This window comes from Panthera tigris, chromosome B1, assembly GCF_018350195.1.
Source record: "Panthera tigris isolate Pti1 chromosome B1, P.tigris_Pti1_mat1.1, whole genome shotgun sequence".
NCBI lineage: Eukaryota > Metazoa > Chordata > Mammalia > Carnivora > Felidae > Panthera > Panthera tigris.
In genome coordinates, this window is record NC_056663.1 from 132,412,818 (window position 1) to 132,663,226 (window position 250,409).

The 250,409-nt window shown below is 38.5% G+C and overlaps 4 protein-coding genes and 1 pseudogene across 11 annotated transcripts; 4 read left to right on the forward strand and 1 right to left on the reverse strand.

Moving 5' to 3' along the window:
- Positions 1 to 20,523: 20,523 nt before the first annotated feature.
- Positions 20,524 to 70,383, forward strand: SPARCL1 (SPARC like 1). Of its 2 annotated transcripts, XM_007074704.3 has the most exons (12): positions 20,524 to 20,885; positions 36,251 to 36,305; positions 50,985 to 51,049; positions 54,843 to 55,019; positions 55,403 to 56,407; positions 57,705 to 57,777; positions 58,706 to 58,824; positions 59,539 to 59,659; positions 61,064 to 61,200; positions 63,372 to 63,520; positions 64,137 to 64,285; positions 69,941 to 70,383. In XM_007074704.3, exons 2-12 carry the CDS (start codon positions 36,272 to 36,274, stop codon positions 69,967 to 69,969), a joined length of 2,058 nt encoding a protein of 685 aa, XP_007074766.2. In that variant the 5' UTR covers positions 20,524 to 20,885; positions 36,251 to 36,271; the 3' UTR covers positions 69,970 to 70,383. The 2 variants fall into 2 exon arrangements, with proteins under 2 accessions (XP_007074766.2, XP_007074768.2); XM_007074706.3 differs by lacking the exon at positions 36,251 to 36,305.
- A 9,656-nt stretch (positions 70,384 to 80,039) lies between these two features.
- Positions 80,040 to 80,167, forward strand: LOC122238158 (annotated as a pseudogene).
- A 2,869-nt stretch (positions 80,168 to 83,036) lies between these two features.
- On the reverse strand, positions 83,037 to 122,527 carry NUDT9 (nudix hydrolase 9). Of its 6 annotated transcripts, none has more exons than XM_042984212.1 (9): positions 122,442 to 122,527; positions 119,729 to 119,942; positions 106,702 to 106,941; positions 104,113 to 104,208; positions 101,850 to 101,936; positions 89,041 to 89,152; positions 86,882 to 87,028; positions 85,279 to 85,363; positions 83,037 to 83,794 (listed from the first exon to the last, which is right to left on the reverse strand). In XM_042984212.1, the coding sequence occupies exons 3-9, from the start codon at positions 106,896 to 106,898 to the stop codon at positions 83,616 to 83,618; spliced, it is 903 nt and encodes a 300-aa protein (XP_042840146.1). In that variant the 5' UTR covers positions 106,899 to 106,941; positions 119,729 to 119,942; positions 122,442 to 122,527; the 3' UTR covers positions 83,037 to 83,615. The 6 variants fall into 6 exon arrangements, with proteins under 6 accessions (XP_042840146.1, XP_042840149.1, XP_042840147.1 ...); XM_042984215.1 differs by lacking the exon at positions 122,442 to 122,527 and adding an exon at positions 120,498 to 121,090; XM_042984213.1 differs by lacking the exon at positions 119,729 to 119,942 and having other exon boundaries at positions 122,442 to 122,516.
- A 9-nt stretch (positions 122,528 to 122,536) lies between these two features.
- HSD17B11 (hydroxysteroid 17-beta dehydrogenase 11) lies at positions 122,537 to 164,508 on the forward strand. Of its 2 annotated transcripts, none has more exons than XM_042984217.1 (8): positions 122,537 to 122,618; positions 129,274 to 129,937; positions 137,316 to 137,423; positions 140,588 to 140,719; positions 142,482 to 142,588; positions 148,314 to 148,451; positions 158,457 to 158,573; positions 163,654 to 164,508. In XM_042984217.1, the coding sequence occupies exons 2-8, from the start codon at positions 129,728 to 129,730 to the stop codon at positions 163,742 to 163,744; spliced, it is 903 nt and encodes a 300-aa protein (XP_042840151.1). In that variant the 5' UTR covers positions 122,537 to 122,618; positions 129,274 to 129,727; the 3' UTR covers positions 163,745 to 164,508. The 2 variants fall into 2 exon arrangements, with proteins under 2 accessions (XP_042840151.1, XP_007074771.1); XM_007074709.3 differs by having other exon boundaries at positions 129,278 to 129,937.
- A 7,270-nt stretch (positions 164,509 to 171,778) lies between these two features.
- HSD17B13 (hydroxysteroid 17-beta dehydrogenase 13) lies at positions 171,779 to 198,935 on the forward strand. The gene is made up of 7 exons (XM_007074710.3): positions 171,779 to 172,078; positions 177,311 to 177,418; positions 178,336 to 178,467; positions 186,753 to 186,859; positions 188,888 to 189,025; positions 192,343 to 192,459; positions 197,839 to 198,935. Exons 1-7 carry the CDS (start codon positions 171,869 to 171,871, stop codon positions 197,927 to 197,929), a joined length of 903 nt encoding a protein of 300 aa, XP_007074772.1. The 5' UTR covers positions 171,779 to 171,868; the 3' UTR covers positions 197,930 to 198,935.
- The last annotated feature ends 51,474 nt before the right edge of the window (positions 198,936 to 250,409 follow it).

Consider the following 250,409-nt stretch of genomic DNA (forward strand, 5'->3'; position numbering starts at 1 on the left):
CTTGTTTTAGGGTGTCTACAAGCTGCCCTCTTGAGAGTTGCAACCTCCTCACAGAGACCCCTGCCATAACTAGAGCTCTCTGTCCCTGCTTATGTTTAACCAACCCATTCATTTATTCAATAAATATGTATGGAATGGCTACTATGAGCCAGACACTGTTCTAGGCTCTTGAGATATTTTGGGGAGCAAAACAGACAAAAGTCCTTGCCCTTGAGAAATATTCTAACAGAGGCAAGTAGGAAATAAACAAGTCACATTATAAATGAGTACATTATTTAGTTTGTTAGTTTGTTATTAATACTGTGTAAAACCAGAGAAAAGTTGAGTAGGGAAGAAGGATCAACAAAGCTGAGGGGAGAAGGCAAAGGTGTGTTTTGAAATATGAAATATGAAATAGTGTGATCAGTGAGAAGAAAGTAGAGCAAAGACTTGAGTTTGGAAGAAAGCAAGTGGATAAACCAGGAAAGAACATTCCAGGCATAAGGAACAAGTACAAAGGTCCTGAGACAGAGAGTGTCTGAAGAGTTTGAGGAAGTGCAAGGAGGCAGAGTTCTAGAACAGAGTAAGTGAGTGAGGGGAGAGTAGGAGATGAGGTTAGCAAGATGGAGGCAGCCATATCCTCTAGACCTTATAAACCAATGCAAGGATTTTGGATATTAAATTGGGTGCAAATGGAAAATAAGTTACATTTTCTCTTAAATTTAATTGATATAGACAAAATATTTCTCCTCTTCTAAGAAAACATATAGAAACCTAAGAAATAACATAATGGGGTGGACCAGTGGCCTAGTCAACTCAATCTTCTACATCTAACATGTTTCCAACTTGCTGAGTAGAAGAGCCTTGTGTTATATCCTAATCACTAACCTCCCCTTAAAAATCTATTAGACATTTATGTAGAAGTGCACATAATATTCTTTTAGTTTCCATAAACTCTTGTGAGAAGATAATCTGTGTTGAAGATAGGGTGTTCTGACCCTTCAAGATTACCACTTGGGTCCTCCATTTACATAGCAGTCACTACCACTATGCCAGCCCTCTGTCACCATGAACCCAAGACTTTTATAAAATTAAAAAACAAACACAGTTTCTTCCAATAACAATTTAAGGATTTAGGTGCCTTAGACATTAGGAACCTTGTTTAAAGCCACAATGTTCTCTTTTTAGCCCCAAATTAAAATAAATGAAGTAATTCTTTGCTCTGGTTTCTATTTTATGTTAATTACTATTTATCCATTTCCTAATTAAGAAGGGCTATATGAGATAAAATTATTAAGTATTCAAGGGGAAATATTTATATTTAGATTTATATTTATTTAGAAGAGAATATTTTTTTCATCCAAATTTATCTTGTTAAGACACTATATTTGTTCAGGAAAAATACGCAGTAAGCTACTTGAGTGAAGGGTGAGACCCCAAGGGAATGCTTGAGTAAAACAAGATCGTTGATGAAATACTCAGCAAATTAAGGGGAAATGAAAGAGGTTGGAGCAAAACTATCCTTTAGGAAGAGGAAGAAGCCAGAGAGGTCAGAGGCAGGGATCCAGAGAGGGGAGACAGTCTGGAATAGAACAGCCACAAAGAGACCTAGAAGAGGAAACACAATGGCTATGGATTTTTTTACAGGGATTTCTGCACCCTTTGTTCTGTGACCTTCTATGACTCCACAGGGGATCACTAACTAGACATTTTAAGCTTCTATAAATTATTTAAACTTTTAAAAAGCAGCCCTGAATCAATATAGCCATGAAATCTAGAGATACAATTTAATCTTAATAAGTAGTAATAATTCCCTTCCTTAGGGATTTTTAATGCTTGAATGATTTGCAGTATTGGACAGTCATTATCTTCTCCCAGTGATAGAGGAAATAGACACCTGTTATTAATCCTAGGTTGCATAGGATGACATCACTAAGGCAACAAGAAAGCAAATGGCTTAGAAAGGGAAAGGAAAAGTATTAACTATATTATAGGACAGGGTTTTTCAACCTTGGCACTGCTCACATTTTGAACAAGATAATTCCTTGTTGGGAAGTCAGGGGTACCTGTTCTGGGCATTGTAGAATGTTTAGAAGCACCCCTGTCTGATGCTGTTACACTAACATGCCAGTAACACCTTCTCAGTCATGGCAATTAAAAATATCTCCAGATTTTGCTAAATGCAAAATCATCCCCAGTTGAGGCTGGCTATCATGGAAGATCCACTTCTGCCACACCTAACTCTTAGTTCATGTTTACCGCCCCCCCCCCCCAAAACTATCTAAAAACAATAAGGAGACTGATACACCTGTGCTTTTGGAAACTACAACTGAAGTAGCAATTAAAAAGCAGAAATAAAAAATAGATTTTCAGAATTCTGATTACATGGGTTCCAACCTTAATGCCTTTGCAGTAACTTTGTGAATATTTTGCATAGACAAGAGACTATATAAATTGGTGGTTGTTAATGTGCTCAAGAACTGTAACCCACATGGAAAAAAAATTTATCAATTACTGAAGGAACTGGAAGGTTGAATCTTTTATTTCCTTGATCAAAAGGTGAGCTTATCCCTTCCCCTCTTCTTTTAAGTGAAATAAAGACATAGTTTGAAAATGCACCTACCCATTTGGCTCAATAGTTAAGTCTTGTCTGGCTATAGTGTAAAAATAGACCTTCTTCTGTCTGAACCTGAAAATAGTACTTCCCCAACAAAAGCCAAATGTCTTAGAGCTGCAAAAGATGTTTACTTTTATAAAAAAGCCTTTTCCTCTGGTGTTTATTTTAGGATCGTGTAGGTGTTCTAGTGGAAGTAGGCAGGTATATAAGGCTTAGAGACAAACCCGTAAAAGCACGCTTCCCACCATAGGTGAGGAAGTCTTGTGGTAGTCACAACTGTCTACATGTTAGGTTGGGAATATATGCTGGGGTAATATATATCCTTCCCTTTTGAAAAGTTGTGGATATACTGAAATAATAATGACCATAATTAATCTTTTTGGAGCACTTTATATTCATTCATTCATTCATTCATTCAACAGTTATTAAAAACCTACCATGCAATTTGCAGTCTACATTGTCTCTCAACTCTGCTGTTATAGGGCAGAATTGGCCACAATCAAGATATTAAAAAATGAAGATGGTTGTGTGCCGATGGGCCACAGTTTGTCAACCCCTAAAATAGAGAAAAAGGAATCAGGAGTTCAGGGGGGCCACCAGTTTTAATGTTTATTTATTTTTGGGCGAGAGAACAGAATGTGAGTGGGGGAGGGTCAGAGAGAGAAGGAGACACAGAATCCTAAGCAGGCTCCAGGCTCTGAGCCATCAGCACAGAGCCCAATATGGGGTTCAAACTCACCAATGGTGAGATCATGACCTGGGCTGAAGTCAGAGGCTTAACCAACTGAGCCACCCAGGCGCCCCAAGGGGCCACCAGTTTTAAATAGGATGGATGATCAAGTGAGCTTCATTGAGAAGGTAACATTCAGTACAAAACTAGAAGGAGGTGAACAAGTCAGACTTGTGGTTACAGAGAGGAAGAGCATTCCAAGTAGAGGGAGCAGCCAGTGCTAAAGTCCTGTGGCAATAGTGTGTCTGGTGTGATTTGAAGCATCGAGAAAGAGCTCTGTCAGGTTAAGGCACAATGAATAAGTGACCCTACTTGTAACCACTCTCACTTAATAGAACGTGTTTTACTACAACTAGTAAGGGCCCAGAAATCGGCCTTTTTCGGGCATAGAAAAGATAAGCAGCATTGATATGTTTTGTGTTGTCCTCATTAAGGCCTTGTTTCAACTTAATACTGAGAACAAAAGCAACAGATGAAGGCAAAATTGCCTAACCATAGAGGTTTCCTCTAGGAATATTTAATGCATTCTAATCCTCAGCAAAGTTCACAGAATGAAGGTTTATAATCAAAAAGCGACATAAAATACCGCCTTTTTATTCACTCGGCCTGTTTATTCCAGAAGTGTTTTTAAGAACTAACTAGTGGTAGTATTTATAGAACCAGAAAGCAGGCTTGTTCTTTCTAAATTGTCAGTAAACCTAATGTCTAAAGAAGACTCTAACTCTTGATCTGGATGTGCTGCAAAGCAAGAATAGCATGAGCCTCCAGATGCCATGAGAGCAAAGCCAGTCTGTGTTCTCAAGTCCACAAGCTCACTCAGAGTGGGCCAGCACACCTGTGTCTGTAATGAGCCTCAGTGGACCTGAGCAAGCCTTGGTGGTGATATATGTGGGAAAATGTTTTTATATAATGTTTGATGGAGCCAGCTTGTAATGCAACCTAGAATAATAACTTTTAATTTATACCCCATTTTGTTCCACAAAAATATGTTTATTAGGAAAGGATAACATAGACAAGAGATAGAGGGTAACACAGAAGCCTCAGTAAAGCCACCAAAACCTCACTGCCCTCTCAAGCCTTGCTCCATCCCTTCCTCATCTTTACCTGTACTTGAGGCCCCCTGGAATTCTTCCAGCTGCCGAATGTACACTGTGCCCTTCTGAGCAGGAATGTCTGTGCCCCATCCCCTTTCACTCAGGCAACTTATATTCATCCTCATGTTCAAAGAGCACTTCTTCCCAATTAAATTCAGTATTCCTGTTACACACTTTCATGCTATGAAGCTTACTCTCCTTCATAATACTTTTCAGTGTGTAGTTTATACGTTCTTCGAGTGATTATATCAAATTGTGATTTGGCATGTTATCCTAGGCTTATCACAATTCATTATAAACATTCCTTTTTTTAAAAGTTTACTTATTTTGAGAGAGAAAGCATGTGAATTGGGGGAGAGGCAGGGAGAGAGACAATTCCAAGCAGGTTCCACACTGTCAGTGTGGAGCCTAACATGGGGCTTGAACTCGAAATAGGGAGATCATGAACTGAGCCAAAAGCAAGAGTTGTTTAACCAACTGAGCCACCCAAGGTGCCCCTCATCATATAAACAGTTCTAAATGGGGCAAAACAAGGTAATTAAAGAACACAATTTTCTCAGGGTCTGGTTTAATGCAAAGGTGAAATAACATTAGTGGAATTGAGAGAGAGGGACTGTATGTCCTTCAGACCCTTTCCAGAAATATTTCTTTTAATTAGTATTATGGTTTGATTAGACAGCTGGAAGTTGAAGGTTATATGCTCTGTGAACACATAAAGAGCAAACCCCCATTCATTCTTTGACAATCAGCTGAAAGGAGTATGATTATTTAATTGACTGTTCAGAATCAAGCATGCATTCAGCTGGAGAAAGAATGATTCATCAGGTCACTCATTTGTGAAAGATGATAGTGGTTGATACTCCCCTCTTGTGGCCACTTGGAAGTATACCGGCTCATACATAGGAGTGTAGAAAGGCAAATGAGAAATCAAATTCCTTTATTCAAGTCAGGAACCTAAGAATCAGTCATTCTTTAATCCTTCTCAATGTCAGACCAGTTTTTAAAAATTGTCAGGATGTTTAGCAACATCTCCAAACAAGAGTCATTAGACTTTGTATTAAATCTTTAATGATTAACATTTAAAAAGGTTTTAAAGGCTCAACATCTGAAATGATAGAGGATTTAATGCAAATATATGAGAGACCTGATCATTTCTTGCACATTACCTTTCCTTAATTATATATGCCTTATCTCAATTTGGTCCCCCTCAAGTAGCACTTTTGTAGATTTGGAACTTTGGGGGAGTGTGAGGAGGAATGATCTGGTGGATGAAGCAATCAACAACATCACAAATGCTCACTTTACAAATATTTATTGAGTACTTGCCACTGTAGGGAATCATAGTGATATAAAAAATAATCCCTGTCTTAAAATATTACCTGGGAGGGGAGAAGGGATATATATATATATATATATAATGTGATGAAGAGTGATAAATGCCAAAGAAAAAAACTTTAATTTGCTGTTGATAAGCTGCTTCTTCAGAACCAACATATTCTACTGCAGGACAGATATGGGTATAGCACTTACTCTGCATCAGGTATTCCAAGCACCTTTTCGGATAATATACTATTTACCACACACCCATTAGGATGGCTACTATGCAAAAAGAAAATAACAAATGTTGTCACGGATGTGGGGAAATTGGAATCCTTGTGCACTGTTATTGGGAATGTAAAATGGTACAGCTACTGTAGAAAACAGCATGACTGTTTCTCAAAAAAAATTAAGTAAAATTACCCTGTGGTCCAGCAACTCCACTTCTGGGTATATACTGAAAAATTGAAAGCAGGATCTCAAAGAGATATTTGTTCACCCATGTTCACAGCAGCATTATTTACAATAAGTAAAACATAGAAGCAACCCAAGAGTCCATTGACAGATGAATGGATAAGCAAAATGTGGTATATACATACAACAGAATATTATTCAGCTGTGAAAAAGAAGGAAATTCTGACACATACTATGGTATGGGTTAACCTTGAAGACATTATGCTAAGTGAAATAAGCAGTCACAAAAAGACGATTACTGTATGATCCATTCAGATGAGGTACTTAGAATAGTCAAAATCATAAAGACAGAAAGTAGAATGGTGGTTGCCAGGGGTGGGGGCAGGGAGGAATGGGAGTTATTGTTTAATGGGTACAGAGTTTCAGCCTTACAAGATGAAAAGAGTTCTTGAAACAGATGGTAGTAAGGTTGCTCATTATAAACACAGTTAATATCACTAAACTGTAGGTTTAAAAATGGTTAAGTAGGTAAATTTCATCTTGTGTATATTTTACCACAATAAGAAATTCTTTTTAAAAATGCTATTGAAGTTCAGAGAAAGAATAAATTTTTTTTAATTTTTCTAATGTTTATTTTTTGAGAGAGAGAGAGAGACACAGCATGAGCAGGGGAGGGGGCAGAGAGAGAGGGAGACACAGAATCCGAAGCAGGTTCCAGACTCTGAGCTGTCAGCACAGAGCCCGATGCAGGGTTGGAACCCATGAGCCATGAGATCATGACCTGAACAGAAGTCAGATGCTTAACCTACTGAGCCACCCAGGCACCCTGATAAAGAATAACTTCTATCAGAAATAGCAGAGAAATCTTTTGGAAAGGAAGCATCTAAGTTGGACCTTTAAGCATTGGTAGGGTTTAAGCATGGAAATTTCCAGCAGAGGAAACCACGTAAGGAAAAGCATAGAGGCAGAAAAGAAAATGTTGGTGTTCAGTTAAGTAAATGGCAAGATAATATATAACATGGCAGTTGGCTTTAAACAACTGGCTCGTGAGTTTAGAATTGACTTGGTAGGCAGTGAGAAGTTATTGAGAGCTTTTAAGTAGGAGAGGGATGTGATGTGAATTACGCTTTGAGATGATTAAATTTTTAAAATTCTCTTCAAGATGGATTGGATTGGTAAGGGAGGAAGTATCTGGAACTGAGGTCAAAAATTAGTGTTCTGTGGCTCAATCCAGCTCATAGACCTGTTTTATTTGGCTTAAAAAGTGTTGAGCAATATTTAATAATCACAGAAAGTTTCAGATTTCTGGCTTCTTTTTAAAATGCTAAAATGATCTGGCAACAGCAGACTGTCATTTCCCCATGACAGTAAGACTACAGGAGTTGAGTAACAACTACCATCTTTCCGTGGGCCACATATTTTCCAGCTCCCAAGTCCCAAGAACTCCTTCTTGTCTTCCTAACACAAAGGCCTGGTGTCAGGTGCCAGTCATCATTGTCTGGGGTGTGTGGTTTTCCTACTTCTGACCTTCTTTCTTAGTTTATGTGACCTTCCTGATCCATGAGGGCAATTGCATTTGTGGCAATGAAATTTGCATTGTCCAGAGGGAGACAACAGTTGTTGGAGATCTGAGGAGACCAGAACTTTCATCAGGAATATGATCACAGGATAAGAAGAAGGACATTTGCAAGAGATCTTTCCCCTGCTATTTTTTCTCGATCTCACCAACTATTAACATACAATATGAGAAGTGCTGAATTGGATGGAAAAAAATTATAATTATGAAAATTTTGACTAGATTTCCTCAGAAAGTCAACTATAATGTCTCCAAAGTTATTCTGTGTGTGTTCTTCCATAAAAGTTTTTAGAGTAATGAATGCTGTTATAAATACTATATAGAGTTCAACAGAAAAACAGGAATGACTCAGTTTCTCCAACCATAAGTTCTGATAGTCAATTGATTACACCACAGTAAACTGTACTTTTAAGCATGAGATGTGTTTCAGTCAGTTAGTGAGGCTCATTAGTCAAGGGGGCAAAATTGGCTCATTAGAGGGACAAAAGCATCCTTTTTTTAATATATAAAACATAGCTATGGGTATAGTACATAACCGGATATACAGAGTATCTGTGGTATTACAATTGCATGGAGAGGGGACACAGGAAAAAAGTTCAAAGGACCCCTTGGGAGAGTGATATTGAAAAGAATATTTGAGAAATACTAGAGAGAATGGACATTGAACAAATCATTTGTCTCCATCTGAATTGCCAACCAGTTAATGCCAGTGTAGACTCTAACCATTCCTAATCTGCTTGCTTATCATTTGTGAGAGATTGAGCCTCAGTCACAGCATCACCAATGCTCATGTGTACAGACCACACAAAAGCTCTGTAACAAACCCAGTACTTTTCATAGCCAAAATATTGACAAAAATACAGATGTCCTTGCTCAAAACCATGAAGAAAACACAACCACCAGAACAAATTTCCAGAATAGGATCACTTACTTCATTACACAAGCCGTACTTCTTAGTCTAAACCATCTTGCTCTGGGAACTTACCACTGCAGCCAAAAAAACATCAGACAGATTTGGAAGAGGGTGGTTTTTGGCTAATACCAGCAAAGTGACCTCACCCATGAGAAGGCCTGAGTGCAAACTTCAGTGTTGGTGAACAAGACACATCCTGCAAGTCAAATGCACAGAAGCATGAAGACATCCAGCTGCCCCTCAACTTAGACAAGAGATCTGAACACCAGGTGCTTCGATAGCCTGGGCTCTGTGTCTCTCCCAGTGTGAGCTCAGAGTGAGAGTGCGGCTAACTTAGCTCACGTTGCTCGTGCATGGCCAGCCCAAATTCCCCCGAACTCAATGAGGGTTCTGTCTGAGAAAAGACAACAGCACAGGACTCCAGGGATTGCTGTGAGCAGCTGCTGTGTTTGCAGAGCTTGACTAAAAGGATGTGTTTCATCCCTCACAACGGATATTAGCAGTTCATGTGAAAAGAGGAGGCATTCTAATTCTTTTTGTAGGAGGCTCCATGACAATCTCTAGCAGTGTTTGGCTTTCTTATTGGTGGCCTTAATCATCATCATCATCATTATCTTTTTATTATTATTATTTACTGAGCCCTAGTCCAGTCACGCATTAGACGAAGCACTATGTAAACATCATCTCTTTTCCTTGAAATTACCCTGTGAAGTAGGCATTATTATCATCCTCATTTGAAAGATGAAAGAGGACATGGAAACACAGAGAGGGTAAGTAACTTGTCCAAGGTCACACAAATAGGAAGCATCAGAGCGAGGGCTTGAATTCAGGTCTGTCCGACTCATCAATTCTCTACTACTTCCTCCAGAGAGAAGAAGGATTTTGAACATGTGTTCCATCCTCTGAGGGCTTGATTGGTGTCATCTAGATTGAGAGGTAGTCGAATTTATTTCTAGTAGTATTCAGTGGCATCAGTGATTAGCAAGATCCTATCAAGTCTTTCTGATGTCCTTTGATAATCTAACACCTGATGAGGAAGTGGGCACAAAAGATTGGAGGTATGAGAAGACAGCAGGCATTTTAGAATTTACCAATTCTGAATCAAAGCTATGGATATATGTACCTAAATGTAACTCTTTGGGCTGGAACTCAGATATATGTGTCTTGCACCTTGATTATGCATTTGACATTCCATATTCTTAGCCAAGTACCATTAGACTAGGTTCTTTTGGAATCTTTCAATGTTGATTAACAACTTCTCAGAGGGAGGGAGGGAGGGAAGGAAGGAAGGAAGGAAGGAAGGAAGGAAGGAAGGAAGGAAGGAAGGAAAGGAAAGGAGGAAAAGGAAGGAAGGAACAGGGAAGAAAGGAAAAGAGAGGAGGGAAGGAAGGGAGGGAGGAAAGAGTAAAGAAAAAATATTTCTTGTTATTATGATGAAGGACTTCAAGAATACAAAAAGAACTCATAACCACTAAATTAAAATCTGCTAAACAGATGCAAGAATATCATGAACTGGGCCACATAAAAACAGGTATAGATTTTTATAAACCTGAGAATAATCTGAAACAATTTCAGAAGAAATCTCCTATTTCCTTTCTCAAGCCACTGCAGCTTTACTTCTTTGACTTTCAACTTTACTTTTTAAACTCAGCTCTTCATCACTAAGTTATGCTCAATCATTATCTCCCAGATTTCTCATCTGTTCCTAGATTCCCAGTTAATCACATGATGTCTCCCATTTCCATAATCTCTTGGCATGGCTCCTCTGGGGTTATTCACTGCCTGGAAAGCTGTATGAGATCAGAAGCCCTGCTCTGAGACCCATGATTGAGCCACCTCTCACCAGCCATGCCCTCTACCCCCATTGGGTTCCACTATGTTTTCCAGACACCACAACCTCTAAAGGGCATCACTATCCTTGCTGAACAGCACCGACCTTATCAGGACTCTGCCTCTGCTGAGCACTGTCACCGCAAGTCAGCATCACTACCACCATCCCCCTGAGGGTCTACGCTGTGTACTATTACTTGTGGCTGGTGCCACTGAGATGCCAAAGTAACTCTGTGTGCTCTGGAGTCATCCATACACTGAAGCCTACTGGGCTTGCATTGCACTGAGTCACATGGGTATGAAAGCAAAGCTGCTTATGCCCTGGATTTTCAAGAGATTTGATTAAATGGCTTGTTGCGTTTAAACCCAGAGCCTCACCCTCTTTCCAGGATGCACTTGCATTCATTGAAAGCTGGGTAAGGAGAAAGCAGGCAAAAACCTCTTTGATCTTGCCCACAGCAACTTCTTACTCAACACGTCTCCGGAGGCAAAATCCCTCTGGGGAATTTGAATGAATTCAAATGAATTACTGGGACCTCATCAAAATAAAAAGCTTCTGCACAGCGAAGGAAACAATCAGCAAAACTAAAAGGCAACCGATGGAATGGGAGAACATATTTGTAAATGACATATCAGATAAACGGTTAGTATCCAAAATCTACAAAGAACTTATCAAACTCAACACCAAAAAAACAAATAATCCAGTGAAGAAATGGGCAAAAGACATGAATAGACACTTCTCCAAAGAAGACGTCCAGATGGCCAACCGACACATGAAAAAATGCTCAACATCACTCATCATCAGGGAAATACAAATCAAAACCACAATGAGATACCACCTTACACCTGTAAGAATGGCTAACATTAACAACTCAGGCAACAACAGATGTTGGCGAGGATGCGGAGAAAGAGGATCTCTTTTGCATTGTTGGTGGGAATGCAAGCTGGTGCAGCCACTCTGGAAAACAGTATGAAGGTTCCTCAAAAAAATAAAAATAGAATTACCCTGTGACCCAGCAATTGCACTACTAAGCATTTATCCAAGGGATACAAGTGTGCTGTTTCAAAGGGACACATGCACCCCCATGTTTATAGCAGCACTATCAACAATAACCAAAGTATGGAAAGAGCCCAAATGTCCATTGATGGATGAATGGATAAAGCAAATGTGGCATATATATACAATGCAGTATTACTCAGCAATCAAAAAGAATGAAACCTTGCCATTTGCAACTACGTGGATGGAACTGGAGGGTATTATGCTAAGTGAAATTAGTCAGTGAGAGAAAGACAAAAATCATATGACTTCACTCATATGAGGACTTTAAGAGACAAAACAGATGAACATAAGAGAAGGGAAACAAAAATAATATAAAAACAGGGAGGGGGACAAAACAGAAGAGACTCACAAATATGGAGAACAAACTGAGGGTTACTGGAGGGGTTGTGGGAGGGCGGATGGGCTAAATGGGTAAGGGGCACTAAGGAATCTACTCCTGAAATCATTGTTGCACTATATGCTAACTAATTTGGATATTAAATAAATAAATAAATAAATAAATAAATAAATAAATAAATAGAAAATAGAACATTGAAGACACACACACAAACTAAAGGAAATAAAATACAGGCCTACCTTATTTTATTGCACTTCACTTTATTACACTTTGCAGATACTGCATTTTTTTTACAAATTGAAGGGTTGTGGCAACCCTGTGTTGAGCAAGTCTGTCAGCACCATTTTTTTAATTGAAGTATAATTGACACACAATGTTACATTAGTTTCAGGTGTACATCATAGTGATTCCACAAGTCTATACATTGTACCATGCTTGACCACAAGTCAAAGCTACGATTTATCACATCAGCAATATTTTTCCAACAACTGCTCACTTTCTGTCTCTGTGTCACATTTTGGTAATTCTCATAAAATTATTCTTATTCTCACAAACTTTTTTTTTTTGAACCGCTGCACTCTCAAGGTAAATCTTTAATGAACAAGGAGTTGCTTCTTATAGATGAGCACAGCAAGTGGTTTATTTTTTTATTTTATTTTTTTTAATGTTTATTTGAGAGAGAGCACAAGCGATGGAGAGGCAGAAAGAGAGGAGGACAGAGAATCTGAAGCCAGCTCTGTGCTAACAGAGAGCCGGAGGCGGGATTCAAACTCACAAACCATGAGATCATGACCTGAGCTGAAGTTGGGCGCTTAACCAGCTGAGCCACCCAGGTGCCCCACAAGTGTTTTCTTGAGGTAGAATCTACTGTGAAGATTACTGGGACACCTGGGTGGCTCAGTCAGTTAAGCATCCGACTTCAGCTCAGGTCATTATTTCACAGCTCATGAATTCGAGCCCCGCGTAGGGCTCTGTGCTAACAGCTCAGAGCCTGGAGCCTGCTTCAGATTCTGTGTCTCTGTCTCTCTCTGCCCCTCTCCCCCTCACTTTCTGTCTCTGTCTCTGGAAAATGAATAACCCTTAAAAAATTTTTTTTAAAAAGAATCTACTCTGAAGATTATTAAAATGACAACAAAGGATTTAGGATATTACATAATCCTAGTTGATAAATCAGTGTCAGGGTTCAGAGAATTGATTCCAGTTTTGAAAGAATCTCTACTGTGGGTAAAATGTTATCAAACAGCATCACATGCTACAGAAAAATTGTTCATCAAAGGAGGAATGAATCACAGCAAACTTCATTGTCTTATTTTAAGAAATTGTCACAGCCACCCCAGCTCTCAGCAATGACCACCCTAATCAGTCAGCAGCCATCAACATTGAGACAAGACCCTCTACCAGCAAAAAGATTACAACTCACCAAAAGCTCAGGTGATGGTTAGCATTTTTTAGCCATAAAGTATTTTTTAATTAATGTATATGAATTTTTTAAGGCATGTTATCACATACTTAATAGACTATAGCATAGGGTAAATATAACTTTTATATGCACTGGGAAACAAAAAAAAAAAAAAGTATTTGACTTGCTTTACTCTGTAATATTTGCTTTATTGCAGTGGTCTGGAACCAAACCCCCAGTATCTTCTTGTATTCCACCTCTCCCCTGGCTATATAATTGAGCTAATCTTGTCTGCCTAGCTTCCTATTCCCTTAGAATGAGTCTTTCCCAAAAAATCCTTGGCTCCTCCTAAAGGGCCCACCCCATTCATCCCTCAGTACATGTCCAGATTTTTCAGTAGTGCATGAAACTAAGTTCAAACTGAACCTACAGAACAGAGATTAGGATTTAATCACAAATAGGAGTTACATGTATTTTTGCAGGTTTGTTAATGTCAGCAGGGAAGAATAAAAACCAAACAATCACAGATCATTTGTTACTTGTCTCATAGAATTTATTTTACTTAATCGGACTTTAGCCATTTTCCATTACCTGTCCACCCAGGGATGTTGTAGGAAGTAATAAAATGAAATGTGATATTGCAAAAGCATGCAGATGCTGTTAGGGCACCATTTTCTGCTTTACATAATGTCTCATATATTCTTTCTGAAATTATTTTACATTATGAATTTTACCGCTAATCATATTTTCCTCCTTCCTTTGGTCACCCAGTATAGAGTCAAATCTGCAACCCACCTAGTAGTGGCTTGAGTTGTGTTCCCTCCAAAAAAATATGTTTGAGTCTCAACATCTGGCTCCTGTGAATGGGGCATTATTTGGAAATAGCATCTTTATTTTTCTTATTAAAATTCTTTTATGTTTATTTATTTTTGAGAGAGAGGCAGAGGCAAGTGAGTTAGGGGCAGAGAGAGACGGAGACACAAGAATCTGAAGCAGGCTCCAGGTTCTGAGCTGTCAGCACAGAGCCCGTCGTGGAGCTTGAACCCAGAAACCGTGAGACCATGACCTGAGCCGAAGTCAGACGCTCAACTGACTGAGCCACCCAGGCGCCCCTTAATTTTTTTTTAACATTTATTCATTTTTGAGAGACAGAGTGTGAGTGGGTGAGGGGCAGAGAGTGAGAGGGAGACACAGAATCGGAAGCAGGTTCCACACTCTGAGCTGTCAGCACAGAGCCTGATGCAGGGCTTGAACTCACAGACCACAAGATCATGACCTGAGCCAAAGTCGGACTCTTAACTGACTGAGCCCCCCAGGCACCCCTGGAAATAGGGTCTTTGCAGATGTAATTAAGTTAAGATGAAGTCATACTGGATTTGAACTGACCTTAGATCCAATGACTGGTATACTTAAAATAGGACAGGGGCACCTGGGTGGCTCAGTTGTTTGAGCGTCTAACTCCAGCTCAGGTCATAAGCTCGCAGTTCATGAGTTTGAGCCCCACGTTGGGCTCTGTGCTAACAGCTCAGAGCCTGGAGCCTGCTTGAGATTCTGTGTCTCTTCTCTCTCTCTCTCTGCCCCTCTCCTCCTGCCCCTCTCTCTCACTCTAAAAAATAAATAAACATTTTAAAAAGGAAAGAAAGAAAGAAAACAGGACACACAGAGATTCAGAGGAGACACACAGGGACCAAAGTCATGTGAGGATGGATGCAGAGATTGATAAAATGCTGCTACAAACCAACGTATGCCAAGGATTTCTGGGAGCCATTAGAAGCTAGGAAGAGGCAAGGAAGGACTCTTCCTTAAAGCCATCTTAAGGAGCATATGCCTGTTGACACCTTGATTTCAGACTTTTATCTCGAGAACTTTGAGAAAATAAAGTTCTGCTATTTAAAGCCACCCAATCTGTGGTAATTTGTTATGACAGAGCTAGGAAACTAATATATAACTCTTAAAACTTCATAGAACCATCTGATTGGTATTTCTCTAACCTAATCTAACCCCTTTTATTTCTGTTGTCTCAGTTTTCTTGGTTATTTACTTGTGTCTTCTGTAGAGCTGCCTCTTATTTTCCCCTCTCTCTTCTTCCTCCCTTGCCCTTTTTATCCTCTCCCCTTTTTTTCTAACTTCACTTCTGCCCCTTTATTTTCTTTTCTTCCTTTCTCCTAATACTTTTTTCAGTGGGCTATCCTATTTTTCCATTCTGATTAAAATCTACGTTCTGGTTTTCTTGACTATAGTTCCTCTTCTCTGTAGGAAGAATATACTTCCCCACACTGTTAAGCTCAGGTGTGGCCACATGACCTGCTTTGGTCAATGAGATGTAGTCAGAAGTGATATGTATCACACTCAGGCAAAAGCTTTAAAACTAAGCGTAGTTTGCTATATTTCTTTTTCTTCATCAAAGGGAACTGATTGATCAGCCTGGATCCCAGAATGAAGGCAATGTATAACGCAATTCCAATAGACCTACAGTAAACATGTAGCATGAATGAAAAATAAACCTTTGTTGCAAGTCCCTGATATTTTGGGGATATTTGTTATTGCGACTCAACCTATCCTGATAGATACTATTTTTTTTTAAGATTTCATTTTTAGGTAATCTCTACAAACAACATGGGGCTCGAACTCACAACCCCAAGATCAACAGTCGCATGCTCCACCAATTAAGCCAGTCAAGTTCCTGCTAGATACAGTATGCTGTGTTTGTTCCATCCTCTTCTTCCTAACCTTAAATGGGTCAAATCTTCCAGAGCTCCCTTTTACCTAATGAATAAAAGCCAAACTGCTTAGACTGACATATAAAATTCACCTCACCCTAGCCAGTCTTTCTCCTTTTATTTTTATTCCTTTTGCTTTGAAAGTTATTATGAGAAAAATAGCAGTTAATCACATTAGCTACATTATATTTAGCAAAATACTATGCATATTTTGCTATTCTCTTGCTTATTGTTTCTGTAAGTCACGCCTCTGCTGAAGGCCAGATAGAGAGTATGACTAAGCCCATAGAAGAGCCAGGCTGGGAAAGGATGGCTAAAGTCCTGCAAAAACCCATGGTCAGAAATTGACCCAATAGGTTGATGACCAAGACAGCTGAGAGATCTGAAATGGTTCAGGGCCAGGATATGATGGTAGTGCTGAGAGGTAGGGGAATGTCACAAGAAGTCAGTAGCTAAGCCAGAACTGAGAAATGAGTACGGGTCCCAGAAGTAAAACCTTAGGGAATTAAATATAAAGGTATGAAGATAATGGGGTGTTAATGGACTGAATTGTGTCTTCCCCAAAATTTACATGTTGAAGCCCTAATCCCTAATGTGATTGAATTTGGAGATAGAGCCTTTAAAGAGGTAATTCAGGTTAAATGAGGTTTTAAAGATGGAGCTCTAATCTAATATGACTGGTATCCTTTTAAATATTATTTATTTATTTGGGGGAGGGGGTTGCAGAGAGAGAGGGAGAGAGAGAATCCCAAGCTGTCAATGTGGAGCCTGATATGGGGCTCAATCCCATGAATTGTGAGACCATGACCTGAGCCAAAATCAAGAGTCCTTAACCAACTGAGCCACCCAGGAGCCCCTGGTGTCCTTTTTTTTTTTTTAATTTGTTTAATGTTTATTATTTGAGACAGAGAGAGACAGAGAGCAAGCAGAAGAGGGGCAGAGAGAGAGGGAGACACAGAATCGGAAGCAGGCTCCAGGCTCTGAAGTGCCAGCAAAGAGCCCTACGCAGGCCTCAAACCCACAGACCATGAGATCATGACCTGAGCTGAAGTCGGACACTTAACCAACTGAGCCACCCAGGCACCCCCTTGATGTCCTTTTAAAAAAAGGAAGAGTCACCAGGATTGTGTGAGCATAAAGAAAAATCCGTGTGAGGACACCAATGAGAAGATAGCCATCGATAAGCCAAAGAGAGAAGCCTCAGAAGAAACCACCCCAGTGAGTACCTTGATCCTGGACTTGCAGCCTCCAGAACTGTGAGAAAATAAATTTTTGTTAGGTAAGTAAGCCACCCAGTCTGTGCCATTTTGTTACGATAGCCTTAGCAAACTAATACATGGAAGGAGGAAGGTCCTACAGGCCAGGTCCTGGACAAAATAATTATTGAAACTCTGCTTTCACTGCACTTCCTACCTTCATCCATACTCACTTCCTACCTGGAGCTCTCCACTACTCCACAGGAATCATGCTCCTTTCTGACAATGAATGCATGTCCTGTGTCTTAGACTGCTAATAGTCAGGAACTGTATTTCTCTCACATCACCCAGAAACCAAAAAAGCTTATTCAGTGCTTAAGGATTGATTAATGTGTTCTCTGTTTACCTAAATCAGAGGTTCTTAAGTTCATGGAACCCCTGGGAGGGTGGGTAATTCATAAATGTATTTTAGGAGCTTGCCCACAGCTTTTGTCAGATTCTCAAAAGGAATCTTAGCACTTAGCACTTAGTTAAAAAAAAAAAAAAAGCTTTGATGTTGGCTTTTGTGAGACCCTTTTGATCAATGCTGATGTTATATGGATCAGTTCATATGTAGTAACTGATATGCTCTTTATTTGTCAAAGTTCTCCAGTCACATTTAGGCACTGGGTAAGTTTCTCTGGCTTTTGTTTGTTTTGTTTTGTTTTGTTTTGTTTTGTTTTGTTTTGTTTTGTTTTGTTTGAGGGGGGTGGGGCAGAGAGAGAGGGAGACAGAGAATCCCAAGCAGGCTCCACACTGTCAGCACAGAGCTCTATGTCAGCACAGAGCCCGAACTCACAAACTCTGAGACCATGATGTGAGCCGAAATCAAGACTCGGATGCTTAATGGACTGAGTCACCCAAGTACCCCAAGATGCTGGGTGAGTTTCTAAATCCGATCTACAGCTCCATCTGTTAGGTGGATATTATAGGTTTATTGTCTTCAGCTTCATGCACTGTAAACTATTTTAGAAATGACAGCCTTAGAAACAATAAGAGTTTGGATATCTGCCCATGAACATTCCTGAAATAAAGCCATACTTAAAAGACATTGTAAATTCAAAGTTTTTTTTATTAAAAAATAATACTCTGTTATCTAGTTATAAGAAACACAGTCAAAATTCTCAGGATTTGCCACCTACAAATGAACTCTGTAGCTATATATTTACACTTAAGAGATAAATCGCATATTTTCATTTAAGAGATCTAGTTTGCATTAACCGAATTACTTTTATGTTCATATAGATTCCTTAAGAAATTTCACTTTGATAATTTCATAGAAATGTAAAATATCAATTTTAATATTAGAAAAAAGTATTTTTGTTGAGCAAATTTTTTTCCATTGTCCTCTAGGTCAAACTTTCCCTACATTCTCAGTGAATTGATGTAATTACCTGAAATCAATCTCATAAAGCTGTCTCAAATAAATAGGGAATGTGGTTAGAATAAGAAGTCAATATTTGGGTTCCAGAGAAAATTTCCATAGCCAAACCAGGGAAAATCTTCAGAAATGCTTATCCTACATACCCTGCAATAGAACCTCATCCCCGTGGCCCTCGGGAACTGTTGGAAAAATGGTGCCTCTGTCTCCTCCACCTCTCAGACCCAGATGTGCACAGAGGCAGAGAAACAAAATTGAACACAGACCACTCCTTTGATCCTGCCTCTGAGGAGACTGCTTACACCCTAGACCTTGGCTAAGGAAAAACATCCCATTGTCTGAGGCAAAAGGACATCACGTCATTTCATCCTGTGCCTGCAAAGGCCGTTAGGAACAAGTAATCCTGATGGTAGAGTCGTGAGACACTTCCCAGCTGCGCAGTGACTTGTTTTCGGTTCCTAGGCAAATTGCCCAGTTTCCTCTGCTTCCAAATTTCCCCTACTGCAAAACAGAGATAATTATTGTTACCTTTCTTTTGTGGTGTTCTGACAAATAAATAGGGCAAATGTTCCTAAAGTGGCTAGAGACAGTTGTCTGAGGACATATTTGCCTACAACTGTAGGTGGGGTGTTTGTTTAGTTTTGTTGTCATTGTTTTGCTTTTGGCCTGACTTTGGCATAAATGTAGAAAATCTAAATTAAATTATAACCATACATTTGAAGTTAATGGAGCATTTACAGTCTGCAAAGCACTGTGCCAGGAAGAAGGAATACATCTCTACCCTCAAGGAACTCACAGCTCACTCAGAAGGAGGTATTATAGCCTGTAGTTTGAGTAACACAAGCATAGCAATTGGCCAAGGTAGCTGGGTTGGAATCCCGCTCTTTACCTTTATGAGCTGGAGACTCTGGAAAAATCACTCAGCTACTAAGCCTAGGTTTCCTCCAATAACATTTGAGCATCTGCTGGGTGACAGGAGGTGTTCTGTGCATTTGTATTTACCTAAAACTCAGAACAACTGCCTGAGATAGATATTATTCTCATCCCCATATTTGTATCCCCCATCTTATAGATAAGGATACTGAAGCTTTGAGAGGTTACATAATTTGTCTCAGGTCATATAGTTGGGAAGTGGTGAAGCCAGGATGTAAACTCAAGCTGTGTGGCCTCAAAACATGCAGACTTTACCACTTAATACTACACCACGCTCAAATGGGAGCATACTCACCTCATATAAACGTGTGAGACTCAACTGAAATAATGCACATAACAAACTGTTAGCACAGTGTCTGACACATAATAAATGTACAATAAATGTGAGAGTAGCAGTAGAACAGATTAGACACAAACAACCAGAATGCCAAGTCAAAAATAAATGCGTAACGCCAGTCTATTTCATGAGAAAATTTCTTAACAGATCAGTCATTATACGGGGAGGCGGGGGGGAGGACGGTTAGTAGGGAGTTGTGTGGGGAGAATAATAGTCTGTGAACCACAAAGGTTTCTGAATCAGCATACAAGTGATCTATAATATGAATGAGTGATGCTTCATATATACATAAATCCCTGAAGGTCATTTAAAGAAAGTTTGAAGTATCTGAAGTACCCTGCTGTGATTAAAATCGAGAGTATATTCGTGAGACAGTTTCCAATTAAAAAATTTAAAAATGCGTCTGCAATTATTCTTCTCCCCTTCCTTAACCCCCCCCCCTCAATTTCCTTTAAGAAACAACAGTAGAGTTTCTTTTCAAAGTCTTAAAATAAAAAATCCCCAAAAAAGGGATCCTGCTTGCTTTTAGAGTTGTTTGAAAAAGGGGAAAAAAAAAAAAGCATGAAGAGCCACGTGCTTCTCTTCTGGCCAAGTTATTAGCTTCTGAGAACAAGAGCTTGAGGGGAGGACTGTTAACCCCATAGTCTCTCTGGCAGAACGAGCTCTTTCCCTGTTGGCTTGCACTGCCTGGAAAGCTCCTCGCGCCCTCGGAGAGGCCAGCCTGCCGGAGAACTGCAGGAATCTGCAACAAAAACGATGACAGCCTGAAATACCCCCAGTGCCAACCTCCACATTTGTCTGTCACCTCAGACCCTGACTAGTTGACAGAGCAGCAGAATTTCAACTCCAACAGACTCGAATGTGTGTCTGGGCAGAGAAGCAGAGCTAATGAGGGAAGAGATTTTTTAAAGTGTATTGGGTATTTGTCAAACTTTTATTTCTTGGCTGTGTGCAAAGAGAGGATTCAACTGCAATTTTGTATCGAGGCTCTGGGTCCAGCCACCTACCTGAAGGTAAATTTTAATAAGTTTACTATATCATCTAATTGCATTTGTTATACTACACTGCATGATCCAATGAAGATGTCTAGTATTTTTTTCCTAAGACAAAGCCATTTATTTACAAAAAAAAAAACAAAAAAAACCAAAAAACAAACTTTTGTGTGATTTACAGAAAAGCTACTTAGTAAGAAATTTTAACTCTTGTATTCATGTTTCCTTTTCTTCTTCAAGATTATATAGTAAGTAGTAATAAATGATGGTTTTAATGAAGACCAAGAACACAAATGTAGAACTGTTTTTGGCCAGATTAGCATTCAGATCTTGGTGAAGTCTGAATCTGGAAATGTGTTTTATAGAAATATTTTACTGAGTATATTAAGTAAATCATAAGGGAAGTAGTTTAAAAAAGAACTTTCAAATCAAAGTAACATGTATGTTTTCCATGTTTAAATTATCTGAAATTATTTCATCAGCACCATTGTCCCAGTGTGTACCTACCAGTAATATAGACATGGAACATTTTGCTTTTCCAAAAGGCAGGAAAATTGCTGCACTACTATAATCTTCTTTTATTGTTTTTTAGTTATTATGACTATTATTCCTTTCCTAATTCCCTTTTATACTTTTATGACTAGCTGTCTCTTGTCTCCCTCCATTGTTTTTTAAGGTGCACACACATAAAATTTATCTAATTCCTGATGATGTCCTACTTGGGGAGGGAAGGAGGTAGGGAAACCAGAGAGCTGAGGAGATTATGGCAAATCCTATATCATACGGTATTATCATTCTGGCTCTACTAGAATAAAACAATAATGTACATCATGCTCACTCATTCCTCCTAGGTATTAGAGGTCCCCCTGCAGGAGAAAACCATCCTTTCAACTGTAGATGGGTACTGTTGATACTATAACCAAGCGGTACTGAGGAAAGACTGTCTCTTTTGCACTGCCTTTAATCTGCAAAGAGGTTAAATATGTCACCTTGGCATTGTGTCTGAGCTTTCCTCTGGCCCACTGCCTGACTGCACTGAATAGAAATGTTCACTCTATCCAACTCAGCAAAAATCTTTTTAATAAATTCTCCCCTCTCTCTTGGATACCAACTTTTTTTGAGTTCGGAGCTTACTCATCTAAACTTTGGTGGTAGTGACTATTGTTAACCATGACTGTTTAAAAAAAGGACACCCCTCTTAGGAAAGATTTAAGTTTATATTTCTGTTCATTCAACCAGATCTAGCAAAGAAGAGCAATCAGTCTGTTTCATCTACTTATCATCCAATCAACTAATGCTACTTCCCAAATTTTTAAAAAGAATGCGTACGTGTTATTCATGAATCTTGCCTTTTTCCTTTTATGGAATTTCTGTACACCTATTTAGCAATTCCTGAGGTTTCTTCTCCAGGTCTTTTGGGGTTCAATCCCCAGTACTTTCTCATGTGCAACTTCACTTATCAACTACATAAAAATAAATAGTGATGACAAGAATGAAATGAATAGTGATGTCTCTAGACAACTCCAGAACACTATTCATTTCATTTTCTCTTGACTATTATTTTTATTCCATTTAATAACAGTATACAAACATTTGTTTGTTTATGCTTTTTCCACCAAGAAAAACATAAACAACTGCTGTTAAAAGACTTCAGGTGCCCTTTTCCTTTACATGTCCTTCTGGAACAGCCTTCAGTGAAGGGGAAAGGGGCCCCATAAGTCCAGGAGAACTTCCCCAGTAGACCTGGCTGCCCAAGAGATGCCCAGCTAAGCTGGGGTCTGGTTCACACAAGGCCCACAGGACATCTTCTGCCAAAGGCTGAGCTTGCACTGGTAATACCACCTGGGCCTGGTTTTTGTGTTGGGCATCAAAAGGTACACAGAACTCTGGGGGACAGAATGTGCGGTCTCTAATAATTGTAGGAGATGGTGTAATAAAGTAAGACCATGAATTCTGGAAACACACAGACGTGGCTTATACCTGGGCTTTACCAGGCTCTGTGACTTTGGACAAATGAGTCTTTGAGCCTCAGTCCCCTCATCTGTGGAAATAAGGATCATAAAATTATTTGCCATTTCAGAGATTTGTTATGATAATTAAGTCAAGAAGACACCTATGCCTGGTGCATATGAAGCAATCAGTTAATCATAGCTAATAATGAAAATACCACCCTACCTAGGTGTCCCAACTGGAACTCTGTAAAAAGGAATTTACTCTCGGTTTTCCCTCAAGGTTTCTTAGTTTACCCATCTATTAAGCAAGCAGTGATAATAATACCCACAAATGCAGTTGTTGTAGGAGTTAAATGAGATGTTTTTAAAATACCAAGTGTAGCACCTGGCAGAGTGGCACAGCGTGAGAAAGTATTCAGTTATACACTTGAAATGATTTTTCAGATAACAAAATTGGGGGTTGAGAAGGAAAATATTCTTTGAATTGTCTTTTTTTTTATCCAAAGGAATGGAAAAATAAATCTGAATCTACTGTACGCCCCTGGGGGGGGGGGGGGCTCAACATGAAGTATTTATTACTGTGAGTCTTTACTGCTTCATCAATTAGTTTCTTCTTAAGGACCAAGTCAAATGAAACCAAAGGGAGTTTTCTGTTTCAGATTGCGATTAAGAGAGTGAGATGAAATGCTGCTTTGCAGTTGATTCTGTTTTATTGGCCTAGTTGGACAGGGGAGAAGGCCCCCAACATTTCTCCTTTCTTATCTTTTCTAAAGGCAAGAATAGGGGTTTTGACTTGCTCCAGGGGTATTTTTTTCCTTTCTAACTGAAATTCAAACGAAAGGGTTTGGGTTTTGTTTTTTGTTTTTGTAAACCTCTCCCCCTGTGCTCCTAGCATTGAAATGTCAGCTGCTTTTTCTGGCTACATGTAGCAGGAGCAGCCTGTTGTCATAGCGATGAAAGGGTATAGAGAGACTGAGTTTCATGACCCACTCTGTGAAATAACTCTTAGTCTGCTCTAAAATCCTTCTTTAGAAATGAAGTCTCCAGTCTTGGCTTGTTTCCTTCCTATTATGCAATCAACTATGTACACCAATTGGAGTAGCTAAATGTTTTCTTTAGAGATTCGATGAATAGGTGTTAAGAAAATGAACAAGAAAGCTACTAAAACAGTGACCAGTTTACTCTGGGGTGCGGGGGGAGAACTACTGGGAAGGCAAAGGAAGAGAGATAGAAATAACCTCACTTCAAAGCACATACTGCACAGCCCAGAATAAATCCATTTTCCGAGTTCCTGCCGGCTCCTCCCATCTTCGCAATGCACCACAGTACAGTGGTTATCCAGGGGGATTCTGGGGCGTCTACCAGCACTTGCATCCGGGCACTCTCTAGTGTTTTACCTTACACACTCTTTGCCTCTGTCTTCTCATCTGCAAACAGAGATAAGAATAGTCATGAAATTGTTGTGGAGATTGAATGAGATAGTGTGTGTAAGGCTCTCATTACAGTATGTGACCAGTGGTCAAGGTTAGCTGTTAGGCTTGCCAGGCCCCTATATCCCTTATTTGTTAAATGGGGGTAACAGCTAATTCATTGTCAGATTAACTGAAATGATGTGTGTAAGTGCTCGATAAGTAGTAGTTCTTTTAATGCTTTTTAATACTTTTAATAGTCTTTTAATACTTGTCATCGCTATGTCCAACTTGGATGGAAATAGCTTTTTTTTTTTTTTTTAAGAGAGAGCTTGGGCAGAGTAGAGGGGCAGAGCGAGGGGAGAGAGAGTGCAGGCTCTGCTTCCCGCTCAGCATGGAGCCCAATGCAGGGCTTGATCCCAAGACCCTTAGCTGAAATCAGAGTCAGACACTCAACTGACTGAGCCACCCACATGCCCCAGAGCTAGCTGTTTTGAACTTGGAATTTCCCAATGAGTAAACTGTAATGAATATAGGCATCAGAATTATCATTGTATAAATGTGAACCATTGAATTTCTAAAGAAAAATAAATAAATAAATAAATAAGGGTTTTTACATTTGTAAAGAAAATTCTCATCTTGATTAACAGAGTAAAAGGTTATTAAAACATCTTTTATTAAGATGCTTTGCATTAAAGCATCTTAGTGTTTTAGTCTCTCCAGTGTTTTCCAGACCATGCAATTATGTCAATAAATAATCTTATGTCTTGAACGACTCATGCATTTCAATGTTCTATACCATGAGAAATGCCAGAGATGCTGCAGGAGTGAATATAGAGAGGGCTGTGCTCTAGTGGCACTTACTGTGTAGTTAGGGAGACTGTCATTAAGTAAATCATCACATTAATAAAAAAGTGCTTATGCCCAAATATAAGGTGACCTTGAATACAAAGCCATCTTTATTTTTCTAATGAAAAGATTCTCAGCCAAAGTCCTTGGCCAACCTAAATGCACAAACGGGTAGTAAATTGTAATATGTACTTAGAGGATACCTAAGATCTACTCACTGAATCCACTCTGTAATTATCTAGTACAGACTAACGCATCATCAGTCCTCCGCAAGTTGTTTATAACACACTTCTTAAAAATCTGTGGATGCTGCAAATTGGATCCCTAAGCATAAATTCTCATTCTATTTATTACTTCTTTGTTTTTTCCAGCCCTATTCCAAGGCTTATTTGAAAACACTTGAGTTTGTAAAGTGTGGTTTTCTAAAACTGCGATTTTAACACTTGCAATAATGAAGTCATACCTCACGAATAATTACTAAATCTGCTTTAAATATCTTTACCTCCTTTTTTATTGTCAAGATGACCATCTTAAGCATGACAAAAATAAGCATTGCTTGAGGTCATTTCAGGCTGTTTTCCTGAAACGGTACTTTGTTGTTCAAAATGAAGTCATTGAGACAGTGGTCTTTAATGTGAGAGATCTCGGAAGCACTAAAATATAAAGCAAATCCCTCTTTTTTATAGCATAATTTGGGGGATGAAAAAGTCACAGTATATTTGAATTTGTATTGTATATAATCATCTGCTGAAATAAGTGTTAAGAGGGTAAAGCACCTTTGTTCTAAGAAAGTATGTTTAAGGAGCCTGACCTCTGCCGAAGGTCACTGATGGCTGTTTTGATCTGAAGGCTAAATAGATGTTACTGTGTGGTGTCTCTGTGTATGCTTGTGTGTGTGTGTGTGTGTGTGTGTGTGTGTGTGTGTGTGTGTGTGTGTGGTGACTGGGGCAAGTGGGTGCTGGCAAGAGAATTCTAACAGTGTGACACCTTGTACAAAGACCCTGCAGCAAGTGAGATCATGGTCTGTTTGAGGAATACAGAGAAGGCCAGCTCCTCTGAGAGCAAAGAGCAGAGCGATGGGAGATGCAAATCCTAAGCAACTCTCCACAATACCCTCTTCCCTGATCACTAAGCATTTTTATTATCTGCTTGATTCATGTTGAACTCTTGTCAAAACCAGGTTGGACTCCGTGCCCCAACTGACATAAACCGTGTTTATCCCTCACTCGACCCCACATGATTGGTTAGGAAGGATGATGGTGAGTTGAAGGTCAAGGCTCCAGAAAATCTTTATCATTCATAGGGCTGGGTCACCTTGATGTCAGATGGTGACTCAGCAGAGAACTCAAAATAGAAGAACATCTTTTTTAATCCTTCAGATGACTTTAATGTCAAGCTACAGAGCTCTCCTAAGAGACTCATTAATACTTTAAAAGCCCTGAAGCATCAGTGTTAACTCTGGATCAGGTAACAATATGTATATGTTAGCCAAAATGTGACTAAAGGGTTTGCTCTCTAATAACAAAAGCTTTGACTATTATGTAAAGACAGGGTGAAGGAAAATGATCTGTTTGTGATTGATTATGAAATAACCATGATAATCATTTTGTTTACTACATTTCCCTGAAAGGAAATTTTTCCACAGTTAAAATAATTACTAAAAATAGCAGCCTACAGGCTTCCTCTGATATAAATGAATTCAACAGAAGATATACCTAGCCTTATTTAGAAGCATGGATGTGCATACTCTAAGAAATGATATGCCAATAGTAAGAAGAAAAATAGGGAAAATGGTCAATGCAAACCTCTCCTTTTTCTAGGATATATGGTGTGTCTTTCTCAGTTTGTTGGACTTTAGATGAGGTAAGATGAACAGATCAAGTAATCATAATCTGCCTTGAAAACCAAAAGTGTTGAAGCAACGTTTGTTTAGTTTCCTTGGCCTAGAAGGGAAGGAGGAAGACTTGTAAGTTTGGCTGGGACTGCCTAAGAAGAAGCCAACATCTAGGGAGAAAGGGGGCAGTTCAGCTGCCTGGGTAACTCCAGGCAACAAGAGGGAAGTTCAGTTAAAAAGACTTCAAACAATAACTCCCAGCACTAACATTTCCAAGGAGTCATTTACATAACCAATAGAAGAGCTAGAAAAGAATAGACTCCAAGCCTGTTCCTCCTTTTAGAGGAATGGATAGCTGTTTACACTAGTTCATTGGTCAGAGAGCTTGTTAATGCTTAAGAGAAAAGAAAAGAGAAGGGATATAAAAAGAAGAGGTAGTGACACAAGAAGTGCCAGGTGGAGAAAAATGGTTACAGTAGGTAGATTTAAGCAGCAAGATGACAGCAGAACTTCGAAAAGAAGACTTATCTTTTTAAGTTTAAATTTAAATTAGTGCTTTAAAGTAATAAATTTATTTAGTGTTCTAAAAAACTTTAGAAACTAAAAAGAAATCAAATACAAAAATCTACTCTGACCCAATCTTACTCTAATTTAAACTTCTAGAAAATATCCTAGAAACTGAAATGCAACCAATTACAGATAAGAACTCAAAACGAATCAGAGTACCCAAAATATATTCTGGTAAGTTTGTGTAAGTTCACTCTTAAATCTAGATGGAGGACGATATTCTCGGGAATGCCAGACTTTAGGTGCCCTTCCTTTCTCTGGGAGATAGAAATTGCAGGACATCAAAAGATAGACCAGTGTCAGAGGGTTCCTTTTAGAAATGTTCCACGCCAAATGCAGTGTCCAAGCAATATTTACCTATCGCATGCACTGCTTTCCACCCTCAATCTAAAGGACCAAACACTGGTCCTAGAGGCCAGAGAGGTCTTCGCTCCATCATATGGGGTTGGATGATACACACATGGCCTACTTTGCCTGTGCCTTTCATTAATCCCTTCAAGCTTAGCTGGGCTACCTTCCCAGCTAGAGGAAAGGATAACCAGGCCCTTTTCCTTGTTTTTCCAGGGAGGGAGCTTGTAGACCTGCTGAGAAATCTAATTACAACCTCCTTTCATGGTAAAATCCAATTACAACCTCTCCCATGGTGAAAGCCAATCCTTTTGATACAAAAGGAAGCCAAATAAAGGGGCTTCAAGCAGCGGATATGACTGTGTTCTGCTTTCTCTTAGGCAACTATGCAGAAAGGTTGCAGTGACCTTCACTTGCTTGAGTAGGAACAGTGGCCATAATCTATTACTACTCCCATTCTCATAAGAAGGAAAAATATTTTCATATCTGATGCTGGAGTTTCTGGGGATTTTCTCAAGCATCCATTAGTTGACCAAAGCAAATTTTGAGCCTCTCTCCAGACACATATTTTTGATTCAGTGATGGGGTTTTGGAGTGATGAGAGTTCAGAGCCAATGGCCAAGAAAGAATTCTTGAGACATCTTTGATACAAAAAGGTGATTTTATTAAAGCACAGGGACAGGACCCATGGGCAGAAAGAGCTGCACTGGGGTTGTGAGGAGTGACTGGTTATATACTGTGGAGTTGTGAGAGGTAAAGGCAAAAGGGAGGCCTCCAGAGGGACTTTAATATGCTAAAGAGAACTCCTAAGATACCTGAGGCCTTGCTATTGTCGAGCTGAGGTTGTTGTCCCTCTAGCAAAGCATTATCATTAAGACGGTAGGGGGTTCCTGGAGAAATGTTATACTCTGTATTTGCCTCAAGTATTTGTCAATGAGCTGCAGGTTATGAGGAAATTTCATTTTACCTGCCATTTCCTTCTTGTTTTTGCTCCCTGAGTCACTCTAGAGGGGAGGGTGATATTAAGGGCTCCAGGAAACTGAGTCTATAGGTTTCTGGAAGTTAAGCTATTGATAAGATTGCCTTTTTCTTATAATTCACTAAGATATTTGTAAACTGATAGAGACTCCTGTCCTGCATGATTGTGACCTCTATCAGGTAACCATTGGTATTCTTTTCCTTTCCTTTGTCTCTGGGCAGCCAGGAGTGCCTGAAGAATGTAGCATACATGCCACCCTGCGGGGGGGAGGGGGTTGGAATTGGTGCTAGCTTGTGCTTTGCCCTCTGCCTACCTTATGGTCCCTCATCATCAGCAAGATGACTTTTTTTTTATTGAATTTGGAATATGTTAAATGAACAACAAAAAAAAGTAGTGAATTATTTAATATCCTCCTATAATCTGTTCCTGACATCTTTGACCTCCTATGCCACCCTGTCAGCCACCTGTTCACTTGAGGATAATGAGAAACTGCAGCGCTGTTTACAGAAGTGTCACCCAAATTCCTGAAACCTGAATGAGATAAACAGAGACAGTTCTCAAAATAGTCATTTGTGAAAATACTATTTTACAAGTACCTGGCATAAGTCTATAATTGCTGAAACAATAAAATTTAACCACATTCGAATATCTATCAATCTACACAATCACTATAGCCACAGAATATGTATAAAATCCAGGTTTTCAGCTTATCCAAAAACATGGGCAATTTAGAAGGAGCATCCAGTTATCTAATAGGTTTTTAATCAGATATGTATGGAGTAGTGGGTTTTTTTAACAGGATAAAGTTCACCCTAGGTTCAGATAAAGTGCTACACCCATAAAGTTAATATAAGTACATAAAGAAGTATAAAATCCACCATTTAAAGATTCTCAAATACCTCCGAAAGCAAAACATTTTTACTATACTTGATTCAACCTCAGTTACCTAATCATCTATATTCATTCTCTCTCTCTCTCTCTCTCTCTCTCTCTCTCTCTTTCTCTCTCTCTCTACATATATATATACATATATGTATATATGTGTATATATATATGTATGTATATATATATATATACATACATACATATATATGTATTTGTAGGTCAGTGAAAACCTCTAACTGGTTTTAAGACACATGTTTATTCAGATCTTCATGCTCTCTTAGCCCACTGGATCATTTTTAACTCTCAAGCCATTAGTTCAGAGGGTTTTCTCAACCTTTCATTGAGGACCAAACAACTTTGAGCTAACTCTAAATCAATGCATCATTCTGATGGAATTCAGAAGAATCAAAACACAAATGCTGAACCCCAAGTGTCTTCTTTCCCTCTCTTTTTCTTTCTTGATCCCCAATTTTACCACATAATAGTAGCCTTCAAGGACCTCACAGTGGAGTGCAGGTTAAGCTCTTTCCAGGAAAACTTTTCAGTAATTTCCTAACATATAGGTAAAGGAACATACTACAGGCTTTTGTTTTAAACTGAGAAAGCTTTTGGTTTAAATCTTGGTACTCCCAGTGATCTTGCATTTTAGTAGCTTCTTAGATAGGTATGGGGGCAGGGAAGGAGTACAGCATTAGCTCACTGATAAAATCAACTGATTGATGTCCCCTTGTAATCTGAAAACAATTTAAAGTGATTGATTTCAAAAGCAAATGTTTTCTTATAATTTGAAAAATACTCTGGGTAGAAACATACAAGGTTACTATAGTCTGAGTTCTGGATATGATTGACTTCTTTTCTTTCCCACAAGGTAACGGACAAAAATCTAGCCTATGTTTACTATACGTTTGGTTCTTTGTTTTATTTTTCTCAAATCCTCTGTGTTTGGATGGTGGCCACAGTAAAGTTTGAGGTTATAGTCATGGCTGGAGGTGGCTGACTGACCTCACACTTCCCAGCATAATGATAATAGGCTAATAGCTCTAAAGATCTGTAGCCTAGTTATTGAATGTGGTATGTACATTTTTAGTGTCATGAAACCAAAAATAGTCATTGTCCAAAAAGAATTAACAACAGATTCCCTTGTACAGTATTATTCATCCAAAATGCAACTTTGTTTCAATTTGGCTAATTAGACTACTCTTGATTAGGCAAATTTCTACATGTTCCAGAACTAACCACCCAAAAACAATGGTTTTAGAACAGTGTTTAAAATGTTTAGTCAGACTGAACTAATGAGTTGGATTTCCTTTGGCATAGAAAAGACTGCATAATGGAGGGGAAAAGAGCAGAGGGACTAACTTACTTTCTAAGGTTTCAGATTAATCCTGGTGTCAACATTCTAGAGATTGCATGACAAGAAAAATGGGAGAGGACTATAAAGTGAAAAAAACCATAGGTACTCCCAGACCTAGTTGTCCATATTTGTTTCTAAAACTCTTTGAGTCACCCTTCAAAATTTGTGATTTTATCAGCAAAATCATCTTTATCGAGTGCTGATCACATTTGAATACCTTGTAGCTTTGGGTTCTCTCCAAAGATGAGGACTGCTATGCTACATTTAAAAAGAAAAACATGGCGATTCCTGGGTGATTCAGTTGGTTAAGTGTCCACACTGGGCATGAAGCTGACTGGATTGAAGCCTACTGGACATGAAGCTTACTTCAAAAATTAACAATAATAAACATAAAGAAAAAGAAAAATGTGCCCCAGCTAAGGCAATGTAGAGGAGGAAAAAGCTTTTCCTCACCCTCTTATATTCAGTATTTGGGGTCTGCAAATTAAACTGACAAAAGACAGATTAACAGGAGAAAAAAGTTCATTCATATGCACACAGAAGCCAACAAAAGTAGCTGGCTCCTTAAGCAGGTCAAGTTTAAGGTTTATATAGATAGCTAACTTCAAAGGGGAAAGGAAGGAGTAGGGGAAGAAGCAGCATCTGTGAGAAGGACAAAAGATTTTTTTAGCAAAGACAAGGGTTTTTAAACAAACTGGAGATAAGAAACTTTGTGAAAATGTTTGTTTATACAAGTATAAGTGGCCACAAAACTCTCCTGGAGAGGAATTTGTGGTAGGTTTACTCTTGGTCTCTCTCCTGGGAGTACAATCTGCCCTCAAGAGGGAATTCATGGCAATGTCTCATTTCTCAGAAGTTTCTGCTTTTGGTCACATAAAGGAAGCTCCAAGAAGGTTTCTTTCTGCATCTGTTTAATCTCAAATGCCCTTAGCATCGAATAATCTTCATACCAACAAAAGTTCCAAGTGGATCCCCACAGCAACTGTTGGACAGACTTGAAACAGGGCAGCACTGGGGAGCAGGAGGCAGCTTTGTTGGCAAAGGATCTGAAAATATCCAAACCCATGAATCCTAAATTTTGAATCAAGTGTTGTGTGGTCAAGGTTTCAGGAAGGAAATGACAGATCCAGGCCAAAAAAATTGAATTTGGGGACTTGAGAAAATGTATAATGGGATTATTTATCAAGGTGTGGGCAGGGTATAGAGAACCTGAAGGGGTTCTAAGAACAGACTGATAAGAACTAAATTTGTTCATACCATGGGAGGGAGCATTTTCCGAACCCAGACAGAAAATGCTGCATGGAGAGGATCACTGAGAGGTGAGAGGAGCTATGACCTTCAGGAGAGTGACATAGTCACAGAGAGGGCACTGAGAAAATGTATACCTTGATTTTGCTCTCCTCCGCCCAAATTTCTCCTGCAGTGCACTCCACTGGCTGTACCCAACAGAAACCATCAGGCAAGAGAACCTGATGATGCAATTCACAGGCCCTGGGATAGCTCAGGGTGGAGAAGAGTGGAGAGTGGATATGGTGTGCATCTGGAGGAACAAATGGAAGGTTTCTAGATTCTGGGGGGAAAGAATCTTTTCCCAGTGTGGGAGAGGTAGAAAACAGCTGTAGACCAGCTGTGTCCTCTCCTTGCTTAAATGAATCTTTTGGAGCTTCCTCTCTGAAGGCCTAAATATGCTTTGGTTTTTCACCCTATTTTCAAAGAATTCCTCAAATCTCAACCATAAAATTCATGAGGGTTATTGTATCTGCTTCTTTCAGAGAAGGCAGGTAATGAATAACATTGCACCACTGGGGCAAGCAATTGTTCTCCCTGTTTAATGTGTTGGCCCTCACCAAAGCACATGAGAAGCTTCAACCATGTGCTGAATCCTGGAGGGACTTCTACTTGGAGTGAGTGCTTTCATTAGTGGTTCACACAAGAACTACTCATCAAAGCCCACCATTGTTCCCCAGCAGATCCCAACACCATGAGAATGAGGCTACTTGGAACTGCTCTTAGGTATGATTTACTGTTTTTCTTAATCCTGGAAGAGAACTACCCCAGTGAATAGTTCTTGGTACATTCACAAAGCTGAAAGCACTTGAAATTCCTCTCCCAACTAGCAGAGCTTAACAACCAACTTACTCTATTAACAAAAGGGAGACATTTTCCATTGAATCCAAAGAGGTTTTATATTATGCTGGTAGAGTTTAACTAATAAGGGAAATTCAAATAAGAATAGTCAGAGCAGAAAGTTAAGAACCTGGCATTCAGGGGAAAATAATTCCAGGGACGTAGGGAATAAAATAAACTGGGGGGAGGGGGGACGGGTAGAGAAAAGAACTAAAGGCAGAAAAAGAATAGGAATAATATGTCTGATCACATCATGGGCTAGGCTTCAAAAGGTGAATTGTCATGCCATTAACAACATGAAGCAAACCATTCGGATATTATTAAGTCTGCAATATGACAAATGCCCCAAGCCTTCAGGTAAGTCATACTCAGGAATAGATTCAGAATTTGTGAACCAAAAGTTTGCTGTATGTGTGGGGACTTCTTTTTCCAAATAGAAAAATCAAAATTAAGTGTAGGACTTTGTAAGGAGCCCATTCAAGTGAGGAGCTCTAAAGCTTAAGCTTCTTAGCTTCGTAGTATATCCACCTCTGGCCACACTCAAGTATCTATTACCCCAAATGATATACAAAAAGATGAGGGCAGGAAAAAAATAAGTATGAGAAAACCCTGCATGCACAGAGAAAGAAGAAATAAAAAGACATTTATCATAATATTATCTGAGCAAAGAAAAATAAATATGGCCAAAATAATTTCTCCCGCTACACCATTCTCAATCAGCTCCAAAAGCAAAGCATTTTTACTATACTTGATTCAGCTTCAGTTATATATATCATCTATATGATATGATAGGAACCAGAGGAATCATAGCCTGAGATTTACTAAAGTCAGAAGACTTGACCTTGGGGTGCCTGGGTGCAGTCAGTTAAGCACCCAGCTCTTGATTTCAGCTCAAGCCCCATGTTGGTCTCCATGCTGGGCAAGGAGCCTGCTTAAGATTCTCTCTCCCTCTGCCCCTTCCCTGCACACTCTCTCTGTCTCTCAAAAAATAAAAAAGACTTGACCTTGTTTATAGGTCAGTAAAAACCTGTAACTGATTTCAAGATACCATGTTTACAGTGGCATCAAGTCAGTGGAGTGTGTGACTCTTGATCTTGGGGTTGTGAGTTTGAGCCCCACATGTGAGTGTAGAGATTACCTAAAAATAAAATCTTAAAAAAAAAAAAAGACACCATGTTTGCTCAGATCTTCATGCTCTCTTAGCCTGTTGGAATCATTTTTAACATAGGCAACAGTGGAAACTTTCAGAAGGGCTGGCAAATGCCTGAGGAAAAGAAAAGAGCACGGCCTCCATGGCTCCATCCTATACGGAGTTATGAAATGAGACCCAGTGAGATTAGTGAGTGATGAGTGGTACAATCAGATGAGGAGATCTGAGAGGAATGATGAAGAGGTGTGGAAACATGGCTGTTGCACAGCCTTGCCTAAGATAAGCCTGTGGGATCCTCTAGATAATAATTAAAGTAATCTTTCAATTACACATTATAGAAGAGGGAGAATGTACTCATTTCTCCTGAGCTGGAGAGAGAGAGAAATCTTTGAGAATGTCCCTGAAAAATAATTCCATCTTCCATGACTCCTCATCCATGACTGGTCACAGTGGTCCAGAGTTCAGGAAGCTCTCACTGAATAAGCCTTCCTTGAGGTAGAGGTGAGGCAATAGGTAGGAATACATGGATGATTCATAGATGAAATGTTTAGTGTAGTACCTGGCATATAGTAAAATCTCAAAAAATAAAAGCTAGTATGTTACTTATTATATATAATAGTCAATGATAAAGATCTACTTTTTCTTTTTTTTTAATGTTTATTTTTGAGAGAGAGTGAGCAGGGGATGGATGGGCAGAGAGAGGGGGGACGCAGAATCTGAAGTAGGCTCCAGGCTCTGAGTTATTAGCACAGAGCATGATGGCGGGGCTCAAACTCATGAACCTCGAGATCATGGCCTGAGTTGAAGTTGGATGCTTAATCAACTGAGCCACCCAGGTGCCCCAAAGCCTACTTTTTCAATAAAACTATATTTGGGTGAAGATAAGTGATGCTACTACTAATGACTATACCTGAGTGCTATTTCACTCAAAATATTTAATATTCCGATTGTGTATTGCTGCTTGCACACTTAGTGACTTAAAACAATAACCATTTCATAATGTCTCAAGCTTGTGTGGGTGTGGAGTTTGGGCAGGTCACTCAGAGGTACTGAAATAGCAAATGAGCTACTCTGGAGGGTCCAAGGTGGCTGTGCTCACATATGCTATGCCTTTGCAAAGACAGATGGAAAGCTGTAATCTGCAGGCACCACTGAACAGTGTCTTCGGTGGATTGAGTTTCCTACAAAGAAGATCAGGCCTCCCAAAACAAATATCCCAGAGATCTAGGTCAAAATGCCAAAGCTTCTTATGAGCCAAACTCCAGAGTCCTCAAACATCACTTCTGCCTCAATCATATGGTCAAGTAACTAAAGTCAGTCCAGATTTAAGAGGAAGAGAATTAGATTCCACCTCTTTACAGGAGGAACAGCAAAGAATTTACAGTCATCTTCACTGTACTGTAATGTTTATGTGTATTAAATAAGAAATGGTAGAAATGGTCTTAAAACAGCTACCCATGTAAGCTGTTGACATTCATGGATGTTTGGTTCTTAATGGGGAGACCTGTTTCTGCCGTGCTAAATATTTCATCTGGCTGTTTGTTTCCATGCTGCATGGGCTGGCCAGTAGAAGAACTTCAGGCATATGAAATGTCAAATCCTACATTTCCCCAGAAAGGCCATTCCTATAAAATGCAGTCTAGCTATCATCTTTTAAAATTCCAAATGAGGTTCTCCTGAAAGTTTGGTAATGAGACATTCTGCTCCTAACAGAGGAAAAAGGCTCGCCTCAAAGTTCCTTATCACCTCTCATCTCTAACCTCATCAGACCCATGAAAAGAAACAGTGGTACAAAGGAAAGAAAGAAAACACTTAAGAACTCTAAAGGGATGAGTTAAAGTCTCAGTGAAGCATTAATTATTGGAGTTATTAAGCCATTTTTCCCTCATGAATGTTGTAAAGAAATGATACCCTTCATTTCATTTTTTACAGGTGAAATCATCAAATGACTATATGGTCACATTGTGTCTCAAAACAACCCTAGAAGGTAAATAGGAAAGGTACTATAATTTTTCCTACTTTGTAGATGAAGAAACCAGTGACTTGACAAAAAGTCTCTTGGTGGGGCGCCTGGGTGGCTCAGTCATTTAAGCATCCAACTTCAGCTCAGGTCATGATCTCACAGTCCGTGAGTTTGAGCTCCACATCAAGCTCTGTGCTGACAGCTCAGAGCCTGGAGCCTGCTTTGGATTCTGTGTCTCCCTCTCTCTCTGCCCCTCCCCTGCTCATGCTCTGTCTCTCTGTATCTCAAAAATAAATAAAAACATTAAAAAAAATAAAAATAAAGTCTCTTGGCTGGCAGATGCAGTTCAGGTCTGGAACTTAGATTCCAATTCTATATCAGTGTTCTTTCAGCCATGCCAATGTCTCTGGATAGACTCATTCAGTTGGGCTAAATAACGATCTAATTTCACATCAACACTCCATATTTAAGTCTTCAAGACTAATAACTTTGTATTCAAAAATTTGTCTCATTTCTTCATTTTTCACCAAGAGTTTTATTTGTTTTTTCTACAAAAAGGACATTCTGCATTTTGTAGACAGTGCACACCAAATTTGAGTGCCTCAAAATATGTGACTTCTTACTTATCCAAGATTAAATGGTATTCATCATACTTAGCAAGGACATCATGAATTTCATTTTCAAAGTACGTTGCAAGCATCAGCTAATTAAGCCTCCCTGTAGTCTTCAGTGTGACAGTTATTTTCAAAATATCTCTCATTTTCCAGGAAAGTTCTCTATTCTGTCTTATTTATACAAATCAGCACATTTGTTCAGTTCTTAAAATAAGCTAAAGGCTGTGAAATTATTTTGATCAGTGTGTGGCAAATACAATTAGCTCAGTGAGACAAAAATGCCCAGTGACTGGTCTGAAGGACAACATAGGACACAGCACAAGAACTCGAGGCCTTCTACATTCTGGATACTAGATTGTTCCACGAGGTCCAGTCTTTAGAAGATAACACTGTTATCTGCTTTGTAAGTGAAAATTTGAAGGGTGCCTGGGTAGCTCAGTCTGTTGAGTGCTGTTGATCTCAGGTAGTGAGTTCAAGCCCCACATTGGGCTCCACACTGGATGTGAAGCCTACTTTAAAACAAAACAAAACAAAACAAAAAATTGAAAATTCAGGGTGATTTCCCACTTTGGTCATTCTAAATGACACAGCTATATTCTGTCTTCGTATTTTGTTTTTTACTTCAGGATGGAAATAAACATGAGACCCTTAAAAAATAGTTCCATCCTGGACACAGCCAATAATCAGGGATCACATAGGAGATGTTGAGTTGATGGTCAAAAAACCTGCACAGTTGGCTGACATAGGTCATGTGACAAACTCTATACTCGCTCCAAGTCTTATTACGTCTTCCCACAGCTATGCCAAGATTTTCAGCACTGTGGTAGCCTCCTATGGGCTAAAGCCAATGTGAAAATACCTCTTACCTGGAAGACATTAGTTCAGGAATATCCTTTTCTCCTAAGTATGGATTAGAAGCATGTAGAAAACTAGAATTTAAATATGTGTTATATAGGACAGGTTTGTTTTTGTTTTTAATGAGTGAACTAAACATAAACATGTTTGGAACTAGGTCTCCTGGGCAGTTTGAGATCACCAAGGAGAAGAAGACAGGGAACAATGGAGGGAAAAAGCAAAGGAACACTGAAGATTCATTTCCTTTATGTCATACTTAATAGAAGACATAAATGACTATAATAATATTGATGAGATGCACAAGGCAGGGCAATGGAAATAATAATTACTTACATGTGTCTGTTACTTCAGAGTTTGCAAACAGCTTCTCCACCTCAATGATTCCCATTTTTTTAAGTTTGTTTGTTTGTTTGTTTATTGAGAGAGAGAGAGAGAGAGAGAGAGAGAGAGAATTTCAAGCAGACTTTGTGCTGTCCGACACGGAGCTTGAACTCATGAACCGTGGCATTGTGACCTGAGCCAAAATCAAGAGTCAGATGCTTAACCGACTGAGCCACCCAGGTGCCCCTCAATGGCTCTCTTTGACATTGCAGGGAATTGTTATTTTCATTCTATACATGAAGTTTGGAGAGATTAAGTAATTTGCTCAAAAGTAGTATTTAGTACTTGGCAGAGCCAGGGCGCAATGCCCAAATCTCTGATTTCTTGTCTGCAGCCTGTTCTGCAGCCATGTGAGAATCTTGAATTCAGAGTCCAAAGCAGTGCATTCTAATTGTTCACCTCTTTTTTCTTTTGAAGTTTTATTTAAATTCTAGTTAGTTAACATATATGGTAAAATTGGTGTCAGGTGTAGAATTTAGTGATTAATCACTTACATACAACACCCCAGTGCTCATATGTGCCCCCCTTAGTACCCATCACCCATTTAGCCCAGTCCCTACCCACCTCCCCCCATCAACCCTCAGGTTGTTCTGTATAATTAAGAGTCTCTTGTGGTTTGCTTCCTTCTATTTTGCCCCCTTACCCATGTTCATGTTACTTAAATTCCACGTAAATGAAATCATATGGTGTTTCTCTTTCTCCGACTTATTTTGCTTAGCATGATAAACTCTAGCTCCATCCGTGTCATTGCAAATGTCCTTGCTCACCTCTTAAAGCCTTGCATTTAGCAAAGTAATCAGATTCTTTAAGCCTTCTGTTTATTTATAGTTAAATGTTGTCTACTTCCTTTCTTCATTGGATCAAATGAAGAGAGTATAAAGAAAGTACTTTATCACCGTGAAATGTTATATAAATGTAAAAAAGGTATAGCTAAGTCCAACTTCATGAATTCCTGGGGCCTTGCCTCAATATATCCTTATAGTTAAGCCTTCCTCCCTTCTGTCTGAAAGAACAAAGAATCCCTCTTCTCTTCAAAATTAAACCTTCCACCTGTGCTTTAATATTAGACCAGCAAATATTTATCAAAGGCTTCCTGAGATTCTGTCATCTCACTTCATCATTGTACAGATGAAGAACTGAGACTCAAAAAAGCTAAATTTTTTTAATGTGTTATTTATTTTTCGAGAGAGAACACATGCACATGTGCGCGCAAGCAGGAGAGGGGCAAAAAGAGAGGGGGGACAGAGGATCCAAAGTGGGCTCTGCACTGACAGGCTGACAGCAGCAAGCCCGATGTGGGGCTTGAAATCATGACCTGAGCTGAAGTTGGATGCTCAACTGACCGAGCCACCCAGGCGCCCAAAACTAAATAATTTAACCAAGATTATGCAAATTAAGTAGTGAGCCCAGAAGGCCTGTGTCAGAGCCTGTGTCTTTAATCACTGTGCAATATTGTCTTCACAGTGACTTGGGCAGCTTCTCTGTTTTCTCCATTTCAGTTATCAATTAATGTGTAATAATCCAACCCAAAACTAAATGACTTAAAACAATCCCCTTATTTGTACATGATTCTGCAATCTGAACTGGGCTTACCCTGGTGGTTCTTCTGGTGATTTTTGTCTGGAGTCATTCACATGTCTCCAGCAAGCTGGGAGCTCAGCTGGGGCCAAACCATCCCAGATAGTCTGTCATTTCCCAGGGTTCTATGTGGCCACTTATCATGCAGTGGTCCAAACTAGTCTCTAGCCCAAACTGTCTTACAGCATGGTAAATGACTTTCATAGAAAGACAAATCCCAATATGCAAGTACTTACTAAACCTCTGCTGGCATCATGTTTGCTAATGTTCCATTGGCTGAAACAAGTCACAAGACCAAGGCCAAAGTCACAGGGCATGAAGCCCAGAAGTTGTGGTTCACTGGGGTTCTCATTGTTTAGCAAATCTCCTTTCTCCCTTTTTCTTCTCATTCGTTACTTACGCTTTCCCCTCAGCATAGAAAATGCTTTAATGACCACATTTAAATACAAATAAAAATTTCCTGTGACCACATGTCCCCCCCTTAGCTACCATCTTACCTTCCTTTCACAGCCAACCATCTTAAATAAGTAATCTACATTCATTGTCTTCATCACATCACTGTCTATACATGCTCCGGTCACTGCAGACTGGCCTATACCAACACTATTGCACCAAACTTACTCTCCCTCCACTCTCCAATAACTTCTGTATTCGCAAAGGCAATGGATAATTCACTGTCCTTGTTTACTTTGACCTCTCTATGACATTTAACACTTTCTTTTTCTTATGTGACTCTCCTTTCCCTCATCCTTTGTATCTTTACCTTTTCTCATCCTCTAATGTTACCTAATGGTCTTTACTCACCAGGGTTGTGGCTCCTGCCCTCTGCTCTACTCACTGTATGGTTTCTGATAGTAATAGCATCCAAAACTCTACTTTAGCCCCAAGCTCTATGCTTACCTCCACACCTATTTATCCAAGTATGTCTCTACTCAAATGCAATGAGTCTGAAACTAATTCATCATCTTTCTTCTAAAACCAGATCCTCCTCCTCCCCAGGGCACCTGGGTGGCTCAGTCAGTTAAGCCTCTGACTTCAGCTCAGGTCATGATCTCCCAGTCTGTACGTTCAAGCCCCATGTTGGGCTCTGTGCTGACAGCTCAGAGCCTGAAGCCTTCTTTGGATTCTGTGTCTCCCTCTCTCTCTGCCCCTCCCCTACTCATGCTCACTCTCTCTCTTTGCTCTCTCTCTCTCTCTCTCTCTCAAAAATAAATAAACATTAAAAAGTTAAAAAACAAAAATAAAACCAGATCCTTCTCTTATAATCCCTTATCTTGGTGATAAATTTACCCACCTGCCCAAATTATAAATGTGATAACCCAAGACTTTTCCTTCTCTTCTTCCCACAGTGTCGAATTGGTCATTAATGCTTATCTGTTCTGCCTTTAAATAGTTCTCAGAAGTCTCCAGTGGTAAATGTTTAATAACCAGCTTTGGGCAGGATGGGGTGGGGATAGAGAGGCTGTTGGGTGGCGTTTGATGATTTTCATGTTATAATCGTCCCACCATGGCTGTTTTCAAGCTACTGATATCAGACATGACATCACTGAACAGAACTGGGAAGAGATGCATGGTAGCACACATTATAAAATATTTCCACCCACAGATATAACAGGCATAAATAACCTTGAGAGTAAGTAACAGCAAAATGTAGTAAAATGAGTATGAAGTGATGAGTTTTGAATATTTATTTCCTTTGTTTTTAATATAATTAAGTGTATATAATGTAATTTTTAGTGGTGGCTTTGTTTAATAGTTCCCAGTACTCCTAGAAATTTAACAGTTGGCTCTCACAAGACAGTACAAGCTGGATCTATCCCTTCTCCATTTCCAAGACCACAGCCAAAATTTAAAGGTCTGTCCACTTCTCACTGTGATATTGCAATTTCATTTTAGTAAGTCTTTGTACTGGTCTGTCTCCACATTGGTCTGTCTCCCTTTTTAACATACAAACCTGATTATACCACTCCCCAGCTTACAGTCATCCACTGAGACTTCATAGCTTTTTAATTGGAATTCCTTGTTTAAAGCACAAAGATTTGCCTTGTTTCTGAGCCTTATCTCCTTCTACTTCCCCTATTAACACCCTAGTGACTCAAATGTTTACTATCTTATGTCCCTGGACCTTCATCTATGCTGTTTCAACTCTCCGGGTTGTCCTTCCATCTTTGAGACAGCAAACTACCACTGATTGGTTTTCCAAATATCAGGTCAAGAATTACTTTCTCTGAAAGCTTTTTCTATAGAAAAGCAAATTAGCATAGTAGTTAAGAACACAGACATAAAACTAAACAGCCAGGTCTCAAATATGGCTCTGCCACTTGTGTAACCATGAACATGTTATTTAACCTTATTTTCCTTACTAGTAAAATGATGAAAACAAAATGCTATTTCATAAGATCATTGTGAAGATTAAAGAGGTATTATGTGCAAAGCCCTCAGAGCAGTGTCTATAACTTAGCACCTAAGACTTAGTAAATGTTAGTAATATTAACTATCTAATTTTAAATGCTTCTTATCTCTGTTTCTGTTGCATTAGGTAGACATCACACTATACTAAATCATTGATTTCCTTGATTTCCTCCTTTTTAACTCTTCAAACAGAAACTTTGTAGCCTTGTAGGGGCACCTGGGTGGCTCAGGCTGTTGAGCATCCAACTTCGGCTCCGGTCATGATTTCATGGTTTGTGGGTTCAAGCCCTGCGGCAGGCTCTGTGCTGACAGCTCAGAGCCTGGATTCTGCTTCAGATTCTCTCTCTCTCTCTCTTTCTCTCTCTGCCCCTCTCCCACTCGATCTCTATCTCTCTCTGTCTCTCAAAAATAAACATTAAAAAAAAAAAAAAAAAACAGAGGTGCCTGGTTGGCTCTGTCGGTTAAGCATCCAACTCTTGGTTTGGGCTCAGGTCATGATCTCATGGTTCGTGGGTTCAAGCCCTGCATCAGGCACTGTGCTGATGGTGTGGAGCCTGCTTGGGATTCTGTCTCCCTCTCTCTCTGCCCTTCCCCTGCTTGTTCGCTCTCTCTCTCTCTCAAAAATAAATAAACATTACAAAAAACAACAACAACCATGTGGCCTTGTGCTTAGGCAGTGTCTAGTAAGCACTTAATGGATAAAAGAGTGAATGAGTGATGCACATTATGGCCAACTGGACATGTGTTTCTTCTTGATTCATTCAGCTGCATTAGATTCAAGAAAGTGAAGAGAATTTATGAGATCCTATGATCAAGTTAAAGGGCAATGTTTTCTCAAATTTAATTAACTATACATATTGCTATAAAAACTAAAATCAAAGGAAATTAGTCTTGAAACCCACAACACTTTTGATGATTCTTGCTTACTCTTTATGTTGCTATTATTTATAAGAAAATGTGGTAACAGTCTCTTAGCCTAATTTCATTGTCATTTGTGATGAGTGTAGGAAAAACTGAAGTTAAAAGGAACTTTGGTAAATGTGTAGGCAAAAGAGACTTTAAATATTCCACTGGAAAAATATTCTGACCTCACAGCAAAACCTACATTATTTTCTGAGGCTCTGAGTTGTTTATTCAGGATTCACAATTTGAATGTGTAGATTGCTTTGGGTATTATTGGCATTTTAACAATATAATATTTATTCTTCCAATCTTTGAGCATGGAATGTTTTTCCATTTCTTTGTACCTTCTTCAATTTCCTTCATCAGCTTTCTATAGTTTTCAGCATACAGATTTCACACCTTTGGTTAGGTTTACTCCTGGGTATTTTATGGTTCTTGGTTTAATAAACAATTTCTTTCCTGGGGCGCCTGGGTGGCTCAGTCAGTTGGGTGTCCAACTTCGGCTCAGGTCATGATCTCACGGTCTGTGAGTTCGAGCCCCGTGTCGGGCTCTGTGCTGACAGCTCAGAGCCTGGAGACTGCTTCAGATTCTGTGTCTCCCTCTCTCTGTGACCCTCCCCCATTCATGCTCTGTCTCTCTCTGTCTCAAAAATAAATAAACATTAAAAAAAATTTTAAACAAAATTTATTTCCTTCAAAAATAAAAAGAATCACATTTGACTTTTATGAAAGAAGAGAGAAAAAATAATAAAAATGTATTGAGTGTCCTGGGTATCAGGCAGTTTTACAACTATTATTTCTTCTAATCTTCACAAAACTGAATTAGATAGCGTATGCCGTATTAGCATAGATATGCTATAGATCTATGCTATAGATCTGCTGTAGATATGCTATAGATATACTATAGACATGCCAATATCTCCTGGAAACAACCTCACAGGCATACCCAGGAATAATGTTTAATGGCATATCTGGACATCCTGCAGCCCAGTCAAGTTGTCACATAAAATTAACCATCACAGACATTATCCCCTTTCTAGGTGGGGAATCTGAGGCTTAGAGGCTTAAGTAATTTGCCAAAGATCACAAAGTCGGCAAAGCACCAAAGCACCATTCCCCTTCTACTAAACTAGTAGTTCTCAGTCAGGGCAATTTTATCGTCAGGAGATACTTGGCAATATCTGGAGACCCTTTTGGTTGTCATAGCTGGTGGCAGGTAGGGGACTTGCTATGATATCTAGTGGGTAGAAGAGGGGACTTGCTATGATATCTAGTGGGTAGAAGTTAGGGATGCTGTAAACATCCTACATACCACAAAGAATTACCCACCCAAAATGTTTACAGTGCCAAGATAAAGAATCCCTGCACTAAATGTACTATTTTTTTAAACTGTACTCTTTTATATTTTTACAGTTTTCCAAAACTATTCTACTAAACAGTATAGGCTGATCTAAAATATAAATGATTATAGGGGCGCCTGGGTGGTTCAGTCAGTTAAGCTTTTGACTTCAGCTCAGATAACAATCTCACGTTTCATGGGTTCGAGCCCCACATCGTGCTCTGTGCTGACAGCTCAGAACCTGGAGCCTGCTTCAGATTCTGTGTCTCCCTCTCTCTCTTACCCTCTCCCAGTCTCTCTCTCTCTCTCTCTCTCTCTCTCTCTCTCTCTCTCTCTCTCAAAAATAAATAAACATTAAAAAAAAATTTTAAATAGGGGCACCTGGGTGGCTCGTTGTTTGAGCGTCCAACTTCAGCTCAGGTCATGATCTCACAAGTGGGTTTGAGGCCCGCATCAGGCTCTGTGCTGACAGCTCAGAGCCTGGAGCCTGCTTCGGATTCTGTGTCTCCCTCTCTCTCTACCCCTCTCCCACTCATGCTCTGTCTCTGTCTGTAAAAAAATGAATAAACCTTAAAAATATTTTTTTAATTTTTTTAATAAAATATAAATGATTTAGTTTCATAAATCTGATAAAATGAATGAATGCTAAATTCTGAATATGGAGGAAGGAAACTGCATTTTTCAATGACTTTTTACATTAGCATTCACTGAGAGAATAAAATATTTTAAATTATCAATAATAAAGATAGGAAATAGATACCACTTATATGCTCGAAGCAGTAAATACCATAATATAATATATTTAATTTTGATACAATAAAATCATGAATATATTTTCAGTGGATTTAGTAGTTTACAGAAAAAAGCAGCAGTTTATGGTTCATGAAATTCATAGAATTATCTTCAATTTTAGAATTATAAAATATTAAAGCTAAAGGATCATCAAGGTCATCTGCTTCATTGTTCATCACTTAAGGAAATTGTATCTAAGAAAGGGTAAGCTACCCAAGGCCTCTTAGCCAGTTAAGAACAGTGTTGGAGCCAGAATTCAGCTCTCCTGACAGTTACATGCTTTTTTTGATTCCAAGGTGTTTCTCAATATCCCTGAAGTGTTAGAATGTGGGGTAGAGGGAGTTGCTCTATATTTTTATTTAAACATGTTCTTCATTCAAAGGAAATTGAATTTCTATGCTTTTGCCTTGTTTCAACTAAAAAAGCATTGAAAGGGACTTTCAATATCAAATAACCCAACCAACTTTCTATGACAAGACTTTTTTTCCTCAACACAAAAAAATGTATCTACTAAGTATGCAAAATCTTAAACCTTAACATTTCAGAATGCTTTGTTTAAAAACTCAAAGTGAATTCCAAATTTTTCCCAGTACTGGTTCAGAAGTTTTTTTGTTTTTTTTTTGTTTTTCCTCCTTCCCTACATCTTTGTGTAAGAGGTAAAGTAGAGGTCTTTATTTGCAAAATTGCTACAAAAGCACCAGAGCTGGAGCCAGGAAAGCTCAGTTTGAGCCCGATTCCCTTCTTAACATCTTTCCAACTTCCAGCCTATCCTGTCGTAGCCTTTCTAGTCCTGTTCTTCATCTCCCACATCATGGGGTTGTTGCAAATGTCAAATAAGATAATATCTCATTTGTAAATCTGTTTGATAAACACAAGGCACTTTGATAATATAAACTTCCAGTATTTGTTACACATCATTACTAGTTCTAAATGTTTATTTCAAGATATAAATGGAACACACATGCCACTGTCAGTATTCTGAGTTTCTGACATTATGTACAATCATTTTCAGAGGGGTCCATTAGAGGAATTAAATTTAAGTCTCCAAGCTGAGTACATGTTACTTTCATTAAACATGGAATAAATTAGTTTTTTTAAGGTGTTATAAGGTTATATGTGATTTAATTTTTTCCCCCAAGACTTAATCTCCATTCTTCCAGCACACTGTTCCCTAGTCTGGGCGGCCCACCCTCGGGGGTTTGAATAGGAGGATAGGTGAAAGAGTGTTTTTATTTTTTCTAACATGATAAGGAAGTCTGTGCTAGTACCTGTAGGCTCCTTTTCTTCAATAAAATCTTTGTTAGCGAAGTTAGAACACAGACCTATAGTAATTCCTATGTGTCCTCGAAGCAGCAGCAGTAGCAGCAGTAACAGTAGTAGTGGTAGTAATGGGGATATAAATCTGATGAAGAAATGGAAATAATCTGTTGATTAAAAGGGGTAATGAAGGGGTGCTGGGTGGCTCAGCTGGTTAAGCATCTGACTTCGGCTCAGGTCATGATCTTGTGGTTCATGCATTTGAGCCCTGCGTCAGGTTCTGTGCTGACAGCTCAGAGCCTGGAGCTTGCTTCAGATTCTGCATCTCCCTCTTCTCTCTGCCCCCCCTCCACTTGCTATCTCTCTCTCTCTCAAAAATAAATAAAGATTTAAAAAACTTAAATGGGGTAATGAAACATATTGCACTCCCTGCTAAAATTCCAGTATAATGATAGAAAAAGAGAAATAATAATATACACTCACAATAACAAAGAAAAAAGAGGAGGTGACAAGATAAAAGATTCCAGCAAATTTTTAGAAGGTAGCAAGCAGTTGGAAGAATAGGGAAAGCTTAAACCTAAGGATTTTCAGAGAAGGGTACCATAGACAAAGAAGACAGTTCACACTGCAAAACCCAGAAAAGTTTCAAGAATTGGAAGTACCAGGTAATTTGAAAGTTGAGGTAAGGGGAGAGGTTGAAACCAGGAGGACTGATGGAAAGCCCGTCAGATAAACAGATGTCAGATCTTTCCTTCTGTGTCTACTGCCAGAGGACTCCCCATTTCAACCTTAACGAAAAGGGAAGGTTATTCTCTGGTCCTGGGCTCTAGATAGGCACCATAGGGACAGGCAGGGGGGATGGGGGAGGATATGGTGCCATAGAGAAATCTGGGGAGTGAGAGTCAGTATATTGCACTGAGAGACCTCCAGTCCCTTCACTCCTACACCTCACAGAATGTAGCAACCAAGCTTTTACCCACTCCCTGGGGTTGGAGGTATGGAGATCTTCTCTAGAAAAAAAAATCTCTCCAAGAACAAAAAATCTGACAATGACCACATCAAAAATGTTAGGTTCCTATCTCAGCCCCTCCAAGGTAGCTCTCCAAGGTGTCGAGCCCTGCCCATGAAATGTCTAACTGGCCGTTTAGTGACTTGCTACTAAATATTACCATACAACCAAAGACATTGGACATTCGAGAAAAGCTTTTAACATAAAAATCAAAGACCAAAATATACCAGAAAAACTGGGATAATATGGAAACGGAAAATGCAGGGCTCAAAGGAAAATTTTAAAATATTTAATTAATATCCTCAAAAAGATAAGAGTATATATCACACTAATGAAAACAGAAGAGGATAATATTAAAGAGGGGAACATCAGGAAATAAGAAATTGAAAGTTTAAAAATGTTTGAAATGTTTTTAATATGTTTAAAAAATGTTTAAAAAACCAATAGTAGAGATGAAAGATAAAATTAAGGAAGTTTCCAGGGCGCCTGAGTGGCTCAGTCGATTAAGCGGCCCACTTCAGCTCAGGTCGTGATCTCACAGTCCCACATAGGGCTCTGTGCTAACAGCTCAGAGCATGGAGCCTGCTTCAGTCTCCCTCTCTCTCTGCCCTTCCCCTGCTCATGCTGTGTCTCTCTCTGTCTGTCTCAAAAATAAATAAACGTTTAAAAATTTTTTTAAAAGATTAAGGAAAAAAAAAAAGATTAAGGAAGTTTCCAAAAATAATATAACCATGGAAAAAAAGAACAAAAACTGTAAGTAAATTAGAAAACCAATCCCAAAAGTCGACATTTAACTATTATGAATTCCAGAAAGAAAATACAAAAAACTAGAGGGAGAAAAATTATCAAAGAATTACATATTAAAATCTCTCAGAACTGTTGAATTTCCAAATTCAAAGAGACTAATGAGTGCCTAAAGTAAATTTAAAAGGATTCAAATTAAGGCAGATATTGTAATATTTTATTTTTTTGGTTTTTTGTGTGTTTTTTTGGTAATATTTTAGAATACTAGAGATAAATATTAAAACTTGGGACAAAAACTTAAAAGCTTACAGAAAGAAAAAAAAACAGTTCTCATTTTAAAAAAATGGGAAAAACCAACACTGGTGTTCTTACTAGCACCAGAAACTAAAGAAAATGGATCATGTTTTAAAATTCTGAGAAAAAAAAATTGATCTAGAAGCAGCTTGGTGGCTGTCAGTTAAGCATTGGCTCAGGTCATGGTCTCATGGTTTATGAGTTGAAGTTGCTCATGAAGCTCTCTGTTCTCAGCAGCAGAGACTGCTTTGGAAACTCTGTTCCCCTCTCTCTCTCTCTGCCTCTACCCTGCTCTCACTCTCTGTCTCTCTCTCTCTCAAAAATAAATAAACGTTAAAATATTTTTTTTAATCTAAAATTCTATATCCGGTCAAACTATCAAGTGAAGGATGAAATACTCATGTTTTCTTGCTATGCAGAGTCTCAAAACTTTTGTCTCCTATATACCGTTTCTCAGGAAGCTTCTGGAGTATGTGCTCCATAAAAATGAGGGAGAACACCAAGATAGAAAAATATATGGGATCCAGGAAGCAAGAACTCAAACACAAGAAAAGAGCAAGGGGGATCCCCAGGGTGGTGGTAACTAGAGATCCCAGGAGGAAAGCAGGGTAGCTGCTTGGGGAGGGGGAGGAGGGGGGCTTCTGTCAAATGGAGCAAGAGAGCCAACACCTGGGAGGGACATGTCCGTGAGGAAAATGGGGCTTGGGGATCCCCTATGGGTTTGTTGTTGTTGTTGTGTTGTGGTAGTTGTTGTTAGCATATTAAAATGAACTTTTAAATTTTGTTGGACAATTTGGGAAGAATAAATGTACCTGGAAAAGTACATTAAAAGAGGAGGCAATTTCTAGGGCCAGACAAAACACAATATTGTTCAAGAAATAAATGTAAGTATGATTCAACACAGGAAATTACTAGTTGACTCAGCTATGAAGAATATGCACATTGTCATAAATGTTAAATAGTGATTTAAATAACAATTGTGATGTAATTATTTTAGGAAGGGAGCATTTGTGTGTGTGTGTGTGTGTGTGTGTGTGTGTGTGTGTGTGTGTGTGAAGTGATAGCTGTTACAGTATTAAATCACAGAATGTTTGACATTAATGTATTTTTAAATATATATTTATTTTAAATATCCATTTAAGTATTTAGAAATATACACATATTTCTATTTCAGTAGAAGAACTTTATAAACCTCAAAATATTTTTTAAAGCTCTATAGATTTATACATTTATGTATAAAACTATGATTGCAAAAAATAATTTAAAAGAGACATCTATTTCTAAGCGATCCAGAGAATCTCTTTTAAAGACTAAAAACTCTGTTCCTAATACCAGTGGGAGTTGGACTACTAGGCTTAGAGATACTCTGCAGAGAAATGTATACAGCTCACTGCTTTTCAGAAAATTCCCCTGGAGGCCAATTTACTTAGCCTCTTTGTGCCTTGCTTGCCTCATCTCTAAACTGAAAAAGTTCATTTGGAACAAACGAAACTCAAATTCGAGGCAAATAACAAGTGAAACAGACCAGGTACAAATGCCAGCATCCCTTACAAAGGACAGTCTCTACTCAGAACCAGCCGGCTTTGCCATGAAGACCTTTTGTTGCTAAAAGGCCCAGTGGTTCAAGAGAAACTGCAAATCTGAGTTTTTGCATGAAACCTCTGATTTTTAAAATGCTAGTTTAAAATACACAATGCTTTGAGACACTTCAGTGGCTCAGTCAGTTAAGTGTCCAACTGTTGGTTTCGGCTCAGGTCATGATCTAACGGTTCGTGAGTTTGAGCCCCATGTCAGGCTCTGTGCTGACAGCATGGAGCCTGCTTGGAATTCTCTGTCTTCCTCTCTCTCTGCCGCTCCCCTCCTGCTCACTTGCTCACTCACTCGCTCTCTCAAAATAAACAAACTTAAAATAATAATTAAAATAAAATAAAATAAAATAAAATAAAATAAAATAAAATACAATAAAATACACAGTGCCTGCCAAACCAAACCCATCTGCAGGCCACCACCAACCCACAGATTGCAATGTGAGACTTATAAATTAGCTGAACATTGATGACCACTTTAGGCAGTACAATGTCTCATTCCTAAAACTCTGCATTGAATGCATGGGTTTCTCCACCACCAAAGAGGCAGGCTATTTTATCCCAACCTGACAAACTATATTACTTCACTTTGCCAATTTTATCTTTACTGTGAACACTCACAAATCTTAAGACTTCAATCTGCATAGCATCTTTATTCATGGAAACACAGTCAAAAACAGAGATAGGTGCTGCCCAAACACAGCTGGGCCAAAAAATCAAGGAGTCATCCTCACAGACACAATTGGATAAAAACTGTCATTAAATCCGTCTTTCCAGACATGTTAGTTCACATGTCTATAAAGGCATTACTGTAAAGACAGTAATCGCGTTTAAATACAAAGGTCAGTATCAAGCTCATTATTTGCTAAGAAGATTATCTTTTAATTTTTCACAAGGAAACTTTTACCCACCACTGCTAATTATCTTCTTCGTTCGCAGGCCTAGAAAGCATGAAGACTGTAGTTTTTCTCCTATACATTTTGGGAACTGCAACTGCAATACCGGTAAATATCCTTTTTTCTGTTATTACATCTCTCCTCCCTAAATTTAATTTAGAAATCCTCCATTGAAAAGAAAATGTGTTTATATAGTGGTTTGAAATTCTCTTTTTTGTTTTAATATTATTTTTTCCCAAGCAGAGAATGAATGACTCAAAATATTGATATAAAATACTTTCTGAAAGAATATTTCCTTCAGAACTACCAGATTCTACAAGATACAATAAATATAAATCTGAAAATGTTGATTATCATTTATTAGAAAGGGGATCTTCCAGGACCCAAAAGCCAAAGAGAATGGGAAGAAATAAATTTTCCTTTGGAAGTTTATCACTTAGTATGAGAAACCTAAGAAATTAGTATGAGAAGTCTTGGGAATGCACACCCATACTCTTTAGCAGCATTTTCTTCAAGATCAAATATATACTGGCTGATCAATTCTGAGTCTGTAATAAAACAAAACCAGTGGGTTAGGGCCAGGAAATGGTATGATGATCATAAATTGGCTCCTAACTCGTCCTTGGGGGTGGTTGGGGAGGGGGTACTTTCCAAGCAAACATGCTGATAATAGACAGAACTAGAACATTCTTTTCTTCACGATCAGATATCCTGGCACCACCATTCACACAGCAGTAAATCAGACACACACAAATCAGAATCATTTGAGACCATGTCAGCAGCCTTAAAATAACCTGAAAGTTATTATTGTTGTTGTTTTAATGTTGTTTTTAATGGCTTGGATGATCATGTAGATGTCTCCCAAATGATCCATATCATCCAAAATCAAGCTAAAGGATTTATGCCATTTTTTTTTCTTTTTTGCCAAATGGAAGAATCAATCTCCTTTAAATAGACAAAGTAATTTTTCTCATCCCTTCTCTTCCTCCGTCTCTACTATGTCTCAGATTCTGTCCTTGTTTTTTGGATAGCTGGTGGCTAACATTTGGTTGACAGATGTGTCCGCAAAGGCCAGCATCATGCCACCCAGACAAAGCATTTCTTAGAAAACAGAATTTACGACCACTCCTAGGAATTGTGCTTTAGTAGCTGGAGCTACTCCAGCTGAAATTATACATGTCCTCTGCAATTACAAAAGTGGGATAAATTATGTTCAGCACAGAAAGAAGCTCCCACAGACCCATTGTTTTCTCCTAAAAATGTGTTTTCCCTTGCAGCTGTTGCCCAGTATATAAACAGGCATCAAAAATGCTTTTGAACCAAATGTTTGAATAACACATCTACATATAGACACATTTTAAAGGTTTTCTTTTGGGGACAATTTGTTATGTAGATCCAGTCAAACACTAAGAAGCTAAATATCTTCCCATAGGGTTTACCTCTTACAAATCTTGTGTCATTTTCCCAGATTGCCTGAATTGTACGGAAGTAAGTAGATTCTGTGTGGTTCAGGGATTCCACACACTTCCAGAGGGTATGGTGTTATAGATGTGGGAATAATAATAATAAAACAGAGTTTGATTGCAGAAAATTTCTGAAAGAAGTCAAGCTGCTGTCCTTCTGCATTTCTTTCAGCTTGGAGAGGGAGAGCAGAGGAGGAAGGGTGCAGAGGGGGAGCAGTTCTCTACTAATAAGCCGAAAATCTCCTCCATCCCTTGCCTTCCATAATGCCCTTGCTGGAAACCTGCCAAACTGGCCACCATTCTTTATCCTTTCTCCCTTACAAATGGCTTCTTTGGAAATTTTTTCAAATGTTATTACTCCTTTTGGTTGAAAAGGTGATAAGCAAGAGAGCAAACCACATCTAAAATGAACCCTGAACTCCATGTCTTTCCTTATATTATACAATTGGTACAACAGAATGTGCTAATAGAGTAAAGACAAGTCAATGCAAATAAAATCTGGTTTTGTACTTATACCTCGATCTGCCTGACATGAGTATCCATAGCATCTCTGTAAGAAAGATTTGTAGTGAATACCTGCTTACAGTATTGGACAGTTCATAGTATTACCACTGTAGGATATTACTTCTAGCAATAGTCAGTTTTCACTTGGTTACTTTATAATTTACGAATGACTAATATACATAAACTTATCTTGATATTTCTGCTCACTTCACCTTGACAGATGATAGGGTGGGATTCACAATTCATCAAATGACAGATAGATAGCTGATAGCAGAGTCAAGACTTGAAGGAAGATCTTTAATCTCTAAGTCAGTTGTTAAACTTCTCCATCATGTATCACTGCCAATTCTTCATCTATGCCTTCAGTCTTGCTAGAAATAGAGCCATCCTTCTAGTTGAAATAATACTCCATTGCTGTTCTTCCTAACTAGACTTAGTGTACTATTTCACACAGTTTTTGAATTAGTTCTATGTTAAATTATTTATCATAAGAGTTTTTGATGAATATAAGGCTGCTAGTGTTAAGAAAATAAATATTGAATAAAGTTTAAATCTTTTCTGCTATTTATCAGTGAATACTTAAAATTTAACTTAAGAAAATGTACAATGTTAAAGAACTTCTCAAACTCAACACCCAAAAAACAAATAATCCGGTTAAGAAATGGGCAGAAAACATGAATAGACATCTGTCCAAAGAAGACATCCAGATGACTAGCAGACATATGAAAATATGCTCAATATCACTCATCACAGGGAAATACAAATAAAAACTATGATGAGATACAATCTCACATCTGTCAGAATGGCTAAAATTAACAGCACAAGAAACAACAGGTATTGGCAAGGATGTGGAGAAAGGGGAACCCTCTTGCACTGTTGGTAGGAATGCAAACTGATGCAACCACTATGGAAAATAATATGGAGGTTCCTCAAAAATTTAAAAATAGAACTACCCTATGATCCAGTAACTGCACTACTAGGTATTTACCCAAAAGATACAAAAAGACTGATTCGAAGGGACACATGCACCCCAATGTTTATAGCAACATTATCAACAATAGCCAAACTATGGAAAGAGCTCAAATGTCCATAGACTGATAAATGGATAAAGAAGATGTGGTTCATATATACAATGGAATATTACTCGGCCATCAAAAAAAATAAAATCTTGGCATTTGCAACAACATGCATGGAGCTACAGTGTATTATGCTAAGTGAAATAAATCAGTCAGAGAAAGACAAATACCATATGATTTCACTCATGTGGAATTTAAGAAACAAAACAGATGAACGTATGGGAAGGGAAAAAAAAGAAAGAAAAAAAACCATAAGAGACTCCTAACTATAGAGAAAAAACTGAGAATTGCTAGAGGCAGGTGGGTGTGGGATGGGCTAGATAGGTGATGGGTATTAAGGAGGGCACTTATGATGAGCAATGGGTGTTGTACATAAGTGATGAATCACCAAATTGTCCTGAAATGAATGTTGCACTGTACGTTAACTAACTAGAATTTAAATAAAAATTTAAAAAGAAAACGTACAGAGTTATATCTTTGGTAAATTTAATTTGACTTTGACTTTCTGCTAACAACAGTTCTTAAAATTATAGAGTATGAATGTTTTTTAAGTTTGGAAAGCACAGAAAATAATTCCAAACCTCAAAGGTGACAATTATTGAAATAATCTTTGCTCTATTTTCACCCAGTCTCTGCATACATAACTTTTTCTTAAATATGTTTGGGAGTCTGTTTTCACCTAAGATTATAATCTAGCCATTTGCTTGTATTCTTAAAAATTCTAGAGAGTATTTTTTAATTGATGTTATGTATGAACCATAGTGCTACTAAGAATGATGACGATAAAGGAGTAGCTAGAAATTTTAGACATCAGCATCTAGACGTGAATAACATGAGCCAGTTTCTACTTTTTTTCAGACAAATGCAAGGTTCCTGTCTAATCATCCAAAACCAACTGCTGATTCCTTGAGTTCCATCCAACAGGCTGAAGTGTTAGTAACACCTAACAACACTGCAATCCCCATGTTAAGGGTCGAAGATGCAGAAAATGAAAAGGAAATTGCAGTGCCTGTAGAAGACCATCCCAACCATAAGGTAAAAGTAACATGGTTATGCGATTATAATTTAAAATTTTTCCAAAGGTCTCAATTTCAAAGCATAGTTAAGGATATTACCTCATTCTCACCTCAGCTTAATTTTTAGAAGATGATTATTGTATCAGTGGTCTCCAATTATCAAAAGAACTGTGAAAATTAGTGAGTTTTGTGTCTTTGGCCAAGGTGCTATATAATTTCATACCACAAAATTCAAATTCAGGTTATAAACTTGCAACTATAAAGTGTGAGGAACATTGTATATGAGTTTACCTGATATTATGTGAAAAAAATAATGAACACTAAAGGTTAGCTTATGAATTAAAATATGATGTAGATATTCCATTACCAATTGTTTCAGGAGTAAACTTTTTTTCTTGTAAGGCTGAAAAATCTTCAGTACTAAAGCCAAAGGAGGAAAGCCAGGACCAGTCAGCAGATCAGGACCAGAGTTATAACCAAGAGCTCGGGTTACAGGATGAAGAGGAGAGTGAAAGTGACTTAAGTGAGAATGTGGAGTACATACCATCTGAAGGTACATTGGACCCAAAAGAAGATACGAATGAGCCTCAAAAGAAAAAACGCCCAGAGAACATTGATTTCCTTGCTCCTAATATTAGTTCCATTGTAGATATTAACCAACAAGAAAGCATCACAAAAACAGAAAAAAAACAAGAACAACCAATGAATGAATTACATTCTCAGTTGAACAGGAGCAACAAACATAGCCAAGATGTAAATGATCAAGGAAACCAAGAGCAGGATCCAAATATCCCCAATGGAGAAGAGGAAGGGGAAGAAGAGCCAGGTGAAGTCAGTACCCACAACAATAACGAAGAAAGGGAGAGAGAATTTCCCAAGGAGCATTCTAATAGCAAGGAGGATGAAAATAGTACCAAATCTGATGATGTTTTGGAAAAGTCCAGTGAACCAACTGAAGTAAGCAAAATGCAGAAAGATGAATTTGAGCAGGGTGACCAAGAACAAGAAGAGGACAGTTCCAATGCAGAAATGGAAGAGGAAAGTACATCAAAAATTACTAAGCACAGCCAAGATGCTGAATGGCAGAGCCAAGAAGAAAAACCTGAAGTTACCAGCAACCATGAGGAGATGGATAAAAAGACTGTTTCTGAGGCTTTGCTCGTGGAGCCTACTGGTGATGGTAACACCATGCCCAGAAATCATGGGGCTAATGATGATGGTGATGATGATCCCAGACACGATGCAACTGATGACTACGAATTCATCCCAAGTGAGGCCTTCTTGGAGGCTGAAAGATCTCAGTCCATTTTCTATCACCTCAAATATGAAGAGGAAAGAGAAAGAGAAAAAGAAAGAGCACGTGAAAATGGGAATGTAGATGCCAGTGAACCTGGAGAATACCAAGGGGTGAGATTCTTTACATTGATGCTTGTCTGATAGAGCACTTAGCTTTATAAAGAAATAGCCATGACCTTTCTCTGTGCTCTCAGTCTTCCGTGCCTATCTCTACCAGTACATTACTAAAATGTATTAAAATTATTTATTTTCCTCTGCTCTCCATCACCAGGCTGAAAGTGCCTATTTTATTTGGGTTCCCCTAGAAGCAGAGCCTGGATTTAAGTAGTTTATTTGAGAAGTTCAGGGAACAAAGAGGAATGGGACATGATATCAGGAAGGGAAGGAAGCTAATCAAAGGTATATCATTAAAGCCATGTACAGCACATTCCTCTGAATTACCCCATTTGGAGAATGAGGGAGCTGGGGCATTTGTACAGACTGAGAATTGCTAAGAGAGGTGTTAATTCCCCAGCACTTTCAGTCCTTTGAGCAGGCCAAATAGATGTCATGGTTTTCCAGGCACAGAGATGCAGATACAGGCAGTTGAAAGTGCCTGGAGCTAACTAAAATGGTAAATTCTGACAGATATGAGGGATGGGAAACACTAACAACTACTGCTCTAATGTCTTAAGAGTAGATGCCATGTAATATTCAGGTTAGATCACCAAGGTCTAGCAAAATGTCTCTAATGTAATAAGAAATCCAGGAATGTTTGTTGATTTAGCTATAAAGATGAAGAATAAAGACTTCAGCTCCAACTTTAAGTAAATACACACCAAGATGATAATCAGGAAACTGCAACAGAGTGGGAGTAGGGAAGAAGCATATTGTCATTGGTTGTTTAATCATTTGGAGCTTTCAGGCAAAACGCCAGCAGCCACCCACTAGGAGGACTTGACACAGCTTTTGGTGGCCAAGGTCAATAGTGACCTTGATTACTGAGAACTCTCCTGCCATTTTAAGGTAGGAGTTTTATTACACTTTAGAAACCTGGTAAGAAACCTTTATTAACATCTCCATAGAGATTACTGATGTAATTGTGTCTTAACTATAGAATCACATGATAATACTACATTTCTACCATTCCAAAATCCAAATGGGAGGTCCCAGCTTTGCTCCTGATGTTAGTTCCAAGTTTTATTGAATAATCCCCAGAGATACAGCACTGAATCCAGTTGAGGAAGAAACAAATGGCTCCTATTCTCAAAGGGTTACTGTCTATTTCCACAGTTATGGCTGGTATCATTTTCAGATCTGAAATGATTTGGGTATGAAAAGCTTTGTGAAGGTACACACAGTGGAAATATAAATTATGTAATGGCTTTCCTGTAAATAAACTTCAGCTTCTGCTCTTGTTGTTATAAAGGCCAAGAAAACAGAGAGCCTACCAAATGAAGGTGAAAGTTCATATGAAGACAACAGAATGGTACATGGTACTGGTGAGTCCAGGCTAAGCTGCTCATGACTGTATCAAGGAAGAAATGGAATGGCCGCGTTAGGCTATCCCCATTCCATCATTTATTTGTCACTGCTTCTCAGAATTTTTCCTCTCTTACATCCTCCCCACAGAAATGTTCTCATAAACTGTTGACATTCTCTTGCATACATTTTATACATAACTATGGGCAAATGTGTTTACAAACTGGAAGTCTTGTAATAGTATGAAAGCTAGAATTCTTTTTTCCTAAATCCTATGCTTCTGAGAAGAATTCATTCTACTTTATTTTTTTCTCTTTGACGTCATATTTATTTTTGAGAGAGAAAGCATGAGATGGGGGGGTTGGGCAGGGAGAGAGAGGGACAGAGGATCTAAAGTGGGCTCTGTGCTGACAGCAGCAAGCCCATTGTGGGGCTTGAACTCACAAACTGCGAGATCATGACCTGAGTCAAAGTCGGACACCCAATCGACTGAGCCACCCAGGTGCTCCTACTTTATTTTTTCTCAAATCCATAACTTACTAGTGAATTTAAATCCTGTATTTAATTGAGACCTAATTCCCAATAGCATACCCCAATCACAAAGATTTTAAATTTCAACACAAAATTTTCATGACTTATTTAACTTCTGACCAACCTGCACAAACTTAAATTATAGACTTCAGACTATGACCATTGTAGGCAGGCCAAGAAGAGCTGTTTGTTCTTTTTATATTCCCAATTCAAACTGCCCAGAAAATCTAGACTATTGTGTAACACAGTTTGATGTCAGAGGGTCCCATCTGAACATTAAGATGTCCATTAGAATGGTTTCTAATATTTTCCCAAATTTTCTTTAATTAGTGAAAATGGAGCTCATGTCTAGATAAATTTGAGGTTACATACTCAGTTTAGCTTTGCTCATGCTTCCTGTTCAATCTTTCCTGTCAGATTCTTGCATGAACTTCCTGTGTAAAAGAGGACACATCTGTAAAGCTGACCAACAGGGAAAACCCCACTGTGTTTGCCAAGATTCAGTGACTTGTCCTCCTACAAAACTCCTTGACCAAGTAAGTATTCTACAAAATAGTCTCTAAGGGGCCCCAAGTAGTTAGTGATTTGGATGAAAGTGGCTTGCAATTGAAATGTTTGTCAAAAAAAAAATGTCCAGGTTATCATCTAATACTTGAAATAATATTGAATAGGAACAAATGCCAGCAAAAATAAGGAATTTCAACTGTACCTTGAAAAGGTAATAATGGCATTGATATCTTCAGAACTCATTTTAAAACTCACTGTATCCTTGAAAAGTCTGCAGTTTGCATTCTACTGAACTTATCTAGAGCTAGATTGTCATCACCATTGGTATAATTTAGTTGATTTTTTTAAGCAAATAGGACAGTTATGATTTTAATAACTTCACTTACCTGGCTCAGCACAACTGATCAGTCTGCCTATGAGCTTTAAGAAGCAGAGTATTTTCCTAGTGTACATTCAGAAACATGAGCTCAAGGGGCACCTGGGTGGCTCAGTCAGTTAAGCATCCTACTTCGGTTCAGGTCATGATCTCAAGGCTCGTGGGTTCGAGCCCCGTGTCAGGCTCTATGCTGACAGCTCAGAGCCTGGAGCCTGCTTCAAATTCTGTGTCTCCCTCTTTCTCTCTGCCCCTCCCCTGCTCATGCTCTGTCTCTCTCTCTCTCTCTCTCAAAAATAAACATTAAAAATTTCTTTCAAAAAAATGTTTTAAAGAAACATGAGCTTTTTCTCATGCTTGTCTTTCCTAGGTTTGTGGCACTGACAACCAGACCTATGCCAGCTCCTGTCATCTGTTTGCTACTAAATGTAAACTGGAGGGAACCAAAAAAGGGCACCAGCTACAACTGGATTATTTTGGAGCCTGCAAATGTAAGATTCTGCCACTCTTGCCAACCACCATTGCTGAGAGGATTTGGGGTGAATCTATGCATATCTGAATAATCTATATACATACTCCCACATGCAAATGGAAAAAGGCTAATGTAGTTCTGAACCTAGGATGCTCATTAAAATCTTCTAGAGAGACTTAAAAAAAAATAAAAAGAATAATTCCCCAGCCTTAACTAAAAGAGACTGATTTAATTGGACTGGGTTGGGGCTTTAACATTGCTTTTTCATTTGTTTTTAAAGTAACCTAGACAATTCTAAGGTGCAGCCAGGGTTCAGAATTACTATGATAATGTTACCACTTAATAATTGAAATGAATCATTGGAATTTTGCTAAATTACTTGTCCTCTTTCCAATGTACGTTAAGTCTCCGCCAAGAAGTTTTATGACAATATATTCTTCTAGAAGTTTTTTTTAATGTTCTTCTTCCCCCCAAATACTCTCAATTGTGTTTGGATCTCCTTATCACTAAGTGATTCTCCACATTAGCAGTGCTTACTAATATTTCCAGTTCTCCTGTCTTTCCTGACACACAAGAGTATTAAATTTCTCAGCCCTCTTGATGTTAGATGTGGCCATATGAGTTGATTTGTCCAGTGAAATTTCAGCAAAAATCATCCATGTGAGTTCTGGGCAGCTGCATTTAAGAGCTAGCATATGTGTGGTCCTGTATGCAGAGCCCTCCTGTCAACTTGTATTGGCCTTGAATGTACAACACAGTGACTGTAATTAACACTGCTGTATAGTATATCTGAAAGTCGCTAAAAGAGTAGATCCTAAAAGTTCTCATCACAAGGAAAAAAATTTTGTAGCTAGTGAGGTGATAGTTAGTGAGGTGGTCATTGCACAACATATGGATGTCAAGTTATTATGCTGTCCGTCTTAAACAGTGTTGTATGTATATTATATTTCAGTAAAACTAAAAAAATTAAAAAGTTTTTGTTCTTTTAAGTCACTGAGATTTAACATTGTTACCACAGGATAATCTAATTTCCACTTTTTTCTCTTTTCTCCTGATAAATAGTTCTTGCAGCCTCTACCCTCCACCTATAAATTTCAACTTTCTGATTCTAGAGCAGTGGTTCTCAGACCTACCTGCATATCAAAATTATTTTTGGAACTTTTAAATCATCCTGATGCCCACATTCCACCCCAGACCAATCAAATCAGAATGTCTTTGAATGGAAGCTGGCATCTGGTATGTTTTGAAAACACCACAGGCAGTTCTGTTGTGCTGCCAGATGTAAGGACCCACTGCTGTGACAGTGGGACAGTGAGCGTACCGTCAGTCACCAGATGTTATTAAGCTTTCTGTTATGAGGACGTGCCATAAGATAGGAGTAAGATCCAAAGATTAAAATCTATTTTCTTTCTGCTTGGAACAGCTATTCCTATTTGTACAGACTTTGAAGTGACTCAGTTTCCCCTAAGGATGAGAGACTGGCTCAAGAATATTCTCATGCAGCTTTATGAGCCAAACCCTGAACACGGTGGATATCTAAATGAGAAGCAGAGAAATAAAGTAAGTTATCTACAGGTCAACTACTCAAGTGTCTATGTACAGAGCCTAAGAAAAAAGGGTATGTGTGTTGAGGGGAGGAGGGGGCCTACCTCCCTCTGCATATCAGCAAGAGCCCACTTGGTTCGCCACACCTGCTAAGTTCACATGCAGTAACAGAACAGTAGTGGTCACCATTCATGCCACAAGGTTTGAGACATGGCCAAACCACCCCCATTCCTGTCCAAAGGGCAGTGGCCTGAGCAAGGACTCTTCACCTCATACCCCAGAGCAAATCCTGGTTGAGCAAAGGGAACCTCCATTCAGCATTTATATATTCAGGCCCAAACATATTATTTAAATCTAATAATAGATTTAAATAAATTTAAAAGATTTTTAATACATCTTTTTGCCCTCATAGACCAGACAGATTTATGATATAAGAGAAATCCCTTATTTGCAATGTCAATAATATAGTAAGATTTAAAAGTGCAGAATATTCATTCCAGAAGTTCTCAGGGAAAATGCACTCATCAAATAGCTATTGAGCGCATCCTGTGTATCTGGAATTGGTTTACATGATGGGGATACAGCAATGAACCAAAGAAAAATCTCTGCCTTCATGAGCTAACATCCTAGGAAAAGAGACAGACTCTGAACAAATAAGTGTGTGTGTGTGTGTGTGTGTGTGTGTGTGTGTGTGTGTGTGTGCGCACGCACATGCGTGTTTATAGACATATTGCAAATATGAGCATACATGCAAATATATAAACATGTAAATAAATATGCAAATATATAAGGTACGTCAGGTGGAATGAAACATGCTATGAAGAAAAAATTAAACAAGAAGGAAGGTGTGCATTAACTGTGTCAAATGCTGCTTACAGGTTGTAAAATGAGGAATGAGTTGAGCACTGATTTGGCATGTGGTGGTCACAGAGTTAACCTTGACAGAAGCTGTTTCTGCAGATTGGAAAGAAGAAAAGCTTGAGTGACAGGGTTCATCAAAAGAGAATAGGAGGAAGGATGTGGAAGCACCAAGTATAGACAATATATTCAAGGCATTTTGCTAGAAAGAGGAAAAGTGAAATGGGTGGCAGCCAGACAGGAATGTGAGTTCAAGAATCCCATCTACCAGTGGGAGATAGTAGAGGATGTTTGTGTGCTTCTGGTAGGACCCTAGTAAAGATGGTAAAACTAATAAGGAATAGAAAAGGTACCCAACTGCCATAGGGTGGTTTTGAGGAGATGGAAAGGGGTAGGCTTCTGAGCACCAGTGAAGGGTTGGGTTTATATTCAGAGCACAGGAAGTTCATCCATGATAACAAGGAGAGAAGTTGGTGGATGTGACCATGGAGATGGGTAGTTCTGTTCTAAATGCTTCCAATTAGTTCATGAGTAACATCATAAGCTGAGAGTTTTATATGCATTGCCCAGAAATAATTTCTAGCCTCTCTTTTTAATACATCATGGTGAAAGTCTTGAGAGCATTAGATGCAAAACAGGGAAATTTTAATGGGGCTGACCAAATGGTGTCACACCACAGCTGATTCTGATCAGACACTGGACAGAAATACTTAGAGAATTAATAGTATGCCAATGTGGTGATTGGGACTTTTCACTAACCAACAATTTTGCCTAGGTCATTTCAGGCCTTTTCATTAAAACCTTCTCATAATTTTTTTTTAAATTTTTTTTTAATGTTTATTTATTTTTGAGACAGAGAGAGACAGAGCATGAACGGGGAAGGGTCAGAGAGAGAGGGAGACACAGAATCTGAAACAGGCTCCAGGCTCTGAGCAGTCAGCACAGAGCCCGACGTGGGGCTCGAACCCACAAGCTGTGAGATCATGACCTGAGCCGAAGTCGGACGCTTAACCGACTGAGCCACCCAGGCGCCCCAACCTTCTCATAATTTTAAGGAATGTGATGAACAGTACTCAGTTAAAAGAAAGATCAAAAATACTTAAATATCTTCTAAAAACCACAGGTTGTATTTTTTAATGTTGGCTGTTATTCTGTGTAGAAATAAGAAAGTCTGTATAGTGTTGACTAGAAAGGATTTCATTCGGTCTCATGATGGCCTGGGCTTGTTTTCCTGTCATGTCACTGTTACTCTTCGAGTAAAGTTTACCAGTGATAATTACATTACATTTGTCTGATTCTCTGATGATCTTCTCCCTTCCTAATCCCAGGTCAAGAAGATTTACCTGGATGAAAAGAGGCTGTTGGCTGGAGACCATTCCATTGACCTTCTCTTACGGGACTTTAAGAAAAACTACCACATGTATGTGTATCCTGTGCACTGGCAGTTTGGTGAACTTGACCAACATCCTATGGACAGGTAAAAACTCTTAACCTTCACATTACTAGGTCATCTCCCTGATAGAATGTCTAATCATCTGTACAAAGATACTTCTAAACAAATCTAGGAAGTTTCCACCTCTGTTTTAGAACACTGACATGCCAAACAAATGTGGTTAGTGTCTAAACACAAAACTGCTTTGAAGATAGCACAATATGGCCACACCATGTTTCCCAAGTTTAGATATTAGGACCCAGCCTATAGCAGAGACTCCTTAACATTCCTTCTCATTCTTAATCCTGAATTCCCAAGATGTTCTGATTGGCCCAGCTTAGGTCAAGTGCTTACATCTGGATATGTACAATTGGGTATGGTCAGTGGGTAAGAGTCAGGCTGTACAAACATGATTGTTGGTGGGGGGTGAGGCACATCCCTATAAATTTAAGTTGGCAGGAGAGTACTTCCCAGTGAGGAAGGAAACTTTGTGACATCTCAAGTGCTGTGTATCTTACCCATAATTTTGCGCCTTTTCATGCGTGTACTATTTATTTGGCATTCCTAGCAATCTTGTGGAAGAAAAATGCCTTGGTTATCCTAAGAGTTAACCTTCATATACAAGCTGGTCATTAATATACCACCGTTTATTTCATTGCAGAGTCTTAACACATTCTGAGCTTGCTCCTTTGCGAGCATCTCTGGTGCCCATGGAACACTGCATAACTCGCTTCTTTGAGGAGTGTGATCCCAACAAAGATAAGCACATCACCCTGAAGGAGTGGGGCCACTGCTTTGGAATTAAAGAAGGTAAACTCATCATCAGTCAGGGAAAGGGGTATCCTCTTCTCCAGGAGAGCACCAAGGCCTGCAGCCCTCCTGGAGAGGTCCTGCTATGTGCTCAGATTAACACCTAGGGACAGCAAGGTGGCAGCATCCCAGGTAGGACTTCCTCAGGGCACATGCTGTCATTGCAAGGTTACTTCATACTTCCCTTGATGATACTCTTTTTTTCAGAGAGTAAAAGTGGGAATACTTAGGGGATCACAACATTGAGTTCTTAGCAGTTGGCGAAGCCTGAGAAAATGATGTCAATCCAGAGAGCTGTGCTACCCTTCTGAAGAAGGAGGGATTTTACGTCATTTCTTAACCTGACTATTGGTCCAAACTTTAAAAAAATCATATGTGAAGAGTAAAACAATAAGTCTGATTCTGCCAGTGGGAGATGTCAGAAAAATCTTAGAATTCGTTACCAACTCACTAAAGATTGGGCCTCATATCACAAGTTGTGTCCAGATATTATGCCTTCAATCTATTACTGCATCTTCAGTGGCAAGAATAATAATAATCAGAGGGTTCTTTCTTTCTCCCTGTGATGGAGGAACTTAAATGTAGATATTTGTTTTGCCAGTCTATGTCTTAACATACTTCCTTTTGTCTTCCTAAGTTAAAGCTGATTTTTGTTAGCAAGCATGTTTTTAATAATCAAGATTTGAAAGATTCTCAAAAAATGAGCACTCAAAACTGCTTGCACAATGTAAATCAACAGTAAACAACCTCTAAAGCAGAGGTTTTATATGTTATATTCACAACATACAAGTAGGATGAATGTACAGCCAACCAATCATGAAAAGTAAGTTCATCAAAGGTCAGAATGTCTTAAAAGGAGTCAACTTGTATGACATTCACTTTAAAAATATTCTTCATGGGGCATCTGGGTGTCTCAGTAGGTTAAGTGTCCGACTTTAGCTCAGGTCATGATCTCATGGTTCATGGGTTTGAGCCCTGCGTCTGACTCTGCTGACAGCTCAGAGCCTGGAACCTGCTTTGGATTCTGTGTCCCCCTCTCTCTCTGCCCCTACCCCACTCACACTCTGTCTCTCTTTCAAAATTAAACAAACATTTAAAAATTAATATATTTATTATATATATTCTTATATATGTAATATATATTCTTATATATATTATGTGTGTGTATGTGTGTGTGTATATATATATATATATATATATATATATTCTTCATGATATGTAGAATGCCTTGAAATTATAAAGAAAGAGCTGAGAGTATTGAGTACTTATTGATAAATAGGTAAGCAGAAAGGGTTAGCTCTTTGCCTCTACAATATTATTCTGTGAAATAAGCACAACTGTAAGGAGCAAAGAATGTATATTTTTGTAACCACCAAGTGCTGTATATTGGTTGCCTATCACTGCATAACAAATTACCCTAAAGCTTAGAAGCTTACAAGTTCACAGTTTCCAAGGATCAGGAATCTAGGAGTTGTTTATCTGGACAGTTCTATCTTAGGATCTCCTCTGAACTCGCCCACATGGCTACTACTGGAAGACTCCATTTCCTCACCATGTGGTCCTCTCCATAGGACTGCTCACAGCTTGGCATCTGTGAGAGAAAAGAGAGCGAGAACCCAAGACTGAAGTTATAATGTCTTTTGTAACCTAATCTCAGAAGTGACATACTTCTGCCATATTCATTTGGTCACACAGACCAACTCCTGCTATAATGTGAGAAGAGGTCTTAGAAGCTGTGACATATTATTTATACCCTATTAGCACTAATAAGAAATTAATAAGCTGTTAAGACCCCGACCCATATAAATAATACCAATTTCCCTTCTAACGTCTATTCTGTAAGTACAGTACTTATAAATTCAAATATATTCCCCAAAATGGCTAAAACTACTTTCCTAATTCCCATGTTAAAAAGACAAAGTGTACCCAAGTACAGCTGCCCCACTCCCTCCACCATTATCAAAAGGGGGAAACGTAGCTGGGACAGGATATATTGTGCCCTTTATAAATTTTTTTTAATGTTTATTTTTGAGAGACAGAGACAGAGACAGAGTGTGAGCAGGCAAGGGGTAGAGAGAGAGGGAGACACAGAATCCGAAGCAGGCTTCAGGCCCTGAGCTGTCAGCACAGAGCCCGATGCGGGGCTTGAACTCACAAACCGTGAGATCATGACCCGAGCCCAAGTCAGACGCTTAACCTCCTGAGCCACCCAGGCGCCCCAGTGTGTGCCCTTTTATATGGCACTTGATTTTAACAGAGTGATTGAGTTTGAACAGAGTCCATTTATTTAAGGAAACCAGTTTCACTGTTCCTCTGAAACTTCTGGCAGCTCTTCAGCATGTAGGCTCACTCAGGCTCTGTGCTGGGTGGTTGTCTGGGAGGAGCAGGAAGGGCTTGAAGTTCAGCGACTCCAAAAGCTCCTAATGATCTTGTTTGTTCACTGTGGTTTGGCCATGATTACATTATTTTGAAGGAGGGAAAGAATTATCACATAGTAAACCAAGAAAGCAGATATTTAATATTCAGTCAGAACAAGCAAACAAGTTACGGCTTTGGGCTGTAGCTAGGGAAAGCAAAACACAACAAAATCTCTATTTGTAAGTGTGCCCTTCCTTCCCTCATGGCTGGGAAATCCATGAAAGGACAAGATAAATTTTAGCCATGGCCATTCTGAATTTTAACTGCCTTTTATCTGGGCTAGGTGTGCTCGAATATCCAGCTCTGTCATGAGTTAGCTATGTGAGTTAGGGCATACCACTTAACCTCAGCAAGTCTCATTTTCCTTCTGTGTAAAAGTGGGGTTTAATTGAAAGGTAGAGGAGTAATGTTTATTTGGTGTTCATGACATACCATTCCACATTAATCTTGAGAAAAACCCTCCAACTGAGACTCATAGGCAAACGAGTCAGATCATGCAGGTCCTACTGAGCCAGTTAAAGACATTATCCTAAAAGTACTGGAGGATCACCAAAGTGTTTTAAACAAGGGAGTGGTTTCACTGGATTTGTACTTAAGAAAGATTCTTTTGGTTACATGGTGGAGAAGCCAGAGAACTGGCTGATTTGCCTGTGGTAAATCCAGGCATAGCTGATTAGAACTTGAACTAGAGCAGTTACAGTGGGGAAAAAGAAAAAGAAACACACTCAAGATAATATTTAAAAATATAAACATGATATATTCAAGAATATAAGCATATTCAAGGTGTATATAATATAGAAGTAATAAGTATTTGCTAGGAAATATGTGGGGGCAGGGAACAGACAGTTGAGAGATAGAGACAAAGGGAAATATGACACCCAGGTTCTGGGCTCAGGCCAGGCAAAGAGACAGAGGAACACAGACAGAAAACACAAGCACAGAAGCCGATTTTGGGAAGATGATAACTTCCGTTTATGATGTGAACTTTTAAGTACTTGGGAGACAATGAACAATAGATACATGAATACATGGGTCAGCTTTTCAAGGCAACATTTTAGAATGTAAGTACATAGTTGAGGATTACAAGCATACGGAAAGTAATTAACGCTATGGAAGGGAATTAATTCCCCCACAAAAATGTGTTGAGCCACGTGGGAAAAGGTCTAGGGTTGAACACCAAGGAACCAAGAATAAAGGATAGAGGAGAAAGAAGGAGTTCATGAAGGAGAATGAGAAGTCTCCTGAAAGGAAGGAAGAAAACAGGATTGTGCCATTTCAAAGGAGGTATTTGAAGAGGAAGAAGAGATCACAGTGCCAAATACTGCTGAGACGTCAAGTAAGATAAAAAACTAAGAACGGTCCTTTTACATAGAAATAAGGGTATCCTGGGTGACCTTAGTAAGAGCAACCTTGATGGAACAGTAGAGATGGAGGCCAGATTCCATAGGTTGAGAAACAATAGATGAGAAAGGGTAAAGAGTGGCTGCTTGAAGACAGGAAAGAACTAAAAAGGGGTTTAAAGTTGAGGGAAGCATTTCTGGGAATAAAATAAGCTTGAGCATTCATTCATTCATTCAACAAGTGTTTACTGATGGTCCCCATAGTGCCATGCACTGTTCTCAAGGCTGGCTATGCAGCATATTTGCATGTTCATGGGAAGGGTCCAGTAAAAAAGGAAAGATTAAGGATATGAGAAAAACATGGCTGTCTGATTGGCTTAGTAGGGCACGCCACTCTTTATCTCAGAGTTGTGAGTTCAAGCCCTATGTTGCAGAGCCTAATTTTTAAAACTTTTTTAATTAAAAAAAGAAGAAGAAAGAAAAACAAAAGAGTAAAATTAGGGGGAGAATTTCTGAGGCCAGAAGAGATCCTGGGCATAGGCAGAGGATTAGCCTAAAGTCAAGGAAGGACATCTCTTATCCAAACAATGAAAAGAAGGCAAAAAGTGTGAGCACAACAGTAAGTAAATTTATAAATAATGAGACTAAAATATTCATTTTACAAATGAAGCCAGTGTTCAAAGGAAATGTACCAAAGTTCATAATCTTTCCTACTCTTGTGTAAGACTTACACTGAGCAGGAAAATCACCTGGTGTCCCAGACAGTGTAGTCATTTGGTATGCTTCAGGTTAATCTGTTTAACTATTTGTTCAACAATGCTTGAGTGAGGGTGGGCCATACCGGTAAGAGTGATCTTATACCCCCTAAAGGATGTTCTCTCGTCCATAGGTGTGGCAACAAGTTCTTTTACAATTACTTGGTTGGAAATTTGATTTAACTGACCCTATACTTCTATTTATTTCTGTTATATCTTAGCAACCTTTATAGGTTAGTATACTTGGCATTTCTTGGCTAGGTCTCTATTGGTGCTTCTCAACCTTACATTTAGAACTACCAATGGAGTTTCTAGATGTACACATGCCATTGGCCCACGTCTGGAGATTCTGATTCAGGAGGTCAGGGGTAAGCCCTGAGAGTATATCTTTTTTTACTTGAAGTATAGTTGACCCACAATGTTACATTAATTTTAGGTGTACAGTACAGTGATTCAACAAGTCTATACGTTATGTTGTAATCACCACAAGTATAGGTACTGTCTGTCACCATAAAACGCTATTATAATACCACTGACTATATTCTCTACGCTCTGCCTTTTATGCTTGTATCTTATTCCATAACTGGAGGCCTGTACCTCCCACTGCACCCATTTTGCCCATCTCCCCATGCCCTCCCCTCTGGCAGCCATCAGTTTCTGCTTTTTGTTTGTTCTTTTTGTTTTTTAGATTCCACATATAAGTGAAGCTATATGGTATCTTTTTAAAAGTTTCACAGATGGGGTGCCTGGGTGGCTCATTTGGTTAAGCGTCTGACTCTTGGTTTCAGCTCAGGTCCTGATCTCGCAGTTCATGGGTTCTAGCCCCATGTTGGGCTCCATGCTGACAGTGCAAAACCTGCTTGGGATTCTCTCTCTCTCTCCCTCTCTCTCTGCCCCTCCCCACCTCCCTCCCTCCCTCCCTCCCTCCCTTTCTCTCTCTCTCTCTCAAAATAAATAAGTAAACTTTAAAATGAATAAATAAAAGCTTCATAGGTGGCACTGATGCCCTATCAGGTTTGAGAACTATCCTATAAGTCTTATTAGATAGTTTCTCTAATCCCCCAGTTCTATCATTGTTTGTTTATATTACAACTCTGGCTGTTTTCTAAAAATGTGTTTTGTTTTGTTTTTGTTTTTTACAGAAGACATAGATGAAAATCTCCTGTTTTGAATTAAGATTTGAAAGAATTCTAACATTCCAGCATCCTTCTCTGTCCTGACCACTCCTGAAAATATATGCATCCATGATACTTGTAGATTTATATTTAGCAAAACTTTTGCATGTGTGAGATCACAGTAAGAGTAATGGCTTGCTGACAGTGTATGCACTAAGCATTTAACATTAACTTTGGAATTAAACTTTAAAATAAAGTCTACATATGCAAAATCCTGTATGCTGTTTGTGAACACTTTCTACATCTGTTTGTGAGATACTTCCTAATTATGAAACTTGAAGAAAATACTACATTCGTTTTGTTCATAATATCATGTACACTTCAAGAAAGTGGAATAATGCTCTTTTGTCATTAATGTGCATTATTTTCAGTATCTTAATATCCTAATAAAAATCCAAATGCTTACTCAAGTTTATTTCCAGTCATTTATTTAAACAGCTATATGTGAAAGACCAACTCAAGGCTTACACTTCAAACCAAATTATAATTGTGCTTCCCTAGACCCTACTACTTAAAAAAAAAAAAAAAAAAAAAAGGCAGGAGTATGGTTGGGAGAGATGTTTCCTGTGGGAAACAAATATTCAGTTATTAAATGGTAGATGCTTTTTAATGTCCTTTGTCATAATGTAACTTCAAACAGAAAAAAATAAATCCAAGTGCTGTTTACCAAATTCAGTTTAAAATGTGGATGATTATGCACTGCTTGGTACAACTGGTTCTAGCTCTTGTGCAGCTGTCCGTGTGTGTTCGGGGAAGTGGAGGTCCTGCAAATTTTTTGTGTGTCTCATATACTCAAAATAAGGGTAAAGACAACACAGACAGAAAGCTCTGAAGTGTCTTAATGTTCAGTGTAGTCAGAGATAAATATTACTACTGCAATTTTATAGCAAGAAATTGTGTCATAAGAGAAACTTTGTGTTTTCATTAGGACTCGTTTTTGGTAACTGTTAATACAGTACGGGCTAGGTTACAAAAATAATAAAAGATACCATAATAGAGTTTTTCCTAAGGTCTGAAACAAGGCAGTAAAAGAAACTGTCAACTTCTATATTCTACTTACAATATCTATAAGGAAATAAATTATTTTTATTATTTTATTTATGTTTTATTTTTTTTAATTTTTTAACATATTTTCCTATCTGAAATGAAAGATATCAATGCAATTGCCTTTTGTTATTTTTTCAAATAATCAAAAATGTGTTGCTGTTGTTGTTGTTAAGAGCCTTGATAGTCACTGAGACAAGGTACCTCAAGGAATTTCATCTGAAGGAACTTATGGAAGAGTATGCTTTTTATCAGAAAAATTTTCTCTGATTAACCTCAAAATTTTGTTTGTGTCTTTTCTTAGCTCTGAGTCACTTGTTCTTAGACATATCACACCATGTCATTTCAAAATAATTAAGTTCAGTTTGACTAATCGAAACATAAGTATAATTTTTCCAACTAGGGAAATAATTTTAGAACTTATTCCAAAATTCAAAACGTTCTTATGTGTAGCTGCAAAGAAATGTCATGAGGTCTTAACCAATAACAATTGTAAATTTGTGAATTTGTCAGGAATGGTGAAATTATATTTGGAGGTGATTAGACCTAAATTGCCATTTTTAAACATTTTAGAAGAGTGAAAAGTGATTTTAATTATTTTTTAATATTTATTTTTGAGAGAGAGCAAAAAAGCAGGGGAAGAGCAGAGAAAGAGGGAGACGAAGAATCCAAAGCAGGCTCCACACTATCAGTGCAGAGCCCAATGGCAAGGCTCAAACTCAGGAACTGTGAGATCATGACCTGAGCTAAAGTTAGACATTTAACTGACTAAGCCATCCAGGTGCCCCAAAATGATTTTAATTCTAAAGACACTACCTGTTTATTTAAAATGTTTTCTTTGAAAGTAAGTTCATTTTGAAATAATAAATGGTATTTAAAATAGAAAGTTCTAGAGCCTTTAATTTTTCTGTCCATTAAGTCTCCCTTGTGTATAGCTGCCCTAGATGATATATTGTAGAAACACTGTAATATTCTTGGTAGCCACAATTTTTAATTGTGGATTATTTGTGATAAAGATGTTGCTCTGATCCCAACTGAGGAGATGAAGTTATTTTCTCAGTAATCAGTCTTTAAGCCTCTCTCTGTGTGAGATACCTGAGGAGTTGGAGTTCTTAGTCTGCAACCAGTTATTCAGTTTAGCTTTAAACCTTGTGACTCATATTGCCCATGACCATAAAGGTATTAGTAATATGGCTTAAATACTAGATGGGCATACAGATTCTAGAAGATCACACTGTTCCTTGAATTCATTGCTCCGAGGGCCATTTGAAGCAAAGGTAATTACAAAGACATACAATATAATTTGGACTGATTCTATTGCACTGAGTAGAAGACTGTTAAGATATTCTTGTGTTGGGTAATTTAATGATATCTAATAGGCCCACTTATCACACAAAAAAATTCAAGGGTTTGGATCCAAAAGAAAGAAAAACATAAAGGAGAAACGTGAAAAAGAAGGAAAAGGGAGGTAAGTTGCCCAAATTCAGGCAAAGTAAAATAGCATGAAGGTAAGTCATAGTTGAGTTTAAAATACATCTAAATTAGTTGACTTTTATATTAGTGACTTTTATAAAGAGATATACCTTGTTTCCGATGCTGGGGACAAATCTTAATGAGAATATGATGGGTTTGATTTTTCTTTCAAAATTTAATTCCAGAGTACAGTGGTTGGGTTTGAAATTCATACGGTAAGTTAATTTGAATTAAATGTGATTTAAGACCATAAAAATGTTTGCTTTCAGAATCTACTGGCCAGGAAAGACCACACTGATTTACTTGTTTTATTGAATCCACTCATATTGTGCTATTCTCTACCAACCCATTTGCCTTACAAGATTTTTCCCATATCATTTTCTCCTTGAGAAATTATAATTGTCAGTAACAGCATCCAGGCTATGTAAAGGTCTAGTAAGTCTCATGGGGGTAGAAGCTTAAGGTGGATTTATGTGTATATTATAAAAAAAAAAAAATCTCATTTGAGCCACTGGTGATATGTCCCCAATACTAAGCATGACGCAACAGTGGTGTTGGAGATTGGTGGGTAGAGACTGCAAATTCAAATAAGTTCAGGGGCCAAACAAGTATGTTGAACTATGAGATTATAAGGAAGTGTATGAAGTGTGTGCAATGTTATGAGCCAGAGAATGCATGTCTTGTCTAAAGGCATCCAAAGTTTTTTAAAGCTCTGTTCTAGGCTTACAAAACCTGAATTGAGGCATAATTTAGCCTGACCACTATTGCAATACCTCTAACTAAGCAGCCTATTTACGACAGGAATGGGACTTAGAAAAAACTAAAAATCTTCTAACCCTTTAATTCCAGACTCTTCCTTCAGAATGAAAGTTCTCCTCTTGGCTGGCCTTTTGAGCACTGCCGCTGCTCTGCCCATCCCTGTGAGTACATCGCCTCCATTTTCCACTCCATTTCCATTCTAGAGCTAGTATTTCTGGGCTAGGAGGCATATCCTGTATCTTTTCCTTTCACAAAAGAGAAAGGTAGAGTCCAAGGAAGTTATAGAATCAGGAATTTATCACTGTTCCTCAGCCCAGTGGTCTCAGCACAAATCTCAGTTCCACATAGCATCTGTAAACCACGTGACCTTGAGCAAGGAACTAACCCATGACTTCCCAGTCTGTAAAATGAGTCCTAAGAACTACCTCAGAGTAGTGCAAATATAATAAAAATGTTTCTAAAGCACATAAGAGTCCTAAGTGGAAAATAGGAAGTTCTCAAATAAATTTAGGAAGCTAGAACTCAAATTCCACAGTGACCTGGGTCTTAGTTATGTAGTTTGAATTGGGTTTCATTATAATGCCTTTACCCCAAACCATCTCATGCTGACTATACCCGTGCCTTCCACATCTATACAAATGAGATCTCTGAGTGTGATCTGTGTCGATTACAGTCTGAATACGGAGGACACCAAGTAGACAAGAAATCCTCTTTCCTGCACATTTTTTAACAAAGGAGCTTTCAAAGTGAGGGAGCTTTCAAACTTTGTGTTTGGGGATTCCAAATTTAAATTTACATTTCTACATGCTCTTCACTTTGAACTTCTAAATGCTGAGAATGAAATTGAGATCATTGCTGATTCGAAGATAAAGAGGCATGCAACATGTAATTACTCTTAAGAAATGTAAATAAAAACGTCATTTGGAAATAAGTTTAAAAGCTAAAAGTACACCTTCTAAATCACTGGACAAAATTAATTCAACCTTTCCCCATTGGATACACAACTGCTTTTCATTTCAGAAGTGAAGGTACACCACTGACCAGCGTAACGCTCAATAGTGGCTTGTTACCTATTCTCATCAAATCTCTTTGTAATAAATAATGTCTTGCCATATGTTGCTTTACCTTGTTGCCGGTGCTGTTTTACAAGCTTGAACCATCTGGAGGAAGTTCCAGTGGACAGGTAAACTTCTAGTTGTTTTTTTCAAATGACATGTTCATCATTTTAAAAGTTTACAGTTGTCTGAAATGACTGGCATCATGTCTCTTTTTTTCAGAGACTTGGTTTTTACCCGCCACAAGGACCATCATTTTTTCCTCAGATCCTGTTTCCCCCACCTCCACAACTGCCCTTGGTAAACATGGGTTTGGGGAGTCTCAAATTGCAAACAAACAAACAAACATTAAAAAACCACTTATTAGTTAGATGATAGTTATTAAATTTAAAATTTGGGGCTTTCACATGTTGCCAGGCACGAGCTATTCACACCCTCTCCCCGCATAGCCTGCGGGGAGTGTGACAAGGAGCTAGCAAATTTTCCCCAAAATTTTTGGTGACTTCTTTCAATGTCCTATACTTGCCATCAAAAAGGTGTTTATACTGAATTTTCTTTGACTGTGATGAGCCTAGTTGCACTTCATGAAGGATATACTAAACTCTTTCTATAATACCTGTTCTTTTTCTAAGTCATCTTGCTACTTACTTTTTTCTAAAAAGTTTTTGTTTTTTCAGCTTTCTCCCACAGGTCAAACAGTATAATTATTTTGCTCTTTCTGCTGGATCCTCTCCAACCTCTCCTAATGTCTGGATTCTTGGACATCTTTTAATAAAGCCCAGAACAGTGCTAAATATACAAATAGAATTTCCTTCACTTTATATGTAATACTTACATTTGTACAGACAGATAGCATTCAATTGATATTTACTGAGTGTGTACTGCATGATAGGGTCTATAGTGAGTGCTAGAAATACAAAAATTATGAGCTAAGTTCACAGTCTGATGAGAAAAAGATTCATAAATGTAAAAATGTATTTTGATAAGTACTTCTAGGTGCAAATACAAAGTTGGCTTAGGCTGTGGGTCAAAGACTTCATTCACAGAGGAGACATTACCTGAGCCAGATCATGAGGGATGGGGGGTGGGGGGGCGCGCACTGCAGGCAGAGGGAACAGCAAATGTATCTGAGGGACCTGAGGACATGGCAGTTTGGGAGAAGAATGATCAGTACAATGAGGTTGCAACACAGATTGGAGACATGTTAAATTTGGACAGTATTTAAGCAATGATGCTGTGAAAAATTCACACACATTTTAAAATAGCATCTGGCTTAACTTCTTGTCTACCACCTATTTTTAAAATAAACATGATTTTGCATAGTGTTATATCTAAATGTAATAAGCACCTTCCTTTTGCTTGTATTTAACTTCAAACTGTTTCTCAACTTTAAGTAGGCTTTTGGAAATTTGTCACTAAAGTTGAGGTCCTCAGTGGAAGTCTTTCCCTTTAATGTTTTCACGTATCCTACTTGAATCCTAGCCACTAAATTTCTGACTACTTGGATTTATCATTAATTGCTAATCATTTTGGTTTTAGTCAAGGGGCGGGGGCATTGTTTCCCTTTTGTGGTAGTGGTGTTGTTGCTGCTGCTGTTGTTGTTTTGGCTGAAATCCAGAAATATTTTTTTCAAATTAATGAAAAATTCTGAAGTTTTGGTTTATAATTAGAATATAAGAGTCTCTGTTAACATCTTATGTAAATCTGTGTGGCAGTAAAGAATCCCTAGCATTTGAAGTGGAAACTCTTCCTTCCACCAGATGGCAGAGTAGTATTAAAAAGCAAGCAAAGAATCAACTACTGTAGACAAACTGGTGGTGAATTTGCAAGAATTATCAAACACATCAAACAGATTCCTTTTGGCTTTAGATTTGACTAATGAAGCAAAAGAAGCATATGTCTTGAGAGAGAAAAAAAAATGATTTAAAATCCATTAGAATCTAAGCTCCACCAAGTAGAAGGTGGGCTCGTTGAGAGCATATAATTGTTCAATAAATATTGGATGGATGGATGGATGGAAGGATAAGTAAATTAGGAAAAAAGCTAAAACAAAATTGTTTTATTCACACTTCACTTGTTTTCCTTCTTTTTTTGTAGATTCCAATACCTTTTCCTTTTCCTTATTATCCAAATCAGGTAATTATACTTAAAGTTTCCTTTAAGAAAGTATAAAACAGTGAATTATTTATAAAGCCCATTTTACCTCTAAAACCTTATGCTTCCATCTGCCATTAATGAGAGAAAAATACATTCTAATTGAAATGGAATCTGTCCTAGAATCCTTTGAACTAGATTTAAGGTTATGGTCGTGTTATAAAAGGATTTCATTTTTTACAGGATTTTGCTGAATGGAGGGAAAATTACATGACGAGATTGACTTAGTCACAAACCAAAAAATATGTTGTATATATTATAGCATACTGTTACTAAATTTTTAAATGATACTATTACAATGATAGGGAATGACATTATTAAAGTATTTCTTTCATAAGGAAGTGATCCTAAAATACAGTCTTTGCTCCAACCCAGTGAGCCTAAGTTTAATGATCTTTCCGAGAAGTCCCTGCTATGTTTGGAGACCACGAAAGAAAATGTGGACTATATGCTTCCAGAAATATAGGTTTGAAGGGAGGATGGGTACTTAAAATATTAGTGAATATGAATCTTAATGCCATAATTTTAGAAATCTAAGAATTCTAAAAAGCATGTGTTCATTAATCAAGGTAATATAAAATGTATAACATAGAAAAGATAGTTAAAATGCTGAATTACAACTCCCTGATTATTTAACTGCATTTCCTTTATTCTAGGTCCTGACACTTAATGATCTTATAACGGTAAATATATCTGCCCTGTTAATCTATAAAGTTCATAGACATATTACATTCAACTCCCTTTATAAGATAGGCCAGCTCATCATAAAAATTTGTCTTTATTAGTCTAATTCATTTGGAAACAAAATAAATCACAGCTATTAAATTCAAAGTCAAAAAACAATCTCAGTTCATTTCTACATTCTACAAACAAACAGTGCTACATTCATTATTCAATTCATACAAACTATAAATTGACAAAACAACCTTTTCCATCACTGATGAGGGTGAAAGTGAAGAGTCAAAAGACTTAGACTTACAGAATAAATTCCTTTTGGAGAAATGAAAAAGACTTATTTCTTCACTAATGAAGCATTAGCATAAACACATTATACATTAAAGATTATCAAAGCTAAGTTCCAATAGATAATGCTGCTTTTTTTTTAGATGAAAGGCACACAATTCAATTTTTTAATAAGGCCCTTTATTGATACAGTAAGTTATTCAGAATATTAGTTCATGAAAACAGAGGAGAAATACTTGAGTGGAGTTACAAAAGATAACACTGGAAAATTCCATTTCCTTATCTAAAAACATATTTTTCATACTTAAACATTTTCTGAAATCAAGACACATCTCACAACAGATACATTTATTCTAAGATTTCTTTTTTCTTTAAAATACTATCATTTAAAATGGTACATTTTACAATTGGTGTATCTTAGAATCAGGGACATGGCAGTATTTTGTAAAAATGTCAGAAACTTAGGCCTAAATCATTCGTGTGCCGGAGATAAAATTTTTCAGGATTTGAGACTATTTAAAGCCAACCATCTTGAGGAATATTTAAGTGTCCCAGAAACTTGAGACCAAACAAGCTTCTGAGTCTAATCAATAAGAACCTAAGTCTCTTGAGTTCAAGTGCTAGTGCTCTTCCCATAATCCACTCTGTTTAAGCAATGTTATAGTCCATTTCCAAATGGCAGACAATAAAAACTCTAGCATATTTCTAACGAAAAATGTTTTAGGAAACTGCCTTCAATGATTAATCATTAACGATTACAAAATTGGCAAGTTCACCTTTATATCAAAACCTGCAGAAAGAGCACTGGCCTGTGGTTGGAAAGCCTAGATTCAAACCTCTCTTAGATTCTAATTTCTCTCTTGATTTAAATCTCTTTTACAATTAAATTAGCTGTGTGACCCTGGGTAAAGGTATCGGTTTACCTCCCAGGTCTCTTCCAGTGCAAATATACTCCTCAGATACAGGACTCATTCACATTACCAGATCTGGACACTTAATACCTATTTATACTTTCTTTTTTGGAAAATTTTTAGAAGTACTCTTGGCCACAACCTATATCCTGGAAAGAATTCTGACAGAATAACTTCTACACCTGCCATACCTTCATAGCCCAGGATTCTCCCAGGAATCCTAGTTAAGTCAGAAACTTGGAAGAGTCACCCTTAAGAAACAAACACCACCTCAGGTATTGTTCTTGCCTAAGCAAACATTGGGACAGTGTTTGACTTACATATTCTTGCATACACACCGGGATGGACAGCTCTACAAATACGAAGGGATTCACTTTCTTTCACTGGTCAATTCCTTGAGCAAGCTGCCAGTCTGTTACGACAGAAGGACCCGTGGAAGCTGCAAAGCAATACTTTTCCAGTGACACCGCTTGTGTAAACAAACTCTTGAAGCCAAGTATTTATAGTTGTCCTAAAATTTTGGGTCAAGTATCATTCACATAGGGAATTTTCATACTTCAAGAAACCTAGCACTTGCATGGATATGTACACAGTGAGTTTCTTAACTGTTCAAGTTTTTATTCTTCAGATACAGTAAATAGAATTACAATAAGATATTTCTGTGAATTAAGGGAATTTAAATCTAGATATTGCACATTCATTTTAAAATCTTATATCATGTAAATAAACCTCTAAATAAAATGGAATTCATTTTTCAATAAAAACAAATTTTCATATAGAAAATTAGCTTATATGTGTGCTAAGTTACAAATATGTTAAAAAAATAAGCCCATTAACAGCACTAGCATTGATCGATTTTTCTTCTTTCAGTTAATCACTTCTATTCTGAACGAACTTGAGGTAAGTTCATATTAATTTTAATTTTAATGTTTATTTATTATTGAGAGACACAGAGAGACAAAGCATGAGCACTGGAGGGGCAGAGAGAGGGGAGACACAGAATCTGAAGCAGGTTCCAGGCTCTGAGCTGTCAGCACAGAGCCGGATGCGGGGCTCAGACTCACAAACCACGAGATCATGATCTAAGCGGAAGTGTGACGCTTAACCAACTGAGCCACCCAGGCGCCCCTCATATTAATTTTTAAGTTATTATAAAGTATAAACCTATTTAATGGACTGAAGGTAATGCCTTTATTTTTTTATCTTTTAGGGCTTCTTTGGGGTAAGACTTTATTTCTATGATTATATTGATAAAAACAAGTGACATTTAAGATCAGGAAAGGTAAGAATAACTCTCCTCAACTATAAAAATATATGGCAGAATCAAACCCAACTGACTTACCCAAATTAGAGCTCCTGAGTTATAAACTCTAAACAATTTAGATCAGAATTTCTGCAGGTCTAAAAAGGTATTTTCATAATACCATGGTATTTGACAAAATTTCAGCCTACGAAGTATATGCAATGTTAAGAAATTTCAAACAATAAATTTTTCCTCAAGCTTGTTTTTGTTTTATGGACAATTTATAGTAAGCAGAAAAGTCTGCTGTGAAACTACCAAATCTAGAAATAGCCTCATTTCAAGGCAAGGCAAAACATCTCCTTAACACCAAAGCATCAGCTTGCTCGATGGAGAGGCTACAAATCTTGAGACTTCTTTGACTCTCATCCAAGTTTGTTCTCACTTTAAAATATATACAAAAGATAAGCTTTGTGCAGTGGGTGTATCATAGCCAATGAGGTTTATCCAAGGCACGATTATTGCTAATTGAAAATACATACAAAAGATAGATATATTCCTTTTTTAAATATCTGAATTAATGTCAATCAAAATTATTAATTATATATAAATTAATGTTAATCTACCTTGAGAGAAGCTAATGAGTCAAAATATTCTGAGTCCCAATTTTGAGAAAGAAATTGGATTTCACCCGTTTTCCTCCTTATACATTTCATTGCCCCCAAATGCTTACTTAGTATTTCTTACCACTTCAAATGCTCTTATCAGGCCATCAAAGGCCAAGTGGGAGAAGGGAAGTGCTTTGTTGCAGAAAAACCCAGTTGAGGATTCAATTTATCAGCATTTAAGATGTAACAGGATCATGTTATTTTCTATCTGCCAATACACATGATTGTATGAATACTAACCCATCAGCAATAAAATAACCATAAGATGGGAGATGTGAGTGGAAGCAAAGAAGAAATCATGGCAAGAATACCTTCATATAATAACTGTAATCTGTATTGTTTATTTTGGCAGAGATAATTCTCTCCCTCCTATGTCAGAAGTTATATACTAAGGTTAGTAAAATCTCCAAATATCTTTCAAGTACTACTATATATTTAATTTTTTTTTTATCTTAGGAGTTTAATAGTCTCAGGTCACATCCATATTGATAAATTAATAGCATGATGAAAGGTGTACTGATGAAAGCAGTAATTAGCCTACTTAAATTATAAATGCTTCCTTCAAATGATGTATTTTTAAATCAGTTTATTAAAACCTCACAAATATGTTACAAAATAATACCAATCACCGTTTCTTATACTGTAAGAAAATATAGCATTTAGCTTCTAAAAGTGGTTGGAATTTTCAAGTGCCAAATATTCAGGTTTTAGATTGTTATGTTCTTACTATGCAAGTTTAGCATATGCTTCCATTTGAGTCTGAAATGCTGGCAAGACAAACACCGAATTGCCACCACATATCCTTAGGTTCAGATATTATCAAGGAAATTCTCTTTGGGTTCAAATTATGCAAACAGTTACAGTGATGCTAATTAAATCAGCTGTGACCTTAAAGTCAAGTCATAAACCATTAAGTGTGTTACTGTTAACGTGAGTACTGCTTAAATAATATATAATCTTCCAAACTGCAGACTTAACACAACAAATCATCAAAGCTTCAGGACCTTAGTAGGGAATACAATACAGAATAAGTTTCAGAACCTGGCAGACCTGGATTCAAATCCCAGCTCTGTCCCTTACTGAATAACCTTGGGAAAATCTTTAGAAGGATCATTTTCACCTGTGAAATGGAAATAATACCACCTAACTTCAGAGGATTGTTGTGAGGATTGCATGATATAATGTAGATACTCAGTAAATGGTATCTGTTATTACTATTTTACTAAATAGTAAAATATTTTTAGATAAAAAGTATTCAGACAGTATTCTTCCTTACACCTAAAATATAAGAAAAGCAAATATGGCATCAATATCACCTAGTGATATAGGAGCAAATATTCCTCCAGAAAGGTCTTCAACTAAAATTTTAATATGGTTTTTCTTATTATAGATGATGCTGGATATTTATAACACTTATCAGAAGATTACTTCTATTTTATAATTTTGCATACTTTAGAAATGTTCCAGAGAAAACTCTAAAATGCCATGAAGAATTCATTATCAATAGACCATGTGCTTTAATCATTCTTTAAATAAAATATTACCTACTATCTTTTCTAATGTCAATTTAAATGTTTCAACACTATTAGATGTAAGTAAATGTTGACCTTCAGGGAATTGCTCAAACTTTCTCAAAAGCTTTTGTAAGCAGCTTTAAAAATTCTATTCAGTGCCAGGAAAAAGCAGTCTCTTCCTGCCAAACAGTAAAAGTAGAATTCAACTCTGATTCTGGGAGAAGGCCATCCTACCCCTCAGCTAGTGAGCGGGTCATCCTGGTCAAGCACAAGTCCCTTATTACATACCAGGGACCAGGATTTTATGGATTTTAGAAAATTAATACCATACTTAAACCTTGTAACTCTTCCAGAGGGGTCTGAAACAGCATCTGGAAATCAAACATTCTAATGTTTCTCAGCAAACCTTAAGTCGCACTAATGAGGAAAAAGCTTCCTGTCAGTTTAGTTCAGGTTTACCACCAAAGTAAAAGTAGCTTTGACACTAAATTAGCAGGGGTTGAGGGGACTTCTGATTTACATTAGCCCAAGTTCTGTTCTCAAGCTACAGAATAAGCCTAATACCTTTTTCAAATATGTGAAGAAAAGGAAACCACCATGTCTCTATCCCTTACACCTCCTTTTCTTCAGATGCCCCATCTGTAACCCAACTAGAATGAAGACGGAATTATGATGGTCCCTACTCAAGGTTGACAGGAGTAAATATCATGGGATTTTCTCAATAAATATCTTAGCCAGGATGTAATACACATGTCCACTAAGACAAGTATTATTTTCATTCTTCTTCCCTAAGTATCTAGAACGTCAACAACTCTTTCCTTTCTCTGGGAATTATTATGTTAACGGTGGGCCTCTCAAAAACCTATTCCAATCCTTATTCCCTTCCTAACAAATAATATGTTTAACTCTCAAAGGCTTCCCTCTCTCATTTCAATCCTTTCTGAACATCTATTTTTATTTTTATTTTACTTCTTAGAGAAAGCATGGGTGGAGGAGAGAGGCAGAGGAAGAGAGAGAGAGAATGAATATCCCAAGCAGGCTCCATGGTGAGTGTGGAGCCCAACATGGGGCTCGATCTCACAACCCTGGGATCATGACCTGAGCCAAAATTAAAAGTTGGACACAACCAACTGAGCCACCCAGGTGCCCCTGAACATGTATTTTTACTTTATTTATGATACATACAGTTACAATAGAGTGAAATAAATACATCAATTTAAATTACTAATTTCCAGGACATATTTTTAAATTCAGAATTTTTAAAAAATGAGAACACGAGCTGTTCATTGATATTGATCTTTATTATCAAGATCAATTTCCTCAATAAACTGGTAATTCTGAAGTCAAAACAAGGTTTTCATTTTTTAAATCAGCTTCAACAACATCACATAAAGCAAATAATTTAAAGACAGGTTAGACACTGGCAGTGTTCTCCTAAAGGAGCCTGATATTTATGCCAGGAACATCCTTCAGACCCTAGATCAACAGGAAAAAAAGAAAAGAAAGAACTAACATGGAAGGCAGAAGTAATGGCTGACCCTAAATTTATCTTTATTGAGGTTATGGTTCTTCAAAGAGCATCAGCTGTTTCGATTTGGTTTAAACCATGCTTAAATAGAATACATAAAAAATATGTTGTTTTTATTTCTTCTGACTGGAAAGCAGAAAAATTATGTGTTGCATTTCATCATATTTACTAATTTTATTCTGACTAAAACCTTCTAAATGCAAACAGTTTTGAAAGTGAATGAAATAATTTCCAAGTGACCGTGCCTGCCCCCCTTATCTATCCTATGAGCTCTGTGGTACCGCCTTCTTTTCACCACGTGCTCTTCTGCACTTGGCTGACACAGAGATGAGGCTACAACCCGCGACACTCAGCATCAGAGTTCTCACTCCAGTGTGCATCTCGTTTCTCTGCCACAAGTTTGATGAATTGAGAGTGACTGGCATAAAGCTGGAGTTGATCACTGATGTCCACCCATTTCACTTTTCCAGCATCATCTCCAGCTTCTAGGGTAAGGTTATCCATTATCTCACCTATTGCCAAAGCACAACATCACCAAGAGAAAGTAATTCATTTATTTATGTCCTTTTCAACATAACTCTGTAGCTTCAAGTATTCTTACTGAAAACAATTTAAATCATTATTGTATTAGGTGCCCCAGGGAATTAATAACTAGAAGGTTCCAAATTTTCCAAATGCCCAAATTTTAACCACATTGCTAAATTTTAAGTAGAGGCACCAGTAAGGAAGCTTTTCTCTTTAAAAAGTAAGAATATTGGCTTTAGCTTTAAAAAAAAAAAAAAAAGTTCGTATTAAATGAGTATGAAACTTACATCAAAACAAGTTCTAGAGGGATTGGAGATTTAAATGTAAAAAAAGAAAAACAATTATTGGCAATTCATTTTACACTCTTAAGTGGACCTTTCTAAAATAAGCATGGGGTGGGGGGCGCCTGGGTGGCTCAGTCGGTTAAGCATCCGACCTCAGCTCAGGTCACGATCTCACGGTCCGTGAGTTCGAGCCCCGCGTCAGGCTCTGGGCTGATGGCTCAGAACCTGGAGCCTGCTTCCGATTCTGTGTCTCCCTCTCTCTCTCTGCCCCTCCCCCATTCATGCTCTGTCTCAAAAATAAATAAATGTTAAAAAAAAATTAAAACTCTAAAATAAGCATGGGGGTGCCTGAGTAGCTCAGTCAGGTAAGTGTCTGACTCTTGGTTTCAGCTCAGGTCATGATCTCATGGTTCACTGATAGCACAGACAACATGGGATCCAGCTCTGCATCAGGCTCTGGGCATATAACTTGGAGCCTGCTTGGGAGTCTCTTTCTCCCTCTCCCTCTGCCCCTTCCCCCCGTGCCCCCCCCCCAAATAAATAACCATGACACCAAACCAGAAATCGTAAATGAAAATATTTATATTTACAAATAAATATATTTATTAAAATCTTTATAATTATCAAAAAAAATTAAAAATAAAGCTCTTAATCACTGTTGGGAATGTAAATAGACTATTTCTGTAGGACAATTTGGCAATGCTTATCAAGAGCTTTTAAAAAAGCAAATGCTGCAGCACCTGGAAGGCTCAGTCGAGGAGCCAACTCTTGATTTCAGTTCAGGTCATGATCCCAGAGTCGAAGGACTGAGCCCGTCATTGGGCTCCATGCTGAGCATGAAGCCTGCTTGAGATCCCCTCTCTCTTTCTGTCTCTTCCCCTCTCCCCCTGCTTGCACGCTCTTTCTAAAAGAAGAAAGGCACCTGGGTGGCTCAGTCAGTTAAGCAGCCGACTCTCGGTGTTGGCTCTGGTCATGATCTCATGGTTTGCTGACAGCACAGAGCCTGCTTGGGATTCTCTCTCCCCCTCTCTCTCTCTGTCCCTCTCCTGCTTGCTCACGCTCTCTCTCAGAATAAATAAACTTAAAAAAAAAAAAAAGAAAGAAAAGGAAATTGCTCTTTGATGAGAATTCATTCCGCAAATACCAGAGTGCCTCTTATCAAGTCAGTTTAATAAACACAAGTTTACCTGTTTCATCATGGTAGTTCACAGCTTCTGTCTCCATCCATGCATTATCAGTGTTTCGAGGATCATCGACATATCCTTTATATATCTATTTTTAAAAGGAAGCAGACAAAAAAGGTGTACAGTCAAACACGAATGGGCGGAGCAGATGCCTGCTACATCGGAAATGTAAATATCCTATTACAAAGCAGTGTGCATATAATTAACTGTACATTACAAAGTTAAGATGGTAAATTATATGTCATGTATTTTTTACTACAGTAAGAAAAAAGTGCCAACCTAAAATTGTCAGGAGGCAATAATTAAGCATTTATTTATTATCAGAGAACTGCAATTCTGGGTACAGAGATGTGGGTAGCAACCCAGCGTCCCACTAGGGAGCAAAGTCAGAGGTTTTTAAGATGGAAAGAAAATGCTTGTATAAGTTGTTTTCAAAGAATTTTGATTGGCGTTGCTGCAGAAAACTAATCTTGAGTGAACATAATTGGTTGCTAAGGCTATCACTAAGCAAGTCCCTTTTGTAGCAAGTTGCAGGTGTTTGTGTAGTCTTTGGAGTATTTGCGGTTTAGCCCAGTTTAAAAGATCAGGGCTCCACCTGGTGAGGAAGTACGTAAGTCCCACCTCCCTAAAGGCCTCTCAGCTCCATTTTAAAACCCCTTGATAATAAGTGACTCCTTATTTCACCTTTCACAAGTGAAATGTAAGTATCATAGAAACTTTCATGTAACATTCCACATGCTTGTTTTAAATTTCCTAGGATAAGTATTCTCAAGGTCAGCTTTAAAATTCACAAAACCCTCAACTCTTCAGACTCTAATTTCATAATTTGAGAATAGTCTTATTTGCGCCATATGACTTTTTTAAAGGCTCTATAAGTATTTTTCTGTGATTATATATAAGTATATTTTATATATATATATAATTTCTGTGATTATAGTTTCAGACATACAAAGATTTTTTTAGTTTAAAAAAGAAGATCTATAAGTAAATTTAGTAAAGACTAATACTTAAGCTATTAATATAGGGAAAGATTTGGATCTAGCCATCTAACACAAACGTGACCCCAAAAGACTGAACGTAAATAAATAAGAAATCCTAATTCTAGAAAGAAAACAAAGCAATTCAAACAAAAGCCAGCAAAAAAGAAACTCTTTTTCCTTATTACCAGTACACATATACTTTATAAGGTGATTTTTTTAAATCACAAAGGGTATGTAGACAAAACATAAGACTTAAATGGTTATCAACCAGAAAAACTCTGAATAATGTAGTTTAAAATGTAAACATACTCTCAAAAGAGCTAAATTTATGTAAATTTTTTAAAAAGGTTTCCGGATGGATGGGTGTGTTCTGTGTCACGTTGGCTCACATCTAGTCTAAAGAAAAACTAAGAGGAAAAAAGTGTATTCTAATAAATGTAACTGACCTAAAGTTGGGCTATAAAAGTTTAAGCAGAAATCTATTCACAGTGAAGATCTATAATTTGTTTCTATGAATATGTATTTCAAATATACAGGTTTTACCTATCAGATTTCCAGGTGAACTTTTAAGGAATTTTCACTAATCCGTGAGGCTAAAATCCTTCATGGGAACCACCATTTCTTACCACTAGATGTTCCTGGCTGAAGAGTTTGTGCAACTGTTCCTCTAATTCTCTCTTTTCTGCACTGGATTTCTGTAAGGAGTTGAGAGCTTCTTCACCAAATTCTCTTTTCAGTGTAGTACTAATCTTCTCTCCTGGGTCCACCATCCCCTAATAGCCACATTATTTAAAAAAAAAAAAAAAAAAAAAAAAAAGTAATAAGCTTTAATTCATTCAACAAATATTTACTGGGTGATGCAGTAGACACATTGTTCTACCTGGCCATAATCATGATTCCCATTCTCCTATGATATCTTCTTCTCTAAACCATTTGATTCTAGTAGAAGTAGCCAATCAGGGTATCTCATGTATTTGATTGCAGTAATTTGTCCAAGGTTAGCCAATAGTAAACTGAGCCAATAAGACTCCTTTCCTGGTATCTTCTAAACTCAAGCTAAGGAAGGAAGGCCTGGAGGCAAGATGGAATATAGCAAGCTGAAATTTCCCCATTGTTCATCCCATTCCAGCCACACTGACCTCCTGAATCAGTGTCTACGACATGCCAAACAAATCCCACCTAAGGCCTTTGCACCTGCTATTATTTGTGTCCAACATGCTTTTCCCTAGATACCCACATGCATCGCTCATTCACCTTCTTCAAATCTTTGCTTAAACGTTACCTTCTCAGAGAGACCTTTTATAACCACTCTAATCTCAAATTGCAAACTCTCAAACATTTCCTAGTCTCCTTCTTTGCTTTAGTTTTTTCCTTAATATTTATACCTTTAAACATACAATAACATATTTTATATTATCTGTTTCCCCCACTGGAACGTGAGCTCCAAGAAAACAGGGATGTTTATGTTGCTCTGTTATATTCTCAATGTCTAATATATCAGCTGACAAAAAACAGATCTCAAAATATACTGATTAGATGAATGGTTTTCAATATGACATCAGGGACAACCACTTCCTTACTGATCAGAATTTCAGATGACAAAAATATAAAATCCTACAATGAAATCATTACCGTGTTTTACACTAAGCATGGGTGAAGTTTGACAATTTGGCTCATAATAATTAACCTAAGCTTTTGTTACAGTCACCTGGGATTTTTATTTCCAATCCATTTTTATCCTACAAAGAAAAAAACAACCATTCTTGCAGATAGCAGTATAAGAATCATCCTCTTTTCAAATTATCTCCATTTCACAATATGGCATAAAATATAAAACCCTCTGTTGCACACATACACATTTCAAAAAGCCACTTCAAATTTACCACTGAAATGAACTCAACAAAAGTACAACTGTTCCTGATGATATTACAGAAATTTTAAAAACTACAAGGAGGGGTGCCTGGGTGGCTCAGTTGGTTAAGCATCTGACTTTCGGCTCAGATCATGTTCTCACAGTTTGTGAGTTCTACCTCCACTTCAGATCCTCTGTCCCCACCCTCTCTCTGCCCCTCCCCAGCTTGCGCTCTCTCTCTCTCTCTCTCTCTCTCTCTCTCAAAAGTAAATACACATTAAAAAAAAATTTTTTTAACTACAAGGAAAAGTAACAAGAATTATCTTTTTTATGTCTAAAGTTAATGAGAATTCAATAAACCAATGCTAACAGTCTTACCTTGGACTTGGAAGTAGGGGTTGAGTTCTGAGATGGGACCCAACATGTATGAATATCTACTTTATGCCAGGTGTTTTATATGCTATTGCTACTAATCCTATGAAGTAGATATAATTATGTAAATTTTAAAGAGAAAGTTCTGGGGTACCTGGCTGTCTCAGTCAGTAGAGCAACTCTTAATCTCAGTGGTGTGATTTAGAGCCCCAAACTGGGTGGAGAGACTACTTAAAAAATAAATAAAAATTTTAAAAATTTAAGGTAAGTGTCTGAATTCTGTATTCTCAGCTCAAAGTGGGAAGGCCAACGTACAAGCCTAGGTCTAACTCCAAAGTCCACGTTCTTTTCCAATGGCTTTATAATTAGACTCAAATTCTAACAGCCTTGATGTATTATCCTACACTTGCTATTGACAGACTTCATTGCAGTGATAAATGACAAAAGAATTACTAAGTGAAGTGTGAAGGAATGGAAAATAAATGGAGGATGAAGATCTACATACAATAACCTTGCAGTAAATGAAGCTAAAAAGAACTTTAATTTAATTTTAATTCTTACCCCTGGGATTGCCCATTCTCCACAGTCTTTCCTTTTTATTGCCACAAACTGTAAGATGTTTTTCCCAGAAACAGGGTGGGTAATTTTATTTCCACTTCTATCCCTTTTCCACCTGTAAATAGTAATATAAAATCGTAATGGATTTTGAAGAATAAGGATCTATCTCAAACTTGAGACAAAGTTATAACAATGTATTTTTCTTTATAACAAGAGTATATATAAATTCACCTCTCAGCTAGTTTTACCAAAAAAATTATTTTGTATTAGAAATATCCTGGGGTGCCTAGGTGGCTCAGTTGGTTAAGCGTCCGATTTCGGCTCAAGTCATGATCTCGCAGTTCGTGAGTTTGAGCCCCGCGTTGGGCTCTGTGCTGACAGCTCAGAGCCTGAAGCCTGCTTTGGATCTGTGTCTCCCTCTCTCTGCCCCTCCCTCGCTCATGCTGTGTGTGTGTGTGTGTGTGTGTGTGTGTGTGTCTCTCTCTCTCTCTCTCTCTGAAAAATAAACATTAAAAAAAAAAGAAATATTCTGTATTGAGCACTGTTACAAACCAAGTCAGATGTCTACTTTCCAAAAAAGATATTCTCTGTAATAAAAATTCAGAATATAAGTAGTTTTTATTAAAGTATTGTCAAAAAAAGTTTAAAAGCAGAACAGAATTTAGAGGATAGGTCATAAAACTTAAAAACATAGTCGAAGGATCCTTTTTAAGAATCACTTTAATATAAGAGATCTGGTAATATTTCCTTTTAATGGGTCACTCTGTTATCAAAACAGAGATTACACAATGCAGATTACACAATACAAGTTCAGCTGGTCTCAACAGTAGTGCTTCTCAATCTTTATGCCCTTTCTTAAAAAACAAAAACAAAAAAAAACACAAAAACCTCACTCTATCCTTTAGTTTTTAAAAAAGTATCAAAGTGGGGCACATGGGTGGGCTTAGTTGTTTGAGCATCTGACTCTTGATTTCAGCTCAAGTCGTGATCCCAGGGCATGGGATCAAGCCCTGCATCAGGCTTCACACTCAGTGTGGAGCCTGCTTAGGATTCATTCATTCATTTTCTCTGCCCCCCCCCCCCATTCCCTCTCCCCCACTCAAGCTCTCTTAAAAAAAAAAAAAAAAGTATCATGGTTATGTTAATTTTAGAATGAACTTTTTCTTTTTTTTTTAAGATTTTTTTTAGGTTTTATTTTTAAGTAATCTGTACACCCAACATGGGGCTCAAATTTACAACCCTGAGATCAAGAGTCACATGCTCTACCAACTGAGCCAGGCAGGCACCCCAAGAATGCACTTTTTCTAACCACAGCCTCTTGCCCAGAGATGCTGATACATCTCCCTTTCCCTTCTCTACCCCCACCACACCCAATTTTAAGAATTGTTCTAAAACTATCTTAGGCAAAGAAAACGATTTTGAACCTCTAGTACTAAACCAAAAAAGAAAGCCTATGATCTAATCATTGCTTTGAATTAGAATCAATGAAATTAAATGAGTTTAAATAGGAGTTCTCCCCCCTCCTGCAAATAAATAAATAAATAAATAAATAAATAAATAAGAGTTTCCAAATTTCTTTATATAGTGGTTGACTACCATATCTAACCCATAATTCCTGCCCTGAAAGAGCTCATAGTCTAGGGATGGAGCTAGACATGTAAGTGAATAAATTATAAGAGAGTGACAATTTGATGAGGACAGTAAATAGAAATGAAAGAATAATTAGTACAAGAAGACAGCATCTGTTTTTAAGGATGCCAGACATAGGTATGACATGAGCAAGAAACAAAGGTATAAAATAATATGTTCAAGAAACTGAATCTATAGGTGGGGTCTGGCACCATGGGCACCACAGAGGGAAAGAAGGATGATGAGGCCAGACGAGTAGGCAAAGAATTCATCAAATTCATCTGCTTAGAGAGCCAAAGAATATTTTTAAGCAGGGTAAAACCATAAGCAATTTGTATTTAGAAAGCTCACTCACTTTGACGAAAGTGTGGAGGCTGGTTGGGAAGAAAGCAAGACTGGATGCTAGAAGACTGTTACCATTGATGAGGAAGCATAAGGCAAGCTGAGAGCAAAGTACAAGCTAGCATACCCACCCACCCCCAAGTGGGATATATGTGGTATTCCTCAGGCACTCCTAGATGCCCAAGAACAAAGGAAAGGAAAGAAAACAAATGGTTAGCGATCACAGTCATGCAGGACAGGAGTCTCTATCAGTTTACAAATACCTTAGTAAATTACAAGAAAAAGGCAATCTTATCAATAGCCTAATCTTCTGAAACCTAGATTCAGTTTCCTGGAGCCCCTAATATCACCCTCCCCTCCACAGTGATGTGGGGAACAAAGGCAAGAAGGAAATGGCAGGTAAAATTAAATTTCCTTATAACCTGCAGCCTGCAGCCCACTGACAAATACTTGAAGCAAATGCAGAGTATAACATTTCTCCAGGAACCCCCTGCAGTCATAATGTTGATGCCTTACTAGAGGGAAAACAAGCTTAGCTTGACAACAGCAAGGCCTCAGGTATCTTAGGAGTCCTCTTTAGCACACTGAAGTCCCTCTGGAGGCCTCCCTTTTGTCTTTACCTCCCCCAACTCCACAGTATGTAACCAGTCACTCCTCACAACCCCAGTGCAGCTCTTTCTGCCCACAGGTCCTGTCCCTGTGCTGTAATAAAATCACCTTTTTGCACCAAAGATGTCTTCAAGAATTCTTTCTTGGCCATGAGTTCTGAACCCCACCATCACCCCAAAACCTCATCACCATGATCCAGGTACAAGATTGAGAACAGGACTGAAGGTAGACGTGGTACTTTTACTTCTTAAGGCCCATTTCTATAGCACTTATTATGTACCTGATACTGTTAAGTCTTTCATGTATTTATCCATTTAAGCCTCAAAACAACCCTATAAAGTAGTTGCATTATTATCTTTATTTTACAAATGTGGAAAATGAAGCACAGAGTAGATTAAACTTGTCCAAGACTGCAGAGCTAAGTGGTATAAACCAAAATTTGAACCCAGACAATCTGCTTCCAGAATCTGCACTCTTAATCACCATACTGTCTACTTAAATCAAAACAGAATGTTTACACTAATTGGGTAAGAGGAGGGCGTGAGAAGGTGAAAGATGCTCTGTACACTCACACACACTTACCAGCACCTACTATATATACATCACATTAGAGAAGCTGGGAAAACCAAGACAGACATGCCGCCAGTTTTGGCTGCAGCACAGGGAGAAGCAGGACTGAGGGAGAGGCGCTGCTGGGCTAGAGAGGGCCAGACTGATGATGAACAGTCACATAACCTGTTTACCTTCTCAGATTTTACCCCAAAGGCACTCATTTAAGAACTACCGAGCAGAGTAGTTTCTTCTTTTGTTCCTTATTGTAAATACCAACTGATGAGGGAAACAAAGGCAGAAGGAAATGGCAGATAACGTTAAATTTCCTTACAACCTGCAGCCCACTGACAAATACTTCAGGCAGGCAGGGTATAACATTTCTCCAGGAACTCCCTGCTGTCTTAATGTGAATTCTTTGCTAGAGGGGAAAACGACCTAGCTGACAACAGCTAGGCCTCCTGGATCCTGTGAGTCTTCTTCAGCATATGAAAATCCCTTTGGAAACTCCTCCCCCCACTTTACTCCCCAAACTTCCAAGTACATAACCAGTCTCTCCTCAGAGGTCCCAAGGCAGCAATTTCTGCCCCCGGGTCCTAACCCCATGTTTTAATAAAATCACCTTTTTGCACTGAAGAAGTCTCAAGAATTCTTTCTTGACCATTAGCTCCAATCCCCATCACTCCAAAACCTTATCATCAAATAAATTATTACCAAATTTAAAACAAAATCCTTGATATAATGGAAATAATGTATATTTTAATTAATGAACCTCATTAACATTTGTTAAATGCCAAAGATTATTTCTAAATACTATTGATATTCCCTCCCCACTTCTGATGGCCCACACCTTCCTGTTTCACCAAAACTGGAAAGAAAATGAGAATACCACTAACTATGGATCTGACTTTACTCACAGTAATGTATCAACACTTCCCACCTCATTTTCACTTTAAAGGATCTAAAGGAACATCAGATAGTTGTACCCACCCAATCTCTAGGAGAGGTCCCTGAGAACAGAAACATTTAACACTTTCCCTGGAGCATTTGTTAAATTACACTATACAGAGCTGTTCTGAATCATGAAGTACTTGAAAGAAAAGGGAATGGAATCTTTAAAGCGCCTAGATGATTCCTATGATTACTCATTAGTGAAAAACTGGTATAAAAGAGAAAAAGTATAATATCTGGAGCCAAATACCACGGACTCAAATTTCAGTTCGACATAAACATTTAGGCAAGTCACTTAACCCCAGTGAGTCTTCATTTTCAGATCTATAAAACAGAGATGTTAATATCTACTTTGAGGAGTTGTGTGAGAAACAAATGGAAAAACTGATGACAGCACCTAGCAGAGGAGAGCAATACTTTTTAACAATGTGCTTTAGCCTTGTTGATGCTTCCTTTTTAACATCTTACATTCTTCTCTTCCTTCCATTTCCACTGCCACTCACTCATTTAGACCAACTCATAGGTCAATATATGCATTACTGAGGTAATAAAGAGCATCAACCTAACAGTACAGGTGAAAGCTAGACTCCGCCATCTGTGGGCTTTTCCATAGCCTTGGACCCTCTCAAAGTCTTCAGCTATTGCTGAAGCTGTTGTATAATGGCTGCATTAAGCTCAAAAAGTCTATTTCAAAACAATGCAACCCAATCACCACATACACTCCCATGTATTTGGCCCACCAGAGATAAAGATAAGCTAATGAAAGGCTAACTTCCAAGTGTCTAGCTTCCCTTTTCTGCTTCTTGTCCCCTTACTGGCATTTCTACTTCAAATGCTTCACACCTTCCTGATTTTAGCCAGCCTTACCAAAGTTGGAAACAAAACTGATACTGTCATTAATATTTTTTACTTACATTCATTAAAAGTATATTAACTCTTCCCATTTCATTTAAACCATAAAGTTTCTAAAGTAATTTTATTTATTTAAGTTTATTTATTTCTTTTGAAATAGAGAGCATGCATGTACAGGGGGAAGGGGCAGAGAGAGAGAGAGAGAGAGAGAGAGAGAGAGAGAGAGAGACAAAGAGAATCCCAAGCAGGATCTCTCACAAACCATGAGATCATGACCTGAGCCGAAATCGAGCTGGACACTTAACCAACTGAACCACCAAGGTGCCCCTCTAAAGGAATTTTAAATGGATACGTGGGTTGGTAGGTAGATACATAAGCATCTATACATAAGATAGGTAGATGGCTGGGCGGGAGGAAGCAAGAAAGGAAGGAAGCAGAAAAATGGAGTGAGCTGTGGGGTAAAGACCTCTTTTGTCAGGGAAATTGAAAGGCTGAGGAGAATAAGATGGGACAAATATTGGTGCCTCTTCCAGTAACTTGAAAAGAAGGGAATTAAGCTGTTTTCTTAGAGTTAACCTATGAAATCATTACTGGATCTCGGATCAGAGAAAAAGTTTCCTGAAAGAAAGGAAGACCCTCAAAATATGAAAATTAAAAAATAAAAATATTGAGGGTATTTGCATTATTTAAAGCAAAGTGACAATTATTTGTGAAGACGGAGTTGGTCAGTGAAGAAATCCTAACAATACAAAAATTAAAAGGATGACAGAGATGACAGAATATTCCAGACATGCTGAAAAGATGATTCCTATGGAGAGGGTCAAGTCCATCTAAACCTAAGATTCACCTGCCTTCCTTATTCTGATTCATGCTTACCAAGGGGCCTTCTGAATATGATGTGGCTTACCAGATAGATTTACCTCAGGAAAAGAATGCCTGTCCCCTATTCCGAAATCTTCAAGGGCTCCCCTTAACACTCCTAAACTTTGTTATTGTAATATTCTCCACAATAAAACTGCATAAAAATTACATGTTTGATTACCCACTATTCTACAAAATTTTCTGCTTCGACCAGCTGATCCTTTCATTGTCCCTCAATACTCAAATGGAGGATTTTGAGGGGGAAGATAGCGGCATAGGAGGACACTAGGCTCACCACGTCCTGCTGATCCCTTAGATTCCACCCACATCGGCCTAAATAACCCAGAAAACTGCCAGAAGACTAGCAGAATGGACTCTCTGGAGCCAAGCGTAGACAAGAGGCCCACAGAAGAGGGTAGGAAGGGTGAAGAGGCGGTGCGCACAACCTGGACTGGCGGGAGGGAGCCGGGGCGACGGAGGGGCAGCCTGCGTGGCAAGGCGGAATCCCCGAGTCTGGCTTGCAAAAGCAGAGGGGCCACACAGAGTGTGTTCTGACAGCCAGCAGGACTTAACATCTGGAATGTCATAAGTCAACAGCTCTGCTCGGACAGGAGGAGAGCTAGAGGACTACGGGAAAGATAGTTGTTGAGCCCCGCAGGACAGAGCTCAGCTTGCCAAGGAACAAAGGCACTGGAAAGCACCATCTCCCTCTCTCATCCCCCAGCCAAAATCCCAAAGGGAACCAGTTCCCGTAACGGAACTTGCTGGCACTGCACAAACACCCAAGGCTGTGCTTCTGTGGATCCATCCCTCTGACGGGTCTGCCTCCCTCCCGGTGCCACAGGGCCCCTCCCAAAGCGGACCACCAAAGGCAAAGCGAGCTGAGTCTGCCCCTCCCGCTCCTGTGCACCTTGTGGATCCACCCCAGCTAATACACCAGATCCCATCGAAGCACCACAAGCCTGGCAGTGTGTAAGTAGCCCAGACAAGGGCCACACCACTCCACAGTGAGTCCTGCCCCTGGGAGAGGGAAAGATAAGGTACACACCACTCTGACTGTGGCCCCAGCGGTGGCCTGGGGGCAGACATCAGGTCTGACTGCGGCCAAGCCCACCAACACAAGTTACTCCAGACAGCACAGGGGAAGTGCGCTGCAGTTCCACGCCACCACAGGGACTATCCAAAATGACGAAACGGAAGAATTCTCCTCAAAACAAACTCCAATAAGTAGCAACAACTAACGAACTGATCAAAAGTGATTTAACCAATATAATGGACCATGAATTTAGAATAATAGTCATAAAAATAATCGCTGGGCTTGAAAAAAGTATAGAGGACAGCAGAGAATATTGCCACAGAGATCAAGGGACTAAGGAACAGTCAGGAGGAGCTAAAAAATGCTATAAATGAGCTGCAAAATAAAATGGAGGCGACCACAGCGTGGACTGAAGAGGCAGAGGAAAGAACAGATGAATTAGAAGATAAAATTATGGAAAAACAGGAAGCTGAGAAAAAGAGATAAAAAAATCCAGGAGTACGAGGGTAGAATTAGAGAACTAAGTGATGCTATGAAACGCAATAATATACGATATTGGGGATTCCAGAGGAGGAAGAGAGAAAGTTGCTGAAGGTGTACTTGAAGAAATCATAGCCGAGAACTTCTCTGATCTGGGGAAGAAAAAAGGCATTGAAATCCAAGAGGCACAGAGAACTCTTCAGACGTAACTTGAATTGACCTTCTGCATGACATATCATAGTCAAACAGGCAAAATACAAGGATAAAGAGAAAATTCTGAAAGCAGCTAGGGATAAACATGCTTTAACATATAAAGGGAAACCAATAAGACTAGTGACGGATCTATCTACTGAAACTTGGCAGGCCAAAAAGGAATGGCAGGAAATCTTCAATGTGATGAACAGAAAAAATATGCAGCCGAGAATCCTTTATCCAGCAAGTCTGTCATTCAGAATAGAAGGAGAGATAAAGGTTTTCCCAAACAAACAAAAACTGAAGGAATTCATCACCACTAAACCAGCCCTACAAGAGATCCTAAAGGGATCTTGTGAGACAAAGTACCAGAGACATCACTACAAGCATGAAACCTACAGACATCACAACGACAATAAACCCATATCTTTCTATAATAACACCGAATGTCAATGGACTAAATGCTCCAACCTAAAGACATAGGGTATCAGAATGGATAAAAAAAAAACAAGACCCATCTATTTGCTGTCTACAAGAGACTCATTTTAGACCTGAGGACACCTTCAGATTGAAAGTGAGGGGATGGAGAACGATCTATCATGCTACTGAAGTCAAATGAAAGCTGGAGTAGCCATACTTATATCAGACAAACTAGACTTTAAATTAAAGGCTGTAACAAGAAATGAAGAAGGCCATTATATAATAATTACAGGGTCTATCCATCAGGAAGAGCTAACAATTATAAATGTCTATGTGCCGAATACAGGAGCCCCCAAATATATAAAACAATTACTGACGAACATAAGCAACCTTATTGATAAGAATGTGGTAATTGCAGGGGACTTTAATACTCCAATTACAACAATGGATAGATCATCTAGACACAGAATCAATAAAGACACAAGGGCCCTGAATGATACATTGGATCACATGGACTTGACAGATATACTTAGAACTCTGCATCCCAAAGCAGAATATACTTTCTTCTCGAGTGCACATGGAACCTTCTCCAAGATAGATCACATACTGGGTCACAAAACAGCCCTTCATAAGTACACAAGAATTGAGATCATACCATGCATACTTTCGGACCACAATGCGATGAAGCTTGAAATCAACCACAGGAAAAAGTCTGGAAAACCTCCAAAAGCATGGAGGTTAAAGAACACCCTACTAACGAATGAGTGGGTCAACCAGGCAATTAGAGAAGAAATTTAAAAATATATGGAAACAAATGAAAATGAAAATACAACAATCTAAACGCTTTGGGATGCAGCGAAGGCAGTCCTGAGAGGAAAATACATTGCAATCCTATCTCAAGATATAAGAAAAAACCCAAATACAAAATCTATCAGCACACCTAAAGGAAATAGAAGCAGAACAGCAAAGACACCCCAAACCCAGCAGAAGAAGAGAAATAATAAAGATCAGAGCCGAAATAAACAATATAGAATCTAAAAATCTGTAGAGCAGATCAATGAAACCAAGAGTTGTTTTTTTGAAAAAAATAAACAAAATTGATGAACCTCTAGCCAGGCTTCTCAAAAAGGGAGATGACCCAAATAGATAAAATCATGAATGAAAATGGAATTATGACAACCAATCCCTCAGAAATACAAGCAATTATCAGGGCATATTATGAAAAATTATATGCCAAGAAACTGGACAACCTGGAAGAAATGGACAAATTCCTAAGCACCCACACACTTCCAAAATTCCAATAGGATTAAACAGAAAGCTTGAACAGACCTATAACCACTGAAGAAATTTAATCAGTTATCAAAAATCTCCCAACAAGTAAGAGTCCTGGACCAGATGGCTTCCCAGAGGAATTCTACCAGACATTTAAAGCAGAGATAATACCTATCCTTCTCAAGCTATTCCAAAAAATAGAAAGGGAAGGAAAACTTCCAGACTCATCCTACGAAGCCAGCATTCATTTGATTCCTAAACCAGACAGAGACCCAGCAAAAAAAGAGAACTACAGGCCAATATCCCTGAAGAATATGGATGCAAACATTCTCAGTAAGATACTAGCAAATCAAATTCAACAGCACATAAAAAGAATTATTCACCATGATCAAGTGGGATTCATTCCTGGGCTGCAGGGCTGGTTCAACATTCACAAATCAATGTGATACATCACATTAATAAAAGAAAAGATAAGAACCATATGATCCTGTCAATCGATGCAGAAAAAGCATTTGACAAAATTCAGCATCCTTTCTTAATAAAAACCCTTGAGAAAGTCGGGATAGAAGGAACATACTTAACCATCATAAAAGCCATTTATGAAAAGACCACAGCTAATATCCTCCTCAATGGGGAAAAACTGAGAGCTTCCCCCCTGAGATCAGGAACACGACAGGGATGTCCACTCTCACCGCTGTTGTTTAACATAGTGTTGGAAGTTCTAGCATCAGCAATCAGACAACAAAAGGAAATCAAAGGCATCAAAATTGGCAAAGATGAAGTCAAGCTTTCACTTTTGCAGATGACATGACATTATACATGGAAAATCCAATAGACTCCACCTAAAGTCTGCTAGAACTGATACATGAATTCAGCAACTTCACAGGATACAAAATCAATGTACAGAAATCAGTTGCATTCTTATACACTAATAATGAAGCAACAGAAAGACAAATAAAGAAACTGATCTTCACAATTGCACCAAGAAGCATAAAATACCTGGGAATAAACCTAATCAAAGATGCAAAAGATCCGTATGCTGAAAACTATAGAAAGCTCATGAAGGATATTGAAGAAGATATAAAGAGATGGAAAAACATTCTGTGCTCATGGATTGGAAGAATAAATATTGTTAAAATGTCAATACTACCCAAAGCTATCTGCACATTCGATGCAATCCCAATCAAAACTGCACCAGCATTCTTCTCGAAGCTAGAACAAGCAATCCTAAAATTTGTATGGAACCACAAAAGGCCCTGAATAGCCAAAGTAATTTTGAAGAACAAGACCAAAGCAGGAGGCATCACAATCCCAGACCTTAGTCTCTACTACAAAGTTGTAATCATCAAGATAGCATGGTATTGGCACAAAAACAGACACATAGACCAACGGAATACAATAGAAACCCCTTAACTAGACCCACAAAAGTATGGCCAACTAATCTTTGACAAAGCAGGAAAGAATATCCAATGGAAAAAAGTCTCTTTAACAAATGGTTCTGGGAGAACTGGACAGCAACATGCAGAAGGATGAAACTAGACCACTTTCTTACACCATTCACAAAAACAAACTCAAAATGGATAAAGGACCTGAATGTGAGACAGGAAACCATCAAAACCCTAGAGGAGAAAGCAGGAAAAAAACCTCTCTAACCTCAGCCGCAGCAATTTCTTACTTGATACATCCTCAAAGGCAAGGGACTTAAAAGCAAAAATGAACTATTGGGACCTCATCAAGATAAAAAGCTTCTGCACAGCAAAGGAAGCAATCAATAAAACTAAAAGGCAACCAATGGAATGGGAAAAGGTATTTGTAAATGACATATCGGACAAAGGGCTAGTATCCAAAATCTATAAAGAGCTCACCAAACTCCACACCCGAAAAATAATCCAGTGAAGAAATGGGCAGAAAACATGAATAGACACTTCTCTAAAGAAGACATCCAGATGGCCAACAGGCACATGAAAAGATGCTCAATGTCGCTCCTCATCAGGGAAATACAAATCAAAACCACACTCAGATATCACCTCACGCCAGTCAGAGTGGCCAAAATGAACAAATCAGGAGACTATACATGCTGGTGAGGATGTGGAGTAATGGGAACCCTCTTGCACTGTTGGTGGGAATGCAAACTGGTGCAGCCGCTCTAGAAAACAGTGTGGAGGTTCCTCAAAAAGTTAAAAATAGACCTACCCTATGACCCAGCAATAGCACTGCTACGAATTTACCCAAGGGATACAGGAGTGCTGATGCATAGGGGCACTTGTACTCCAATGTTTATAGCAGCACTCTCAACAATAGCCAAATTATGGAAAGAGCCTAAATGTCCATCAACTGATGAATGGATAAAGAAATTGTGGTTTATATACATAATGGAGTACTACGTGGCAATGAGAAAGAATGAAATGTGGCCCTTTATAGCAACGTGGATGGAACTGGAGAGTGTGATGCTAAGTGAAATAAGCCATACAGAGAAAGATACCATATGTTTTCATTCTTATGTGGATCCTAAGAAAATTAACAGAAGTCCATGAGGGAGGGGAAGGAAAAAAAAAAAGAGTTTAGAGAGGAAGAGAGCCAAAGCATAAGACTCTTAAAAACTGAGAACAAACTGAGGGTTGATGGGGGATGGGAGGGAGGGGAGGGTGGGGGATGGGTATTGAGGAGGGCACCTTTTGGGATGAGCACTGGGTGTTGAATGGAAAACAATTTGACAATAAATTTTATATTAAAAAAAAAACTCAAATAGATATTACTATAAGCTTTTTTCCTTAGGCCTCCTGTTGTCCCCCTATCCAAGCTTCAAGTTCAGCTCAAGTCTGCCTCCTTCATAATGCCTTTCTTCGATGTTCCAGTTTACCGTCATCACAACCCACATCTAATCTAGTTCTTAAAGCAAACTGTCTCACCCATTGTACCTTGACACATTTTCTTATTTCATATTTTTCATCTTACAAATTAAGCCATAGCTCTTCTGTGATAGGGAGCTGAAACGTAGAATTCTTTTATCTTTTTTATATCCTCCAAAGCACCTACTCAATTTTGAGAACAAACAGATGTTTAGTAAATTCACTATGTGAATTAACTTTGTTCAGATAATGCCTAGCCTACTCATATAAAACTACAACTTTACACTTGTATCACATCAGTATGATTTCACATCAAGACCCTTTAAAATATACATTTCAAGGGGCGCCTGGGTGGCTCAGTCAGTTAAGCGTCCGACTTCAGCTCAGGTCATGATCTCACAGTCTGTGAGTTCGAGCCCCAGATCAGGCTCTGTGCTGACAGCTCAGAGCCTGGAGCCTGCTTCAGATTCTGTGTCTCCCTCTCTCTCTGCCCCTCCCCTGCTCATGCTCTGTCTCTCTCTGTCTCAAAAATAAATAAAAACATTAAAAAAAATTTTTTTAATATACCTTTCCAGTGTTTGCGCTTATGAGCATATACATACACATATACATATATGTATACAAACGCATATATTTATACATGTGTACATATACATACATACGTTTGTGTGTGTGTGTGTGTGTGTGTGTGTGTATAAACACATAGTTACAGTCCATATTTCTCTAATCACCTGGCTCTTTGCTATTGAAATGTTTTTTTTCATTCTTACCTGGTTATGATGGGATCTGCAGCATGATTTGGTCCCCATCGCCCCAAAAGCCCCCGGCCAATCAGTCCTGTCCGTCCTGCAGGATTTCTGGGAAAAGAATATAGAAAATCAATTGAATATGTTCATCTTTTTAAACCCAACTTGACATGGCCCAAAAGAAGGCAGTAAGTGCAATAAGAGGGAAATAGTGTCTCCTCCCAAATCCAGGAACGCTATCACATATCTGCCACTAAAATCACACATTTCCTTATGCTGTTATTTAACTTTTCTTTTGTGCACGTCTTAAGCTTTGCACTTGATCCAGGAGGAAGATCTCATTTCTGAAGCTGTTCTATAAGAGAATTTGTTTCAGTTTTCACGTATACTCCTAAATTCAAACTAACACCTTACTGGACTCTTACAACAGGGCAGGTGAATGGTCTGCACCTAATGATCCTCTAGCTCTACAACAATGATGATTTATCACTCAAGATACCCACATTTCTCTTCACTTTCTCAACATCCCCTCTTCTTACTCTCATCTCATACAACCCTTCCCATTATTTTTGTTACTTTTTAAAGAAAATGTTTTCTCAGTGGGTTCTGGATGTTTATTACCAATAATATATATTTTGTAGCATATAATGAGGTAGTATTATTCAATATTTCAAGATTTCAAATATACCAAAATTCAAGTTTTAAAGAAAACAATTTTATAAAAATGCCAACTATTTAACCAATAGCACAACCCAATGTTAAAAAGTCTGTCAGGTGAACACAGCAACACTCAGGCCTGAGTAATTTTCTTCCAATGAATATTCCTTAAATGTTCAACTTTCATTATGTCCCAGTAAAATGCCCTAATCTACAATCTTACCTTTTTAAGATTATATCTTTTGTCCTCCCAATATATGAAAGTAAATACACAAACAGCCAAAATTTTCCCTGTCAGCCATCTGTTTGTATTCTGGTCTTCCTTGTGACTGTTATTCAAGTTGAATGAATTTTTATACTGTACTAGACCAAAAATATATCAGCAAGACTTTCAATTAAGACAAGGCACCTGCCCAGGTGACAATAATTTTACTTTTCAAATTCACAGGAGGAGGGGCAGGGTGGCCAGCAACTATGTTTTATTCCAAATAAGTATACATCCCTGAACACAAATTATCAAAGCCAATATTTAAAGAGTGAAAGTTCATTTTTATAGATGACCAAGCTTATAACTGGTAAATCAGAAACTATGGAAAAGACACATAGACTACCCTATAGTCTGAGAAGCAGAGAAAGTTGTTTGCAGTGAAAGAGAAATAAAGGCAAGATAGAAAGAAAAGCAGAGACAGATTTTCAATTCTACCTAAAGTTAGCTGCATTTACACTTCGGACTGCTTGAGATGACCCCATAACCCTAAAGTTCACTTTTTACTAAGGCAAGCTAGAATTGTTTCCATTAGACTCTTGACTAAAACAACATGCTAGCTTGCCTTTGCTGCCTATCCTTTTTCATGGATAAATATCTTTTAATATATTTTTTTATCCAGAAAAGAACCTAAGGAATAAGTCAAATGCAAAGAAGGTCTGACTTAAAAAGACAGAAAAGTGAAATTATGACCAGAGAAAGAGTTAGCAAAACTAAAGGACCAGGTTGTGGTGAGAGAAGCCAGATCATTGCCTTGTCCTTGAGGAAGGAAGAATACAAGTTGCAACATTTTTGCAAGATAAAAACCATGATTACAGAATCTGATCCTTCTTTGTTTTATTTGGGGCATGCTAATTTTTACATTTTTTCCTAACTTTTATAATGTCTTAAGGAAAATGGAAATTGTTGGAGTTGTGTATAAAAATCATTTTTAAAAGTACAGAAAGAATCTTGATGTTAAATTACTGGGTTATTTTTATTTTTACTCTTACATGTTTGGGTAAATTCTTAGTTTAAGGCACTAATTTAATAAATTTAATAAAGAACTAATAAACACAATTCTCAATCCTTCCTCTGTTAATTTATTCAACTAATTATTTCTACCTTCAAAGTGGGGTTACAAAAAAATGCACTCAAATACTGCCTCTGCCACTTACTATATGCAAATTGCTTACATTCTCTCTCCTTATCTGTAAATGGAACTAAAAATATCCACCCACAGGGTTATTGTAATGATTTAATCAGATCACATATATAAATTCTTTTGTGCATTGTCTGGCACACACAAACACTCAATAAAGGTTAATTACATTTTCTACCTTTCAAAGACCTATTTATTGTAAGATATCCATCCCCAGTACCTACCTGGGTCTTCCATTTTCAATCTCATATAGACCATTCTGGCTCTTTCTCTCAACATGCCCATCCTTTTCATTAAACTTGGGAAAGAAGTTACTTTCACTGTAATAAGAATACCAAAGCAAAATAAGAAATAATGGCCCAATACTACCAACAGCTTACTAATGCCAGTCAGCCTGTTATTTATAATAAAGTATCCCTGAAACTAAAATTTTTAAGAGTTAGTTTTCATTTACAAATCCATTTAGTCCTTCAAAACTGTTTCTGGAAAAAAAAGAAAAAAGTTAACAAAAACACCTTACAATACAAGGATGTGTATTATAATCCCTCTGGGAAGGACTAGGCAGAGAAACCACAGTTCCTCCCACATGGTACAAAAAAAGTCTACATCATTTATCAGCATGGAAGAATTGTCTGTGGGCACAATATTGCAATTAATGGTTCCTATGTGGTTCCAGAAATAATATTCTTTGTGATATCTTGATGTTTTTACGGTCTCAAAGTAATTTTAATTTCCTCAAATGTACACTGGTTAGTATTTTCATCAAATAAATCCATAAAACCGTGAATTTACCCCAAAACTTCATAATAACTATGATCTAGATTAAAATCAATGTTATATGTTAGAAATGTTCTGAATTTTAATCTGGATGGCAGTTACAGCTATAGAAATAAAAAGTTGTTCTGAGCTATAGCTGCACACTTAAGTGTGCATTTTATTTCATTTGTCATACCTCAATAAAAATATTTTTGGGGCACCTAGGTGGCTCAGTTGGTTAAGCAATCAACTCTTGATCTCAGCTCAAGTCATGATCTCACAGTTCCTGAGTTCAAGCCCCATGTCGGACTCTGTGCTGACAGTGCAGAGCCTGCTTAGTATCCTCTCTCTCCCTCTCTCTCTCTGCCCCTCCCCTGCTCATACTCTCTCTCAAAATAAACTTTAAAAAATATTTATTTTCAAAGTAGACATAAATATACTACTTTCCTCACCATTACAAAATCACTGATATAACTGCGTTGATAGTGAATAAAGAGTTGTATAGCACTACATAATTCATAGGTGGTTCTGACAGAAGATTCACTTTTTTCCTTGCTTTAATATCAGTTAAGAGAACATAGAAATATTTCTGCTCTATTTTGGAAATAATTTCCAATTTGAATGATCCAAAAACTCTCTCAAGACTTCTAACCAATCTTCCATCTAACACACAAATAAAAAATAATTAAATGGTAAAAATCATGAAATTATACAACCAGGGTTACAATGCTCTTGGGACTCTAGAAATTCACCAGAGGAGAAAAAAAAGCATGAACATAATCATAATTGAAATATTAATATTGGTAGTAAAGCTTGATTTTAGATGGTGATATAAATTCAACTCTTAAAAATTAAACTGAATGAAGAAAATGTATGCAATCTTCCTCTATTTACACTATATAGCACCCCTACCAACATCAATTTTGTGTATAATGTATATGTATAATGTATGTGCAAATATGTAAATACTCAAAATGGGGAAAATGCAACTTATTAAAGCTACAAATTTCTCTACAGATTAGCTTCATGATTAATTAAAATCCAAGTAGTATCACAAAATGACAAACACATCTTTGAATAAAATAGGGAAACTGTATGTCAAAATCTAGTCACAGCAATAAGTCCATAGTAAAGTTTAACCTAGAACTAATACTGGATCTATCCAACTTGCAACAGTTTTTACTTACTTGACTAAATTATGCGAGGCATTTATAATAAATTTTCCCATGGAATCAAATTTGTAAAGCTGTTCTAAAATTAGGGTAGCAGCTTAGCAGAGTGATTAAGAGCATGAATTCTGGAGTCAGACTGAGTTCAAGTCCACACTATACCATCTACTAGCAGCTCTGTGACAATATGTAAAGGGCAAACTTTGTGTGCTTCCATTTTTTGTGTGTGTTTTGTTTTTCTATAAAGCACAAATAACAACCCTATCTTCCAGAATAGTTGTAAGAATAAAATAATGTTTATAAAACGTTTAGTACAGTACCTAGTTCATACTCAGTACATTTAAACACTCTACGTATTCATTAAAAGGAACATAAATAGAAAATGTGAATCAATGTACTTCTATGAATTTAGTCAAAGGATTTTTGCTTGAGTTTTTTTCTTCTTTATCCCTTTTCTATTTTATCACATTACTCCAATTTTATCATCATGCTGTTCTTGGTAATCTGAAAAATTTCTGAAAAATATTTTCACTACTTCAAATACAAGTCTAGCTATGGTGGAAAATAACAATAAGAGATGTTCTACTGATAACCTAAACAGAACAAATGAAAACAGATACCACTACTTGTCACCTCATAAAACAAAAATCTCCATAGTAAAATAGATTTACCTTTTTGGAAGGATCATAAAACTCCCAAAAGAATAAGCAAACATGGACTGTCTAGCTTGAGAAAGAATCCCAGCCAAATGTTGGAAACTGCTTTATAACAAAGTCAAGCACTAGATGAAAATGATTTTTCAGCTATCAAAATGGTAATTTACAAATACAATCATTCTCTTCTCCGTCTTACACCCAGCTACCAGCTAACACTGACTAGTTTGCTCACCTGATCTGAGGATCGGCCCACCTGGGTCCTGCCAAGACAGAGACAGCAGTGTATTCCACAGGATTATAGTCTTGCCACTCAACAAACCATCCTACTTTCTCATTTGGAACCTGGCTGCGTTGGACTTTTGAACCAGGATACGGAGATGTTCGAGCCTTGTTGTGCGAATTCTCTTTGGCACCATTAGAACTAGACATGATGTTGGAGTTAAGATGAAACCCACAGGATAAAAATGAGTTTCTGGAAAGAAAAAAAAAACAATCAAAAAACAAAGAAAAGAAAAGAAAAATGTTTTACATACATACCAAAATAGAAAAAATAAAGAACCTATGGGGCACCTGGGTGGCTCAGTCAGTTAAGCATCCAACTTTGGTTCAGGTCACAATCTCATGGTTCACGGGTCCACACCCATGTTGGATTTTGTGCCTACAGCTCAGAGCCTGGATCCTGCTTCTTATTCTGTGTCTCCCTCGCTCTCTGCCCCTCCCCCACTCATGCTCTGTCTCTCTCAAAAATAAACATTAAAACATTTTTTAAAATTAAAATTAAAAAATAAAGAACCTAATTCAAAGACCCCAAAACATACTTTTGAACTTCAAAGTATAGAAGCCCAACATCTGTGAGAAAATTATTTTCAAATATGAATTTTTTTTTTAATATTGCTAGATCTTAGTTGAATCTACTCACTGAATTTCTTTTAGCTGAGAAAAAGGAACAGGTTTACTTTTGTTAGCACAAAAGTTGGAGAAGTTTGTTGTGAAAATTACATAAAAACAAATGTAAAAGAAAACTAAGTCGATGTGAGGGAATACATTTTTTTTAAATGGTCTACAGTCTAACACACGTGTAAAATGTATGGCAAAGATGGTACAAAGGACAAGATAATGAAAATATCGGTTGCCAGGTTCTTACATTGTACATGAAGTAATGTAATATTACTTGAAGTCAGACTATAATAAATATACAAATTGTAAACTTCAGAATAAAATTTAAAGTAACATTAGGAGGCACAGAACTGAGGAGCTCCTGGGTGGCTCAGTGGGTTAACCCTCTGACTTCAGCTGAGGTCATGATCTCATGGTTCATGGGTTCAAGCCCCAGGTCCAGCTCTGGGCTGACAGTGCAGAGCCTGAAGCCTGCTTCAGATTCTGTGTCTCCCTCTCTCTCTGCCCCTCCCCTCCTTGTGCTTGCTCTCTTTCTCAAAAATAAATAAACATTAAAAGAAAAAAAGGCACAGAGCTGAAATAAGTAGAAAATGTATACAAAAACAAACTGAACCTCTACCTCACAGCATACACAAAAATGTTTCATGTCTTCTCCTGCCTAAAAACTTAAATGGCTTCTCATTATTCTTAAAATAAAGGCTAAATTCCCTAATGACCCTAAGTGATGACATCTTGAAAGGGTGGGCCTACACCGGCCGACTCCATCTTGTTCTGTGTCCTTCACCTTGACCACACCTCCTCCCCTTGAGTAACCCCCCCCCCCTCACCTGCCTAACAGGACTCGGACCCTTCCCCAGCCAATCGGCTGAGGCCATAGCCATTACCTCACCAACTGCCCTTAGGCCCCAATAAAACCTTTGTCCTTTTGAAACTCGCTCTCTTTCCCTGGTATCTCACCGCTGCCTCGGTGCAGGTAGGGGATTGAGCTCGAGCTAGCTCGAATAAAGGCTCTTTTGCTTTTACATCGGACTTGGCTCCCTGGCGGTATTTGGGGATCACGAATTCTGGGCATAACAATCTAAAGTGGAAAAAAGGATTCTGAGAACATGATGAACTGATGACAGCTCCCTTCCCCTGCTCTCACAATACTTTGAGACAAATGGTTAAGACAAACAAAATGTGATAGGATGGTGAAATAAGTCAACATCCTGTGCCTCCTGACACCATACACTGAGAAGTACACAGTGATCATTTCTGAGGTACTCCTCACAAGAATATATGACCAGAATCTAATCATGAAATATAGAACAGATCCAGGTCAAGGGACAACTTGCAGAGTAAATGTCTGTACTCTGTCAACTGGTAACATCATGAAAGACAGAGGAACTCTTCCAAATAGATTCAGACTAAAAAGACATGAAAAAGAAAAACTAAATGCAATCAGTGATCTTGGATTGGTTCTTGAACCAAAAAAGAAAAAAAAAATTGTAGGCAAGTGGTGAAACTTGAAAGGGTTATATGAATAATTTTAAAAGGTGATACCAAACCTTATTTATTTCCAACAAAGAAAAGCTTGAAAGACAATGGCTTCATTGGTGAATTCTATGAACCATTTAAAGAATTAAAACTCAAACTCTTCCAAAAAACTGAAGAGGAAGGAATACTTCCAAAGTTTTTTCTATGAGGCCAGCATTATTACTGTGACACCAAAGCTAGACAAAGAGACTATCAGAAAACTACAGACCAATATCCTTGATGCATATCAATGCAAAACTCTTCAACAAAATAGCAGCAAACAATTCAATAGCACATTCAAAGGATTATACACTATGACTAAGTGGGATTTATTCCTGGAATACAAGCATCTTTAAACATACAAAAACCAATCAATGTAATACACATTAACAGAATGAAGGAAAAAAACACATGATCATCCCAAGTAATGCAGAAAGTCTGTCCTAATTCAACACCCTTTCACAAAAACATTTAACAAACTAGAAGAAAACTACTTCAACATAATAAAGGCCATATATGAAAAGCCCACAACTTTTTGGAGTGATGGTGAAAGACTGAAAGCTTTTTCTCTAAGATCAGGAACAAGGGACCCCAAATAGCCAAAACAATCCTGAAAAAGAAAGAGATGGTGAGAGACTAAGAGAAAAATTACCAGGTGTACTCACAACTGCAAAGAAAAGACCTCCCCCCACTGCCGTTCCTGGAACCAGCCAGGGCATGCCCGGTTGTGGTCTGACCTAAAGGTGGGAACCAATCAAGTTCTGAGTGGTTTGAAAAAAAGGCGGGAACCAATCAAGTTCTGCTGAGTGTTCAAATTTAAATGTCAACCAATAACAGCTCTGTAACCTCGAAAAATCCCTAACTTGTTTGTGCCTGTCTATAAAAGAAGCTGTAAGACCCTCGCTCGGGACCTCTTAGCATCACCTGTAACGAGTGCGCGGAGGTCCGGGTTCGAACCTGCAATAAACGACCCTTGCCGCTTGGCTTTGACTCTGGACTCTGGTGGTTTGTTCTTGGGGGTCTTTCGAATTTGGGCATATCAATGAAGGTGTCATACTTCCTAATTTCAAAACTTACTGCAAAGCTACAGTAATGATAACAGTATCTAAAGACAGACATAGAGACCAGTGGGATAGAACAGAGAACTCACACATAAAACCTCACATATATGGTCAAATGATATCCAACAAGGGCACCAAGACTATTCAACGGGAAAGGACAGTCTTTTCAACAAATGGTGCTGGGAAAATGAGACATGCACCTGCAAATGAAGATTGTCCCTTACTTTATAGCACATGCAAACACTAATTCAAAATGTTCAAAGACCCAAACATAAAACCTAAAACTATAAAACTCGTAGAAGAAAACATACAGGGAAACTTTCATGACATTAAAATTGGCAATAATTTCTTGGATATAACCAAAAGCACAGGAAACAAAGAAAAAGATAAATTGGACTACATCAAAATTAAGAACTGCTGTGCACTAATGACTCAATCAACAGAGGGGAAAGGCAAACTATAGACTGTAATATAGATGACATTCAAAGGATTAATATCTATAATATACAGCATTGTTACAAATTGCAAGAAAAGGCTAAACTGGAATAGAAAATTGGGCAAATTACAGGACTAAACAGTTACAGAAAAGCAGATCCAAGAGCCAAGAAACATTAAAAGATTATTTTTTAAAAAGATGATTTATAATTACTAGCAATGAAAAAATGAAAATTAAAGTAACATTAAATTCTTTTTACCAACTAGACTGACAAACCTTCAAAAAGGTTAACACCACCTCCCAAATATTGCTGGTAGAGATGTGAACTGTTACTGACTTTCTCAGAAGCAATCTGGCAACAATGATTAATATATTTATATCCTTCAACCCAGTAATTTCATTCCTGGTAATCTATCCCACAAACAACAACAACAACGAAACAGTTATATATATAAAAGATGCTTATTTCAGCAGTGTTCAATGGGAAGTAAAAGAAATGCATAATAATATGGGGATGGTTTAGAAGAGCCACACCATGAATTAAACATTAAGTAGCTATTAAAAATAATGACATAAAGTAATTTGTCAGTATTTTCACAAGGTATTGTTGAAAAGGAAAAGCAAGATGGAGAATAGTATGTATAATATGATCCCATTTTTAAAAAGCAGTAACAAAAAATAAGTACATATTTAATTAAGAGTATGTACATAATGTTATTAGTTTTCTATTGCTGCATAACAGACTCCCACAAACTCAGCAGCTGAAAACAATGCAAAATTATTATCTTACAGTTCTACAGGTTATAAGTCAGACACAGGTCTCACAATGATGTGGGAAACAAAGGCAGAAAGAAATGGCAGATAAAATTAAATTTCCTGATAACCTGCAGCCTATCAACAACTACTTCAGGCAGGCAGAGTATAACATTTCTGCAGGAACTCCCTACATCTTAATGTTAATGCTTTGCTAGAGGGAAAAATAACCTCAGCAGGACAATCTAGGCCTCCAGTATCCTTTGAGTCTTTTTGAGCATTTGAAAATCCCTTTGGGAACCTCCCTTGACTTTACCTCCCCCAATTCCCAAGTATATAATCAGTCTCTCCTCACAATGCTGGGGCAGCTTTTCCCGCCCATAGATCCTGTCCCTGTGCTTTAATAAAATCACCTTTTTGCACCGAAGAAGTCTCAAGAATTCTTTCTTGGCCATACACTCGGAACCCCAACACTTAAAACGGCATCATTGTGGCACCCAATGTTAAATCAACAAGTTGTCAAGGCTGGATTCCTTTCTGGAGGCTCTAGAGAAAAATCCGTTTGCTTGCCCTTCCCAGCTTCCAGAAACCACCCCTATTCTGTGGCTCACAGTTCCCTCCCTCCTCCTTCAAAACACACAACAAATCTTTCTTTGATCCTTTTTCAGTATAGTCCTCCCTGACCACAGCTGGAAACATTTTTCCATCTTTTTTAACTCATGATTAGATTGTGCCCACATGGAAAAGCCAAGATACCCTTTCCATCTCAAAGTCCTTAACTTTAATCATATGTGTCAAGTCTTCTCTGCTATGTAAGGCAAAGTATTCACAGGTCTCAGGGGTTAGGATGTGGACATCTTTAGGAGCCATTATTTTGCCTACTGCAAATGTCTATACTATTTGTTTCACGAGCATGGGAATAATATAAAAGGATCCATATCATCAAGTTCTTAATATGGGTTAGAGAATGTGGTGTGAATGTGGGTAGAAGAAGGAAAGACAAGTAAAGGGGAGGGAGGAAGAAGGGAAGGAGGGAAAAGGTGGAGGGAAGAAAACAGGGGGGTGGCTCTCCCCTTCACCCTTTTTCTGAAAGGGAAGAGGTTTGGAAGAAGGGATAAGAAAGTGTTAAAAAGAAAACTACTGGCCCAAAATGGTGTCACTTAGGCCAAGTCCTCAAACTGAGTCTTAATACCTAATCTAATCGCAGCTTCAACCTCCACCAAAAATGTAGTCTTTACCAGTCTAATCAGCTAATGAGGTAATCTGCCACCTGGGCCCTGTCTGTCTCCCAAAGGTAGACGAGGTAATCCTCAAAGCAACACCCCCTCCTCTATCCCCTAAGGAAAAGCAACCTAGGCTGGAACAATCCTTTTCTTGTGCTAATAACTTTCTTGCCTCCACTTCCTTTCTATAAAAACCTTCCATTTTAACACCTCCCCACTCCCCTCTACTTGCTAGACCCCATGCTGTGCAATTCACAAATCATTAAGTCTATTAGATCTCTCAATTTACTTGGCCGAATTCTGCTTTTTAACAACAGGAAAAAGGAGAAAAGGAAGTGAGCAAAAGAAAGAAAGAAAAAGAAAACTACCCGAACATACCAGTAAAAGGAAGTATGAGTGATCACATTTATGCATTTAGGTCAATTTATGTATTTATATTTGCATAGAAAAAAATTATTTAAAAAAATTAAATTCTTTTTTAAATTTTTTTAACATTTATTCATTTTTTGACAGAGAGAGAGTGGGGGAGGGGAAGAGACAGAGGGAGACACAGAATCCGAAGCAAGCTGCAGGCTCTAAACTGACAGCACAGAGCCTGATGCGGGGCTTGAACTCACAAACTGTGAGATCATGACCTGAGCCGAAGTCGAATACTTAACCGACTGAGCCACCCAGGTGCCCCCCAAAAAATTAAATTCTTAACTTGACCTACAAGGACTGCCTATCACCCTCCACCTCGCTCCTTTGTGCTTTTGCCAAATGACCTGTCAGTGCCTAAAAACGCCCACATTCCCTCTCCATACATGGCCTGACCAGCAACAGCTTCCTCCTCTACCTTACTAACCTACATTCTTCCTTCAGTGAACTTCTAAGTTCACTTCCTCAAGCAAGTCTTCCTCATTAACTACTAGGAGAAATAAGTTCTCCCTGCTACTTGCTATCAGAGTTCTATTTTCTTTTTCTTCATTGAATTACGATTGTGATTTTACACTTGTTAGGGTGCCACATGACTGTAAACAAATGGAGAACAAGGAGCACACCTGTTTTAGCTAAACATTATGTCCCTTGTTTGGCATAATGCCCCGCCAACCATAGATGCAAGAAGTCCTTCCTCACATGAAAGTAACAGAGGAAGGCCACTTTAGAGACCAAATTTTCACCGTAGTGAAAAAGAGTTTGAATATGTAGCTTCACCTTTTAAAATGAAATTTTAAATTATGAAAATAAATGTCAACATTTTAGTTCAATAAGTTATAACCAAATCTATACACTAAGCCTTAGAACAAAAAAATAAAAAAAAAAAAATTAAGAAACTTATGTAACTGCATAATACAGCAACCTTTGCTTTTACCTTCACAGTCAAATCATAAGGGATAATTTTGGCAAAAATATTAAAAGCCTTCATCAAAATTTCCCCAAGACCTCCTTTAATCAATCTTTTGATACACCATTCTTGTTTGAAACACTATCCTTTCACTGACTTTGTCAACTTTTAAGTTTATTTGTTGAGAGAGAGAGAGAGAGAGAGAGAAGACGGAACAGAAAGAAAGAGAATCTCAAGCAGGCTCCGCACAGGCAGCACAGAGCCCAATGTGGGGCTCAAATTCATAAACCGTGATATCATGACCTAAGCCGAAACCAAGAGTCAGACGTTTAAAGGACTGAGTCACCCAGGCGCCCAGACTCTGTCAACCTTTTTTAACAAGAGCGGTATGTGTTTTATTTTCCATTTACCTGTCTCTGTGTAAATTGAAGAAGTAGCCAAGGGGGTCCTACTTGCCCTTTTTTAAATAGACTTTTTTAGAATAGTTTTAGGTTCACAGTAAAATTGAGCCCAAAGTACACCTAAATATCCTCAGCCCCACCCCTTACACCTAACCCCCACCCACACACACAGCCTCCCCCACTATCAACATGCCCCACTGAAGAGATTTGTTTCAATCAATTCACCTACAATAACACATTATCACCCAAAGTCCACAGTTTACACTAGGTTTCATTCTCTCAGTACATTTACTAGTTTGAACAATGTATAATGACATGAATCCACCATTATAGTGTAATAGTTTCACTGTGCTAAAAATCCTGAGCTCTGCCAGTTCACCCCTACCTGTCCAACCCCTGGCAGCCAAGGATATTTTTACTGTCTCCAGTGGTTTGCCTTTTCCAAGACCTTATGTAGTTGTAATCACACAGTATGTAGCCCTTTCACATTGGTTTCTTCCACTTAGCAATGTACATCTAAGGTTTCTCCACATCTTTTCATTGCTTAAGAGCTCATTTCTTTTCAGAGCTGAGTAATATCCTGTTGTCTGTGTATACCAGTTTATTTATCCACACACCTACTGAAACACATCTTGGTTGTTTCCAAGTTTCAGCAATTATGAAGCAGCTGTAAACGTAAGTATGCAAGTTTTTGTGTGGATCTAATTTTTCAACACATTTGAATAAATCCAAAGAGGGCAACTGCTGGATCATATGCTAAGAGTATAGTTTTTTTAAGAAACTATCAAGCTTTTCTTCTTCCTAAATGGTTTCTTTCATATTGTTTGTCTATAGCTTTATATGTAATTCAACTGTTCCATTTATCCCACTTAAAAACTTTGAAACAATTGCTATTTCATCTTACGCTCACCTTGCATCTGTGAAGTACTGTCAAATAGCCAACAATCAGGGAAAACTTAAACAGTAAAAGTCTATTCATGAGTGTGAGGTGGGAGAACACTTGACATGTAACTACTTTTATTAAAAGTGGTAGAATCATGGGGCCCCTGGGTGGCTCAGTTGGTTAGGCATCTGACTTCAGCTCAGGTCCTGATCTCACAGTCCATGAGTTCAAGCCCCGCATCGGGCTCTGTGCTGACAGCTCAGAGCCTGGAGCCTGCTTCGGATTCTGTGTCTCCCTCTCTCTCTGCCCCTCCCCTGCTCATGCTCTGTCTCTTTCTGTCTCAAAAATAAATAAAACATTTAAAAAGAAAATTTTTAAAAGTGGTAGAATCATTATTTTCAGGTTATGATGACCTGTACATGCCTAAGTTGCCACAGCGTTGGAAATCCAAACAATGAACTCTCAAAATAAGATCCTCCTCACCCACCCTAAACTCATACTCAATAAAAGGGAACAGATACGGAACACATGTATTTACCAAAAGTGGCAAACAGATTTCAGGTATGTGTGTTTTAAAAAGCAAAATTTTATATGGGGTGCTTGGGTGGCACAGTCAGTTGAGCTTAAGACTCTTGATTTTGGCTCAGATCATGATCTCAGGGATCTATGCTGAGGGTAGCCTGCTTAGGATTCTCTCTCCCTCTCTCTCTGCTCTTCCCTGTGCACACACATGCTCTTTCTCTCTCTTGGTCCCAAAATAAATAAACTTAAAAAAAAAGGCAAAATTTTACATATGGAGCCCTACTATCTAATGAATTATTATAAAATTAGTTACTTTTCATGGTTTAGGGGTAAAGTAAGAGTATTGATGAGATGCTGAACAGGAAACACTGATTTTGTTCCAGTCTATGCCAACCAAGTACCAAATTTCTTTCCCAAGTAGGAGACTCTCTGTTCAGCAAGCACAAATCTGCTACCCACTCTGACAAGAGAAACTTACATGCCTAATTGTTTACTTTTCCAAAACAAATTTAATTTTAAAAACTTGTAAAAAACAGTAAAAATTCAGACTCTATCTTACCACATTGAGAAGTGCTAAGCTGCTACTATATCCGCAGTTTAAACATGATACACCAAAAGGAAACAGAACAAGAATAAATGTAATATATACATATACAGCCTAGGTTCTTTTATTATACAAATGAATTGGTGCAAGAAATACACCTGACCAAGCACGTGAGAATTCAATAGCTTATAAAGTTCATTTCACAAAGCAAAAAAAAGTTCCCAAAATGGTCAAACTTGAAGAAATACAACATCGATATGGTGCTTTGAAATAAAGCAAATTTACAATAATACTAATAGCCATGATAGTAATTAAATGTATATAGTGCATGCTATGTGCAAGGTACTGTTCTTGTGCTATAATATATACTCATTTGTCCTCACAACTCTTAAGGTTAGATACTATTATCCTTATTCTAGAAATAAGACCCCTAAGGCCCAGAAAGACTACATAAATTTACCAAGCTCACACAACTGATAGCAGAATCAGGATCCAATCCCAAACAAGTTGGTTTCGAATTCCAGGCTCCTAAGATTAGGCTACAGTATCCTGACTTCATTTTTAGCTTACACATTTGTAAGTCTTCACAGGAATAAAATACACACTGTTCTCCACATGTCACTGATAGATGCTGTTGGAAAATTTGAAAGCACTCCCTACATCTTTATGTTCTATCACTTTTTTCTAGAAAATAGACATTTGTAACCATTGAGGCAAATCACAAAAATCAACTGCAAAATTCTGACTTTCTGGATTTGCCCAAATTGAGAGTGGTAAAATTCTCAATGATAAATGTCTTACACCTCTTCCAGAATGCCTTGCAATATAAGATACCAACACTGAACACGTACTTGTTGGCTTAACTTTTGGCTTTTTCTTGAAAGTCAGTAATTAGTCACTAGTTTTAGATACAGCCCAGTTCACCTAGGGTTCCCAGCATTATAAAAATGAAAAATAATTGCCAAGCAATTTTACATTGTTCTAGCAGCATCTATCAAAAACAGTATTCATCACTTCCAAAGAATACAGTTTGGGGGCACTTGGGTGGTTTGGTGAGTGGAGTGTCTGACTCTTGATTTCAGCTCAGGTCATGCTCTCACAGTTCATGGGATTGAGCCCCACATGGGGCTTGATGATGATAGAATGGAGCATGCCTGGGATTCCCCCCCCTCTCTGTCTCTCAAAAGTAAATAATAGTCTTATAAAAAATTTACAGTTTGATTTTTTTGTCTTTAACTAGAATATTTTGTAATTTTTTTTAATTTTACGTTTTTTAATAGGAGTTTGGTTGACCCACGTTACATTATAAAAAGCATAGATGTTTATTCCTTCCCTCCCCAAAACTTACTGAAAAGTGATAAAGATGTATAAAAAGCAACAAAATCCACGGCAGGAGAGAGAATAGGATACCATCAGTGAATAAGAAATTGTTCAGGAAGATAGATAGTAAATGGACTCATACTGACCAAAAACCAAAGTAAAACAAACTATATTTGAAAATATGCACAAGAGGGTGAATGAGAGATGCCATTCCTATAAAAGGAGGGCTGAGAGGTTTTAGGCTTGAAATAAGTGGGCCCAAATGTCATGGGCAGCGGGACAGTAACATGGAAATCAGTCCTCCTTCCCCAAATAACAAGTTAGCAACAGTTACGTTTGCCCCTGGGATAAAGCCCAAACTTAAAATGAAAGATTAGGACCTCTACTGTGAATATTGGTGTTAGAGAATATAGCACCAATTTAGGCTTAATAGGACTACAGTTCACACTAGGAAATAAAGTTAAGGCAGCTATGCTCAGCAGAGAATTTGCTAGTCTGGAAGAAACGGGAAAGAGGAGGATTCCCAGCCTGTCCACCTGTTACCTGCTCACACACCTTCAACTGAAACCTTCCAGTCTACGTGCCCTGGCACATGACACCAATATTCTATCAATCATCCCGTTTAGAGAAAATAATACCTATTACCTACATGAATCAAAATATAAATGAAAAACCGGTGTCCGCCAGATATATGAGAAAAAACAGAAGGCAAAAGTACTGAAAATTAACAGAACCATGACCTATAACAGATAATTCAAGAAACAGAAGGTACTTTTTTTTTATTTTGATGACTGTTTTTATAGATTCAGGAACCTTTATATCCATAAAATAAGAAAAGGCTGCTATTAAAAAGAGCAATTACAGGGAAAAAAGGGTTGTCAAAATTTACAATTCAATAGAAGAAATGACTAACAATGCACAGGACTTAAATCTGAATTAGTAATCTGGAAGATAAATTTGAGTAAAATCTCTAAGAACATCGTACAAAAAGATGAATGTAAAATGAAAGAAAAAGAGAAGAGATTCAATCCAGAAGGTACAACAACTATCACAGGAGTTCCAGAGAAAAAGGGACAAGACAAAAATGGGGCGGGGAAGGAATATAAGAGAATTTCTTTGTGCCAAAAGGAAACATGACATGCCAAACAGGAATTTTTTTTAAAAACCACTCCTTTTTTTAATGAGGGACAGCCTCATAAAACTCGTTCATTACTATGTGCCTAATATAATATCTAGGACACCGTGTTTACTGATGAATTAAGAGAAGAAAAAAAAACAGAAAAAACGTAGGAGGCAGTGTGAGATACAAAAAACCTTAAATTTATCGAGTTGGCAAAACAAGAAAAAGAGGTAGATGATAAAGATATCTACATTTGAAATAAGAGGTAGAAGGGAGGAATGACAACTTATACTTTTCATTTTACACCATTTCTACTGTTCACTTCTTTAAGCTTTATGCATGTATTAATTTTAATATTTTAAGTATTAATCCGAAAAAAAGTGACACGGGACACCACCACATCCAAACTCTCGGAGAACAATAACGTTGGTGGCTTAGGCAGGATGGCAAGTTTCAATATCAGACACCAAGAAATATCGCTACCACTAGCTTTCCTCAAAAGGCAGATAAAACATTTTGGAGCCTTTTTGAAAACGTAAATACAACTATAAAAACCCTGGACGCAAGTAAAGCCTATGGAATCCGCAGCACTGGACGCTGGTTCCCACCCATACGCAAGGGCTCAGAAGAAGCCAGCAGCACTAGGAGGGGGAATACCTGCACGCCGGAATGCTGCAACAGCCCAAGGACTTGACAGTCACAGAGGCCAAGGCCACAGAGAGAGACACCGTGGCTAAAGTCTTTCCCAGAATGCGTTCGGCCATCAGCGCCCCGCGGGCGGCTTCGCGGAGCAAGGTCACGCTTAGGTAGGGCCACAACCTCCGTCCGCTCCACAGCCCCTAGTATTAGCGGGCACTAGGACCGGGCCGCTCTCCCGTTCCAGGAAAGGACTATCTACGTTCTTCTCAAAAATACACAAAACCAGGAGCCCTCCCCAAATAATCCCCCACTTCCAACAGTGAGACGCAGGCAACCAAATCAGCTGAGCACTTGGTCACTCCCAGCGCCTGCCGCTGCGTAGCAGCGACGCGGACCCCAGTGACTGCACTTTACGACCCCGCCGTAAAGCAACTGCAGTGCCGAGCTCGCAGCGCTCGCGATCTTTGACGTCTCAGTGTGCGCAGGCGTACTTGGGGCTGGGCGGAGGGAAAATGTACCCGGAAAACTCAAGAAAAAGGAGAAAACAAAAGAAGGTGGGGAGCTGGAATGGGGGCGGAAGAGGAATGCAGAAAGTAAAAAAAGGGATTGAACGTTGTTTACCTGTTTTTGTTTTTTTTAATCGGCTGGAAGGAGTTACAAGCAGCTCTTGTAGTGAACCATGGAGGACCTAGTATCTGAATAATAAGTGGTTGCCCGAAAAGGAGGTAGTTAAGAGATTCGCAATCCACCTAAGGCTTTCTCTTCCTTTTTCACCAAGTTGTTGACTGCAAATGCTAAGTTTGACAAGGCTTTGCCGGATGTGACCTTAGCAAACCTGTGGAGGAGTAAACCAGCTGTGAGCCAAGAACGCTGCTTGGAGCAGGAATACAAGGCAACACCCAGCACAAACAAGGGGCAACAATTAAACTGCCAGGCTGAAAACTGGTAATTCAGATTGTCTAAAACAGTTTGTAATCTGGCTTTCATCTTTTATATTCATTATTTTATTAATGTGGCAAATACGCAACTTTTAAGTACATAACATACAATCTCAATGGTGTGGTATAGACACACATTGTAAAATTTTGTCTCAAAAACCAGATTAATCAAACTTTTACAAGTATTCTGATGACTACAGAATGCAGAACTCTTGGCATATAACAGCTCCATCACAACCTCTGCACTAAGAGGCTCGGCGAAACCAGTATGGCTTCTAGCAGTTTAAGGCTTTGTCCCCAGGATAATCCGAGACCCCCTTAAGATGCCTGCATGGAAAAGCTAAGGAGAATTGACTATTCCAGGAAAAAACCTTGCAATAGGCAAATAGTAACCTAGACCCCTCTCTTAGAGCAATTTCTTTAGACTTGGAGTTACAAATATTTTTCCTGACCTTTGTGATGTATAAATCTACCAGCCAGAACTGTTTCCTCAAGGATCTGAGAAATCTTCCCTCTGAAATGCAGTCATTCAGGGAGATAACTCTGTGTTAGTTCCCAGTGCCTGTGAAAGGGTAAGGGCCTAACTTTAGTGGGCATCTTTCTTCAACTTGCACTGCTGCCTCTTATGGTAAAGATAGAAGTTTCTTTCATCTCAGGTGGCCTACTCACATGAATCATCAACTCAGCCCCTTAACACCCCTCAGTGTCTTTCCCTTAGCACCCTCCAGCCTTCTATTTCAGGGAAGTTGAGTTCATTCATACAATAGTATTACTGAATAAAATGTGTCCTTACTGCTTTAACTAGTATCTAGGTTTGTTTATTTTTTGGCAGTTCTTCTAGTACTATTATTAAAGTGTGTTTGCTTTTTTAAAAATAAATATCTGGACATGTCTTCCTCTGGTCGGATAAATTTTGCCCTTCTTGTCATTGACAGCCATTAAACTCTGCTTAAACTGGAAATGTAATTAGGCTCTGTTTAAAAGATTCAGCCCCTCTGAACTGTCATTAGGAAGAAGAGAAGGCAGTGTGCTACAAAACCTCTGACCAGGAACAAGAGACAGGAAGGAATTCTCATAGAAAGTTCTTCAAGCTCTGGTTTTCTAACTCCACATTCCTTTTTTTTTTTTTTTTTTTTTAATGTTTTTTTATTTATTTTTTAGGGAGAGGCAGGGAGACAGGAGAGAGAGAATCCCAAGCAGGCTCCACACTACCAGCACAGAGCCCGATGCAGGGCTTGATCTCACAAAACTTGAGATCATGACCTCAGCTGAAATCAAGAGTCAGTTGTTTGAGCCCCCCAGGCACCCCTCTACCTCTACATTCCTTAAGGAGAGATTGGAGCAGACTTAGCTTAAAGAACTATACAACTATGCAAGCAAAACCAACTTCTTGGTACTAGGACTGTACCATAATTAGCTCAGATAGTGGGTCTCCAGGGTTCCTTCCTGCAGGGACATGTACTAGAGTCTGCTAGAGTAGTGAGCATGCCCTGTAGTCCACTCTTGGGTAGAACCCAAATGCCATCTCGAATATTTACTGTTTTATATTACCATCCATTTATCCACATCCCAAATTAAATGGGTATCATTAGAATTTAAGTAGAGAGAAGTGAAGGTTTTGTTGTTTTTTTAATGTAGTAACCACATACCAACTCTAAGGGCTTCTTACAATAGTTAGACAGGCAAAAGATCCTCAATAAAGAATGTTTTAAAATATTTATTTTGAGAGAGAGAGGGAGAGAGAGAATCCCAAGCAGACTCCACACTCAGCGTGGAGCCTGATGCAGGGCTTGATCTCACAACTGTGAGATCACTACCTGAGCCAAAATCAAGAGTCAGAAGCTTTACCAACTAAGCTACCTAATGAATGTTTTGAAATAGGAAAGCAGTGTATGTAATTACTGATATCAATTTTACATACGCTAAAAATAAGAGTGACTATTAATTCCAACTGTTGGGGCGCCTGGGGGGGCTCAGTCAGTTAAGTGTCTCACTCTTGATCTTGGCTCAGGTGATAATCTTACAATTCGAGCCTCTCTTTGGGTTCCATGCTGACAGCGTGGAGCCTGCTTAGGATTCTCTCTCCCTCTCTCTCTGCCCCTCACTCACATTCTCTCTCTCTCTCTCTCTCTCTCTCTCTCTCAAATAAGCTTAAAACTTCAAAAAAAAAAAAAATCCCAACTGTTTCCCCCTTTTTCTGTCCATTTCTTTATATAACAAATATTTATGGATTAATTACTATTTACCAAGCACTGCCCTGGGTGGCAGGAATAAAGTTGGGAACAAGATGAACAAGGTCCTGCTCTCATGAAACTTACTTTCTAGGGGAGATAAATCAACTATAAATAACTAAGCCAACTAGGAATTGCATATTATGAAGGAAGTAGACAACTTACTGTGTAAAATAATAATTGAGGCTGGAGTAACTATATTACAGGAGAAGTGTGTCAGCAAAGACTTTTCTGAGGAGGTCACATTTGAGAGACATCTACGGACATGAAGCTGCCAGCCACTGGAAAAGCTGAGTAGAGAGCATTCCAGGCAGAGAGGACTGCAAGTGCAACATCTCTAAGGTAGGAAAGGGTTTGGCCATAATCAAGGAACAGAAAGGTCAATGTGCTAAAGCATAGTAGTAAACTGGGGAAAGTGTGATCTGCAGTGAAGCCAGAGAGGTGGGCCAGTATGCTGGACATAGCCCTCTGCTTCCCAGTACCCATTTATTCATTCTCCCTTCTTCCATGTCATATGTAGAAATGTGTCTGGTTAAAAACTTACCTCCCTGTGCTCCCTGAAGCTAAAGGGGCCACAGGACCCTTCCTGGCCAATGAGATGAATGTGGTAGCCTACTGTGTGGGTTTTCTAGGAAGGCCATTATTTTCCTGGGCAAAAGAGACTGGCTGATTTAGCAGGAACTAGTAACCCTTCACAATTTCCCCTCCCTCCTTTATTCCTGCTTGAAGGGAGGGCACATTTCCTAGAGAAGGAGCAGCCATCTTGAGATCCTATTGACAAAAGCCACACATATAGATGGCAGAATTGGGTATAAGAAGGAGACTGAGTTTTTTATGACTTCCTTAAGTAGTTGCACAAGTCCTGCATAGCGTGGTTCTGGGTTAATAAGGAAAATAAGCCCCTATTTGACTAAACTACAATGGTCGGGTTTATTTTATGTAAAAATCTTGACACAAGAGCCAAATCATATAAGGCTTACTGGTCTGTGGTAAGGAATTAGGAGTTTATCCCAAGTGCAACAGAAAGCCATTAATACTGTAGGAAACTTTATTCCTCACAACACAGAGAAATAGGTATTATAAAAGTTGGAACTGGACAAACTGTAATATAGGGGTAGGGGTTGGAGTCGAAGTCAAGTTATTACATTCTTAATACTTACCTTCACTGCTATTATCTCTCCTTTTCCATAAACCCCTGGGTCAGAAGAAGCCTACTTTCCTCTTTTTCTTTGCTTGAGGCAAGAATTTTCTTCATATCATTTGTGTTCTTTCAATCAGTGGAAACATCACACCCACCGGTCCTGTCTCTTAATAAGTTAATGCATGCTGAAGGAAATTAAAACAAAGAATTTAAATGACTTGTTCAAAATCACACACCTAGAGAGTGACAGAGCTGGATTCCAACCTAATTTCAGAGTTTTTGCTTTAACGTTATGCTGCCTCAGATTTCATAAAGGCCAAGGGTGAATAGTTTCGAGATGACAGTGTTTTCTTCTGATCCAGTCTGTCCCAGTTACGCTAGTAAGAGCCTTTTGCTAACGAAGGCCACTGTTTAGTCACAAGAATGTAAATACTATCTGTTGACTTTTACCTTTCAGAATCAACCATAGACCAAGCACAGAAAATGTTACAGTTACAAAATAGAAAGTCAGCATGGTAAGTCCTGAGCATATGAAAGTAAACCAGGTATTAGAAATTGGGAGGTAGAAATGGAATGGACTCCTGAGGAAAAGAATAGGGCTTACCCTCCTTTTACAGAATGGGAAACTGAAAGTTTCATCATACAGTGGCATAAATAAGACATAAAAAGTGTAAAAGTTTTAAATATGACCAAACAAAAGTAGTAAGGATAGTAACATAATTTATATTGGGAATATATAAGGAGAAGGGTGTTAGGGGAGGAATAAGTGAGCTACATCCTCAGCTGTCATAGAAGAAAATCAATTAATAATGTCTATTATTGGGGCACCTGGGTGGCTCAGTCAGTTGAATGTCTGACTTCAGCTCATGGTTTGTGAGTTCTAGCCCAACTTCGGACTCTGTGCTGACAGCTCAGAGCCTGGAGCCTGTTTCAGATTCTGTGTCTGTCTCTCTCTGTTCCTCCCCTGCTGGTGCTCTGTCTCTCTCTGTCTCTCAAAAATAAATAAATAAATACAAAAGAAGTTTTTTTTAATGTCTACTATTGATTAACCAAGAAATGACACTGTAAGCTTTTATTAGAGGCATGGAATCAATTCTGCAAGAGATGGTTAAATAGATTACAAGTAGTTTATCTGGGGCACCTGGGTGGCTCAACTTCAGCTTAGGTGATGATCTCACACTTTGTGAGTTCAAGCCCTGTGTTGGGCTCTGTGCTGGAAGCTCAGAGCCTGGAACCTAGTTCAGATTCTGTGTCTCATTCTCTCTGTCCCTCCCCCACTTGTGCTCTGTCTGTCTCTGTCTCTCAAAAATAAATAAATGTAAAAAAAAAATTTTTTTTAAGGAGTTCATGTGAAGAATTAGACAAGGGTGGGACTCAGAACTGTGTCTTTTTATTATCTGCACCTTTGAACCATTTTTTTTTTTTTAACGTTTATTTATTTTTGAGACAGAGAGCATGAACAGGGGAGGGTCAGAGAGAGGGAGACACAGAATCCGAAACAGGCTCCAGGCTCTGAGCTGTCAGCACAGAGCCCGACGCGGGGCTCAAACTCACGGACCGAGAGATCATGACCTGAGCCGAAGTCGGCCGCTCAACCGACTGAGCCACCCAGGCGCCCCACCTTTGAACCATTTTTAAACCAGATATAGTCATTACTTTGAATTCATAGATTCATGACTTTTTTAAAAAATATGCTTGGACAGGTTAATTTCTGACACCCTCCAGCTCTAAAATTCAGACTTCAGAACCAAGTATGAAGGCTTCTATCCCAGAATGACTGAAAAACTATTGGAATTACCTCCTTTAGCACAGTCTGGCAATCATTTCTGAGTGTTCTTCCTCAGTGTTCTTTAGAATAACGGGGAAAAAGAAAAGTGACTGTTCTTTATTGGCCTATATAATTGATAAGTACAGCGACCTTTCCTTCTGAATCCACTAGCATTCTACAGAGCCAGCCTTGCAAACATAAACCTCTTACTGATGGCTGGTTAAGATACAGTAATAGCTATCATTCATTAAGTATATTTGTATGTAAGGTGTCATGCTGTATGCTTTTTAAATATCTCATTTACTCAACCAAGCTGCTATTATACCCATTTTACAGATGAAGTAACTGAGACCTCAGGGGAGGGTAAATAATTAACCAGGTATCACATAGCTGATAAAAAAAAAAAATGGCAGGAATTCAAAATCCTTGTTTTTAGACACTTTTCCAAAGAAGATATCCAGATAGCCAAAAGACACATGCAAAGATGCACAACATCACTCATCAGCAGGGAAATACAAATCAATGCCACACTGAGATACCACCTCACACCGGTCAGAGTGGCTAAAATGAACAAATCAGGAGACTATAGATGCTGGCAAGGATGTGGAGAAACGGGAACCCTCTTGCACTGTTGGTGGGAATGCAAACTGGTGCAGCCGCTGTGGAAAACAGTGTGGAGGTTCCTCAAAAAATTGAAAATAGACCTACCCTATGACCCAGCAACAGCATTACTAGGAATTTATCCAAGGAATACAGAAGTGCTGATGCATAGGGGCAGGTGTACCCCAATGTTTGTAGCAGCACTTTCAACAATAGCCAAATTATGGAAAGAACCTAAATGCCCATTACCTGATGAATGGATAAAGAAGACGTGGTTTATATATACAATGGAATACTACTTGGTAATGAGAAAGAATGAAATCCTGCTATTTGTGGCAACATGGATAGAACTGGAGGGTATTATGCTGAGTGAAGTAAGTCAGAGAAAGAGAGATAGCATATGTTTTCACTCATATGTGGATCTTGAGAAACTTAAAAGAAGTCCATGGGGGAAAAGAAGGGGAAAAAAATAGTTACAAACAGAGAGGGAGGGAGGAAGGCAAAACACAAGAGACTCTTAAACACAGAGAACAAACTGAGGGTTAAGGGGGGGGGGGTTGGGGAGAGAGGAACATGGGTGATGGACATTGAGGAGGGCACTTGTTGGGATGAGTACTGGGTGTTGTATGTAAACCAATTTGACAATAAATTATATTTTTAAAAAATCCTTGTTTTAATAGCTGTGCTCAAATGCCTATTAGGGATTAAGTTACCTAATGGTATGAGAGGGAGGTGTTATGAATGTTGTAGGAGTTATGAATAATAGGAAGTATTATGAGTAGTAGGAGTTTTGATTCTTTTGAATTTTCAAAGTGATTTATGGTTGGCTTAGCTTTTCTTCTTTGCCCTAAAAAAAGAAGGAAATATAACATAGTGATAACGGCCTAGGTCTAAATTCCAACTCTTCCATTCATACTGTGTGCTCAGGTCATCCTTTGTTTCTTTATTCATATAATAGACATCTCATCAAACCTACTTCTTAAGACTGTTGGGAAGAGAAAATGAAGTGTGCATATGTGAATCACTTAGCACAATGCCTACTCAAGACATCGTTGCTCAAAACATCGTTGAAACGCTCCACATCCTTACCTTTTTTTTCTCGCTTTTTCAAATGCCATTTCAACAGCTAGAAGGGTAGCCTGAAATTAAGATGCTGCACACAGAAAACATTTTAAACTCTCCTAATGAAAGGCATTTTTAAAAACCACAAACATATAAAATCACACTTTGCCACTGTGTCAAATTAGTAGCTAATTATCACTCACAAAACCATCCACATTATAATTATATTAGTGTAAATTATAACTTACATACAGTTGATAGAATACTGTGCTTTATGTTAACTCATTTGAACTTCACAAGAATCTTATAGGGTTAAGTATTAGTAACATCCCAATTTTACAAATTAGGAAACATCCTTAGGGAGGTAAAGTCACATACACATATGGGATTCAGGTGTGACTATTTGAAAACACTGGGTTTTTTCCCTACACCAGGGAAGCTCTGGTCAACTTTGTGGGTCAAAACTACCCAGTTCTCTTTAAATACAATTTTCTCAATAGAAAATGTTAGAGAAAGAGCCTGAATATGTATGAAAGTCAACATATATGAAAGTAAACACACACACACACGTAAAATGTGATTTCTTTGTATAGGTATTGGGCAAAAACGTTTGACAAATCCTCACCCTGCATCTAACCCAGTTATGCTTTTACTTGCTGTGGGAACTTTAAAAAATTAATCTAACTGATCTATTTACTTATAAAATGGGGAAATAAATAGCTTTCTTCTCTAGTTCCTAAGAGGCTTTAAAAAAAATCTAATGAGATAATATATGTGGAAAAAAGTTCTGGAAACTGTAACCTTTCTATACTATCATAAATGTGGATTTAAGGGCAATAATAAAAAGTTGCAGATGATAGATAGGAGTGTGAATTCTTTGTGAACTTCACTTTTTTTTTATTATTATTTCTTGACATTATACAAATGTGTAGGTAAGCATTTAGCTTCTTGCTGAAAATGTTTTGCTCTCAAGGGGGAAATGTTGGTGGGACCAAAGGAGAATTTAGTCTTTTTTTTTTTTTAATGTATGTTTATTTTTGAGAGAAAGCGAGTGCAAGGAGGGGAGGGGTAGAAAGAGGGAGACAGAGGATCTAAAGTGGGCTCTGCACTGACAGCCGCAAGCTCCATGTGGGGCTCGAAGTCACGAACAGAGAGATCATCATGTGAGCCAAATTCTGACACTCAACCAAGTGAGCCACCCAGGTGCCCCGTGAACTTCAATTTTTTGTGATCTTCCTGCCTGTTATTTTCTTAAGGTTTATTTATTTATTGTAATTTTTTAACGTTTATTTATTATTAAGAGACAGAGTGTGAACAGGGGAGGGGCAGATAGAGAGGGAGACACAGAATCGGGAGCAGGCTCCAGGCTCTGAGCTGTCAGCACACAGCCGCACACGGGGCTCAAACTCACAAACCTCAAGATTATGACCTGAGCCGAAGTCAGACGCTTAACCCACTGAGCCACCCAGGCGCCCCTTATTTATTTATTTTTAAGTCTTTATTTATTTTGAGAAAGAGAGAGAGCACAGTGCTCCAGCCCGCACACAAACAGCAGAGGGGCAGAGAGAGGCAGACAGAGAATCCCAAGCAGACCACACTGTCAGCACAGAGCCCCTTGCGGGGCGCCATCTCATGAATTGTGACATCATGACCTGACCTGAAATCAGAAGCCCCACACTTAACTTACTGAGCCATCCAGGCACCCCTTCCGGCTTCTTAAATATATAAATATAAATATAAATATAAATATAAATATAAATATAAGTATAAATAATATAAATACAAGTATAAATATAAATATAGTGACCATCTGTCACCGACATGACTGAAGCCTCTTTTCAAAGTACTATAGTGTCTCACAAAAAGCCTAAATTCAATTACTGTCAAAAACTGAATTGAAAAACTACATGTAACAGACAATTATTAAGCTCTTACTGCACAGAAACCCAGAGTTGGGTCTTTTTTTTCAGTAACCAATCTCTAGGATTTTTAAAAATACTTATATAAATAGGCTACTAAACCAAAAATTACATAGATAATCTTTATGCAAGGTGATTTTCTATTTTGTTATTCATTCTGGAGGCAATGATTTATTAACCTGGATAAAGATGCAATTACCAAAGTGTAATATATATATATATATATATATTTTTTTTTTTTTTTTTTTTTTTTTTTCCAAGTTCTAACAGGTTGAGTGAAAAAGGTTATCCAAAAAAAATATACTGATCCTCCTTGTGGAAACAATCCCCTATGATACGATCTGATTTTTCCTGGACCTTGATTATTGCTGTCCTTGAAAAGACAACATTTTCTCTGCTCTCCGGGAATCGAGCTTAGTTCAAACTAAAATGTGAGGCAGCATAATTTTTCGGGGCGGGTTTGGAAGGTATGGAACAACTGACCCCTCTCTCCACGTTCCTTTCAAGACAGGAAACTACATTTGCATCCCTTCGCTAACGATGGGCATCAAGTTTCAAAGAAGCCTCAGACCCGGGCCAGGGACACTGTCAGCTATCTTTGTAACTTTGAGAGGAAAGCAGGCGGCAGCTAAGCGTAGATGGTCGGCTCTCGAGACCCAGAGGTAGTGGGTCAAATAGGACCAGAAGGGGAAGCCTTGCCCTCCTCCGGACTTTGTCCCTCCCAGATTTCTGAGCTGGCGAGCAGCAGCTCCGCACTGCAGCCAGAGCCAATTGTGAAAGGCTGAACGAAGCCCAGCCCAGCGGAAGGAAAGGTTTCAGAGTTGGTTGTTTCTCCCTGATAAAGGAGCCCTTCCTTGCTTTTGCTTTTATCCTCTCTGGTATTGGACGGAACAGCCCTCCAGAAGCAATTTAGAGTGATTGGTGAAAGGAAACACACCAAAAGCTCGCAGCAACAAAAAGGATGAAATTCTTTCTGCAGTGTCTTCAGCTTCTGCCCTTACTGATCATCTTCAGCTTAGAGTCGCTTCTGAAGCTTTTCATTCCTAAGAAGAGAAAATCAGTTACTGGAGAAATCGTCCTGATTACTGGAGCTGGACACGGAATTGGGAGACTAACTGCCTATGAATTTGCCAAACTTAAAAGCAAACTGGTTCTGTGGGATATAAATAAGGTAATAGTGCTCACTGTGTTTTACTTTTTGGCACCTTTGATCTGTAGACAGGGATGCATTCTGTAGGCAACATCCCCTTCAGGCATCTCTATAAAGTAGGTAGAAAAAACTACTATTGGTATTTTATAGATTCATTAATGTATTTATGATTACAGGATAAATGGACTTAGACAATATAGGATTCCCAGTTACTACCCATCACTAATTTGGCATTGTAAACATATACTTCCTTTTGCCCTGAAAATAATTTGTAATCTCCTCCAAGGCCTGATTTCGCTGACCCTTCTATCTTAATCAGATGGGGAAAGTAATCTTTTTAAACTAGTCTATTAAAAGTAAGAGTTTTGCACCTGTTAAGAAAAAAAAATCCTACTGTCCATTACTGAGATAAGTGGGTTTAAAAAGATAGCCAACAGAAAGCAACATTATTGGATCATAGCAGTTGCCAAAAGTAATTTTTAAAATTATCTTTTTGTTAAAAACGATATAAAAGAAAAAACTCTTTGAGGTGCCTGGCTGGCTCAGTCGGCAGAGCGTGTGCCTCTTGATCTCGGAGTCGTTTAGTTCAAACTCCACATCGGGCATAGAGTTTACTTTAAAAATAAAACAAAATAAAAAATTTAAAAGAAAGAAAAGAAAAAAACCTCTTCAATGTACACAGTGTTTTACAAGAATAGGTGTAGGCTTAAGGAAGAGAGGAGGACTTTGAATCTAATCTTTTATTTGGCCAATGGTAGATGGCAGAGAGATTTCCAGAAGGCACCTGAAGGCCTGAAATGCCATCCCTTACACGTTAGGCAACACCCAGTGCTGAAACAAGAATTTAGGGATTGCAAGTTTAGATGAGAGTTCATCCAATGAGTGTGTGATTGAGATAGCAATCAACAAGCATTTTTTGAATATCTGTTGCATAGATGGTTAAGAACACAGTGCCCAACAGGACATAGGGTCCCCTGCCTTCAATCTCATAGGGAAAATAGACTTTAAATAATTATGTGCAATGAAAGATACAAACGAGGCCCAGTCCAATCTGATGTGGTCACTGGTGGTGAATGTCTGGCAGGTTGGTATGGTCAGACTCAGCAGAGCTCTCCACTTCTTCACAAGCTACCTTCTAACTTCATAGAGCTTTAGGTTCCTTTTCTGTAAAAGGAATAAAATAACAGTACTTGCCTTAAATTATACCAAGTAGCAGATATACCAAATAGCATGCACAAAGCATTTAGCATTTAGCACATAGCATTTAGCAATAGCATGCACAAAGCATTTGGCACATGGTAAACACACATTAGTTCTTATTCACAAAGTGAAGTTTAAGCTACCATTGAAGAATTCAGGTATAAGTATTAGGTTACACATCTGTGTTAATGACTCCCAATGCCCTGTGCCCATTTGTACAATTTTTTTCTGCTTTGGAGTCAAGTGCTTTTATCCAACAAGTATTTATTGAGCACCTACTATCTGCCAGACACTGTTCTAATGCAGAACTGAGGACACAGCAGTGAGAAAAACACAAACCTTATGAACTAGGGACAATAAACAGGACATGCTGTATAATAAACTATGTAATTGCTGAATGGTGATAAGTATAAAGAAAAAGTGTGAAAGGGGAGAGGGACTTTGTATGGTAGGTGGAGGACAGGGATCGTGTTGATCTTATACACAAAACCTCACTGAGATGGAGATAGTTGAGTCAAGATCAGAAGAGGCTGAGGGTGCAATGAGCCCCTCACCTATCTCTGCAGAAAGGGATCAGCAAATGCAAAGCCTGGCACAGAGTGAGGGAAAGGAGAGAAGTAAAAGAAAAGTCTAGATCTGTGCTTTCCAACACAATGGTTAGTAGTAGCTACTAGCCACTTGTGGCTGTTGAGCATTTGAAATGTGACTCATCTGAATTGTGATATAGGTGTAAATACACACAGGATTTCAAAGACAGTATGAAAAAAAGTATGTTGAATATCTTACAGCTTTTCTGTGGATTACATATTGAAATAGAATATTTCATTATAATAATAAATATTCCAAAATAATATTTTGGATTATTTTCAGTTAAATAAAACATATTACTAAATTAAATTTTATTTTCTCAGGTGTGGCTAGCAGAAAAATTGAAATTAAGTACATGGCTCACATTATATTTTTATGAGACAGCGCTGGTCTAGAAACTTAAGTAGCAGCAGCTCCAGATCATAAAGTTTCCTGTAAACTATTGTTTGTGCTTTGGCTTTTCCTGGGAGAGCCAATGGAGGATTTTGAGACAGATTCTAGGCTGCTGGGGGGCAGGGAGAGCGGTTAGGAGACCCGCAGTAATCCAAACAAGAGATGATGCTGGTTTTGTAGGCCAGAGAGGTAGTAAGGGAAGTGGCAGAAAATCAAGAATAATGTAGTATTTATTATGTTAAGTTTATTTCATTTAAATAAGCCTTCAACAATTTTGGGATTATATCCTTCATATATATATATATATATATATAGATAGATAGATACATATATACATATATATATATATATATATATATATATATATATATATATATAAAACTGTGTTAGTTTTAATGTCCTTATTTGGCCACATAAAAGATTGGCAGTCCAGGATGCTTGGGTGGCTCAGTCGGGTAAGCATCCGGTTTGGGCTCAGGTCATGGTCTGGCAGTTTGTGAGTTCAGGCCCCTTGTCTGGCTCTTCACTGCCGGCTCGGAGCCTGGAGCCTGCTTCGGATTCTTGTCTCCCTCTCTCTGCCCCACCCCTGCTTGTTCTCTCTCAAGAATAAGTAAACATTAAAATTAAAAAAAAAAAAAAGATTGGCAGTCCTGGTTCAGTATATACACCACAGTCCACTTCCCTTGAAATTTTGCATATTTTAAAATTATGAAAGTCTGAGAACCACTAAACCTGACTGGGGAGGAGAGTAGAGTGGAAATTTCAAGCAGTCCATCCAGGCAGCAGATCCTAGAGACTTCTGGGCTGGTGGCTCAGTGGAGAAGGAATGAAAAAAGAGAGTTTCAGATTGTTTTCAGAACCAGCAGGAAGCAGGGAGGGGCCAGATCAAATTCTTCCTCCAGGGTTCAAAGACAAATTGTCCCCAGAGATAATTTCTCAGATTAAGTCAAGCAGCAAGGTTAGCCAGGTCTAAAGATATCCTACTCAGGGCAGAAGTCTTCCATCTTCCTACTCGTCCTGAGGTCCATAAAAAAGGAGCATGAATTTCAGGAGGGATTAGTGGTGGCTTCAGCTTTCTTATTCTACTGAGATTCATGCCATGAATTCCTTATTGCTTAATGTAGATATTCTCACATTTCTTGACCATTCTCACCCCCATGCCTCATTAGATAAGTCTGTGAAGATAAATTTATAGAAAGTGCTGAGCACCTAGTTAGTATATACTCAAAGACTTTATCAAATGGAGAAGTGAATTAATGAATGGGAAAAAGCAATGGAAATAATCAGAAAAACTTATAGAAGTTTAGTAGTCTAGGTAATGAACAGAGTTTTAGTTGTAGGGATAGAGGACAAAGGATTAGTAAGGACTTAAAGGAGAGCCCAGGATTAAAAATTGAGAACTGCATCCAACATACTAGGGAAAAAGGTTAACACGGGAAATCTTGAATGATTAGCAGTTCCACTGGGCTGAGAAAAATGTTAAGGATCTGCTTATTTTTTACTTCTCACCAAATGAATATGGAGGCTGTCTAAAATTTTTCCTGGCAGAATTTTAAACTTAAATTTCTTGCATTAAAAAAAAAAACTTAAGAGACTCTTAAAAACTGAAAATAAACTGAGGGTTGATGGGGGGTGGGAGGGAGGGGAGGGTGGGTGAAGGGCACTGAGGAGGGCACCTGTTGGGATGAGCACTGGGTGTTGTTTGGAAACCAATTTGACAATAAATTCCAAATAAATAAATAAATATATAAATAAATAAATAAATAAAATCTTTTCTGGCATAGTTCAGAAGGTGTGGAGTGCCAACCTTGGCCCTAAGTGAGGAAGACCAGGGAAGTAGGAAAAGTGTGACTGCCAGTGTAAAGGAAGGGCATATTTGCCAGCACCCACTCTGTGCATTGACAGAGCCGACCAGCACTAAGCAAATCTCTGCAAATGGAATACATGGCAAATGGAGTTTAATTGCAAAATCTGTTCCAAATAAGAACCAAACTTTGTACAGACCCAAAGAATCAGTGCAATATACTTACTGAAACTTTTTTTTTATAGTGGGAAAGTATGTATAACAAAAATTTCCATTTAACCATTTTTAAGTGTTGAGTTTAGTTGTGTTAAGTACATTCACGTCGTTATGAAATGACCTCTTCTGGCCATCTCCAGAACTTTTTCATCATTGCAAACTGAAACTTTGCACCCCTTAAACAATTACTCCCCAGCCTCCTCTCCCCCAGCCTTCGGCAACCACCGTTCAACTTCCTGTCTCTGTGTATTTGACTATGCTGGGTATCTCAAATAACTAGAATTTTGCAATATTTGTCCTTTTGTTTCTGGCTTGTTTCACTAAGCTTAATATCATCAAGGTTCATCTATGCTGTAGAATGTGTCAAATTTTTATACTTTTTTTTTTTACTTTTTTTTTTAACGTTTATTTATTTTGAGACAGAGAGAGACAGAGCATGAACGGGGAGGGGCAGAGAGAGAGGGAGACACAGAATCTGAAACAGGCGCCAGGCTCTGAGCTGTCAGCACAGAGCCTGCCGCGGGGCTCGAACTCACGGACCATGAGATCATGACCTGAGCCGAAGTCAGACGCTTAACCGACCAAGCCACCCAGGCTCCCCTCAAATTTTTATACTTTTGAAGGCTGAATAACATTCCATTTTGTGTGTATACTACATAAATGAAATATACTTTTTTTAATTTTATTTTTTTATTTCAAGTTTTAATTTACATTCCAGTTACTTAACTTATATGGTAAAATTGGTTTCAGGTGTAGAATTTAGTGATTCATCGCTCACATATAACACCCAGTGCTGGACACAAGTGCCCTCCTTTACCATCACCCAGTTAGCCCATCCCCCACCCACCTTCCCTCAGGCAACTCTCCATTTGTTCTCTGTAGTTAAGAGTAAAAAAGAGTCTCTTCTGATTTGCTTACTCTCTTTTTTTTTTTCTTTCCCTTCCCCTACATTCATCTGTTTTGTTTCTTGAATTCCACATATGAGTGAAATCATATGATATTTGTCTTTCTCTGACCTATTTCACTTAGTATAATACACTCAAGCTCCATCCACTTCGTTGTAAATGGCAAGATTTCATTCTTTTTCATGGCTGAGTAATGAAATCTACTTTTAAAGGAAAGAGCCAAAAGCTGCCTGTTAGGTACAGGAGGGCAACATAAGGTTTCAGTGTCCCTTGGGGAGTAAGGGCTCCTCTCCAGAGTATACAACAGTTTGTGTGAGAGATTTCAGTAAAAGGGAAAATACCCTATTTCCTTTTATTGCCACAGTTAATTAAGTTCAGTGAGCAAACTGCACATTCTTTCCATAGCTCTCCAGATTTGGGTTTTCTGCAAGAGTAATTGCAGGTTACTAGCAAATTCGCAACACTAGTATTCTGTTCTACCATTCTTTCTGTGGGTAAATGTAGTAAGTCCATCCACTTGTGGGTTAGCTGACAATAATTTCTTGGCTTGCAGTGTTCACAGACTAAAACTCAATCCAAGGTATTATTTGAGACATTCTTTAAAATAAAAAGAAGCTACAAAATTGGTAAAGGCAAACCAACAAGCAAAAATGGAAACAAAAAAAAGGAAAAACAAAACAGAACTCTGTGGTCTGATCCTGAATTTAAGTGACAAAATCAGTGCTCCAAATTGGGCTCATCATTCCGTTTCTCAAATCTGCTCGTGACCTCCATCTGACTTGTTGCAACACCGTGTTGCGAGTTACATAAACTAAAAAGCAAGGACTTCAGCTTTGGTTCTTCCCACCTTCCTCATCCAGTCACCAAGTCCTGCTGATTTTACCTCCTAAAGATATATTTTAAGGCTCATTCTCTTCTCTGCATTCTTTCTAGTAGTGCCACAATTAAACTTGTATCATCTCTTGGCTGAATCATTGGAACTGCCTACTAATTTTTCTCTCTTCCTGCAGTGTTGACCCCTAAAATCTGTCTTCCATACTTTAGTAAGAGTAATCAATATAATACTGATTACATGACATGTAATACTAACTATATGATAACAAATCTGAGTCCATAATTTAATCAGTGGCTCCCCACTGAGTTTTTGGATAAAACTTAGTATGTCATACAATGCCCTTTAATCTGGACTCCTGCTGGCCTTGAACTTTATGACTCAGCAACACCAGTTTGCTGATATTTTTTCCCACTGGACCTTCTCCTATCCATCCCTTTGTTTACACTCTGCCCGGCATGCCTTTTTCCTTCTCTTTACCTGGCTGTTCTACTCACCCTTAAGATCCAACTCTGGTACCTCTTCTAGAATTGTATTGCATGTCCCTCCTTTGTTGTGTTCCCATAACTCTCTGTATATTGTTCTGTTATTATGCTTACCACAATGCATTAATGTGAACCCTATGACACTGCCATTATTCAGTCCTTTATTCTGACACTAACAATTTCATATGTCCCACCTAAGTCTTATTTTAGGTTTCTTTCTACTACACTGTGAGCTGGCTAAGGTCTATTCTCTGTCTCCTTCATATTTGTGTCCACCAGGTTCTTCCAAGCACCGTGATTAAAAATTAAAATGTTAAAGGAATGAGTGAATGAATGGATGAATGAACTGTAATTAACCCTTTATCTGTTTATTTTGTAGCCGGAAATGTACGTGAATAGTTTTTTAGTGACATAAAAAAAAAAAAAGCTTAATGTTATTTTTTAAAATCTTGAAACGGAATACATACATGCATATATTCACAAAGTATGTAAAATTCATGACTACAAAACTAGTATTTTAAGATTTTTTTTTTGTTTATTTTTGAGAGAGAGACCTAGTGCAAGCAGCGGGAGGGACAGAGAGAGAGAGAGAGAGAGAGAGAGAGAGAGAGACACAGAATCCTAAGCAGGCTACAGGCTCTGAGCTGTCAGCACAGAGCCAGATGCATGGCTTGAACTCATAAACCACAAGATCATGACCTAAGATGAAGTTGGACACTTAACCAGCTGAGCCACTCAGGTGTCCAAGATTTTTATGTTCCTTAAAAAAGGTTGCTTTAAGTTCAGTTCAGAATAAAAGGAGCTAGTCAAAGTAGTGAGAGCAAAGTGTACCTGCATCCCTGCCAAAAATGCATCCAGTTAAATTATTGCCAAATGCTAGTTCAAACAACCTGACTATCCTTCATTATTTTCAGTTGTTGATATATGTTCATGTTATTTATTTTGTTCTCTCTTTTTTTGTTGTTGCCTTTCCTAGCATGGGATTGAGGACACAGCTGCGGAATGCAGGAGACTGGGTGCGAAGGCTCATGCCTTTGTGGTAGACTGCAGTAATCGAGAAGATATTTACAGCTCTGCAAAGAAGGTGAAATTTTACATTTGGTTAGGATCGTATCATGTCAGAGCTAGGAGGGATTCTGGAGGTGACCTCGTCATGATGCAGACAAAGTAGCAGAAGTTTTGTGACTTGCCCAAGGTTGGGCAGCCAGCTCATGGCAGACCCAGAACTAGAATCTAGAACTGAGGTTCCCAGACTTTGGTGTGTTCTGGAATCTTCCAGAGAACTTTTTAAAAAATAGACATGCCAAAGGTTTCTTTCAGCAAATCAAGGGCTGGGCCCAGGAATCTGCATGTATAATACCTTACACACCCACACCTCACCCATCTAATTCTGCTACAGGTAAATTCTTGGATGACACTGCGAAACACTGACAGGGTCTTCTGACACCCAAAGAACTGGGTTAGGGAGTTAGGATAAATTTAATTGCTTATCAGGCTTTGATCATAGATAGATTTCTATAAAGCATTATTTGCTTTTTCTGTATATAACTGAGATGTGCTATGTATATATATCATGGAGTTTCACTCTGAACACATTCGTACATATATTTGTTAACTAAATACTACGATAGTAAGAAGAATCAGTAGAATTACCTGGGCAAATTCCTTAAAATACACATTCCTGGACCTCACCCCCAGAAAATCTGATTTCAGCACAGTATAAAGATTCTGATTCAAGCAGCCTTGAGAACCTCTTTGTTTAGGGAATTTGAGTTTGAGGACATTTTGAACTTCTATTCTTGAATTGTAATCTTTTATTTCAAACTGATGCCTCTATTACTGGTGAGGCCTGAGCTTAGACAAAACAATAAGTAGAAATGACCCAGGCTAGTGGTGGGAAATAGCTTTCCTGGAAGGGAGTACAGTAAGAGCAGGGCCTGGAGGTAAGAAACGTCTGTACTTAATAACTGTTTTACCTAAAATTAACAATGGTTTTCCTTCATAGAGACCTACATGCTTCCGGTTAATACTAGGTGTATCACTGCAAATTTCTTAACCCCTCTGTGCCTACGTTTTCTCAATTATAAAATGGGGATCACAGCAGCACCTACCTCAGGGTTGTTAGGAGAATTAAGTGAATTAATGACGTAAAGTTTTTATATCAGTACCTGGCACACAGTAATCACTTCTAGACTCATCTTGGAATAAGCTGTTCTGGAAAAGATAATTTCATTATTTGAACCTATTCCATGTGTTTTAACCATGCTGTTTTTTTTACTGAAATTGCTCAAGGATAAACTATATGTTTAAACAGAATATACACAATGACATGTGATTATCAGATATTCTGAAGTTGTTTTGATGTGGTTATTTTAGTATCAGAACATTTTTATGTCACCTGACCATTTAAACTCATGACTTTCTTTCTTTTTTATTTTTAAAAAATTTTAAGTTTATTTATCTTAGAGAGAAAGAGCATGCGCATAAGCGGGGGAGGGGCAGAGAGAGAGGGAGACAGAATCTGAAGCAGGCTCTGAGCTGTCAGCGTAGAGCCCAACACAGGGCTCAAACCCACGAAGTGTGAGATCATGCCCTGAGCTGAAGTCAGATGCTTAACCTACAGCCACCCAGACTCCCCATGGCTTGCTTCCATTATTGAGAAATGTGCAAACCAGACATTCACACTGTGGGGAGACAATAGATGCAGATGGGGAACTCAAGTATGAAGGAAGGGACAAGTGTGTCTGGGTAAATGCTTTGACAGTGTAAAAGAATCAAAGTCCTGTTACTTTGAAGGCGTTATAGCAGCTCCATCATTTCAACCACATACATGTCCTGTTTTTTTCAATATCTTAGGGGCATTATTCTGAACAACAGTTTTCATTTTGTGCTAGAGATGTGGGTATACATACCAATAGTGTTGATCAAAGGCCAAATACCTTAGCTTGACTCTTTTTTTTTTTTAATTTTTTTTTTTTTAATGTCTATTTATTTTTGAAACAGAGAGAGACACAGCATGAACGGGGGAGGGGCAGAGAGAGGGAAACACAGAATCGGAAGCAGGATCCAGGCTCTGAGCCATCAGCCCAGAGCTCGACGCGGGGCTCGAACCCGCGGACCGCGAGATCATGACCTGAGCTGAAGTCGGACGCCCAACCGACTGAGCCACCCAGGCGCCCCTAGCTTGACTCTTTAATAATTTAAATACAACCTGATGAAATTCATTTCTGTCTGACAAGCCTTCAGCAGTTGTTACATCATGTCCTGCTGGGTTGCTGATGGGTATTCCACCTCCTGGCTTCCTTTCTGTTTGAGGTTTGAGGTTTGAGGCTTGTCTTGGGCTCTGAGGTCAGAAGATCTGGGAGAGTCTCAGCTCCATGTGACCTTTAGTAGCCATGTGATCTAGGGCAAGAAACAGGCATTCAGTGTTTCATGTTCCTCCTCTCTAAAGTAAGCGTACCAGGAGTTGCAGGCTCATAGAATTATTGTGAGAATTAAATGAGATAAATAATGAAATCGTGCAAAATGCATAGCACAATTAAAGCCTTTAATAGGCTATTTGTCACGTCCTCCTCAGTCCCCCAGCACACTGCAACACTATCTAATAATGGTAACTCCTAACAGAAGTTAGCTTTTATTTAGAACACAATGTATAACAGAATGCATTGTAACTCTAGGGTCCAACCACCAAGAAGCTTAGTTACTCAAAGAACCGTAAGAATATCAGATAAGATATTCTTTTGTTGCCAGCCCATAGGCCAACTGCCACCAGGGGAAGATAGTTGGTGAACAATAGAATGGAGTGACAGACCACAAAAATAAAGCAATAGAAGGTGTGACTAGCTTAATGGTATAATCAGTTTTACATAGTTTCTTATATAGTCCCTGCATTTGCCAATTAATTTTTTTTTTGCTTACCCTTTGAAGTAGTATTTAAAAAATAAATGCTAGGTTTTTGTCACCGGTTTTGTTTTTATTTGCCAGATGCCTCTCGGGTATAATAAATAGAGCAAAGTCAAGAGACTAAATTGCAAAAGAAAATTTCTACCTGCCAGACTTCCAGGTCTAGCTGTTTTGAAATTAAGTAGCTAAGATTAAAAAGTTCTTTTTTCCATTTTGGCACATAGATTACAAAACTACTCTTTTTTTCACATCTGATGTAAAAAACACATAGTTCTTTAATGATCCTTGTATGCAAACCTTCCTTTGTAACTCTTAATGATGCAGATATTTGTCTTATTTTTAAAGGTGAAAGCAGAAATTGGAGATGTTAGTATTTTAGTAAATAATGCTGGTGTAGTCTACACATCGGATTTGTTTGCTACACAAGACCCTCAGATTGAAAAGACTTTTGAAGTTAATATACTTGCACATTTCTGGGTAGGTATGACTTCTTTTACAAGAACATTCCCTTTTGTAAAGCCCAAAGACTATGTTTAAAGTGGAGCTTTCAGTAGACATAAAGATGTGTCAAATCAATACGGAAGTTTCCTCCAGGCACTAAGGATAACATCATACAAAGAGGTCATTTTTGAGGGTGCCTGGCTGGTGCCATCCAGAAGAGCATGCAACTCTTGATCTCAGGGTCATGAGTTCGAGCTCCATGTTGGATGTAGAGATTACTAAAAAAAATAAAGAAACTTTAAAAAAAACAAGTCAATTTTCTTTTATTTTTTAAAAAATTTTTAGTGTTTATTCATTTTTGAGAGAGAAGGGGGGAGGGACAGAGAGAGAGGGAGACACAGAATCTGAAGCAGGCTCCAAGCCCCAGGCTCCCAGCTATTAGCACAGAGCCTGACATGGGGCTCGAACCCATGAACGGCGAGATCATGACCTGAGCCAAAGTCGGGCGCTCAACCAACTGAGCCACCCAGGTGCCCCCCAAAGAAGTCAATTTTCTTTCTTCCTTTTTTTTTTTAATGTTTATTTGTTTTTGAGAGAGAGAGAGACTGAGCATGAGTGGGGGAGGGGCAGAGAGAGAGAGGGAGACACAGTCTCCAAAGCAGGCTCAAGTCGGAAGCTCAACCGACTGAGTCACACAGGTGCACCCAGTCAATTTTCATGCTGTGGTCAAATCTCATCAACCATTTTCCCTCCCCGCCCCTTAAAAATATTAATAATAATAATTAATTAATAATAAACTTCAGCTGTTATATATGTTTTAATTTTGAACTGGATTCTTAAAAAAAAATAAAAACAAAAATAAAATAGATTCTCACATCTCTATGTGATCTTATTTATGAAAGAAGGAATTAGAGATAATCCAAGTCCTCTTCTGTGGTTCTGTTAAAAGTGAGCCCAGTTTGCTTTTCAGATTCTCAGGAGACTCAGGCCTTGAGTATTTTCTGGCCCCAAAGCTGCAAACTTTATTATAAATCTCACCATTCAAGGTCTATAGATTATATATATAGAGAAAAAAAAAAAGAATTTCTGAAGAGGCTGAAAATTGCCCAAATAGCCCATTCCTGAAAGGGCCTCTTAAAGTTTTCTTGGATGTCAGTTTGGGAAGCATAATCTCAAAAAAATGTTGGAGTTGGTAAAAATGCAGTATTATCTTATGTCAGTATTTCCAAATTATTGACCTATGTCTTTGTATTTTTATAACTTACAAGTGTGCCTGTCTTTCTGCCTCTGTTAGAATATAGGGCATTGCCTTAATTGTTTTTGAATCCTCATCACATAATAGGTGCTCAGTAAATATTTATTGCATTCGGTGACTACTAGAAGATTGCTGTTCACTTCAGTATTTTGGTAAATGACATAACCAAACTATTTGCTAACAATTTCACATTGCATATAAATTCTTTTGATAACTATAGATTATTACATCTATTCAATATATGAAATGATAGAAAGTATCAGTGACAAAAGGTAAAGAGAGGACCAGGGCATATTAGAAGTTCACAATTTAAGTGAAATGGATTCTTAAGTTTTCAGTATCCATTGCCTTGCTTAGTTTTTCTAATCCAGGCATCCTATCCATTTGTCTCATGTGGCCACATTTGGCAGTTAATCTAAATTTTTTTTCTTTTATACTAGGAAAATGTTAATAAAGTATAGTTTTGTCTGGAAATCTTCCCAATAGGTCTACAAAATCAGAAATAACAATATACCATTGTCTCTTAATCAACACTATTTCTAGACTACAAAAGCATTTCTTCCAGTGATGATGAAGAATAATCATGGCCATATTGTCACTGTGGCTTCAGCAGCTGGGCATACTGGGGTCCCCTTCTTACTGGCATATTGGTAAGTCAGGATGTGGTTCCTTAATTTGTTCCTATGCTTGTATGTGATTTCTTACCCTAATGAAAACTACCGTTAATGATGATAAACTTGAAGTTGCCGAAATAGTCAGTTGCACAGTCTCTTGTACAATAGCTTTATCAATCATTAATCCCCTCCAGGCTGACCATTCTAGAGGTGGCTGCAGGGAAATTGTCCAATTAGAAGGCAGCTCTTAAAGCAGTTCTCATCCCTTGTAGGAGCAAGAAATTATACAACAAGAGTAATCTTTTTGTACCATGAATAAAAGTTAATAATTTTTAATAAAGTAACTTTGTGGAAACAAAGTAAAGAGAAAGTATAATCCAGGATTCTAAATGTTGTAAACATCTAAATAGTGGAATTGTAAAAAAGAAAAACTATAATAGTTATCCATTTAAAAATCCCTGCCATTGTAATAACTGAAGAACTTAACTATCACAAGCAGGGAACAGTAATGGTGTGCTCCACTGTATACTGTAAAGACAATTCTTTGCAATATAGTGAGGCCACCATAGCCAACAGGAACCTACGGGTTGCACACACCCCAACAGTGCTTGGCCAATTTCTAGAAACAACAGATATAGTTGTATGTGTATAAATATATAAACACAGGCATGGGTGGGTATCTTGTTTTTATATAATATATACACGTGTATACATATGTATGTATGCATGTATATAAAAGATATATATCTTGCATTTAAAAGTTTGCAAGGTGGGAATGCAAGCTGGTGCAGCCATTTGAAAACAGTAAGGAGGTTCCTCAAAAAATTAAAAATAGAACTACCCTACAACCCAGCAATTGCACTACTAGGTATTTATCCAAGGGACATATGCACCCCAATGTTTATAGCAGCACTATCAACAGTAGCCAAAGTATGGAAAGAGCCCAAATGTTCATCGATGGATGAATGGGTAAAGAAGAAGTGGTATATATATACAATGGAGTATTACTCAGCAATCAAAAAGAATGAAATCTTGCCATTTGCAACTACATGGATGGAACTGGAAGGTATGATGCTAAGCGAAATTAGTCAGAGAAAGACAAATATCATATGACTTCACTCATATGAGGACTTTAAGAGATAAAACAGATGAACATAAGATAAAGGAACACAAAAATAATATAAAAACAGTGAGGGGGACAAAACATAAGAGACTCTTAAATATGGTGAACAAACAGAGGATTACTGGAGGGGTTGTGGGAGGGGGATGGGCTAAATGGGTAAGGGGCATTAAGGAATCTACTCCTGAAATCATTGTTGTGCTATATGCTAACTAATTTGGATGTGAATTTAAAAAAATAAAATTAAAAAAAAAGAAAAATATAAGATGGTCCACAGTAATTAACTCATATATATTAGTATTTCCCAATATGTTAAGGCAAAGGCAGGTATATCTACTGAAAATGCCCAAGGAACAGCTTGAACTTTTTAGGTAGGTTAACCAATGAAGAAACTTATATTCTATAATTAAAATAGAATCAACTTTTATCCAGAGAATGCAGTAATTTAGCCTTAATGACTGACATTTGACAGGGGAGACCAAGGTCATTCTAAGACGTCTGATTCTTAAGTTGCACTCTTTACAATCTTTCCACAAAACTCATCTCCCGTAGGAAACCAAATCAAATCATTATTTGATATGCCTTAAGGTTACTAAAGATGAGGAGAATAAATTGTTTTAGTGTCTAGACATTTTCCTTTAACAAAAGTTGTTAATATCCTGGTCAGAAACCATGCCTAATTATGTGTTCTCTACTGCACTTGGACCTCAATACCTATTAAGTAACAACAGCAACAAGAGAGGTGTGTGGTTCCCAGCCTCATCCCTAGACCGTTGCAAAACTCCTCTGTTACATGGTATGCATAAGCTAAGGCTTTCCCATCCAGTCCAAACGGAAATAGTCCAGAAACAATTCAGTTATCTTTTACCTGAGGGTCCCATATACTGTGGGTATAGTAAGTAATTCATGAATGTTTATTTTCCTTGAAAAGTCAAGATGAGCTTCCTGTGCTTCTGTTTATCTGTTTTGTTTTGTTTTTACTCTTTGATCTCTCATGAACAGTTCATTGTAGCTTTATCCAGAAGCCATTGAAATGAGAGTTATCTAATTATCTTTGAACTTTACTGCAGTGGCAGAAATCATTCTAAGCATTGTAATTTGTGTATTACATATCTTAGTGACGTTAAAGATGGAATTTATTTTCTAATGTGACCTTGTGGCATGTACTATAACCCCAAAAAGCCTGTAACTATATTTTCTAATATGGCACAAAAAAGTATATAGACACTTATTAAATCTGGAATTATGTGAAAAAAATAAATAAAAGTTTGCAAGGATATATATCAAGCCATTTTACTCGAACCACACCTAGAGAGTGGTTATTCTTTGGTAATGACAAGTAATTTTATTTTGTTCATCTATATTTTCTGTCTTCCTTTCCTTCCCTTCCCTCCCTTTTCCTTTCCTTTCCTTTCTTTTCTTAACATATATTTGTTTTCTAATAGTTTCTAAAATGGGGTGCCTGGGTGGCTCGGTTGGTTGAATGTTTGACTTTTGTTTTTGGCTTAGGTCAAGATCTTACATTTCATGAGTTTAAACCCTACATTGGACCCTGCACTGGTAATGGGAAGCCTGCTTGGGATTCTCTCTCTCTCTCTCTCTCTCTCTCTCTCTCTCTCTCTGCCCCTTCCCCACTTACTCTCTCCATCTCCCTTGAAATGAATAAATAAACTTAAAAACATTTTTTTAATGAACATAGACTTGGATTGAGTTTTTGGGTTTTGGGGGGGTTTTGTTTTTTTTTAAGATGAAATAGCTGTTGAAGCAGTTACAGAACAGATGTGTGATGCAGATCATGTATTGTCTCTTTCAAACCCAGTTTAGGTTAGGTGATTGTCCCCTGGCCATCAAAGGCTCACATCATTTGGCATTGTTTCCCTTGATGAAAGCTAGCTGCAGGTGTTGCTACTCAGCTACTACACGAACTTCTACTCTCTGCCAGATTCTTAGTCCCTGGGCATTGAGGTAACCCAAGAGAATCAGAGGATCCAACAGGGCTGTGAATGCCCTGTCATGCTTCCTCCTCTTTGCCATGGTAAATACTGTAACTCTCTTTTTTTTTTTTTTTTTTTTTAACGTTTATTCATTTTTGGGACAGAGAGAGACAGAGCATGAACGGGGGAGGGGCAGAGAGAGAGGGAGACACAGAACCGGAAGCAGGCTCCAGGCTCTGAGCCATCAGCCCAGAGCCTGACGCGGGGCTCGAACTCACAGACCGCGAGATCGTGACCTGAGCCGAAGTCCGACGCTCAACCGACTGAGCCACCCAGGCGCCCCTGTAACTCTCTTGATTCTAATTTGATTCTACTCCACTGAATGTTTAGCTATGAAAACCAAGAGAACATGTTCTGTATGAGAAACTATTGATAGTGCTTTCAGCAGAAGCAAAAGTTCTCATCAAGTGTTGTCAAAGCAGGAATGGCATACACAGTTTGTGTGCAGATTGCACACTACACAATTCTAGGGGGCACTGTGCATATTCGGGTCCCCTTAAACTTAAAAAATCTTCCAGGAGATGGCAGTAAAGTAGCTTTAGAAGAGGAGTAGGTTTTTCTGACTCACACAAAGGCACCCTTTGGGCTAGAAATAGAAATGTGCTGTGACTGTCTGGATGTATGTATGACTGAACCCAAAAGGCCTGTATATAAACTTGTAAGATTCTGGCAGGTGGGTGTGAGGACCTCACCCTGCGGCTGCCCAAGACAAACCTCCAGGTTCCCTTACTTGTTAAATCTGCCACTTGCCAATCTGGAGTGGCCTGCCTCTTTCTTTGCTCTCTCCCCGCCCTCTGTGTGCAGGGGAGGTGTGGGGGCAGTTTCAGATCGTACTCAAGGAGCTCCAGAGGAGATTGCAAACCAACAACCTCCACAGTGCTTCAGCTTCCTTTTTGGTAAATGGGGATCATAGTAATACCTATTTCAAAGAGTTGTTGTGAGGAGCAAATGCAGTTAATACATCGGAAAAACTGAGGACAGTGCCTGACGTGTAGTAATCAATTTTACGTGTGATTATTTTTGTGTGGTTTTTCAAGTTAAGATTTACATTTTTCTTTCTGTTTTTTTAAATTTTTTTTTTAATGTTTATTTCTGAGACAGAGAGAGACAGAGCATGAGTGGGGGAGGGGCAGAGAGAGAGGGGGACACAGAATCCGAAGCAGGCTCCAGGCTCTGAGCTGGCAGCACAGAGCCGGACGCGGGGCTCGAACTCACCGGCCAGCAGCTCATGACCTGAGCCGAAGTCGGACGCTTAACTGACTGAGCCACCCAGGCACCCCAAGATTTACATTTTTCATGAGTAAATCTAGCCATCTATCTTTTAAGCCTTCAGTATATGTCTAAGGTTTAAAAGAAAAAAAAAAGTTGAAAGAGAACTTTGCATAGCTTTGTATTTTCCAAAGCACAGGTTAATTGGCAAGAATTTACAGCTACTTTGTGTAATTGCTAATAAATACAGACTTATAGAAAAATAATCTAGTAATTGATGGCACTGAGTTGCACATTTTAAAATGGTTAAAATGGCAAATTTTATGTATATTGTCACACAATTAAAAAAATTTTTTTAATGTTTATTCATTTTTTGAGAGAAAGAAATAGAGGGGGGGGGGGTGGGGCGGGTGCTGAGAGAGAGGGAGACACAGAATCCGAAGCAGGCTCCAGGCTCTAAGCGGTCAGCACGGAGCCTGATGTGGGGCTTGAACCCACGAACCATGGGATGATAACCTAAACCGGAGTCAGTCACTTAACCGACTAAACCACCCAAGCACCGCTATTTTCACATAATTTTTAAAAATCAGTAATATTCCAAAAACCACTGAATTATACACTTCAAGTGGGAGAGTTATATGATACATGAATTTATTTCTCAATAAATTTGATTTAAAAAGAAAAAAAACCTAACTGGAAAAGTAATGTCTGCTTAAAATATTATTAATTTGCCTCTCTTGGCAAATGAAGGAGATGTGACAGTAAGAATTGCTTTGCATTTTGATTTATTTATTTGACAAATGTTTTTTGAGCAGCTATTATAAGCCAAGCACTGTGGTAGGCCCTGGGGATTCCTTGGAAACCAAAATAGTCACAGAGCTTATAGTACAAGTTTGAGGGACAGATGTTAAAAAAAAAAAAAAAAATTCACCCAAACAAGTATTTAATCACAAATCCAAAACAGGCTGTCATGTAAAACTGAAGATTATTACATAATGGAAATAATTTAGACTAGGGGTCAGGAAAGGCCTCTTTGAGGAAGTGAAGCAGAGTCTGAAAGGGAAAATGGGACTTGTCCAGGAGAATTTACCCAGGAATTCCCTGGATGTATTAAATAATTAACAGGCTATGGCGACATTAAATCTTATGGAAACAGCAACAACAAAAACCAACGCTTTACCAGTTTTCCTAGCAAGACCCACTCAGTTCTCGCTCCAATAAGTGTTCTGTGTCAATGCTTCTTAGACTTTAATGCCTATAAATTTACCTGAGGATCCATAATGCACATTCTGATTTGGTAGGTCTGGGCTGGCCCCTGAGACTCAGCTGATGGCCATGAGGCTCGGCAGAGGACCACACTTAACTAGAGAAAACAGACATCTGAATTCAATAGATACCACAGCTTTCTCTAATTATCTTCTGGCCTGTTTATTTCCAGTTCAAGCAAATTTGCTGCTGTCGGATTTCATAGAGCTTTGACTGAAGAACTGGCTGCCTTAGAAAGAACCGGAATCAAAACAACATGTCTCTGCCCTAATTTCATAAATACTGGCTTCATCAAAAACGCAAGTACCAGGTAAGTTGAGACAGAAATGACGACAAAATGATTGGTGATTGCTACGAATATCAGCCATTCCGTGGGTTTTCTTAAATATTTTAATCCTTAAAACACCTGACATTCAATTCCCTTAGCTCATCTCAATTTCAGCTCCTGCAGATTGTGGGAAAGCAGGTGAGGCAAAGAGAAGGGGAGAATATATGTAAACATAAATATGAGGAACTCAGGTGAACTTGGTAATCCTCCTTTTTTTTCTTTTCCTGAGCAGTGGTTTTCTGACTTAAGTATACATACCTTTCACCAGGAGTGCTTGGGAACCATGTAGAGGTCCGACTCCCAGAGATGTTGATTGCTTGCGTTTGGCTAGGAGAGGGTAGTGGTGGGGAAGGGGCCTTGGGACTCTGTTTAACAAGCATCATCGGTAATCTAGAGATTATCCTCCATAGTGAGCACTAGTCTTTACTTAGTTAAAAAATAAAACTATATGGCTCAGCATCCGACTTCAGCTTAGGTCATGATCTTATGGTTTGTGAGTTGAAACCCCATATTGGGCTCTTTGCTGTCAGCTCAGAGACCTCTTTGTTCGGATCCTCTACCTCTCTGTCTGCTCCTCCCCTGTGTGCACTCTCTCTCTCTCAAAAATAAACATTTTTTAAAAACTTATAAAACTATAAAGGATAAGCTCTGAGGTTAGTTTTTTTTTTTAAGTTTATTTATCTTGAGAGAGACAGAGACAGCACAAGTGAGGATGGGCAGAGAGTGAGAGAGAGAATCTCAAGCAGTCTCCGAGCTGCCATTGTAGAACCTGATGTGGGGCTCAAACCCATGAGGCTGTGAGATCATGACTTGAGCTGAAACCGAGAGTTGGATGTTAACCATTTGAGCCACCCAGGTGCCCCAGAGGTTAATTTTTAATGTTTCTTTTCTTTGGGAGTAGTTTTAATGTCTTTGTAACATGATGCATAACTTTAAAAAATTCCAACATACAGAAAAATACGAATAAGTAAGAAAGTTTCTTTTTAAATTGCCTTGAAACCTTCTATCTACTGCAAACTACTCAACATTTTGATGAACATCCTTCCAGACATCTCTCCATGTATAGCTTAAATGTCTAAATTATATGTAACTGGCATATATTACACGTGGGGTTCTGAAAACTGTAGGTAAACTACTTATTTCCCTCAGCATTATGTCATGGACATCATTTCATGTCAGTAAAGACAGAACTTTATCATAAATTGTGTTGGTTACTTAGTCTGAACATTAGTATCTACTAGTGATTTTTACCCTGGCACAGCTGTCATGAACACCCTAGTGATGAAGTTTTGGGGTGATGGGGGGTTCATAAGGTCCAGAGTTGCCAGCCAAGAAAGAATTCTTGAAGACGTTTTTGGTGCCAAACTAGTGATTTTATTAAAGCATGGGGACAGGGCCCATGAACAGGAATAGCCACATGGGGTTGTGACAGGTAACTCATTGTATACCCTCAGGTTGGGGCAGAGTCAAAGATAGAGTAAGTCTCTAAGGTATTTTGGAAGCAAGGTTTTTAGGACCTTGAGTGGCTAGCTGTTCCTAGGGAAACACCACTTATTACCATTTAATAAAACCCCAGTCATGAGACTCTTCAGATGTATATGGGGAGGGGGGCATAAACTTGGAGGATAACTGACAACATATATCTTGGGGCAATTGAGATAAAGGAAGTAGACTTACAGGATCCTCAAGGTTGTGACAGTGTTAAGCCAAGGTTCTCTTTTGCCCCTAGCAAACTGTCATCATCCAGGCAGCTGAGCCCCTATAGAGGGAGGTCACTCTGCTGGTTTGAAGGACTCGTCAATGGGCTGTAGGCAGTAAGGGAATTTAGTTTTTCATTTGTCTTAGTTTCCCACATCACCATGGCAATTTGCTTTGTTCTTCGGTAGCCAGGAGTGTCTGAGGAATATCACACACATTCCACCTGGGGGGTGGGGGAAGTGGGTATGTGTGTGCCAGCCTGTATTTTGCCCTCAGCTTGCCCCAAGCTCCCTCATCACTAATGCGCACATATTTTCACATTTTGGTGGTGTCTCCTTCAGGTAGATTTTAGAAGAGGGATTACTGGGTCAAAGGGTGTACACATTTTAAATATTCGTACGTGCTGCCAAACTGCCCCGGAAGTGTTTCACCAATCTGCACCTGTACCCACGGGGGAGGAAGAGCGCCACCGCTTTTCTACTTCCTCAGCAGCCTGCTTTCTGGTGATGTTCTGCCCTTTCCATACAGGAAGGATCATCTTTGTTTCCTGATGACCTAGTAGCTACATTAAAGTGTTTTCTTATGTTTTTTGGTAGTAGGGCTTCTTTCCTTCTTTTTATTTTTTTTAGGTTTATTTATTTATTTTCAGAGAGACACAGCACACACACAAGGGGGGGGTGCAGAGAGAGAGTGCGTGAGAGAGAGAGAGAGAGAGAGAGAGAGAGAGAATCTCAGGCAGGCTCCCCACTGTCAGTGCAGAGCCCATGAACTGTGAGATCATGACCTAAGCCATAACCAAGAGTTGGATGCTTAACCAACTGAGCCACCCAGGTGCCCCTTTTTAAATTTTATTTAAATGTTTATTTTTTGGTAGTTTGACTTCTTTTTTTTTTTTAATTTTTTAAAATGTCCATTTATTTATTTTGAGAGAGAGACTGTGCAAGCAAGGGAGGGGCAGAAAGGGGAAGGTGGAAAGAATCCCACGCAGGTTCTGTGCTGTCAGCACAGAGCCTGACACGGGGCTCGATCCCACAAGCCATGAGATCATGACCTGAGCCGAAATCTAGAGTTGAATACCCAGCTGACTGAGCCACCCAGGCACCCCAGTAGTTTGACTTCTTTTGTGAATTGCCTGTTTCATGACCTCTACTCACCTTTTCTATTGAGCTATAGAGTTTTAAATTAATATCTATAAGTTCATTGTACATTCAAGATACTATCTTATATGTCATACACATTGCATATATTTTCCCCCAGTTTGCTATTTGCCTTTCAACTCCTTTTTATTTAGTTTTACATTAAAACTTCTCAGTTTATTTTCCATCATGGCCTATAGGTTTGGCGAGATATTTATAAAGGTCTTTTTCAGCCCAAGCTTTTAAAAATACCCACCTATATTTATTTCTCCAGTACTTTTATGGTTCGATTTTCACATTTGGAGCTTTGCTCCACACAAATTTACTTTAAGAAATAAGGTCATGGTAGGGGCACCTGGGTGACTCAGTTGGTTGAGCCTCTGACTCTTGATTTCAGCTCAGGTCATGATCCCAGGGTCATGAGATCGATTGAGCCCTGTGTCCCTGCTTGGGATTTTCTCTCTCTCTCTCTCTCTCTCTCTCTCTCTCTCTGCCTGTCTCCCCTGCTTGCATGTTCTCGCCCTCCTTCTAAAATTAAAAAAAAAAAAAAAGTCACCGTATAGCTTGTTTTTCCCAAATAGTTAATGAATTATTTTGCATTATTTATTAAATAATACTGGGGCGCCTGGGTGGCTCAGTCAGTTGAGCGTCCGACTTCAGCTCAGGTCATGATCTCACGGTCCGTGAGTTCGAGCCCGGCGTCGGGCTCTGGGCTAATGGCTCAGAGCCTGGAGCCTGCTTCCGATTCTGTGTCTCCCTCTCTCTCTGCCCCTCCCCCATTCATGCTCTGTCTCTCTCTGTCTCAAAAATAAATAAATGTTAAAAAATAAATAAATAAATAAATAAATAAATAAATAATACATCATTTCCTTCACTACTTTGAAATGTTATCTTTATAGTAAATCTGCATACATACTGGGATCTATCATGCTGATAAGATTCAATTTTTATTTATTTATTTTTTAATGTATGTTTAGTTTTGAGAGAGACAGAGTGTGAGTGGGGGAGGGGCCGCAAGAGATGGAGACACAGAATCTGAAGCAGGTTCCAGGCTCTGAGCTGTCAGCATAGAGCCCTACATGGGGCCTGAACTCACAAACCACAAGATCATGACCTGAGCTGAAGTCGGACGCTTAACCAACTGAGCCACCCAGGTGCCCCTAAGATTCAATTTTTAAATTTCATTTTGCCTCTTTCCCCCAATTCATCTGCCTTTGGTAAAAATATGTTTTAAATTAATGAAGAATATTCAATGTGGCACTTTGGGAAAATATCAGGTTCTATTTAAATACATCTTAATGTAAATATGTCTACCCACAGGTATAGAGTAGAAAGCCAACATCAAGCAGAAATTTGGTAGCTGTGCAAAGATCTGATGCCCTACAAAGAATCTATCAAATTGTCCTAAAAGTCCATTTTTAAGATACAATTTTGTTAGAAAACAAAAGCATATTTATTTCAGAAGACCTAGTGTTTAAACTCATCTGTATTAATCAAATAAACCCTAATTGGACTCTGAAGAGAAAACAACAGATGAATTATTTTGGGGTCCTGAGGAGTGGAACTGACCAGAAGTAGAAAGAGGATAAAACTTCATTAAACTGTCAAACAAGTACCGTATGATCTCACTTAAGTGTGGAATCTAAAAAAGCTGGACTCATAAAAACACAGTAAAGTGGTGGTTACCAGGAGTGGGGGAATTGAGGAGATAATTGTTTCAGGATATAAGCTTGCAACCAGTAAGTTAACTCCTGGAGTTCTAATGTGCACCATAGTGATCATAGGCAGCAATACTGTATTATAAACATCAAAGTTGCTAAGAGGCTAGATCTTAATTGTTCCCATCACACACAAAAAATAACCATGTGATATGATAGAGGTGTTAGCTAATTCCACAGTGATAATCATATTGCAATATATAATTGTATCAAATCAACACATTGTACACCTTAAACTTACATGTGATATGTGTGTGTCAATCATATCTCAATAGAACAAATAAATTTTTTTAAGAGTTCATTAAAATTAAAAGGGAGTGTCAGAGAGAGGAGTACCATCCTCAAGGGTAAGATTTGCCAATTTCCTCCATTATTTAATTATTTTCAGGGGGAAAACTCTCATTGGATCCTAATATAATATTTTGAGTCAACTTTTTCACTCAGACTGTCTTTCAGCAGTTAAAAACAGGTACCATATTTTTATAAAATTATAATTGGGTTTTTTAACCTTGCCCCCAGGACAAGGCTACATAAACTAACGTTCCTTGTGGGCAAGAGTGCCCTCTCTGGCAAAGCTCTACTAGTGACAATTAAAAAAATAATTGGGGGAAATAAATAAATAATAATTGGGAAGCTTGCTATGGGGGGAAAAGGATAAATCGAAGTTGGCAGGAGTCTAGACCAATCACAGGAATATAACCTGGTTTAGCAAGGGTCTGGGTCTTGGTCCCTGCCACATGAACCCCTTTGAAGATAAACTGATATTAGAGTAGATACCAACGGTGAAGTTGGTTTTAATCTAGAAACTTAGTGCTAATTAGAAGACAGACAGATCTTACTCTATATTGTGGACACTACATAAAATTTGTAATTTTCTTTTTTTTTTTTAATATTTTTAATGTTTATTTATTTTTGAGAGACAGAGAGAGACAGCATGAGCAGGAGAGGGCAGAGAGAGAGAGAGGGAGACCCAGAATATGAAGCAGGCTCCAGGCTCTGAGCTGTCAGCCCAGAGCCTGACGCGGGGCTCGAACTCACAGACCGCGAGATCATGACCTGAGCCGAAGTTGGACGCTCAACCCACTGAGCCACCCAGGCGCCCCAAAATTTGTAATTTTCTTAAAACTCATGGCAATGCTTTTGCTTGTAGAGATTAAGTAATTTACCTGTAAGGAACAGAACTGAGCCTCAGGCCAAACCTTTTCCCTTTTTACACAGAGGAGGGCCTTTCTGAAAGAAGGAAACTAAACAAACCTCGAAATGATTGATTCCAAAGAATTTGTATCATATTAATGTTGGGACTTACATTCCCTTTTAAAGCACATCAAAGATACCGTTTATTGATTCTTATATTTACACATCTAACACACTGCAAAGAAACTGGTTTACTATAGCAGTTATAATTCAGCATAATCTGAGTTAATTGGAATTAAGTGTAATCAGGTGTTCTGAGTAATTTTTTTTGACAGCTAAGAGTTATTTGCATTAAATAAACTTGGATATCAAGAAATCGTTTTATTAAAAACATTTTTTGAAAGCCTGCTAAATAGGTGCCCGACTAGGCGTAGATACCTTATATAAATTACCTCTAATCTCTAATCTAGGAGGACTAGATTTGGCACCAGGACATAGTTTGCCTATCCTTGCTCTAATGTTTATCTGCAAGATAAGTCTTACAATGCCCATTTTATGAACAAAGAAACTGTAAGTTGGAGAAGTTAAGAAGATTGCTCAAGGTCACACAGCCTGAAAGTGGCAGACTGGAATTCCTACTAGCTCCCTAACTCCAACTGCCCTGCTATTCCTAGCTTTATTTCTTAACATAAATTAAAAAAAAATTTTTCAATGTTTATTTATTTTGAGAGAGAGAGAGAGAGAGAGAGAGAAAGAGAGAGAGAATGGGGGAGGGGCAGAGAGAGGGAGACACAGAATCAGAAGCAGGCTCCAGGCTCTGAGCAAGCTGTCAACATAGAGCCCGACACGGGGCTCGAACTCACAAACCGTGAGATCACGTCCTGAGCCGAAGTCAGACACTTAGCTGACTGAGCCACCCAGGTGCCCCACTTTACATAAATTTTTAATTGAAGATTTTGTCCTGAGAAACACCATATTTAAAATGTGTACTAGATATGTCATTGGAGGTATCTTTATTGCTTTTGTGATAATGTATAATGATTATAAACAAAATTTAAATAATGTAGAGAAAAGCCCCTTCAAAGCTATAGATACTGTTAGGTCTAGTTGATTTATATTTTTGTTCAAGTCTTCTATTTCTTTGCTAATCTTTCTAGTTGTTCAATTCATTTTTGAAAGTAAAATTAATGTCTCCAATTCTTATTTTTAAACTGTATTTTCTCAATTCCATCAATTTTTCTTCATGTATTTTGGAGCTATATCATTAGGTATATGAATAGTTTTTCATAAAATGTTCTTCCCTTGGGGCACCTGGTGGCTCAATCAGTTGAGCATCTAACACTTGATTTCAACTCAGGTTATGATCCCAGGGTCATGGGACTGAGCCCCAAGATTCTCTCTCTCTACGCCTTTCCCCTACTCCTGTGCACACTCTCTCCCCAAGATAAAAAAAATTTTTAACGTTTGTTTTAAAAAATAAATAAATAAATGTTTTTCTCTCAAATAAGTTATCTCTCTCTTTCCAATTAGTGATATAAACAATGTAACATAATCTGAATTTATGAATTAAGTGAAATTGGATATTCTGATGGAGTTTTTTGACAGTCAAGATTTATTTTTGTTTAATATCCTTTTAAAAACATCTATCCTCCTACATAAAATATGCATTAAAATTTTTCTCTAAAAATTTAGTTTTTGTGTGCGCTACAGAAAGATACTAGTTTTTGTTGGCTAGCACCATAAGAAAGAAAATGTTATGAAAGAAGGTGATGGGTAACATTTGTGTCATATGACTGTATTAAGTACTTCCCTACACATTACCAGTGGAGTGCTGAAGTCAGCTTAGACTCATTTGGGGGCACAATGTTAATAGCTTGAAATCGGCCATGGTTTTTACACCATAGAAAGTAAATGGTACGAAACAGATAATTCTGTGCCCTAAAGAGCCAGTTGTGAAACATTTACTAGCAAACCACTGCATTAACTCCAGTTTTCAGATAAAACACAAAAACAAAAACTTCTAAACTTTAAAGAGTAGAAATATCTTCCCCCAAATTACTCAGCTACTTAAGTGGTAGTTCGATTAATCAAACATAGTCCTTCTACCTGAAAATACCCTTTGTCCCTAAGTATTCCTATGCCCCACATGCATTCTCCTACCCCACACCAACAGATGGGCCTGAAGTGTTTTTGAATAGTTTCTACAAAATCGGTCATGAACATTTATTTCATAGGATTTACAACTCTTGTTAACATTAGACTGTCATAGGAAAACATTTTTCCATGTACTGATATTTTAATGTTTAAGATTTTATTCTGCCAATAAGTTGATTTTCTAGAAGTCTTTTGGTCTTTTAAAAATCATGATATTGGCTAGCCATTAAATTTCATGAAAATTATTCTGGCAGAGGCTAAAACTTTGGATAAAGAGATCAAACACACTAAGAAAAGTTTAGTCAGTGCAACACCATTTGATTGATAGGCTCACAAGACCACAGTGTGAATAAGGGGGTATGCCGTACTGTTTACACAGGTGTTTGTGAGCTTTCATGGAGCCTGGGAATAGTGAAGTCTGGCAGCAATATGCTAGAAAGTTAATTTCCTTCTGGATACTTCAAGGCACAAGCATCCTTCACTTCCTAGATTCATCATCCTATTGCCCTAATACCCTGCCTATTGCCACAGGCTAAAGGAGTGCTTAGTCTTCTTCAAGCTTCCACTGCCTCCTCTGGACCAAAAGCTATCGCCTTTATTATTATATTTTCTCTCCTGTTGCTCTCCAGATTTTTCTTATGTAATTCTTCAGAGTCCAGGGTGAACACAGTGTTCTAATAAATGACTGGCCTATGCTGAGAATGAAAGATGATATCCTATATATATTTTTTAAACTCTGCCCTCCTTCATGTAGTCAATGATCACACTCACTTATAAGCATACTACTATACTTCTCAACTGTCCCAATTTTACTTTGCTGCATATGTTTTCTATCTGAATGAACTATTCTATATTTGTTCCTAATGAATCCCATCCAATTCTTTTTGTCTCACTTCTCTTAACTAGTCACACACATTTAAAGTCTGCCTCCCCAAAATGTTAGTCAGTTTGGTGATGTTGACAAATTTCATGAGAGTATTCAATTATGTACCTTTTTTTCTAAGTCATTAATAAAATGTTAAAAACTGACAATCAATTCTTGTGTAACACCCATCCTTTTTTTTCTTAAGTTTATTTATTTATTTTGTGAGAGAGAGAGCGCGCGCACAATCAGGGGACGGGCAGAAAGAGACGGATAGAAAGAGAATCCCCAAGTAGGCTCCACACTGCAAGCACAGAGCCTGATGTGGGCGTTGAACTGAAAAACCATGAGATCAGGACCGGAGCCGAAACCAAGAGTCAGACACTCAATCCACTGAGCCACCCAGAAGCCCCCCGACCCTTTTAAAATTTTTATTTGTTTATTTTCAGAGAGAGAAAGCAAGAGCAGGGGAGGAGCAGAGAGAAAGGGAGAGAGAGAATCCCAAGCAGGCATCACACTGTCAGTGCAGAGCCTGACACAGGGCTCGAACTCACGAAACCGCGAAATCATGACCTGAGCTGAAACCAAGAGTCAGACACTTAACCGACTGAGCGACCCAGGCACCCCTTGTGTAACACCATTCTAAGTGCACATGTTCTAACAAAGGCCACTCTTTAGGGACCACATAGTGCATATGCCAGGGTGTTTAGACAGTGAAGATCCAACATGGAACTAAGTAACAAAGCTGAAAATTAAATCAAGACCTAGTAAATATAAGGGTTCCATATGGAGATCAAGGACCTTGAGCTGAGCACACTTTTGTATTTTAATTTTCCCTGACACTTTAGAAATTGTTAACTAAGAGTCTTAGTGTGTAATAAAACTTGTGTAATGGTATTTGACTTTTTCCCCAAGACTTCTAAAGATTTAGAAGTGAATTTGTCAGTCTTAATCTAGCTGATTTATTTTTGAGTCCTGGCTCCTTCTGTAATTCTTATTTGCAAAATAGGGACTGTTGTGTCTCCTTTACAGGCTGTTGTAAAACTTCAGTGAGATGTCCTCTGTAAGAGTGTTTAGCACAATGTGCAGTACATGATAAGCGCTAAATAAATGGTTGTTACTATTAATGCTAAAACAGCTGCTATTTTTGAGCACTTATAATGGATCAGATGCTACAAAGTCCTTTATGTTATGAGTCCTGTGGTAATTTATCATTTGTTTAGCACCAAACTAAAGCTAAAGTTTCAGTAAATGTTTTGTTGCTAAAGACTGCTTCTGATTTCAGTTTGGGACCCATTCTGGAACCTGAGGAAGTGGTAGACAAGCTGATGGATGGGATCCTGACTGAACAGAAAATGATTTTTATTCCATCTTCTATATGCTTGTTAACAGTACTGGAAAGGTAAGTGACAGTTATGTCTATCAGCATTATAAACAAAGATTTATGTGTTATATATTTTCACTCAGATTTAAAACCAGACATTTGATAAAGTACAATTAAATGGAATTAAAGTAATAAAAATGATAGGCTTAAATAATCCCTCAGTGTGTTTTTTTTAAGTTTATTTATTTTTTAAAGAGAGTGTGAACAGAGAGGGGGCAGAGAGCGAGGAAGAGAATCTGAAGCAGGCTCTGCACAGCCAGTGCAGAGCTGGATGTGGGGCTCCAGCTCACGAAACTGTGAGATCATGACCTGAGCCAAAACCAAGAGCCAGATGCTTAATCAACTGAGCTACCTGAACCCCAGTCCCTCAGTTTTTAAAACCACATTTGTTAATACTTGAAGCAAGGTTTATATAGCAGTTGGGTAAATGAACTGAATAATTTCCACAAGTTTTAAAGTTTGGTTTTGTTTTTTTTTTTTTTAGAGAAGGTGTATATTTCTAGAAGTCTTGTCTCATAAATGAATGACTATAAAGAAGAATAGGTGTTTTTTTGTTTCTTTAAAAAAACATTTTTTTTAATGTTTATTTTTGAGAGAGAGAGACACAGAGAGACAGAGCTCAAGCAGGGGAGGGGCAGAGAGAGGGAGACACAGAATCTGAAGCAGGCTCCAGGCTCTGAGCTGTCAGCACAGAGCCCTACAGCGGGGCTCAAACTCATTAGCCATAAGATTATGACCTGAGCCAAAGTCCAACATTGAACTGACTGAGCCACCCAGGCGCCCCAAAGAAGGATAGTTTTTTAAGCATTGTTACATAATAGAATCATAGGACAACCATATTAGAGATTTAGGTTTTAGATATTCATTTAAATATACAACAGATAATCATTGAGCTCTTGTTTTGTACAAATCATACCGAACCATAGAAATTGTTAAATAATCTTTTACAACTTTAAAGATCCTTGAGCCTTGCTACTTCCATGGACCAGCAACATCAGCACCACCTAGGAGTTTGTTAGAAATACAGACTCTCAAAAAAAATAAAAAAGAAGGAAAGAAAGAAGGAAAGGAAAGAAAGAAAGAAAGAAAGAAAGAAAGAAAGAAAGAAAGAAAGAAATACAGACTCTCTTGGTGTCCTGAACTAGAATTTGAATTCTAGTAAGATCTGCCATGTAGTTGATTTGAATACATATTCAAATTTGAGAAGTACTACTTTAGAGCAGTAGCTCTCAGCTTTGGTCACATTGGAATTCGCTTAGGAGTTTTCAAAATACTAACGCCTGAGACCTACTCCCCAAGACTGATGTCATTGGTCTGGAGTGTGGTCTGGTCTCTGAGAGATACAACTTCCCCAGTAACTCTGATGTACAGCCAAGATTGGAAACCACTGGTTTAACCACCTTCCTCATAACACATTGCCTCATTATTCATATGTTAACACTGTGTGACAGTGAGGCTGATCCAGGTAGTGAGGGGAAGGTGAAGAGATGGCTTAGGTTAAAGGAAGAGAGGGAGGGAGGAAGGAAGGGAGGGAAGAGAGAAGAGAGAGAAAGGAAGGGAGGGAGGAAGCCTCTTGATCTTTGTCCCTACAGTCAGGCTTCTGCAACATGGTGGGGCATCAGGATCACTTAGGAAGATAATTTTAAAAATATAGATTCTTGGATGTCACCCCTAGAGGCTTTAATATTGGATGTTTTGGTTGGGACCCAGACATCTGTATTTTAACAGGCAACTGCCACAGGCAGTTGGTTGAAAGATCATACTTTGAGAATTACTGACCTAGGAACTGAAAACATTTCAAGAGATCAAAAGCATACATGACACATGTCAGGCTTTTTAGCCCCTTCTACAAAGAATTATGGTTGAACATACCTTAGAGGTTTAGATAATGAAACTCAAGAAGATCACCAAGGATCTCCTTGGTGAGTAACTAAGTTAAAACCTGTGAAGTGTTGAGCGTTTTGCTTGTTACATATCATAAGTAAGCACTCAGTGATTACAGTCCTTTAGAATGTAAGTCTATGAGGGAAGGAAATTTGCCTGTTTTTCATCACTGTATGTAGCCCCTGTACTTTGGAGAGTTGATGCACACATAGGAGGCACCAAAATGTTTGTTGATTGAATAAATTAATTGTATTTCCTAGACCTTTAGCATAGAGCCACAAAGTTTGTGCTCTGAGGTTAGGTGAAGCTGTGTTTGTGACTTGTTCACACACGAACACAGATGAGTTGTTTATTTTTATTTATTTATTTATTGTCATATATGAAATTTATTGTCAAATTGGTTTCCATACAACACCCAGTGCTCATCCCAAAAGATGCCCTCTTCAATGCCCATCACCTCCCCTCCCGTCCCCTCCCTCCCACCCCCCATCAACCTTCAGTTTGTTCTCAGTTTTTAAGAGTCTCTTATGCTTTGGCTCTCTCCCACTCTAACCTCTTTTTTTTTTCTTCCCCTCCCCCATGGGTTTCTGTTAAGTTTCTCAGGATCCACATAAGAGTGAAAACATATGGTATCTGTCTTTCTCTGTACGGCTTACTTCACTTAGCATCACACTCTCCAGTTCCATCCACATTGCCACAAAAGGCCATATTTCATTCTTGCTCATTGCCACGTAGTACTCCATTGTGTATATAAACCACAATTTCTTTATCCATTAAATGAGTTGTTTAATTTCTTTGAAGCTGTGTCGTCATCTGTCACATGGAGACAGTAAGGCTTTATAGGACTGTGAGGAATAAATAAAATGATGCATTTGGAGTATTCAATAAAAGTTATATACAACTGTTATTATTATAATTAACACTATTATTATCATTGCCCTGATTTTTCTCTGACTGTGAATGTTGAGTGCTCAATTGCCAAGCTTTATTTTAATGCCATCTGGTCAGATGTCTGTATATACAGTTGACCCTGAACAACATGGGTTTGAACTTTAGGGGTCCACTTATAGGTGGATTTTTTTATAAGTACAGTACAGTATTATAAGTGTATTTTCTCCTATGATTTCCTTAATAACATTTCCTTTACCCTGATTTACTTTATTATAAGAATATAGTATAGAATACAAATAACATATAAAGCATGTGTTAATTGACTGTTTATGTTATCAGGAAGGCTTCCAGTCAACAGTAGACTATTAGTAGTTAAGTTTTGGGGGAGTCAAAAGATACATGTGTGTTGTTCAAGGGTCAACTATAGTTACCTGACTCATATATTCTGTTTAGATCCCCTCAGACTCATTGGATTGTGACAAGTTCCTCAATATTCTTAAATACAGGCATACCTCATTCTATTGCCTTTTACTGTACTCTCAGATGTATTTTTAACAAATTGAAGGTTTGTGATAATCCTATATCAAGCAAGTCTACCAGCATCATTTTTCCAACACCATTTTCTGACTTCATGTCTCTGTGTCACATTTTGGTAACTCGCAATATTTCAGACTTTTTCAAGATTATATTTGTTAAAGTGATCTGTGATCGGTGATTTCAACTTGCTGAAAGCTCAGATGATGGTTAGTGCTTTTTAGCAGTAAAGTATTTTTTAATTAAGGTGTATAAAATTGTTTTAGACATAATGCTATTGCACCTTAATAGACCACAGTATAGTGTAAACGTCATTTTTATATGCACTGGAAAACCAAAAAATTCATTTGACTCGCTTTATTGTGATATTCGCTTTATTGCTGTGTTTTGGAACAAGATCTGCAATATCTCCAAGGTATGCCTATATAGGGTGGGAAGAAAAATTTGGACCTACCACTTATCCATCATGCACAAAATAGAATATTTAAAGTATTTTATATTAACGCATTGATTTTTCACAAGAACAGTGTGGAGTAGGTGTTAATGTTTCCATTTTCATGTGAGGAGTTTAATCTCAAAAGTTAAATAATTTGTTCAGCATTATGCTCAAAACCAAGTTCATTCTCTGCATTTTCATTTAGCGGTTCTGTTTCTTTAGTCTCTTAGTGGAGCATTTGAACAATATTTTGAATTACAAAGTGTAAAAGTAGTTCCTATTCTCACTTCCTTCCCAGTGTGATGCTTCTTGTTTCAAAAGTCTTTAACATCTCAGCTCTTCAGTTCTACACACCTCTTCTCTGGATCTTCTGAAAAATACAGGAGCGTATTTATTTCAAAAACTAAATATTTCAAGTGACTCCTACCCTAAAAGGTGGTTAAACCTCCTTCCTTTCCCTTTTGAAACCAAAATGGATTTAATTGAAAAGAACATATAGTAGTGACTCAGAGTTAAAGTTCTTAATCTTGTTTAAGATGATACATGATAAAGGATAAACCCATACTGGCAGATTATAGATGTATATTATCTCTACTGATTATGAAACTGCTGATGACAAGAAGTTGCTATTAATATGGTACTGCTTTCCTTATAATTGTTAAATTAGCTGTCACAGCAGCACGTACATTCACTAGAAAATAGTCCAGAGAAGTAAGAGACAAATCATATCTTCAGTTTTCAGACAAGGCTTGTTTGCACATATTTATCCAAGGCTTGGAAGCCTCCACCCTAAAGGTATTTCCATAACCAGCTGTGGATGAGAAAACAGCATTATAATGGGGGACTTTAGAAATATTCATTATTGGGGTGCCTGGCTGGCTCAGTCAGTAGAGCATATGACTGTTGATCTCAGGGTCATAAGTATAAGCCCCACATTGGGCATGAAGCCTACAAAAAAAAAAAAAAAATGTATGTTCATTATTAGGTGGGGACTAGGGCAATGGGGCTAAACTCTGGTTTTTTTAAGAAATATCCAAAAAATTTCCTTATTCTTAAATGAAGAAGAGAAAGAAAAAAGAGAGAGAGAGAGAGGAAGCCCAACACAATAGTTTCTGTCTTTTATGTGCCTGTTCCACTTTACTCTCATTTTATCACAGGGCTCCCTGACTGTATTCCAGTATGATTTCTACATTGCATATAGCTGCCTAATCATAGAACATATATTAAAAAGTTATTTCTCTCATGCAAAAAAAAAGATGATACATGATAGACATAAGTATTTTAAAAGAATATATTTTACAAGTGCATTTAATATTAATTTCCTAATTATTTTCATGTATCTTTTTTTTTTAGGATCCTTCCTGAGCGTTTCCTGGCATTTTTAAAACGAAAGATCGATATTAGGTTTGATGCAGTTATTGGATATAAAACTAAAGGACAATAAGTTCTACATGGGCTGCATTCTACATTTAGTTGATGTAAATATATACCTTAAAAATGCTTGCTTTCCAAAACATCATTATATTTAAGTAACATAACTTAAATTCTTCTTCATACGTTAGCCATAGATAAATAAAACTGATTTAGCAGGTTTCAGTGGATTTCATCTAATATTCACCAGAATTTTAACGTTTAGACTTCTGCTTTTCCTAATTATCTTTTTTTTCTTCAGTATCCTCTTTTGAGGCCCTGGCAGTGCACATTTATTACCACCTCTCCTCTAGCTGAAAGCTAATTTCATATAATACAAAGAGGGGAATATCTTAGGAATTGACCTCACAGAAAATGGAGAAAAGGAACAAAAATAATTTTATAATAATTTCTAAGAGTTTGTGGCTTGTGAAGGCTTTGCAAAATTTGTATTATAAATATGTAAGATATAGTGGTATTTCTAATTTCACTTAAGTTTTATACAATTCACGTGTTTCCTTTTCTATTCTCCATAAAAACAGAAACTTCAGGCTCTCTAAATTTAATGAAGAACTGTATCTAATGGCATTTCACAGTGAGTTTCATGTGATGTAAGAAATACTGCTCAAACATTTCATCCTGCACATTACCACACTGTTTCATTCCAAAGCCAAACATTTCAGCTCAAGGAAACTAGAGATGGACACATCTTGCAGGTATAGAAGCACCATTGGGATTTGAGGCAGAGAATTAAGAGAATGTACCCATAGTGGCAACAATAAACAAATCAAACTTAAACTTTTGTCTCTGTCTTTTTGTCTTGAAAAGAAAACTTGATTTATCCTTCAAATTAAAGGAAAATGCATTATATAATCAAATGTCTTTTTTTATTTTTTTAATATCTGGAAATTTCTTGGATGCAAGTGAGGCTCAGTGAGATGAGAATATGAATTGAAAAAATATTCAGGTTTGTTGGATTTCTATTGAAAAAAAATATTTCCAAGACTGTGTTAATATACACAAAGTAAAGAACTTTGATCCTTCCATCAGAAGGTTCATACTTAGAAAACATATAACTCAGAATCACTGACCCTGGTGAAATGTAGTAAATGAGTCACATTTAGGTACAGAAATTTCATGGTAAAAGATCTTGATTCTGTTTCTAAACAGAAACATACTTACTTATTTTTACTTTTTTAACTTTTAAAAAAAGTTTATTTGTTTTGAGAGAGAGAAAGAGAGCAGGGGAGGGGCAGAGAGGGAGATAGAGAATCCGAAGCAGGCTCTGTATCGCCAGCACAAAGCCCAACGCGAGGCTCGAACTCACGAACCATGAGATCATGACTTGAGCCAAAATCAAAAGTCAGACACCTAACTGACTGAGTCCCCCAGGCTCCCCAAAACTTGTATTTATTTAATATGTGTCTGGTACTTTCCTAAACAGTTGGCTTATTGAACAATTAAGTTATGTCATCAGTGCCACTGCAGATGATAAGGATCATAAGATAATCAGCTTAAGGAAGGTTATATTGTAGATTCTATAATATATGAAAATGTTTCACAGCAGGTATTCCTGCAATAATGTTATCCCTGCCCATCAACTACCTTCTAATACAGAGAATCCAAATACAATTGCTGTCAGACTACATTCTACATTCGGTTGATGTAAATACATATCTGAGTCAAAAATGCCTCCTTCAAAAACATTGTCACATTTAAATAACATAACTTAGATTCTTCTCCAACATTAGCCATGCTCTGGTAGCACTCTACTGGAGTACCTATGAATAACCACAGAATTTATAGATTTACCTAAACTCTGTCCTGTTAGGTGAGAGTGACACTAGAAGGTTGGAGAGTCTCTTCCAGTCAGCTTGGGACTCATTTTGAAATACATGTAGTGTTTATTATCTTGATTAAGTTAGACCTGCTCCAGCTTGCCAAGAATAATGAAGTAGGTGAGGAGAAAACGCAGTGAAACTTCAGTAAGGTGACTGAGGCCCCAAGATTACTGATGACTTTCCTCTTTTCACAATAAACATGTTTACCTCTTTTTTAAAATTTATTGTTAGTATTTATTTATTTTTGACAGAGAGAGAGAGAGAGAGAGAGAGAGAGAGAGCCAGAGCATGAGTGGGGGAGGGGCAGAGACAGAGGGAGACCCAGAATTCGAAGCAGGCTCTAGGCTCTGAGCTGTCAGCACAGAGCCCGACGTGGGGCCCGAACTCACGGACTGCGAGATCATGACCTGAGCCGAAGTCGGACACTCAACCAACTGAGCCACCCAGGCACCCCAAAACATGTTTACCTCTTAACACACTTGTCTGAAATTAACACTTGGAAGGATTCTGGCATTAACCATTATGAGAAATAAGTACTACTTCTTGGATAGTACGCTGACAGAATGGTAATCAGTCCTTTTCATGCATGTTAACCATATGCTAGGCACACTTGGCCATTTAATCTTCCAGCGATTCTGTGTAGTAGGCGTCAAAGGCATTGCTGAAATTCCTGTAGCAAGCAGTAACTCAGAACCTTAGAGGCTGACGCCCTAACTCTGTTGAAAGGTTAATGAATGCTGTAGGAGTTCTGGGTTTTTGTTCCCTGCCTCCCCCCTCCTTTTTTTTTTTTTTTTTTTTTTTTTTTGTTGCTGTTAAAAAAAAGCTTGTTCTGATTCACTAACATCAGTCAATTACTTCTTTGACTCTAAGTCTGAAAACTTTTAACTGTTATTTGAATGAATGAATTCTAACTCTGAACCCACGTCCTAACAGTTTAGTGGGAAAACTCATCTCAACCACCAATAGGGCCACTTCTGAGAGTCACACCAAAATCAAAGAGGCTTACGTTGCCTTGGGGTAAACAGGAAAGACTTCTCTATCAACTATCATGGTACTCTGTGGTCCTAATGTAGGACCTTGATAACAGACGGCTCTCTCTTTTGTGGGGTACAGAAATCCTGACTGTTGGTAAGGAACTAACACTCCTTGGACACATCATAAAGTCTTCCTGAGTCCTTGCTACCACCCTGGAGCCCTGCTATGGGACAACTAGGACTCACTGGCCTCTCCTATTCCCTTTGAGAATATTCCCATTCTTGCCTTCAGAAGCACTCTTCCCTGTCCCTGTCCTCATGCTACGATTCTCATGCCAGAAATCTATTCTTTTTAATGGAAATAAGGATTAGAAAGAGTAAGGAATCAAGCCAAGGAAAAGGGTTAAAATTGACCCTTAGTAGGTTGTCAACATCAACTTGGCTAGCAAGTAAATAGCAATGAGGATTTTACTGTGGGGGAGGGGAGCAATTATTAAGAGCCTCCTCTCCCAGGCTGGGCAATAGACTTACTCCCTTGAAGAATTCTGGGTGGTAGACATCATTATTCCCATTTCATAGATGAGGTAGCCCAAAGGCATTCACCAAACTTTCCTGAAATCACACTGCTACTCAGAGGTCAAGCTGAGGATTTGAGCCCAGGTTTTCTGACTCATTATCCTACAACCTCAGTGGAATTCCTGGATAGTTGAACCATCACCCTAAGCCCCCTCTGCTTCCTTTTACTCAAGCTCCCCTTGGTATTCAGACAATATTCCATAATTAGCCAATGAAAATCTCCAATGGGAATTGAAGCTATTTCATCTAGGAATTATTTTAAGGAAGAATGAAATCCTAAATCCTAGTTGCTCAAGTATTCTACCTAAAAAAAAAACAAAAAACCTAGCCTGGACTGACCCAATATCGCAACAGTCTAAAGTTTCCTGAAATTAAAATGCTGAGCCTGAAAATATTGGGATAGTCTTAATCTGCACTGGCCATCACATCCTTCCCCAAAATAGATAGAAATTCCTGGTACACTTTAGAGCCAATCTGACCACTCCAGTTGTTGTTTGTTTTGTTTTCCTTTTTCTTTCCCTCTTTTTTTTTTAATTGGTCTAGGGATGACTGGACAATCTCAGGATGAGAGAGATGTGCCTTTTACTTTCATAGACTTCCCTGTAATTGCAGGTGGCCTCGTGTAGTAATTCAAGCTAGCATCTTCTCTACACCATCTGTGTTCCCCAACAGAAAATGGCACATCTAACAGGTGTCCAAGCTAAAAACCTGGAATTACACCTGCCTCCTTTTGTTCACCTTCATCCCTCATCTCAGAAAAATCCTCTAGTCCTTGGCACACACGTTAAATATTGGTCACCATTCCCACACTTATATTTCCAGCCTGAATCTCTCCTCTGAATGCCACACACAAATGCAAATACCTTCTTGATATCTCTGCCTGTATGACCTGCAGGCATTTCAACGTAATATTTCTGAAACTGAGATTTTCGTGTTATCCAAAAACTGTTCCAAACCCCATTATTCCAGTTGCTCAGGTCAAAAAATGTAGTGTCATCCTTGATTCCTCTCTCTCACTCCCCACATTCATTACAAAAACAATTCTGTTTGTTCTACCTTGAAAATACATACGGGGGTGCTTGGGTTGCTCAGTCGGTCAAGTGTTCAACTCTTGATTTCAACTTAGGTCATGATCTCATGGTTCATGAGTTCCAGCTGTGTCAGGTTCTGTACCGACAGCGGAGCCTGCTTGGGATGCTCTGTCTCCCTCCATCTCTGCCCCTCCCTTGCTCTCTCTCTCTCTCTCTCTCTCTCTCAAAAATAGACAAATAAACATCAGATATATCTGTATCTATATCCAGAATTCTATCACCTCTTATCACCCCTACTGCCACCACCCTGATGCAAGCCACCATCACCTCTTGTTACCCCCAGCACAGCAGCCAGAATGGGTCTTTAAAATATGAGTTCACATCATGCTTCAGCTCACAATACCCCATCAGCTTCTCGTCTAAAACTTAAAGCAAAAGTTTTTACCATGACCTAGAAGGCCATATGTAATCTAGTCTTCTTCCCCACTACCTTATTACCTGTATTAGAGTTCTCCAGAGAAACAGAGCCAGTAGGAGATTTTATATACATACATACATACACACATACATACATACATACAAGAAGAGATACAGTTCAAGGAATTGAGGAATTGGCTCATGTGATTGTGGGAGGCTAGCAACTCTGAAATCTGTTGAGGAGACAGGAAGACTGGAAACTCTTGGGCACAAGTTGATGTTGCAGTCTTGAGGCAGAATTTCTTCTAACTCAGGATATCTTAGTTCAGGCTGACAATATCAAGGATTTGGTGTCTAGTGAAAGCCTGCCTCCTGGTTTACAACCAGCCAGCCTGTCTTCTTTCTGTGTCTTTACATAGCAGAAGGGGCCAGGGAGGTCTCTGGTATCTCTCTCTCAGTCTCTTTTTTTTTTTTTTTCCAAATGTTTATTTATCTTTGAGAGAGAGAGAGATAGAGCCCTGAGTGGGGCTCTGTGCTGGCAACTCGGAGCCTGCTTGAAATTCTCTCTCCTTCTCTCTCTCTGCCCCTCCCCTCTTTCTCCCAAAATAAATAAATAAACATTAAAAAAAATAAAGACTACTGATCATAGATATTAAGCACAAAATACCTTCACAGGAATACCTAGATTACTGTTACACTGAATAGCTAGAAACTATAACCTATCCATGTTGACCCATAAAACTGTCACACTACCCTCACCTTCTTTCAGTTCACGCCCTTGATGTTCCATGACCCACCAGACATATTCCTATCTCAAGACCTTTGTATGTCACTGTTCCCTTTCCAGAATGTTCTTCCTGCAGATACCCACATGGCTAGCTCCATCTTCCTTTTAAATCTTTTTTCCCTTAGGTCTTTTCAGAACTTAGCACTCCTTACCTAAAACCCTGCCTACACAACCATGCCCTACCAGATTCCATTTCTGCCTCTGTTCTCGATTTTTCTCCCTGGCACTTACCATTGTGGAGCATACTATATATCTTCCTTATTTATCATCTTTATTGTCTACATTGCCCCTAGAGCATAAATTTCCCAAGGGAAGTGATTTGTTTTGATGTATTTTGTTCAATGCTGTATCCCCAATGCCTGGAACAGTCCCTAAGACTATATCAAGAGTTTGATGTATATTTATTAAATTAATGCCCATTTATTCTATTATTCCCTCTCCCAAATATCTCTTTGCCACCACTTTCATTCAGGCCACCACCATCTCTGGCCTGGGTGACCTAACAGCTGTCCAACTGGTTTCCCTCCATCTATTCTTGCCGTTCTTCCAATGCATCCTCCATCCTGTGGCATTTCTAAATCCTCTGCTCAAAACATTTCACTAGCCTTCCTTGATGCTGAGGCTCTCAATGATTGAGCCTCTATGCACCTATACATTATCTTCTCTCTGCCCTACACTCTCTTATCCAAGACAGACCTAGTCCTTCAATGTGCCATGATCTTTCACATCCCGGTACCTCTACACATGGTTTCCTATATCTGGAGCATTCTTATCCTCTTCACCATGTGGTCAACCCCTGCTCGCCCTTTAGGTCCCATTTATGGCTCACCTCCCACCCACCTTCCATCTTCAGGACTGGTGATGCTCACATAGCTCTTTATATTTAGGACCACCATGGCACTATGCACCAGGTGAAGAATAAAGAAACAAGAGATTTCTATCCTCCCAAGGAAATGGGTAGCCAGAGAACAGAGGTAATTGCTATATAATAATTTGACAGTAAGATATGAAAGACAGGATGGTAAAAGGGGATTGGGTAGGGAAAGATTTCACAGAATATTTTTATAATTGAAGAGATCAGAAGGTAGTTGAAAGCAAAAGAGACAGGTCCTGTAGGCAGGAAGAAGTTGGAATTAATAGGGAGAAAAGAATAATTGGAGGAACAAGGAAAGAAATCTTGAGAAGTACACAATAGCGATCAAGACCCTTTCTTTGCTACTATAAGAAAAAAAGTAGGATTGATATGCAGAGATGAAGCAATGGGTTTCATAAACAGAAAATATGCAGAGGCCTCTACAAGATGTGGACTTGGGATTTGTTCAGGTAGGAACTAGGTTTTGGAGCTTCAAGAAGTTTATAAGACATTTAAGACTACCTAATACTGCTTTATCAGTTTGGCAGGGCACAGAACCTTTGACAATTAAACCTCCAGAAAGGAAGGGGAAATTATTTATTTGAAGAGATTATAATCCTCAACTTCTACTTGGCAGACTACTATAGTTAGACTAAAACAGTGGGTTATAGCAATGTACATAAATCCTGTAAATGTCTCATGTTATAGTCTCCAAAGAAATAGTGGTATTTCCCAAAAACCACCGTTCTACTTTCTATTTCTATGTATCTGACTAATATAGGTTATATAAGTGGAGTCAAACAATATTTGTCCTTTTGTATCTTTTATTTTACTTAACATAATGTTTTTAAGGTTCATTCATGTTGTAGCATATATCAGAATCGCATTCATTTTAAAAGAGGAATGATATTGCATTGTATGTATATATAACATTTTGTTTATCCATTCATCTGTTGGTAGACACTTGGACTGTTTCTACTTTGGGGTATTGGAAGTCACACCACTTTTAAGTGGAGACTTTTGGAGCATAAATCAGGAGATTTAATGCTCATTCCCATAGTATCACAAAGGGATTTGATTGCTTTGTATAACCTCCAATCTCCCCCAAACTTAAGAGGGTTTCAGGGAAATGTGCATCTCATGTAAAAAAAAAAAATTAGTTAACTGAAATATTGATGCTGAGCTTTCATGAATAAATGAACCAAACTAAGCTTGGTTGGCCCATAACTTTATTTAAGTCTCCTTAGGACAATACCTCTACTTTCTCTTTTTCCTTCAATTAAACACACACACACACACACACACACACACACACGTTTACAGAAAGATACCAAGAGACTACCAAGAGACAATTAGCTGATGCACCATCTCTAGAATTATTTGTAGAATAATTGCACTTAATTGTGCAACACAGCACAAAACTGCTTCTCCGTGAGCAAGTCCAGAGAGCGCTTTCTCCAGGATTCCTTTGTCCCTGTGCCAAGCTTTTAGTAGCAATTGCATCATTTCCAAACTCGCGGTGTAGCCAGCCTATCAGAACACGTAGAGGAAATCTGGCTTACTTCTGCCAGTCCTATCAACACCTGGAGCACAGCTCTCCCCTGGACCTTTGTGCAGAAGGTGGCTCTTAGCTGCGGGTAGACAAGGATTGAGCCAGAGAAGGAGTACAGAGCAGAGCCATGAATATTATCTTGGATCTCCTCCTTCTTCTGCTCACCATCATCTACTCCTATTTGGAGGCATTGGTGAAAATTTTCATTCCCCAAAGGAGAAAATCTGTGGCTGGGGAGACTATCCTCATTACAGGAGCCGGACATGGAATAGGCAGGTCGACTGCCTATGAATTTGCAAAACGGAAGAGCAGACTGGTTCTGTGGGATATTAATAAGGTAATGGATTCATTTGCCCCATCTTTTAAAGTCATAAGTAAGGCATATGTTTCGAAAATTATTTGACTTAGCATCTGTGTACGTTTGTATTTTTCTTTTTTAATGTTTAATAGCTAACTTCCCTGGTGCCTTATTCTACATGTGTTGGGGTGGTTTGACGAAGGGAACATAAATGAGAACTAAGCAGTGATTTTTTTATGCCATGATATTTAAGTTGATAACACAGATTCGGGAGCCAGGCTACTTCCAAGCTTCCAGTTTCCTTATCTTTGAAATGAAGATAATACCTCACAGGATGGGTAATAACAGGTGTTAGCAAACTCTGGCTAATGGAACAAACCTGGTCCTTGGGCAGGCTGTTGAGCTAGCAATGTTTTTTACCTTTTTTAAGGGTTGTCAAAGCAACAAGCAAATAAAGAAACAAAGAAGAACATCCGACAGAACCTCTTATTGCCTCCACTCCCACCCACACAATCCTAAAATATTTACTCTCTCTCAGTTTACAGGAAAAGTTTGTGGACTCCTTGGCAAGAGGATTAAACAAGTGAATTTTATGCACTTAGAACAATGTCTGTCCATACTAAACATAAGCCATTTTAAAAACAACAACAACAACATGCAGTGGGTCAGGCTTTCTCTTGAGCATTCATATTTTTCTTTGTAAACATTATATTAGCTACTCAAAAATAAAACTGAAATTTTGTATCATTTCCCCTACACTTGTGAATTCTGAAAGTCCATAAAAATAATACACAGAAAAATGTGACAGGATTTTTAGGTTGGAAAAACTGTGAAGTTTTTTTAAGAATCAGATTTTTGGGGCACCTGGGTGGCTCAGTCAATGATGCATCCACCTTTGGCTCAGGTCATGATCTCATGGTTCATGGGTTTGAGCTCCACATCGGGCTCTCTGCTGTCAGCACAGAGCCCACTTGAGACCCTCTGTCACTCTCTCTCTGCCCTCTCCCCATCCATGCTCACTCTCTCAAAAATAAATAAACATGAAAAAAAAAATCAGATTTTCCACAGATCACAGTGAGATTTTAATGGCCATTATATTACTACTCTCTGATGTTCTTTGCTGTCATGTCCAGTTGTCCTATTTCTTAAAGCCTTCAAAAATGTCATTTTGGGGCACCTGGCTGGTGCCCCGATCAGTCGGTAACGTGTACCTCTTGATTTCAGGGTTGTAAGTCCAAGCCCCATGTTGGGTGTAGAGATTACTTAAAAATAAAATCTTTAGGGGCACCTGGGTGACTCAGTCAGATAAGCATCCAATTTTGGCTCAGGTCGCGATCTCACAGCTCATAGGTTCAAGTTCCACGTCAGGCTCTGACAGCTCAGAGCCTGGAGCCTGTTTCAGATTCTGTGTCTCCCTCGCTCTCTGCCCCTCCCCTGTTCGTGATCTGTCTCTGTCTCTCAAAAATAAATAAATGTAATAAAAAAATTTTTAAATAAATAATCAATTTACAAAATTAAACAACAAAAAAAAGAACAAAAGACTTGGCAGGCGGCATTTCTCTTCCCTACTTCCTCCTCCCCCCACCCAGCCAAGATCGCCCAACACTGATGGGAAACAGCTCCAACACTCTCCATATAACTTTTTAACACTGCTTGCCCTGAGTGAGTCTGAGATGCCTGAGGGATATTCTGGTGAAGATATCTAATATGTGGCTGTATATTTAAATTAAAGAGCTTTGTGTTAAAGATATATAAACTCGAGGGGTGCCTGGGTGGCCCAGTTGGTTGGGTGTTAGACTTTGGCTCGGGTCATGATCTTGTGGTTTGTGGGTTTAAGACCTGCATAATTCTCTGTGCTGACAGCTCGGAGCCTGGAGCCTGCTTCAGATTCCATCTCCCTCTCTCTGCCCCTCCCCCACTCACACTCTGTGTCTCTCAAAAATAAATAAATGTTAAATTTTTTTTTAATAAAATCTTTAAAAAAATAAGTCACTTGATCTTAGAAAAGTAGTTCTTCTCTGGTTCTTTCCAGACAGTAAAGAATACTGTACAAGGAAAAGTTGATACATTTTGTATAACATACACAGGCATTTAATAGATGAGTTGATATACAGGGAAGTGATTTGGCATCAGTTGGTCCTTGAAGAGATTCCAATGAGCTTTCTAGAAGGGGAAAGATTTACAAATTGAGAAAACTGCTGTCTGCTGTTCTTAGGCATTAATGAAAGAAAGAAAGAAAGAAAGAAAGAAAGAAAGAAGAGAAAAAAAAGAAAGAAGTATAAATCCAGGAAAAAGGCTTGATAAAATATAAACTTTTAATCTCTTTCTAGATATGTGTTTGGGAGAGATGACTGATATTTATTACATTTTTTTATTTTTTTATTTAAAAATTTTTTTTAATATTTATTTTTGAGAAAGAGAGAGGGAGAGAGAGAGTGAGCAGGAGAGGAACAGAGAGAGAAGGAGACATAGGATCCAAAGCAGGTTCCAGGCTCTGAGATGTCAGCATAGACACTTAACTGACTGAGCCACCCAGGTGCCCTATTGATTACATTTTTTTTAATTCCAGTGACAAGGAATAAAAATGACTTATTTAAGATTATGCCTGAAGGATGAGTCGCCTAACCTCATAGGGTATCTTTGAATCCCTGAATTTTATGGTTAAACAATGAAGGTATTAAGGGCACCTGCATGGCTCAGTTGGTTAAGCAACCAACTCTTGCTTTCAACTTGAATAATGATTTCCTGGTTTGTGGGATTGAGCCCCAAGTCTCTGCCCTGACGGAGCCTGCCTGAGATTCTCCCTCTCCCTCTCTCTCTTCCCCTCCCCCACTTGCATGTGTGAGTGTGCTCTCGCTCTCTTTCTCTCAAAATAAAATAAAAAAAAAAAAAACTTAAAAACCAAACATTCAAGGTGTTAAATGATTCACTGTAAGGCTATAAATGTAACTCAGATCTCCTTCAACCTGTGGAAGGTGCCAGCTCTCTTGGTTATGGCTGACTTCTTTTGCCTTAGAGTCATGTTAGCAGTGTGCCCTCATTCAATCTAAACTGTTGCTTTAGGAACACTCTGAAAAGTGGAGTCACTGCAAACTGGGGTTGAGGTTACAGCAAATATTTTTGCTTACAAAAAAACAAGACATTACATTTTGTAATTCTCTAGCTCGGGTAGAAGACTGACACATTATTAATTCTTTAATCAAAGCATCTGATGAAAGCTCTGGTCATGAATTCTCTCTACTGACCATGAGTCTAGAGACAAAAAAATGCATGGTGGTTCTTGTAATCTGACTATGAGCAAGCTACGTCTAAATTGGTGAAAGAAAGGGGCACCTGGGTGGCTCAGTCGGTTAAGCAACTGACTTCGGCTCAGGTCTTGATCTCACAGTTCGTGGGTTCGAGCCCCGCATTGGGCTCTGTGCTGACAGCTCAGAGCCTAGAGCCTGCTTCGGATTCTGTCTCTCTCTCTCTGCCCCTCCTCCACTTGTGTTCTCTCTCTCTCTCTCTCTCTCAAAAATAAATAAAATGTAAAAAAAAAAAAAAATTAAAAATAAATAAATAAATAAATTGGTGAAAGAGCTCCTCTCCTCCCTCTTTACTCCTCTGCAAGCCCCAAAAGGCTATGAGGGGATATTGGCTCTGTGACTTTGTGTCCTAATGTCTGTGAGGGTCTGTTCTTTGGGATTTCAGGCTGCTACTCTGGGGCTGAGCCTGAGGTAGTGGAATATGAAGGACCCAAGGGAGGCAGCACTGGCTAAGGGAACCACTTGCCACTCATTCAGGGACCACCTCAAGTAACAGCCACACTGTGAACATCCCGGTGTGAGAAAAGGGCTTTCAGGCGGCCTTGCCTCTTCACCACAGGGAAGAATCTACAAATTGTGAGAGGAAAAAATGTAATTAAAAAAATTTTTTTAATGTTTATTTTTCAGAGAGAGAGACAGAGCATGAGCATGAGCATCAGCATGAGCAGGGGAGAGGCAAAGGGAGACACAGAATCCAAAGCAGGCTCCCCACTGTCACCACAGAGCCGGACGTGGGGCTCAAACCCACGAACTATGAGATCATGACCTGAGCTAAAGTCAGATGCTTAACCGACTGAGCCACTGAGGCACCCCAAAAAGTGTAATTTTTAAAACCTTATAATCTCTGTAAAATCAACAGATGTCAAAACTTGAAAAGAATTCTAGTTTTCTGGAAATACAGATCAAGAAACATCAGGACAGTTTTATCTTAGGAAAAAGGTCTTTGAATTTAGGCTGAAAAAAAGTTTCTCTACATCCATGTCTTGGGTTTCTGCATACAAAGTTACTATAAACTTATTACATGTATGAAGTTGTTACATAGATGAGACTCTAGCTGTGGCCTTTGCCCATTTTCACTCCAAAACACTTGAACATAATATTATATCACCAAGAGTGGTAGCATTGCCTCCCTAGGAAAGGCTTCCTCGAATAAGGATCCTTCTTTCTCCTTCCCTCCTAGTGGCTTAAATCAGAATCATCAAGAAAAGTATGACAGGCAGAGGCATATGGTTTAAAATTACCACTAGTTTAGAATTGCTACCTGGTGCTTTACTGCTACTATATGGTTGGTGCTCAACAACAATTTGACAATTTGTCAAATGAAAAGCTGAATTTTCTTTTCTTCTATGTACCCCAACACCTCCATTCATGACCCCACAAAGAGCAACATCTTTCAAGCATGTTCTTCTGTCTATGAGAATAGTCTGCTTTTAAAAAACTGCCTCTTGAGGAACCTCTAACCCAAGATAAAAAGCTGGAAAAACATGAAGGGTGTTTGGTTTGGTTTGTTTTGTTTAGATGCAGAATGGCTGTTGAGAATGTAGTCAAACAAGATAAAAACCCATATCTAGTATGAGCATTCACTTGCAGAAACACCACATACACTCCCTTTGCAAGTTAGGCAGGCAGTGTTTCTCATGAAGCTTTTGTACAAACAAGGAGGGCATTTTGGACATGAATTTTAATCTTTTATTTGTTTGTTTGTTTATTTATTTATTTATTTATTTATTTTTAAAGTAGGCTTCATGTCCAGTGCAGAGCCCAGTGTGGAGCCCAACATGGGGCTTGAACTTGCAACCCTGAGCTCAAGACCTGAAAGGAGAGCAAGAGTCAGACACTTACCCTGAGCCACCTAGACATCCCATGAATTTTAATCTTTAAAGAAATGTCTTCTCCAAGTCTTTCTCCCTTTGTCTTGTCCCCTAACTGACCTACATCTTTCTACATTTGTTTTTTCCAATTACAGCACAGTGTTGAGGAAACAGCAGCTGAATGCAGAAAACTGGGGGCCACCGTGTATGTATCTGTCGTAGACTGCAGTAACCGAGAAGACATTTATAACTCTGTAAAGCAGGTGAGATTTCAAACTACAAATCCCTTCAAATAATTTTGTATCTATTTCCATGGACAGTGGAAAGATTCTTTATGGCTGCCTGATTTAAATTCTATTTTAGCCTCTGCTAACTAAGGCGGTTGTATGAATAAGGAAGGATATACATTTCTTTCCTTGTATAGAACCCACTCAACTCTGCCTATTATTATTATTTCATATTACTAACCAATTTCTTTCTGATCAGAAGTTTGAGCAGTGGTATAGAGTGACAGAGAAGAGATTCATCACCAGGAGAAAGAATCACTTTCTTAGTTTTATCTTAATCCTATTACTTTTGCAGTAATTCCTTTTTTTTTTCTTTATTTTCTCTATGGTATTTTATTTATGTTGCCAGTAATCTAGTCTTCGATAGAAAATGTAATGTTAGTAATTATTGTAACAATTTTTAAAAGAGTAAATATCAAATGAACCGAGCACTCTGATAAACTACTGCATCCTTTAATTTCATCTCTACAATAACTCTATTAACCTCATTTGACAGATGAGCAAACTGAGATTTTGCTCTGCTAAGGAGGAGTTAAGCCAGTCCACGATCATATAATTAGTAGGTGGTAGAAACAAGACTACTCAGTTAGCACTATAAAAATGTTTGATCAGAACCAATATATCAATTAATCAACATGAATATTAATTCACTTTATAGATAAAGTTTAAAAATCTATGATTTACATAATATGGAAATTCAGATGTTAAAAAACATAGTTTCTCCTAACTTAATGACAGTGTTCTCTTTGCATCCACTTTTTGGACTAAAGCTCTTTCCAGCCTGAACTCTGAGATTTCTTATCAAGTGGAATAAAGAATCTAATTCGTGGATTACATCAGCCCCAAAACTTTGAGTTTCTATAACATACCCAGTAATTTTTTTCCCTTCACAGGTAAAGAAAGAAGTAGGAGATGTAACCATCTTGGTGAATAATGCTGGGGTAGTATATCCAGCTGACCTTCTTAGTACCAAGGATGAAGAGATTACCAAAACTTTTGAGGTCAACATCCTAGGACATTTTTGGGTGAGTGTGAGAAACATTTCTGGTTTGTGCATGTCTGACTCATCCTCTTAAGGTACATGAAGTTTGTAATTGAGTTCACACCTTTATATTTGCCTAAAATCAAGAATTACCAAATTAATTTGAGTGGAAGAGTCTCTGAGAGAAGGACACAGAGTTTGAAGAGACACAACTCACCAGAATGTAGGCTAGTTGGTCTGTCTTATCCACCAGAATTTAACACAAAACATGGCATGGATGGACCAAGTGCTCAAAAAATACTTGTGGAGTTTTGCTAAGGGTTGTCAGTATACATTTTTTCAGTACTTTAGAGGAAATATATACAATATACATTCACTTGTGACCTCATGTCATGGAATTTTAGAACTGAAAGGACAACATAAATCACTACTTCTATGTATGTAGGGGTTGGACATTTTCTGCATGGGACTCAGATAAGCTCTAGATCCATGCTGGAACTTAGATAGATGGCTCTACAAACCTCTTGTAGTTGGTTAGTAGAAGACTGAAATATACCTTTGTAGAAAACATTTCTATGGATTAATCTTACAGTGCCCCAATATCAGTGTAGAGCAAATCTGGATTCTGGAAGAGAGAAGAAAATAGATATGTTCTTTCCATCTTCCCCAACCCCTCACACATGGTAATGAGGATTGATTATTATGACCACAAAAGTACATAGAGACCTCCTGTGTTAGTTGTCTATAGCTGCATAACAAATTTATTAAAATTTAGTGGCCTGAGTTGAGACGGTGGAGTAGTAGGGGGACACTATGCTTGCCTCATCCCTCGAACTCAGCTAGATAAATATCAAATCATTCTGAACACCCAAGAAATTGATCTGAGGACTCAGAGAACAAACTGCACAAATAGAGGGAGAAAAGAGGCCACATCATGGAAATAGGGACAGACTTCAGTGAGCAGCACAACATCCACAGTGGAGGTTTGAGCTGCTTACACCAAGCCTTGTCCATCTGTGCTCTGCAGGTATTTTTATATGAGGGCAAGTATACCTGAGAGCCAGAGCAGCAATGGGCCCCTCCCCAGAAGACCAGCACAAACCCCCACATGCACCAAGTCTACTGACCATAGAGTGCTGCAAAGCCTTAGCTACAGTGGAAATAAGTTCTGTCCTCTTTTAACAAGAAGACCAAACCATATTAGTTGAAACTCACCACACAGTGGACAAGGTCCAAATACTCCCCACTGAAGGCAAGGAAAAACTCTGCAGTGTACTGACCTGAGGGAAAGAGCATCCAAAACACAACAGCGGAGTGTGCATAGCATACATTAGAAACACTTCATGAAGCACCAGAACCTGGACCTCTTCTTAATAAAGCCATTACTCTCAGGAGTAGGAAACATAACAGGCTTTTCTAACACAGAGAAGAAAACAAAGATCTAGACAAAATGCCAACACAGAGGAATTCATTCCAAAAGAAAGAACAAAAAAGGTCATGGCCAGGGATCTGAAACAGGTATAAGTAATATGCTTGACTCATAATTTAAAACAACAGTGAAAAGGATGCTAGCTGGGCTTGAGAAAAGCATAGAAGACACCAGGAGTCCCTTACTGCAGAAATAAAAGACCTAAAAGCTAGTCAAGCCAAAATAAAAAATGCTATAACTGAGATGCAAACATGACTGAATGTAATGACTACAAAGATGGAAGAAGCAGAGGAATGAATAAGTGATATAGGAGATAAAATTATGGAAAATAATTAAGCTAAAAAGAAGAGGGAAAAAAATATTGGATCACAAATGGAGACTTAGCAAACTCAGCAACCCCATAAAGCATAATAGTATTTGCTTCATAGGAGTCACAGAAGAAGAAAGAAGGGAAAAGGGCAAAAGGTTTATTTGAGCAAATTTTAGCTGAAAACTTCCCCAATCTGGGGAAGGAAAAACATATCCAAATCTAGGAGGCACAGAGAACTCCCATCAAAATCAATAAAAGCAGGCCAACACCAAGACATATCATAGAAAAATTTGCAAAATACTGAGATAAGGAAAAAATTCTAAAAGCAACAAGGGAGATAATCCCTAACTTACAAGGGAAGGCAAATAAGGTTAGCAGCAGATCTAGCCATAAAAACTTGGCAGGCCAGAGGGAGTGGCATGGTATATTCAACATGCTGAACAGGAAAAATATGCAGCCAAGAATACTCTATCCAGCAAGGCTGTCATTCAGAACAGAAGGAGAGATAAAGAGTTTCCCAGACAAACAAAAACTAAAAGAGTTTGTGACCACTAAACCAGCCCTGCAAGAAATATTGAAGAGGACTCTTTGAGTGGGAAAAAAAGACCAAAAGCAACAAAGACTAGAAAGGAACAGAAAAAAATCTCCAGAAAGAATGACTTTACAGATAACACAATGGCACTAAATTCATATCTATCAATAATCACTCTGAATGTAAATGGACTAAATGCTCCAATCAAAAGACATAGGGTATCAGAATGGATAAGAAAATAAGACCTATCTATATGCTGCATACAGGACACTCATTTTAAACCTAAAGATACTTCCAGATTGAAAATGAAGGAATGGAGACCCATTACCAAGCTAATGGACATCAAAAAAAAAAAAAAAAAAAAAAAAAGCCAGAGTAGTCATACTTATATCGGACAAACTAGATTTTAAACCAAAGACTGTAATAAGAGATGATGAAGAGCACAGTATCATCATATAAGTCTACTGCCAACAAGAAGATCTAACAATTATAAATATTTATGCCCCAAATTGAGAACACCCAAACATATAAATAACATAACATAACATAACATAACATAACATAACATGACATAAAGAAACTCATTGATAATAATATAATAATAGCAGAGGACTTTAAACCCCACTTACAACAATGGACAGATCATCTAAGCAAAAAAATCAATAAGAAAACAATGACTTTGAATGACACATGGACCAGATGGTCTTAACAGATATATTCAGAACATTTCATCCTAAAGCATCAGAATACACATTCTTTTTGAGCACACATGGAATGTTTTCCAGAATAGATCACATACTGGGTCACAAATCAGGCCTTAACAAATACAAAAAGATTGAGATCATACCATGCATATTTTGTGACCACAACACTATGAAACCTGAAATCAACCACAAGAAAAAACTTGGTAAGAACACGATACATGGAGGTTAAAGAACATCCTACTAAAGAATAAATGGGTTAACCAGGAAAGTAAAGAAGAAATTAAAAAAATACATAGAAGCAAATGAAAATGAAAACATGATGATCCAAAACCTTTGGGATGCAATAGTCATAAGAGGGAAGTATATATCAATACAGGTCTATCTCAAGAAGCAAGAAAAATCTTGGGTGCCTGAGTGGCTCAGTTGGTTAAGCGTCTGACTTCAGCTCAGGTCATGATCTCACAGTTTGTGGGTTCAAGCCCCGCATCGGGTTCTGTGGTGACAGCTCAGAGCCTGGAGCATGCTTCTGATTCTGTGTCTCCTTCTCTCTCTGCCCCTCTCCTACTCATGCTCTCTCTCTCTCTCTCTCAAAAAAAAAAAAGAAATAAACATTTAAAAAAATCTTTTTAAAAAGCAAGAAAAATCTCAAATATACAACCTAACCTTACCTGTGAAGGAGCTAGAAAAGGAATGAAGCCTAAAAGAAGGAAATAATAAAAATTAGAGCAGAAATAAATGATATAGAAACAACAGAAAAGACCAGTAGAACAGATCAATGAAACTAGAAGCTGGTTCTTTGAAAGAATTAATAAATTGATAAACTTCTAGCCAGAATTATCAAAAAGAAAAGAGAAAGGACCCAAATAAATAAAATCACGAATGAGAGAGGAGAGATCACAACCAACACTACAGAAATACACACATTTAAAGAAGAATATCATGAAAAATTGCATACCAACAAATTGGGCAATCTGGAAGAAATGAAGAAATTCCTAGAAACATATAAACTACCGAAGCTGAAACAGGAAAAAATAGAAAACTTGAACAGACCCATAGCCAGACAAGAAATTGAATCAGTAGTCAAAAATCTCCCAACAAAAAGGGATGTCTGGGTGGCCCAGTTGGTTAAGCATCCAAATCTTGATTTCAGCGCAGGTCATAATCTCACAGTCAGTGGGTTTGAGCCCTGCATTGGGCTCTGCATTGACAGCAGGGAGCCTGCTTGAGTTTCCCTCTCTCCCACTCCCTCTGCCTCTCCCCTGCTTATTCTCTAAATAAATAAATAAATAAATTTTATTTAAAAAATAAATAAATAAAAAGATTTTTAAAATTTCCCAACAAACATAAGTCCAGGGCCAGATGCCTTCTCAGGGGAATTCTACCAAACACTTAAAGAAGAGTTAATACCTATTCTTCTCAAAGTGTTCCAAAAAATAGAAATGGAAGGAAAACTTCCAAACGTATTCTACAAGGCCAGCATTACCTTGATTCTAAAACTGAAGACCCCATGAGAAAGGAGAACTACAGGCCAATATCTCGAATGAACATGGATGCAAAAATTCTCAACAAGATACTAGCAAACTGAATCCAACAATACATTGAACGAATTATTCACCATGATCAAGAGGGATTTATATGTGAGATGCAGAGGTGGTTCAATATTCATGAATCAATCAACATGATATACCACATTAATAAAAGAAATGATAAGAACCATATTATTCTCTCAATAGAAGCAGAAAAAGCATTTGACAAAGTATAGCATCCATTCTTGATAAAAAACCTCAACAAAGTAGGGATAGAGGGAACATACCTCAACATCACAAAGGGACCCACAGCTAATATCATCCTCAATGGGGAAAAACTGAGAGCTTTTCCTTTAGGGTCAAGAAAAAGACAGGGATGTCTGCTCTCTCCATTGTTATTTAACATAGAACTAGAAGTCCTAACCTCAGTGATCAGACAACAAAGAGAAATAAAAGACATCCCAATCAGCAAGGAAGAAGTCAAACTTTCACTATTCGACATGATACTCTATGTAGAAAACCCGAGGGGCACCTGGGTGGCTCAGTCAGTTGAGTGTCCGACTTTGGTTCAGGTCATGATCTTGAAGTTCATGAGTTCAAGCCCCACATTGGGCTTGCTGCTGTCAGCACAGAGCCCTTTTGGGATCCTCTGTTCCCCTCTCTCTGTTCCTCCCCCACTTGTGCTCTCTCAAAAAGAAATAAACATTAAAAAAAAATAAGATGAAACCCAAAAGACCCCACCAAGAAATGGCTAGAACTGATACATAAATTCAGTAAAGTTGCAGGATGCAAAATCAACATACAGAAATCTGTTGCATTTCTATACACCAATAATGAAGCAGCAGAAAGAGAAACCAAGGAATCAATCCCATTTACAATTGCACCCAAAACCATGGGATACCTAGGAATAAACCTAACCAATGAGGTAAAATATCTGTCCTCTGAAAACTACAGAACATTTTTGAAAGAAATTGAAGAAAACATAAAGAAATGTTAAAACTTTCCATGCTCAAGGATTAGAAGAAAAATATTGTTAAAATGTCTGTACTATCCAAAGCAATCTTCACGTTTAATGGAATCCCTAACAAAATATTACCAGCATTGTTTGCAGAGCTAGAACAATCCTAAAATTTGTATGGAACCACAAAAGACCCTGAACAGCCAAAGCAATCTTGAAATAGAAAAGTAAAGCTGGAGCCATCACAATTATGGATTTCAAGCTATATTACAAAGCTGTAGTCATCAAGACCATATAGTACTGGCACAAAAACAGACACATAGATCAGTGGGACACAATACAAAATCCAGAAATGGACCTACAACTATATGGTCAACTAAACTTCGACAAACCTGTTAAGAATGTCCAGTGGAAAAAAGATAATCTCTTCAGCAAATAGTGTTGGGAAAACTAGACAGCAACATGCAGAAGAATGGAACTGGACCATTTTTTTACACCATACACAAAAACAAATTCAAAATAGATGAAAGGCCTAACTATGAGACAGGAAACTATCAAAATCCTAGAGGAGAACATAGGCAGCAACCTCTTTGACCTTGGCTGTAGCAACTTCTTACTAGACATATTTCCAGAGACAACGGGAAAAGAGCAAAAATGAACTACCGGGACTCATCAAGATAAAAAGCTTCTGCACAGAGGTGCCTGGGTGGCTCAGTCAGTTGAGTGTCTTGATTGCTCAAGACATTGATTGACTCTTGATTTCTGCTTAGGTCATGATCCCAGGATTGTGGGATTGAGCCACGGGTCAAGCTCTGTGCTGAGTGTGGAGCCTGCTTGAGATTCTCTCTCTCTCTCTCTCTCTCTCCCTCTGCCCTTCCCCCCCTACTCTCTCTCTCTTAAAATAAAAATAATACAATAAAATAAAAACTTCTGTACAGCAAAGAACACAATCAACAAAACTAAAAGGCAGCCTACTGAATGGTAGAAGATGTTTGCAAGTGACATATCAGATAAAGGTTTAGTATCCAAAATCTATAAAGAATTTAGCAAACTCAACACCCAAAAACACAAGTAATCCAGTTAAGAAATGGGCAGAAGATATGAATACACATCTTTCCAAAGAAGACATACAAATGGCTAACAGACACATGAAAAGATGCTCAACTTACTCATCATCAGGGAAGTGCAAATCAAAACTAGGAAGATATACCACCTCATATTCTGTCAGAATGGCTAAAATTAACAATACAAGAAACAACAGATGTTGGTGAAGATGTGGAAAAACAGGAACCCTCTTGCACTGTTGGTGGGAATGCAAACTGTTGCAGCCACTCTGGAAAACAGCATGGAGGTTCCTCAAAAAGTTAAGAATAGAACTACCCTGTAATTTAGCAATTGTGCTACTAGGTATTTAGTCAAAGGATACAAAAATACTAATTCAAAGGGGCACATGAACCCCGATGTTTATAGCAGCATTATCAACAATTGCCAAACTATGGAAAGAGCCCAAATGTCCATTGACTGCTGAATGGATAAAGAGGATGTGATGTATATATACACAATGCAATATGACTCAGCCATTAAAAAGAATGAAATCTTAGCATTTGCAATGACATGGATGGAGCCAGAATGTATTATGCTAAGCAAAATAGTCAGAGAAAGACAAATAACATGATTTCATTCATATATGGTATTTAAGAAATGAGACAGGTGAACATAGGGGGAAAAAGAAGCAAACCATAAAACAGACTTTTTTGTTATTATTTTGAGAGAGAGAGCAAGAGCATGAGCAGGGGAGGGGCAAAGAGAGAGGGAGAGAGAGAATCCCAAGTAGGCTCCATGCTCAACTTGGAGCCTGACACAGGGCTCAATCTCAAAACAGTTAGCTGAGCTAAAAGCAAGAGTCCGACGCTCAACTGACTGACCACCTAAGAGTCTGAGCCCCCAGACTCTTAATGATAGCTAACAAACTAAGGGTTGATGGAGGGAGATGGGTGGGGGATGGGTTAAATGGGTGATGGGCATTAAGGAGGGCGCTTGTTGGGATGAGCACTGGGTGTTATATGTAAGTGATGAATCACTAACTTCTACTCGTTAAAACAAACAAAAATAATTTAAAAAATTAGTGGCTTGAGGCAACAATAAGTGTTTATTTTCCTTTCACAGTTTCTATGGGTCAGAAATTTGGGAGTGACTTGGTTTCCCAGTTCTGGCTCTATGAATTTGCATAGGGTCCATAGGGTGTGTTTATAAAATTCTCATAAAATATTATTAATATTTCTCACAAAACAGTAAAAGCTTTTTGGAAATAAAGAAAGACTTTTTATTTCCTGTAACATCAATATATAATACATGATGTTGCAAATAGGGAGATACTAAATCTATTCATGATGGATAATGATTGTAAATCAGGACAGAACTCAGCTGTTTCTAGTTAACTTGCTATAGTTACACATGATTTCAGCTCTTCTCATTAGAATGGTAAAGCCCCAAACTAAGAAAAAAAGTTACATGATACCAGACTACCATAGGAAATCTTCTCAGTTCTGAAAACTCTGAATTTTTCCCTTGATATTATTGTTCATATGATATATCCATAAAGGAGATATTTGATTGCTTCTGAAGGCAAGACAGAGGAATATTAAGATGAGTTCTTAGCATGTGATATTCAGTGCACAGCCCTCAATGCCAATTTAAACAAATACATTTCAATCTTTTTCATTTCTGTAGAAGTAATCATGAAATCTTGACACATATTCCATTTCATCACAAAAGTCTCAAATGCTCTTTTTTCTTAAAAATAAAACTACCTACTTTAGAAACTTAACACCTGTGCCATTGTTTTTTTCTTTCTTCAATGATCTTTAAGATCACAAAAGCACTTCTTCCCTCAATGATGAAGAGAAATCATGGCCACATCGTCACAGTGGCTTCAGTGTGTGGCCATGGGGTGATTCCATATCTTATTCCATATTGGTAAGTATTATTTTCCAGCAATGCCATATAGATAGATGGATGGATACATACATACATAATATGTACATACACACTCACATACTTTTAAGGGTTTATTAGACCTTAGATTCTAATCTTCATAGCAGGGTTATCTATGAAACTGGTTGTAATTGTTTAAAATATTTTCAGATTTCTGAAAACTCCTCTGTAAAGCAATGAAATGTAATGCCATGCTTCCATCATATCCTGGAATGAGTACACGTTGATAAAAGAAACAGGGAACCCACGGACTAAGAAGTAAAACATACAGAAGTCCAAATGAACATAAATGTATGCCATAGCCTGCATGCCCAAGATAAGCTGATTAGGGCGACCCCTGAATCAAAACATTTTCCAGTATTCTCGTGCCATGAAAGATTGTGTGTGTGTGTGTGTGTGTGTGTGTGTGTGAGAGAGAGAGAGAGAGAGAGAGAAGAACAGAGACAGAGACAGAGAGATTAAGAGAAACCATCTACCTGATTAAAAGATGCAGATAGTACACTCCATGATCTACCAAGGACACAAAGAGAAAAGGTTGAGAGGCCCTGAGGATACACTATTTGCAAAATATTTTTTCCTTATAAACTTCTTCAATGGCATCTCATTTCCTTACTTCTGCTTTATATCAACTTCATAGAAAAATTTAACTTGCTAACATTTGGTCCAGTTCTTTTTGTAACAGTCAACACATGAGTATCAGTGGGAGGGTGTAGGGGTGCATAATTAATGGATTTATTATTTACTTGTACATAATGGTTAAGGTTAAACTGAGTCATGGACAAAATTACTTCTGACACTGAATGTGGTCACAGACATGGCTACATTTCAATGAAGTTAAGGGGTCATTGCACAGACATACGGTGTTTCAAGCTGTCTCTACCATCTTTTTTTTAATGTTTACTTATTTTTGAAAGAGAGAGTGAGTGGGGGAGGGGCAGAGAGAAAGGGAGACACAATCTGAAGCAGGCTCCAGGCTCTGAGCTGTCAGCACATCTTAAAACACAAGTAAGAATTTCACAGATTAAACATTTGCTATTGTTTTAAGGTTTAGAAATGTGGAATCCCAATATAATAATACTTTTCCGTTTTCTCTTCTCCCTTAAGAAAGCAGCCAGTCTTTAACTTTACTGTTCTTCTTGTCACCTGGGTCAAAACTACAATGAATAGGGGCACCTGGGTGGCTCTATCAATTGAGCATCCAACTCTTGATTTCAGCTCATGTCACCTGCCTTTAGAAACGAGAAAATCAGGGGTGCCTGGGTGACTCAGTTGGTTAAGCGTCCGACTTTGGCTCAGGTCATGATCTTACGGCTAGTGGGTTCCAGCCCCGTATCAGGCTCTGTGCTGACAGTTCAGGGCCTGGAGCCTGCTTCAGATTCTGTGTGTTCCCTGCTCTCTGCCCCTCCCCCGCTCATGCTCTGTGTGTGTCTCTCTCTCAAAACTGATTAAAAAAAAAAAAGAAATCAGAAAATCAAAGAAGATAAAGTGATATGCTGAAGGCTGCACACACAACACACATCACGTAAGGTCTTTTTACTCCAGATTTTCACAATTAAGAAGCCAAAGTGGCCTCCAGTGTCAAAAGAGAAACTAGCAACTAAGTTAACAAGAGAGGAGAAATGTATACAGTTCCACAGAAGTTTCAATGTAGATATTAGTTATGTAGTTTTTCTAAATACGTCTTTCCTGATTCATATTTTTCAAAATAAAACAGCAATTAAAACTGATTAGGCAAGAGTTTGAAGACTGAATGGAAAACCTTACCTGTAGGGTGGAAAAGTAAGCAGTAAGCCAGTTAATACATTACTAGGATTTGTTCTATTGCTATCATCGCTAAGTAAGAAACTGGTACATTTAAGAAAAAGTAAATGAAAATTGATGACCAAGTGGAAGATTTGGAAAATTGGCTTCTACTTATTCTCGAACCAAATCAGCATTGCCTTCTTACAGAAAGCTGGAGAATGTGTTTCACTGTACCTTAGCTAACAATGGTGGGTAATTCTCTTACAGTTCCAGCAAATTTGCTGCTGTTGGCTTCCACAGAGCTCTGACATTAGAACTTGAAGCCTTGGGAAAAACTGGAATCCAAACCTCGTGTCTCTGCCCAGTTTTTGTGAATACTGGGTTCACCAAAAACCCAAGCACAAGGTGAGGTCAAAGTCAAGTCAGGATGAAAATATGGCATGAGAAATTGACCTGAAAACTGTAGGAGGTTTTTAGGTGGGTCAACTGAAAAAATAGAAAAAAAGTGAAAAAGGAAAAATGTTTTTTTTTAATGTTTATTTCTTTTTGAGAGAGAGACAGATCGGGAGTGGGGTAGGGGCAGAGAGAGGGAGACACAGAATCTGAAGCAAGCTCCAGGCTCCAAGCTGTCAGCACAGAGTCTGATGCGGGGCTCAAACTCACAAACTGTGAGATCATGACCTGAACCGAAGTTGGATGCTTAAAAGACTGAGCCACTCAGGTACCCCAAAATGTTTTTCTTAATGTTGTATTGCCTTTTTCACTTTGAAATGAGATGAACAAAGGGAAAAAATTCATTGAGGACTGGCAGGAGTGACCAGCTACCAATGATTTAGGCAATTGGGGTTTATTTGTGATCAGGTTAAAGGTTCAACACACTCAGGTGCCAAGAGGGAGTGAAGGGGTGAGGCAGGCTGGAGAGGTGTGCTTTTTTTTTTTTTTTTGCTTTTTTTTTAATGTTTATTTATTTTTGAGAGAAAGAGAGAGCACAGGCAGGGGAAGGGAAGAGAGAAAGAGGGAGACGGAGAATCCAAAGCAGGTTCCAGGCCCTGAGCTGTCAGCATGGAGCACAACGTGGGGCTTGAACTCACCAACCGTGAGATCATGACCTGAGCCAAAGTCAGATGCTTAACCAACTGAGCCACCCAGGCACCCCAGTGTGCTTTTTTTTCTTTAAGTTTATTTATGCATTCATTCTGAGAAACAGAGAGAAAGAGCATAGGGGGAGGCACAGAGAGCAAGAGGAAAGAGAGAATCCCAAGCAGGCTCCTAGCTGTGCTGTTAGCACACAGCTGGACACAGGGCTCAAACCCACAAACCATGACATCATGACCTGAGGCAAAATCAAGAGTCGGACACCCAACCGACTAAGCCACTCAGGCGCCCCTGGATAGATGTGCTTAGGGGGTGTCAAGAATGTCCTCTCCTGGAAACCCACTCCCAAGATGAGCGATACCTAACATCCCCCTCTCCCATTTGTGGTTCATCCTCCTCAAATAGAGTATGGAAAGGTACTTTTCCATTTTCCACAGTGCTAGCATGAAGTACTCCAATATCTTTCAAACTTGTCCTAAGAATCATCACCTATGCTTCCATAAACAATAAATGTTCTTAGGGTCTTCCTTAGAGATTCTGATTCAGTAGGCTGCGATGAGCTCCAAGAATGAGTTGTTTTGTTTTGCTTTGCTTTACAAGCATACCTACCAGGTGAGTCTGGAGACAGGTTTGGAAAACATTGATGTATTAAATATAATCACAGTATTTGATTACCACCTTGATTACCATTTGATTACCATTACCACCTTGTCCTCTGTGAAAGTGCAAATATTCTTAGAAGCAGCAATAAATTGAGTCCCTAATCCTTTAGTCAAGGTGAACTTCTATGACAACTTTGTCTCTGGTAAAGGAGGATTTGAGACCATAAGAGAGGAGAAATTGGTCCTGAAAGGAGAGTAAAAAGGCAGAAAGGTGAGCAGAAAGGTGCTAAAATTAAGATACCTTCTCACAAATTTGCCTCAATTCTGGTATTTTTCTGCTGCAGGTTAATAAAATCTGAAGCCAGTTTATTTCTGGAGGGGAATTAGTCCTAAATACATTCATTCAAAAGAGCTAACAGATTCTCCTTTAAGCTTAGCCTCATTTGAAGCTATCAACCCTGAACTCTGAATTATCTGGGTTGTCTCTGGAGCTGTGGTCACCCCCTGGCAGGGGAGTCCTTAATAGTGTTAGGCCATAGATACTTAGCAGTAATACAATATTTAAGTAAATACTATGGTACGATTGGGACTCTGGGCTCAGTTTTCTTAAAAAGCAAACTGGGCCTAATAAAAACCCTCCTGGGAAGCATTTAAGCTTAGTGTATGCCAAGAGAACCAGATACACTGGTAGGGAAGGCACAATAGATGAGAAGAGTAGGCTAATAAGATCCTAGGTGGTGTGGATGCCTGGGAGCAACCCCAGAGTCTGACAGCCAATGCTGAAGATGTGGGATTGATTACACCCAGACTGCTGGATTCTGAATATTCCTCAGCAAAAGCTAAAATGTCCATAAAGTGAGGTTTGGCTCAGAGACTGGGTTGATGAAACCAGCTAGGAAAAATCAGGGAGACAAAAGGCAGAACCCAATAATTTAGAGAGGTATTGATTTGTATTACTCTCTGCTGGCTTACTACTCAATGCCATGGAAACCTCAATCACATAATAACCTGTAGTATATCACAGAATATGTCAGGGAAGGAAGTTATAAAATTCATTAACTGCTTACTTAACTCTTCTACACAACCTTTTTATTCACTGGCCGTTCAGCCCATGCCTGGACATCTTCATTTTGATGCAACACTTCCAATCCATTTACATTTTAAACTCTAATCATCATCTTGAACTAATGGGCATTCTACACTGGGCCTGTGGTTATGAATAAATATTCAAGAACCCATGTAGGGGCACCTGGGTGGCTCATTTAGTTGGGTGTCCACCTCTTGATTTTGGCTCAAGTCATGATCCCAGGGTCATGGGATCAAGCCCCGCATCAGGCTCGAGCTAAGCATGGAGCCTGCTTGAGATTCCCTGCCCACACCTCTCCCCTGCTCTCTCTAGAAAGAAAAGAAAAAAGAGAAAGAAAGAAAGAAAGAAAGAAAGAAAGAAAGAAAGAAAGAAAGAAAGAGAAAGAAGGCCCATGTACACAGTCTTCAGTATAAGCAAGGCTATATACCTCCAGTAGCAATGCTATACTCCCTGTGCACATCTGGAACTCTCATTAAATTGCAGTATAGGTGATTCAGAGGTGGATCTCAAGTACTGAATGCCTTCAAATCCAGCTTTATGGGATAACTCCAGAAGAAAGAGAGTATGCTTAGCAAAGCTTTGTATTAAATAAGCCCCGAAGAAAGACGTCAGATGTTTCCTTTCTGTCCCATGAGTAATCCTACCCACCATTCTTCCTTGCCTCTTCACATCTGTCATTTAATTCCTCTCCACCCTTTAGATATTTTGACTGAGTGAGCCATAAAACATGCATACCTGGTGTGAAAGTTTAAGACTGTGATAACAAAACATTCCCATGGCATGGGGGGGAGGGGGGGGAGTTGGTGGGGGCAGGTGGTGTTTGTGCAGTGAATCCTGGAAGCTTTTAAATCCTAATTTGGTGATATAAGTTAATTTTCCTGCCTTTGTTAATTAAAACAACAACAAAAAGAACCAAACTTTTTTCTTCTTAATCATAGACTATGGCCTGTATTGGAGACAGACGCAGTTGCAAGAAGCTTGATAGATGGAATACTTACCAATAAGAAAATGATTTTTGTTCCATCATATATCAATCTACATCTAATACTAGGAAGGTAAGTACAGCACAAAACATCTAAAATGCTAAAACACCAGTGGAACTATTGTCATGATGAAGAGTCTTTCAGTTGTGAAAGTTGCTGTGGAAACTCTCTGTGCCTGAGGAGAACGGTTACATTGTCTCTGTTATTTCCTTATTCAATCTATAAAAAAAAGAATGATTCATTTGCTCTAACATCTCAGTTTAATCTTTGCCAGAGACTATTCCAACTGAAGGAAACACAGTTGCAAGAGAACACAGTATCGTTAAAAATAAAGGGTCTATTTAAAAGCCTGCTGGAGTTTTGACTGAAATTGCATTGAATCTATTGATCAATTGGAGGAGAAATAACATTAACAATTTTGAGGCTTTCAATCCAAGAAAACAAAGAACGCAAAATATCTTTCCATTTTGTTCTTTTATCTTCTTCAATATCTCCACACAACATTTTATAGTTTTCAGTGTAAAAGTCTTACACAGCTTTTATCAGGTTTATCCCAAAGCATTTCATGTTTTTGATGGTATTTCAAAAGGCAGTTAAAACAATTTTTCTGTTTCCCATTGTTTGGTGTTGGTGAGTGTGTTTGATTTTTGCATTTTATCTTGTATTTTAGCAACCTTGCTAAACTCATCTCTAGCAGTTTTTTGTAAATTCTAACGGATTTTTTTTACAGACTGTTTTAGATGATAGTATTGTCGGCAAATAAAGACCCTTTTACTTCTTTTCCAATCTGTATGGTTTTTCTTCTTACTATATGACACTGGCTAGAACTTTGCATGCAATGTCACATAGGATTGGTGAGAGCACACATCCAAGCAGTCTTCTTGAGCTTAGAAGAACAGTACTCAGTATTTCACAGTTAAGTATAATGTTAGCTGTAGATGTTTTTTCATAGATGCTTTTTATCATGTTGAGGAAGTTCCCTTCTGTTACTATTTTGATGAGAGTATTTACCAAGAGTAAATATCAGTTGTCAAATGCTTTTGCTGATGATATTAAGATCATATGTTCTTTCCATTTTAGTTTGTTGATATGGTGAACTACATGGATTCATTTTAAAGAATAAACCACCCTCGCATCGTAATGTCTTTGTCTGATATTGCATCCTGATAATATTGACTTCATAGAATGAGTTGGAAAGTACGCCCTCTTCTTCTCTTTTCCAGAATAGCTTGTGTGGTATTGGCATTATTTCTTCTTTAAACATTTGGAGATTTCACCAGTGAAGCCATCTAGGCCTGGTGCTTTCTTTAAGGGCAAGTTCTTAACTATAAATACAATTTCTTTAAAACCTATAGGGCTTTTCAGGCTGCTTATTTCTTCTTGGTAATGTGTGTCCTTCAGAGAATTTGTCCATTTCATCTAAGTTGTCAAATTCATAGGCATAAATTTATTCAAAATCTTCCCTTATTGTACTTGTAATATGTTTAAAATGTCTGATTCCTGATATTGGAAATTTATATTTTTATTTTTCTGTTCTCATCAGTCTATCTAGAGGTTTATCAATTTAGTGATTTTTCCAAAGAACTAGCATTTGGTTTCTTTTATTTTTTTATCTATTTTTTGTGTGTGTGTTCTATTTCACTAATATCTGTTCTGATCTTTATTATTCCTTTTATTCTATTATTCACTTATTGGGTTTTCTTTTTCTAGTTTGTCAATGTAGAAACTGAGTTCATGGATTTTTTTTTTTTCTAGCATAGGCACTTAGCGCTATAAATTTCCCCCTGTGTACTGTTTTTAGTTCTGTCCCTCAAATTGTGACATTCTATGTTTTCATTTATATTCTGTTAAAATGCTTTCTAATTTCCCTTTTGTATCATGGTTTACTTAGAAATGAATTTTTTAGTTTCTAACTTTTTGGAGATTTTCTAGACATTTTTCTGATTTCTAATTTAATTAAACTTTGTATGACTTGAATGTTTTAAATTTACTGAGACATGGTTAAGTTCAGAACATGGTTTATCTTGGGAAGTGTTCCACATGCACCCAAAAAGAATGAGTATTCTGTATTGTTGAGTTTTCTATAAATGTCAGCTTATGTCAAACTGGTTGATAGTGTTGTTCAAATCTTCTGTATTTTTCGCTGATTTTCTGTTTATTTTATCAATTATTGAAAGGAGGCTCAAAATCTGTAGCTATTGTGAATTTGTCTATCTTCTTTGCTTTTCTTTCCATTCTCACTTCATGTATTTTGAAGCCTTTTATTATGTGCATAAGCAATTAGGATTATTTTGTCCTCTAAATGAGTTAACTACTTTGTCATGTTGGAAGTGACCTTGTTTATCCTTGCTATGAAATCTACTGATATTAATATAACCATTTCAGCTTCTTTATATTAATATTATCTTACTGAATCTTTTTCTGTCCTTTTACTCTTTTTCTGTCCTTTTACTCTGTCTTTTACTCCTATTTGTTTCCTTATGTCTGAAATGTGCTTTTGTAAGCAGTATATAGGTGTTTGTTTGTTTGTTTTTTACTCTAATTTGACAATCTATCAGGGGCAATTTAATAGGGGGTATTTAGACTCTTTACATTTTTTTTTTTTCAACGTTTTTTATTTATTTTTGGGACAGAGGGAGACAGAGCATGAACGGGGGAGGGGCAGAGAGAGAGGGAGACACAGAATCGGAAACAGGCTCCAGGCTCGGAGCCATCAGCCCAGAGCCTGACGCGGGGCTCGAACTCACGGAGCGCGAGATCGTGACCTGGCTGAAGTCGGACGCTTAACCGACTGCGCCACCCAGGCGCCCCTAGACTCTTTACATTTAATATGATTATTGATATAGTTAGATCTAAAACTTACTTTAAAGCTTGCTATTTGTTTTCTGTTTATCCCATTTAATCTTGGTTCCTTTTTTTCTCTCTGCCTCCTTTTGGTTTGATTGAATACTTTCATGTTTTTATTTTATTTCCTTTGGTGGCTTACTAGCTATAATGCTTTGTTTTGTTACTTTAGTTATTGCTTTAGGGTTCATAGTATGCATCTTTAACTTATCACAGCCAATCTCCACATGATATTATACAAATTCATGTACAGTCTAAGAACCTTACAATGGTACACTTCTATTTCTCCCTTCCTACTTTAGGCTATGATTGTTGTACATTTTACTTTGACTACATAGTTTTTGTTTGTTTAAACAGCCAATATCTTTTTAAAGGGATTTAAATAACAAAGAAAATTCTTAAATGTTCATCCATGTGGTTAATATTTCTAGCGCTCTTTATTCATTTGTATAGATCCAGACTTCTATCTGGTATCATTTCCCCTCTGCCTGAAGGGTATCCTTTAACAGTTTCTCAGGGAAGTTCTGCTGGTTATGAATTCTTGCACCTTTTGTATGTTTAACAAACTCTTTATTTTGCCTTAAGTTTTAAAAGATACATTCACTGATCTAGGTTGGCAGATTTTTGTCTTTCAGTACTTAAATGATATTCTCTACCACCTCCATGACTTCCATATTATCTCTGCTAGAGGCTGTTCTATCATTTTTAAAGGAACACAATATAATAAAGTGATTAGGAACGAAGGTTCCACCTAAGATCAAAAACCACTTTACCACTTACCAGTTCTTTGACCATGGATAAGCTATTTAGCCTCTATGGCCTCATATTTTCCATATATAAAATGGGGATGGTGATAATACCTCCTGTCTAAGCATACCATAAGAATAAAATAACATAATGCAAGGAAAGCCCCTGCCATTAAAAAAGACACAGAAGTCAGATGTTAAGGGTTTAGGAGGTAGAACTTACATAGAATTCTAGGAAGAGGGGTGCTTGGCTGGATCAGTTGGTAGAGCATGCAACTCTTGATATTGGGGTTATAAGTTCAAGCCTCATACTGGGTGTAGTGATTACTTTAAAAGACCTTTAAAAAAAATGCTAAGAAGAAATAGGATTATTTACCCAGAGGAGATAATCTCTCAGCTTTCTTCTGAGGGACAGTTTATAATAAATTGAAATTATATCAATGAGAACTATACAAACTTGATAAGCCCTTGGGTCATTTTGAAACAAATCCATATAAACTGCTAATTTGGAATAGACCAATTCAAGAACAGTGGACAAGCTGCATTGCTGCGTCAATTTCAGTCTTCCATTTTAGCTTAAATAGACTAACTTAAATTAGCCTAACCTTGACCTCATAGCAACATCATCTCAAGAGTTGACTAAGTGTTTTGTTGCCAAGCAACAGTAGGAAATGAGTTTTGTGGGATTCCTCCTCTCTTGGGGCTCAAACCAGGTCATATTAATGTAGAAAAAATCAAAATCATAGAATATTTGCATATGAACAAGAGAATGAGCATCCCTATCCTGTCAGAGTTGGAGAATAAGTATCCCTGTACAATAAACAAGAGTCTCAAAATCTTTGGTACTATTGTGGAGCTGTCATGGTGGTTTGTTACTGAGCAACTGGGAAATATAGTTAATATTCTCCACATAAAATTCCTTTTACAGACTTAGACAATTTTGTGAGCAGATGCAAGTATTAACATGGAGGTTTCCTTGTGAGAATAGTTACAAGGCATGTACAAGTTCTCTTATATTTGTCTTTCTCTCAGCCAGAACTTCCCTGCCTCTCTGCTTATTCATCCATCTTCCACTCTACCTAAGGCAAGGATGTAAATCTTGCATTAGTCAACAATACCAAAGTATTTTTCAATATGACTTTCTTTGCACATGACTACATCTGCTTTATTATATTCACATGTCGGCTCTTCCTTTCATCTGCCTGCTCAAATCTTACCCATCCTTGAACACTTTTGAAGTTTCCCTTCACTATTCCAGCCCATATTAATCCTCCTCACAGTTATAGTCTTTAATTAGAGAAGGCTAATATTTTTTAATAATTATTTCAAGGTGATCTCTCATCTCATTTTAGCCTCTCTGGTCAACAATAAGCTCCTCAGGCAGGAGCTGTTTTTCGAGGACTTTTGTCTACCTTATTATAAAGTACATAATGGATATTCAGTAAATAGTTAAGGAGGGGTGGAGGGAAGGATGGAGTGGGTTCTGGTGGTGTCTCTCTGTGAATGCTTAATATCAGGGTTCATGGACAGTTTCAGCAGTAAGTCCAGACCTTCAGTTTCAGATCTTTATCACATATAATTTCATATAAGATTTTACTAATATGAGGAGGCTTGAAGAGTGGGATATATCAGTGCTTTCCTTATATATCTATAGTATTTGAATGATGAATATTAAAACACACACACACACACACACACACACACACAAAGGAAAGAGAGGTTGCTGTGAAGGAAGAAAGGAAGAACAGAGAAAGATTAAATGCAAACCAGATAACTCTCAAGGTATCCTAACTGACGACAAAAAAGAACTTTGGTGTCAAAAATTTTTAATTGAAAACTTTTCTACTTTTTTCCCATACAGATTTCTTCCTGAACGTGCCTTGGCAGCTATAAATCGTTTACAGAATATTCAATTTGAAGCAGTGATTGGCCACAAAACCAAAAGGAAATGAATAAACGAGCTCCAGCCAGAAATGCAGCTTAATGATGTAAATCTAAGTTTAGAATTAATGCTTCAAAGCTTTATTTCACATTTTTCAATAATGTTAATAATAAAAACATTGGTTTGACATTAGCAGCAGTAAAATGAACAAGACTAATTACCTGTCTTTCTCAAGAATATTAATGTAGTTTTACTAGTCAGATCCATTTTTCATTCCACACCTCTTAAAAACTTTTATGCTTACATAAACATACTTAAAAGGTAATTTTTCTTTAAGAGATTTTATTTTTTTTCTTTCTGCTAACGGGGGAACAAAGCTACCTCTCCAAAAGTAAACACGAAGAGAACTTATTTACACAGGGAAGTTTGAAGACCTTATCAACATGCACACAGTGTGAGATAGCAGTTAGAAACAAATTTAAGCAGGCGACTGTGCTCCAAAGGACAGAGAGGTTATTTCTATGAAATTCAACATTTGGAATCTTTCTCTAGCTTCTCCCTTTTTCATCAGCCCAAAACAGTGCAACGGTATCCTATGGTTTCTTGTTTGATTCTGTCCTTTATATAGGTCTTATATATCCACTAAGAGTGGGCCCTCCATACTTTCTGTCCTTTTCATAATCTCTTAAAATACTATGACACTACAAAAGGTGACCCTCTCTTGAATCTCTGAATATCTAAAATTTTAACCTCATGATATCTCTTTCTTTATAGTTTATGCTTTCACATATCATTGGTACCAGATATGTTTAGATAGTTTTGAGCTTCAAAATGGAAACTAACGCTGGAAAAGGAATTAGGCTGACTACCTAATACTAGACGATGGATCTGACAGGAGAAAAAGAGTGGTCTCTTTTTTTAATAGAGAAGAAATCTGATTCCCACCACATCAAGACTAATCTTGTTTTTATGTTTTTCTCATATGTAAGAGACTGCTTTTACATCAACTATCCTCCTGTTTTTCATTAAAAACAAATGATGAAAAATAAACCATTAATAAAAACAATTTATTGAAAATAAATGATAAATATGTTGTGCTTTTAAAAAACAACCTCCTGTGTTTATAAAATAGAGTTTTCATTTCTAATCTCTGAGTGTCTATGAATCTCCTTTAGGAAGCAAGGGTCTAGATAGTAATAGCATCCAGATATTAAGGGGTGCAGGGGTTCTCTCAACTTTGGCTTCTCTGATAGAGTGTTGGTTGATCAAATGACTTACTGAATCCTTTCTATGTGTGGCACTGAGGAGAGTATGATTGTTATGAGATTTTTTTTTCCCTTGTTACTTTGGCAATAATTTTTGTTCATGATGACATTTTAATTTTTTGCTTTAAAACTAAGAACTGTAGGGATGCCTGGGTGGCTCAGTCAGTTAAGCATCCAACTGTTGATTTCAGCTCAGGACATGATCCCAGGGTTGTGGGATCAAGCCCCACATTGGGCTCCATGCTGAGCGTGGAGCCTGCTTGGGATTCTCTCTCTCTTTCCCTCTGCCCCTTTCCCCTGCATGTACTGTGTCTCTTCCTCTCTCTCTCTCTCTCTCTCTAAAATGTAAAAATAATAAGATAATAAATTTTTTAAAAATAATAAAACTAAGAACTTTATAAGTGAAGCTTTAAAATATATTATTTTTTTATTTTTTATTTTTTTTTTTTTTAGCATTTATTTATTTTTGAGACAGAGAGAGACAGAGCATGAACGGGGGAGGGGCAGAGAGAGAGGGAGACACAGACTCGGAAGCAAGTTCCAGGCTCTGAGCCATCAGCCCAGAGCCGGATGCGGGGCTTGAACTCACGGACTGCAAGATCGTGACCTGAGCCGAAGTCGGACACCCAACTGACTGAGCCACCCAGGCGCCCCTAAAATGTATTATTTTAGGGGCGCCTGGGTGGCTCAGTCGGTTAAGCATCCAACTTCAGCTCAGGTCATGATCTCACGGTTCGTGGGTTCAAGCTCTGCCTTGGGCTCTGTGCTGACAGCTCAGAGTCTGGAGTCTGCTTCAGATTCTGTGTCTCCTTCTCTGTCTACCCCTTCCCCACTCACATTCTCCGTCTCTCTCTTTCTCAAAGATGAATGAACATTAAAAAAAAAGTGTTAATTACATGCGGTGCCTGGGTGGCTCAGTCAGTTAAGTGTCTGACTCTTGATTTCAGCTCATGGTTTGTGGGATTGAGCCCCACATCAGGTTCTGCACTGACTGTACAGAACCTTCTTGGGATTCTCTCTCTCCCTCTTTCTCTGCCCCTCCCCAGCTGGTTCTCTTTCTCTCTCTCTCTCTCTCTCTCTCTCTCTCTTCCAAAAAATAAATAAACTTAAAAAAATAAATAAAAGTGTGTTTATGAAGGTTCAAAAGAGAAATGTGGAAAATAGAAAACATAAGCCTATCTCCCACAATCCCATTCCCCAGAGGTCAGGCTACTAAGGCACAATCTTTTGATCAGTTTCTAAGGCATACACAAGGATACATATGATAAATACATTACATTCTTGATAAATACATTACATTACATTCTATGTATGTGTTACATAATATGTTGATAACATACATCATATTCTGTAACTTGTTTTTTTTAACTTACCAGTGCATCACAAAGAGCTTTTTCTTTCATTAGAGTTTAACCTCATGCTTTCTCTTGGGCAAACAGTACTAAATGATATTATAATTAACGATTGTTTTGTAATAGACATGTATGATGTTTCCAATTTTTCTCAGTTCATTCACTTTTTTTTTTTTTTCTTAACCAATACCTGTTAGAGAGCCTGGGCAGATGCCAGAGTAAGAGGAGCTCACCTTGTCCCACGACACACCTACATAACAGCCACACAGGCACAACTAACCCAGAAAAAAACTGGCACAACAGACTCTCCACAGTTCATTGTAGAAAGGACCCCACATTAAAAAAGGGTAGGAAGGGAGACACAGTCAGGAACAAAACTCCTGGAAACTAGCCACAAATGGAAAGGATGCCACAAGCATGAAGAAGGGAGAGGAACAGACCCCACATCAGGTACCCCAGAACAGGAGACCTGCACTGGGAACCCAAGTTCCCACAACATTTGGCTTTAAAAGTCAATGGGGCTTAACTTTGCAAGTTTTTATAATCAATGGGACTTAACTCCAGGTACCTTCAAAATCTGTGGGTTCAGGCTCTGGGAGAGCCAAAGGGCAATAGGAAATAGTCCCCACCCTTAAAGAGACAGCATAACAAACAATCCCTCCAAGATACAACATAGAAACAGCACTTTGAGAAGCATCTAAGGTATGTGAGAAGTAGATTTATTTACTAAACTCAGAACATGCCCTGGTGAGGCAGGGATCTTTAGGATATTTCTTTTTTTTTTTTTTTTAATTTTTTTTTAACATTTATTTATTTTTGAGACAGAGAGAGACAGAGCATGAACGGGGGAGGGGCAGAGAGAGACTCCAGGCTCCGAGCCATCCGCCCAAAGCCTGACGCTGGGCTCGAACTCGGACTGCGAGATTGTGACCTGAGTGGAAGTCGGACCCTTAACCGACTGAGCCACCCAGGCGCCCCGAGGATATTTCTTTTTTTCTTTTTATTTATTTTTTTCTTTTTTTTAATATATGAAATTTATTGTCAAATTGGTTTCCATACAACACCCAGTGCTCATCCCAAAAGATGCCCTCTTCAATACCCATCACCCACCCTCCCCTCCCTCCCACCCCCCATCAGCCCTCAGTTTATTCTTATTTTTGAAGAGTCTCTTATGCTTTGGCTCTCTCCCACTCTAACCTCTCTCTGTTTTTTTTTTTTCCCTTCCCCTCCCCCATGGGTTCCTGTTAAGTTTCTCAGGATCCACATAAGAGTGAAAACATATGGTATCTGTCTTTCTCTGTATGGCTTATTTCACTTAGCATCACACTCTCCAGTTCCATCCACGTTGCTACAAAGGGCCATATTTCATTCTTTCTCATTGCCACATAGTACTCCATTGTGTATATAAACCACAATTTCTTTATCCATTCATCAGTTGATGGACATTTAGGCTCTTTCCTTAATTTGGCTATTGTTGAGAGTGCTGCTATAAACATTGGGGTACAAGTGCCCCTATGCATCAGTACTCCTGTATCCCTTGGGTAAATTCCTAGCAGTGCTACTGCTGGGTCATAGGGTAGGTCTATTTTTAATTTTTTGAGGAACCTCCACACTGTTTTCCAGAGTGGCTGCACCAATTTGCGTTCCCACCAACAGTGCAAGAGGGTTCCCGTTTCTCCACATCCTCTCCAGCATCTATAGTCTCCTGATTTGTTCATTTTGGCCACTCTGACTGGCGTGAGGTGATATCTGAGTGTGGTTTTGATTTGTATTTCCCTGATGAGGAGCGACGTTGAGCATCTTTTCATGTGCCTGTTAGCCATTTAGGATATTTCTTCAAGAGCAAAAGACCTGGGGGTGCCTGGGTGGCTCCGTTGGTTAAGAGACTGACTTCAGCTCAGGTCATGATCTCACAGTTCGTGGGTTCGAGCCCCATATTGGGCTCTGTGCTGACAGCTCAGGGCCTGGATCCTGCTTTGGATTCTGTGTCTCCTTCTCTCTCTGGCCCTCCCCTGCTCATGCTCTGTCTCACTCTGTCTCTCAAAAATAAATAAATGTAATAAAGAAATTTAAAAAAATAAATAATCAATAAAAAAAATTAAACAAACAAACAAAAAGAACAAAAGACCTGACAGGTGCCATTTCTCTTCCATGCTTCCTTCCCCCCCCCCCCCCCCCCCAGCCAAGATCGCCCAATGCTGATGGGAAACAGCTCCAACACTCTCCATATAACTTGCTAACACTGCTTGCCCTGCTCCCATGTTCTCTTGTGGACTTGTCCCATCCACCGCAGCACACCCCACTCCAGGGTGGCTCCTGACATAGCTCATTCTGCAAGCAGCTTCAAAAGTGACCAATGCCACTCTTTCCCAAAGGAGAGGGGAAGATAACCACACATGCCAGGTTGACAGCAGCCCCAGCAGGGATCTGGGGGCAGACACCTGATCTGACTGCCAGTCCACCCACCACAAAAAGCTCACAAGGGGTAGTACAAGGAGAGAGTCCTATAGTTCAGGGTCACTGAAATCCCAACAGACTGGGAGAAGATATCTGGTCTAACTGTAGGCACTGCCCATCAACAAAAGCCTTTCAAAGGACAACATAGGAATGGTGCCCTACGGTTCCATGCAGCCACAGCCCTGGCAAACAAGTTTAGGGCAGGCATGTGGTCTGACCCATCTACAAGCCTAAGGCCCCCCCGCCAGATTGGCCCCTTAACAGGACAGACACCAAATCCTGCCCACAACAGGCAAAGTGAGCCATTGCAGCCAACTGGACTGAAAGCAGACATGGCTCAGCCACAACATAAAGTGCAAGCCATACACACAGGACCCCCCTGAAACATCTGGTTCTGATGAACTGGGGACACTGCCTAGGACCTCTTCTTTATGAGGACATTACTTTCAAGATCAGGAGATGTAACTAACTGTCCTAAAACATAGAAACAAGAGAAAGAGCATGCACACAAGCAGGGGAGAGGCCGAGAGAGGGGGAGAGAGAGAATCCCAAGCAGGCCCCACACTGTCAACACAGAGCCTGCCACAGGGCTCAAGTATGAGATCATGACTTGAGCCAAGATCAAGAGTCAGATGCTTAACCAACTGAGCCACCCAGACGCCCCCATTCTCACCACTTTTATTCAACATAGTACTCAAAGCCCTAGCTGCAGCAATCAGGAGAAAAATAAATAAATAAATAAATAAAGGCATCCAAATTGGTAAGGAAGAAATTAAACTGACACTATTTGCAGATGACATGATACTATTTATAGAAAACTTTAAAAACTATTTAAAGAAAAACTAGAACTAAAACTGAAGCAGCAGAAAGAGAAAGAAAAGCAACCTCATTTACTATTGCACCAAAAAGAATAAAACACCTAGGAAGAAACTTAACTAAGAGGTAAAAGACATATATACTTTGACAACTGTAAAACTTTGATGAAGAAATGCAAGATGACACAAACAAATGGAAGGATATTCCATGCTCATGGATTGGGAGAACCAATATTGTTAAAATGTCCATACTGCTCAAAACAATCTACACATTTAATGTAATCCCTATCAAAATACCAAAAGCATTTTTCAGAGAACTAGAACAATTAATCCTAAAATCTGTATGAAACCACAAAAGACCCAAGAAGAGCCAAAACAATCTTGAAAAAGAACAAAGCTGGAGGTATCACAATTCCAGATTTCAAAATACATTACAAAGCTATAGTACTCAAAACAGTATGGCATTGGTGTGGAAATAGACACATAGATCAATAGAACACAATAAAGGGTCCAGAAACAAACCCACAACTATATGGCCAATCAGTCTACAACAACAGAGGCAAGAATGTGCAATGGGAAAAGATAGTATTTTCAACAGTGTTGAGAAAACAGGACAGCTACATGCAAAAGAATGAACCTGGGCCATTTTCTTAGCCCATACACAAAAAATAAAGTCAAAATGGGTCAAAGACCTAATGTAAGACCTAAAACCATAAAACTCCTAGAAGAAAACCTAGGCAATAATTTATTTGACATTGGCCATAGAGACATTTTTCTATGCATGTCTCCTGAGACAAGGGAAACAAAGTCAAAATTAAACTATCGGGACTTTTGTGCAGTGAAGGAAATCATCAATAAAACAAGAAGGCAACCTACTAAATGGGAGAAGATATTTGCAAATGATATATCCAATAAGGGGTTCATATCTAAAATATATAAGGAACTTTAACTCAACACCAAAAAACCACAAATAATCCAATGAAAAAATGGGCAAAAAACATGAATAGACATTTATCCAAAGAAGACATACAGATGGCCAACAGACACATGAAAGGATGCTCAACATCACTCATCATCAGGGAACTGCAAATCAAAACCACAATGAGATATCACCTCATACCTGTCAGAATGACTAAAATCAAAAAGACAAGAAACAGTAAGTGTTAGTGAGGATGTGGAGAAAATGAACCCTCGTGCACTCTTTGTGGGAATGCAAACTGGTGCAGCCACCCTGGAAAAGAGAATGGAGGTTCCTCAAAAAGTTAAAAACAGAATTGCCATATGATCCAGTAATTCCACTACTATGTATTTACCTAAAGAAAACAAAAATACTAATTCAAATGACACATGCACCCCTATGTTTATTGCAGCATTATTTACAATAGCAAACATATGGAAGCAGTCCAAGTGTCCATCAACTGATGAATGGAGAAAGAAGATGTGGTATACATATACAATGGAATATTACTCAGCCATAAAAAAGAATGAAATCTTGCCATTTGCAACAACATGGATGAAGCTAGAGGATATAATGCTAAATGAAATAAGTCAGAGAAAGACAAATTACTATATGATTTCAGTCACACGTGGAATTTAAGAACCAAAACAAATGAACAAAGACACAAAGAGACCAAAACAACACCCCAGATTCTTAAACACAGAGAACAAACTGATGGTTACCAGAGGGGGGACAGGATGGGGGGAAGGTTGAAATAGATAAAGGGGATTAAGAGTACACTTACCATAAAGAGCACTGAGTATGTATATTGTTGAATCACTAGATTGTACACCTGAAGCTAATATAACACTGTGTGTTAATTATACTTAAACAAACAAACAAACAAACAAATAATTGAGTATCAGCCACAGTAGTAGGCCTGGGGGAAACATGAGTTTCCTGCCTTAGTGAAAGTCACATTCTAGTAGGTGGGGTAAACAATAAACAAACGAAAAGTATTATGAGAGCATATTTAAAATGGTGGAGTCAGGGAAGACCTCTCTGAAAGCAACATTTGGGTGCAGAAATATGTGTGAAGTGATGGCATCCCTTCATGCAAATACCTAAGGAAAGGAACATGCACACTCTGACAAAAAATAAACTTCTGTGAAGGACTGTTTGAGGCCAGAGTGGCAGCACAAGTGGGTAGAATTGTAGGTAATACACTAAGAGAAGTAAGCAGGGACCAGATTACTGGGGACCACATAGGACACTAGTAAAAGTTTTTATTTTTCTGAGTGTAAGAGGAAGGATCTGAGAAATATGAGTTAGGGATTGACCCAAATAAATAAAATCCTGTGTTAGTTGCAAAGAAAACATTTCTTTTTATTTCCATTTTTGGTTTTAATCCTTTATGAGGGAAACTCAGAGAAATGCCTGGAAGCACAAATATTGAGCTCTTTTTTGCCCGTTTTCCTAAATATTTTGAGTGTAGACTTCTTCCTTATAAGTTCCAACTGAGTTTCTAAATGCTTTACTATGACAGGCATCCAGTCATGATCCTCCCTGCAGGTTCCCACTCCCACTAAAATCCCAGTTCTCGGGCTGTCTCGAGTGTATGCAGGTCCCTGGGTAAATATTTCTTCGGGGCTCCTGTCTATAAAAATAAGTTGATTTAGGAGCATCTAGATGGCTCAGTCAGTTAAGCGTCCAACTTCGGCTCAGGTCATGATCTCGCAGTTAGTGAGTTTAAGTCCCACGTTGGGCTCTGTGCTGATGGCAGGGAGCCTGAAGCCTGTGTGGGATTCTGTGTCTCCCTCTCTCTCTGTCTCTCTCTCTCTCTGTCTTTCTCTCTCAAAAATAAATAAAACATTTATTTAAAAAAAAACAGTTTAAGGGGCATCTGGGTGGCTCAGTTGGTTGAGCAGCCAACTTCAGCTCAGGTCACAATCTCATGGTTCGTGAGTTCAAGCCTCACATTGGGTTCACTGTCAGCCTGTCAGTGCAGAGCCTGCTTCGGATCCTCTGTTCCCCTCTGTCTGCCCCTCACCTGCTTGCACTCTCCCTGAAAATAAATGTTTTTTTAATTAAAAATAAGGTGATTTAAAAATATATTATAAAAGGATACCAGGCTGGCTCAGATGGTAGAGAATGTAACTCTCTGTCTCAGGGTCATAAGTTCAAGCTCCATTTTGGGGATAGAGGTTACTTAAAAAATTTTTTAAATACATATTATAAAATTCATAAGTCCATGTGAAGTATAGTGACTTATTGATGAAGACTTAAAATAATAGGTAGATTTCTTTATTGTTCAATCAGTGCATGTAAAGATTCTTCTTGATACCCAGCTATCATCTCTTCTTGTTTGGTCCAGGAATCATTTTCCACTTTCCTTTTTTTTTTTTTTTCCTTTATTACCAAATGAGCTATTTATTGCTAATTTCATATGTTTTGCCACAAGAAACAGTAACAATGCTGTTATTACTCATAATTCCATGGCATTTGTAACATGTTTGTATTGAAATAATATGAATCTTCTAGCCTCCACAATACCTTACTACCATTTATTAATATTAGTTGCATCATTACCTTTCACTTTGCATTATCCATTGTGCTACCTATAAATACTGGCTTCCAATCATTCAAAGATTGCTATGGCACTTCTTAAATAATAATCACAAATCCAAATCTGATCTAGAATGTGCAGGAACACGTGAAGAATTTGTTTTCTGATCCTGTTGAATGTGTGATTTAGAATCCTATAGCATAGCATGGAACAACCATCTTCCAACTGTATCTTGTCTTGATATAATATTGAATTAGGGGCTTGACTTATTTAATATGAAATGATATAACTTGGATTGGATTAATATGAAATAAAGAATATTTCTAATAATATAACATATAGGATTTGCTTAAAAATAATAGAAGAAAGAGGTGGAAGTAATCCAAATGTCCACTGACATACGAATAGACAAAGAAAATGTGGTACGTATGTGCAATAGAATATTATGCAACCTTAAAAAAGGAAGGAAATCTTGTCACATGCTACAACATGGATGAACCTTGAGGACATTGTGCTAAGTGAAATGAGTCACTCATAAAAGGACAAATACCATATTATTCTACTCATATGAATTATCTAAGGTAGTCAAAATCATAGAAACAAGAGATAAAAAGACTGGGAGCAGGAGGAAAAGGGGAATTCGTATTTAACGATAAACAGTTTAAGAAAGTATAGTTTCAGTTTTGTAAGATGAAGAAGTTCTAGAGATGTGTTACACAACAATGTGAATACACTTAACACTACTGAACTGTGCACTTGAAAATGATTAAGAAGGAAAATTTAGTGTTTTTAAAATCATATATTTAAAAACTAATAGAGGAGGCGAAAGTCGGTAGAAATATAGATCAAACAAGTTGGCCAAGAGCTGACAACTGGAGAAGCTGTATGATGTGTAAAGAGATTCATTACACTATTTTAATGTATATTTTATAAATCTCTATAATAGAGAGCCAAGAAAAAAAATACAAAGGTTTTCAATTACTGGATAATATCTTAACATAATTTCTAATCACACAGCACTCTTTATCCAAAATGAAAATAGATTTTCTCTTATGAAAATTTTTTATTTTAAATGTTAACTGTTGGGATATCTGTGTGGCTCAGTTGGTTAAGTGTCAGACTTCAGTTCAGGTCTTGATCTTACAGTTCATGGGTTTGAGCTCTGCATAGGGCTCCATGCTGTGTAGAGAGTGCTTGGGATTCTCTCTCTGTCTCTCTGCCCCTCCTCTACTCATGCTCTCTCATCTCTCTCTCTCTATCTCTCTCTCAAAATAAATAAATAAGTGTTAAAAAAAATAAATGTTGGCTGTCAAAATGAAAGAGAGAAAAAAAGCCCTAACCCAGATAAACAAACAAATAAATAAATACCTGAAAAGACCTTGAAAATAGAGATGAAAATAGAAAAAAATAAAAAATCATCACCTACAATCCACTGGAAATATTTCAGTGTATATCCTTCTGGAATTAAATATTTATATTTATATTTATATTTATATTTATATTTATATTTATATTCATATATTTTTTTAATGATTGCTTATCTTGAGAGAGAACGAGAGAGCACACACACGAGTGAGAGTAAGAGAGGCAGAGAGCGAGAGGGAGAGAGAGTCCCAAGCAGGCTCCATGCTGTCAGCGTGGAGCCTGACACAGGGCTCAATCTCGCGAATCGCAAGATCATGACTGGAGTTGAAATCAAGAGTCAGACGCTTAGCCCATTGGGCCACTCAGCGCACCCCATAAAAAATCTATTTTTAAATATTATTTGTTGCTATCAGATAAAAAGAACCTATACTTACACCATATGGGAAATGACTCCTTCCTTGTTTTCTTTTTTTTTTTTTTTAAATGCTCTCCTTTTGTTTTAATTTTTTTTTTTAACCTTTATTTATTTTTGAGACAGAGAGAGACAGAGCATGAATGGGGGAGGGTCAGAGAGAGAGGAAGACACAGAATCCGAAACAGGCTCCAGCCTCCGAGCCATCAGCACAGAGCCCGAAGCGGCGCTTGAACTCACGAACCGCGAGATCATGACCTGAGCGGAAGTCGGACACTTAACCGACTGAGCCACCCAGGCGCCCCTCCTTCCTTGTTTTCAAGAAAGTCTTTCAGGGTACCTGGCTGGCTCAGTCAGTGGAGTATGTGACTTGATCTTAGGATTGTGAATTGGAGGCCCATGTTAGGTATAGAGATTACTTAAAAATAAAATAAAATCTTTAAGATAAAAAAAGAAAGAGATCCATTTTGAAATCTTTCAAAATAGATTCATAATGAGCAACTACATATTGTATATGCAAAATTATGTGTTTATGTGCAGACTTTTTTTCCTCTAGAGTTAGTATTGAAAAAGATCACATTCTAGAAATGGAAGGATTATAGCCTATATACATCTGGATAATCATTATGTTAAATGATATGTAATTGGGCAAAGGGCATAATAAAAGAAGAAAAAGCTTATCAGTGAATAAAATGTTCAAATTTTTTAAATCTAGGAGCTTGTTGCATTGATATTGAAGCTCGCCAGTTTATCTTTCCAGAGTTAGGAGGCAACAAAAGTCCATTCAAGCTCTAAAACTGGATAATTTATATAGAGATTGCCTTAATATGACAACTTCAGGTTTTCACCAGTATCAGTGTTTGCTCTAAGACTACAAACAACTCAGATGGTAAACACATTTTAGGGAAAAATTCTGAAATCAGAAAACTACATGTTATCAGCTGTATCTTACTAAAACTCAGTTCGAACATTTTAATTTTTTTCAAGTATAATTAACATACAGTGTTATATTAGTTTCAGATGTACAATATAGTGATTCAACAATTCTGTACATTACTTCAGTGCTCATCATGATAAATGTACTCTTAATCTTATCTATTTCACCCATCCCCCTATCCACCTCCCCTCTGGCAACCACCAGGTTGTTCTCTAAGTAGTTTGAACATTTTATTTTATTTTTTTAAAGATTTTATTTTTCGTTATCTCTACACGCAACATAGGATTGGAACTCACAACCCTGAGATCAAGTGTCACATGCTCCACTGACTGACCCAGCCAGACACCCTTGTAGTTTAAACATTTTTAAAAATTTTTTTTACATTTGTTTATTTTTGAGAGACAGAGACAGAGGATGAGTGGGGGAGGGGCAGAGAGAGAAGGAGACACAGAATCTGAAGCAAGGTCCAGGCTCTGAGCAAGCAGTCAGCACAGAGCCTGATGCGGGGCTCGAACCCACAAACCGTGAGATCATGACCTGAGTTGAAGTCAGACACTTAACCGACTGAGCCACCCAGGAGCCCCTTAAACATTTTAAAATTAGTAGAATAAATGGCAAATTTTGAATAAAATTATAACAATGTTAATTTCCCAGTTTTAATAATTGTACTTTGGTTTATGTAAGATATTAACATTTGGAGAAACTAGTTGAAGCTTATACTTGCACTATTTTTACCACAGTTCTGTGAATCTGAAATCATTTCAAAATGAAAAAGGTTTTGAGTGCTAGTTTCTCTATATATGATTGGCATCTTCTGAGTAAAACTTAGATTTGTCCACCCAAGGGGCTTGGGTGGCTCAGTCAGTTAATTTGATTTCAGCTCAGATTCGTGAGATTTCACAGTTCGTGAGACCCAGCCTCACTCCGGGCTCTGCACTGACAGTGAGGAACCTGCTTGAGATTCTCTCTCCCTTTCTCTCTCTGCCCCTCCCCTGCTAGCTCTCTCTCATAAATAAATTATATATATATATATTAAATAAATAAAACAAAATAAAATTTCAAGCTTGATGGTTTAGAAATTGAGAAACGCACACTGTGAGAAGGTAAAAATAAAAGGATGATGGTCTTAGTTACCCTACATCCCAGCAAATAGCAGACATGCAGAGGGCTTCCTGCCCAGAGACCCAGCTACCTTTTTGATGTGTAAAGGAGAGCCAGATACCAATAACTAAGCATAGATACCCATCAAATTCTTAATCTTTGACTTTTTATATAAAATGGAATTCTTATCTGCACAAAGACAAACTAAATATGGAACTTAGAGCCATGCAGACTACAGGAGAAAGGGGACTTAGTGTCATTTTAATTTATTATCATTAGCATAAAGGAAAATATACAAGTTAAGTAAACTAATTTTGTTTTCCTAATAATTGGACATAATTATACTTTCATGAATGTCTTCTTCATGCTTTCTTCCTATGCGTCTGAATGAACTTATCATAAGGTCTCTCTATGTTCAATAAATTTAAGCTAGTGCCTGACCCTTTAATGTGCAATTAAGAACATCTCTGAGCCTGATATTGAAAACTATGAGTAGCCATTAATTTCACAGTAGTTATTATCCAGTAAGCAGGCACAGGTCTTATCTTAAAGCTGTTAGCAACAGAGCCAAGTACGAAAAAAAAAAAACAACTGAGTTAAATTGATATAACACAAGGCAAATAGATGGCCTAAGAAAAATTCAAAGCAACCAAGCAATGGTGCCAAAGATCCAATTTCAGTAAACCAGATGGTTTTATATCATATAGACACTACTGAAATGTTAATTCTTTTCCAGCTTTCTGGTTTTGCTAATATGTTGAAGATAAGATCAGCTTCGTGGAAATGCAAGCTGTGCAATAGCACAGAACTCTGTGCTAAGAATGGCCCCACAATTGTTTAATGGTCTGCTATCCCCATCTTGAAATTCTTCATATATATATATATATATATATATACACATATAATTTATTGTCAACTTAGCTAACATACAGTGTATACGGTGTACTCTTGGTTTCGGAAGTAGATTCCTGTGATTCATCACTTGCATACAACACCCAGTGCTCCTCCCAACAAGTGCCCTCCTCAATGCCCATCACCAATTTTCCCCTCTCCCCTCTCCCCTCAATCAACCTCAGTTTGTTCTCTGTATTTAAGAGTCCCTCATGGTTTGCCTCCCTCTCTTTTATCCCCTTCCCTTCCCCCATGGTCTTCTATTAAGTTTCTCAAATTTTACATATGAGTGAAAACATGATATCTGTCTTTCTCTAACTTATTTCACTTAGCATAATACCCTTGAGTTCCATACACATTGTTGCAAATGGCAGGATTTCATTCTTTCTCATTGCCAACTAGTATTCCATTGTATGTATAAACCACATCTTCTTTATCCATTCATCAGTTGATGGACATTTGGGATCTTTCCATAATTTGGCTATTGTTGATAGTGCTGCTGTAAACATTGGGGTCCATGTGCCTCTATGAATCAGCACTCCTGTATCCTTTGGATAAATTCCTAGTAGTCCTATTGCTGGGTTGTAAGGTAGTTCTATTTTTAGTTTTTTGAGGAACCTCCACACTGTTTTCCAGAGTGGCTGCACCAGTTTGCATTCCCACCAACAGTGCAAGAGGGTTCCTGTTTTTCCACATCCTCACCAACATCTGTTGTTGCCTGAGTTGTTAACTTTGGCCACTCTGACTGATGTGAGGTGGTATCTCAATGTGGTTTTGATTTGTATTTTCTTGATGATGAGTGATGTTGAGCATTTTTTCATGTGTCTGCTGTCCATCTTGAAATTCTTAATTTTGGAACAAGGGATCCTGCATTTTCATTTTGTACAGGGCCTTGCAAATTGTGGACCTGCTCCTAGCTGAAGGCACCTCCAATACCAATCAGTCTTCATCCATTCTCCTTTTCCTTTTTCTCCTTTCATTTCTTCCCCTCCTGATTCACCCACCAACTAGCCAGTTCTTCCTCCTTCATTGTGCCTCTTCTGTCCCATTTCTAATGCTTCAAATTCTCACTCTCCTCTTCTTCTTTCCTTTCTATCTAATCCTCACCCACCCCATTCCTCATTCAGGGTGAGACCCTCAAGAACTGGTGTCCCGGGAGCCAGTATGACCAGAGACAACCTGGCTTAGCATTTCAGCCAATGCCAGCTCTGTAGTCTTAAAATGACCATGCTCTCGGGTCCTTTTGATCCTGCAGAGATGGGGTGAACTACTGTCCCTTGACTGTTCCAATACACATTTAAAATTTGTATTCCCTGAGGCACCTGGGGAATCAGTCGGTTGAGTGTCTGACTTCAGCTCAGGTCATGATCTCACAGTTTGTGGATTCAAGCCCCATGTCAGGTTCTGTGCTGACAGCTCAGAGCCTGGCGCCTGCTTTGGATTCTATGTCTCCCTCTCTCTCTGCCCCTCCCCCACTGGTGTGCACTCTCATGCACTCTCTCTCTCTCTCTCCCTCTCTCTCAAACATAAATAAAAATTTTAAAAAATTGTTTTAAATTTGTATTCCCTGCTTCCTAATTATTCCAGACTGAATACAAGGAAAACCCACCTTTCAGTTAAAGGATGTCTTAGAAAACAAGCTATTTCTCTGAAACAACCTGAAAAATGGATCTGAGGGAGGAGATAGACCAGATACCTGGAGGGCTCCTGGAATCTTGGAAATCTGGGCAGTCCAGTCTGACTCTGTAGTCACTCTTCTCAGCATGGAAATGTTACTGTGTTTTATTCACACTTACGTAACCTGTCACCTGATGCTGTTAAGATCAATCTGTACACATTTCACAAAAGGTGATGCCTTCTGTTTGCAGAGCCTTACCAAATAAGGGAAAGGTGAACATTATAAATTTTGGCTAGCAAAGCTTAAACAAAAACAAATGAAACACATCTGGGTGTGGTGCCAACACAAATGGCAGTAGTTACTCTTGATTTTCAGGGCCCCTGGCAGGTGAAGGCCTGATGATTTTGGCATGAAGGGCTTTGCGCAGTTTCATAAAAGAAAATTCAGTATTTGAACTAAAACATGATCCAGGGTCACACAGACAAATATCTTAGTTCAGTCAAGGTAAAAGAGGAGCTAATCTTGAGTAGGTTCTGGAAAAGAAGTCACGATTCTTACTCTTAATGATGGGGGCAAAGTGCAAAGCCCCCTTTCAATATTGCTTGCTTTCTTGATTTTTGAGGGACTGTGGTTTTCTAGCAGAGACACTGTGGTGGTAGAGAGAGGGAAAAAATTATTTTTGTGGGTCAGTGACCAAAAAGTATTTTGTCAAGTAAGTAATGGAGAATGAGTAGCCCGTGGTAACACAAGATATTGGAGCAAATAAACTCCACATTTCCAGTGGTTAATTAATACAATGAAAGTGTGTTTCTCACTCAGATAAAGGACCCATGCAGGTATGCCTGGTCAGAGGGCAGTTCCCGTGGTTATTCCAGGGGTCAAGATCCTTCCTTCTTGTAGTTAATTGTTTTCCAAGATCTCAGGCTCTCTAAATTGGATAGTGTAAGAGGGATGGAGAAGCTGCATCTACTTCTAAAAATCCTGTAGCCCCATTCAAATATCCACCAATAGATGAATGAATAAACAAAATGTGGCATAAGCCTGCAATAGAATTCCACTCCACCATTAAAAAGGAAGGACATTCTGACACAAACTATAATATGAGCGAACTTTGAAGACATGGTCAGTAAGCCGGAGGGGAAAGGACAAATATTGTATAATTACAGTTATAAGAGGTATATGAACTGGTCAAATATGTGTAAACAGAAAGTAGAACAACGGTTGTCAGAAACAGATGGGAGAAAGGAATGGGGAGTTACTGTTGAAAACATGCAGAGTTTCAGAGCACCTGGGTGGCTCTGTTAAGTGTCTGACTTCGGCTCAGGTCACAATCGCATGGTTCGTGACTTTGAGCTCTGCATCGGGCTCTGTACTGACAGCTCAGAGCCTGGAGCCTGCTTCGGATTCTGTGTCTCCCTCTCTCTCTGCTCCTTTGCTTCTCATGCTCTATCTCGCTCTCAAAGATAAAGAAACAAAGAAACATACAGAGTTTCAATATCACTCATCACCAGAGAAATGCAAATCAAAATCATGATGACATATTATTTTATACCTTTCAGAATGGCAAATGTCAAAAACACTAGAAACAACAAGTATTGTCAAAGATGTCAAGAAAAAGGAAACTTTGTGCACTGTTGGTGGGAATGCAAATTGGCACAGCCATTGTGGAAAAGAGTGTGGAGGCTCCTCAAAAAGTCAAAAATAGAACTGCTCTATGATTCAGTAATTGCCGTACTGGGTATTTACCCAAAACTATAAAAACACTAATTCAAAAGGATACATGCACCCCTATGTTCATTGCAGCATGATTTACAACAGCCAAATTATGTAAACAGCCCAAGTGTCCATCATCTAATGAATGGATAAAGAAGACATGATATATAGATGTATAGACAATGAAATATATATACAATGGAATATTACTTGGCCATAAAAAAGAATGAAATCTTGCCGTTTGCGATAACATGAATGGAGTCAGTCAGATCAAATACCATATGATCTCACTTATATGTGGAATTTAAGAAACAAAACAAATGAACATAGGGGACAAGAAAGAGAGAAACAAACCAAGAAACAGACTCTTAACTATAGAGAACAAACTGGTGGCTACCAGAGGGGAGGTGGGGGGACAGGTGAAATAGGTGATGGGGATTAAAGAGTATACTTACCATGATGAGCACTGATAATATCTAGAATTCTTGAATCACTATATTGTACACCTGAAACTAATATAACACTGTATATTACTATATTGGAATTAAAATACAAAAAATTCTAAAGCTTAAAAAATAATAAATAAATAAATAGAATGTATACAGCTTAATTTGGGATGATGAAAAGTTCTAGAGATGGGTAGTGGCGACAACTGTTATAACAACGTGAATATACTAAACACCACTGGGCTGTAACTGAACCATTCAAAAATGGTTGCAATAGTAAATTTTATGTTATGTATATTTTACCACAATAATAATAACAAAACCCTCAGCCAAGAACTAATTAAGAGGGTCTAGGAATGAATAGCGAGTGCGAACACCACACTGTAAGAGGAAGCACAAAGTTTGGATGGACAGCTAGCCTTTCTGCCATCACCAGGAAGGGAAAGGGACAAAGCACTGAAGTATTCTTTTTAAAAATAATCCCTGCCTGATCCTCACTTCTCTCCATTCCAATAAAATTTCTGAGCCATTATTTGCTTTTAATGTTAATAGTTCATTCTCACCTTTTAAGATGTTATCAGGGCGCCTGGGTGGCTCAGTTGGTTAAGCATCCGATTCTTGGTTTCGGCTCAGGTCATGATCTCATGGGTTCGTGAGCTCTGCTCTACAGTATCATTTAAGGACCCAGACTCTTCTTGCTCCATCTTCTCCTAGCGTGTATCTCTTATGCTCTAGCACATCCTAGTTCCAGTCCAAAGGAAGTGGGAAAGAGGAAGAAAAAGGAAGGCAGCTTCCTTCCAAGTGAATGACCTGGAAGTCACATATGACTTCCATTCCTATGGCTCAGCCACAATTTAGTCATATTGTCACACCTAGTTATCAGGGGGAGCTGAGAGTTAAGTGTCTACCTAGACAGTGATGAACACATTGGAAACTCAGGGGAAATTTGATTATTAGCAATCTCTGCCATGCGTGGTCATCACATTAAAATCCTGTGCTTAACCATCAGACCATATGTAGTAACCGGGTACCAGAGATGGAGAGTTACTAAGAAGAATTTGTATTGAAAGCAACTTAAAGAAATTCTAGGTCATAGAGAACAAGGTAAAAAATAGTCTGTAGAAACAGGTGGCACAAATTGGTAGTGGGATGAACCCTGATTTTGGATTCCAGAAGACTCAGGTTCTATTTTGCCTTTGCCATTTATTAGTGTACAGGCATGGGCAACTTGCTTAACTTCTCTCAACTTTGGTTTTCTCATCTGTAAAATGAAATTGACAACAATACCTACTTTCAGAATTACTTTGGCAATTAATAAGTTGATGCCTATGATATCTAAAAAACATGTCAAGTTTAATTTCCAAAACGAAGCTCTCAATATTCTTTCTCAAACCTGCTCTTCTTGTCTTTTCTGTCACAGTAAATGGCAACCTCATCCTTCTGACTTCTCAGACTACAACCCTCGGAGTTGTCATTGACTGTCATTTTCCATCTTCATATCTAAATCATCAGCAAATCCTGTCCACTCTTCACTCAAACCACATCCATAATTCAACCCCTTCTCACCACTAGCTCAGCCTAGTGCAACAGCCTAGACAAGAGACTGGCAGCTATTTCTTTGAGAAACTGAATCACTCAAGAGAGAAGATCTATTGATTCTGACATTTGAGGGTCCAAAGTGGAAAAATTTAGTGGTCTTGCAAAAAAAAAAACAAAAAAAAACCAAAAAAACAAAAAAAAAAAACCTACAGTGAAGCTGACCTAACAAGACCTACTGACCCATTTCTCCAGAACTTTTTTTAAATTTTTTTTAACATTTATTTATTTTTGAGACAGAGAGAGACAGAGCATGAATGGGGGAGGGGCAGAGAGAGAGGGAGACACAGAATCGGAAGCAGGCTCCAGGCTCTGGGCCATCCCAGAGCCTGACACGGGGCTTGAACTCACGGACCGCAAGATCGTGACCTGAGCTGAAGTCGGACGCTCAACCGACTGAGCCACCCAGGCGCCCCTCTCCAGAACTTTTTTAATTTAATTTTTTTTTTTTTAGTATCTGGGGACACAAAGATTGCCAGACACTTGAAAAATATGTTTTCTGCATGGCAGGTAAAGGTCATAAGCAATTTTTAAAATACTAAAAGAGAAACAATAAAGAGGAAAATAAAAACTTACTCTTTAATTGATATCATCAGAGAGATAAGAGAGGATATTATTAATAGGAAACAACAGAACAAAATCGAGTCCTTGACAATTACAAATTACATAGCAGGCATAAAAAATTCTGTGAAAACGTTGACAGATGAAACTGAGGAAATATCTAGAAAGAGGAACCAAATGAGAAAAAAAATGGAAAATAATAAGGAAAAGGTTTTTTTCTAGTTTGTTTTGAGAGAGAGAGAGAGAGAGAGAGTGTGTGTGTGTGTGTGTGTGTGTGCAAGGCAAGGAGAGGAGCAGAGGGAGAGAATCTTAAGAGGCTCCATGCTCAGGGTGGAGCCCGATGTGGGACTCGATCCTGAAACCCTTGGATCATGACCTGAGCCGAATTCAAGAGTCAGACACCTGGAGGAGTTAAGATGGCGGTGAAGTAGGGGGACCAGGCCTTCCCTCATCCCTGAAACACAGCTATATTGCAGTCAGATCACTTGGAACACCCAGGAAATCTATGGAGTGGCAGAAGGATCTCCACAGGTCAAGGGAGACAACTTGATGGGGTCGGGGGCGTGTATGTGAATTGAGGGAGATAAAAGGTGCAGGCACAGAGGGGAGGAAAGCCCTTCTGTGGAGAGACAAAAGGGAAAAATGGAGAGGCTGTGAGATTGTGGCACTGAATTAGTACGGGAGGAAAACCCCTCCGGACCACGGACTAGGGAACAAGAAATACAAAGCATACCTGTTACTATTATGAAAGTCTCAGGAGCTGAAGATCAGAGTTTTCAAAAGTGCGAGACCTTCTCCAGACAGAAGCCACAGCCACATGTGCATGTCTGTGGGGAGGAAGCCGGCCCCAGTGGCAGTAGTGATCTCAGGGTCACATTGGGAGAGAACAGACCCCTTCCTCAAGTACTGTGCAAAGAGGGCTTATTGCCTCCCCAAGGATAAAAGACCCTGCAGGTGCCAGCCAAAGGCCCTTTATTGGCAGGGCAGAGTGGCACCACCACAGAACTGGGTCTACGTGGGTGTGGGATCCTTTAAGACATCAGGTTTTGAATCCCAGTCAAACATCTAGGAGACATGAGAGACTGTGGAGCAGGGCAAGCCAACTGTGGGCGCTGCTCTGTGAGGGCTGCCTGAACAGCGTGATATGAGACACCCAGTTCAGGAAGGAGAGACTGGGGTGTCGCCATTTTTCTCCCCATCACCAACACAGTGGGCCTTCAGGGAACAGGACAGGAGCCCCCGGTGGAGGCAGGACCTGCTTACACCAAACCCCACTCCTCTGGGCCTGATAACTGATTATCTACTGGAAGAAGACTGACACTGAGCCAACCAGAAGACCTCTCCTCCAGACCAGCACAGCTACTGGTCCCAGGCACCAACAGACAGCTGTTTTGTGTTTTTGTCTGTCAGGCTGTCTTTTTCTTTTCTTTTTTTCCTTCCTTTCCTTTCCTTTCCTTTCCTTCTCTTCTCTTCTCTCTCTTTTTTTTTCTTTCCACCCTCTTTTTCTTTTCATGTCAGGCTCATAGTTTCTGACTTTTTTTTTTTTGGTCAGATATATGTATCTGTAGATATATATCCACAGATATATATATATATATATATATATATATATTCTCTGTTTTGTTTGTTTAATCAGGCATTTTTACTCTATTCTTTAAATTTTTTTAATGTTTATTTATTTTTGAGAAAAAGAGACAGACCATGAGTGGGGGGGGGGGCAGAGAGAGAGGGAGACACAGAATCAGAAGCAGGCTCCAGGCTATGAGCTGTCAGCACAGAACACATGGGGCTCAAACTCACAAACCATGAGATCATAACCTGAGCCAAAGTTAGATGCTTAACCAACTGAGCCATCCAGGTGCCCCTTTTACTCTATTCTTTTTGCACCTTTTCTATATCTCCTTCTTTATTTTCCTTTCTCTCTCTCTGGATTAAGCCTTATGGGTTTTTTTTTAATTCTCTGTTTGATCTTTTATGCGCCCCTTTCATTTTTCTCTTTGTGTGAGATAAGGCTCCCCCCACCCAACCACCTTCGCTTTTTTCCAGGGTTACTGCAACAAAAAACCAAAGCACACCTAGTGGAAGTTCCAAACACTCCACCACTGCAAGCAAGGATGAGTTTTGCAGAGGACTGACCAGTGCAATAAAGCAGCCAAAATGCAACAACAGAGTGCATGCAACACACTCCAAAAACATTTCCTGAAGTTCCAGGCCCTGAACAGTATATGACCCTTTTATTATAGTAGTACTTGCAAGTGCAGGACATATAACAAGCTATTAAAACATGTAAAAGACAGAAAGCTGGCCAAAATGATGAAATGGAAGAATTCTCTTCAAAAGAAAATCCAGGAAGAAATGACAGCCAGAAAATTGCTCAAAACAGATATAAGCAATATATCTGAACAAGAATTTATTTTTTTTTTAAATTTTTTTTTTCAACGTTTTTTATTTATTTTTGGGACAGAGAGAGACATAGCATGAACGGGGGAGGGGCAGAGAGAGAGGGAGACACAGAATCGGAAACAGGCTCCAGGCTCCGAGCCATCAGCCCAGAGCCTGACGCGGGGCTCGAACTCACGGACCGTGAGATCGTGACCTGGCTGAAGTCGGACGCTTAACCGACTGCGCCACCCAGGCGCCCTGAACAAGAATTTAAAATAACATTCATATGACTAATAGCTGAGCTTGAAAAAAGCATACAAGACAGCAGAGAATCTAATGCTGCAGAGATCAAAGACCTAAGAAATAGTCACAGTGAATTAAGAAATGCTATAAATGAGATGTAAAATAAATTAGATAAAGTGACAGTGAGGATGGAAGAAGCAGAGGAGAGAATAGGTGAAATAGAAGAATAAAATTATGGAAAATGATGAAGCTGAAAAAAAGAGGCAAAGGAAATTATTAGACCACAAGGGGAGAATTAGAGAGCTAAGTGATTCCTTGAAACTAAATAATATCTGTATCATAGGAACTACAGAAGAAGAAGAGAGAGAGAAAGGGGCAGAAGGTTTATTTGAACAAATTATAGCTGAGAACTTCCCTAATCTAGGGAAGGAAACAGGCGTCAAAGTCCAAGAGACACAGAGAACTCTCTTCAAAATCAACAAAAACAGGTCAACACCATGACATATCACAGTGAAAATGGCAAAATACAAAGATAGAATTGTGAAAGCACCTAGGGACAAATGGGCCTTAACCTACAAAGGTTGACACATAAGGGCAGTAGAAGACCTGTCCACTGAACCTTGGTAGTCAGAAGGGAGTGGCAGGAAATATGCAATGTGCTGAACAGGAAAAATATGCAGCCAAGAATCCTTTATCCAGCAAGCCTGTCATTCAGAATAGAAGAAGAGATAAAGGCTTTCCCAGACAAACAAAAACTAAAGGCGCTCATGACCACTAAACCAGCCCTGTGGGAAATCCTAAGGGGGACTCTTCGAGTGGAAAGCAGCAATGACTACAAAGGACCAGGGACATTACCACAAACACAAAAACCTACAGATAACACAAGGGCACTAAATCCATATCTTTCAATAATCACTCTGAATGTAAATGAACAAAATGCCCCAATCAAAAGACATAGGGTATCAGAATGGATAAAAAAAAAAATAAGATCTAATATATGCTGCCTATAAGAGACTCAGTTTAGACCTGAGGACACCTGCAGAATGAGAGTGAGAGCACAGAGAAACATCTATCATGCTACTGGACATCAAAAGAAAGCCAGAGTAGCCATACTTCTATCAGACAAACTAGATTTCAAAACAAAGACTGTAAAAAGAGATGGAAGAGGGCATTAATCATAATTAAGGGGTCTGTCCATCAAGAAGAGCTAATAATTGTAAATGTTATGCCCCCAGCATGAGAGCACCCAAATATATAAATCAATTAATCACAAACATAAACAAAGGTATAGATAATAATACCATAATTGTAGGAGACTTTAATACTCCACTTATAGCAATGGACAGATCATCTAGGCAGAAAATCAATAAGGAAACAATGGCCCTGAATGACACATTGGACCAGATGGACTTAACAGATACATTCACAATGGTTCATCCAAAACCAGCAGAATACACATTCTTCTCAAGTGCACATGGAATGTTCTCCAAAACAGATCACAAACTGGATCACAAAACAGCTTTCAACAAGTATAAAAAGATTGTGATCATACCATGCATATTTTCAGATGACAGCACTATGAAACTTGAAATCAACCACAAGAAAAAATCTGGAAAGTCCCCAAATACATAGAGGGGACACCCTACTAAAGAATGAATGTGTCGGGGTGCCTGGGTGGCGCAGTCGGTTAAGCGTCCGACTTCAGCCCGGTCACGATCTCGCGGTCCGTGAGTTCGAGCCCCGCGTCAGGCTCTGGGCTGATGGCTCGGAGCCTGGAGCCTGCTTCGGATTTTGTGTCTCCCTCTCTCTCTGCCCCTCCCCCGTTCATGCTCTGTCTCTCTCTGTCTCAAAAAAAATAAATAAATAAAAAACGTTGAAAAAAAAAATTTTTTAAAAAAAAGAAAAAGAAAAAGAAAAAAAACAAAAAGAATGAATGCGTCAACCAGGAAATAAAAGAAGAAATTTAAGAATATATGAAAGCAAATGAAAATGAAAATACGACAGTCCAAAACCCTTTGGGATGCAGCAAGGGCAGTCCTAAAAGGAAAATACATTGCAATTTAGGGTCATCTCCAGAAGCAATAAAGGTCCCAAATACACAACCTAACCTTACTAGAAAGAAAGGCAGAAGCAAAGAAAGGCCAAAGCCAGCAGAAGAGAAATAATAAAGATTAGAGCAGAAATAAACAATATAAAATTAAAAAAAAAAACAACACAGTAGAACAGATCAGTGAAAAGAGCTGTTTTTTTTGAAAGAATAAACAAAATTGAAGAGTCAGATACTCAACCGACTGAACCATCAAGGCACCATGGAAAAGGTTTTTGGTTTTCTTGTTGATTTTTTGTTTATTTGTTTTGTTTGTTTTTTAAGGCTATCCAGCATGCCTAAGTACCTGTCTAACAGGAAGGCCAGAAAAACAAATGTCCAATTAAAAATAAGAAAGGAAGGAAATTTCAATAAAACCAAAGAAGAAAGGTAACCAGGAATGTTGGAAATAATTATTCAAACTGAAAGGGCAAGTTATATATACGTGAGTGTCCAGATTGAAAGATTGCTACAAACAGTGAATGAGAAAATATTTATACCAAAGTGCATCATCATGAAATTGCAAACCACTAAGGATAGAAATGATCCTCAAAGCTCACAGAAAGAAAAAAACTTCACATTGAAAGTTTGAAGAGATAATGGTATCACACTTGTCAACAGCAACATTGGGAAACTAAAAGACTAGGGAGCAATGCCTACAAAATTCTGGGGAAATATAATTTTAAAACCAGAATGCTTTATCTAAGAAAATGATCAGAGAAATATAGGGTAGAGGGAGAGATTCTCAGAAACACAAGTTTGCAAATGTAAATGCAAGCAGAACTGGAAACTTGTCAACCCACTCTCCAGCCTTTCACAGGAAGTAATCAGAGGATATGCTTTGTCAAAATGACAGGATAAACTAAGACAACACCTATTGCAAGAATCAGAAGAAAAACAGGGAAATACAAGAGAGGTGAAGTTACAACAGGCCTACAGAATGACAAGTCCAGATTGGAGCAAGAGGAAGAGTTCCAAGAGGGCTATCTCAGTAATGTGACAAAGCCAACCTGTACAGGCTCGCAAGAGTAGATGGTGTGCTTCTCTTTCCAACTTTTCATTTGGTGGCATCACAAATGGTACTTTGAAATCTATCATGGTGGGCATATTTACACAATGGAAGGGAAAAAGCTTAGGGTTCAGTTCCTTCTACCCCCCAAGGAGGGCTAGTTGTTAAACATTTACTAGTCCACTCCTGAACTTAGCAGATTTGCTCCTAAGTTTGAATATATGAAAATTTGTAGCAAGAGATTTTTTACAAAGCTATTGGGAATGTGGGGAATTAGCCATAATTTGAAAACTAAACAAATGGGAAAAAATGAAGCAATTATTATCTCTAGGAAAAACAAAAAGTACACAATAAATATACTATAATTATGATGCATTATCTGGCTCAGCGATGAGCAAATTTTACATAATCATAATAATGAAAGCACTAAATACGGATTTAATCAAAATTGGAGTATAATTATACTGGAAGGAAGAAATGAAGGTAAAGGGTCTGTGAAAGGGAGCTAAAATCTTCACCTGTCATACTGGAAGCAGTGGCAGGCATGAGAAAGTCCCTTCTCAGATCTCTAACTGCAGGGAGCATATCTATACATTGGGCCCTGTTGCTGCACTTTGAAATCTATCACTACATTTATGCAGAGGCCATACTTCCCATGGGCTGCTCCAAACCAGTGACTGAGAGAGAAAGGGATATTAAGGTAGACTGGTTTCTAGGAGATAGGGGATTTCTCCAATAGGTGACTATGATTCAAAGACTCCCCAAGAGCTTGCTGACCTTTCCTTTGAACTTCTCTGTGCTGTAAAGTGATTCTACACAATCTTCCCCCTTTTCCTCTCTCCTGACTTAGTAAGAACTACATAGCAGTCTGATAGCATTTCAGTTTTCCTTTAGTTCCCTCTCCATTTTTCCTTATAGGTATTTCCCTAATAAATTTCCCACTTTTGTGTCCGTCTCTGGGAGGGTCTATACTAACATAGATATCAATTAATAATACCTAAAATTAATTAATCAAAAGATAGCTGTATATACCTTTTTCTCTTAGAATATGTACTTAAATATCAAAAGAAATAGCTAAAAGGAGTGATAAAGGGGCATACATTTTTATTTTACTTTTTTAAATATGAAATTTATTGTCACATGGTTTTCCATACAACACCCAGTGCTCATCCCAAAAGGTGCCCTCCTCAATACCCATCACCCACCCTCCCCACCCTCCCACCCCCCATCAGCCCTCAGTTTGTTCTCAGTTCTTAAAAGTCTCTTATGCTTTGGCTCCCTCCCTCTCTAACCATTTTTTTCCTTCCCCTCCCCCATGGTCTTCTGTTAAGTTTCTCAGGATCCACATAAGAGTGAAAACATATGGTATCTGTCTTTCTCTGTATGGCTTATTTCACTTAGCATCACACTCTCCAGTTCCATCCACGTTGCTATAAAGGGCCATATTTCATTCTTTCTCATTGCCACGTAGTATTCCATTGTGTATATAAACCACAATTTCTTTATCCATTCATCAGTTGATGGACATTTAGGCTCTTTCCATAATTTGGCTATTGTTGAGAGTGCTGCTGTAAACATTGGGGTACAAGTGCCCCTATGAATCAGCACTCCTGTATCCCTTGGGTAAATTCCTAGCAGTGCTATTGCTGGGTCATAGGGTAGATATATTTTTAATTTTTTGAGGAACCTCCACACTGTTTTCCAGAGCAGCTGCACCAGTTTGCATTCCCACTAACAGTGCAAGAGGGTTCCCATTTCTCCACATCCTCGCCAGCATCTATAGTCTCCTGATTTGTTCATTTTAGCCACTCTGACTGGGGTGAGGTGGTATCTGAGTGTGGTTTTGATATTTATTTCCCTGATGAGGAGTGACGTTGAGCATCTTTTCATGTGCCTGTTGGCCATCTGGATGTCTTCTTTAGAGAAGTGTCTATTCATGTTTTCTGACCATTTCTTCACTGGATTATTTGTTTTTCGGGTGTGCAGTTTGGTGAGCTCTTTATAGATTTTGGATACTAGCCCTTTGTCTGATATGTCATTTGCAAATATCTTTTCCCATTCCATTGGTTGCCTTTTAGTTTTGTTGATTGTTTCCTTTGCAGTGCAGAAGCTTTTTATCTTGATGAAGTCCTAATAGTTCATTTTTGCTTTTCATTCCCTTGCCTTTGGAGATGTGTCAAATAAGAAATTGCTGTGGCTGAGGCCAGAGAGGTCTTTGCCTGCTTTCTCCTCTAGGGTTTTGATGGTTTCCTGTCTCACATTCAGGTCCTTTATCCATTTTGAGTTTATTTTTGTGAATGGTGTAAGAAAGTGGTCTAGTTTCATTCTTCTGCATGTTGCTGTCCAGTTCTCCCAGGACCATTTGTTAGAGACTGTCTTTTTTCCAGTGGATATTCTTTCCTGCTTTTTCAAAGATTAGTTGGCCATACTTTTGTGGGTCCAATTCTGGAGTCTTTATTCTATTCCATTGGTCTATATGTCTGTTTTTGTGCCAATACCATGCTGTCTTGATGATTACAGCTTTGTAGTAAAGGCTAAAGTCTGGGATTGTGATGCCTCCCTCTTTGGTCTTCTTCAATATTACTTTGGCTATTTGGGGTCTTTTGTGGTTCCATACAAACTTTAGGATTGCTTGTTCTAGCTTTGAGAAGAATGCTGGTGCAATTTTGATTGGGATTGCATCGAATGTGCAGATAGCTTTGGGTAGTATTGACATTTTAACAATATTTATTCTTCCAATCCATGAGCACAGAATGTTTTTCCATCTCTTTATATCTTCTTCAATTTCCTTCATAAGCTTTCTATAGTTTTCAGCATACAGATCTTTTACATCTTTGGTTAGGTTTATTCCTAGGTATTTTATGCTTCTTGGTGCAATTGTGGATGGGATCAGTTTCTTTGTCTTTCTGTTGCTTCATTATTAGTGTATAAGAATGCAACTGATTTCTGTACATTGATTTTGTATCCTGTGAAGTTGCTGAATTCATGTATCAGTTCTAGCAGACTTTTGGTGGAGTCTGTCGGGTTTTCCATGTATAATATCACATCATCTGCAAAAAGTGAAAGCTTGACTTCATCTTTGCCAATGTTGATGCCTTTGATTTCCTTTTGTTGTCTGATTGCTGATGCTAGAATTTCCAATACTATGTTAAACAACAGCGGTGAGAGTGGACATCCCTGTCATGTTCCTGATCTCAGGGGGGAAAGCTCTCAGTTTTTCCCCATGGAGGAGGATATTAGCTGTGGGCTTTTCATAAATGGCTTTTATGATGTTTAAGTACATTCCTTCTATCCCGACTTTTTCAAGGGTTTTTATTAAGAAAAGATGCTGAATTTTGTCAAATGCTTTTTCTGCATCGATTGACAGGATGATATGGTTCTTATCTTTTCTTTTATTAATGTGATGTATCACGTTGATTAATTTGCGAATGTTGAACCAGCCCTGCAGCCCAGGAATGAATCCCACTTGATCATGGTGAATAATTCTTTTTATGTGCTGTTGAATTCGATTTGCTAGTATCTTGTTGAGAATTTTTGCATCCATATTCATCAGGGATATTAGCCTGTAGTTCTCTTTTTTTTTGCTGGGTCTCTGTCTGGTTTGGGAATCAAAGTAATGTTGGCTTTATAGAATCAGTCTGGAAGTTTTCCTTCCATTTCTATTTTTTGAAACAGCTTGAGAAGGATAGGTATTAACTCTGCTTTAAATGTCTGGTAGAATTCCCCAGGGAAGCCATCTGGTCCAGGACTCTTATTTGTTGGGAGATTTTTGATAACTGATTCAATTTCTTCACTAGTTATGGGCCTGTTCAAATTTTCTACTTCTTCCCGTTTGAGTTTTGGTAGTGTGTGGGTGCTTAGGAATTTGTTCATTTCTTCCAGGTTGTCCAGTTTGTTGGCATATAATTTTTCATAGTATTCCCTGATAATTGCTTGTATTTCTGAGAGATTAGTTGTCATAATTCCATTTTCATTCATGATTTTTATCTATTTGGGTCATCTCCCTTTTCTTTTTGAGAAGCCTGGCTAGAGGTTTATCAGTTTTGTTTATTTTTTCAAAAAACCAACTCTTGGTTTCATTGATCTGCTCTACAGATTTTTAGATTCTATATTGTTTATTTCTGCTCTGATCTTTAATATTTCTCTTCTTATGCTGGGCTTGGGATGCCTTTGCTGTTCTGCTTCTATGTCCTTTAGGTGTGCCATTAGATTTTGTATTTGGGTTTTTTCTTGTTTCTTGAGATAGGCCTGGATTGCAGTGTATTTTCCTCTTAGGACTGCCTTCGCTGCATCCCAAAGCATTTGGATTGTTGTATTTTCATTTTCATTTGTTTCCATATATTTTTTAATTTCTTCTCTAATTGCCTGGTTGACCCATTCATTCTTTAGTAGGGTGTTCTTTAACCTCCATGCTTTTGGAGGTTTTCCAGACTTTTTCCTGTGGTTGATTTCAAGCTTCATCGCATTGTGGTCTGAAAGTATGCATGGTATGATCTCAATTCTTGTATACTTATGAAGGGCTGTTTTGTGGCCCAGTGTGTGATCTATCTTGGAGAATGTTCCACATGCATTCGAGAAGAAAGTATATTCTGTTGCTTTGGGATGCAGAGTTCTAAATATATCTGTCAAGTCCATCTGATCCAATGTATCATTCAGGGCCCGTTTCTTTATTGATGCTACATGATCTATCCATTGTTGTAAGTGGGGTATTAAAGTCCCCTGCAATTACCACATTCTTATCAATAAGGTTGCTTATGTTCGTCAGTAATTGTTTTATATATTTGGGGGCTCCCGTATTCGGCGCATAGACATTTATAATTGTTAGCTCTTCCTGATGGATAGACCCTGTAATCATTATATAATGGCCTTCTTCATCTCTTGTTACAGCTTTAATTTAAAGTCTAGTTTGTCTGATAGAAGTATGGCTACTCCAGCTTTGTTTTGACTTCCAGTAGCATGATAGATAGTTCTCGATCCCCTCACTTTCAATCTGAAGGTGTCCTCAGGTCTAAAATGAGTCTGTTGTAGACAGCAAATAGATGGGTCTTGTTTTTTTATCCATTCTGAAACCCTATGTCTTTAGGTTGGAGCATTTAGTCCATTGACATTCAGTGTTATTATTGAAAGATATGGGTTTAGAGTCATTGTGCTGTCTGTAGGTTTCATGCTTGTAGTGGTGTCTCTGGTCCTTTGTGGTCCTTGCAACATTTCACTCACAGAATCCCCCTTAGGATCTCTTGTAGGGCTGGTTTAGTGGTGATGAATTCCTTCAGTTTTTGTTTGTTTGGGAAGACCTTTATCTCTCCTTCTATTCTGAATGACAGATTTGCTGGATAGAGGATTCTCGGCTGCATATTTTTTCTGTTCGTCACATTGAAGGTTTCCTGCCACTCCTTTCTGGCCTGCCAAATTTCAGTAGATAGGTCTGTCACTAGTCTTATTTGTCTCCCTTTATATGTTAAAGCGTGTTTATCCCTAGCTGCTTTCAGAAGTTTCTCTTTATCCTTGTATTTTGCCAGTTTCACTACGATATGTCATGCAGAAGATGGATTCAAGCTACGTCTGAAGGGGGTTCTCTGTGCCTCTTGGATTTCAATGCCTTTTTCCTTCCCCGGATCAGGGAAGTTCTCAGCTATGATTTGTTCAGCCCCTTTCTCTCTCTCTTCCTCTTCTGGAATTCCTATTATATGGATATTGTTGCATTTGATTACATCACTTAGTTCTCTAATTCTCCCCTCATACTCCTGGATATTTTTATCTCTCTTTTTCTCAGCTTCCTCTTTTTCCATAATTTTATCTTCTAATTTTCCTATTCTCTCCTCTGCCTCTTCAATCAAGCAGTGGTCACCTCCATTTTATTTTGCACCTCATTTAAAGCATTTTTTAGTTCCTCATGACTATTTCTTAGTCCCTTGATCTCTGTAGCAATAGATTCTCTGCTGTCCTTTATACTTTTTTCAGGCCCAGCGATTAATTTTATGACTATTATTCTAAATTCTTGTTACGTTATACTGCTTAAATCGTTTTTGATCAATTCATTACCTGTTGCTACTTCCTGGAGTTTGTTTTGAGAATTCTTCCATTTCGTCATTTTGGATTGTCCCTGGGGTGGCGCGGAACTACAGGGTACTTCTCCTGTGCTATCTGGAGTAACTTGTATTGGTGGGCGGGGCCACCCGATGTCTGTCCCCAGCCCACCACTGGGGCCACAGTCAGACTAGTGTGTACCTTATCTTGCCCTCTCCCAGGGGCAGGACTCACTGTGGAGTGGTGTGGCCCCTGTCTGGGCTACTTGCACACTGCCAGGCTTGTGGTGCTGCTTCGGTGGGATCTGGCGTAGTAGCCGGGGTGGATCCACAAGGTGCATGGGGGGGGGGGCGCAGGCTTAGCTCGCTTTGCTGTGTTCCCCCGTGAGAGGGATCCTGCAGCACCGGGAGGGACGCAGGCCTGTCGGAGGGATGGATCCACAGAAGCACAGCTTTGGGTGTTTGCACGGTGCAAGCACGTTCGGTGATGGTGAATCCCTTTGGGATTTTGGCTGGGGAATGGGAGAGGGAGATGGCACTTCCCAACACCTTTGTTCCCCGCCGAGCTGAGCTCTGTCTTGTAGGGCTCAACACCTGTCCCTCCTGGTGTCCTCTCGCCCTCCCACTCTCCAAGCAGAGCTGTTGACTTATAACATTCCAGATGTTAAGTTCTGCTGGTTGTCAGAACTCACGCAGTGCAGCCTCTCCCCTTTTGTAAGCCAGACTCGGGGGCTCTGCCTTGCAGGACAGGCTGCCCCTCCACCGCCCTGACTCCCTCCCGCCAGTCCGTGTAGTGCGCACCACCTCTCTGCCCTTCCTATTGTCTTCCGTGGGCCTCTTGTCTACACTTGGCTCCAGAGAGTCCGTTCTGCTAGTCTTCTGGCAGTTTTCTGGGTTATTTAGGCAGATGTGGGTAGAATCTCAGCGATCAGTAGGGCGAGGTGAGCCCAGCGTCCTCCTACACCGCCATCTTCTGAACCTCTCCTTCAAGGGGCATACATTTTTAGACGTCTTTAGCACTACTTGACTTTTAGTATATGTGTATATATTAACTATTTTTAAGTAAATTGTCCTTAAACATTTGTTTATTTTGAGAAAGAGAGAGTGAGGGGAGGGGCAGAGAGAGAGAATCCCAAGCAGTCTCCACTCAGGGCTCAATCCCAGAAACCATGAGATCATGACCTGAGCTGAAATCAAGAGTCAGACCCTGAACCCACTGAGCCACCCAGGCACCCCTTAAGTAAACTGTTTTTAAAATGACAAACTACTGCTGTAGACATTGGGTGCTTTAGATTATTGAGAGAAACCAAGATTTTATCTTGACTTTATAATCTGTACTTCCAGGAGATGATCAGTCTTTACACGGACTCCTTTCACTTTCCTTTGGACATCAGTGGTTTCTGGTTGATTCATTAAATTCCTTGCAGACAGCTCCACCAAAAGGGAGTAAATGAAGCTGCCATCTAAAGGCCCATGCTGGAATGCAAGCATATTGACAATGTCCTTGAGTTGTTGTTTCTAGGTTTAATATATATGGAAGAATAATTTTTAGAGATGTTATTTTTTCCCTCTTCTCCTCCCTATTTTGGGTAGACAAATGGTTAGTATTACCTTGCCTTGGGATTTTTACAAATGTCATCAAAAGTAGCATACATCCTCAAAAATTTCACTAGAACTTTTAAATAAAATCCAGGAGAGTAATTTTACACTTACAAAAAAATATTTTATATGCCAGGACAATTTATTAAAACATTATATTTTATTATCTAAAAAAAATAATAACTCCGCTCACCTTTTTGGGGATAAAGATTATTTTCCCATGCTTTGCTCAAGTCTTTATAAAAACATTACCTAAGCCTAATCCTTTAAGTTTTCACTGAAAATGTAGTGGGGAGTTCTAGTTAAATTAAGAGATTGAAACATAAACTTACAACTATTCCTTTTCATAATTTCTCAAAAATGGCAATTAGGGAATCTTTGAAAAGTATAAAGTGACAAGATTTTTTTTTTAAAGACTACAACAGAGAAGAGAATGTAGAAAGCAGATGGAGGAGTGGTAAATAACTTAGGAGAACAGAGAAAGCTGAAGCCTAACCCCCCAGAGGGATAAACCAAAAAGAAGCAAACTAATCTTCTTGGCACCTAAGTTTTGAGTAAATTAAAGTAAAAAAAGCAAACAAGCATGATATCCTCAAGATTTAAGATACATATAAGATATCAGATATTTCTAGAACAAGAAAAATGTGCTATTTTATAAAAGGAACATTTTGAAAACAAAAGGGGTAACTTGGAAGTTAAATATATTATGGACATTAGAAATGCCAAAAAAAGGGGGGGGGGGTCAGGTTAGAAGATAAAGTGAAGGAAATTTCACAGAAATTAAAATAAATACAAAGAGATTTAAAATAAAAGGAAAGACAGATAAGAAAACCAATGCACCTGGGTGGCTCAGTCGATTAAGCATCTGACTTCAGCTCAGGTCATGATCTCCAGTTTGTGAGTTAGAGCCCTGCGTCAAGCTCTGTGCTGACAGCTCAGAGCCTATAGCCTGCTTTGGATTCTGTGTCTTCCTCTCTCTATGCCCCTCCCCCACTCATGCTCTGTGTCTCTCTTTCTCTCAAAAATAAACATTTAAAAAAAGAAAAGAAAGAAAGAAAACAAGAAAACCAGAGGAGTTCTAGAGAATAGAAGAAAGAGAGGAAGAAAATTAACAAAGAACTATCACCAAAAAATTCTCCTATTCATTTAGTCATGAATTCACTTATTCACTTTTTAGTGAGTACCTAATATGTGCCAGACCCTGTACTAAGTGATGAGAATTCAGCAGTAAACAATAAAGCAGTTAATTTCCTAACGTCATGGAACTTTCTCGGAAATGAAGGTTATAACTCTTTAGATAAAAAGAGCCCACTGAATACCATTGGCAATAAATTTAAAAATATTGGCAATAAAGCACATCGTCATGAATTTTCAGAACACCAGGGTGATGAAAACCTCCTAAAATCTTCCAGAAAGAGAAGAGTTTATATTTAAAAAATCTTGTGAATGAAAAAAATAGGCTTATTAATTCATACAAGAAGCTAGAAGACGATGGGATGATGTCTTCACAATCCCAGAAGAAATTATATTCTACCAAGAATTAAATTCCCAGCCAAGCTATTAATCAACGTGAGGATAGAATATAGTCATCTTCAAACATTCCAAGTTTTCAAAACTTTTATCTTTATCATGTATCTCTTATTGGGAAGCTACTTAGAAGAGATTCTCTACACAATGGAAAGTTAACTAAAGAAGGTGAAGGATCTAGGAAACAGGGAGTCCAACACAAGAGAGGCCAAGGAAGTTCCAGAATGACAGTTGTGCATCAGACCTAGAGAGAAACCAATCCCAATTGGAACAAAAGACCAGGGAGATCCAAGGGGTGGCTGTTTGCAGAAAGAGCAAGAGTAAGAGAGAAAGGGCTTGCGGGGCACAGAGAGCTTACCTGATACATATGTGTGACTTAAGAGGACATTTATCCTATTATCAAACATTATGAATAAATGAATAAAGAATGGGTGAATAAAAAAAGGGAAAGGGACACCTTGGTGGTTAAGCGCTGACATCGAGGAGTCTGCTTGGCATTCTCTCCCTCTGCCTCTCTCTGCCTCTCCCCTGCCCATGTGTGTGCTCTCTCCCTCTCTCTCTCAAAATAAATTTAAAAACTTTTAAAAAAGAATAAGCTAAAAACAAAAAAGGTAAGTTGTTGAGGTGTAAGATAACTAATTTGTAGAAAGCAATTAAGAATAGGTAAAATTGACAGCTCAGAGCCTGGAGCCTGCTTCAGATTCTGTATCTCTCTCTCCCTCCCCCTCCCCTGCTCATGCTGTGCCTCTCTCTGTCTCTCGAAAATAAATAAATGTTAAAAAAAAAAAAAAGAATATGTAAAATTGGAGGGGCACCTGAGTGCCTCAGTGGCGCAGTCAGTTGAGCGGCTCAGGTCATGATCTTGAGGTTCATGAGTTCAAGCCCCATGTCGGGCATTGTGCTGACAGCTCAGAGCCTGGAGCCTGCTTCGGATTTTGTGTTTCCCTCTCTCTCTGCTCCTCCCCTGCTCATGCTCTGTCCCTCTCTCTCTCCCTCTCTCTCTCAAAAATAAATTTTAAAACATTTAAAAAAAAGTATGTGAAATTGGAGAAAAAATAGTAGGGTGAACTTGATATTTATCAGGAAATAAATACCTGACAGCCAGTTAAAAATAAGTAAATGATTTTTTTTCTTTGTTTCCATTGCCTCAGGAGATATATCTAGAAAAATGTTGTGATGGCCAATGTCAGAGACATTACTGGCTCTGCTCTTTTCTAGGATTTTTATGGTTTCAGGTCTTACCTTTAAATCCTTAATCCATTTTGAGTTTATTTTTGTGCATGGTGTAAGAAAGTGGTCCAGTTTCATTCTTTTGCATGTGGCTGTTCAGTATTCCTAACTCCATTTGTTGAAGGGACGGTCTTATTCCCATTGCATATCCTTGCCTCTTCTGTATTGGGACTACATGAAAATAAAAAGCTTCTGCACAGCAAATGAAATTGTCAACAAAACTAAAAAACGACCTACAAAATGGGAGAAGATATTTACAAACAACATACCCAATAAAGGGTTAGCATCCAAAATAAATAAAGAACTTACAACTCAACACCCAAAAAACAAATAATCCAGTTAAAAAATGGGCAGAAGACATGAATATGTATCTCTCCAAAGAAGACAAAGATGGCTAACAGACACATGAAAGGACGCTTGACATCACTAACCATCAGGGAAATGCAAATCAAAACTACAATGATATATCACCTCACACCTCTCAGAATGGCTAAAATAAAAAACATAAGAAACAACAAGTGTTGGTAAGGATGTGGAGAAAAAGGAACACTTGTACTCTGTTAGTGGGAATACCAACTGGTACAGGCAACTCTGGAAGGGAGTATGAAGTTTCCTTAAAAAAATTAAAAATGTAACTACCCTAAGATTCAGTAATCATATTACTGGATATTTACCAAAAAAATACAAAAACATTAATTCAAAGGGGTAAATGCACCCCTATGTTTATAGCAGCTTTATTTACAGTAGCTAACATGGAAGCAGCCTAAGTGTCCATCGACTGATGAATGGATAAGGAAGATGTGAGATAGATATAGATACAGATATAGATATAGATATAGAGATCGAGATATAGATATATAGATATACATATCACAAGGATTAAGAGTACACTTACCTTTTTTAAAAATTTTTTTCAATGTTTAAAAACATTATTTTTATTTTTGAGAGCAACAGAGTGTGAGCAGCTTAGGGGCAGAGAGAGAGGAAAACACAGAATCCAAAGCAGGCTCCAGGCTCTGAGCTGTCAGCACGGAGCCCAATGCAGGGCTTGAACTCACAAACTGTGAGATCATGACCTGAGCCGAAGTCAGGGGCTTAACCAACTGAGCCACCTAGGGGCCCCTAAGAGTACATTTATCTTGATGAGCACTGAGTACTATATGGAATTGTTGAATCACTATATTGTATACCTGAAACTAATATAACACAGTATGTTAACTACTGAAGTTAAAAGTCAAACAAAAGAAACAAACAAAAAAGCATCCTCATAGATTCACATAGATCAGTAGGGATGGTTATGGTAGTGAGGACAGGAGAGGAGGCAGACTTGGGCTTTTTTTTTTTTTTTTTTTTTAGTTTTTCTAGTAATTCCAACAGGTTACACATCTTGGGGTCAGTTTCTATTCCTGTTTTTCTTGATTTTGTGTTCACTCTTTTCCACTTCTTGGCATGTCTAGAAATCTTTTTGTTTTGTGTAGAACATTGTGAATAACACACTGTTTAAAATTTTTTTAATAAGTAAATGTTTCTTCTGGTGAGAAGGATGATGGTTGGATGAGTGTGGCAGAGGATGACGCTTTTCATTACAAGCCTTGCTAAAATCTGGGGGCACCTGGGTGGCTCAGTCGGTTAAGCGTCTGACTCTTAAATTTCAGCTCAGGTCATGATCTCATGGTTCGTGAGCCCTGTGTCAGGCTCTGTGCTGACAGTGTGGAGCCTACTTAGGATTCTCTTTCTCCCTCTCTCTCTCTCTCTCTCTCTCTGCCCCTCCCTGGCCCATGCTCACTCTCTCTCTCCCAAAATAAATGAATAAACTTAGAAAAAAATCTGAGTACGTGTATTTAAATTAAATTATAAGAAAGACAGATGGTTAAAAATTGACACTACTTGGAGCAGTATCAAACAGTATATAATAAAATGAAAAATGATGACTTTATAAATCTGTTTTATTTAACATATTTTTAAAGAGTGGTCTATTCTGGCTAGTGCAGGTCCTCTCTGAATCTGAAGAAAGAGCAAAGTAATTAGTCATCCATGAAAATAAGTCCTGGTCCATGACCCTGGAACAAAGAGAAATTAGGTAACTACACCTATCGTGTGAGCATTGCATAGTGTATAGAATTATTGAATCACTCACTGTGCTGTGCTCCTGAACCTAATATAACATTATAGGTCAACTATAGTTCAATAGTAAAAAAAAAATATTTTTAATCAGGAAAGGCCTAAAGCAATTTAGGCAGTGGGTCAACAATGGATCATTAAATAGGCATAAGCTTCTGATCTGCCTTCCATTCACCATTTCTCATTTTTCATAGAAGCCATGTTTGTAAGGAACACTGAGTCATTTTGCAGCCTGATTATATGCATATTCTCCTTCCTTCTGAAAAGGGAAGTGGCATACAATTCTCAGTGTCAAAAGAAGAAAGAGGGAACAATGTTAAATATTTGTAAAGTATTATAAACAGAATAAAACTGGAAAAGAAAGGGAGAGCACAAGTGCATTGAATGAAATTTTATAACTTGGCAATTTTTATTATTATATAAACCTTGGGCAAAGACTCTGAAGTCTCAGCTGGGATGGATTTAATACTGAACCAGGAAAATAGCTCTGTAAATTCTCCAAGCACTTAAAATTTTTAAAAAGTTGGGGCACCTGGGTGGCTCAGTGGGTTAAGCTTCCGACTTCAGCTCAGGTCATGATCTTATAGTCTGTGAGTTTGAGCCCCACGTCGGGTTCTGTGCTGACAGCTCAGAACCTAGAGCCTGCTTCAGATTCTGTGTCTCCCTCTCTCTCTGCCCCTCCCCTGCTCTCTCTCCCTCTTTCTCTCTCTAAAATACATAAACATTAAAAATATATTTTTAAATAAACATTTAAAAAATTAAAATTTTTAAAAAAGTATTCTTTAAATTCCTTCATGTAAGTTTTGACTAAATAAGTAAAATGCAGAGATTCCCCAAGAAAGAGAAATAATGGAATAAACAAAAGGATGAAACCTCCTATCCTCCCCTCAATGATTGATGATACTATAAAGATGAAAAAAGGCATTTCCTTATAATCCATTCTTGGTCAAATACTCCATTAATAGTTTGTTCTCCCCATCACCTACTAATATCATGCTTAATAATGTATATCAAATGGACTGGAGACTGTATAGCACATAAGGGAAAACAGCAGCAATGATTAAGTAGCCCTTCACCTCCCTTCTTCCTTTCATTCTTCCTCTAACTTTTCCTTCTTCTTTTCAAACAGTCTGTTTAAATAGGGACAAGTAGATAAGCAGAATAAGGAGAATGGCAAGGGACAAGGGTAAGGAGGATGTCAGCTTTACTTTTCGCAGCAATAAAGGGAAATCAGGTAATTACAATAGCAGCGATTCTGCATCACATTAGAGTCTTAAGGAAAAGTGATAAAATAGAAAGCATTATCAAATCAACAATATCTGGGTCAAAGGTGAAGTATTCCTCTATCTATGGAGCCTATCTATGGAATAAAAATTATTCCAGCTGGTGCTACTTGAAGCTATTTGGCAAAACAAACTAAAAAAAAAAAAAAAAAATAGACCACAAAAGTAAAGATGAAATATTACCTCCTCCTCCAAATGTGGCACTAAGTAGTTCTGGCCATAGCATGACCTTTCCAAATCTGTTTTCCTAGTGCATTGAAGTGGAAAAATTGAATTCACCAGAACTCCCTTCAGGGAGAGGGCTGTATTAGTACAGAAGACAAGCTTTGTCAAACCTGCGTATGTTGGAAGCTGAGAAATTGAGAGTGTCTGAGTGTGGGTAGAATGCCCTATGGAGGACAAGGGGATGAATTTTGTGGTGGTTTCAGGAAAGGAAGAGAGAGAGGCAGAGAGGTGGTAGAAGGTGGATAATAGAAGCCACAATGTGACAGCTCTTTAAGACTACCAACCCATTCTTCTTGCAGATCTACAGGAAAAAAATCATGGCAGGCTTGAGGTTAGTGAGTAGGAAATGGTGAATGTACAGATTTCATCTCCAGGGTGTTGTGGGGGCTGATCAGAGATGTATCCGAAGGAAAGAGGAATTAGTAAAGGCTGAGGAAAGCATGAGGAATCAAGAGGACATCAGACCCTCACAAGCCATGATATTAGGGTTTTGAATCAAGTTTAGCCAACTCTTTGAAGGACCACGTGCCCAAAGGACATATAGGTAACCAGTTATTTGTTTGTGAACTGAGAAAAGAGACAGAGCAGATTAAACAAAAGCATTTATTTGCATCAATACTTACTGCATATCAGAATTGCAATTCAGGGAGCATAAACATGATTATAAACCCAAATTGTGTCCCATAGGGAACAAAAATCAAGGGTTTTAAAAGATGAAAGGGAATGCTCGTACAATTGTTTACAAAGAATTTTGACTGATGTTGTCAGCAGAAAAACTAACCTTGGCTGAATATAATCGGTTGGTAAGGCTATCACTAAGCAAAGCAGCAAGTTGCAGGTGCTTTTGCAGAGTCTTTGGAATATTTGCAGCTTGGCCCAGTTCAAAAATTCATGGTTCTATCTGCTCAGGACATGCACAAGGCCCACTTCCTTGATGGTCTCCTGGGGAGCTCCATTTTAAAACCCCTTGACATAAGTGACTCCATTTCATTTTACCTTTCACAGTTTCATTTTGTGGTTTTTGTTTTTCAACTTTTCCAGGCTGCTGTGAATGAAGGTAGAAAGTCCAGTTTGATCTCAGATGAAATCATTTTAGAACCAGGCACGCCCCTCACAGTTACTGCCAAACTGTTAGACTCATGTGGAGGAAGGGGGTATGAGCTGTAAGAGCCTTTGGAATTCAACTGTGTCACAGGGGAATTAAGGAGACTGCTGGGGTAGTGATTACAGACTGGGACAGGGGGTATTGAGAGTTACGGGAGGTGCAATTTAAGAGAGAATATTTCAGACAGAGGCCCAGGCATACCCAGTGAAGTATGAGCTTCCTGGAATGCAAAAATCCAAGAAAGTCTTGATGACCTGGGGGGCTGGATGTTGATATCCCCCACCCTAGCCCTTATCCTACTTTACCTACCTAAAAAGGATTTTCAAAAGACTGAATGGCTTCTGTGGAGACGGTGATCAAGCAGATACAGGGAACCCTCGTCTAGACTCCAGTTATTAGAGACAATTTGAAAGAGGGCAAGGATAGGACAGGAGGACTTGGAGTTATAAGCCAAACATACCACTGACACAAAGAAAAAATGGCTATTAATGTAAAATGAGCAGGGTCCAGCACTGGGCAAAGGCATCAGTGCATTTATATTGGTGACAAAATGCTTGCCAGACCTTAAGAAAAAATTGCTACAAGTCATATGCCAATTTTGAGGCTATTGCAAAATGCAAATTTGGAAAGATCTCTCTATATATGTTAATATTCAAAGGACTTTTGCATGAAAGATGCAACAAGGTGGCAGGGAACACAATTTAGAAAACAGGACCAGTTGGAAGACATTGCTCTAATAGTGATTTAAGCAAAAAAATATTATAAAAAGTCAAGTTCAAGGATCTCCTTCTCTCCCTCACCCAGGGTGACAAGGTATACCACTTCAGATTCGGGAGTGCTATAGAGGTAACTTAGTCCCCTTTGTTCACTTTGGTCCCTTAAATAGCTGATTATACATCCACGTATTATACTCTGTCTAATCAGGAAATGGTGTTCCCATATACAAGCCATTCACCTAAGAAACCCCACATCTTCCCAGCTTTGATTCTTGGCTCTCTCTGCATATTCAGCAAACTGCATATGTTCTTACTCCTGGTATCTCCTCTGGCACTCTGTGCTAACACCAAGATCTTGGTTAATTTGTACAGTTCCCTGGAAGAAGCAGCAATTATTATCTTAGGTGGGGATTCCACACCCTTGCCCCTGGACCCAAGATATAAAGAGAGGGCGTCCAGATGAAAATCAATATTTATGGCCTTAAAGCCCCAAATAACAACATTAAATAAACATAAGCAATATGCAAAGTATAACAAGTCTTTCTCCAAGGTCCCAACACCTGAAAAAAATAAAAATCCAAGGAATACACCTAAAACAAAAACACTAGCTACAAAATATTCTAGAATATTCTCAACCTGTGTCTGGCAAGTGCAATTACTTGAATCCCAGCCTCTTCTAATTTTTTTCTGTCCTTGAAACAGTTTCAAGATCATTTCCAAAAGGGCCCTGCTATGGCAGGCCAGATGAAAAAAAAAAAGAATAAGGAAGCTGCCTTCTTAATGCAAATTACAAAATTGCTATATTTGAATCAGCTGAAGAGCAATGATCTGAAAATGTCTTGATTTGCCTGACAGTTTTATCATATAGAGGAAGCGACTAGGGGAATTGCTACTCTGTGGCAAACTCTAACCAGTAAACAAGCCTTTGCTGGTGAAGTGGAAATGACTAGAATCTCAGGAGAGGGGTGCCTGGGTGGCTCAGTCAGTTAAGCAGCCAACTCTTGATTTCAGCTCAGCTCACGATCTCATGGTCAGTGGTTGGAGCCCTGCATCAGGCTCTGCACTGACAGAGTGCAAGCTGCTTGGGATTCTCTCTCTCCCTCTCTCTCTCTCTCTCTCTTCCCCTCATCTGCTCTTGCTCTCTCTGTCTCTCTCAAAATAAATAAATAAACATTAAAAAAAAAAAAAAAAAAGAATCTCTGGGGAGCCGGGGTGGCTCAGTCGGTTAAGCAGCCGACTTCGGCTCAGGTCATGATCTTGCGGTCCGTGAGTTCGAGCCCCGCGTCGGGCTCTGTGCTGACCGCTCAGAGCTTGGAGCCTGTTTCAGATTCTGTGTCTCCCTCTCTCTCTGACCCTCCCCCGTTCATGCTTTGTCTCTCTCTGTCTCAAAAATAAATAAACGTTAAAAAAAAAATTAAAAAAAAAAAGAATCTCAGGAGAAAGGTATATGTCAGTTAGAATTGGAAATATTTAGCATGAAGAAGCAGAGAGTCATGAAGCACACAATTGCTACCTTCACGTACTTGAAAAGCATCCATGTGGAAGAGAGACTTAGATTATTTTATTTATTCCTAAGAAGTAGAACCAGGTCCAATGAATAGAAACTACAGGGTAATAGATTTCAGTTATTATAAAAAAAATTAACATTCAAATATATTCAGTTCTACTTAAAGATTTGATAACTATAAATATCAGAGCCACCTTTTGCGGGAGGGGTTGTTTTGTTTTTAATCTCATATTACACAAAAGTAGAGAAGGTTACTATTAAAAGTGGGGAGTTCTCTGTTGCTGGGGGTGTCCAAGCCATGGCTGGAAGGTCAGAATTGGTCCTACAAGCATTGGGAAGAATATGAGTTAGATATTGCTACATAACAAACCACTCCAAAGTTTAATGGCTTAAAACAAAGCTATTTAAATCTGGGGGTCAATACTTCGAGGTAATTTAGCTGGATAATTCTCCTGATCTTGGCTTAGTTCAGTCATGTGTCTACAACTGATGGGTCAACTGGCAACTGGTACGTTCATCCTGAAGCAGGCTAGCCTCCCACTGCAGAGAGGAAGTTCCCAACAGAATAAGAGGAAGTGTGCTAAGCACTGGCACATCATCACTGCATCCTATTGGCCAAAGCAAGACACAAGGCCAACAGAGATTCAAGGAGTGGGGAAAGAGTCTTCATCTCTTCATGGTGGTGGGGGGGGGGGGTTGGAGGGGGGTGGCGGAAGGGGGGGTAGATAAAAAGTCATATTGGAGGGGCACCTGGGTGGCTCAGTCAGTTAAGCGTCCGACCTCAGCTCAGGTCACGATCTCGCGCTCCGCGAGTTCAAGCCCCACGTCGGGCTCTGTGCTGACTGCTCAGAGCCTGGAGCCTGTTTCAGATTCTGTCTCCCTCTCTCTCTCTGACCCTCCCCCATTCATGCTCTGTCTCTCTCTGTCTCAAAAATAAATAAACGTTAAAAAAATTTTTTTTAATTAAAAAAAAGTCATATTGGAAAGGGCTGAGGTACAGGGAGGAATGAAGGATTGTTGTCCTCTTTGCTATCTTGTACAGAAAGTTACTCAAGGATGTTTAGCAGAGGAATAATGTAATCAAATGGACATTCTAGAATGATCACCCTAACAGTGTATTGAGAGGCATTGCTTTAATCCCTCAAATTATACTACAGAAAACACACAAGTTATATACAGTCATCACTTTGCATGGTTCTGATATGCACAAAATTCAGTTATCATAGGTTTAAGTTAAATAGCACTATCCCTCAAGGATGCAGTTGAAATCTCTGTTATCAGGGTATAGTAACTGCATGATTATATAAGGTATCAACTTCCCTGCTTTTCCTCGGTCCACAAATCACTGTGTAAATAACAGCTGCATATCATGATCAGTGACTAATCACATCACTGTTTCCAAAGTCTGTTAGTGATTGATCACTGCACATCTGTAATTCAATAGATAACAAAGGATGTAGTTGCAGATGCTTCTTGTCTCTCAGTGATAAACCCACGTGACATTTTATGAAAACAGATCATTGAAAGAGGGAATTGGCCAAGAAAAATGGAAGTACAGGAAAGAAACAAAAAGTAGTAACACTAGATGTAACATAGTAACACTAGATGAAATAGCTGACCACGGGACTGGTGACATTACATATGCAGCCAGAAGAACTTAACAAAGGCAAACTTATGAACATAAAGCAGTCAAGTAGTGACTAAAAGGATAAAAATGTCCCAGGGGATGGCAACAGCAAAAAAAAAACTTTGCATTAAAGCAACTCTTGGGGCGCGTGGCTAGCTTAGTCAGTTAAGCATCCAACTTTGCCTCAAGGTCGTGATCTCATGGTTTGCGAGTTTGAACCCACATGGGGCTCTCTGCTGAGTGTAAGGAGCCTGCTTCAAAACCTCTGTCCCCCTTTCTCTCTGCCCCTCTCCCACCTGTTCTCTCTCTCTCTTTGTGTGTGTGTGTGTGTCTCAAAAATAAATTAAAAAAATAAATAAATAAATAAAATAAAGCAACTCTCAGAGCTATTTTACAACACTAAAAGCACAAAGGATAAAATGTTAGAAACTGATTCAAACTTAGGAGTATAATGGGGCGCCTGGGTGGCTCAGTCGGTTAGGCATCTGACTTCAGCTCAGGTCATGATCTTGCAGTCCATGAGTTCAAGTCCTGCATCAGGCTCTGTGCTGACAGCTCAGAGCCTGGAGCCTGCTTTAGATTCTGTGTCTTCCTCTGCTCACCCTCTGTCTCTTTCTCAAAAATAAATAAAGACAAACAAAAAAGAAATTAAAAAAAAAAAGGAGTATGAGAATTAGCCAAAGCAGAAAAAGGATGCTAGCTCCACATCGTAAATTATACGATGAGAAGAAGGCAAGTGTTATTCAAACTACTTGGGATAATTGTTTTACAAATAAACATTTTAATTCTCAATCAAAGGTTTTAAATTATTTAATTATTTATTACTAAACAAATATTACTTTTACTATTCTTTTTCTTTTTGTTATACATTTATAACCAACAATAAGACAGTTTTTAATGTTTTGACAAAGGGTCGCAGGACAACTGTAATTCTTCCCATTGGTTATTAAGATTGCTTGGCATGGTTCCAGTTTGCATAGTCATTTTTATGGTCCCATAGTAGTGTGTAAACAGAGGACCGCCTGTACGGGAAACTTCCAAATCAGGCAATGAGATTGTTATTTATAGTTACCTGGTTTGGAATTGCTTTGGGAGTAGCAACTCTGTAATTAATAAGCAAATAAAACATTAGTTGTTAGGGAAACAAATTGAGTTTTAATCAGCAAAAATATTTTTAATTAGAACTAATACGATGGCTTAAAAAAAAGATTAAACTGCTTTAAGATCTAGTGAACTACTTTCAGAAGGAAAACTGGGGATATGTTTTTCCCTAAACATTACTTCAGAGACAGCAATAATGATGCATGATGAACAGCAAGTAGACCTTTATCAAGAATAAAAGCTTTCTGCAGTGCCTGGGTGGATCAGTCGGGTAAGCGTCTGACTCTTGATTTCATCTCAGGTACGGATGTCACAGCGGTGAGGTGGAACCCTGCATTGGGCACTGGGCATGGAGCCTGCTGAAGATTCTCTCTCTCCCTCTCCTTTTCCCCTTCCCAACTTGCCCACAATCTCTTACTCTCTCTCTCTCAAAAAGAAAAAAAAAAAAAGAATAAAAGCTTTCTGTTTCAAAATAAAAATCTGTTACAACGTCATGAAAAATGAAAGCCTCCAATTCTTTGAAAGCTGCCAGTGTTTGGGGGGCTGGGGGCTTACTACCAATCTTGGGAACAGCATACTCTGTATTGGTCCCTCTGATCATCTGAGCTAGAGGAATAAACAAAAACACCTCAAAAGCCAATTCTTCCATTGCTTTCCTATACCCTTATGGTCTGTCTGGTCCCAAAATGCCAGTCGTGAAAGCATTAAGGGTGAACACCAAATTGTGTGTCCAACAAACCAAGTTCATGCACCAAATAAGTCTTTAAAAAGATAAATGTTTAAATCATAGCTCTCTTCCCTCCACAATAAAATGGATAAAAATACATATCGCTTTTGAGAAAAGGAAGAAGAAAAGAGGAGACAGGGAAAATGCAAACATGGGCCATGGGTAAGTTACAGGTATTTCTTCCGAGACTCTCTTCATACTAAATTACCCTAGCAATCTAAACATGCATTTGTTTTAAGGTATTAAGAAAACGGCCATATTTATTTATTGAACAAGTGCCTACTGTGTGCCAGGCACTGTCCTATGCACCTTATGAATATTCACTCAGAATTATCCCACTTTAGAGAAAGAAACTGAGGTACAGAGAGGCTAAGTAACTTGCCCAATATTCCAGCAAAGCTGGAATTTGAAACCGGGCAGACCGGTCAAACAGTCTGTGCTGTTTTTCACTGTACTATGACAGACATATCAATGCTTTCCACCCAGAAGTTTAGTTTGCTGTGTTTTTATTTTACTTTTCAGATCCCTCCTATTGACTTCTGCTTGTTCTGTGGAAACTTGGAAAGCATTATTCTCTTTACCCATGTATAGGAACTTGTACCTGATTCGGGATCTATGATTTTCATTCTGTGAACTTTCAATGAGATCAGATTCTACATAGAGCAGACATGTGCCTCTGTTTCTTAAACAAAGGCAGGGCTATTTTTATAAAGTGATAGTCTTTGAAGAAATAGCTACTCAGCTCTAGTGTTAATATGTATCAGGCAACGTGCTAAGCACATTTATGCACAGTTCCTCCTGTGCGTTACATAATAACTCTAGAGGTAAGCACCCGTATAATGTCTATTTTATAGATCAGAAAACAAGGTTAAAGAGGTTAAGTAAGGTTCTAGGGTGCCACCTGGGTGGGTGCACGAGAGTCCCTGATTCCAGCTCAGGCCTGTGCACTGGATAGTGAGGAAGAGCAGGACGGGAGTTCAGGGACCTGGGCTGGAGTCCTGGCTCCATTACTACCTCACTTTGCTGCCGTCGTCTTCAGTTTTCTATTTCAGGAAATGGCCACCATTCTCCATGCCCTTCCTTCCAAAACAGGTGGTGGTTATAAAGGCACGACAGCTCTTCAGAAGTCGCAGTCTGCAGGCAGAGCCCCTCGCCTTAATTTTCACCGATGGGTGGCTGAGACCAGCAGAGGGTTCAGGGATCACCCTGGTTCTGAGCACAGCCCAGAAGGGCAGGTGTGTAATCACTCTGGATGGAGCTAAGGAGGGCCCTGCTCATCTACCTCTTGACCAGAATTAAGGACCCTCACGTCTGAGTCCTGACTTTACAGAAGCTACGTTTGGAAGTAAGGAGTCCTTAGACCTGAGGAGGAGTGAACCTGGGTTCCCATAGCCACTCACCTTGGCCCATGGCTTTCCTTCTTTGGGTCCCCGCGTTTCTGAGCTGTAAGGTAAGAGTTTAGGACTTGAACCCGAAGTGTGGTTCTCAGCATTCCTAAAGCCTCCACCATTCATCTGAGAGGAGGAACAACAAAGTGACATTCTGTTCCTTTATCTACTTACCTTTCTAAATTATAAAAGTAACACAGTGACATTTTGAATAGAGCCTTTCCCTAAGACTATGGGCTGAGTGGAAAGTACCTGTTTCCTGTCTCAGGGCGTGATCTGTTTCAGCTTGGCCTGGGAGAATCTTTCTGCTAAGGGACTGAGGAGAGTACTAGGTTGAAGAATAGACTCCTTAGATCAGGGGTCGACAAACTATGACTGACCTACAGGCCAAATCTGGTCCACCTGAAAGGTTTTTAAATTTTTTAATGACTGAGAAAAAAATGTGACATGTGAAAATGATATGAAACTGAAATTTCAGTATCTGTAAATGAAGTTTTTTGGGGAACACACACACACACAAAGGTTATAAGTAACTTGTTCAAAGCATCACAGTCAGTAGTTGTGGAGCCTGGACTCAAGCCAAGTTCATCTGACTCTGAAGATCACTGCTTTGTCTACAACCTTATATCATTCTGTGTCATTTTCCAAGGTGGATGTTTTCTTACAAGAATATTCAAAGAGTTTAAGGAACAGCAGAAGCCAGATATGGTTTACAAATAAAATTCTTCCTCTGAAAAATGAGAAGCCACACAGATAACCATTGACTAACCTTTTACAATCAACAAGTCATTGATGAATAAATACTACAAAACAAAATTTAAATGGAAGTTTTAACTATAATGAAGACTCCCTTCTAAGGCATAATTGTCATTAATATTTCTTACCTAATCCAGAACATTTCTCAGAAAAAAACATGACACTTTACAAACACCTTACCCGAGTCTTCCTGAAAACCCCTAATAGTGCTGACTTTTCCAAAATAACTATTTTTCAAAGTGCCTGAGTAGCTCAGTCGGTTAAGCATCCAACTTCTGCTCAGGTCATGATCTCATAGTTCGTGGGTTCTAGCACCGTGTTGGGCTCAGTGCTGACAGCTCAGAACCTGAAGCTTGCCTCAGATTCTGTATCTCCCTCTCTCTCAGTGCCCCCACACCCCACTCATGCTCTGTCTCTCTCTCCCTCCCTCTCTCTCTCTCTCTCTCTCTTTCTTTCTCTCAAAATAAACATTAAAAAATAAACAGTAAACATTAAAAAAATAAACATTAAAAAAATTCAAAATAATTATTTTTCAGAACCTAGACAGCCTTCACGGTGTTCAACAATCCCAGCCAATGTTCCTACCACAGTTTTTTCATTGTCTCTGTCTTTATTTCCTATTATCAGTGAATAAAGAGAACACTTTAAAATATGGCACGTATCCTTTCAAACACCATGTCCTTGAAAAAGGAATATAAAGAGAAAGCAACAGGAAACAGTGTGTGCTAAATTGATTTTAGACCCACTACCTGATGTTTTTCAAGATGGATTAATTTATAATTTGGAGACCATTCTACATGCTTATTTATAACTTAGCTATTTTATTGTAAATTATTTATTTAATATTTATTTATTTATTTATTTTAATGTTTTTATTTATTTTTGAGAGAGAGAGACAGAGAGACAGAGTGTGAGCAGAGGAAGGGCACAGAGAGAGGGAGACACAGAATCTGAAGCAGGCTCCAGGCTCTGAGCTGTCAGCACAGAGCCCAACGCGGGACTTGAACTTGTGAACTGCAAGATCATGACTTGAGCCGAAGTCAGACACTTAACTGACTGAGCCACCCAGGCGCCTCTATAAATAATTTAAATGACTCTCATATTGATATCTTTCTTTTTCTAAGTTATCTTATTTTATTTTTTTCAGGATCCTAGTGTTCCCAAGCAATTACCTTGATCTAATGGCAGGTGGAGGAGGATAAGAGTTGCCATTTCACTTCATTCCCTCTTCAGTTACAAATGCCCCTCTTCCTACCAAACACACACACACACACACACACACACACACACACAGAAAAGTAAAAGCCCCATTCATTTTGGAAGAATGTGTTCAGTTATGATCGTTTTACATGAACTTTACCTGTTCCATTGGGAATCTATCAAAATACATTTAAGAAAATATAAAAGAAACCTGATTTAAAATGGGATGTTTTATTATATTTCAAATTAACCATAAGGCATCTATTTACTAATTAATCAATCCTTAATTCTCAAATTTTCCTCTGGGATAACTCCTTTTCATTTCTCCCGTAACCCCACCTTAGTCCCGTTTAAAAATTTTTTGAATATTCGGGGCGCCTGGGTGGCTCAGTTGGTTGAGCGTCTGACTTCGGCTTGGGTCATGATCTCACGGTCCGTGAGTTCGAGCCCCGCACCGGGCTCTGTGCTGACAGCTCGGAGCCTGGAGCCTGCTTCCGATTCTGAGTCTCCCTCTCTCTCTCTGACCCTCCCCCGTTCATGCTCTGTTTCTCTCTGTCTCAAAAATAAATAAACATTAAAAAAAAAAATAAAAAAAAATTTTTTTTGAGTATTCAATAAAATATGTTTTTAAGTAATAAGGAATTTCCTCCATTTTTTAGGTGTTGGACATATTACCCGAAACTGGATTCACCTCTTATGATCTAGCCAAAAAACACAACCAGGCCAAAGAATATAAAAGGTAAGGAGAGTGTTAGGGATATTTCCCAAAGCAGTGTCTGTTTGAACAACAAAACTGGGTAAATTTTAGGCTATGGGTGCATACATATTCATGACTGGGCTTGAGCAATGGGGAGCTCAGCACGGAATTGAGGCATCATCAGTTCTCTGGCTCCAGTTAGTTCGGTATCTGAGTGCTCAACGGGGGTTCAGCCCTGCAAAGTTAGCACAAGAATGTGAGTCAGCTCAATCTTTACTTTTGAATAAGCACTGAGTTTTACCACTGATTTATTGTCTCAGGTTATCTCCTGGCATGATAATGGCTGTTTGCTCTTACATTCTTTTGTTCTTTTAAAATCATTGACTACTGAGGTCTATTCTACAATTTCATCATACCCCAGCAAGTTCTGCAAGAAGTGTGCTTTGGACAAGTAGTGCCAGTCAGGCATAGGTCACAAGATGGCTATGGGCCTAACATGACTTTTCTTATGTCAGAAAGCTATGTCTCATCTTTCTTTTTCTGGGAATCCCTAACTCTTTCTGCCTGAAGACAGAGGGGTGTAAGAGCTAAGCACGTAATTTTCCCCTTCAAAGCCATGGGTCAAGCCTGCAAGGAGGGTAGAGAAAGAAGCAAGATTCATATAGAATTTAAGAATGAAGCATTAAGCTGGAGTGAACTGAGTATTATTAACTAGAATAGGTAGAGACTAGATGAGGTAACACAGGAAGCTTCTTTGCCCTCACACAGCAGTGAGAAGGCAACAGGAAAGTCACCGTCAGCATTCATTTACACAAAGCCACAGATAACATCCCTTTCTTTTTTTTATATTTTTATTTATTCTTCAGATAGAGAGAGAGAGACGGAATGCAAGTCCCGGAGGGGCAGAGAGCAACGGAGACACAGAATGCAAAGCAGGCTTCCAGCTCCGAGCTGTCAGCACACAGCCCGATGCAGGGCTCGAACTCACAAACGGTGAGATCATGACCTGAGCTGCAGTCAGAGGCTTAACCGACTGAGCTACCCAGGTGCCCTCATAACAGCCCTTTCCGATGCATTCCCTCCAGTCTTCGCTGGCCTAGGGTGTCTAAATCAGGTGTTTTTGCTTGCATAATCTAAAAGTAGAATGAAAGGTTGAAGAATTTTTCTACACATCTCTAAAAAGCACATACAATGTGGTATCATCGTTCTCAGAGCTCATTCCTATAGTGAAATGCCCACGTGCATAAAAGGAAAGCAGCTGCCCCCTTTGTAACCAGTACCAAAGAAAAAGTGCACTTTGCCGTCTTTATTACAGCCGCCATCGTCTTCATGCATCACTCCCTAAAGCTCCAGCATTACAGGGAGTTTCTGCTAATGCTAGATTGAAGCGTTTAATGGGTGGAAGAATTAAACAAAAACAAAAACAAAAGAGCCATCACAAACAGCAAATTAAGGGATCAGCAAAACCCCTGCTGGTTTAAAAATCCCATTCGACCTTGCCAATACACTAATTAATATAATAAAACACACAAAGATCTTGCTTAAAATTAAGCTAGCAGGCTGCCCACGGCTTGCTGCCCACTCTCTGAGCAAGCATCTGCTTAGAATGTAACCAATTGTCTCCTTGGGAGGTTAAAGGAAGGGAGGGGAAAATGGCTTTGGCAGAGTCTAACAGTTAACTATGCCCCTTTTGAAAATAGAATTCTTACCCTGTTTTTAATGCCAAGCACATACAATGTCAAGTAAATTGGTCTCAATACAAAATATGACAACTGCAGCGAGTGCATGAAAGAACTATTATTTACATTAATGAAAATAATAGAAAAAAATATATATAATCTCATAATGTTACCCAGTATTTGAAAATTTTCTTCTTGGGGCGCCTGGGTGGCTCAGTCGGTTGAGCGTCCGACTTCGGCTCGGGTCATGATCTCACAGTCTGGGAGTTCGAGCCCCGCATCGG

Excerpts from the sequence above, each read along its gene's own strand:
- SPARCL1 (XM_007074704.3), top strand. The coding sequence starts at position 36,272 with ATGGTCACATTGTGTCTCAAAACAACCCTAGAAG. Across the intron at positions 56,408-57,704 it reads AACCTGGAGAATACCAAGGG|GCCAAGAAAACAGAGAGCCT; the intron begins GTGAGATTCTTT and ends GTTGTTATAAAG. Across the intron at positions 61,201-63,371 it reads ATGAGAAGCAGAGAAATAAA|GTCAAGAAGATTTACCTGGA; the intron begins GTAAGTTATCTA and ends TCCTAATCCCAG.
- NUDT9 (XM_007074701.3), bottom strand. The coding sequence starts at position 119,232 with ATGGCCGAACGCATTCTGGGAAAGACTTTAGCCACGGTGTCTCTCTCT. Across the intron at positions 106,942-119,125 it reads TGCAGCATTCCGGCGTGCAG|AAACTCATTTTTATCCTGTG; the intron begins GTATTCCCCCTC and ends TTTTCTTTCCAG. Across the intron at positions 85,364-86,881 it reads TCAGCCAGGAACATCTAGTG|ATATATAAAGGATATGTCGA; the intron begins GTAAGAAATGGT and ends TTTTAAAAATAG.
- HSD17B11 (XM_042984217.1), top strand. The coding sequence starts at position 129,728 with ATGAAATTCTTTCTGCAGTGTCTTCAGCTTCTGCCCTTACTGATCATC. Across the intron at positions 129,938-137,315 it reads TTCTGTGGGATATAAATAAG|CATGGGATTGAGGACACAGC; the intron begins GTAATAGTGCTC and ends TGCCTTTCCTAG. Across the intron at positions 148,452-158,456 it reads ATCAAAAACGCAAGTACCAG|TTTGGGACCCATTCTGGAAC; the intron begins GTAAGTTGAGAC and ends TTCTGATTTCAG.
- HSD17B13 (XM_007074710.3), top strand. The coding sequence starts at position 171,869 with ATGAATATTATCTTGGATCTCCTCCTTCTTCTGCTCACCATCATCTAC. Across the intron at positions 178,468-186,752 it reads ACATCCTAGGACATTTTTGG|ATCACAAAAGCACTTCTTCC; the intron begins GTGAGTGTGAGA and ends ATGATCTTTAAG. Across the intron at positions 192,460-197,838 it reads CTACATCTAATACTAGGAAG|ATTTCTTCCTGAACGTGCCT; the intron begins GTAAGTACAGCA and ends TTTCCCATACAG.